We start from the raw sequence: 288,358 nt of genomic DNA on the forward strand, positions 1-288,358 counted from the left end.
AGTGGATACCTCAAACTTATCATGTTCCAAACTGAACCTTTGCTGTTCCCAACCACTCCTTCCCCCACAGCCTTCTCTGCCTCCATTAATGGCAACTCCATCCTTTATTTCATGGACTCTTTATCTCATACCCCACATCCAAACCATCAGCCAGTCATGTAGTCTCTACTTTCCAAATATATCTAGAATTGACCACCTCTCACCACTTCCACTACTATCTCAAGAGGCCCCATTAGCTCTTCGCTCCCCATGGCTGTCACCTCCCAACAGGTCTCCCTATTTGACCCTCAACCTCTCCCATAGTCTCTTCTCAGCTCAACAGTCAGAGAGATTCATTTAATGATCTTTATTCCACTGAGTAAATGACCTACAGGGCCCTCGTTGTCTCTTTGATCTTGGCTGTCACTCTGCGCTTTGTTCACTGTGCTTAAGCTCCACTAGTTTCCTTGCTGTTTCTCAAATACACCAAGTATCTTCCCTCCATGAGCTTACATGAATAGGACACTTACTGTGCTCCTGATGCTGTCCAAAGTGTGGGACATATGCCAACTCCCCTAACAATCCCACAAGGTAGGTGCTATTCTTACCATCCCTTCTGAAAGATGGGGAGATTGAGGGGTGAGGATGAAGGAGCGTAATGGGAATCCATGCTCTTAATCACAAGCCTATGCTGCCTCTAAAAGTGATGGATTACAATCACACACCACCACCGTAAATCCCTGGTTTTCTGAGCTCCTTATCTTTTTCATCCATCCATTGGATTTGTACATGTATTTTAGACGTGAATTTGCAGGCATTTGCCATTCAATCCAACAGCATTTGGGTTGAATTCCCTCCCATTTGGGTACAGAGCCTTTGTTTAGTCATCCTCCTATTTTTATTTTGCACAACAAAGACATTCACTGGCTTCGATTAATTTTTTTCCTGGTTGGTACATCATATTGGTTTAGTTCGGAAACTTTATAATCCCTTCCTAAGAATAGCTGGTTCTCTTCTTCTCCTTTATATTTATCACCACCCCTTCATTAATCAATAGTGGGGTTAATACATTTGGAAATATAGAAGTATAACACCTTCTAGAGACTACTGATTCCTTTTACACATACTATGAATTGCCCAAGCAATGGAGTAAGAGCAGAAGTAAGAGCTATTAGCTGTTGGCTGAGAGGAATGAGAACTTCCAGCTTTTCTATGAGTGAAAAAGTGCCAGAGCCCATGGATAAAGATGTTTATTGCAGATAGACTTTTAGGATAAAGAGAATGGGAGTAGGGATGAGGAAGGGAGCGAATTTAAACAGACAGAAGGATTGAAGAGGGCATGGAAAAGTGACAAGAAAGAGGTGAGCAGAATCTTAAGGGTGGGGATGAGTGCTGAGTGAAAATTTAAGAAAATCTCCTACAGATCTTTAGTATCAGCCATTCAAATTCCAAATACATCAGCCCAACAGGTTGTCAGCAATTACTCACCAACCTTTCTTTCCTACCTGTCAGAATGAACCTAATGCCTGTGAAAAAACTTCAATAATCTGAAAAAGTACAATATCAATGTTGTAGGTTTTTATTAATATTTTATCTTTTATACACTTTAACATAGTCTCTTTTTTTCCTGCTCATCTTTGTGTTTAGTCACTAGAAGTAAAATCACATGCTAATTAGTAATTATTAACACCTGATAGCTCCCACTTAGTTCATCCTGTATTCTAGGCACCCTGCTTGGCTAGTATATGTACAACCTCATTGAATCCTCATGAAAGCTTTAAGAGGTGGAACTTTTATTCCCATCCTATGAAAGGAAACTGAGGTTCAGAGATGCTAAGTGATTAAAATGTAGGCTCCATGAAAACAGTAGATTTTGTCGGATTTTTTTATTGTTGTTCTTTAAAAAAAAAACAAAAAGAAAGCCCTCTCTCCAGCACTCATACCGTGCTTGCCACATAGTAGGTACAAATATTTTCTGAATGTCAAATGAACTTGCTTACACATCTGTGAGTACCAAACCAAGATCCAAAGTCAGGTGTGTCCACTCCAAAGTCTGTGTTCCTAATCACCTGCCTCAGTGCTGCTGGAACACCTGGGTCTTAAATGTGGCTCTTTGAGATGAGGGAGGCTTATATCAATATTTAGATGGGCAGCCTGAGATAGGAGGTTTTCTCTCATTGTTCCCATTGTGAGCATACCCTTTTGTATAAACTCCTGAATATCCTCTTTCCCTCACATGAAAACATCATTATCTTTTTCTATTGTAAAAATTACACAAGCTCATCGAGAAACTTGAATGATACAAAAAGTATATATAAAAATCTGGACAAGGGTTAGGGTGAGGCAAGGGAGGTACTTGCCTTCGGTGCAACATTTAAAGGGGAGGCAAAAACTCAGCAATCAAAATAAGAAACATTTTAATTCACTATTTTAAGAAATTATACTTAATGTCAAAAAATCCATGATGAACAAAATATCAGAATTTGAAATAAAGACAAGATCAGTGGGCCGGGACGAAGTTGTGGCAAGTAAGGCACTCGCTCTTAGCATCATACTAGTACAGACGCAGATCCTGTCTGTGTTTAAAATGTTGATATTTTGTTTCTCATGGATTTTTTTTCCTGCATTAATTTTGATTTTTAAAAATTGCATTAACATGTTATTTATCTCTATAACTGAGTTTGGGGGCACTTCCTTAAATTTTGCTTGAGGTAAGGTAGCTTTCTTAAAGTAAGTACTTCATTCACCTAACCCAAATCCCAAACCTGATTACAAGTGAAAGGAGAGATTGCTCCAAACCAGAGATATCCGCTACTGATGTTCATGAACAACTCTCCAAATACTTCTTTGATTTTACGTGTTTTTTTTTTTATCCACACTATCCCTACTCTTTTGAAATGTTTTGCTTTTCACTTCTATCGTGGACAGAGGTAAAGAGTCACCAGAGCATCATTTGAAGGGGCCATTTTATGGGTACACCAGCATTCTGTAATCAACTCCCTCTGTATGAAATAACATGTCAACAAACATTATTGTACATACTTTTTTGCCCACTTATTTGATTATTTTTGGGGGATAAGCTCCTAGAATTGGAATTGCTGGTCAAAGAGTTTGTGTGTGCACTGCTTTTAAAAGCAATAAAGCTGATTCGGGAGTCACTGGCTGTTGAATTTAGTGCCTTTATGCAATGTTTACAGATTTTTCTTTTTAATATATTTCCTTTTTTCTGGACAGGGCCAGGAGACAAAATGTCATCCCATTTTTTGCCGCTATCACTGACTCCTGAAGGTAAAGAAAAAGTCAATGGCTGGGTTCTTGCTTTGTGACTAGTACAGTTAGTCTCCGTAGTGGGCTGGGCAGTAAGGAAAGGAGAACACGGCACAGTAAGATCAGACTTGGTCTCTCTATGTAAAGAGTTTATAAACTCCCCGCTTAGAGGTTCTCTCCTACTTTTTATTCCTGAAAAAACAAATCTTCAAATCAGAGGGGCAGTAAGTTGTCAGAGTTAGCTAGAGTGCTCGAGTCTTTCATGACATAAAACAATTAACTCAATTATCCATCCTAATAAAGGGCTTGAGAAACTACCCTTTATCAAAATGTCTTCTTTACTTTACCACTCTTTCTCTATTTTCCCGCTTCTTTACAAATATACAAGGAATTCATATTGATCTGTGTACAAGAATCACTTTTTTCACTTATAGATCTGACAAAGATTTAAAAATTGCACAACGCCAAGAGTGTGTTATGGGGAACAGGCACTCTATAAGCAATCTCTTTGAAGGAAATGTGGCCCCATCTATGTTTAGAATTAAAAGGTTTAGCTGAAACGGACAGAAAATATAAAACAACAGGGGCTTAAGCACAGCAGAAATTTATTTCTCGCTTAGGTAGCAAACTCTGGACGTAAGCATTCCAGGGCTCCTGTGCAGGCTCACAGCAGGGACCCAGGCTTCTTCTAGCTTGTTGCTGGCCCGTAGTGCTGATCCAAGATGGCTGCTTCTGCACCAACGATCACACCCATATCCCCGCCAGCAAGAAGGAGAACAGGGGAGGGAGGTGCACACCCCTCCTTTTTCAGACACTTCCTAGAAGCTGCACTCACGACTTCCCCTGACATCCCCTTGGCCAGAACTTAGTCATATGGCTATATCTAGCTCCAAGGGAGGTTGAGACATGTAGTCTCCACTCTGGGTGTCCGTGTGTCAAGCTAGAGTTAAGGGCTCTCTTTCTTAGAATAATGGAGAATGGGTATCAGAGAACTATTAGCAGCCTCTGCTCCACTATCAAATTTTAAAAAGCATTTAAATAGGGCCATGTTGGAAATTTCTTCTACAAATATGTTTGAACAAGTGATTAAAGATACGCTTATAAGAATATTCACTGCAGCATTGTTTATAAGAGCAAAAGACTGGCATAGAATATAATGTCCATTGGTATGGGATTGGTTATATAAAGTATAATACATCCATAACAAAGGGAATCCAACTCGAGGATGGAAGATGCCTTAGAGGACTGGGGCAGGGAGGGTGGGGGGGACTCGAGAGGGGGGGAGTCAAGGAAGGGAGGGAATATGGGGATATGTGTATAAAAACAGATGATTGAACTTGGTGAACCCCCCCCCAAAAAAAATAATAAAATAAAAAGTATAATACATCCAAGGAATGGGATACTAGGTAGCTTTTTGTTTTTTTTGATGAGGTTAATACACATGTGCTGATATAAAAAGAACTCCTAAATATATTGCCAACTGAAAAAACCAAGATGCAGAATAATAGAATAGTATGTATTGGATGATCCCTTCTTTATTAAAAGTTTTGTATTACTTTGTCAAGAACTGTGAGGGATCTTAGATGTCCCCCTACTTACAAACTAATAAGTTAGCTTGCCACAGTTGCCTGGATGCTGCCAGGGGATGCAAAACACTTGGGTCAGAGTGAAAGGACTGTATCACTTACAGAGCAACAAACAGCATGAGCACTGCGATATTTGGGACCAGTTTCCTGAGCTCATGACCCTCTTTTTCAATTAACAAAATTATGTATTAATAACATTACATGACCCTCTGAACCCACCAGAACCCACAAAAGCTAGGATCTTGGCAGTACTGTACGCCCCGTACCTTATCTTCCCTCACCAAGCCTGTTGCCTGCACTCTTCCACACTGCATCTCCAAGCCCAGCTGCCTGGACCCACCTTCAGCTGTCTCTGCTCATTTCTTAGAAGGCCTAAACTTTCATGTGCTGCCTTGACACCTTTGAGCCTCAGAGGGCTCCAAAGGCCTAACTGTAAGTCCTTCTGCCCTTGCCAGATACAACCCCCACTGAGTGGGAAAGGTTCCCCCCCCACACCGCTAGTTCCCCTATCAGCTGGACCAGCTATGCTCCACTGCTCTTCAGCCTAATGGGTTTCACTTCCCTGCCAGCTAGTCAAATTATTTAAACAAGTCACTTGCATCCTCTTGTGGGAACCAGAGCGTACCCCACCCTCTTGTGACTACAAACCTTGCCTCCTGCAGCTCCTTCTAGTTCCCCTGCTCCCACGTGCATGTGTGAGGTGGCCCTCTATGGCCTGTGGCCTCCTCCTACCCTGTGGTGTGAGCGTATATGACTAGTAAACTGCTGCCAGTCTCACCTCAGCAGTCTTGGGTGTTATATGTTCAGACACCCTGTACTGTTTAGGGCAGTGGGTCCTTTCTTTACCCCTGGGAAACAGAGGAGCTGTGGCTCCTGCCCCCAAGATCCAGGCCCTACCTCCCAGCTTTGTGGGGAGGCAAGGCTGCCTGCATCCTCCTCCTCAGATACCCATGCATCTTAATCAATTTCCCCCCGGGCTGGTGGGAGCCCTGCTGTTCTGGTCAACAGGAGGAATGCCAGAAGTTTTCCTTTATCTTTTTTTATTTTTTTTAACAGAGAAAGTAAAAGATGAGACGGTCAAAAAGGACAGACCATATAAGATCTTTTTCAGAGATCTCTTTCTTTTCAAAGAAAATGAAATGGCAGCAAAGAAAAAGGTAAGGTTTTATTAAAATGACAATCTCAATGAATGATGGACTCGCCCTTTTCTCCATCGCTTTTATGAACTTCGCTGGGTTAAGAAATGGGGTCAGATGTCAGAGTGTATGCCACCCGGTGTGCTGAGAAACGGTGTAACAGCGTCCCTCTGTGGTGGGGACCTAGTGGTCCCCACCTACTGGGGTAAGACAGGTACAGCACAACAATTGGTATGACAAGTACAGTACACCCTACGTCATCGATTCTGATGCCTACATTTCAGAGCTCACAAAACTAATCCTTTCAAATCAGTGGAATGTCCAAGCGACCTGCCTTTTAAGCAAGATGAGATTGTGAGAATAAAACCAGAACAGTTTCCAGCCTCTTGTTTGGGAAGTTCAAGTTTAGTCAAGGTTGAACATTCCTATCTTTGTGCTCAGCTTCAGATAAGAAGGAATTGAAAACTAGGCACAATCCTTCAGTCAAAAGAACTTGAAGTTTCCTGTTTAACGAATTAGTGATGAGAAGAGGGCTTGTTGCAGATGATATTTATATACACCATCACTATTTTAAGACAATCTTATTTTGGAATATTAGAAATTCTGTTAAACTTTTTTGATTGGGCAGGAAAAGTTTATGAACCGCAACATGAAAATCTACCAAAAGTCTACTTTTTCGTCCCGAATGAAGAATCGTTCACATCTGGGCCAAATAGCAATCTTTGCTGACACAGGTGGTACCTCAGCTGAAAAATTGGGGCTAGATCCCACTCTTATTCTCAGATTAACAGAAGGTAAGTCTAAATTACTGTTTGGTTAAGAATACTGTTTTGAATATTTACTGTTAATATCAGGTTTGGGGGATTTTCTGGAGGTGAGAAAAACAAAGTTTGCCGTCTCATAATATGGTAGGGAGTCTTTGTAAACGGGGATTGAGAGTTGGGAGAAAAATCTATTTTAAATAAGAAAACATAATTTTTCCAAGAAACAGACTGTTGGGCTTCCCTGGCGGTTCCGTGGTTAAGACTCCACGCTTCCACTGCAGGGGGCGCAGGTTCCATCCCTGGTCGGGGAAGTTTGGCATGCCATGAGCTATGGCCAAAATGTGTATATGTATGTATATGTATATATATACAGACTGTTACTCATTTTTATGGCTCCAAGGAAGAAAGTCACTACCAAAATGATACAGTATTAGAGGTGTTAGCTTTGGCCTTTTACGCTCAGTTCTAGATGTAGAAATACAGATACTTTCTAAAGAAGAGCCTTGACTGTCCAGGCCATAAAACTCATATGTCTAGAATAGGAAGCTCACAGAATTAAACAAGTTTGCCTGTTGTTGAAAAAACAAAAAACAAACAATGTTCTCTGAAGGCAACCTGTTAAAATACTACAAGCTATTCATTACTGCTCTATGAATGAGGGCAATCTGGTCATCAGAATGTCATAGTCGTCTCTTACCTATCAGATCAAGAAGTGTCTATAAATGAGATTAATAGCAGTTTGAAGCTAATGAGGTTAATGTGGCTAATGCTAGGATGATGGAGTCGTAAAATCTTCCCCCAAATGTGTCTTCTCCAGATTTTTAAATTGAAAATTAAAAGGAGAGAAGGAAGGGTGAATACACATGGAGTGCCCAGAATTTGCTCTGGTAACTAAAAAAAATTTCTGTGGCTCCCAAAATCCATGTACTTTCCCAAACTGTGGGGGAAAAAAAATCTTTGGAGAACAAGAAAATCACGTAGGAAAGGACTTTGAATTCAATAATTAATACAGAAAGAAGCCGTGTTAACTTATTTAGAGGCTCTTGGAGGTGCATAGTCTGCACTGTAATTGGATGAAAAAGGCAAATGCTGGGCAACACGCAGATAGTGACTATACCTTTCTGCTACTTGTTAGCTGTGTGGTCTTGGACAAGCATCTTGACATCTCTGAGCTTCAGGATCTCACATGAGGGATGGGGATAGTGACAAGAACCTTACCAGGGTTATTAATAGAATTAAATTATGTATTTAAAGAGTCTAGTAAAGTTCCTGGAATATGGACATAAAATAAGTGGTAGTTAACATTAGGGAATTTTTCAGTGGTTAGGAAAAAAGTTTATCTGAAGGTTTTTTTTTTTAAGTCTGATACATATTATATGCAATAATTTATTATATAACTTTTATCTTATACATCTTTGAGGGATAGTGAACTAAACCTACATCTATTTCACTTTTCTTTAAAGGTGCAGACACAAAAAGGACTATCCATGAATTTATTAATGACCAGAGAGAGAGGTTTATGCTCGAGGTAGTTAAAATAATTTCTTTCTCCCATGAGCTGAATAGAACACTTCCTGCATGTACCTGCCAAATTTTCACGTGGACATTTTATTTTTCCATGGGCATTTTACATGCCCCAGATACACTCCCCTTCCTACCCTAAAGATCTAGTGTCTTCTAAACCCCACTTCAATTGGGGCTTTTGTTTGCATCATTTCCCCAACACTACTTCTATTGCCAAATTCAAATGGTCATTTCACAGTCTTCCTTCTACTCACTTCCAGCAGCTATTGGCCCAGGTGATCACCCTCCCTTGAAACTCTTTCTTCAGCTGGTTTCCAGGACTCACTATGTCTTGGTTCTTCCACAGCACTGGCAGCTCACTCCTTCACAGTTTTCTTGTTCCCCTTCGCCCTGATCTCCAAATGCTGGAATGCCCCAGGGCTCACACCTCACCCTGAGCTCTGTCTGCCCTCCTCCAGGCTGGAGGCTTTAAATTCCACTGCCCTATTAACAGCTTCCAAGTTTACTTCTCCAGCCTGATCTTCTTTCCTAAAGTCCAAACTCACAAACGCAACTCCAGACTTAACAGCTGTAACCGTAGTTCTGAACATCTCTACTTAGACGCCTCATAGGCATCTCAAACTTCACATTTCCAAAGCTGCCGCTGCTATACCCTTCCCTGCACCTGCATATCTGAATCTCAGGCAGTGCTCCCTGTCTCTGTAAACAGCAATTCTGTTCTTCCAGTTGCTTATGCCAAAAATATTGGTGTTATCCTCAACTCCTCCTTCTTACAGCCCACATCCAAATATCCTTTGGAATATATTTTTTTCCAAATAGATCTATAATCACACTTCTCGTGACCTCCTCGGCTGCGACTGTAGCCCACGGCGCCAGTAGCTCTTGTGTGAATTATTATTATAACTTCTGAACACTGGTCTCCTGCTCCCACGTTTGCTCCCTGTAGTCAGTTTGTTCTCCACCCTGCCCCCCCTCAGCTGAAGACCTCTGGTGACCTTTCTGGTCCCCAGCTCACTCGCTGTCTGACCTCATTCCTACCCGTCTCTGCTTTGCTCCCTCTGCTCCAGCCACACTGGCCTCCTTGCTGTTCCTGGGACACACCAATCATGCTCTTGCCTCAGGACCTTTGCACAGGAGGCTTTTCCTTCTGGGAGGCACATTTCCCCCTCAGATACCTGCATGATTTGCTCCCTACTTCCTTTCAGTCTCTGTTTAATTTTCACCATATCAGGGAGGCTTTCCTGGGCTATACCTGGTGTTAACCCCCCGCCCTTGCCCACCGGACCACTTATTCCCCTTTAATCGACACCCCGCACTAGAATGAATACCTCCTAAAAGCAATTCTGTTTATTGTGTTCACTGCTCTATCAGTACCACCTAACACAGACCTGGCACACAGTAGGCACTCAGTAATTGCTTGACAAAGTAATAAATGAAATATTTTGGGGTTGTAAACTTGGAGTATCTCACTTTTGGTTGTTGTTTCTTTAAAGTTATCTCATTTCCATATTCTAATCCATTTATATTATAATATATGTGGCTTTGTTTATACTTTATTTTTCATGCATGGCATTAAAAACCGAAGTGGATTCTTATATTGTGTACTAAAAAAAAAAAAAGTAGAAGCTAGCTATCACAGTTGTATTTGGGGATCTAAACAGGGTGCTTTGAGGCTGGTTAAGCAACCCCACCCCCCAACCTTGGGCTGGCTTGGAGGAATCGCTGGAACCTGAGTCTCCCATGGTGCTTCCCATAGGAAAGCCTTTGTGGCTACAGACAGCCCAGTTTCCCAAGGCCCAGAAAGTATTGGAGGGACCGATAGTACTAAGCAGACCTGCTCTTTGGAGGAATATGGAACACCCCCTCCCTTTTTTTTAGGATAGAGCCTGAGCAGACACATAGATATTTTGATTTGTGGCACCATTTTGGAACAATATTGAGCGTCTTTATAATATAAAAGTGAAAGAGAGGCATTAGTTGCCCTTCTAACTATCCCCCAAAACAAAAGCCCTACATGAAATGAAGGCCATAGCCCCGAGATTGGGCACACTATTATTTCCAATACAAAAGATCACCAACCAGGGAAGTTATCTTTCCCTTTGTTGTGAGATCATTGAAATGTGCTAGAAACGTGGGGTCATGTCCCTGATGCATCTCTGTTTTCAATATTCCTAGTATGCTCTGTCAACCAAAAGAAACACAATTCAAAAGTTTGAAAAACACACAACAATGAAGGAAAGGCAACTCATGAAAGCAGAAAAAAAGCTCGAAGAAGACGCAATGGCCTTTGAAGAGTTCCTTCGAGAAAACGACCAGAGATCTGTAGATGCTCTTAAAATGTTCGTTTTTTCACTCTGGCCAGATTGCCTTTTTCCCTCCCTCTTTCTTCTTTTTAGTTTCTCAGAACATGGCCCAATACAAAGCAAACTAACAAATCTGTTTCTTTTCAGTGCAGCGCAAGAAACTATAAACAAACTCCAAATGACAGCGGAGCTCAAGAAGGCGAGTATGGAGATACAGTCGGTGAAAAGGTGAGGCCGGGCACCGTCTTCTCCTCATCAAGTATCCCTGCCCCACTGAAACCTACTTGTGCCTGGCAAGGCCTAAGTGGGACTAACCCTGATCAGCTGACGATTGCATAAGTATGATCACATTTTAAAAATAAGTTATCTGTCGATCAAGGATTGTCTCTACCTGGGTACCAGGACACAGTGACCTCTGGCTGAAATGTTTTTCTAACTTATCATTACAAAAACCAAGAAATTAGTTGAAAAGAAGTAAACCAATATTAGGGGTAGAAAAATAAATTATTTTCTATGTATCCTTTTTTCTTCATTCTAAGGCACTGTTCTTCCCCCATTTTAACATCTCTGAAATCGGGATGCTTTTATACTTTCAATCATCTTACAATTATAATTGGCAGTATTTTTTATATTTATACTTACACTTGATTAAAACTAACTTGGTTGATATTAAAAACCAGGATTTACATATCAATGTTTTCTTAGGTCAATCTCCCAAGGCAATAGAAATAAAAGCAAAAATAAACAAATGGGACCTAATCAAACTTACAAGCTTTTGTACAGCAAAGGATGCAGTAGACAAAATGAAAAGACAACCTACAGACTGGGAGAAAATATTTGCAAATGATGCAACCGACAAGGGCTTAATTTCCAAAATATGCAAACAGTTCACACAAGTCAATAACAAAAAAACAAGCAACCCAATCGAAAAATGGGCAGAAGACCTAAAAAGATATTTCTCCAAAGAAGACACAAATGGGGACTTCGCTGGCAGTCCAGTGGTTAGGACTCCACGCTCCCAATGCAGGGGGCACAGTTTTGATCCCTGGTCAGGAAACTAAAATCCCTCATGCTGCATGGCAAGGCCTAAAAAATCCCCCAGAAACAAAAGAAAACAAACAAAAAAAGACATACAGATGGTCAACAGGCACATGAAAAGATGCTCAACTTTGCTAATTATTAGAGAAATGCAAATCAAAACTACAAAGAGGTACTACCTCATGACAGTCAGAATGACCATCATTAAAAAGTCTACAAATAAATGCTGGAGAGGGTGAGGAGAAAAAGGAACCCTCCTACGCAGTTGATAGGAATGTAAATTGGTGTAGCCACTATGGAAAACAGTATGGAGTTTCCTCAAAAAACTAAAAATAAAACTACTGTGTGATCCAGTAATCCCACTCCTGGGCATAAATCCAGAGAAAACTATAATTTGAAAAGATACAAGCACCCCAGTATTCATTGCAGCACTATTTACAATAGCCAAGACACGGAAACAACCTAAATGTCCATCAACAGATGAATGAATAAAGAAGATGTGGCACATATATAGAATGGAATGCCACTCAGCCATTAAAAAAAAAAAAAAGACAATGCCATTTGCAGCAACATGGATGGACCTAGAGATTATCATAGTAAGATACTAAGTGAAGTAAGTCAGAAAGAGAAAAACAAATACCATATATCACTTATATGTGGAATCTAAAATACAGCACAAATGAACTTATCTACAAAACAGAAACAGACTCACAGACATAGAGAATAGACTGGTGGTTGCCAAGGGGGAGAGGCAGTGGGGAAGGGATGGATTGGGAGTTTGGGATTAGTAAATGCAAACTAATATATATAGAATGGGTAGACAACAAGGTCCTACTGTATAGCACAGAGAACTGTTCAATATGCTGAGATAAACCATAATGGAAAAGAATATGAAAAGAATGTATCTGTGTGTATAACTGAATCACTGCTGCACAATAGAAATTAACACATTGTAAATTAACTATAGTAAAATAAAATTTTTTACAAGAGTAAAAAAAATCTGGATTTATAATGACAAAAATACAGGAGCAGGAGTCAGGATAAAATTATTCTAATACCTGCTAATTTTTTTTTTAAACCTGGATATTTTCTTCTATGGTCAAGTGGATGTCACTTGCTTTAATTTTAAATATCTTAAGAAGCTTCCTTCTGCCACATACTTATACAGTAACTTCATGATCCAGGAGACAGTCTTGGTATTGAGTCATGCTAAAACTTGTTTTTTCTTTTTGAGGACTTGATGTTTCTCTCTTAGACTATTTTGGGAGGAAGACAATAGCTTGTCTAAAACACAGCAAATGAACTGGATGACAGTTTCTTGGAAACCTACTGCTACTAACAAAATGTGTGTTTCAAACACAGTCTGGCTTCAGCAGCCTCTTTTGTCAGGAGCCTAAGGTGGAAGGTGCTCCAAGGCGAAGAATTCCCTTCCTTCCTTCCCTCCATGATGTAATTAGAAGATTTTGTAGAACTAGAGTACCAGCCTCTATGTTTGCATAAAGTACAGTAATTATACACAATCGCCACCCAGTTAAACCCTCCGGACAGCCTGGCCATAGAGAACTTGCTTGTTGTTTAAGTGTCTCATCACCCTAAACATGTGCAAAAGGTCATGAAAAACAGGCTGGTAACAGAGCAAGGGATGCAAGCACCTGCTCTGTATTTCCTCTTCTCTTTTTGGGCTTGGGATGACCCACAGAGGTGCTCTGCTGCAGGGAGGGCTGGACATCTGTTTACAAAGAGTAAGGGAGCTTGTTCTGAAGCTTTTGCTTGGAAGCTGTGCAGTACTAGCCGTTTTAACCCTATTTGTAGCACATCTGAGAGGCCTTCAATCTAAAAACACTGTGGTGGTAGAATAAGGGGTTTCCAGCACCTTTCGACGGGTGATACTTGAGCCCTCCATTTACTGACTCTTGAATATCACTCCCAACAGGGCTTAAGGGAGGCTCTGGAGCAAAAGAAGTACTGAGGCTGAAGATATTGATAGACGAGTAATACTATATTGCCGAGGTTATGAATAAGGCAGGCTCTGAAGGATTAGAGTAGAGCTCACCTTCACAAGCACCTCCACTGTTATTTTCAACATTCCTTCTGGGTCCATTTTGTAACATGATTTTATGGGAAAGCAATGCGAGGCTGGGGGAAGGCGTTCTGTCCAAGTCACCGGGTATTATCGGTGAGAGTGTGGGCATTTGAGTCAAAGAGACCCAGGTTTGCATGCTGGCTTTGCTCATTTACCAGACAGGTGACTTTGCAAGTCATTTATTTGTTTTTCCAAAAGATAGGAAAAAAAGTATGCATTTAAAAGTACTGCATTGAGGATGAAATCGTATCTGGAATGTGTCCTGCATATTACCTGGTACCTAGATGCTCACTGAGTGTTAGTTTCCCTTCTTCTCCTTACATAAGCACCATCTTTGGTATCTTCTAATTTCTCGCTATGTCTGAAATTTAATACACTATTTCTCTCAGAAATAAGGAGAGTAAAACTATCATTACCAACAAGGGGCTCACTGCCCAGTGCACAAAGCACCCAATACTCTGGCACAGGCTTTTGAGAAATGAAAGATCTGTATTGAGAGGTCAACCGACAAGAAGACAGGAGGCAGGGCTCAAATCTGTCTCCCTGATTCAGGGTTTGAGATGACATTTAAGGGGTTCGGGGAATAAGCTGATTGGCTAGTCCATATAAGCTACTTGGGCTGCTGCAAGCCAGATTTTCCTTATTTAAGGACTTCTCTCTTTGCAAAGGCTCCCGTGGCAACATTTCTAAATTCTGTAGACTGAAGATTCTTTGTTCTGGGGTCAGCCTGGAAACATGGGTTCCTGTCTTGCACATGTGCAGTGCTGAGTTTAAAATAACTCAGAGTTTGATTAATCAACACCCTATTTGAGGCAAAACCAGTTTAAGTTGGTCAATGTTTTACATGCTATTTCAATTTCCTTTTTCTTTGTACATTCTTCAATCTTGAGGGAAAGAGGGCAAGACCGCCCTAGCTGCTCCCTGCTAGTTAAAGGGCTTGGATTTTACTAGAGGAATGAAATTGTCTTGCACTTAACTGTAACTATGTATGAGACCCATCTTGAACACTTAAGTCTTGGGCAGTCATCATGAGAATTGGGGGGGCCTTTTAAAATAAAATGCAAACAAGTATAAAATTTGATGAATAAAAGGATTAACTCTAAGATACACAGAACTATGACTCCTAGTTTTAACAATCCAAAAATGGACCTTATTTCTTTGGAAATGCATGAAAACATGTTATTTTTAACATTTTTAATGATGGAATTTGGGTTTATAGAGGCCTGACCTGGGATCTTGGGTTGAAGATGTCTTCATCCTCTCTTCCTGGCCAGGTGGAGTTTTAGCTCTCCTGTTTCTCTTTGAAAAGTAACTTAAAGTCAGTTGAGGGTTCACCAGTAATGAGGGGCTGGGAAATCGGGTGGGTTTCCCTCTTGTGCTAGGACGGTGGCGTCCTCCTGTGTCCTCTGGAGAGTGTGCCCTGTTTGGGAATTGTCCTTTCCACTTAGGTTGCAGCTCATTCTCAGGGTGCTGATTTTTCCAAGTTTTGAGGCAGATCCCCTGAGATTATGCAGTGCAGGGGAACGTCCGTGGGAAACATTTATGGACTAGAAACATATTTATGTATAGCTGATAAAGTAACACCTAGAGACTACACATTCTGTGGTATCTAATTCTTTTACAATACAATCATTTTCAGGACTACAATAATACTTAGTCTTAAGGAAGTGTCTCCCATGTAACATTGCATAAGGGCTCAATTGGAACTTGCTTCTAGGGGTTACCCCTACTCTAATCAGGGAAACCAGTATAAGACCTTGTCCCAAGTGAATTTCTTTTTTTTTTTTTTTTTTATAAACAACTCACTTTTTAATAACACATGGGTAAAAAAGATAGCATAGGTGAAGTTAGAAAATATTTTAAACAAATCATGAAACACATTACATATCAATATTTGTAGAAGGCAACTAAAAATATGCTTGAGAAATATATAGCTTTAAATTCTTATAATAGAAAGAAGTAAAGGCCAAAAATCAGTTATCTAAGTGTTCACTTTACAAAGCTAGAAAAGAACAAGCAAATTACATCCAAAGAATGTAGAAGGAAAATAACTATGAGAGTAAATCAATGACACGTGAAACAAACAGTAAATTAACAATGGCAAAGTTTGTTTTTGTAACCAACCAAAACAATTTTAACAACAACCTTTAACACCAAGTGAATTTCTTGACCTATTTCAGCAATTGTCTTTAAGGGTACAATTCATCTCTTCAGTCTTTCCTGTAGACTGAGATCTCCATGAAGTATGTAACTTCCATTGTATTCCAAGGGCCCCAGACACCGCTTGAGTTACCTTGGCTGTGAAAGCTCCTCCGCTGTCACTTTGTATTGAATGAGGCAACCCCAAACAAGGGACAATTTTTTTTAGTAAGGCCTCTGTTACCTTGGAAGCTTTCTCTGTCCAACGTGGAAAAGCTTCGACCCATCCTCTGAAGATGTCCACAAATACCAGCATATATTAAAGTCTATTTGCCAGTCATTTCCTACTTCTGTCCCTCGGGTTTGCAGCCCTTTTATTACTGGGGGTGGCTTGTTTCAGAACTGTTTCTGGCACAGATCACACAATCTTGATTACCTTTTAGATGCTGCTTTGCATTTGTGGACCAATCATAAACTTTTGTAGCCAGTATGTTGCCTCCCTCTCACGATGAGCTCCTTGATATAGATGAGTAGCAATTCTTTCCATCATATAAGCACTAGTCCTGGTTCATTATAAATCCACGCCTTGTTTGGTTGTTTGGTACTGATCACCATGGAAGTCTTGAAAGTCAGTATGAGATCCCTCTTCCTCTACTCTCTCTAAATCCATTTCTAAATTCTGAGGCTTAAACAGGGGTAGGTGGAATGAATGCTGGGGCCTTAGAATCTGGGTTTGGGGTTCTGGCTGCCCATTTTGTAGCCTGATCAGCCAAAATATTGCCTTTAGTTGTATTACCATCATGTGGCCTGGGCAATGTACTATATGGCTACTTCTTCCAGTGTTATAACAGAGTCTAATAAAGCCAGTCTCTCCTCTGCGTGTTTAATGTCTTCCCTTCCTGATGTTAGTAGATGTCTCTCTTTCCGTGTGGCCCCATGTGCATGTATGATGGAGAAAGTATACTTGGAATTAGTATAAATGGTTGCTTTTTTCTCAGCTCTGAGGTACAGGGCTCTTATGAGGGCTGTGAGCTCTGCCTTCTGGGCAGATGAACCTGGAGGGAGGGCTTCTGCTTCTAAGACTTCCTGATGAGTTACTACTGTGTACCCCGCCTTCTGGAGTCCCCAGTCCATGAAGCCCCTCCTGTTTGTAAACACAGCCGTATCTGGCTTTTCCAAAGGCTGATCAGTTAGGTCAGGACTGCCAGAATAGACTTCTTCACTCATTTGTATAGTATGAGAGGCTTTATGGCATTCTCCACAGTGCTCTTAAAGGCTCACTGTCATTTCCTTTAAGAGCCTCATATAGGAGTTTGGCCATGAGTCCAAAGCGAGGAATCCAAATATGACAAGACCCAGGCATTCCTAGGAATCCTCGAAATTGCCTTCTGGTCGTGGTTACAGCCACCCTAGCTAATGCTTCCCTTCAATCCAGAAGTAAGTTTCTTTTACTTTGGCTAACTCGAATCCTAGATATTTTACAGTTGTTTGAGAAATTTGTGCTTTTCCCCTGGAGACTTTGTCCCCGTCTGCCAGAACGCTTAAGGTAAGGGTTGCATCTTGTTCTGAAGCTTTCTTAGTTTTACTAGAAGCAAAGTATAAGGATTTGGCACCACGGGATGTATCTTCTCTACGACAGTTTGGTTAATGGCTTTCAAATCCCATACAAAACGATAATCTCCGGGCCCGGGTTTTTGTACCAGCAGGATTGGAGTTTTACATGGGGGTGACGAGGTCTGATTAATTGGCATTTAAGAAAGGTGGTTATCAAAGGGTTTATACCTTTCTTTGACTGCCTCTTTAAAGGGTATTGCTTTAAATTTGGCGCCTCGGGCCCTGGATGGAATTATACGACTATTGCGTCAGGCGTCTTGACTCTCCCTGGCCGCGCTTCAGCCCGAACATCTGCTCTTACCTTTTGTAGAATGTCCTCATGGACTTATCTCCCAGTTGCAATGGTGCAGCTTGGAGGGCACAGGCTTGACCTGGGAGTACTTTAATGTCTGGTGAGAAAGTCATTTAATTTTGTTAGTAGATCTCGTCCCAACAAGGGAACAGCCAGGCATGTACAGAAAGCTGGGCTTTAAATATGTTTTTCTCCAGTTATATAGATCAGAGGTAGAAAAGGGGGGCGTGCACAGATACTAATCCCCTGGGTTGACCTTGGTCATCTAGATCTGCAGGAACTCGTCTTAAGGGATATTGCCCTGTCTGAGGCAGAGGGCCCTGTGGACTGAATTGAATACCCCGGTGTGTACGGGGAGGAGTGTCTGATCCCTTTTGACTGTCTGGTAAGGAGGGAACGAGGGTAGGGCTGGTTGTGGCTCTAGGAGGATTGTTGGTAGAAGCCTTGGTGGGAATCCCCCTTCGCGCGGCAGGGGAGCCACACGAGGCGCCCAACGAGGAGTCAAAGTCAAGATCATCTTTAGGCTCCAACTTCAGGCAAGACAGGCTTTTTCTGAGGGTCTTGCCTCTAAACCATCATTTTATATCTCTTCAGCAAATTCTTAACCTGGTATAAAGACCCAATTTGGTTTTAGCTGCTGAAAAAAGTGCAAAGTAAGTTAGAAAAACCAGTCAAATGACTTGTACCTGCTTTCCCTTGATCCAAGGAAAGTTGCTAATCACAGTGTAAGGCAGAGCTGATGGTAGGACAGCCAGGATTTCTCCACGTGGGAGTCCAACCTCTGGAGGAAAACAAAAAAGCCCTTAGTGAAGTCGGAGCTCTGTTGTTGGCTGAGTGGGTTGCCTCCATCGTTGTGCTCAAAGTACTTTACTTCTTGGCCGGCAAAACAGGAAAGAGCCTGGAACACCTGCCGTTAGCAAACACCTGCCGCCTCTTCCCAGCCTCCATGGATTGGGCCTGACGTCAGTCTTATCAGAGACTCGAGGTCTGTGGGATGTTGCAACGCTGGCTGCACCTGGAAAACCCTTGAATTCATGGGAGATGAAGGAAAGCACCAGGGTTTGCCAATCTGGGGCTAAGAGCACACTTAATTCCTTTGTAGGAAGCACCTGGGTTCACTCGAGGCTTGCCCCCTCAACGACTCCACCTTAGTGCTGGTTCTGAGGGGTCAGCCAGTCTCACTGAAAAAAGGACGTTTAGAGTCTGTGCAAACAAGCAACTCCTATGTCAAAGGTTTAGTCAACACCCCAGGTTTCAGATCCAAGAGCTAAGGACAGTCTACGGATTGCAAACCTTTAGAAAATGGCCTTCTCTCACTGCCCCCGCAAAACAGCAGAAGGAAATCAGAGAGCCTCAAAGGTGTGAGAGAGAAAGCAAGAACTGTACAATTTAGGAACCAATTCCATGTCCTAGTTTGGTTTCTGGGAAGAAGCAAGCAAATGTGGTCATGACTATTCACAACTTGGCTCTAAGAATTCCCCAGAGAAGGCATCGAGGAGTCAAAGATGGCCAGCTTGGAAGTGAGGATTCTCTGAGGGAACATGGAAAAGCTTTCCATTAGAGAAGATTGCAAAGAACTGTGGCCAGAAAGGCACGTGTGCTACCAGCAGTTCCAAGACTGTAGTCAGTTTGGCCAGAGGCACCTAATAGTCTTACCCCGTGTGCTTAGGGCAGGCTTGCCTATTGCAGAGGGGCCTGTGAAAGTACAGGCTCTGTCTCACTCGCCAACTTGGAAAACTTACCTGATGTAGAGGGGGGTGAAAGAGGTGATTGTACCACCTTGAAGAAAGTGAAGTGAGGAGGCTGTCTTAGACTCAGAGCTGAATTTAAGAGAGGAATTCAGGAAGATACAGGCTGAAATACCCAAGCCCTCACTTCCTTTCTGAGCGTGTTGGTGTTTAATCTTCCTGGTAGATGACCAAAACATTTTACCTCCCCAGCAGAGATCACAGACAAGCTAAGCTAGATGTCTGGGCTATTTCTATGTGCAATGCATTCAGCTCAAGGCCTCTGTGTAGCCCATGGCCTTTAGCACCACCACCAAAGTTTGTTCCTCCAAGCCAACTTTCCTTTCATATATAGGGAGACTTAAAAGCAGTTCAATGCTGGAGACTTCCCTGGTGGCACAGTGGTTAAGAATTCGCCTGCCAATGCAGGGGACCCGGGTTTGAGCCCTGGTCCAGGAAGATGCCACAGAGCAACTAAGCCCATGAGCCACAACTACTGAGCCCATGTGCCACAACTACTGAAGCCTGTATGCCTAGAGCCTGTGTTCTGCAACAAGAGAAGCCACTGCAATGAGAAGCCCGTGCACTGCAGTGAAGTGTAGCCCCCACTCACCACAACGAGAGAAAGACCATGCTCAGCAACGCAGACCCAACACAGCCAAAACTAACCAACTAACTAACTAACTAAAGTAGTTCAGTGCTAACTCCCTGCTAGTTTGGCTCATATAAAAGAGGGTTAAAATTCTCAGTGAGGGAAAACCAAAATATGTCCAATTATATAGAATTCCTTTAATCCAAGAATAGGGTACGTTCCTCTGGGATGGGAGGATTTCCTGCTTCACACTCCCTCATTTCTCCTTTACTCTCTCACCCAACAAAGTAATCAGGGCTGGTTCCATTAAGAATACACACCTGTATCAATACCTTCAGGCAATCACATTAGGCACAAATGAGAAAAAAACCCACACCTCCATAAGGCAATGTTTCTAGTCAGGGAGCAATGTCTTTTGTCTCCTGAGTCAGAAGGCCCTCACTCGTATCTGGTTTAATAAAGTTTTGCTATAGTCATCCGAGAGCCAACCCCTATCAGCCAATCCTAACAAAACAGTCAGACATAGACAAACAATGAAACCTAAGGCCTGGGACTCTAACCCAGGGTTTGGGACTCTAACCCCATCCTTTGAGTACCTCAGTGGCTAGAACCTTTTATATTGTCTCCCTTAGGGTGGGACTCTAACCCATGATCTTAGCCTTGAGACTCTAACCTAACAAAAATCTCCCCAGGGTGGGGTTCTAACCTATAATGCCAACAAGGTTATTTAAGACAGGCACAGATGCATTTTAATGAGCTTATTCACCCAAAAGACATTTGATCTGGGAGTCGCTTCTTTTCTCAAAAGTGAAAATAGAACCAAGGAGCCTTGGAGTGGCAGGCTGGGGAAGCAGGCACCAGACAGGTGACCCTCTAGATGAATTCAGTCTAGGAAGATACTCTGGATTGATGGGGAGGCACTCACGCCACTAGGGGCCACAGTGTCTCTGGCAGGCACTCACAAGACCTACGTCCCTTTGTGGTCACCAAAATTGTTCCAGGCAAGGGCTCGCTGCCAATGCGCATAGACGCCAATACTATGGCACTGGCTTTTGAGAAAAGAAAGGGCTTTATTGAGAGGTCGACCGGCAAGGAGACAGGGTTGAGAGCCCTGCCTCCTGTCTTCTTGCCAGTGGACCTCTCAATAAAGCTCTTTCTTTTCTCAAAAGCCAGTGCCACAGTATTGGCGTCTATGCATGTTGGGCAGTGAGCCCTCGTCCAGTAACACGATCATCAGTCTATTCTGTGTGTGTGTGTCCTCGGGCATGTTTTTTTCACATAACATTCCTACAGGTTTCTTGACTCTTGTCTCATATCTTATTGAAGTCCATATTTTTAGGGCCATAAGCAATATTTGTTAAGCAAATTATTACTCAAATACATGATCAAGAGAATGAGTTTTGTAAAACCTTTTTTAAAAAGAGAGCATGCTTTCACACAGGTATATCTAATCATGTCTTTATTTCTTTTGAGTAGTGAAATAGCAAAAACAGAATTCCTTCTTAGAGAGTACATGAAATACGGATTTTTTCTGCTGAAATTATCTCCAAAACAATGGCAAATCCAGCAAGCAATGAAAAGGATGTCAAAGAGCAAAGAAAATGTGAATGTCGTGCTTCCAAGTGTAATAACAAGTAAGTCCCCTATTCTTAAATTCAACTAACTCTAAAGTATTCTGCCTCAATGTTTCTTTTTATTAAATAGTCAGAATTTTTATTTTAAGCAGAACCTGAACAATCCCACTATCTCTGATGTTATAAATTATTAATTTGGAAGCTCAGGTTAATTTCAGGTATGAAGCAATAAAAATACATACATGGAGAAACAGAAAATATTTGTAGATAGTATGATAGTATACCTACAAACCTCTCCCCCAATAAAAAAACCCTGAAAAACAATTTGACTTATTAAAGCATTCTGTGGAGTAAGCGGACACAAAGTCAATTATACTTTATGAGCCTAATATACTAAGCTAAGTGGATCAACTTTATTAATTAGAAAATATACAAGTAAATTAAATCCAAGAACACAATAACCTTAATTGTGTGACCAGGTGATTTGACAAATGAGACATATGTCATGTTTTTATTTATTTATTTTATTATTTACGTATGTATGTATTTTTGGCTGCATTGGGTCTTCATTGCTGCATGTGGGCTTTCTCTAGTTGTGGTGAGCAGGGGCTACTCTTCATTGTGGTGCTCAGGCTCCTCATTGTGGGGGCTTCTCTTGTTGCAGAGCATTAGGTGTGCAGGCTTCAGTAGTTGCAGCACGTGGGCTCAATAGTTGTGGCTCACAGGCTCTAGTGTGCAGGCTTAGTAGTTGCAGTGCACGGGCTTTGTTGCTCCATGGCATGTGGGATCTTCCTGGACCAGGGATTGAACCCACGTCCCCTGCATTGGCAGGTGGATTCTTAACCACTGTGCCATCTAGGAAGTCCAATATGTCATGTTTTTAGATAGGAAGGTTGATTTTGTAAAGCTGTCAATTTTTCTGAAATTAATTATAAGCTTTATGGAATTATAATAAAAATGTTTCCAAAAATTAGTCACAGAGTTGGGTGTTGGGTTAGGGAGACCTTTGCATAATGATTCTGAGGTTCATCTAGAAAGGTAAACAAATATTTTTGAAATTAGAAGGTAATAGGACTATACTACCCAAAGCAATCTACAGATTCAATGCAATCCCTATCAAATTACCAACGGCATTTTTCACAGAACTAGAACAAAAAATCCTAAAATTTGTATGGAGACACAAAAGACCCCAAATGGCCAAAGCAATCCTGAGGGAAAAAAATGGAGCAAGAGGAATCAGACTCCCTGACTTCAGACTATACTACAAGGCTACAGTAATCAAGACAATATGGCACTGGCACAAAAACAGAAACAGAGATCAATGGAACAGGATAGAAAGCCCAGAGATAAACTATGGTCAACTAATCTATGACAAAGGAGGCAAGGATATACAATGGAGAAAAGGCAGCCTCTTCAATAAGTGGTTCTGGGAAAACTGGACAGCTACATGTAAAACAATGAAATTAGAACACTCCCTAACACCATACACAAAAATAAACTCAGAATGGATTAAAGACCAAATGTAAGGCCAGACACTATAAAACTCCTGGAGGAAAATATAGGAAGAACACTCTTTGACATAAATCACAGCAAGATCTTTTTTTGACCCACCTCCTAGAATAATGGAAATAAAAACAAAAATAAATATGTGGGACCTAATGAAACTTAAAAGCTTTTGCACAGCAAAGGAAACTATAAGCAAGATGAAAAGACAACCCTCAGAATGGGAGAAAATATTTGCAAATGAATCAACAAAGGATTAATCTCCAAAATATACAACCAGTTCATGCAGCTCAATATCAAAAAAACAAACAACCCAATCAAAAAATGGGCAGAAAACCTAAATAGACATTTCTCCAAAGAAAACATATGGATGGCCAAGAGGCACATGAAAAGCTGCTCAACATCACTCATTATTAGAGAAATGCAAATCAAAACTACAATGAGGTATCACCTCACACCGGTTAGAATGGGCATCATCAGAAAATCTACAAACAGGAAATGCTGGAGAGGGTGTGGAGAAAAGGGAACGCTCTTGCACTGTTGATGGGAATGTACATTGATACAGCCACTATGGAGAACAGTATGGAGGTTCCTTGAAAAACTAAAAACAGAGTTACCATATGACCCAGCAATCCCACTACTGGGCATATACCCAGAGAACACCATAATTCAAAAAGACACATGCACCCCATGTTCACTGCAGCACTATTTACAATAGCCAGGACATGGAAGCAACCTAAATGTCCATCAGCAGATGAATGGATAAAGAAGATGTGGTACATATATACAATGGAATATTACTCAGCTGTAAAAAGGAATGAAATTGGGACATTTGTAGAGCCATGGATGGACCTAGAGACTGTCATACAGAGTGAAGTAAGTCAGAAAGAGAAAAACAAACATCATATATTAACCCATATATGCAGAATATAGAAAAATGGTACAAATCAACCGGTTTGCAAGGCAGAAATAGAGACACAGATGTAAAGAAAACAAACGGACACCAAGTGGGGAAATGGGGGGTGGGGGGGGGTTGGGGTGGGATGAATTGGGAGATTGGGATTATCATACATACATTACTAATAAGAAAAAAATATCAAATTGTACACTTTAAATATATGCAGTTTATTGTATGTCAATTGTATCTCAATAAAAGTTCAAAAGCAGGTAATGGGAGGTGGGTTGTTACTTATCCTTTAAGATGTTATATAACATATTATCACAGAGTCTCAGAAATTAAAACAGTATGGTACTGGCATTAGGAAGTCAGCTCAGTGAACCAGGAATAGATCTTTTTATATGTAAGAATTTCGTAAGTGATGAACCTAGGGTCACAAATCAAAGAAGACTTATACGTCCAGCAACACTGGGGTAACAAGGACCAGACTTACCCTCTTGCCTGAAAAATACATGGAACAACAGTTTTAAGACAGCGGACATCAAGGAGCAAAGCACGTAATCCCCGAGGGAGGGGAAACAAATGAGAAGAGCCCTGTTCTGGCCTCAGTGTACTGCCTGGAGAGCGTTTCCAGGACACAGCATGGGGAGGGCGTGCTCAGCAGTCCTGTGGATTGAAAAAATAGAGCCGGGGGGGGGGGGGGGGGGAGGGGGGTGGTAGGGAGACCTTGGTGGCTGGATCTCCCAGAGCAGAGCGCTGGAGGGGAGAGAGCCACATACAGAGGGTTCTGACAATCTGCAGGGTCTTCAGCTGAGAGCTGATCCTGAGCCTTGGGGGTGAGAGCATTCACACCTCTGAAACTGGCAAATTACAAATCAGGAGAATCTTTTTCCCAGAGAGCCATTTGTTAAGCATTCATCAGCACACCATGGGTGGCTGCCCTGCTCAGTTCCCTTGTGTCTGTCACTGTGCTGAGTGTGATTAAATCAGATTACGTGTGTAAAGTATCAAGCACAGTGATGACACTGGGTTAAACTCAATATGTGATGTTTGACAAGAGGGAAAACACCTGGAAAGGAAAACTTGGAAGTATTTGCATTTGACAGCTTAAGATGCAGCGCTCCCAGACTTGCCATCTAAATTGAGGATTCTCAGAAAGCAGCGAGTCTCGGTCCAGAGGAGTGAATGGGTAACACTGAGATTTTAGAGGTCTGACAGACTAATATGGGAGAGAGAGAGATCCTCAGGCCCTCCAGGTCAGTTCTCACCCACCCTGCCTGCTCCAGAGGCCAGCCCTGGCCGACTGCATAATATATTTTCTGGTTACCACGTCTGCATCTTCTATTTCTGTCCCCGTAAGTTTTCACAATAACTCGACCTTCACCCTGAAACAAAGCTCTCGTTCTCAGAAGTGTTCCCCCCACCCCACACACCTTGCTTATTTTCCATTCTAGCATTAAGTGCAAGGAGAAGAGAGGGAAACATGGAGGAGTCCAGGAGGACATCATTTTCCGAAGACTCCTCTCTGGGAAGGGGTAGCCAAGGTAACACTGGAGTTTTGGTGCTTCACTCACAAAAGCAAAGCCAGAGAAGGTGCCCATCTCAAAGTGGAGGTCTGGGACCTATCAGCTAACCTGCAAAACAGAGAGTAGTGTCCACATCACCCTTAATCCCGGGGAGCTAGGAGTTCTGTTTCCCTCTCTCTCAACATTATTACAAAACTCAGAGAGGTGGGTGAGGGTTCAGAACTGGCAGAGAAGTCAGGGGCAGAGGATGTGGCACGAGTTGTCCCTGGCTGACTAGCACATCTGCTGAGGTCCTTCCTAGCTGGACCTCCTCGTTCCTCTGGTTCAGGCCTGCCTTCTGGTATTGATGGACCCGTTCCCAGGGCCCTGCAAACCAGGTCAGTGGCAACCAGGTGACTGCCATTGGCCAGTGACTCAGGGAAGTAACTGGGAAAACTGAGGAAGCTCTACCACACCTGTAATCAACTCCAAGAATGCCTTCAGCCTCAGGCGGCCCTATCTGGTAGTTATTCAAGTGACTCCCCCCCACCCTCCTGTCCCTACCCCGGCAAGCTGACTTCGGGTGACTCCTTTTCTCCTTTATCCTGCTGTCAACCATTGGAGGTGTTTAGGGATGCAGGTAAAGTGCAATTTGTGATTTGCCTGCCCAGAAACAACCCTGGTATAAGTGCACTTGCCAGTGGATTGAGAAAGTGAATTCCTTCAGATTGTGAGGCCAGTTTGGACCCAAATTATCTAAGACATGTTACTTTGCCTCTTAGGGAATCTGGGGGGGGGGGTGGTTAGAGAAAGTAGGTGGTGGGGTCAATGTTTGCTTCTCTTTACTATCCTGAATATAGAAGTCACTCAGTTTAAATAACATCCCTTAACAAGACTTTTTAGTAATCTATATTCCAGTATCAGCTTAAAAGCTTAAGACAGTAACTTATGCTGGTGGTAGAATCCATTGGTTCTTCATCCATTTTCTTTCCTTCCCCTACTCACCACATATATATTGGAGGCATACAATGTATCAGGTACTTTTCAAGACTCTGAGTACGCAAAGATGAATAGGACATAATTCTGCACCCTGGAACTATACAATACAATACAATACAATAGGACAAATGATACAGCAGTGATAGTGAGAGGTCTGGGGGCCAAAGCCAAACGTGTGATCTCTGCCTTTAGAAGAGTCTTTAAGAGGAGGTGACATCTGAGCTGGATTTTGAAGAACAAGTAGGAACTTCCCAGGTAGAGGGTAGGGCAATGAGGCCTGCTGTGATTTCAAGACAGAATAGCAGGAAGCGTGGTTGAAGTCACAAGAGTGCAGGCATGAGGAAGCATGACCTGAGGGTGGTGGTGGGGGAACCTGGGGGCCAGTGGATGCAGAAATCCAAGACCAGTTTTGCCCACGTCTCAGTTTCAGACCAGGGTCATGCCCGCCCATTGATGTCAGGGGAATGAGCGCATGGGCGACTTGTATGGGTCTGTGGTAGGTCTCTCCACAAGACGTAATAATTGAAGTCGTTCATTTTTATTTTACATCTTGCTTTTTTAAAATCTGTGATTAGACATACGTATGATTCGGTAAAAATAGCACCATGATGTATAGTTCACCATTTATGTCCCTGATTTGTGACCTTTAATAGTTGTGCCATGTTTTTGACAATATGCACACCCCGCCCCCACCCCAAACAGTGCCTTTGATTTTATGCTTGGAACCAAAAGTCAGTAGAATAACAGAGCTCCATTTTCTATATGATTATTATTCTAATAATAATTTTTTTAAAGTAATGGGCATATCGGTGCAGAAAAAAATGAATATCTCGCATCAAATAACAAGGACTCATTTCTAAGTACATGTTATTTCTTTTCACTTCCACCATCACCAATGACATGGACTTCGCCTGGATATCCTGAACAGCAAAACCACGCAAGATGACCACTTCCACCCTGGAGCAAATGAAATCACCCTTATCAAAGTATAGTACATATTGATCAACTCTCTTGGAAACTATGGATGTTTTTTAAGCAAATATCTCTTCTAGCCTTTGTTTAACATATGTACCACATATCCACATCCACTGTGACAGATGCTGGAGGTAGTGGGTGCCCTTTCTATGCACTCCTGAGGTGACCAAGCCCTCATAGGCCTCCCTGCATCCTTTGATGAGGGCCTACAGCTGCTATTTTCAGAAACTGCCTATACCCTGCACCTTTGGTCTTTACCTCTCAGAATCCGCTGCCCAGTTGTTTATGATCTACTCTGCTGACTTGTGTGTTTGCAGCTTTATCATGTCATTCAAAATTGCTGCAATAGGACTATAACGCATTTTTTGTTTGTTTCTTCCCTTACCTGATTGTTAACTCATTTATACTCATTATTTCATAAATTGGTAGTTCTCAACCCTAGCTACCCCAGGGGAGCTTTAACAACATATATTTTCATGTCTAGGATGGGTACACCGGCACCAAAGGAAGTACCTGGTCCAGCACTGTATTATCCACGACAAAAGCCAACACAGACACTGTGCTCTGAATTCCAGAGGCCCTGGGGTTACTCCACTTCTGTGGCATTTAGGAGTCACTGTTTTGTTGTGTTTTTAATTCAGTTTTCATTTTGAGATAATTGTAGATTCATATGCAATTGTAAGAAAAAATACAGAGAGGTCCCACTACACTTTACTCAGTTTCCCCCAAAAGTAACATCTTGCAAAGTTGTAGTATAATATCACAACCAGGATATTGACATCAAATATCACCATAAGGATTCTTCATGTTGCTACACACAGAAATACTCAAACGTCACACTGGCTCTCTCAGAAAGTTCACCACTCTCCTAGTTTCTTTCATTTACTCAGCACATAATTATTGAGTGTCCTGTAGGGCCAGCAATAAATAAAAGACAGTCTCTGCACTCAAGGAGCTTACCATCTAGTGAGGAAGACGGACAAGGAATTGGTCAGTTACACTATAATATGACAAGGCCATTGGAAGGATAAGCTCAGGGTGCCACAGGCATGCAAAGGAAGGACTCTCAGCCCAGATGAGAGGTGAGGGATGGGGAAAGCAAGGACGGGATCAGTGAACACTCTCCAGATCAGGTGGCATCTTAGCTGCGTCTGGTGAGAGGAGGAGGGATCGGTGAGGACACACTCTGGAAGAGGGAGAGGGCTCCTGGGACAGAGACGGCAGCGTTCAACACTGTTCAGAATGGCTGGGCCGCAGAGTGCAAGGGGGCGAGGCTTGAGGGGTAAATTTTTACTGTATCATGACCAGGGAAGCTGTGGTGCCATCCAAAGGAGTCCGTGTTTTGTTCCAAGTGCCCCAGGGAGCCACTGAGGGTTTTAGCAAGTGTGTCACAGAGACCTAATCAGAAAATTAGATATGGTACTTTTTAGAGAATAAAATGGACAGGGATGAAACTAGAGGTAGAGGGGCCAGTTAGGAGCCTGTTGTCACAATTCATCTGGTGAGAATTAATGGACTGCCTCAACCAGACAGCAGCAGCAGTAACAGAGAAGGAAAGGCTGTGGGACACATCAGGGATGTGGCACTGACAGGCTTCCCCCACGCTTTGGGGGAAGTGTAAGGAAAAGAGAGTGGCCACAGATGACTCCCGAATTTCTAGTGTGGCAACCAGGTGTGTGATGTTGTCATTCAATGATATTGGGAACACAGTCAGGGTAGCAGCCCTGAGAGGAAGAAAAGGAGTGTGATTTTGGATGTGTTCATTTGAGCTCCCTATAGGACACCCAAGTGGGTATTGATGTCCAGCTGGGAGCTGGACATTGAAGTCCAGAGCTCAAGAGAAAGACAGATGTGGGAGTCGGTATGTTAGTAGTGGTCGAATCCGTAAGAGAGGATGAGATCAGCCCAAAAGAATGGGTAGAATGAGAGGGAAGAAGGCTGAGGAACCACAGACCCAAAGAAAAGGAACCCAAAACAGTAACAGAGTATCAGAGAGGTGGGAGAAGGTCGATTAGAAAATGATATCACTGAATCCAAAAAGAGTGGGATGGACAGTAGTGCCAAATGCTTTCTCAGGGGATGTTTCCCAAATATTCATTTACTTCTATGGCCCTTTCTCAGTTTTCCTACAACCTATTTCCCATTGCTTAAAAGGCAGCTCCAGGGAGGTATTTTGTCCCCTCAAACTCAACATGAACAAAGCAAATGTTAATTTTGTTTTTATCCCATCCTTGAATCATTTTCCTTCCTGTTAGTGCAACCTCTGTTATTCCAGGCTCGCGAACTACAAACGTTGGAGCCACCTTTGTCTCTTCTCTTTTGGCCCCAGTAGCGCTTTTTATTCTTGGGTCCCATGATTTCTTTCTTTCACGCATCTCTAGATTCTCCTCCCAACCCCCATCCACTTACTCACTTTTCCCATCATCAACACCCTCTACTTGAACGTGTTACTTACCTGGATCACACCAACAGCCGCCTTACTCTCTCCTTAGTCCCTGCGCCTCTAATAATCCAATCATTTTCAATTTATCCTTCTTAAAGGATTCTCCAGGGCCAGCTTGCAAGCCACATAATTATTCTTTAAGGATGTACCTCATCATCCACCCCACCCCACCCCCAACCAACATTTCCTCAGCCTGATCAGAAGATATTTTAAAAGGTAAAACCTGCCATTAAAAAGACAAATATTGTATTATTCAGAGCACAACCTTTGTCTTGAGCACTAGAGCACATGATTAGTTTCTCAAGAAGACTGCCTTAAAAGGGACAAAGCAGATGTAACAATGCAGATTGTCACATGCTTTTTAAAATTTTTTTATTAATTTGAAGTTTTATAGACACATCTCAAATAATTGGTACCATGTGGTATGGCCCTCCCTCGTGGTCTCACTGTTTGCATGTGTCACCCTTGTCTGAGACTGAATCTGATTTTCTTTTTCATACTCACGGGATCCATGGAGTCCTGCAATCAGCAAGTCCCTAAAAGGCTAAACAGGCTACCCAAAAGAACTATTACATGTTACAGTTAGGTTCCAAAGACAGTTTAGAAAAGAAAGCAAATCTGTTGACAGAAAATGGCTCAGAAATCAGGCATTTTCTTTTTCTTTCACAGCCGACCTGAAAGCATCAGCTCAGAAGGCAGTTTGGAATTCTTTTTAGATGATGATATGGACTATGATCTGGTAACCAGATATCTTTCTTGATTTAAATATTGTATTTGGTGAAAAGTATAGATGCTCATTTCTTCTTTTAAAATTAAAATGTCCTAAGTGGGGAAAGCGGGCGGTGTTGGGGTGGGATGAATTGGGAGATTGGGATTGCCATATATACATTGCTAAGAGGAAGAAAAATATCAAATTGTACACTTTGAATACATGCAGTTTATTGTACGTCAATTATATCTCAATAAAAATTGTTAAAAATAAATAAATAAAATTAAAATGTCCTGTTCCAAATATTCCACAACCTTCCAGAAGAAAATATGATTTTGATACTGTTCTCCAGTTATAAATATAGTTCATCTTTGTCATCGGACAACTAATGAAAAATGAATGTCTGTAAGAAGGTAACAATTTAGGAGATACATATTATCTACAACCTTCCTGAAAAAATAACCACCTTCTGATTGCTAATCATTTTATTGGGGCTTGAGATATATTGGGTAGCTAGACTGTGAAATAAATTGACCTTCAACAAAACAGCCCTTTATGGCTACAAGCCTGACTTTGAGCTAACCCCACCCTAAACACCACCACAGAAACTCAAAAGGAACGAAAAACACTTAAAAACACCATCCATATATTATATATAACATACCTTATCCAAGTCATCTTTTTTTTTTTATTGTGGAAAAAACACAATTTACCATCTTAACCATTTTAAAGTGTATGGTACTGTAGTGTTAACTATAAGCACATTGATGTGTAACAGACCTCTAGAACTTTTGGATTTTGCAAAACGGAAAACTCTGCACCCATTGAACAACTCCCCTATGCCCACTGCCTTTAGTGGAATCATGCAGTATTTGTCTTTTCGTGAGTGGCTTACTTCACTTGGCCTCATTTCCTCCTGTCCTCCAGGTTCATCCATGTTGTAGCAAATGATAAGATTTCCTTCTTTTTTAAAGCTGAATGGATATACCACATTTTCTTTATCCATTCATCCATCCATCCATGGTAATTAGGTTGCTTCCACCTCTTGGCTATAGTAAATATGATGAACATGGGTGTGCAAATATCATGCTAAAAATTAAATTTACCGAAAGTGATATAAACCTGTACTTAAAATTTTGGAAAATAGCAAATCATTAAAATGTGGGGAGAAAATGATCTTCACTTAGCCTCCTGTCTTTCTCATTCTTCTATTCCTTCTTCCCTGCCTTTCCCTAGACCTGCCTTTCCCTTCTTCCTGCCGCTGCCTCCTCCTCTGCTCCAACCCTTCTTCTTTCTCTTTTCCTCACCCTCTTCTTCCTTTTCCCCTTCTCTAGTAACCTTCATCTCCCCACAACACACAAAGTGTTCTCTTCCCGAAGGCCAGCTCTCTACGTGGAAAAAGGCTCCTTTGTCACTCTCTGCCCATGTCTCCCTCATAATCAGAATGGTATTCCTTTACCCCACTGCTTTTTTTCCTAGATAAGCCACATGTGCACAGGCAGCATGTTTTTAAGTGAATTATCTTCATTATTGATTGATTAGGAGCCAGAACTTTATTTCAAAGAACCCGAAGAGTTACTTCAAGTCCTTACAGAGCTGGAAGAGCAGAATCTTACTTTGGTACAATATTCCCAAGATGTAGATGAAAATCTTGAAGATGTAAATAAAAGAGAAAAACTTATACAGGATAAAATGTAAGTCACTAAAAACAAGTAGACTTATTCTATTAACTGATTTCTAACCAGAGATAAAGTCCAACTCATTTATATATGGCCCTTCCTTGTGGTCTCTCTGTATTTAGGATGGGGTTTTTTATTACTAATAGTTTACACTGCAGAGTATAAAAGGTAGAAGTTATATTTACACAGAACAGACTGGCTTTAGTTTAATTTCAGTCCCTACTCCCTTCACTTGTCAAAATATTTTCCTAACTAGCAATAATAAAAGACAATTTAAAAGATTAAAAAGAATCAAAATGTTACCTACTGCCTTAATTTTTCTTCAATGCAGTTTGTACGCCCTCATCTGGCGAATCAATTCATACTTTGGATGTTAATGCTAATAGATGCATTTTTCTTGGCTGTGACCCTCAGCAAAAGTTTTTTTGTGACAAATATTATATCATTTTATAACATACATATTGATATATCAGAGCTATTATAAAAGGGGTTTCTGTTAGGAAGGAGGCTGGATTTGATGACTCACAAAATTCCTTCCTACTCTAAAATTTTATTTTATTACAATTTTGGAAAATAGCTTCAAATTGCTGAGAATAGATCTTTATATCTACTCATCATAAAAATGTGTAGAACCTTTTTGGGAAAAGTCTTTTGGACCAGATGATGGCAATCTTTTTAAATAGTTAAGTCAAACTACATTGAACTTCAGAACATATTAACTTGTTTATAAGTTGAAACAAAACCCATAATCTCATAACCACCTAGTAGACTACTGTATCCTTTTAATCCTTGTCTCCTCTTCCCCAATACTCAGTGTATGGTGCCCCCACCCTAACAATATGATTTGAGGGGATGGGGTGGGTATGGTTGGGCAGGAAAAGGGGATCTATATCAAATCTCTAAGTGAGGAGTCAGGAGTCTCTACTTTTCCCAGTGGCTCCCCAGATATTCTGATTACCAGCCAGGTTTGAGAACAGTGACATACTAGGTCACACAGCTTGGCTTCCCGATACCTCAGCTCTGCTGCTTTCTATGTGGGGGACTCAGGGGAACCACAAAAGTAGGGGGGGTGAGAAAATGCTTCCTGGTGGAAGTTAAAAAGCATCCGTGGATTTATTTTTCTTATTTTAACCTGAAAAGTTGCATGTACTTTGTCAATGTCTTAAAATATAAACTCGTATTTGGCCCGCTAGACATAGGATGTTGACACATGATCTGGAGGGAGTGTTGAAGCTCCTGACTGATGGCTTATTTCACTAAACCACAAATTACAGACAAGGGTCTCTTTCTTCTTTTGCAATAGAAATACCAACATAGAGTTTCTTTTGGAACACAAGGAAATGCTTAAGACTAACTGTGTAAGAGAAGAAGAAAAAGCAGCAGAACTGGAATTAAGATCCAGGCTATTTAGTTTTGGAGAATTTAATTCAGATGCTCAGGTAATCATTCTTGGCCTGCGGTAATTTTATTTTGGCTCATGACAATAACCTGCATCCCCTGTGTACGAAGCATTGGAATAGGGGGATTAAAGCAAACCACAAGTCCCAGGCTGGTGTCAGAGGCACCAGACCAGCTTGGAATTACCTTGGCAGTATGTAAAAGCCAACTCACACAGTACAGGTAGAAGGCATTCAAACTGGCATTGGAGTTCTCTTAAAATGTTACAAAGTGTGATGCTGAGATTTCTCTGCCTATAAATACATTTCTTTAAGTCAGTTTACATTTTACTATACATATGAAGTAGTTCACTGCCTGTGATCATTTTGGTATTAATTTGAGGGGCAAATAAGTAACAGAGGAAGCACTGAATCAGCACTGAATGGAAAATCTTCCCAATACCAAGCTTGTAATAGATCATGTCCTATTTGGGGTCTGCATAGATCCATTAGCAGAGGACCTGTGACATACGCTAGTGTGCTTATCTGTTTACATGCTGGTCTCTCCCAGCTGGATGCAAACCCCAGGGCAGGGATTGTCTTATGCTTTCTAGTCAGCTAAATGTAGTGTCCTCCTAAAGTAGCTGCTCAATAAATGTTTGTTGAATGAATGATTAGGTTAGTTTTAAGACCCATAACAAACTCCAGCTGACATTGGTTTTCTTGTAAAAATCTCAAATGAAATAAAAATTCAAAACTCATATGTGAGACATATCACGATTATAGTCATGAACTTGATTTTCAAACAGAGGTAGACTTAAGGGAACTCTATCAGAAGGTGACTGTGCTCCTCGACCCATAAGTGGTCAGAGTTATGAAAAACAAACCTGTTTATGGCTCCTTCACAGCTCACATTTCCTAGGGTGGTATAACACCCTGAGGTAGAAGAGGATGGGGCTGTGCATCCTCTTGTTCTGCTAGAGCAAGAAGTGTGATGACAGCCATCTTTCAGTTCTTCAATGTTGGGTTTTTTTTTTTCAACCTTTTTTTAAATTGTGCTAAAATACACATAACATAAAATTTACAATTAAACCACTTTAAGCATACAATTCAGTGGCATTAAGCATATTTGCAATATTACATAACCATCACCACTATTTACAGAATTTTTCATCATCCCAAGTAGAAACTCTGTACCCACTAAACAAGAATTCCCCATTCCCCCATCTTCCAGCTTCTGGCAACCTCTGTTCTACTTTCTGTCTCTATAAATTTGCCTGTTTTAGGTACCTCGCATATATGGAAGCATACAGTATCTGGACTTTTGTGCCTGGGCTTATTTCACTTAGCATATTTTCAAGGTTCATCCATGTTGTAGCATGTGTCAGAATTTCATTCCTTTTTATGGCCAAATAATATTCCACTGTATTTTTATACCATAATTTGTCTATTCGTTCAACTGTTGGACACTTGGGATCTGAAAATTACTTTTTTAAAGACTATGACAATTTGGTCACAGTGTAATTTTGGCATTCATGTATTATACACTCTGGGGAATTGGAGCTAAAAATTCATAGTTTCCTAGAGATGTGAAATGTGGGGCAGAGAAGGAAAAGCAGAGCAGGAAAGTTAGCAGGGGACAGTGTTCTTTTCTAAGAATTTTCCAGCTTCCTCACTCCCATTCTTTTCATATATTGAAACGTGCAAAACATAATCCTTTATGAGTGAATAAGCAGAGCTGTGCCTAATTTTGATATTCATAAATTTTCATGGGTATTTTGGAGCTATAACTATAAAATGAGTATTATTTTCTTTCAAAACTTCCACACTCTTAATGTACTTAATCCCCTAAAAACATTTTCCTTGATTCAATACTTTACTTTTAAAATACAATTTTAAATTCAACTATAATATAATATTGAGAAGTACACAAATCCCAAGTTTATCTCTCCAGGAATTTCCTCAAGGTGAACACACCATGTACCACCCCCAGAAGCCTCCTGCATGCCCCCTTCCAGTCTCCACCACACACCCAAGATGACCACTGTTTTGACTTCTCTCACCATCAATTAGCTTTCATGTTTTCAAACTTCATGTGAATGGAATCACGTAATGTGTCTGGCTTGTCTGGTTTCTTTCTCTCAACATTATGTTTGTGAGATTCATACATGTCGTTTTGTGCAGTTTGTTCATTGAACATGAAATGGAATGTAAGCTATTCCGTGGTTCAATCCACAGAACGTCCTCATCTCTGATTTCATTGTTCTTTGGCACAGGGAGCTGATCAAGTTCAATTGCAAAAGCTGTTTACAGTCAGCACACAGCATCAGCAGAATGTGACACAGATCAGAATTACAGAATCCTTGAGTTGGAAAGGACTTGCAGTGTCATCTAGACATCTCCCCCTTCCCCTATCCAGTTTTGATGCAACTATTCCTCCTAAACATTGCTCTGGTCAGATCACTTCTCATTCACTGCTGAAGGCATTCAGAGTTCGTACCAGTGTTCAGAGCCTTTCATGATCCTGTCCGGTTACACAGCACAAAGCAGCAGTTCCTCCCACCTCTTGCAGCCTCTCTTGGCTGCCCCTCCTCCGAGGTGCTCTGGCTGGGCTCGCCATCTGGTGGCAGCTCCAGGGATGGGACTGATACTTCACTTCTGTTATCCATAGACCTGGGCCTTGAGCTCCCTTTTCCCTTGCCCTTCTGCTCTGTCGGGTCAAGCCCTCAATCTCTTTTTCATACATGAGTATTTTCTTTAGCCTCACTCCCCAATCCTATTTCTTACACTGTTCTTAAGTTGTTATCTTAATAAAATATCTCTCCTCGTCTTTTCCTCTCCTGTTTAACTGGGGGAACTTAAAAAGAAAATAAGACATGCTGAAAGGTTGCTGCCTGTCCATCTCTAAGGCTCTAAGTGTTTAAGAGGTTTCCTCCAAAAACTTTCAACAAACTACTAATCATTCTCATATTAAAAGTGTTTTCTCAGACTATATATTTTTAATGGCCCACATTGCAGTAATTTTTTTCATATCCAATGCACAATATTTTAGCCCCTTGATGAATTACTTATACTTTTTTCTTTTATATTTTTCTATATATCTAAAGTTTCTAAAAGGACTGTATTGTTAATATAAATAGAAAATGCAATAAATGTTATTTAGAAAGGGAGAGAAAAATGAAGCTTTACGGCAAATAGGACTTTTGCTTTTTTTTTTTTTTTTTTTTTACTTTTTCCTTTTACATTATTTTGTACTTTCCCAAATTTCCTAAAAGAAGCATGTGTTAAAATATAAATGGGGAATACAATAAGAGTTACTTTAGAAGGAAAAAGGGGGACTCTATGGTAAATAGGACCATCAGAAAGCTTGTTACACTAAGAGGTGGGAGAGACAAGCTGTTTGAAGTAAACTATTAGTAACAGATCTTGACTTGTAATAAAGTGTCGGTGGCTCTGTAATGAGTCTGTGGTTTCAGGAGGGATTTCCCGTGGCCCCTGGAGCCACACCTGTCTTGAGTATTATTTGTCCTTGGCTCTACCATGACTCTCATCTTCTTGAGCAGAAGCAGGAATGGAGGCAGGATGTTACCTGGAGAGCGACTTACTTTGCCCAGAAGTTTATTGAGATCCTTTTATCTGCGAATGCCGGGTACACAGTGGAGAGACAGAAACAGAGTTTTCTTTCAGTCCCGAAACATGTTACCTACAAGCTCGAGCATCTCTACCAACAGTTAAAATGGCGCAGTGGCCAGGTACAGGGATCAGCAAGGTTTGGCCTAAGCCTCTGCTTAGACTAGAATACTAGAGTGGCTTCCCCATGGAGAGAATGAAAACCCCTCAGAAGGTTTTGTATGCCAGCCGGCAATCTGTTTGCTTGTAACTTTTTTTTTTCCCTCTGAGAGAATGTATTCATTTATTCAGCAAACATTTATTAAGTGCACAGTTATGTGCAAGGCGCTGCTTTAGATATAAGTGTAAACATAAGAAACAGCTCCTGCCTTCCAGGTGCTCACAGTCTAGAAGCAGAGATAAGGCATGTATGCAAATAACTATCATACAGGATTATAGTTTTAGCAATTAGAATAGTAAGTGCAAAAAAAGGGAGCTCACACACTGTGCTGCTAGGAAATGCACTGCAGTGGCCAAAAAAAAAAGGATTTAAGGTGTTTACATAGTGTCTACTTGAATGAGAATGATACACAAAAACATTCAAGAAAAAGATAGTCTGTCCCATTAAATTACTTTTTATACCTAGACTGAAATACTTTTAAAGAAAATAATCCAAAGTGTTACTATAGTAATGATATGACCATAAATTATGATAAAGATTCACCGCTGCATTTTCTGTTTATGTGGTATTAAAGTCTTTCTTCTAAAAAAGGAAATATTTACTAGAACATAAAAGCCTTTTCATTATCATATAGTAAAAGGGAATTTTACATTTATTGAATGGACAAGCAAATAGTAATGGAATTTTATGTTTTCCACTCTCCTTTTCTTCTCAATCTCAGGAAAAACTGATAGAATCTCTTAGTAAAAAAATTAATCAAGTATACAAAGTCTGCATTGGAGATGCTGAGGTTGGCAGCCTCAACCCAGTTCAAAAGCTGGTAAAAGTAGAGTCTCGCCTGGTGGAATTGAGTGACCTCATTGAATCCGTTCCCAAAGAAAATGTGGAGGCAATTGAGAGGATGAAACAGAAAGAACGACGGCAAAAGTACAGTCACTGTCTTATGATATAAATGTAGTGCAAGCCTTAATAAGTTGTTTTTGCTTGTATTGCACAAACATTAAGGAAGTCTGTCATATGGCAAGTCTCTATTATACACCATATAGAAACACAGTGGAAGCAAACCCAGCCCTGCCCTCCTCCTAGAGGTATTATTTAGTGTGGAGACACATTCATCAATATTCTTAGGAAATAAATGTCATTATCAATGGTTAAATGAACACTGTAAAGAAGAGCTCACCAGGGGCAAATGACATAGTTTCAGATGGGCAAGGGGTCCTTCTAGCCTGAGACAGTAAATTTTCAGAGTGAATATTCACTACTTCTATGAAAATTTTCAAAGGGCTATTATGTGGAAGGAGAACTATACCTGTGGTGAAGGGCCAAAGACTAGAATTAGGAGCCCTTCATTGGAAAACTACGGGGAGACTCAACCTACGAAGGAATTGTTTGAAAGTCAGAGCCTTGTAATGAGAGTTTTCTCCATTCCTAACTGCCACACTTACATACACAGCAACTACTCATTAACTCATTTATTCCTCCAGACCATCTCATGAAGATTATCATTGCTGGAACACACACCGCCACCTGCACCTCCACCCCTGCCCAGCCCCCATGTCCCCACTTCTATGCCTAGCTTGGGACCTTTCAGGAGAATGCACTGATTTACGAATTTCCATACCAAGTTAAATAAGGATTTTATGTACATACTACCTTTGAGGCAATGATTATTATAAATATAACGTATCCCTAGTATAATGTAGCAAATAGAGAATGCTTATAGGTGGAATGTTCATGTTATAGCAAAAAAACATGTTGGGAGGCATACTAGAACTATGGCTATGAGCATGGGCGTTAGAACTGACCTGCCTGGGCTTAATTTAGGTTCCACCATTTACAACTTTTGTGACCTTACGTAGGCCACATAACCCCTCTTAAGTTTCAGTTTCCTTATCTGTAAAATGGCAGATAAGGAAGCAAACTTATCTCATAGGGTTGTTGTAAGGATTAAATTAAATAATCTATGCAAAAGCACTAAAGCAAGCTTGGCATATAATGTACTCAAATAGTAGCTGTTAATATTAGTCTGTTACTGCTTACGAGATTACTGGGGTGTGGGGGATATTGTATTCCCCATATAAAAACAAAGTCCAGAATATATTAAGGTGTTCCTGATGGGATTTTATTGAATATGAAGCAAATTTTGTAAGAAATTATAAATGAAAGATCACTCCTTCCAGATGACCTTTGACTAATTACACTAAGGGCATTTGCATCTTACTACTATTTCCAGGAGTGATACATGAATCTAATTCCAATTATTTATCATTCTTATCAAAAGGAGAATTTTAGTGGATTTTTTCCTATGGTTTGGAGGCACCTAACACCTAATTGTGTGTAAAAAAAATGTTCAGTGAATGTTACATTGATAATTATATACATCCATAAAATAGCTATCACTTGTCAAGTGGTTATTCTGCACCTGGCATCGGACTGGACAGTTTGCATAGGTCAGCTCATTTAATTTTATCCTTACAACAACCCTGAAGAGGACAAAGACAAAGAGTATTTCTTGGCCTTAATTTGAGGATAACATTCAAAAAGATTTACTGGAAAGTATATTTTTGTAGTTACCCATTGAACTATACACTTGATTTGCGTATTTTCTGCACATTATACTTCAATAAAAAGGTTTAAAAAGAGGGGGAAATAGCTGCAAATTAATTCAAGTGGCTGTCAATACAGATTAACTGTGAAGTGCTGAACTGTAAATGAGAAGGCTTTGCTGAGGTGCTTGTTCTAGACCAAGATTTGGGTAGACTTTACTTCTTCAAAAATGGTGACATTAACTTTCTTCCCATTTCAACACAAACAGGATTTGTTGTTGATATTTCACCTGAATATTCAAAACCCATAGTTTTGGGTGAAGATGAAGCATTATTTTCATTTAACCTTAAAGGAGACTTTATAATATTTAGATAGTTCTTTACCAAATAGTAATGATGTAGGTCTTTTTTACTTTCTGTAATTTATAGTCAGAACAATGTCTTCCCTCTTGACAGGCTGCGTGAAGAGAAAATGAGAGAAAAACAAAAACACCAGGAGGAAAGGCTAAAAGCTGCTCTGGAAAGAGCAGTAGCACAACCAAAGAAAAAGCAGGTTTGTGTTTTGTTATTAATAGGTCCCACTACATCAATGTATGAGGGCTTCTGTGGTATAAAAACAAAATACCTAACTCACCTAACTTATCCAGGTTAAACTTCAGTAAGGTTGCTGACAGCTTCAATTGATCTCTCTCTGGTTCCTTGCTACTTTTAGAATAATTCAAATTACTGGGTCTACAGTTCTCCGTTAGACTCACTTTTTTGGTGAAAGAAGCCTCTCCCCCCTCTTTTTCTTTGGCTCCAGGTGCAATGAAACCAGAGAATTAAAAAACAGTACATGAATTACATATAACTGGAAGGGTCTTTTAATCCTCACATGGTAAAAATAATGAGACTTATAGTTGGAGTTAAAATAATTTACCCAGACTCACTTCAGATTTCATATTTCAAGATTATCTGTTCAATAAGAAGTTTACAATCGTGGCTCCCCCTGGGTGTGAAGGGCCTTTTGTTTCTATAGGCCACTCTCCCTCCTGAGTTGAGTCTGAAATATATTCCAGGAAGACAATTTCATAGTTACCTGCAAAGCTAATGTGGACATTGATTCTTACCATAGTCACAGCTAACCTATAATGAATGTTTGTGGGCCTCACAACCAGCCTTTAAGGTAAGTACTTAAAAGTTCTGAAGTATGGTAACTGTTCATGTGTACCATGTCAAAAAGTGATGATTACCTTAGATTTATTTAAATAAGCATTTCACCTCTAATAGGGTCTGTACTTATCTAGTTCAACTCTGCCTATGAAGACCTAACTTGTCCTCTTCTTTTCTTCCAAGAGAGAATTAGCCATTCATCACCCTGCTACATGTATATACTATTATTTACTAAACCCACCAAATTAAAGTGATTATTTTTTAATATACCCATCTTTCCTTTTAGACCATGAATGAGTTTTATGACCTTTGTATCCCCAATGCCTGGCACAGAGTGGACACTCAGCAAATGCTTACTGAATTAACAGACTAAAAATGAGAATGAAAACTAAGTCTGGAAGAAAATTGGAAAAAGAATGTTAAGTCAACAATGTATGAAGACCTCTGAAAGAAATTTTTACTCTGTTAGGACATTTCATCACTGGCAATTTTCTCAGAGAAAAATTAATAACAAAGGTTATCAAAGGAGATCATCGCTGGTGGGGAAAAAAAATCTGACGTTAGAAAAGGAATTCAAGGATTCCAGTCCTCTAAAGATTTTTTGTTGTTACAATGAGGGGGAGGATAGCTAGTGCTATTTAGTTCCCTGGAGTCAGGAATATTAAACATTCTGCAATGCACGGGACAGTCACACATAGGGTTGGTGCCCCTTCTGAGACACAATGGAGATGTCCCATCAAATTTCATGTCCAACAGAAGAGTATTCTTATTCATTTGATTTATACAAATTCAGATATATAAAGTCAAAACAAAAGATAAACAAAAAAATAGAAGGGGAAGAAAAAGACTCAAAGAGAAAAACTAGTGTGATATACTTGAGTATATGTCCCAGAGAGATTAAATAGGTATAAATCAGGGTGTTCCTAAGCCTCTCCTGCTGGGAACACCTCCAAGAGCCAATAGGATTGCTAGTGCTTAAGAAGATTATACATGATTTTCTCAAGTTTTTGTTTAACAGGATTTTTAAATGCCAGTCAACTGTTGCTTAGCGAGGAAAGTGATCTCTTCTAACCAATGGAGAAATTTGCTATGGCAATGAAGTGTTAGCCTCAAACACGGAGTTTTTCTAGGCTTAGCATATCCGAAATACAAGCTATTTGATGACTTTCTCTAAATCCTCCCACTTCCCCATAAAACCTAACCACCCTGTCTTCTGCATACCATGGTATTCCATTTGTTACTTAACTTTGCCTGCGTTTGGACATCCATTGGGTTATCAATCACTTTGTAACTGGGTTTACTAATTATTATTTTAAAGTATATTATTCTTTGGAAAAATCACGTTAATATTAGTATTATAATTACACTTCAATAGAAAATGGTTATATAAAAATATTACATACTTTTTCTTTTGTTTCAGATGGGAAGACGACTTATCTACCGCTCAAAACCTCCATCTGGTAACAAACATGAACTACTTTTAGTCAAGGATACAAGAACAAAATCACTGGAGGAAGAATATTTTTTCACTTGAACAGGAGCAATAAGACATTTATTACCAGAATGCTTTAGGCATATTTTGTAGCTTTTGCTTTTCAGTAATGGCAATATTCTGCCCCATATACAGGCCTAACCAATTTCAGGAAGACAGGCCCTTACTCTAAAAGGCCCTTAGGATTGGAAACGGAAGTTATTTTCTTTTGTTGAAGACTTTTATTATCCATATCCTAACCATTATTCTATATAGCTAAACACTTACATTTATACTTTCTATTGTCCCAGTTGGGGATACACATCCAAAGTGATCTAATTGATTTAACTATACAGTGAAGGACCATTTAAGTGCAATAATGGCATTCTCACGAGACTTTAAAAAGTAATTTTTTTTTCCAACCAGTCCACAGCAAAGTTCATAGTGTACATTTTATCACTGTATACATTTTAACAATGTGCAACTCTAAAATACTGATTTTGAAGAGTTTAAAACAAATGAAAACTACTAGATTATGTTCTCTGAACATAACCGACTGATTTTTAATTCACATTAAGGGTTTCTGTTCAGAAAACTTAATTCTATGAAGTAAGCAAACCATATGTCTTCAGCCTAAATGTCACTTCACAATTTCTGTTGTGTTGTATATTCAAAACCATTTTAATTTTCAGGTGACGTTTCAATTTTAGCTGTAATGTGTATATCATTTAGCTCACAATGATATAGAATTAACATGTAATTTATTGACTCCTAAGTAAAATAAGTCTATATTAATTCTAAGAAAATATTTAACTTTATACGTCAAGTGACTTACAAAAAACTTTCAAAGAAACAGTTGCTTTTAAAAGGTCTCAGTTAATATACAATTACAAGAAAAGGGCTGAAATTGACTTTCATAAACATTTATAAAGCATATAAATAAATTTCCCTTATAGAAAAAAAATATAGCATTGGACTTACATGAAAACCAGCTTGAATAAAGTTGGGTGGCTTTTAAAGCATTAGTTCTGTGACTAACCTTCCAAATGTTTCAACATTTGAGCTCTGCACGTAAATATCTGAATATGAATCGCTCACAGTCAAGTTGAAAAACAAACAAATTTTTATTGTCTACAAATATATATAAAAAACTCCCCCCAAAGATGCTATTCTCTCATTTCCCCATCTTCTTCTTCTTCTTCAACACCTCTGATATAAAGGACATTATTACACCTGTAAACAGAAAAACAGTCCATTTTTTTGTTTCAACGAGAAACCATATAAGATCTGAATTATTACTTTTACTAGATTTTTTCATTACAAAAATATTAATGAAAAATTACAATACATCTTTTCTTTCCTTTTTTAAAAAAATTTACCTTTGGTTTGTTAAAGAGCACATGGCCTCATTTTTATACCATGTGGTTGTTATAAAATGGTATCTTTATGATCTTTCAAAGGGAATAATGACTAGAATTTGGAGGTGTGAAACTAGTTCTAGAAAATAAGTATAAAACAAATCCCTAACAGCAGCCAGACCCACCTAAAATTCAAAACCAAGCTCTTGCAACTAAAACCACTGAAAAAGGTACAGTTAAGAGCTAGAAAGTTCAATATCAATATTAGAGAAACCTTAAGAATGAACAGCTCCATAATATTTAAATCTGCTTTAACAAGTTTAACAACTTCAAGCCTCCTGAAGTCTAGTTGTAGAATATTATGTTAAACTAATAGTGATTAAAAAAAGGTTATTCTGAGATTGGGTACTAATAGTTTATTTAAACAGGTATTTCTAATGTTTACCAGTAACTCCTTATACACACTACTACTGTTTTGTTACCTTATTAAAACTTCACCCAGATGTCCAGACAATGCTCCATCTATGTATTCTTCTGTGTTTGCAAGCTTTAAATAAAAAAGAAAATATATTAGTATAATCACACAAGAGGAAAACAGTATTATATACCTAATATTGGTGAGAGAACTTATTAACTGAGACCTTTCGGTACCAATGATTCACATTTATCTACAGTAATTAGAAAATTAGCTTTCTATTACCACTGTAGTACTTTTGGTTTCATATAAACACTCAGTAAAGTTCACATTGATGAATGTAGAACTAATATATAATAAAGCTCGTTTCTCCACAATTTTTAAAATATCTCAATAATGTAGTATTTCTTTCTATTAAACATCAAAACAACGTGTCAAGGAAGACAGTCTCCAATTTATGAATAAGCTGTGAATAATTCAGTTCTAAAGAAACAAACTAACTTTTCTGGAAGCAATAGTATTATATCATATTGAGGAACTCAATACGTACAAAAGCTATGGCTAAAATACCAAATACTCTTATATTAGTCAACAACCAAACGAAAGAACTGAATAAGGATTTTTAAAAGTTATGTATTAATAAACAGGAAAAAATTAGTTGTTAAGAGGAGGTTAAATAATTAAGAGTGACCTTTATAGTTACTTTAGAGAACTCTATTATTTCTAATTTTACATCAAAATGTTTAGCTTTCCTTTTACATATAGGTGTAATAAACTTTACTTGTAATTTAAAAAATTACAATCAGTGCTACTGGGACTCAAAAGAAATGAACAAGAGAGAAAGGAAACAGGGAAGTTTCCTTCATTAACTAGACAAATGGGCAAAGGGAAAGAAAAACAGGGCTTAGAGAGGACGTAAGGTAAGGCATTTAAAACATGTTAATGAATTAATAATGCTACTGCCTATTATTCCTTCTCCTATAGAGAACAAAGAATAACCTCTTACACTCAGAGGATATGGTTTTGTCTGAAATTGTTGCCAACAATTAGTTCTGCATGCAACAGCTCTCAGAAATAATGTATTAACATCAACTAATTTTTTTTAAAGTAATTATTTCTGGCAGATGTTCATCAACATTTAACTGGTTTCTAACTTGTACAGTAATGCTCCAAAGGCCTTCTACCACAATTTAAAAACCTGAACTATAGCTGATTTACAATATTGTGTGTTTCAGTGCATAGCAAAGTGATTCAGTTCCACATACATTTTTCAGATTCTTTTCCATTATAGGTTATTTCAAGATACTGAGAATAGTTATCATTCCCTGTGCTATACAGTAGGTCCTTGTTGTTTATCTAGTTTATACATAGTAGTATGCATCTGTTAATCCTAAGCTCCTAATTTGTCTCTCCCCTTTCCTTCCCCTTTGGTAACCATAGATTTATTTTCTATGTCTGCGTCTATTTTTGTTTTGTAAATAAGTTCATTTGTATTAGTTTTTACATTCCACATTTAAGTGACAGGACATGATATTTGTCTTCTGTCTGACTTACTTCACTTAGTATGGTAATTTTTAGGTCCATCCATGTTGCTGCAAATGCATTATTTCATTTTTTTTATGGGGGAATAATATTCCATTGTGTGTGTGAGATACATAAACACCACATCTTTACTCACTCATCTGTCGATGGGCATTTAGGTTGCTTCCATTTCTTGGCTATTGTAAATAGTGCCACTATGAACACTGGGGTGCATGTATCTTTTTGAGTTAGAGTTTTCTCCAGATATATGCCCAAGAGTGGGATTCCTGGATCATGTGGTAACTCTACTTTTTAGGTTTTTAAGGAACCTCCATACTGTTCTCCATAATGGCTGCACCAATTTACATCCCCACCAACAGTACAGGAGAGCTCCCTTTTCTCTGCACCCTCTGCAGCATTTATTATTTGTAGACTTTTAAATGATGGCCATTCTTATCGGAGTGAGGTGATAACCTCATCGTAGTTTTGATTTGCATTTCTCTAATAATTAGTGATGCTGAGCATCTTTTCATGTGCCTGTTGGCCACCTGTATGTCTTCTTTGGAGAAATGTCTATTTAGATCTTCTGCCCATTTTCTAATTTTTTTTATTTTTGATAGAGTTGTATGGGCTGTTTGTATATTAACACATTTTAAATAAAATCCAAAATTCTTACTACCACTTAGAGGGCCTTCCATGACTACCATTCCAACCTTTCTATCATACTTCCAGTAACTCACTCTGCCCTCGCCTTCCTGCTGTGCCTTGAACAGAAAAAGCATGTTTCTGCCACAAAGCCTTTGCAACTTGCTGTCCCCTCAAATTGGGATCCTCCTCCCCTAGATACTCTCTTCAGCTGCTCACTCAATTCTGGTCTCTGCATAAATTTACTTCCTCAGAGAGGCTTTCCCTGGCTATCCTACCAAATATTGTACACTCTTCTCACTCTATTCTATTTCTGCTTTTTTTTTCTCCCTAGCATCTATCCTTACCTGGTATCACATCACATCATATTACCATCTTACATCACTAAAACATAAATTTCTTGAGGATAAGGACTTTGTTTGGTCCACTGGTGTATTCATAGTGCCAGGCACATAATGGGCTCTCAATATTCACTGAGTGAACAAACTCAAAAGCATCACCAATGTGGTTAGTTACTGAGAGATACATTTCATAAGTCTGGCAGGTTCACTAGGAAGGTAGATTACTTCTAAAACCAAATATTTGATGGGTATTCTTTATTCCTTTCTTTTAATGAGTTATAATTCTTATAGCATAAAATTCTCTTTTAAAGTGTGCAAGTCAGTGGTTTTTAGTATATTCATAAAGTTGTTTAATTATCACCACTATTTAAGTTTGGAACATTTTCAGCACAATGGGTATAGTCTTCAAATTTTCCTATGGCCTTGGTAAATGATTCCTGCTTAGGAAATTTTCCAGGCCAAAACCATGCTCTATAAGAACTTTGGGGACCTGAGCACCGTCTGTTCAGGTGGTAAAGTCTTAAGGAAAATCTCAGCTTTGGGCCTATAAGTGTTCCTATTAGTATACTGCCTACAAGCACTACCAGTATGGATACCTGGAGTCACGACTGGATTGACCACCTATTCATTCATCAGCCATCACTCCATCACATAAATACCTGAGCTTCAGGAAAATATAACTGCAAACTCTTTCTTCAAAATCCTGGCTGAAAACTACTAGAATTAAGCAACAAAAAACCAACCACCCCAATTTAAAAATGGGAAAGGACATGAATAGGCATTTCTCCAAAGACATGTAAATGACCAATAAGCACATAAAAAGACTCCAACATCACTAATCATTAGGTAAATGCATACTGAAACAAGGAGACACCACTTCACACTCATTAAGATGACTATTTTTTAAAAAACACCCAAAAAAACAGAAAATAACAAGTTGGTAAGGATGTTAAGAAACTGGATCCTTTGTACATTGTTGGTGAAATGTAAAATGGTGCAGCTGCTGTGGAAAACAATCTGGCAGTTCTTCAAAAACTTAAGCAAAGAATTAATGTATGATCCAGCAATTCCACTTCTGGATACAGACCCCAAAGAACTTAAAATAGAGACTCTAACTGATATTTGTACACCTATGTTGACTGCATTATTCATAATAATCAAAAGGTGGAAACAATTCAAATATTCACCAACAGAAGAATGATTAAAATGAGGTATATATAGTCAACCCTTGAACAACACAGGTCTGAAACTGCATGGATGAGCTGATGGAGAACCATGGATGTGGAGGGCCAGCTGTGCACTCGAACATCTGTGGATTTCAGCATACCAGGCAGGTCCCAGAACCAATCCCCCAAGGATACTGAGGAACTGCTACACACTATGGAATATTACTTCAACCATAAAAAGGAATGAAATTCTGACACCTGCTACAACATGGATGAACCCTGAAAACGCCATGCTGAATGAAATAAGCCAGACGCAAAAGGACAAATATTATAGGATTCCACTTACATGGGGTACCGAGAACAAAGACAAAAAGAATAGTGTTCACCAATAGGCAAAGGGAATGGGGAGTTATTGTTTAATAACAGTTTCACTTTGGGATGATAAAAAGGTTTTGAAATGGATAATGGCGATGGATGCACAACAATGTGAATGTAGTTAATGCCACTGAGTTGCACACTTGAAAACAGTTAAGTGGTAAATTTTATGTTATACACATTTTACCACAATTAAAAACAAAAAATAAAACCTGGCTGAAAGAGTTACAGAAGCTAGCTTAACAGACATGTAGTCAGTTCATCAATTCCTTTGGTTAGTCTGTCTTCTCCCTCAAGAACTGCTTTAATCAAATTACTTTGATGTTACACATTTAACATTCATCAGAAGACTTAAGAATTTCACTTGAAAAGTTTCTCTCAGAGCTAAGTGCTGGGAAAAGTTTTGTTTTCTCTGCAAACTCTAGTGTATTTGTCTTATGGCATTGTGAACAAATGTCTAAGCTCTTCTTACTTTTAACCACTAGGAGTAAATCTGTGCCTGAATTTTGGTTTAGTATGCCTCATACATAGTTATCAAAGTTACAACATCCTCCCTGGCTTTGACTTTATTCCTGAATTTTGCTTTATGTTTGTCAATTAAATTAATTATATCTTTGTAAGTCACACTACACCTTTGAGGACTCAGGTGAAGAAAATTAAATACAATTTAATGATCTTTATAAGTCTTCAGCTTACCTGCATGTTCATATAGCCATCTACAGACACCAGGTAGCCTTTGTACTCCATTCCCCACTTAAGCTTCACCATTACAGGCTTTCCTGTTAATCCATTGAGGAAAGGTTTGGGATTGAGGGGCAAACTCTGCACAAAGAACAAAAAAAGAACCCAATTGATTATTTTCCCTTAGCTTGGCTTCCACTACCTACTGTCTTTACCAAATCACCAATATTCTGTGGTAGCCAAATGAAACAAAACTCGATTCCCTTTCGCTTTATTACATAATTTTCACTTTTGTTGAAGAGCATCAGAGAAATTTAAATACCCAGTTAGACAATCTCATCTTCATCCATCAAGACTTATAGAAGTGTTCATTGTTCACTTAAGAAACTCTGAATATCTAATATGCATCACTCACTGTTCCAAAGCCATAAAGAAACAAAGGTAAAGGCAGAAGAAAAAAAGAAAAGAAAAAGCAGATGACAGTCCCCGTCCTCAAGCCCAATGGGAAGGGGGAGGGTCAAAACATATACAAACAGACAATTATTTTGCAATGTAATAAGGGGAGATATGTTTATTACATTGGGTTAAAAGAAAACGGTTGTCTGAAATAAGTAATGCCTCTGTGTTAAAGGATGAGAGGTATTTCCAGAGGGAAAAGGGCTGATGGGGGCGGGGGTACCTATGTAAGAGGAGGGAAGGGTGAATCAACAAGGGATCTCAGGGACATACAAGTTAGTTTTGTAAAAGGCTACAGAAGGAAACAGAAGCAGATCACAATCCACGATCTTAACTTTGAATTCCAGGAGCTAGGACTGGTCTTCTTTGCAGTGCCTCCTACATATGGGCAATCACTTAATGTCTGTTTATTCAGCAAACCAATAGTAACCCTGGTGAATTCAGACTTCTCCTTTTCTCATCTGCTCACTCATCAGCTCAAAGAAAGAAAACAACCAAGCAACTTGGCTACTAAACCCCTGTAGAATAAGCACACTCAGAGTGATCTCAAATGGGTCTCCAGTTTTCACTCTTGCCTTTCTTCAACTTATTAGCCACACGGCAAGTATTATTTTTATCATGTCATATCTCCGTTTAAAATGCTTCGATGGCTTCCAATTGCACTTGGAGTAGAAGCCAGACCTCCTAATCCTGCCTAAGAGGACTTGCCTGACCCTGTCTCACAACCACTACCCTTGCAAGCGGCTGTGGCTTTCTCTCAATTCCTCCAACTAGTCAGCTTTTCTTTCCGGCCTTAGAGACTGCTCCTGTTCCCCGAGCTTGGTGTACACACGCTTCCTCTTGCTCTTTAAGGGGCTGTATTTAGGTTTCAGGTGAAATCCCTCCTCCAAGGGATGCCATCCCCAACAACTCTTCTAACGTACCACGGCGCCCCTTCACAGCATCCTGTTTGCTCCCTTCTTAGCACTTAACATTATCCTAAATTATATATCTACCGTTATTCGATTAATGTCTGTCTCCTACACCGACTGAGGTAACCAAAGCAGGGTCCGCATCGGTACTTTTCGCCCTACATTCCTAGCACCTAGAACGTTACCTGGCCCTGGCAGGTAGCAGGCGCTCAGTAAACATTTGTTAAACGAACAAAAGAGGGCTCAAAGCCTGGGCTCTGTATTCCAAAGGGCCGCGGGGCCTCCCAACATCACGGGACGAAAGCGGGTTTTGGAGGGTGACGAGCGGGACGCGAACAACCGCTGCATTTTTACCCCCACCCTGTGGCCCCAGGCGGCGAGGATACCTCAGGCTCAGATTCAAACGAAGAAGACGGGGAAGGGAGTAAGGGCACTCCTGGGGAGGGGAGGGCATCGGGAGGAGGGCGCGCCCCACACACTCAGAGCAGGGGGAAAGGGGCCGGCCACCCGGCGCACGGCGCCTCACGCGGATGAATGGGAAACGCGCGAACCAACCACCAGGCCCGGCGAGGCTGGTCACCCGCCCTCCCCCCCTCTCTCACGGGACTCTGGCCGTTCTCTTTCTCCTTACCATCGCGACTACTGCTGCAGGAGTGGGCAAATGCCGCGGGCTACTCGCCGCCGACCCGGCTGTCGTTCGACCCTCGTGACTGGAGTAGCCACAGCAGGGGCCCAGCCGCGGAGCGTCAAGAGAAATGGCCGCCAAATTGCAGCCTGACCTTTCACCTCCGACTACCGCTCTACTGGCTTCTGTGATTGGATGCAAAGAGACGCGTGCTGACTGGAGGAGGTGGTTGGGGAATGTCTCCTAGCAACCAGCGGCGCCGAGCCGGTTGCGCGCCTTGCGAGCAGAAACCTGCTACTCCACTCCGCCTGGAAGATGTCTGCGAGGCTGCAGAGGCAGGGAGGCGGCTCGGGTTTCTCGTTTGCTCGCCTCCCTCTGAGGGGTCACTGTGTGCTCTGTGAAGTGGATGTGATTTCTCGCCAGCTTGGCTAGTTGGGGTTTCCTTTGTCCTTGTACACCTGGCAGAACGAGTTTGGGGCTCTCGAGTTTCTTCCTCACTTTCCCACAGAATCTGTGCTGTGGGGGCTCCTCTGCCCCGGTCCCCTTCTCTCTAGCCTGCGATGCTTAATGCTCATTTCAACGCACTTCAGAGGAAGTGGGAGAAGCAAGACTAGATGGACTAAGGGAGGTGAAACCCACCGAAGAAAGTCAAGTATAGAATATATTTCAGATGAGGTCAGGTGGAGTCTAGAATAGAGTGTGGTGGTCTCCCTGTCCACCCGTTACTTTTGCGTTGCGAGCAGAGGCCCGCTACAGTCTTTATACTGCATTTATTGCTCAGGAGGTGGAGGATGTTTACGCTATCACGGATTAAACCTTCTAATGCAAGAGTGGAATTGTTCGCTCACAGGATAGTTCTGTACTTGACTTTCTGAGGAGCTGCCAAACTGCTTTCTAGAATGCCTGCACCATGTATGAGATTTCTAATTTCCCCACATTCTTACCAGCACTTAATTACCATTAAAAAAATATTATCATAGTCATCCTAGTAATCCTAATAATAATAAACCATCTCACTGTGGGTTTGATTTGCATTTCCCTAATGACTAATGATATTGAGCATCTTTTCATGTTCTTATTGGCCATTTGTATGTCTTTGGAGAAATGTTCAATCCTGTATACATTTTTATATGTTCTATCTGGAATCCTTTAATGTATTGCCTAATTTAAAATTAATTTTTTTAAATAAAAGGAAAAGTCATTTATCTGTTCTGGGTGTCATTTTATTTATTTATACAATGAAGGGATTGGACAGGATCCAGGTTTTCAACCTCAAGACTACTGACATTTTGGGCCAGACAATTCTTGTTGTGGGAGCTGTCCTTGGTATTGTAGGATGCATGTATTGTAGCAGCATCCCTAGCCTCTACCAACTAGATGCCAGTTGCAGCCCTCTCCCTCCAAGTTGTGACAACCAAAAATGTCTCCAGACATTGCCCAGTGTCCTCTGGAGGGCACAGTCGTCCCCTGTTGAAAACCACTGGATTAGATTAATGGTTTATAAACAGAGGCCATAGACTTGGATCACTTTGCAGGTAGTACTGAGGCTTTACAAACTATTTGTATTACTAAAAAATAAGCAAAACAACTAACAAATTGTACATTTATTTAATAGAGACTGTATAAGACTGACTAAAACCTCATGCGTCTTTGCTTTTAATTAGAATGAAATCAACTCAAAATACAAATAAATACTAGTTGATAATCATGGATAAGAAGCTCTGATTGGCATTGATATATGTATCTGATTTATAAAAATGGGAAAGCAAATTGTCAACAAATGATGGTTTTTAGTTTCATAAATCATAGGTTCAAGTTGAGGGGAGGGTAGATAATAAAACCCATTGTGGGTAAAAAGGCTGGGAAGCCCTCAGCTGGATGACCAGCATTAAATATTTTTTTTTAGAGTGTACAATTTGGTTTTTTTTTTCTTATTAGTAATGTATATATGGCAATCCCAATCTCCCAATTCATTCCCCCCCAACCCTCCCCGCTTTCCCCACTTGGTGTCCATATGTTTGTTCTCCACATCTGTGAGAGTGACCAGCATTAAATATTGACTTCAAACAGTTCGGTTCTTTGCCGTACTTCCACAGGGTGGCAGTGGTGAGTTTTGAGTAAAGTTTCTAATCATACAGGCACTTGGAAGTTCATCTGTACAGAAGGGGACTTCACTGTTCTCAAAACAAACAAAACAAAACAAAACCACATAGAACTTCTCCCACAGTCTCCTATACTGTACAGTCCCCCCACCTCCCTCATCCCTCAAATGTTTCCAGTGAATCAAATTTTTAAATATAAGCTTATTATTTTACTTTTCATCTGTTACCCACCTTGTTGCTAGAGGTACTTCTAACATCTCCTTCTCCGAAACAAAATGAAAATCTGGATGTACTACCCTGCTGCCTTTGTTGGTTCCCATTACCAGCAGCCTAAAACAAGTTCCTTGCCAAAGTTTTTTTTTTCCAGCTTTATGTCTTTGCATTCTGTCACACAAACCACAAATCTCACCTTTCCATCACAGGTCATGTTTTTTTTACAGCTCTGTGTACTTACACATGATATTCTCTCCACCTAGAAATCCCTTTCCTGTTTGCTTTGCCTGGAAAATTCTTATCTCCATGATCCAATTCAAATGGGCACTTTGGGTCTGAAGATTTCATTTAAACTTTCCCAGGTCGTTATTCTGTCACATGGCTCTATACCATCTATCTTGTTTTAATGCTAGCTACACTCTATTTTAGAGAAAAAAGATTTTGTCCATTAACTCTTTTGTTGCTATTACATTTCATTCCATAGCACATAATAGGCTCCCTTATGTAATAGAAAATTTCTTGAATAAATAAATAATAAATGATAGACTTGGACTTGAAGAATTTGCACCATTTCAAACAGTCTAAAAACATATATAGTGAAGCCAAAAACAAAGGGAAGCAGGGTGTCCACCCTCCTCACTCAGAAGAATAGAATAACTGAATGGCAGAGAATTGGAACTGGAATTATTTGCTTTTATGGAGGCAAGGTGGTGGAATGCAGTATTTATAATGTTATCTATTACTAAATTTACTAAATGCTTTGTGTTCTGTTACTGTATCTTTTGAAATTCTTACTAGATCTAACAAATTCTATTCATAGTAATTTGAAATTAAACTGACAATTTCCTTTTTAGTCTATAATCTAGCTAATCTTCTTGTTCTGAATTGGCCTCATTTTATGTAAGTTCTTCTCACCCCAACTATGGCAAAGGGATCCCAAATGCTTAAGAAGAATTTCCTGTCTGCATCATTAATTTGGCAATTTTGTGTGTATCATAGTCTCCCAATTTCACTGTAAAATATTTGAGGGGGGTGAGCATATTTAGATGCTTTTGCATTTCTTTAGTAATCTAGCTTATTGTCCTACACATCTATTGTTCACTTATTTTTCTCCTTTACATTCCATTACCAACTATTGCTCAATATATTAAAGATAAGTCCTTATACCTTTCTTAACAGAAGTTTATTTTTCACTCATGTAAAGCCCAAAACAGGTGTTCCTGATCTACCTAGGGCTCTTCTCCAAGTGGTGACCCAGGGACTAAGATTCCTTCTTCAACGTGTGGTCACCCTGCTCATCTGCATCAAGTCGGAAAGGGAAGAACACAGGTGACCATCCATGGGAGATTTTTGTGGGCCAAGCCTAATGCAACACACATCATTTTCCACATTCATTTGGCTAGAGCAGTCACTTGAGCTCACCTAATTCCAGTGGAGGCTGGGCAATGTGGTTCGTCAGTGCACAGGAGGGAAAGGCAGTGTGAGCACAGAGTGGTCTCTGCCACACTCAGAAACTCTACTCTAACAATTAGGTTACTTTTTATAATTTTACCTACTCTCTTATATGCCATCTGTTTTCACTCATTCTATTTTAGGCTGAACATCAATATTGTTATCCAGCTTTATCAGTTATCACCTTTCTTATCCTGTATTTACCAACTATAATTCCAATGCTTAAATAACTACTGTTAAATTTTATCATCTTGTCTTTTCTCTGTGTATAAGTGTATGTATTTTATTATAGTTGAAGTAATATATACATTTTTTATTCTATTTTTTGCTTAACATTATAGTAAAAATAACTTATTCTTAGGAATGTTTCAGTATCAGTGTTTTTAATGGCTACAAAATATTTATCATGTACTTAGATAATATACCCTAATTGTTGGGATTGGAGTTGTTTCTTGATTTGTTATTATTCAAAATATCAATCTAGGAATATTCTAGGAATATCTTTGTATGTATATTTCTTCCCTCTATGCCTGTGTATCTCTGTGCAAGTCTTCCTGTAACATGATGCCTCTGTCCCACTAGAGGTAGTTTAGTGTAGTGGTTAAGTATGTGGACTCTGGAATAGGCACTGCTTGAGTTCAAGTTCTTTCATTGCCTAACTAAGTGACTGGAGGCCTTCTGACTTTGAGTTCTTCATCTATAAAGTGGGGCCAACAATACTCTCTACCTTGTAAGGTTTGGGACGACTAAATTAGTTAATAATTAAAAGAGATATTTTCCTTCTTGAAACTTTCATTCATTTACTCAACATTTGTTGTATTGTGTATTGTGTCACACTGTGCCGATCATTATTCTAGGGGCGGTGGATGCAACTGTTCCAAAAGGAAGGAACAATCTGGGGGAGAAACATACCAGAAAGCAAAGAAATAATTACAACTACTGTGTGCTGAAAGGAAATGACCTGGTCAAGGAGATAGAGAAATGGTATGGTGGAAAGTGAAACCAACCCACATAAGGAAGTTCTATTTTGCCTAAATTTGTCTAAAGATCAGTTTGCCAAATGACGAATATACCAAAAACTGCCAAATACCTGAAATAGGTTTTTCAGACTGTTGATTGCAACGGTTTCACTGTCAGTGAGTGGCAAGGGTAGAGGCAAAGCTCCAGTTTACAAAAATAGAGAGGACAGTAAACCCTTTTTGATGGAACGTTTACCCTCAAAGAGTGCTAGGCATCCTCATACGAAATACATGCAAAATTGATAATCAACTGAGCTGAGCTGATAATCCTTGGGGGAAAACAGCTGTGGCAAAATGACTGCAGTGAAACTTGTCTGTAATGAAAATTTCAAAAGCAATCAGTAGTTCAGCAAGTGTGTGTTTAGTGAATCGACTTGCTTCTGGAAGTCAGAGAAGACTTTTCTGAGGAGGTGATATTTAACCTGAGATCAAAAATATGAAAAGGCATAAAAAAAACTCCTCTATTAGTAATACTAGGACTACACATAGTACATATTACAGATTGTTCTTTTTTGTGATATTTGTATACGTTATTTGATATCCTACTATAAATTCCTTAGGCGCAAGGTAAACAATAGTTCAGTATTTGGTTACTAATAAATGTTAACTGAATGTGGTGAGGCAAGCATGAGCGTCTGCTGGACCAGCCCTGTGGCTCACTCTGGGTTGCTTGGTAATAAGGTTGCTGGGCTTGGTGGCTCCTTGCCCTCTCTCTACAGGGGTTCCAAGTGCTAGCACAGCTGGGCAGCTAGTGTTCCCAGCACCGGTATGGAACCGCCCCGAGCAGCCGGCAACCAAGCTCGAAGACCAGTTTTCCTCTACGTGCAAGGCTCTTCTCACAAGGAGAGGGCAGGCAAGTTTGCTCTTCTGGAGCAAAACCCTTGAAGTATCCAGCCACACCAAGCCCACACCTATCTGTCCATGGGATGCCAGACAGGCTGCTGAACCTTCTGCCTGCGGATTCCTGCCGGCACTGCTTGGCTCTAGCCCTTCACTCAACTGGATGGCACCCAAGGTAGTGTTTCACTTTGCCAACACTGAGTGAATGAATAAACACACGGAAGAAAATGATGCCCAGACTCAGCTCTGATCTAGATTATCCCACAGGCATGCTATAGGATAGAATTATAGGTGAGGAAAGCAATAAAGCTTTGAGACTGCAGTCTTAATACTTGTTTCTCTTCTTCCAAATAGGGAGCCCCGTGGAAGAGGCTGCACTTGTAAGCATAAGGTATCGCTGCTCTTTTTTTTTTTTTTTTTTTTTTTTATTTATTTATTTATTTTTTGGGGGGGTACACCAGGTTCAATCATCCGTTTTTATACACATATCCCCATCTTCCCTCTCGCTGCTCTTTCTAGTCTTAATTTAGGTTGATGCTTTCAGAGAAGGAAAACCTTGCCAACGGTGACCAGGTATGCGGCCTTTTTTTTCTCGCTTCCACCTACAGTAAATTAACTGTGTATGCTTTTTCTAGCCCTTAGGACATTAATTAGTCCCATTCATGTAAGGGAAGTTAATGTTTTTGTCTTCATTTTGAAATGACTTCAAATTTATAGAAATGCTGCAAGCTTAGCACATTAATTTTGTTTTTCCTAAATCATGTGCTAGTAAGTTGCCAACGTGATGCTCTATCACACCCAAGGGTTGTACTTTGGCGTACATATCCTACAAACAAGGACAAAAAAGAACATAGTAGTCTAATATATTATAGTACATATTTTAAAGGTAGCCAAAAGTTTTGCCCATTTATCTTCTAGGGAATTAGAAGTTTTAGCATTCAAAATTAATTCCTATGGGTTAAAGCAAGCATGGTAAAACTTTATTTAGGGAAACAGACCAATAGAAAAAATGTAAATTTAAAGTGATATCAAGTTAAAAAAAATCTAGCTTTAGAAAAATATTTTAAGAGAGAGAGTAACTATTATAAATCAATGCAGCTCAATATTAAGATTATGGAACATAAAATATTAAAGAATACATTGATAATCCGTTATGGCAGTTACTTCCTCTTTTTTCCCATCTTTTCTCTTCTCTTTTCTTCTCTCCCCGTTCATTCCTTTTCTTCAGTAAGTTACCTATTTATCACTGACTCTATTATAGGCTCTGGAAATACAAAGATTAACAAATAGAGGTGTGGTTCCTGCCCATGTGAACCTAGCTGGACCCAGTTAACAAAAGGAAGAAGAAAAAACACTTTCAAGACAAGGAAAGGAAGGCAGAGTAGGAAAAAAGAGAACTACAAGGGAGTAAGCAACTTTTATTTTTTCCTACCTCAGTCCTACTCAAATCTTCCTGTAGTTTTTCCTTGCTGTGTGCTGTCTTCTCTCAGCTCCTCATAATCCCACTTGCAATAATCATCAAAGGCTTCTACTGATGTTACAGCAAGTTAACCATTTATTTTATAATATTTTCTCAGCTGATCCTCAGAAACTTCTAGGAAAAGAGAAAACTGTAACCTTACAGCAGAGAAACTGGGCAAACACTGCCTTAACTAAGTAATGAAGGTCAAGATGAACAGTGATGTCTGTGGATCTCATGTTGATCTGCCAAGTGTGTATTCTCTCCTCTGCCAGTTAATGACGAATGAGCCATCTTTGAAATCAGAGGAAGTTCTTTGCACAAAGGGACTTCTGAAAGTACTGGGGTTCTCCAGTGTTATTTGCTTTCACCTTAAACCCCCTCCTCATTCATCCCTGCTCTCTGCTGAGACTTTTTCCACTTTGAGCTTAAGTGCATTAGACCTACCAGTCAGGGCACTTCTATTGCCATTATGCTTAACAGAAGTTGCTTTAAAATTATTTTTATTAAAGTTTCAGAATAGTTCAAACATACAGAAAATGTGCAGAAAATAATATGGCAACAAGAAACACACTCCATCTCTGATTTAGCACATTCTAACATTTTGCCATATTTGCTTCCCACCCCACCCCACACTCTAACATATAGAAGTTCCATCCCTTCATCTCATTCTACACCTCCCAACCATAATGCCAGTACTCCCCCTTGGAGAGGGATTGCAGGCTATGTACCTAGATCTGAAATTGACTGTCCCCATCTTTAGCTTTTCTAGAACTTGTTCAACTTCTGCTTTTCCAGAAATTACCACACTGTTTTTCAAAATGGATTTGTATTAGTTAGGGTTCTTCAGAGAAACAAGACCAAGAGATTCTTTGCATATACACACAGACACAGACACACAAACACACAGACACACACATACACACAGATTATATCATATACATATAATGTGGAGAGACAGAGACAGACAGAGAGACAGACAGATTTTATGGAATTGGCTCACAAGATTGTGGGTGCAGACAAGTCCAAAATTTGTGGGGCAGGCCAGCAGGCTAGAGATTCGGGTAAGTGTTGATGTTACAGGCTTGAGCCTGAAATCTGCAGGGCAGTTCAGCAACTGAAAATACAGGCAGGGCAGTCTTGGGATGGAATCGCTTTTTCAAGAAACCTCAGTCTTTGCTCTTAAGTCCTTCAGCTGATTGGGTGAAGCCCACCCACATCATACAAGGTAATCTGCTTTACTCAAGGTCTACTGATTTAAATGTTAATCACATCTAAAAATATACCTTCATAGCAACATCCGGACTGCTGTTTGACCAAGCAACCAAACACCATAACCTAGCCAAGATGACACATTAAAGTAACGATCATAGGGTTGTACCAATTTACACTCCTACCAGCACCGTTTGAGAGTTCTTGTTACTTCACAGTATTACAAACTCTTGTCATTTTGCCAACTTGCTTAGTGTCAATAGGCATCTCATATTAATTTGGATTTCTCTGACTACTAGAAAATAGCGTCTTTTTTGTATGTTTACTGGTTTGAGTTTTCTCCTTAGTTATTTGCCTGTTTAAATACTTTGTCCAATTTTGTATTGGTTCTTTGACTTTGTCTCATTGACATAAGATTCTTTCATAATTCTGGATAAAAATACCTTGTAGGGTATATACATTGCAACTTTCTTCATCTTGGCTGTACATTTTAGTCATTTGGGGAGCTTTTAAAACTCTAGGCACCTCTAGTCATCTTCATCCACTTAAAATAAGAATCTCTGAGAATGGGACCTATGAATCAGTACTTTTAAAAGCTCCCCAGGTGCTAACTACATGCTTCTGAGAAACACTGTCCCAGATTGTGGCCTGAACTTTGATTTTGCCTATAGTATCTTCTGCCACACAGAAAATTTTGACTTTGTTTTCAATTCACTAATTGTTTCCTTTACAGTGTCTGCTTTTTATTTGGTTTAATTTTTTTTCTTTACCCAATGTCATTAAAATATTTCCTTATATTTTCTTCTCCCCATCTCTTTTGAAGATTGAAATTTTGCGACAAGAATTTCCCTGCATATATGACTAAAACTCTTATTTTGACAGATTATCAGCATCTTTTTTTCCCAATGTGCTGTAATGGAACTAAGAGTAATTTTAGTAAAAGTTGTGTAAGATATTTATTTTTATGATGTGTCTATGTTGTAGGTGAGAAAGAACTTTTGGTTCTAATTATTGTGTTCCAATTTTAAAGTTTCATTTTCATTCGTATTAATATCAAAACTTTTGAAGGGCTATGGGTTTGCTGATATACTCTAATCCAGCTTCAGCAAGAGCTATTAATAATATGTGTTGTTCCAATAAGAAATGTTTTAATTACCATTGACTAAATTGGGGAAGAGGGTGTACTGATAAAAATATTTTCAGAGTTGAAATAGTATACAAGTGAAGGGACTAATTACTACTGGGTTCAACTCTGAACACAGGTGAGATATTTAAAGTAGTGGGAAGGTAGATTCAAAGAGTCATAAGTTGAGGCCAGAGTCTATACTTGATAAACTTGCTTAATGGAAAACTATTGAGTGGACGCCTGCATTTAGCATCCTTTGGAACTAACACCAGAAAAAGAAAATAAATTTTTACTTCTCTCTTTAGTGTTTTTTGGAGCACGTTGCTTCTTATTGTTTTGTTCTTCTTTCTTCTTCGTACAGCCCATGCGTCAAGTTTCTGTGTTTGTCCAAGTTTCTTTGCTGCCTCTTATATTTTCAAGACTTTTGGTTGCATGTAACTGAAACCTAAGTCAAACTAGCCTAAGCAAAAAAAAAAAAAAAAAAAAAGACCTAATTATAGTTTCTGTTTACATTTTTGTTGCAGAGGTATGCATGTTGGTGAGGAAACTATTGAACTATTGTTTGGAATCACTCACTAGTGGATGAAAGAAATTTGGAAGCAAGTCAAGAGAGAACAAAATATGAATTAATAGAAGAAAGTAAAGTTGTTTGCTTTATTAATGTCACTTCATCAGGTGCAGAGTCTTCTGGCCTTCCTAGAAGTACTGAAATACATTCCTTACAGAAGGACTCGCAGTGATCTAGAGCTCTCAGTCTCAGCACTATTGATTTTTTATTTTTTTATTGTGGTAAAATATACATAACATAAAATTTACCACGTTAACTATTTTTAAGTGTACAGTTTACTGGCATTAAGTGTCCTCACATTGTTGTACAACCATTACCACCATCAGTCTCCAGAACATTTCACTACTGACATTCTGGATCAAATAATTCTTTGTTGGGGTTGGAGAGGGGTGTCTGTCCTGTATACTGTAGGATGTTTAGCAGCATCCCTGGCCTCTACCCGTTAGATGCCAGAAGCATCCCTCCTCCCCCAAGTCTTGACAATCAAAAATGTCCTTAGTCATTGCCAAATGTCCCCAGGAGGCAAAGTTGCCCCAAGTTGAGAACCACTGATTTAAAGAGGAAGAATTTTCATTGTAAATTATGTCATTTTAACTGTGAAGAAATAACTTTGGGAAGATGCATTATGGGCATTCATTAATATCAGACACAGAACTATTTGTGACTTGACTATGTATCAGATCAGTCATGCTTTCAGTAGTAAACAAATAGAGCATTTAATTGCCACAACAGTGATAACACAATCACTCTGATTGGCATTGCTTCAGAATAGCTAAGACTAATCAGAAATAGTCTAGATTGGAAATGACAGCTTTACATGCATGACTGAATGTGTATGAGTGAAAAATTGTTGAAGTATAAGGTTAAGAAGTCTATTTTAGTTTTTTGTCATAATTACTGCATATTTTATGGAGTGACATCAACCGGCTTACAGGAAAATAGCCATTCTGTGTTATTCTCAAACACAAAGAATATCCTTTGTTAACAAATTATTTTATTTGACCTTGTTGGCCAATATATACTGTAGTTACAGTGAATAAGACAATATAGATAAATATTTGAGGGATATATTAATTATATGCCAAGAAATGTGAAATTTCCCAAAGCCAAATATGATTCTACATCCATTTCTATCCAGGGTCTAAAATGATGGACTTTGAGGAGCGCTTTAACTTTTAAGGCACTGAAGAACATGTCCATGTGTTGTAAAAATACAGGGGGCTATTTTTCAAGGAACTGTAGAAATGAAGCACTTAATGTTACTCACGATGTTCCAAACAGCTGGTATTTATCCCTAGGTGTGAGAACCAGTTAAGATGAAAAAAGTCAGGTTTATTCCACACCAAATTAGTTCTATTATTTGCTTCCAGCAATTATCAGGTTATATTATTTATAGTTGCTGCAATTCTGAAAACAAACAAAAAAATTTAATATTACACTTGGTCCCATTGTTATTTGGTGAAGTCCTTTGACCTCTGTAGGCCTTAGTTTTGCATTAATCTAATTAAGGGATTGAAATGGATCATCTTAAGGACATTTCCAGCTTTAATATACTATTATTCTCCCATAGTTTAAATTCATAACTGGAATAAACTGAAGATTAACATAAAGAATATGCCTTGAGTTGAAACTATGATTTCAATTACAGGACATCAAACTCTTCACCCTCCCAAAGACAGAATAGCTTTTCAGTTTACGTAACAGTGTCTTACAGATTAAACCTTTCAGTTTTCCATGTATGTTGAGAACATTAGGCAGTAAAATGTAATTCTTTTAAAACCATACACTGTAAAATGAGATTTTGCAATGATGCTGTTAACATCTGTGTCTTGATTCTCAAAGCATGATAGAGCAGTTAGAAATGTAGTAATTTGAGAAGGGGAACTAAAACTGATTCTGTTTCTATCCAATTATAGATAACAAATGAGATTTTATTACTGACAAAAGATTAAACTTCTCAGCAGAAAATATGTTATTCATAATATAATTTACTTATCCATAACTATTTAGACAATAAAAGTTTTCTTCTCCTTGCAGGAACTTATCGTGTTTGGGGGGAAAGCCTAAACTGTTCTTGGATCTATATAATAATAATATTTAAGCCAGCAGCAGCAGCACGATGACTACCATTTATTGAGCACTTATGTGCCAACACTTGACATATATTATCTCATTTAATCCTTACAGCAGTTCTGTGAAGCAGGGATTATTAGCTAGATTTGCTAACTAACTTGCACAAGGTCCCACAAGGAATAAGCCTCAGAGCCTGGATCTGTCTTTCTCCAGACTTCGCTCCTTCACTCCTTAGTCTAATCCAAACTGTAAGAAACTCAAGGAAAACAAACAAACACAGACAATCAATCCTAATTCTTAATTCCACACATATTTAATAGCCTAAGTAAGAGAGCGAAATTTCTATCCTGCAGCCTGAGTGTGAATTATTTTGACATATGGGATTGTCCATATGTTAATTACCCATACACATGGCCTTCCGTATAGTATCAGATTCATCTGTCAGTCTCCACATTAGGTTTTGGTGAGTGGTCAAAATCACGATCACTCTTATATCAGAATGTCTGCTATTCTTTATTTCATTCTCTGTCTGTAAGCAGATAGAGGGCCCACAGAAAGCACCGGGGAGTTTAAATTAGAGGAAGACTTAAATTAGAGGAAGACTTTCTTAGCGTCTTACAAACCTGCCCTCTCTTTTGAATGGTAGTCCTTCATAGGCTTGCTTAAAGAACAGGCATTTTCCCACGGCCCCCTGCTGATTCTGAATGAGCAGATTCTCAGCCCCCTGCTGACTGGTGAATGTGTTGCTTATCCTCACCTTTACTCTTCACTGACAGCCTTCATAATAACTTGTTTAGAAGACAAACAGCAGGGCAGAATCTCTGACAACTCATTAACAAAGAATACAGTAGATTTCTGCCAAATACCACTACCATTTTAACGTGAACTAACAGCAGTTTTTGTCACAATGGAAGAAGGAAAAAGAACTGCTGCCTTCTGTCAAAAGCCGCATAATGTCTCTTTGCACTGCTCTGAAAGAGAGATTTAATGACACACCAACGTAGGGATTGTCTATAGTGTTTTGCCTCGGCATATGCTGTTCCCTCTGCACGAAATGCCTTTCTCTCCCTTCTCTGCCGAACTTTCCTGGGCCAGTCCAAATGGTATTTTCAGAATGATCCCTTCCCTGTCTCCCATGGCATCACTCCTTCCTCTGGACTCTGGCAATGCTTTTTTGTTTTTTGTTTTCTACCTCTATTATAGTAATTAACATGTTGCAGTATAGTCTGTATACTTATTTGTCTGTCATGACTCAACTAGAAGCTTCTTGGACACAGGGACCATGGCATACTTATTCATCTTTGCATCCCTGGCACCCAGAATAGTGCCTAGCACAGAGACGGTGCTGAGTTACTGATTGTTAAATGACTTGCCTACCATCGGATGAGTCTTTTCTCGATGGGGTCCAGACCTATTTAGAGTATGGTGATTGCAGTCATGGAAACCATTGACAAGTCCCAGCTCTGCGAATTCTTTGACATGTAACCTCTTCATTCTGTAAAATGGGGGTTGTAATGGTACTTACCTCACAGAAGTATGTTTCTGCAAGTGTTTTCAGTGTTTTTCATAGTTATAGATCTATTCAGGTTTTCTACTATTTGTTCTTGAGTCAACTAATGTAATTTATATTTTCCCAAGAATCATCCATAATTTGTTTTTATTTACTTTCATAAAGTCTTGGGTTGGCCAAAAAGTTCGTTTGGTTTTTGGTAGCATCTTACTGGAAAACCCGAACGAACTTTTTGGCCAACCCAATAATAGATAGTCTATTTGTTGATTTCACCTATACATTTGGTCGTATCCCATTCCTAATTTGTGTGTATATATATATGTGCTCACCTGTCTTCTCTTTGCCTCTTTCTAGAGAGAAATTTGTTAAAATGTTAATATTTGTCTCTCTCTGGGCGATGAGATTATGGGTTATTTTTATAGTTTTCTGTTTTTTTCCAAATATTTCGAAATCAGTGTATATGTTACTTACATAGTCACAAAAAATACTTGAAGGAAAAAAAATCTCTTTCATTTTCTCTATTTCCTTTCAAAGAGGCTTTCTACAATACTACTTAGGTGGAACATGGTCTTAGATTGGAACCAGGAAAACTGTTGGCTCAGCCACTTTTCCTGAGCCATGAGTAAGAGTCATGAAACCACCATGATTTCTCTAGTTTTCATCTGATATAAAGAAAATGAGCCACTAAGCCATCTCACTTCCTCTTGTTCTGATCTTATACAAAGGTGCAGATTGTCAGAGTTGGGTAAAAGATCACAAAGAATGAATCTTTGGGCTCTAACTCACCTTATGCAGTATATTGAATTTTTTGGCGACTCAGCATACCATTGATAATAAAAGATAATTATTAATACTATAGTGATAAAGGAGAACTTAGTTAATATGTGAGGACAATACATACGGCAATGAGTGAAACACCTGAATGTGTAATTGGAAGGTGGATGCTACATATTTGATATTTTAAAATTTCCTGTGATTCTATAGTAGGATTTTTAAAGGAAAACTGGTTTTTTAAAAAACTGGGATGAGGCCCCCTGTGGTTTCCCAGTTCACAGCAAACTTGAAAGAAGAGATACGTAGCCCAATTTGATTCAACAAATATTTTTGGATTACCTAGTTTGAATCTCTTACTAGACCATAAATAGAAATGTCTTAATTACCTTGTTAAGGACGTAACTACTTTCAAAGAGACTTTCTACAATTAGATTCTAACTATTAGTTAACTAGGTTACTGTACTATAAATCACTCAAGGGCAGGCAAGGCATCTTCACTTTAAACTCTAAGTGATTTGCCTGGTGCTGACCACATAGTAAATAAATAATAACTGTGCCCTTTTCTCCTAGGATATATATAAGCTTTATGAGAGCAAAATCCTTTGCTTATTTCATTGTTTTAAGGTCATTACCAAACCTTAGAACCCTGTGTGACACAATGGAGGTGTGTAACAGATTTTTTAAATTAATAGCAATAATAGTAGATAACATTGATCAATGTGCCAAACTGTGCTGGTCCCTTAGATGAATTGTTACATTGAATCCTCGTGATAACTCTGAGTTACTGTTGACATCTTCATTTGACTGAGGTTTAGAGAGATTAAGTAACTTATTCAAGGTCATGTTTCTTGAAAATAGTTTGGCCAGAATTTGACACAGGTCCGTCTGATTCCAGTGTTTGCTACTTTGATCACCAAACTCAATAAATATTTGGTAGTTAAAAGAGTGAATGAACTTTCATTCGCAGAACTTTTTATTTATTTCATCACTTTTCTTTAAAAAGAAAAGGATTTCTGATTTTACGAACACCTTCCTATGCCTGTGAGATTCATTTTACTATATTTCAAAGATGCACCATTGTTTTATGTACCAATTATGTGTCAGTTATAATTATAGGTATCATTTATGTATCAATGTAGGTGTCAATTATAATTGTAGACCCCACTGATTGTTGGTAATATCCCAGTTTTAGAGATGTTGAAATATGTGCCTTAGAACAGGTAATATGCGTGATATGTGCATACATGTGTTTATTGCAATGTGAAGTTTTTTCTGTAAGTTCTGAGACAATACAGTGTAGTAGTCAAGCATTCAGACTTTGAAGACAGTCTGCTTCTTATTTGCTTGCAGGCCTGGGAAATTTAATTTCTCTGATTTTAGATACTTCATCCATAAAATGGGGATAATAATATTTTCCTCTGGATCACTCAAAGCACACTTCATTAGACCTAGCAAGGCATTTTTAGTTTGATTTCTAAAGCCTTTTGCAAAAGATGGATCTGGTTCTTTGTTTAAAATATCTATCAGATGTGGCATATATATACAATGGAATATTACTTAGCTATAAAAAGGGATGAGATGGAGCTATATGTCATGAGGTGGATAGAACTACAGTCTGTCATATAGAGTGAAGTAAGTCAGAAAGAGAAAGACAAATATTGTATGCTAACTCACATATACGGAATCTAAAAATGGTACTGATGAACTCAGTGACAAGAACAAGGACGCAGATACAGAGAATGGACTGGAGAACTCGAGGTTTGGGAGGGGGCAGGGAGTGAAGGGGAAGCTGAGACGAAGCGAGAGAGTAGCACAGACATATATATACTACCAACTGTAAAACAGATAGTCATTGGGAAGTTGTTGTATAACAAAGGGAGTCCAACTTGAGGATGGAAGATGCCTTAGAGGACTGGGACGGGGAGGGTGGGGGGGACTCGAGGTGGGGGGAGTCAAGGAAGGGAGGGAATACGGGGATATGTGTATAAAAACAGATGATTGAATTTGGTGTACCCCCCAAAAAATAATAAATAAATAAATAAATAAAATTAAAAAAAAAATATCCATCAGCTCTCAGAAGAACTGTACCCACACGTCTGCCTGTATTTTATTTTCAAATACTATCTTTTGGTTCAAAGACTTGTCATTGTCTTCAGGTCTCCAGTTCTGTGATGCCCTAAAAACAGCCATCCTATCAGGTTACTGACACTAACTGAGGTCCTTATAAGAACGTGATGCTAACGAGACACGTTTCCATGCATTCACCTCCTGCTGTAAACCAGTTAATGTTGCGTAAAGGAAACCTCCAATCTGTAACTACAGCCTACACTTCTCATTCCAGCCATCCAGGCACGTGCTTGTTCCATCTCTCTTTGCAACTGGAAGACATGTAGTCATTCATATTTTCTTGATCTCTTGGTCTCTCCTCCTCTGTCGCACCAGTTAGTCTTTGCACAAATAAACCTCTTAGCTCTATTCAGGTAGCAAGTGAACAGAAGTCATTTTTGTCAGAGGAGGCCCCCATGAGTCCAGTGATCTGCTTGGAATGTGCTAAGGCTATTTGCCCTATAATGAATTTTGGGAGGCAAAAAAAAAAAAAAAAAACTATGTCTTTTGCTCTAATACTAGGAAATGTTTTCTGAAGTTAAGTTTAGGAATTATAAGATGTGGATTTTTTGTTTAATTTTGTTGTAGGCAATCCTGATGGCTAAGAAAGAATAAAGATGTTGGACAGCAGATGTAAGAATGACTATTTTCACCCTCAGAATGGGAAAAAATAATTGCCTACGAAACAACAGACAAAGGATTAACCTCCAAAATATACAAGCAGCTCATGAAGCTTAATACCAAAAAAGCAAATAACCCAATTCACAAATGGGCAGAAGACCTAAATAGACATTTCTCCAAAGAAGACATACAGATGGCCAACAAACACATGAAAAGATGCTCAACATCATTAATCATCAGAGAAATGCAAGTCAAAACCACAATGAGGTATCACCTCACACCAATCAGAATGGCCATCATCACAAAGTCTGGAAACAACAAATGTTGGAGAGGGTGTGGAGAAAAGGGAACTCTCCTGCACTGTTGGTGGGACTGTAAGTTGGTACAGCCACTATGGAAAACAATCTGGAGGTTCCTTAAAAAACTACAAATAGAACTACCATATGATCCAGTCATCCCACTCCTGGGCATATACCCAAAGAAAACCATAATCCCAAAAGAAACTTGTACCATCATGTTTATTGCAGCACTATTTACAATAGCCAGGACATGGAAGCAACCTAAATGCCCATCAACAAATGAATGGATACAGAAGATGTGGCATATATATACAATGGAATATTACTCAGCTATAAAAAGGGATGAGATGGAGCTATATGTAATGAGGTGGATAGAACTACAATCTGTCATACAGAGTGAAGTAAGTCAGAAAGAGAAGGACAAATATTGTATGCTAACTCACATATACGGAATCTAAAAATGGGACTGATGAACTCAGTGACAAGAACAAGGATGCAGATACAGAGAATGGACTGGAGAACTCGGGGTATGGGAGGGGGCAGGGGGTGAAGGGGAAACTGAGACGAAGTGAGAGAGTAGCACAGACATACTACCAACTGTAAAATAGTCAGTGGGAAGTTGTTGTATAACAAAGGGAGTCCAACTCGTGGATGGAAGATGCCTTAGAGGACTGGGGCAGGGAGGGTGGGGGGGACTCGGGGTGGGGGAGTCAAGGAAGGGAGGGAATACGGGGATATGTGTATAAAAACAGATGATTGAACCTGGTGTACCCCCCAAAAAATAAAAAAAAATAAAGAAAATAAAAGAATGACTATTTTCATTTTGTATTCTTACACATTTAAAACATTTCCTCAGGACTTCCCTAGTGGCTCAGTGGTTAAGAATCCGCCTGCCAATGCAGGTGACACTGGTTGGAGCCCTGGTCCAGGAAGATCCCACATGCCGTGGAGCAACTAAGCCCATGCGCCACAACTACTGAGCCTATGCTCTAGAGCCCACGAGCTACAACTACTGAGCTCGCGTGCCACAACTACTGAAACCCACGCACCTAGAGTCCTTGCTGCACAGCAAGAGAAGCCCACCACAGTGAGAAGCCTGTGCACCACAACGAAGAGTAGCCCCCACTCACCACAACTAGGCACGTGCAGCAATAAAGACCCAATGCAGTCAAAAATAAATAAATAAAAACAAAAACAAACAAACAAAAAACATTTCCTCTGGGAAAAGAAGCCTAGATTTCTGCTTCTCTTTGAAAAGGTCAGAAACTACTTCCCTAAAACATTATTTGATCATTATAATATCGTGGTTCTCAACCCTGGCTGCTCATCAGAACATCTTAGAATATTTTTTTTAATGCCGTGCCTGAGACCAAGCACAGAGATTCAAATTTAATTGGTTTGAGGTGAGACCTGGGCATTATTATTGTTTAAAAGTGCCCCTAAGTGATTCTAAATTGCAGGCAGTTGTGAAAGTCAACAAGCTAACATGCTGCCTTATCTAAATATCTCCCCAATCTTTTAGTAAGCTCCTTGGGAAAGAAACTGTTTCTAATACTTCATTTTATTCCTTATAGAACATTTGATTAATATTTGTAGTTTGATAGAGATAAAAAGGAAGATAAGAAAGAGAAGATGTAATCTGTTATCTGAACTTTACAATCCAATGATGTAATTGTGATCAGAGACTCGATTGGTTTATTTTTGAGTATTATATCTTAGTGCCACACATTTATTTTATTATCAGGCCCAAGCTAAATTTGAAAGCCTATTCCTGCTATAGGAACTAGAAATTTTACATCCATGAGCTGAATAATAATAGAACATGGTCCAGGACCCTTCTCAACCTGTTCAATGAACAGGTGATTGGCCATATGCCAAGGGAATCTGCTGCCCTCTGGAGGGTATTCTGCTGTGACAGATGAAAACAGAATTTCCCCATGTACATTCCAAAGCATGGGAAAAGTTATGAAAAAACAGAAAGGTTTCATGGTCAAATCATTTGAAAGATGCTATACTATCTCTGTGTAAGGAAGTAACAATGCAAACTAGCAAAATAAAGATTGAGAAGTTCTACAATAAAGAAATTTGTTTCCCAAACTAATTGGATTATTTTCTCCCCCACCTAACTCCTGTTAATATTTGGGGAACTAATATCACATGAGCGATATTTGGTATTAATAATCTAGAAATAAGAGTTGGGATTTTGAGGAAGTAAAGGAGGAAACTTAGTGAAAGATTTCTTAAGCTATAAAAAGGGAAAGATTGATAAAGCAGATGCAATAAAATGAAAAGATCCCACATCCACGCAGTGACGTTTTGACTAGAGCGATACAATCTGATGTGGAGGTGTGATGTGCCATGCTATAACATTCATGTTTCTCCTTCTTCTTGGTTTTATCTGAATGAAACATTTGAGATGTTGAAACTGTTGCATAACAAATGGAATTGTGACTTTTGCTTTATCATATATGAAGTTGACTTCATGTACTGCGAGATGTACCAGGAATAACATTCGACCAAAAAGGTATGGACAGTGAGAGGCTAGGCATGATGGGGTTCCACTGAGAAGTTCCGTTAGTACAGGGGTAGACCCCATGTATGCAATTACAGCTGTGTTTTCCTCAGGCTAGGATGAGAGCAAGTTTCGTAGAAGTAAAATATTTTCAGCCAAGAAGATTGGGCTTCAATCTTTTGTATCACTAATTTTGTGATCCTTGCCGAGTATATATAATTCTCCTCATGTATAAAAGGAAGACATACGGAACTGTTGTAACTGTTCAGTGAGCTACTATATGTGAAAATGCTTCACACAGCCTCTGATATAGTAGGTGCTCAACAAATGTAAGTTCAATGTGAAGATGATTCGTGAGCACAGAGATAACTCCAAATTAAAGAGTCAAGGGGTCAACACAGGAGGAAGCTGAAACTGGAGGTAGAAACTAAAGTGACCAACCGTCCCATCCCAGTTTGCCAGGGACTATCCCAGTTTCTGCACTTAAAGTCCTACTTTGGGGAAACTCTTCAGTCCTGGGCAAACTGGGATGGTTGGTCACCCTAACTCAGAATCCGGAACAGGAGTGCAAACAAGGGTATGGATTGCAAGAAAGGAAAAAAACAAAAAAACTGATGAGAACACAGATACAGTCTGGGAACATTAGGAAGAATGGTCCTGAGACTGACCAGTATTTCTCAAGCAGATGGCAAACCAGGCTCAGTGTGTGAGTAGGGAAAAGCCCACAGATAGAGCGTGTCAGTAGATAAACTTGACTCAACTGAGGGAAACTCAAGGTCCTATTCAAGTAGCACTATACAAGAGAAATTTGACACACTGATTTTTACGGTGAACAATAAGGAAGAGATAGTCTCTTCAATGAGTAATGCCGGAATAGTTATTATCCATAGGAAAAAAGAAAACAAATTGTCTACCTCACACAATACACCAAAGTTAGCAGCAGAAGCTTAAATACAGAAATCAAAACTTTAAACATTCTAGAAGAAAATAAAGGAGCAAAACTAATAAAGGATTTCTTAAGCTACAAAAAAGAAAAGATAGATAAAGGTGATTATATTAAGAGAAAAGACCCTATGAACATAGTGAAGAGACAAGCCACAAAGTGGGGAACAATATTTGCAGTACATTGAACTTATAGAGGATTGGCATCAGGAGCATGGAAAGAACTCCAGCAATTCAGTACGGAAAATGCCAGCAATCCAAAAGACACATGAGAGGTATAGGCAATTCCCAATAGACACTTGGGTGGTGAAACATATTTTTTAAGAAGCTCAGTGTTACTACTAATCAGGGAAATGCAAATTGAATAACAGTGAGGTGACTTTTTACACCAAGCTGATTGTCAGAAATTTAAAAGCCTGACAATAACAAGTGTTGGTGAGGTAGTGAAGAAACAGAAATTCTCTTACACTGCTGGGGAGGGTGTAAATTGTTCCAGACACTGTGGAAAGCAAATTCTCAATACCTATAGATGTTTAAAAGTATACACCTGAGCACTACTTTCTTGGCATACAGCCTACAGAAACTCTCAAATGTGCATGCAAGGTGTCACAACAAGAATGTTCACTGTAGCATGGTTTAAAAGAGCAAGACACTGGAAACACCCTAAATGTTCATCAACTGTAACATAAATAAATGATGCTATAATTCAGTCAATCGATTACTAACACACAGCAGTTACAATAAATGACTAGAGCTAATGATCCATATGAGTAAATCTGAAAAGCATAATATTGAGACAGAAAGAGCAAGTCACAGAGGATTTATACAGTATGGTATTATTTATATCAAGTGTAGAAAGTGCAATATTATAAATGTGATAGGTACTCAAATATGTAATAAAAATATAAAAATAGTCACAGAAATAGTAAACCAGATAGTGGTTACTTCTGAGGAGAAAAGGATGAAAATGAAACCAGGAGAGAGTTCACAGGGCATCAGATATGTCTGTAATGTTTTACTTTAAGCTACCTGAAGCAAACACAGCAAATGCCAAAACTGGGTGATAGATACATAGTGTTATTTTGTTCTCTATACAATACTTCACTCTGCACTTTGAGATTTTTTTTAATGAAAGTGAAAACAATGTTATCAACATTTGCATTCAGATTATTTCAAAATTACTCTAAAATATAAAAAAGAATGAAAACAAAACAATGCTTTTAAGAGTTGGTCAAGTCAAATTTAACATTATTTCCAAGAATAAGTTAAAGCTAGTATCATACATATTTCACTGCAACTTAACCAACACTAGATGTCACTTTACTTCATTCAATTTAATATGAGCACTTTTAGTTAAATTAGATGAATCTGAGTGTGTCATATACATTTTTTCCTCCAGTTCATATAGAAAATGAGGAAAACTGAGAGTGTTTTCTGCTATATATCCATCGTGGAAGGTTTGGTTCATCGTTTTTATCGTCAACACCTACTGCACACAATAAGCTTGCAAAAATACTGTTAGCCGAACAAAAGATACAAGAAACTTTAGCAGAAGAAGTGTTTAATATTACCAAAATGTATAACATTACATTTAGAACAGTTTTTCTTTCAAATGGCAGCTAGGTATCTGAAGGGTTTTCCAGGGAAATGTTGTGACTCTAATCGCAAAGCTTAACTTCATTTCAGATCTTTTTTTTTTGGGGGGGGGGGGGCGGGGGGGCATACCATGAGGCTTGCGGGACCTTAGCTCCCTGAGCAGGGACTGAACCCAGGCCCGGCAGTGAAAGCACCGAGTCCTAACTACTGGACCACCAGGGAATTCCCATTTCACATCTTTAATGCAAAGTTTTATTGCATTTTTATTGGTGCACTGGATTGTCCGTGAACAGAGACTCCTTAAATCAATATTTGTTACTTTTTTAGGGGGATGAGGACCTTTGGTCGTCATGAACACTATGGACTCTGAAAAATTCCATATAAACACAAAAATTTTTCATGCAGTTTTTGCAGATTTGCAGACCTTGGCTCATTAAAGCTCATGCATGGGCCCCAGATTGGGATCCCTTCCTTGAGATAGGCAAAAGCACTTGCCTCGGTGCTTTTCCCAAGCCTCTTAAACTCCACTTTCACTCTGGCAATCACCAGAATGTGCGGCTGAGGCCTGCCCACATGATGGGGGCTTCACGATTTGATCGAGTGAATGAAAGGTATAGAAACAAACCCTGTAATTTCAGGTATTAACCAAAGCTGGGCAATATCTACTTTGGAAATATTTGGCTTATAGATAGCAATCAAAGTATATGTATATATATATATATATATTTCTATCAGAATATTTAAGAAAAGAAAAAGTGTAATAATATATTTATTTGCTAAAATATTTATTGGAAGCTTGCTCTTCCCTGTGGAGCAAACTAAATCCCAGGAATTGCTCCACAAATTAAAAATATTTCCTTGAGCCTCCTTGTCCAACTCTCTTCATTTTATGCATTCTAAATGGAAAGAACTATTTTAAATTTTTATTATTGATTTCCTTGCATCATAAATATTTCAAAAGTACTCTTTAGCACCAACCTAGGTGATAGTAGTTGATTTTATGAATGCAATTTAATGACATTTCACTACATGGTGTAAAGATACTCAAAATCAAGTAAGTATGAAACCTCTTTATCTTCTTTCTGATTCTTTCCTTATTCAAATGGCCTCCTCTTTCCAGGAACTCTCAGTTCCGTTAGTCATATTCTCAATCTACCAATATCAAGTGTTGAATGACAAACAGGATTCTTCTTTAATATGACAATCCTTTTTATTTAAACAACTTAGGCCATAGTTACAATAGATTTATTGGGCCAATTTTTGAAAATTGTGGTTTTACTCAATAGAGATTATGTTAACGCCATGAGAACTGTACCAGAGTTTATTTTTCTCCTATTATGCAACCCTACTACATGTGCCAGGCCACAGTAAGGTAAACTAAGAGTATTTCAGAGTCCTGATTTAGTGCAATGACTGTGTTATAGCACCCACTGTGTTATAGCATCCACTGTGAAATTACATGTAGAAAATGGAACCTGCTATAAGAGAACAGAATCTATCTTGGGTTCTAATCATTTGTCCACCAAAAACTTTCACAACTCTAATAGATACAGAAGAACATATGGCCTTTATCAAAGGTATAAAAGGCTGCATTGTAGCTGTTTTATTTAGGCAGTTAAAGAAAAATTCAGAGTTCTGTTTCCTCAAAGCAAAAAGCCTGAATTCTGATCCTTCTTTATAATTGATGACGTCCCTAGGATGTTTTCTTAAAGAAAATGATCGATATAAACTTTTAACTCAATGGAGAAAAACATATTTTCACAACAAAATATTTAATCATTTATCCAATAAAATCTGTAAATTTTCAGTTATTGATTTAACTGTTTTCCTCTGGCCTTAGAAGTTTCCTTCATAAAAACTGTTACCACAAGTGCTTAATTGAATACCAATTTTTTCTTTTTTCCTTGGAGGAAATCATCTTATATGAGTCATGGCTTAATCAATAGACTCGTACGTCCAGTTCTATAGCCAAAATCTTGTAATAACATTTGATCATTCTGTCAATTTCTGGTTCTATGATGAAAATATTTTGTTTTTATATGCTAATACCATATGCTAAATTTGAGTGTTTGTGTTACCATCATCACTGACACTTTAAAAATTATTAGCATGTTTTAAAGTTTAGAATTTCTGAGCTTGGGGAGAAGTTCAGTGAGGACTGCTGGGGGTAGCATCAGACCCACGTGTTCCTAAAAGCTGACTCCACTTCCTCGCGCTGCTCCTTGGAAAAATAGACTTTCTTTCTGGTTCAAGTTATGTCTCCTTTTCATTGAGTTGTAAGCATATCTCAAGGTCCTGCCGTCTTTTCTCTTCTTATTAACATAGTAGAAGTAATTGGGGACAGATGGGAATCCAATACAGTATCATTTTGGCCAAACAGAAAATATGTTACACTCCTGATTAAATCCCACCTGCATCCCTCACCCCCAAAGAACGTTACGTGTCACGAGAGCAGAGACCTGGTCTGTGTCTCACAGAATTTCCCACAGGATCCCCAGTGCCTGAAAGAATGCCTGGCACATCGAGGAATGAATGAGTGAGCGAATCCAATGTTTAGGATTATGTGACTCTGGCTTTGGAATGAGAAGCCTGTCTCAGTCCTCGCAGTCTCCACTCCCCAAGTAGCATCACAATTGTCAAAGATTACCAAGAAGAATTCTTAATTTTAAACATGCGTCAAATTCACAGAGAAAATTCTACCTCTGAGGTGATCCATGGTCTTTACATATTTTCTGGTATCCTGAGTCACTGGGTTATTTAAAGACTTTCACAAGTTAATAGATCAGTTACATTTATTTTTTCATACAGAATCACTAGATTTGTCGAATTAGATTCACTTTATATATTTTAAGAGCATTTTTAAAAAATCATAGACACCACTGGTTTTAGTATCAAACAAATACTAGGTAACTATACTTTGTGACTGACCATCTTAACTTGCTTATACAAAAGATCCCTGATTTACGATGACTGGACCTACGTTTTTGACTTCACGGTAATGCAAAAGCGACTCACATACAGTAGAAACTGTATCTGGAATTTTGAATTCTGATCTTTTCCTGGGCTGGTGATATGCGGTACGATTTCTCACAATGCTGGGCAGCGGCAGTGAGCTGCGGCTCCCAGTCAGCCCCACAATAAGGCGGGGGAACAACCCGTACACTCACAACCATTCTGTTGTTCACTTTCGGCACAGTATTCAAATAATTACATGAAATAGTCAACACTTTATTATAAAATAGGCTTCCTGTTAGACAACTTTGCCCAACTGTAGGCTAATGTAAGCGTTCTGAGCACATTTAAGGTAGGCTGGGCTAAACTCTGATGTTCGGTAGGTTAAATGTATTTTCGATGTGTGATATCTTCAATTTACAATGGGTCTGTTGGGTTGTAACCCCATCGTAAGTCAAGGAAGATCTGCATCAAATCCGTAGAGTTCCACAGTGTTCTTCGCTTGAAATCTGAATTTTTACGAGGCAAATCTACATCACAGATAATGCTGAAATATAAGAAAAATTTTAGAAGCTTTTCAACCTCATGTCTAATCATTCGACCTGGCCAACAGTGGAAGGGCCATTTACCCTAGAAAAGGGTAAACACCTGGTCAGAGCGTGGACTCTGGGGCCAGACCATCCGCATGAGGATCCCGCATCAGCCACTCACCAGCAACGTGACCTGAGGCGGATGACTTATCCCCTCCTTGCCTCATTCCCGTCTGTAAAGTAGGGATGAGGATCATCCCTTTGCCACAGGGCTCTTAAGAGACCACTTGAGTTAATGTTTGTGACGTCTTCCCAGCAGTACCTGGAACATAATTAGTGTTTTGCTAAACAGACAAACGAAACATTTATATCAGCAGATGTTAAATGGCTATCATCCAGAGATGTTATAAAAGAGATTTTTGCACATTCAGAAAGATGACAGCTAAGCTCCCTTCCAGAGCTAAATTCTATTAGTTTACTCACCTCAGTGTACCCTGCTCCTATGACATGCCTACCCAGTTATCCGGAACATTCCTTATTCACTTTAAACCTTCACTCATGGCTTTAGAGAATGTCTTCCCTGCTCTTCTTTAGCTTATGCAAATTTTAACATCACCTCCATCCAGCTGCTGCTGCTTCTCTTCTTCTTCTTCTTGGCATCCCAGTCTCTGGTGTGTTTTATTGCTTTATATTATTCTCTCTTTGTTTTATGTGCAATTATTGTATTCCCAATCAGATCGTAAGCCCCTTGAGAACAGTCTTACACTTCACTTATGTTTCTCAGCACATAAATTCATTATTTATTAAATGAATAAATGCTAGGGGGAAAGTGAATCAGGAATCAACTCTTCAGCGATAATTAAATGCAAGTAAAATGGATTCTATATCCAGCGTTTAGACTATTAATGAGCAGTTCTTATTCCTAGAGAAATGTTGGTTCATAACTCCCCCGTCACATTTTTTGTGGTCTGATCTACTGTTGGTGAAACATTTGTAGATTAGCTGGTTTCCCTTCATTCCTTTTCTCCTGAAATGTGTGGTAAAGTAAAAATGCCTGGAGCAATAATTTGTGGATAAAAAACAGCTGCACATGAAAAATAATTGATGTGGTTTTAAAATTACCCTGAGATGGAAATTAAAATGCCTTTTCAACCTATGCTCTAAAAAAGAGTGCTGAAGCTAATTTCTTATAAATCATGAAATGGAAGCAGAAGACACAAGTTTTTGAATAGTCAATTGATTTTGGATAAGTAGAGTTTTAAAATTTTGTGCATTATATTTTAAAATATTCAGTTCTATGAAAGGACATAGCTGTAGTTAAAGAAAGTCTTATCTATACCCTTAATAATGTGAGTATAATGTTTTCCATAATTATAAATAAGAAAGCTGATCACTTTGACTTCTTTGTAAGTTAATTTTTTAAAAATTTCTTTGTAGTTTTAATTCTTTTTCCTATGATGCTGCTGATGTTTTCCAAGGAGTGACCCAAATGGCAAATATTCTTTTCTTTTTTAAAAAATGTTTATTTATTTATTTGGCTGCGCCAGGTCTTAGTTGCAGCACTCAGGATCTTTTTGCTGCATGCGGGATCTTTAGTTGCAGTATGCGGGATCCAGTTCCCTGCCCAGGGATGGAACCCAGGCCTCCAGCATTGCTAGGGTGAAGTTTTAACCACTGGACCACCAGGGAAGTCCCAGCAAATATTCTCCATTCATCTTTTTTCCAAGGGGAGGTTGTCACTGTGTGCTGCCTTAATGCCACCTTCTCCCTGGTATGCAGGAATGTGAATGATGTCAGACATTGGGACAAGACTGGAGAATTCACAAAATAATATTCTGTTAACATGACACAGACAATATTTGATTGAACTTTTTAAACTCTAGATCTACATAGACCTATCCTTTCTAAACTCATAAAAATACTTCTTTTTCTATTCATTTTTTTCCTTCAGCTGAAATTCTTAGCTCTAGAAGATATGTTTGTTAAGAAAATTCTAATTCCCTGGTTTTCTTTATATAGAGAATGTCTGAGAAATATTTAAAAACCAATACTTTCCTTTAGAAAGACATTAAGTAGGAAATGGAAAAGATTTTAGTCATTATGATTTAAATTGCTGTTATCTCTTAGCTAATTCACCCAGGAAACCTAAAAATTAAGCAGCATTAAAATGTGATGAGTCACTAGCATATTTCTCTGCTTGATTTGAGCCTGTTGTTAATTTCAATACTCATAGAAGTAGTTAAGCATAAAAATAAAATATATTACATGTATTTTGTTTAATTTTTGAGCCCTAAGACTTATGATGTTTAGCAGAGTCTGCACAAAAAGATAAAATAGTCTAAGCACTTACATTTACTATATCTTAACAGTTTGCTTTGTTAGTAAGGGAATTTGCTTTAAAATTATATAAACAAGTTTAAACCTAAGCATGGGTTTTAGGAAAAGTAACAGGCTGAGACTATAAAAGGCAACTACCTGATCTAAGTATCTGAGGATTAAAAGTGAATTAAAGCAATAATTATAGTATACTAAAATTAGGCAGACAGTTAGAAAGGCTTGAATTTCAATGACATATTAGATATACTTTAGGCATTTAGAGTAGGAAAATTTGAATGTTTCCTTACAGACATTTTTTTGATAAATTAAAAAAAATCAATTGGCAAAATACATTTTTCAACTATATGGAAAAACTGTGAAAGAAATAATAACTCACATAAGTGCACACTATGTGCAAGGCATATTCCTAGAACTTTACTGGTAATGACATTTAATCCTCATAACAAGTCTTTGAAGTAGATACTACTACTATCCTAATCTACAGAGGAGGAAACTGAGGTATACAGAGGGTAGAAAATTTGCCCAAAGTCACTCTGCTAGTGAGTGGGAGATCTGGGATTCTTCTAGAGTTAGAATGCCAGAGTCTGGGCTCTTAAGCATCTCACTAGTCTACTTTTGCAACATGATCAATAATCTTTTAATTCACTTTTGTTAAAGCAATATGAATTCCTGGTTAAAACAGTAAGTTAAGGTATGTTGTATTAAAATATGGACTATCCAAATAAGTCCTATAGAGTTTTAAAAAAATATAAGTACATGCTAGAAATCACATTCTTGTGCTATAGGAACTGAAAACACATAGTGATACTGAAATTTTTTTTGTAGAAAAAAATTAGAAAAGCAATCCACTGCCCCGATAAAAAGAAAAACAATAGTTAACTTTTATTAAATGCTTACTATGTGCCAAGCATTATTCTCAGTGCTTTAATTAACTTATTTAATCCCATGGAAACCTACAAAATACGTGTCATTATTACTCCCATTTTATGAATGAGGTTAAGTGGGTGGTAAAATACTCACCCTGTCCCCTTCCACCTCTATTTATTCCTGGAGATTTCTGGATCTTTGGTGTTTTCTTGTTTTATATTGTTGGGTAGTTTAGAAAATTTTTAAGTGGCTTTTTTCTGGTAAGGAAGATTGGAATCTTTGACTGAGTTGAAGGATAATGCTGCTTAATGACAGAATAAGGAAAAAACCCAAGACAACATTAAGGCATTTTGCTTTCTACCTGCCATGTATAATCTAGTAGAATGGAAATGGTCACGGGCTCTAGAGCCCAATTTTTCAAATCCTGGCTCTGTCTCTTTGTAGGTAATCTTGGGCAAGTTACCTAACCACCAAAGATGGTTACTTAACCTCTTGAATGGATTACAGGGAAACATCCCTGCCTTGTAGGGTAGGGATGGAAGAGGGCAAGGGGACTAGGAGGAGAGAAGTCAATATGTGAAAGGAAATGAAAGACAGGAGGTCATAAAAGTATCAAAAAATGTTTCCTCCTGTCCTCATTCAACATTTTCCATTACCGATTTGACGTTTCTTGTTTGTTTCATGATGAAATCTGTTCCTGTTAGCTTCTTCTTAGTCATATGAGAACTTTCTAGAATGAATGTGCTCGTATGAGAGCTGACCTTACCGGGCCCACCCACGCTGTTTACAGTGAAATCACTTTTTGCAGCTTGTTCTCAGTCAGCTTGCCATCTCTCCTGATGTGTCACCAAGGATCACTGAACCACACCCACAAAAACAACACAGAAACAGATTTTCTTTAACCACATGTGACATTTGTGAGTTGGGATATTTTAAAGTAGGTCACATAGCTATCTAATGGATCATTCTTCTTCCGTTTTCAACACATATTTATTGAGAAGTTATTCTGTGCCCAGCACTGATGATATAAGGTTGAAGTGATACAGTTGCGACTTAATTACCTCATAGGTTGCCAGGGCAGACTGTTTCCATTTTTTTAACTTAAGTTGCTTTCCAACTCTCAACTATTCATAACTTTTTTGTATAACCCCTGGTCTCTATTTTTGCTCTCTGTTTAGCCCCTATGCTAGCATGATTATTTGCAAATGTGACCAAGCATTCACACTTTATCCTTTTCTATCAAAGTCATGATTGATCTATACGCCTTTTTTGGCTCCATCCAGTGCTTTTTTTCTGATCGTGCAAGTTGGTTGCATGCGCTTACTTTGCATCCAGCACATATTATTCCCTTTGTGGTATTACTCCTTGTGAGGTCTAAAACTGTGCTATCCAATACTGAATGAATGAGTGAGTGAAATATACAGATGTACAGCTACAAAGGTGAACTGGCTATAATCTTTGCCCTTTTTAGTCTATAACTAAAGACCTGCCTTTCTAAAGAGAACTTCATGGGTTCAATCAGATAAAATTAACTTCAACATTGCTTGGGCATGAGATGAGTGAATTTTCAATGAAAGCTGAAAATCTGGTGTCGTCGTATGTTTGGCATACATCATTAACACTGACATTTCTTAGTGAGAAGGTAGCAGTTATGGTATATAATCTTCTCTCTCTCTCTCGAGAACTTTTTATGGCAGAAAGTAAGCCACAATGCAGTTTAAATTTGGAACTAAGCCAAAGTCTACAAATAACAAATGCTGGAAAGGGTGTGGAAAAAAGAGAACCCTCTTACATTGTTGGTGGGAATGTAAGTTGGTGCAGCCACTATGGAAAACAGTGTGGAGATGCCTCAGAAAACTAAAAATAGAATTACCGTATGATCCAACAATCCCACTCCTGGGTGTATACCCAGACAAAACTATAATTCAAAAAGATAAACGCACCTCTATGTTCATAGTAGCACTATTGACAATAGCCAAAACATGGAAACAACCTAAATGCCCATTGACAGATGAATGAATAAAGAAGATGTGGTACATATATACAATGGAATACTATTCAGCTGTAAAAAATAATGAAATAATGCCATTTGCAGCAACATGGATGCAACTAGAGATTATCATGCTAAGTGAAGCAAGTCAGAAAGAGAAAGACAAATGCCATATGCTATCACTTATATGTGGAATCTAAAATATAGCACTAATGAACCTATCTATGAAATAGAAACAGACTCATAGACATAGAGAACAGACTTGTGGTTGCCAAGGGGGAGGAAGGGTGTGGGAGGGATGGATTGGGAGTTTGGGGTTAGCAGATGCAAACTATTATACATAGGGTGGATAAACAACAATGTCCTACTCTATAGCACAAGGAACAATATTCAATATTCTGTGATAAACTATAATGGAAAAGAATATTAAAAAAGAATGTCTATAGATGTACAACTGAGTCACTTTGCTGTACAGCAGAGATTGGCACAACATTTTAAATCAACTATACGTCAATAAAAAAAAATAATATTAAAAAAAATTTGGAACTAAGCCAAACAGCTAGGAGTCATAATCACAAATATGACTATTACTACTAGTGAGATTTGTAATTTATTAGTTTTATGTTGACTCTTTCCCCAAGCAATTCCCCCAACTCTTTCGATTTTTTTAACCTCATCCTAATTGTGTGTTTATATAAACAGAAGTGACAGTTTAATTACATAATACTAAAGTTAAAGAACACTGAATCAATACTGACTTGGAATGGAAGAAGGAGGCTACCCTACTAAAGCTATATTATAGTAACACGTCTCCTAGACTTAGTATTTTTCTGTTTGCAGCCAAAAAATCTTTTTGAAACCCATTTAGGGTTATTTTTGGAGTCAGACATTTGCAGATTATCACTACTTGCTTGAGAGAGACCCCATAGTCCTAATTAGACAGAAGAGTGAAATACACAGGCAAGGCCACCACATCAGCCTTGCAGGCTGTGCACTGCAGAATTTCAGGGACTGCCATTCACAGGGACAGTGATGTGAGTGGTGACTCTGATGTTGTGCAACAAAGCAAGCTGCACATTTGGAGTACTGGAAATATTGTAGGAAGATATAAAGAACAGTTCACCATACATGCTAGGTAGACCCATGGCCATCTCATTGTCTTGGAAAGTACTTGCATTCTTTAAGTTTTTCCTGGAAGCCATGGATATTAAGAAGTAATTTGAATGTAACGAGAAAGACAATTTCTCAGTAGGATATTGATTTCATAATCAATATTGAATTTCACAAAAATAAACCACTGGAAATGAGAAAAGTGAATTTAAAAAATAGACTTAGAAAGTGTATAAAGAGCAATTCACCTATTAGAAAAGGTAGGTAAAGGTATGGGAATGATTAAAGGTAGGATGTGACTCTAGCGATAGGGCAGATTAGACAACTTGATTTCTCTCATTACAAAACACCTAGTGCTGGGTTAAAAGAAAATCTTTTAAATGCATTGCTTACCTCACAAGATAATAAGGGAAATCATCAGTCTTCCAGTATTGTGACTATTCAAAATGTACTAAGTGTTCTAGCCAGTGTAATTAGCAAAGAAAAACAAATAAAAGTTGTAAGGATTGGACATACACCATATGTATACACATATGATATGGTTGTTTATACAGAAAAATCCAAAAAAGTAGAAATTATCAGAACCAAGAATTCAGGAAGGTTGCTAGATATAAGATCAATACACACAAAAATCAATTATGTTTCAATTACCAACAATGATTTTTAAAATATTATTTTAAAAATATATTTATGAAAATAACCAAAAATAGTGTCTAGGAATAAGCCTGATTAAAGATTGACAAGATTTTTATGAAGGAAATTATAAAACTCTATTGAAATGTCTTAAAGAGGACCTAAATACATGGAGAGTTATACCATATTCAAAAAAATGTAAACTCAATTTCCTAAAAAAGTAAATACTCCCAGAATTAACTTTTAATATAATACAATTCCAGTTCAACCTAACTCAACAGATGTGAGTAGTGGAATAGAATCGAGTTGCTGGTATTTGAAGTGAATCTGAAATTCTTTGGGGAGCCTAATATAATTAATGGTACCTCTGATAGAAAAAAAAAAATCCCTGTAAAGTTTGTTATCAAAAAGATGCTCAGATACACGTACACTGCAAATGCAAACAGAAAAGTTATCTTATATACTGAGAACTGGATATTAATATCAACATTAGGAAATTAGGAATGTGATTTCTTGGCAAAGGAATTGCTGTTTCAGTTGCAAGATGGCATTTTTCATCTGACTCAGAAGGGAAGTCTGGAATACCAGCCCAGTGCCTAAGATACAGACTCTAGGTTTCCAGATCTAGAGAGGAGAATGTTTTAGCAAGTGCACCCTGCCACACATGAGGGCATCCAAAGCATCCAGAGGTATCTGAATGACTATACCTCACCCGAAGGCCACTTGTTAAACTATAACAGACATGCCACCTGTTCCTTCAGAGGCCAATAAGTGATCTTTGAACAGGGTTGGAGTTAAAAAGTAAACCTATGGTTCACGTTTTTGGATTGTTATAACTAAAATACTTAAAACAACTGATGATATAAGTACGCAATGTTTGCTTCTAAGATTGGGTCAGTGTTTACATTTTAAAGGAAGAACACATTTATCATGAAAAAGGTCTTCCAAATAGTCTGATTGCTTTTGAAGGAGCTCTTAAAACTATAACACTATGTAATCAGCCAAACTTTCTGTACTACAGTTACATTTACAACTCTAAAACTGTGATTCTGTGGTATTTTACAGTGAAAACAGGGTCAGTTCACAACATAAGATTATAAATGTTCTTTTTAAGAGTTATAATATTATTTTTTAATAAAATGTGAGTTCTCAAGAAGACAAAGATAAGCTTTTTTTTCAATAGGCATGAAAGCATCATTTAGAATATGGAAAAATCCCAGACTAGTGACGTGATTGGTGTTTCCTTTCAACATTTTCTTCTGTGTTTCTGGCTTACCCTCTCACCCAGATTTTCCTCTCATACATCCTTTTCATAGTTAGAAAGAGGTAATAGGCAAAAATGAAAAACTTTATGAAAAGCATGCATGGAAATCTGTTTCTTCCATTATAAACTTTAAGTGTAATTAAGGTTTTTTAATTTACTTTTCTCTTCTGTTGTTTTGTCCACCAGTTGCAAAAGGTGAGTATAATTTGAAAAGGGTGAAAACAGTGAGGGTATTAGATGACTTGAACAGATCAGTCAATTTGATCGAATTAACATTTATAGAATACACCACCCAACAACAGAATACATATCTTTCTCAAACTCACAAGAAATATACACCAAGATAGACCATATTCTGGGCCATAAAACACATGTTAATAAACTTGAAAGAACAGAAATCAAACATGGTATGTCCTGAGACCACAGTGAACAAAATAACAGAAAGAAAACTGGAAAATCCCCAAATGTCTGGAATTTAAACAACCTGCTTTTAAATAACTCATGGGCCAAAGAAGAACTCTCAAGAGAAATTTTAAGATATTTTGAATTAAAGAAAAATAAAAGTACATCTTATCAAAATTTGTGTGACACAGCAAAATCGATTTGCTTAGAGGAAAATTTACAGAATTAAATGTATATGTTAGAAAAGAAGAACTAAAATCAATAATCTAAGCTTCCACATTAGGAATCTAGTGAAAAGGGTGAAATAAAACTGATCAGCAAGCGTAGAAAAAATGTTCAATTTTACATATAATCCAGTAAAAGAGGTGCAAATAAAAAATCACTTTTCACATACTGAATTAGGAAATTTATATTTCTAAAGTATAATACCCAGTGCTGGTATGGGTGAGGTGAAATAGGCACCATATTAGTGGTAATTGTACAAATTGATATAACAATTTTGGAAAAGAAACTTGGCAATGTGACCTTAAATGTATTTAATATGGCCTTTAAATGTATGTGTTTGAGCTGGTATTTTCATTTTAATTATTATAAAGAAATAATCCCACATTAAGAAAATATTTAATTCACATAAATAGCTATAAAAGTATTATTTGTAGCAAAAATCTGAAAATAGCCCAACTGTCCAAATAAGCGTGGCATTAAATTGAACAAGGAATATCCAATCACTGAAATAGATAATGGCCATGAAAATCGATATTTTGAAGGAATTTCTAATAACTTAATAATAATAAGTGAAAGAGTACAGAACAAATTGTATGGATAAAAATACGATTAGAAAGAAATATACCAAAATGAAAACTGGCTTCTTGGTATGATGGGTTTGCCCTTTTTGCTGCTTTTCCATATTTCCCAAAGACCCATGATGGACACAGTGTCTTTGCTCATGGGCTTTGGAGAACAGTGGCTTAGGTTACAGTCTCAGCTCTGCTGTGTGAGTGTCAGTTCTCTTTTATAAAGCGGGGATGATGACTGAAGGTCTCTCCCTAGTGTGACTGTGAGGACTGAAAGTGATGATGCATGTCACCTGTTTAGCACAGGACCTCTCATACTTTAGGTCCCCATTAAATACTAGCTATTGTTGCTGGTTATAATAGTTTTAAAAAAAAAAAGTCCTATCTAGAGTAAGCACATTAGGACAGGTTCATCCACATTTGCATAAGGGAGTTTTTATTTCTGTTTACTGATCCCTTTGGATTATATGCATATTCAAGATATTTGTTTACTGGTTGCATGATATTTTGAGTCCCTAAAGGGGCAATTAAGTATCTTTTTGTATACAAAAAAGAACATACTAGAAAACCACAAATATATTTGACTCTCTTCATGTGTTTAAAAGTACTACACCCAGGACTACACCAGTGAGACTGAGAAAAGGATTCAAAGCTACTGGATTTAGCTACTTATTACTTAAAGGCTGCAGATTTTGATTTTTTTTTTTCAGAGTGAAAGACAGTAATTTGTACCTCCTTCTTTTCCCATGTTGGGTGGGTAGGAAGCCAGAGAATATGATAGTTCCATAGAGCAAACTTTCTAAAGGGTTATTAGCAGACTGAGAAATCACCTACTGCTTCAGGATTCTTCTTCTTCTTTTCTTTTTTCTCGGCCACACCACGTGGCATGTGGGATATTAGTTTCCCAACCAGGGCTCAAACCCATGCCCACTCATGGAGTCCTAACCACTGGACCGCCAGGGAAGTCCCTGCTTCAGGATTCTTTTTTTTTTTTTTAATAAATTTATTTATTTATTTTATTTATTTATTGGCTGCATTGGGTCTTCATTGCCGCACACAGGCTTTCTCTAGCTGCTGCGAGCAGGAGCTACTCTTCATTGTGGTGCGCAGGCTCCTCATTGTAGTGGCTTCTCTTGTTGCGGAGCACGGGCCCTAGGCACGTGAGCTTCAACAGTTGCGGCACATGGGCTCAGTAGTTGTGGCTCACAGGCTCTAGAGCACAGGCTCAAGAGTTGTGGCGCACGGGCTTAGGTTGCTCCATGGCATGTGGAATCTTCCCAGGGCAGGGCTCGAACCCGTGTCCCCTGCACTGGCAGGCGGATTCTTTACCACTGTGCCACCTAGGAAGTCCAAGGATTCTTTTTAATATAAATTCTAATACTGCTTTAAAAGTGTTAATATAGTTCTATATGCTTTCATTACCAAAAACAGAGTTCTGTCTGTAATAGGGATTTCATGTATTCTAACAATAATCAATCATTTTTAAAGAGAATTCCTTCCTTTCTGTTTGTAACAAAACTTGCCTCCATTCAAACACTCCTGAAGGAGGGAAGAAAGTGGGAAAATTATGTACTCCTATTCCTTTATGATGAAGGAATCTTCTGTAGTTATGTTAGAGAGATGTAACTGCATATCTGATAAAGTGCTTAGACTTCACCAGAGCAGTGACTATTTTCATATTAATTTTGTATTAACTTTGGCTTTAAGGCCTTTATTCCTCAAGTTTAGTAGGTACTATTTCTGTGAGTAAATAGCATTTACAAGTAGAAAAGGTTTAAAGCAGAACATTGGAGATACTATTTTGAATTTTGCAAGAATATAAATGAAAATTTTATTGTAACCTTGAGTGGCTATGGCCTTCCAGTTTCTTTTACCACTCAGTTTACAGGCTTTTGAAATCTATTAACACCCTGAAGCTGTCACCTTGAGCTCTGAGGATGGTGTTATGGTTCGACATTATTTAATGAGGTTCTCTGATGTTCCTGGTAACTGAATCTCTTTTCTACAAATACTGAATTTAGGGTTAAAGCAAATTATGTCATAGATTTGCCCTCTAAATTGCATTGTAATCTTGTGAGGTTTGAAATAAAAAAGTACAGGAAAGTGCTTGTGTTTGAAATTGCAGACCAAGTTTAGGGTTAAAAATTATCCAGTGAAATTAAGATCTATAGGTAAAACTGAACTAGAAGCATACCTAGCTTAATTAGCAGCTTGAATACATTGTCCTATATTATTTGTCTTGAAATCCCACTTGCAAAGTTTTTTTTTTTTAAATCAAATTGCTGCTTTAGGATGCAAACTATTATATATACAATGGATAAAGAACAAGATCCTACTGTAGAGCACAGGGAACTATATTCAATATCCTGTGATAAACCATAATAGAAAAGAATATAAAAAAGAATGTATATATATGTATAACTGAATCACTTTGCTGTACAGCAGAAATTAACACAACACTGTAAATTGTACTTGAATAAAATAAATTTTTTAAAAATTGCTGCTTTAGGAGACTATGGGCTTTTTAAAGTTGGCTTTCTAATTTTAAGCTAAAGAGCTAGAAAAATTGAGTAGAAACTTTGCGCTCTAGGTTGCTGATTTAGGAGTACTAGGCACAGAGAAGTCTCAACCCCAACTTAGTCACTGGTCCTAACTAGCTGTATAACTTTGGATAGACTGGGGCCCATAGAATAATAGATTTAAATGTATAATTTCAGCTGACCTCAGTTTTCACATGTCAAAAAAGGAGGTTGGCCTAATAACTTTCAAAGTCTTTTCCTATGTCAATGTTTTATCATGATAATTGTAAATTAGGTAGTTACAATACTGATGGTAAATGTTCTTAAATTATCCACTTCTCTTGGGGATTTCAATTTATTGTTTATGGCTTATTGTTTCAACTGTATCTTTTTTTCTGGCCACACCCCACGGATGGGAGGGATCTTATTTCCCCGACCAGGGATTAACCCCAGGGCCGCGGCAGTGCAAGCACCAGGTCCTAACCACCGGACAGCCAGGGAAGTCCCTCAGCTGTATCTTTATGTAAATCACTTCTAAACCTGTATCTGGACACTTGACTGCTCTGCCATTCTCTCTAGTTCAACCTGTTCAAGGCCATCTCCTATTGTCCCACCTTCTAAACCAGCTAAATTTCCTGATTCCCCTATTCCTGATAAAATAAACTACTATTTTATTCAACTAACCAGATTCAGAGTCACCAAGTCATTCTAACTTCTTCCTGTCTTCCATCAATCCCATGATCGATTACAAAGTCTTGTCAATTCCTTGGTGTTTTGTTTTTCCTTCAGTCCCTCTCTCTCTTTCCATTTTCCCTATCATCGTCTTGGTTTATATCCAAGTCTCCTCATAAAGTAGCTCTTAACCCTCCTACTAGGTCTTCTTTCTTCTAATTTACTTATATGCTACATCTGGATAGTAACAGCTGTAATCATGCAACGTTCCCACACAGATCAGCTGGACTCAGCAAAGCATCAACTGTTTGGCCCTAGTTTTACTTTTCCCTCCTCTTCTCCTACCAGCCTCTTGAATCCCCTCTCCTATTAGTCTCCACTCACTCTCCCAGAAGGCACTTTGTATATTCATACCTGACCATTACAAGCAAATCTCATCCATCCAAACCAATCCAACTGTTAGTGCTCAACTATGTCCACATCCTCCATGTAGCTCTTCTCACCTCCTGAGCCCACAGTGTTCCACCTGCTGCTAATCACCTATCTATATGTCACTAAGCAGGTACTGCTTTATCATATTCTGCCTTAAGTTGTTACAATTTTAAAATAAAAATGTGATCATAACAATTATATGGTATTGATGAAAGTTTCGAAGCTAGAGAAACATTCATCTCTAGTATTTTCTTATATGTACATTTCCCATAGTTTTAACTAAAGCATGAATATAATTTTCTTTCTGTTTTTTCCTCACTCAATATATAAGGAAAAAAACTATAATTGAGGATAATGAAGTGATCCATGGGACGACAGAGGGACAAGTAACCCTGTTGGAAGAGGAGAGAGTAGGAGAGAAACGTGTCATAACAGTTATTGTCTGAACTGATCTGAGGACCTGCCAAAGTTAGCCAGAAGGAGAAGAGAAGAGGAGATGAAGGGAGAGAATGTGCAGAAACAGGAGGCGTGAAGCCCGATGTCAACTCAGAGACTGCAGGAAGTTCCCTCTGGGTGGAGCCAGAGACCCTGTGGCAGGAACTGGTACATCACAGAAGGTTTGGGTGCCAAGCCAAGCAGCATGAATTCCATCTGTCAATGATGGGGAGCCATGAACGATGTTAACAGGTGCTCGGGCCAGATACACTGGCAAAATTACTAACATTTGATGACATATACAGTACATCTACTTGACACTCAACCACCTCTTCTTTCTAATAGAAGCCCGATTTTTTTAAGGGTGTCAATGTGCCCAGTTAAAATATTTAGCTCTTCAGACGGCCTCAGGTTCTGCAGAGGCCACGTAACCCAGCTCAGGACAAGCAGATATAAGCAGGTGGGCAGCGTCGCTAGGAAAGCTACTTAAAACTCAGCTGGCATCTATCTGACTCAGCTGGCATTTATCTAACTAACTCAGCTGGCATTTATCTAACTCAGCTGGCATTTGTCTATCTTTTTTCCTTTTGTCTTTTCCATTTCTCTTGCTTAGAAGGGTGATACAGTCCTGGAGAATGGAACAGCCATCTAGGGACCAGGAGGAAGAAAACCATGCAGGTCCTGATGACTTTCTTGAGCAGCTGCACTTGTTCTGGACTGTCTACCTCCTGACTTCTTGTCATGGGAAGAAAATCAGTCTCAGTCTGGTTAAGCTACAGAGTTGAGTCCATGCAAATGAATGCAATCCTATCTAATATAATGTTACATGCGTTTCTTAAAGATTTGCAGTGAAATTAGCATATGAAAGATTCTGAGAAGTCTTATTTAATTTTGTTTAACCTAATATTGATATCATTTGACTACAGAACTTCTTCCTCAGAACATTTAGTATATCTCACCAAGCATGAATATTCTGCAGAAGTTTGGAAAATAATGCTCATTTTGTGTTGATCCAGCAGATGGACAGTTGTGACGTTCTAGTAAGATAGGAAACACAGGAGGAGTAACATGCTAGGGGAGAAAGACAGTGAGTTTAGTTTTAAATGTGTTGAATTTGAGATGTCTAAATGGAGCTGTCCATTGACAGCCCTGAAGCTCTCGAGCGATGTTTGGGAATAAACAAGGTAGGTGGTGGTTAAATCCATGCCTCAATGGTTTAAACTGTAATTGTTAAAGTAGAAAATGCTTTATGAGTGTCTTTACCAATGAGGAGATTGGCAGTCTTGAACCCTTTCTTTAACTGCCTTGCTATGCCACCTCTCTTGAAAGAGAAAATGAAAAGAATACTATATTTAAAGTCAGAAACATTGGGGTTCAAATCCTGCCTTGTCAGTTTGCTTAGCTGTTTGACCTTGGCTCAGATATTTAACTTCTCTGAGCTTCAGTTTTCTCATCAAGGGGTTAACAACCTAAGCTTAGAGAGTTGCTGTGAGAATTATAAAGTATTCAACATTGTACCTGGTAAATTGCAGCTGCTCCATCAGTGCCAACCCCCCCCTGCCTCTAGTTAGAAAAGATTTGTTGCTTCATACTTTCATCTCCTGTGTAGTGCATTTTATACAGCTAAAACATCATTTAAAATTAAGCCAGGGCAACGATTTCATTTCTACCTATTAAATATCCATATATAACTTGAAGATGGAATTCCAGGGCAGGTCAAAGAGATTGTACATACTTGATGCATTTGTATTTTACTATTTTATGTATTTAACAAAACAAGTGCTTCCAGTGTGTCTTGCTCTTTTCTACCATTCATAAATATTAACTCATTTAATATTCATAATAACCTTATTAATTAGATATTGTTATTATTTCCATATGGCAGATAAGGAAATGGTTGCACCAAGAGGTTAAATAACTTGCCCACAGTCACACAGCTAGCAGGTGGCAGAGCCAGGCTTCAAATCTAGGAAGTCAGGCCCTATAGTCTGTGCTCCTAATTACTATACTACTGTATAAAAGATATAAATAAATAAGAGAAATTACCCATATTGCTTACTGTTCTTTCGTCCTCATGAGGCCTTTGGTAGCTGTTGAACTATTTTCCTACATTTAAAAAAGTAGTTATTTGTCTCTGAGCATTTTTTCATTAGTGTCAGAAATAGCAATATGTATAGAAAGTTGTAGCTATTTTGAAAAGAAAGTGTTTTAAATTTGTGTCAATATAGTGCTGTCCAGAGTATCTATCTCTGTAACAGCAGAACTGCTCTTGTTTATTTGAACTTTCTAGACTCCATATAATTAATCTGAACATGAGAGAGCATGCGTGCATTTTTTTTTTTTAAAAGAAAAGTACCACTTACCTTCCTGGAAGAGCACATGTATTTTCAAAGCCTCTTACTCCCTTCCTAGGAATGAGCAGCTGTAGCCAGGAAGCAGATGAAATAAGAAACACAGTGCCAGTGGCAGGAGGCTTAGATTAAAGTTTAAGGAAATTCCCAAGATGATGTTTTTAAAGGGCATTCTAAGGGCATAGATCAGGTAGAAAACAAAATATAGGATTATTTCAATGGAAACAATTCTCCATTTCATTTTCTCCTAATAGTTTTCTAGTTCAAAAAGAGAAGATTGTACTCATGGAAAACTGATGGATAAGCAATGATTAAAACAAACAAATAAACAAACAAATCTGGAAACCCATGTCCTATCTCTAGTGTATATTTATTGGATAATCTAAGTTTGACATTATCTTTCACATCACCTTCTCTCTCTGAAAATGTGCAAAATTGGGACCACCCTGGTGGAGCAGTGGTTAAGACTCTGCACTCCCAATGCAGGGGGCCCAAGTTCGATCCCTGATCAGGGAACTAGATCCCACATGCATGCCATAACTAAGAGTTTGCGTACCACATCTAAGGAGCCCATGAGCTACAACTAAGGAGCCCACCTGCCACAACTAAGACCAGATGAAACCAAAAAAAAAAAATGTGCAAAATTATTCCTATTCCTTCCCACACATTGATGCTTCCAGGATAAACAAGATAATGCTTATAGTTCCATGGAGGAAAGATACTAGATATACTAAAAAACCACTATTTCGAAGTCCCTCCTTTTCTTGGAAATGTATAGTAATACCAATGTATACAGTGTTGTTGAAGAATCAAATTTTCCATAGAAGTGATTATTTTTCTCAGAAAATAGATACTTATCCCATTCAGAACTAACAGTTTCCTTTTAAAAATTTAACCATTTTTCAAATTTAACAATTTGAATTTGTTAATTTTTTTTCCTCAATATTTATTGAATGCTTACTATCTGCAATGTATTTTAGTGGAACTCTTTCCTTCTGGTTAAAGAAAACATGTTTTACCTTTTATTAATGACTCTTGAAGACATCGGTATATAAAAAGGGGATTTTAGTTTGCTTCAAGAGTAATATCAGCTGACATCATAAAGCTTCTAATACATTTTCAAACCAATGAAATATAAGCTCTAGACCTAGGTTAAAGGAACTACTAGTTCACTTTCATTCTACACCAATTCAGACAAACCTGGAGTTGAGTTCTAGGTGCACAGTATAAGAGGAACATTGACAAACTGTAGTATATCTGAAAAGGGGTGAGTAAGATGGTTAAAGGCTTGGAAATCATGCTACATGGGCAATTAAACACTTGGAGAAGAAAACAGGTAAAGCAATAAGATGACTTCAAATCTTCAAATACCTATTTGAAAAGAGATTGGACCTATTATTCTGTATTGTTCAGGCAACTAAACTATAAACATAGGTAGAATTTTAAGAAGAAAGATGTCACAGTTAAACAAAACGTGAAAAGGGCTGCTTTTGAGGCTTTGTTTACTGAGATTTCTAGAACAGAAACTGGATGACCATTGGACAGAGATATTGTGCAAAGGACTCCTGATGGGGTAAGAAGTTGGCCTCAAGGACCCCCAGACTCTCTTTTGATACTAAATAATCCCATGATCCATTAGAAGCCTCACTTACTGTATTAAGTTATAATAGAGTGATATGTTTGCAGCCTTTTAGTGCCTTGTCTCTGAATTAAAAGGCCTCAAATTGCTGTGAGGTTTTTGGTCCTTATGGCTACTTTTTATAGTTCTACCATTCTGCTTATTACCAGGTTGCCTCAACTCATTCCTTGTTTTAACAGGATCCTGCTTCATTCCATTTTCTTACTTCTAATATGCTATGGTCTAGGACAATAGCATAACCAAACTTATGAACATTGCATAAATAATTTAAGTGAGGACTTAAAGACCTCTACTGTAAATAAGGTCTTTGGTGCATGGACTTTTTGCCATCTATTTTAGTTCTTAAAGGCCCTTTTAGTTTTCTTTCAAGTTCTCAGGAGTATTCTAGATTTGTCAATTATGTGGCTCCTGGAAACTTGTTATCAAAATTCCATAGGTTTGCTAGGCTTCCTACTAATTCATAAATTAAAAAAAAATTCTTAACTCATTACTGACATTTTCAAAAACACTTAATCATAGGCAATATATGCTTATCACTGAGCAAGATTTTCCTTATGTAGGTAAACTTTTCCTGTATAGCTTCTTCAAAATGAAAGTAGAAAAAAAATTTTTTTTAATGAAAATAGAATCTGTAACTAAATTAGACTATAGAACCAGATGAAATTGATTAGAATGCTAATTACTTTTCTCTCTTGAGCTGCTTCATATATAAAATATTGGTGTAAAGGTACAGATTTCTTTAGAATATGGGGAATCATTCTGATTTCACTGGTGTTCTTCTTAATCCCTGCTCTTTGTAAAGTATATAGAATAGTTTTAACATAACTCAGTCAAAAACATTTAATGAAAATTTATTACATACCTAGCAGGTGTTCTCAGTTAAGAATAAAAGAAAAACATAATAACGTTTTGTATAGACTAAGTATAAAAGACTGCTTGACCATTAAGGAACTTACTGTCTTGTTAAAGGAAGCAGGAACCAGTTATAGAGCAATCGAGGAAGTATATTATCAAGGCAGGACTGGTGCAGATAGTAATGCCCCTAACATTTGTTATGAGAAATGGAGTAGTTCTGCCTCAATACAGTGGAATCAGAAGTTCATAATAAATGTGCATTTTCTTTCTTTTTTTAAAATCTGCTTTGGTTATTAGGTTAATATTGGTGCTAAGAGCCTTTGGTTGTTATAATTTCCTATTATTTATTTGATAAGAAGAATAATTTGGAGCCGTGTTTCACTGACTTCCCTGGAAGCATGTCTGTAAGATATGGAGAAAGTCCCAACATTGCCAATATTTGAACATTTAAAAGGTTTACTTTCTAAAGTCGTACATAAATTGCTGCTCCACACCTTTTGCCACTTCCCAGTGTTGGCCAGAATAATTTTAATGTTTCCCAAGTGGATGATGCTGACCTTGCCCCAGTCCCTCCTGGGAGATATAAACTACTCATTTATCCCCATCTGAGTCATAAAGAATATCTACACACACTCCGAAGCTCTGAATTGTCCTCAGTAACACACACCACTGAATGGTATCTGTAAAGCAGTTTATTTTCTGGAAAACATTTAAAGGCACAAAATGAACACTGCAATAAAAAATTGCTTTCTGCTTAACTTTTGCCAATTTCCCTGGATGTGTACATAGAATTATATTTTCATAGAACTTGCGAAAGCCCCAGACTCAAGTGCTTTGTAATCGTCTTCCATAAGCAGCAGCCCTGAGCAGTCCTATCCACAGTTAGCTGCTGGTGGTTGCTGCCAAACTGTTCCCTATATGTTATTTCACAACATTATTGTTTCGCAGCACAACCGGAGTGAGAGTGCTTGGAAGGACCAAGGAGGTTCTCTTTCTCGTGCCCCTGGCCCTAGACAAAGATGTTCTTAAACTGGGCAACAGCTTATCCTGTGACCCTTTTCTTTTAGCACCTTGAGTTTGAATTGGGGAACACCTTTTACGTCAAAACGAATACACCTCGGATAACGTAAGCATCGCTTGTTTGGCCAAGATGCCCTCCCCCACCCCCGAAAATCAGCAGAGAAGCGGCGAATGCCACTTAGCAGTTAATGAGCTCTCCCTTGCCCTTGACCCCGGGGCTGGGTGAGGGGTTCCATCCCTGGGTCGTGAGACTGGGAGAAGGGGTGGCGGGAGATGAGGGAGGGCTTGTTTTTGCTGGGGGATGTGGGAAGTAGGCGCTAGCCTGTTTCGCGGTTTTTTAAGCCCCTTGGCATGCCCTGACCTGATCAAGAGGGAGTCAACTGCTCTCTGGAATGTTCCGGGAGAAGGTGGGAGACTGCTTCCAGAGGAGGCCTCTGGGTGCTGGAGGGCACCAGGGGGGTCACGCAGGGAGATGCAGGGCAAGAGCCGGGAGGGGCACGAGGGAAGCTGGGGGCCGAGGTGACGGGCGCGCGCGGGGGCTGAGGCGGGCGGGTGGAGCTGGCAGCCTGGCAGCGGGGGCGGCCGGTCAGGCGAAGGGATCCCTCCCTGGGCGGCGGCGGCGGCGGCGGCGACCCGACCGCGCAGGCTGCAGCGCCGGGGCTGTCAAGCGAGCGCGGGGGGCGGGCGGGAGGAAGGGGTGGAGGTGCGAGAGGAGGAGGGCTGGCACCGGAGCGCCGCGGCGTCGGTGGAATAAAAATGCATCCCGTGGAACTGCCCATGGAGAAGGACGGGGCCGAGACGCAGCAGCGAGAGGAGGTGGTAAAAGCGGAGGAGGACGCCCAGGAGGCGGTGGCGGCGGCCGGGAAGTGAAAGGTCTCGCAAAGTTCAGCGGCTGCTGCGGGCGCCGGGCCCCGGGCTAGCGGCGGAGGAGCCCGCAGGACCGCTCCGCGGGGCAGCGCGGCCAGGCGGGCTATGGTCCCCGGGCTCCCGCCGCCCACGAGGTGCCCGGGCCCCTCCAGGCCGGTGCGCGAGGGTCACCCCACCGCCCGGCGCGGCCCCAGCCCGCGGCTCCCTGCCGCCGGCGCCCACTGACCGAGCCTGGCGCCCCAGGAGGAGGAAGAAATAAAGAGCCCCGGTTCCTCCCGAGGACTGCTGGCGTTTCATCCCACAGCCGCGAGGGCTGGACTCCCTCCCGCACCGGCCCGGCCCGGGTCCTCCCGGCTCCTCCCGGCCATGGGGAGCTGCGCGCGGCTGCTGCTGCTCTGGGGCTGCTCCGCGGTGGCCGCAGGTGGGTGGTGACGCGACCGGGCCCCCACCCCCTTTCCTTCGCTCCTTGTGTTCCCCACCTCGGGACTCGGGGGTGCAGGGCAGTGCAGGCGGAGAGCGCCGAGCTCAGCTCCCAAGGATGAAATGAGTGGCCATGTTCCACCTCCTTCCCCGGGGTCTCCGCAGTTTAAAACACTATTGATTTTTCTTCTTCTTCTTCTTTCTTTCTTTCTTCTTTCTTTTTTCTTTTCTTTTCTTTTCTTTTTTTTTTTCCGCAACTGCGATACACATGCCCTTGGATAACCCGATATCCTGGGTGCGCCCTGCCAGAGATAGCGCGACCTTGGTTTCTTTCTCGGTTTGGACTAGTAAAAAAAACTGCCTTTCCACTTTGTGAGGGAACAAAGGACCAAGCTCGCCATCCCCCGGCACTACATGGCCTGAGGAATGATGGGGAGGGGTGGACCAGCGACCCTGGGCGCGCGTGGGCCGGGGCCGCTCTCTTGTTGAGAGCGATCGCCGTCGTCCCCGACCTCATGCTGGGTACTAGGGAGCCAGGTAGGGACACCTGGGGCGGGGTGAGGGCCCTCTCACCGGGGCAGTGGCTAGAACTCAATGAGAGCCCGGGCTGGGACGATAGGTGGTGATCACCCTGGGTTGCACGGAGCTGTCTTGCCGCCCTTGGGGAATTGGTACCCTGGCCGAGGCTCTGCGGGAGGTCGGAGGCGGGTCTGCTTCCTGTCTCGGTAACTGGACGACCGGCAGAGGCGTCGTCAGATGCTCTCTCCTTTCCACTCCCACCCCGGCTACTTTGGGCTGCCCTTGACCACCCATTCCTAGGTTGCCTTTAATAAATTCGGGAACCCCTTCTGCTCTTCTCCCTCCTCTTGCAGGTCACCAGGTTTCCAATTAGGGGTAAGTGCAGTTCAGGGAGTAAGAGGTGAAAGAGAGGGACTCTTGGCCACTTGGTTTCTCAAACGGATTTCTCTTGCTCCAGAAAGGGGAGTGTGGGCTAGAGGGGCGGACTGGTGGAGAGAGAGCACTGGCACACTTCTCCCTTCCCTTCGGTTTCATCCACTCTGCCCCCAGGGAAGCCAGCATGAAGTAAAAGCCCGGCTTTAGACTCTGCCTCCCAAACAAGTCGGACTCCTAGGAGCATCCTTGCTCTACTTGAAAGGCCACTTCTTTAGGGATCTCTAAGTATTGTATCCACCAGTCACTTATCAGCCTCCAGTCTTTTCTGGATTTCTTCTTAGTTTGGAGCGGCGTGCATTTAAAATTATTCAGTACTTTTCCCAAGGAGCCGTTAAAAGTCTAAGGTTTTACTTTAATTCTTGCTACTTATGAACCCCTGCATGCACTTATGTGTGCACCCCCAACCACAAAGCGAACTTTAATAAAATTTTCCCTTTTCAAACCATGTTATGGCAAAAACATGCAAGCAATCAAGAGGTTGTAAATAAATATCACAAGGCAAGTGTTTCAAGTTAAAAATACTTGTACGGGCAGTATATGATTTTCCCTGAAATGCTTTACAGGTGAGTCATAGCACACTGTGTGTTTGGGTGATCCTGGCCACAAGCAACTGTTGCCCCAGCTAATCAGAAAGGTGGCGGAGTCCGGGCATAATGCACACTTGAATGTGACATTTTAAAAACCTGCCGAAGAAAGCCCTTTCTTTTGGTTGCAAAGACTATGTAGAGACTGTGATAGTCAGTGAGTGTGTGAAATGTCTCTTTTGGTCTAAGCTGTCATTTGGCTTCTCCAACAGTACACTGATAACAATTCAGAGATGCTCCTTCCTAAGAAGCAGAAACGTTCAATTAGCCGGAATTTGGGGGTTGACTTCCTTTTCCTTCTTTCCCTCTCTGTTTTAACTTTTAAAATAGATAATTTTGCTTAAGGTATTCATAATTAAAATGACAAGCTCAAATTAAAGGATTATATTATGTAGCCAGGACATTAATAGGTGGATAATGTTTGTCATTTTAAGTAATTTTGAAACAAAGTCTGTTGGACCTTTGTTTGGGTGGAAGCGCATGTTTCTTTAAGAAGGTGTTTTAGTTCACAGATAATGTTTAAAGGTGCTGTTAGTGGCTGCCACACTGTAAACATTCTCCTGTTAAACAAACAGGTAACTACTATATAAGCTGTCATAGGTAGAAGCATTCAAGAGGCAGAGAGCATGTCAAAGCTTTTGTGTCATTTGGAGGTTTAGAGAGTTTTTTCTTAGGTACATTTACCTAATATTAAAAATAGATCTTGCACATCTGAGCTCCAGTAGTCTCTAGCTTTGTCTCTCTAAATGAGATCCCATTGTACACTGATTAAGTGTCTCATATTGATTTTCCAAGGGAGTTTGTCCCTTCATGTTTTTGTCTTAAAAATATAGTAGAACTCTACAGTTCCTCCTTAATGCATTCTCATAAACACATTAGATAATGCTAAGGACTGAAGTTATATTTGAAAGACTAAATTGACTGATGCTAAAAACATTATTGGTCTTTGGTATTATGTCATGACTTCAAAAACAATTGAGTGTATTTCAAAAATAGAGACTATTTAGAAAGCAACGTATTTGAAAATGTTTAGGCCCATTATCTTTACCCCAATGTTTCCACTTTCCTTCCTCTCGTCTTTTACCCGGTGATTTTATTTTCTTTTATATGAATTTTACATCTGAACATGAAACGCACATGCAGATACACACACACACATGCGCACATTCACACACTTGCATATGCAAATAGTATAAATGCAGAACAGTACTCATGCTCAAATTTGGTAGAATTTCCTCTTAACTGAAAGCCTTGGGCAATATGGGGATAACCTGACTGTTAAAGATGGACGAGGTAGACAGAAGAGCTTTCCAAATGGGTTTGTCTTGAATAACATATGCCTTCCTATCTCTAGGACTGAGCGGAGTGGCTGGAGTGAGTTCCCGCTGTGAAAAAGCCTGTAACCCTCGGATGGGAAATTTGGCTTTAGGGAGAAAACTCTGGGCAGACACCACCTGTGGTCAGAACGCCACTGAACTGTACTGCTTCTATAGTGAGAACACTGATCTGACTTGTCAGCAGCCCAAATGTGACAAATGCAATGCTGCCCAGCCTCACCTGGCTCACCTGCCAGCTGCCATGGCAGACTCGTCCTTCAGGTTTCCTCGCACGTGGTGGCAGTCTGCTGAAGATGTACACAGAGAAAAGATCCAGTTAGACCTGGAAGCTGAATTCTACTTCACTCATCTAATTATGGTGTTCAAGTCCCCCAGGCCGGCAGCCATGGTGCTGGACCGGTCCCAGGACTTTGGGAAGACGTGGAAGCCTTACAAGTACTTTGCAACTAACTGCTCAGCTGCATTTGGCCTGGAAGATGATGTTGTCAAGAAGGGAGCTATTTGCACTTCTAGATACTCCGATCCTTTTCCGTGCACTGGAGGAGAGGTAAGGGCACACATTTAACTCTACACTGTAAGTAAGGTAGAAAAATGTTACCAGCCCACATTTTTTTAAAGCATGAAGATTACTTGTAGCAACATGAATGAAATTAGAATTTCTCATAAGCTTTATTTGTCATAAATTATTTCTCACCCTTAGACATGGATGTGTAGTCATTCTCAAGCAGGTTGCCCACTGGCTAGGTTTAAGTCACAATTCTAAGATTTTAATTTTTTCATTTTAAGAAAGAGTAGATATGCAACATGATCATTTTACTTTAGAGGTTTAAGAGGCTACTGACTTCTTCAGTTAGTGGGGCTTCTTACTATACTTATGACGGGGCAAGAGTTATGGAGACAACCTGTTCCTGGAGCCCATGCTAGTATCTTCCTGAAACTGTTAACATAAATAGGAAGTAAGTAAAAACAAAGCCAAGGGAGAAAAATAATATGTTTGTGAGAATGATACTTTTCTATAACAGAGGAGTTTTATTGTTAAGATTACCAAACAAATGAAGGTAGTTTCTCTTAAGATGCAGAAATTCTTTTTGGACACACATGCACATCAGTTGCAGCCCAGGGTCCTGGGTCTATCCTGGGTGCAAGACCATCTCAATATCATTCTGTAAAACAGCCTCCTGAGTTACTAGTTCAATTTCTGTATGGAATGTTTACTCTTTGTTTCATATTTCCCCCTCCTGTAAGGGGGAAAGGTTTTTTAAACTTATATGGATGTACCTAGAAAGCCGTCCCCCACTGAGACATATGAAAACATGGAGTTGAGAGACAATTGGGTAAAAGCAGATTCAGAGAATAAAATACCTTCAACGTGTAGATCAAGAAATATCAGTGCAGAAAAAAAGAAGAGAATACAGTATTTCTAATTCTAATACATGACACAAACACACAGAATAGATAAGTGGTTCTCAACTAGGGGTGATTTTATTACCACCCCCCCCCCAAGGGATATCCGTCAATGTCTGGAGACATTTTTGCTGGGGGTGGGGTGGGGTGGGGGGACACTGTGGCATCTAGTGGATGGAGGCCAAGGAGGCCACTTAAGCCTCCTACAGTGTGCAAGACAGCACCCTTCCCACTCCAGTTCCCAAAAAAGAATTGTTAGCTCAAAATGTCAATAGTGTCAAAGTTGAGAAAGGCTGGACCAAGTGTTAAGCATATCTCCAATGCATGCATTATAATGGCTACAGAGACTAAGATACTCATTCTTCTAGCAGTCATTTCTATAACTATTCACAGACTTTCCAGATGACTATATTCAGTAAACATTCATTAAGTCCCTACTATGTGTCAGGCACTGTACTTAGTGCTCCTAATTCAGTCTTTGGTTTGGGGGACAGAGGTGCTTGCCAGGGACTTGATGGAAAGATTGGTTTGAGTACTTCTTCCCCCTACTGCCATAGACACATATGGACTTTTGCCATATTATCCAGCTACTTCTTCCGTGTATACTCTGCAGACCAGGAACAGTCTGCACCAGTGCCAGTCTGCTGCACCAGAACCAAGTAGGATGTGGCGCAAGCAGCACATAGACTATTTTCCATTCTTATTCTTCTTTCCATCCTTCCCTAAAGTTGGCTTAATATTGTAAACCTGAATGCACCCTGTCATGATGGACATTTTAAAGATACCGGGACAGGAAAAAGACAGATAAGCTAGACTCATTGTTTTCTTCTGTGGAGAACACTTTGTGTTGCAAACAAATGAATGGCTTGAACTCTCAAATTGCTTTGGAATCACTCCACAGGCTCATATCAGTTCCCTACATCTCAGTGCTACTGGGCCATGTGTATCTATGAAGTAGCAGAAATAGAGTTTCAGTAACCAGATGGCAGGCATGCTTGCTTAGCAAATATCATACTGAATGTATTACAGTGGCCCAGCAATTACTTAGAGATGACTAAAATAACATTTATTCAACCTATAGCAGAGCAAAATCTTGTCTTCTTTAAAGCCAAACTACTTATTGTCATCAATGCGTATATCAAATTTCAAGCAGATAGAGACTAAAATTTATGTTAGATAGATCTTTCAATGTGTAATCACCTTTTATATCCAGTTAAAAAATTTTTTATTGTAGTTGTTACTTCAGCAGACATATTTCAACGGCAAGAAAAGCATCAAGTGCCACCTAGTTCTCTCTAGAGCATTATTTGCAAGTGTACATTAAACCATCATAGAATTTCTTCCCTTCAGAGACAGGTTTGGGAACGAACCTTTCCCTCCTGAGTTAGAGAGTAGAAAGTCTTCCTCAAAGATAAGGACCAGAGGAAGCCTCCCTGGAAATGATTATTATCTACTTCTCCTATGTTACTTTGGAATATAAATTAGTGCTGAGCTACAAATTAATTTTGCAGTACAACTCTGTGTCATCAATCACTATCTTTGAAAACTGAGTGATCAAAAAAATAAGCCAATTAACCTAGCATCATATAAGTAGTCTCAAATTTCATTTACTCCTCATTTATAATACTATAGACCTGTATCTTTCTCCATTCTATGTAAGACTTCTCAGGCCTACTCTAGGTATTATCCTACTACTCAGGCTAACGTAAATATATCCCAGACTTAATTTTTGTTTCCACTGTTCATTCTAAAATATTTCTTTGGGCTTTTAGGGCCTTAGAGAGTCCTGTAGTTTCACGTCTAAGAAATCAGATACATCCATCTTCAGAGTAGAAGGCACCAGTCATCTGAGAGAGGACTTTAAAAATATAGGCCCAAAAAGTCTACCCAGAAGGATACTTTTTAAATCCACTACACAGAAACATTCTAAACTGGTCAGCAGTTTCAAAGAATGGCTATAGTTCTCCTAAAATGTGTCTCCTTTACAGGAGAGGAGACTGAGGCTCACAGGTAAGGATTAGTCACCCAGCAACATACAGTTAGTTATGTGACAGAGCTAGGACTAACTCACTAGTCTTCTGACTTTAAGCATAGTATTTGTTTCATAAAACCATGTCTTCTCTCCATTATTGACCGCGAAGAATTGCTAGCAAAGAGATACGTGCCTTTCTCCTCACTCGCCCTCACATTTGCTATTCATTTGGGTGTGACACGAAGGTAAAAAAGACTGTGCCAAACAGCTTTGTCCTGAGCAGGAATGTCCTCTGAGACATCAGTGGTGTGCTGGGAATAAAAAGTCCCAGGGCCAAACTAGGTTGGGAAACACTGACTGGGTTTAACAAAATTAGGCATTTATAAATACGTCAATATTCTCATCATGTGTCCTGTATCTCCGAGTGGGAAGTGTAGTATGGGACATTCCCCAACTTATTTGCCCATGCAACCCTCTTTTTGCAGAACTCCGATTACTATCTTTCAGAACGCTAGAGATCCTCAGAGCACAGCTTGGGAAATGTTGGGGTGGAGATATTAAGTGCTTCTAAAATCCTGGTAAAAGGCACAGACGGGGGAGATGTTGTTCAAGGGGTACAAAGCTTCAGTTATGCAAGATGAACAAGTTCTGGAGATCTAACGTACCACAGTATAACCATAGTTAACAGTACTTTATTGTGTACTTGAAATTTGCTAGGAGGGTGGATCTTGAGTGTTCTCAACACACACACTGAAAAGTGGTGACTATCTGAGGTGACGGAAATGTTCCTTAGCTTGAATGTGGTGATTATTTCACAATATGTATATCAAATCATCAAATTGTATACTTAAATACACACAATTCTTAATTTTCAAATATACCTCCATTTAAAAAAAAAAAAAAGGCACAGAAAGGCCTGGTGCTTGGCATGGTACTGGGAATGGGGCTGGGCAAGGGGGAGATAGAAAACAAGTAACTAAGTAAAACATACAGTGTGCCAGAGTGTGATAAGTACTAAGGAGAAAATAAAACAGGGTAGGGGATGGGGAATGCTGGTGGCAGAGGGCTTGCTGTTTTTAAAACAGACTGAAGGATTTGTGTTTGACGGAATAGACAGTGACAAGAACTCTGAGTTCCTGGTAAGTTTTCATGAGTGAGCAAAATCTGTGATTAAGGGTCCCATTTCTTTCAATCTGTTGATATGGAAAAATGAAGTTGTGTACTAAAATGACTGCCATTGGTAAAAATGCCCCTTGCTAGTGTTTCTTAGAATGAGAGCATTTGAAAAGGAATCTGAATGTCATTGATGGAAAAGCACATGACTGATGAGTAATCCGAAGCCTGAAGAGAGTTAAGTGACTAGTCTGCAATTACTCAGCTGAAATTCCTATTTCCTGACTTCTAGCCCAATGATATTTCCACTATACTAGTTTGAAATTCCTTTGTACCAAGCCGTGTAGTGTGAAGGATACAAAAACTACATACATTCCTTTCCTTCGCAGTCCTTACCGTCTAGTGGGTTAGAGATTAAACGTGATAATTTATGGACTGATTTATTAAATAATATGAGATAGTGCATGATTAATTCCCAAGTATGTCTTGTAAGGAATATGCCTTTCAAGGTCTGAGTGTTTGTTTGTCTCTTTAGGCCATTGAAAAGGATTACATTTCAATACCTTGTGAGAAAGTCAGTATGGCATGGATGTGCAGAAAATGATAAATTAATCAGGTTTTTATAGGTATTTACATGTATAATGTGCTAAGCAATAATTAGAATTTTTGAACTGAAAAGATAAAACAGAGTAATACATGAGTAGGAATGCTTTCTGAACACTGCTCTTTGGCTAGCTACTTGTTCCCTTCAATCACTGAAATGTGCTTGTGCCTGTTTTTTCAGCAGCATCAGTCGTGAGTCAGGCTGGTAGTTCTTATCTACTGAAGCTTTCCCTTTTCCCATACACCAGGCATTCTGTAGAGGTCTCTGCATCCCTTATTTTCACAAGAACCCTGTTCATTGGGTACCAGTATCGACCCCATTTTACAGACAAAGTACTTGAGACAGTGAGTCAGAGTAACTTGGTCAGAGTAAGTAATGAGCTAACATATGCCAGAGCTGGGATGATTAGCTTGCCTTAAAATGATTTATATGATTAGGTTTTATTATAACTCCAAAATTAAAAACAAAACAAAACTAAAACTAAATTGCTCTGGTAATTATTAAACCGTAAAACTTACAGTTTAATTGACAGTTTGTAATATGGGTATGTGAACTTTGCATAATAAATTTAATTTTTTTTTTACATTTGACAGAAAAATAACAAAGAAAGACTCTTTCCACTTAATGTTACCCAGGATCATTTAAATTAAACTCTATGGGAATAAGTATTATAGTTCTTCAGTACCATTTAGCATACTTTTTATTTGATTGGTTTGTTTTTGGGGGGAAAGAGAAATACTTTTTATCTAGTTGGTAACTGCTTTAAGTAATTTTTCTAAGTTATTATTAATGTTATGCTTTGAAGCATATTCTCAGCTCTAGTTTTGTTGAGCTTTTTTGAAAATAAAATGTTGTATATGTTTGTTTAGAGTGTTTCGATTATCCACACCCTGGGGCAACTCCCTTCCTGTAGGGCTGGGGCTAGAGACTTATAACAGCACATTAAGAAAAAAAAAAAAAACCTTTAGTTTAAGGCAAACCCACAGGATGGTTATCAAAATTATTCAAATCTACATTAAAAATTAGAACCCAGAGATTAAATCAATAAACTTTGATTTATTGATTTCAATGGGTAGATTTACCTCCCCAGATACCTTCTTTCTAGTTATTAAAAAAAATCTGTTTCGCATCTGCTTGGTGTTCGTTCTATTTGATGGTTTATCTTTGCCAGTATTTGGTTGTAATATTTTGGAAACTTTGAGAGATCAGATTGCAAAATGCCACGTTAATAACTGATGATTCATGTTGAAAAAGTAAGGCCAGACAATGAGAAACAGACACCTAGAGGTCAGGTATATCTGGGCATACAGGGTAGCTTCCTACCAAGGAATGGAACACACAAACCAGGATGGGAATATTAGGGGTTGGGGGTTCTGAAAGATGAGGAAAATGAATCATGCCAGAGAACAGGGAAGTTATTACTGCTGATCAGTAATCAGGAGTGTCTGAAAAGTCATTGAATGTAATCACTCTCTCCTCTGCATTCGCATGCACTCCGTGTCACTCACATGTAACTGTAATATCATGCCCCCATCTCTTCTACTCCTGCAGTGTTCACTTCTTGAGGAACTTTGTCTCTTCTTTCATTGCATTTGCTCTGTGGCTCCCAGACCCCTCAACTTCCACACCTAGCACAGATTCCCCACAAAGCATAAATGTCCAAAGTATATTTGGACAATACTCCAGGACAGTGAGGAGGCTGGTGCTGAATTGAATTATATGAAAATAATTGTAAAATGATAATACTATTTACTAATTGTGTTGGATGTTACACAACTCCTAAGTATCCTTCAAACTACTCATGATTTGTTCATTCTTCTTACAAATATTTATATAGTTTTTCTCCTATATGTCAACTACTTTAGGAGTTGGGGATATGGAGCAAAAAGTTAAAAATTCCTGCCCTTGAGATTACATTCTAAATGTAAGGTGTTAAACAAATTACATAAGTAAAAATATATGGAATGTTAGATAGTAATACATGTAAATTAAAAAAATAAAGCAAGTAAGGGGGTTAGGAAGTAGGAAGGGGGTTTTAAATGTTTAGACAGGGAAAGCCTCACTGGGACTTCTGAACAAGGACCTGAAGGGAAGCAGAAATGAGTCATGGGCATGTCTAGGGGAAAAGCAGAGGCCATGAGGAAGTCTGCCTCCTGCGTCAGGACAGTGAGGAGGCTGGTGCTGAAGCACAGGGGCTGAGGTGTAGTGTAACAGGAGAGGTCAGAGGTCAGAGAGATAATGGGGAGGTGTGGGAGATTATGTAGAGCCTCATAAGTAGGTGCCCAGAATGGCCCAAATTTACACCTAGATCACTTAAAGCCTGTTAATTATTCATAGCATCCCCTTTCACTCTCAAAGAGGTCCCAGTTTGGACAATAAGTTATTATAGAGTCATTGAGTTTTACTCTGAATGATATTGGAAACCATTGGAGGTTTAAGCAGAGGGGTGATATGGTCAATTTATTTATTTATTTATTTATTTATTAAAGATTTATTTTATTATTTATTTATTTATTTTTATTTTTGACTGGGTTGGATCTTCGTTGCTGAGCGTGGGCTTTCTCTAATTGTGGACAGCAAGGGCTACTCTTCGTTGCGGTGCACCAGTTTCTCATTGCGGTGGCTTCTCTTGTTGCGAGCACGGGCTATAGCCACGTGGGCTTCAGTAGTTGTGGCTCACAGGCTCTAGAGCACAGGCTCAGTAGTTGTGGCACGAGGGCTTAGTTGCTCTGCGGCATGTGGAATCTTCCTGGCCCAGGGATCGAACCTGTGTCCCCCCCATTGGCAGGCAGATTCTTAACAACTGCACCACCAGGGAAGCCCTGGTCAATTTATTTTTAACAGGATTTCTCTGGTTTGTGGGCCAAGGAAATACCAAAGAGGGGAAGCAGGGAGACCAGCTAGAATGCTGTTGCAATAATTCAAGCTAGATCTGATGGTGCATGGACAGAAGGTAGCAGTGGAAATGGTGAAAAGTGGTTGAGTTCTGGATCAATTTTATGGATAAAGCCAACAGCATCTGCTGACAGGTTGGATGCAGGGTGCGAGAGAAGGAGAGAAGTAAGGATGTTTTTAGCCTGAGCACCTGGAAGAATGGGATAGCCAATTACTGAGGTGGAGGAGACTCTAGAGGGAGCAGATTTGGAGAGGAATGCCAGGAGCGCATATGTGGACACGTCAGGTATGAGTTGCCTGTGAGACATCCAAGTGGAAATACTGAGTAGGCAGTTGGATCTGTGAGTTTAAAGTTCAAAGGAGAGGTCTGGACTAAATATATAAATTTGGGAGTCATCAGTACAGAGATGATATTTAAAGCCACGAAACTGGATGAGATCATCAAGGGAGTGGGTGTGGATAGAAAAGAGGAAAGTGCAAGAACTGAGCCCAGGGGAGGATCAAAGTTAGTCCACTGATGCTGCCATTACCAAACACACTTGCAAAGGCCCAGGCTTATACAAGAACCAGTCTTACCAATCTGCAGGTCCAATGGTTGTGTAAATAAGCAACAACATGAATTCGAATAACATTGACTTGCCACAGGCAATACAGCAGGTACAAATTCCAAAATGAAAAGTGAGAAGGAAGGCACGAGAGTTGCAGCTTTAGGTTTGCAGAAAACAAACCAAAACAACTAGGGAGAAGGGAGGGACTAATCAGATAATGAATGATGTTACAAAAGGGAGAGGGAAGAGTATTGAAGGAAAAAGATACCTTTGAAGATACCATGCTGAAAGAGAAAAGTTGATCTTAGGGCTTTCAGATTTTAAGGGCCTCGCATTCCATTTTATCTTTTAATTAATTAATTAATTAATTAATTAATTTACTGGCTGGGTTGGGTCTTTGTTGCTGCACACGGGCTTTCTCTAGTTGTGGTGAGCAGAGGCTACTCTTCATTGTGGTGCATGGGCTCCTTATTTTGGTGGCTTCTCTTGTTGCGGAGCATGGGCTCCAGGCACACGGGCTCAGTAGTTATGGCTCATGGGCTTAGTGGCTCTGTGGCATGTGGGATCTTCCTGGAGCAGGGATCTAACCCTTGTCCCCTATATTGGCAGGTGGATTGTTAACCACTGTGCCACCTAGGAAGTCCCTCCATTTTATCTTTTTTTTTTTTTTAATAAATTTATTTATTTTATTGGCTGTGTTGGGTCTTTTTTGCTGTGCGTGGGCTTTCTATTTTTTAGTTGTGGTGAGTGGGTGCTACTCTTCGTTGTGGTGTGCGGGCTTCTCATTGCCGTGGCTTCTCTTGTTGCGGAGCACGGGCTCTAGGCGCATGGGCTTCAGTAGTTGCGGCACATGGGCTCAATAGTTGTGGCTCACGGGCTCTAAAGCGCAGGCTCAATAGTTGTGGCGCACGGGTTTAGTTGCTCCACGGCATGTGGGATCTTCCTGGAGCAGGGATCGAACCCATGTCCCCTGTATTGGCAGGCAGATTCTCAACCACTGCGCCACCTAGGAAGCCCCTCCATTTTTATCTTGACTCATCCAACTTTTAATCCTTTTTTGACCCAAAATTCGAGCTATAGGAGCAATTTTTTTGGAATGATTCCAAAAAAAGTCGGTTTAAAATGCCCTTCAGCTATCACAGTATTGGAAATTAAATTAAAATATAGCCTTGTACAGATTTTTTCTGCTTAGTGTGTTGTGAAATTGAATTTGCAGAATGTGATGGAGAACATCTAAAGCAACGGCGCTGTGCAGTTAATCCCATTTATGTAAAAGTATTTACACTTTCACAATCTTGAAAAATATTAATGTTTTAATTAACGTTTACTGTATTAATGTTTAGTTGTTCTATTAAAGAGGAGAAGAGAAAACAATCATTTAGAGATCAGGGTAGAATGTGCCCGTTTCTATATTGGGCGTTTTGCATACATCTCACTTTATTTCTAAGAAACTAGGTCTTTTCCTGGATGGTTTGTCTTGTTAACAAACAAAAACAAAACACCAACCCTCTCTCTATGTCATATTTCACTTCTCTTGCTAACTTTCCTGTAACTGACAGAGGAACAGAAGTCTTTCAAGGCATCAGCTATGTTTGCCGATGTTACTTCACACTTCATAATCCACAGTTCCTAAAACAAAACAAAAAAATTATGGAAAACACTCAGATGCTTTCTGCATGACATCATGTGTGCTAACACTCTCCTTCGGCAGCTACTGAAAAAGGTTTCAGTGTTTTAAAATTAAACTGAAGAGAGAAAATTTAATCACTCTCTTATTCTGTTTAATCTCCATTAAGAATTCGTGTTTCTTTTTATTTCAGCCAACCTGACCTCTCTGAGGTCTTTGAGGTTTTCCATTAGTTCCTCTTGTAATTGATGCCCACATTTTTCTCATATCCTGTGCCCCAGTGCATAACCCTCTGACTCCACGCCCCCCTCCAAGTACAAAGCAAAGGTAAATGGAGGCCACGGCAACCAGTGCTCTCTCAGGAGCACTAGGCACCTCACTCTCCAACAACCCCCGTTGCCCATTCCAGCACACCCGAAGGGGGCGGACACTGCACTCACCCTGTTGTGACAGCAGCTCTCTCTCTGATGATCACCAAAGTTCAGCACAACACAGGCCCACTGGAGGAGCCTTCCTGGGGCTGGGGGTGCAGCGAACAGATGTAGTTCGCAAAAGCAAAAAGGTGATTGTCAGCTCCTGCTCCCCAAATCCCTACCTCCCTTTCTTCCCAGATCATCTATCAATTCCTATTTGTTAACGTTGGCCATTTTTCTTTCTAATTTTTACTTCTTCCCTTTAATAATCTAGTTATGTCACATTAGGCCACTTCTTTTATCTCTTTTCTTGCCCCCAAATATCTTTTTGTCTGCAAAAATGGACATAATTTTCTCTCTAGAATCTTCTATCAGTTCTCTCAGCTCCATTGCTCCCCTTGTCTGTCCATCGCATCCCAATTCTATATCAATTTTACTGTTCACCTTCTTGCTCCTTCAGCTAAACAGTTGAACGCTAATGGGAAAAATAATAATACAATTGTGCTGAGAGATGCCTCTACAAATTTACGTTTTGCAGCCTGAATTTGCCCCTCAAACTTCCCTGGAAATCCTTTGCTCCTCAGCTCCCTTTCATCTCTGCAGCGACTCTTTGAATGTGTCTTCTCCTCTCTCTAAGACCCCTCCTCACACCCACTGCTTGCTCTCAGCCAAAGGGCTTGTCTCTCACCTCACTGAGAAAATAAAAACCTAAACAAATAGCATCACTGTCTAACCCAGAAAGGCCCAGCAAGACAAAAACTAAGATTCATTCTCGATTCCTTTCTCTCCTTCACCAGCCTCGGTCATTCGCCAGGGCCCGTCCCATTCTGCTCCTGGAGTCTCTCTTGAGTACGTATGCTTCTCTCCATCCCTGCAGCTACAGATGGTGGTGCAAACCATTTCTATGCATTATTGCAATGTTCCCCTGAAGGTTCTCTCTATTCTGTCTTGCTTGTTTCCCAATCTATTCTCTATACCACACTCTGAAGGATCTTTGTGAAATCCAAAATGTCACTTCTCTGCATAAAACCCTTCGATGACTCTCAGGTTTCCTCATACTGTAGTCTGCGTTGTTTACTGTGGCATGCTAGGCCCTTTCTGAATGTCTGCTGCCTCATCCTCATCACTGCCTCTTACACCCCAGCCTCCAGGTCCATCTGCCCAACTACCTGTATTACCCCAAAGTGCCATGCTCTTTCTCATCCTCTGACCCTTGCACACATGCTTCCTTTTCCTGAGATGCTCCTCTCTTCTGCTCCTCTCCCCGAGTCCTACCTCTTATCCACTTGGCTAAGTTGTCACTCAAATATTTTTTGGATGGATGGATGAAAGGATAGATAATTCCTATTCATCCTTAAGGGCTTTGCTTAAACTTCACCTCTTCCCAAAATTCTGGGTTAGGTGCACTAGGTCTCTGCATCACACATGTGCACCCTTAGTACCTGCTCACCTCTATCCTGGCATTTATCACATTGTTTTGTGAGCTCCTTAAGGTGGTCCAGGTCACACTTTGAGAAACACTACCCTTGCATCTAACATGTTGCCTGATTACTAGCTATTTATCAAATATATGAACCCTGAGGCATTATTATGGTTAATATTATCTACAATAACTATTTATTACCTTTTGTTATTTAAAGCATTTTTATGGCAGAGTACCTGGTGTGCAGGCACACTAAACAGTCTGTTTGAGAGAGGACTTGCCAATTGTCTATTAAGTTAGCCATTTAGGATGACAGATCCTAAGGCAGATAGTTGATTAGTACAGTCTCTCAACAAGAACAACTTCATAGCTTCCATCCCTTTGCAAACCCAAACCACAGGCTCTATTTCTAATCTGCAAAGGCCTGGCATAAAGGCTTGCAGTTTAGAGGGAGAGGTGCAAATCTATCAACACCTCTTAGAAAACAGTGGAAGGTACCTGTAAAGGTTAACTGGGGAATTCTGTTTAGTTTTTCATCAATATCATTGGAAATGATTGAAAAGAGGGCCTCATGCTTCTGCTTCTGCATTGCTCCCAGCTGGGCTTCTTTTCACAATGCTGTGTTGGGTGCAAAGGTGATTCTGGAAAATAATTGCCTTGTGACATTGCCTCTGGATAAGCCTATGCAGCTATTTGATTCACTCAGATAAACTGCCAAGCTTGTTACTCCCTCTCCCTAAGAACTGCTATTTCAAGTAAGCCAAATCCCACTCACCTGCATTTCTAGAGTTGGGAGGAGAAACTAGCTTTGAAGAAAGAGGTTTAAACATTCTTTTCTTTGAAAAACAAACAAAAACAACTTAAAAATATAAAACTTGTAAGCTATGTCTCTTTCCTATTACCTAAACTTTATTGTATTATATTCCTGCCTTCAGGGAGTTCACAGTCTGACTGGGACTTTTAAATTGTTGTCTTTAAAGTATAAAAAATATTTGAAAGGTAGAGAAGGGAATTCCATGGAAAAGTGCAAATATAAGAAGAAAGTCAACCCTCAGAATGGTTGGAGAGTATGGAATGGTGGGGAGTGGAGAAGAGAGAGGGATGAGGGAAGATGAGGCTAACCCTGAAGGCTCAGGTCTGGTTATACAGGGTCTAGTGTGCTAAGTCCTTTGGACTCGATCCTGTGGGTAGCGGAGATCAATCAGTAGTTCTTCTGGGTAAGGATAACATAATCAGAACTGTTTAAGAAAGACAACTCGGGGAACAGTGTGAAAGATTGAGTAAAACTGATGAGATTAAACTTAATAGTGATAAATTCCTCTTTTCAAAAATCAGCTGTACTACCACCAAAGAGGTGTGACTTATCAGCCATTCATGTGAAAAAGACCTGAGGGTTTCAGTTGACTGTAATCTCAATGTGAGTCAACAATACATCATGACTGCCAAAAAAGCTAATGCAATCTTAGGCTGCGTTAGTAGAAGAAAAATGCTCCAAACAAAAGAGAATAGTCCTTCTGCTGTGTTCTCTAATCAAAGCATAGCTAGAATTTTATGTTCAGGTCAAGATATTCCTATTTAGAGAAAGCTGGGCAGAACTGGTGAGATCAATTAGAAACCTCATTATATAATGAACAATTAACTTGGGATATTTCGCCTATGAGAGAGGATTTATGGATGTTCAGGAATTGCTAGCATTCTTCAGATGTTTGAAGAGGGATTAAATGGACTCTGATGCTTTCAGAAAGCGAGAGTTTGACCAAAGAAAGACTTTCTTAAAAACTGGATGTGTCAGCCACTATGGAGAACAGTATGGAGGTTCCTTGAAAAACTAAAAATAGAACTACCATATGACCCAGCCATCCCACTCTGGGCATATACCCATAATTCAAAAGGACACATACACCTCCAATGTTCATTGCAGCACTATTTACAATAGCCAGGACATGGAAGCAACCTAAATGTCCATCAACAGATGAATGGCTAAAGAAGATGTGGTACATATATACAATGGAATATTCCTCAGCTGTAAAAACGAACGAAATTGGGACATTTATAGAGACATGGATGGACCTAGAGACTGTCATACAGTGTGAAGTGAGTCAAAAAGAGAAAAACACATATATTAACACATATATGCGGAATATAGAAAAATGGTACAAATCAACCAGTTTGCAAGGCAGAAATAGAGACACAGATGTAGAGAACAAACATATGGACACCAAGTGGGAAAAGAGTGGGGGGCTGGGGAGGAATGAACTGGGAGATTGGGATTGCCATATATACATTACTAATAAGAAAAAAAAAATCAAATTGTACACTTTAAATATATGCAGTTTATTGTATGTCAATTGTATCTCAATAAAAGTTTCTAAAGAAAAAAAAAAAAAAACAAAAAACTGGATGTATCCAAAAGACAAAGTGAGATCCCTTGACTTTCTCATCCCATGAAATGTTTCTGCAAAGGCTGAATGAGCCTCTGTGAGAGATGTTACAGAGAGGATTTGTGTACAGATTTGAAGACTTGTCTCAGGACCCCTTAATGTCTCATCCACCTCTAAATACATGGAGTATGCCGTACAGTGAGTAAATGACTTAAGAAAATTCTTTATATCCAAACTACTCCAATAGCAGGGGTCCTGGGTTGGATACTGCTTAGCTACTCACATCAGTCTTCCTGCTAGCTAGGCAGGAGCCTTCAATTTTGGTGTAATATTTTTAGGGAGATCTCATTTCTTGCAAGGTGAGTGGGTCCTTCTTAACCACTGAACATAAGGAAGTCACTTAACTGCTAAAGAAACAGGTGACAGGAGAAAAAGAAATGAATCCCTACTCTCTGAGGCTCTGTTTTGTATGAATAGATGCTATTTTATCTATAGCTTATATTACTAGATGCAATGTGGTAGCATAAGTGTAGGTGTTGGAGTCCCATATCAGGTCCATCACCAGGTTCTCCAAGTTGGTTCTCACCTCCACTGTCACCACTTGAATTTAAGCTCTCTCATCTCACACTCAATCCTCTCAAGTATCTTAAATGGCTCTCTTTAATTTGGGGGTCTTAGACTCTTCATTTATAAATTGAATCAGTGTGACAAAGGGTAAAATAAGGCACATATAAATGTGTTTTATAAATGGCTAAGTACTGTATCAATGCTAATTATTATTAATAATAATATAGTTCAATGACATTATTAGTGAAGTGCGCTTTTGGGCCAGTTCATCCAGTCAATCAGCAAATATTTGGATGCCCACTATGTGTCTAGCACCATCCCAGGCTCTGGGGACACAGTAGTAAACAAAAATAGACATAAAATGCATTCTAAAGCCCAGGCAACTGACTTACAAGTAAATTTTTAGAACACAAACCACTTGTAAGTTAGGGACATCCTGTACTAACACTGGTTAACGGTCCATGTTTTTCAAGAGCGTCAAGGGTCTACATTTTTGCTTAGTGCTTTTGGACAGATATTTAGTTAGAGAACACATTAGTCTTAGTCACTTCATAGTAGATAAAGTGAATATAAAGAATTATATACTTTTTATTAAAGCAGTAGCCTAGTCATCTTCACAAATAGGCAAAAATAGACCAGAAGGAGTTAGATTTAGAGAAGAAGGAACAAATCAGATGTACAAAGAACAATTCATGTCTCTTCACTCCATATTTAGTTCTACATATCTATTGTGACGCTATAAATTCTTTTAAAACTATATTATGAATGTCAAGTACAAGATAAGGAACTAAGTTTTTAAAGATATTTTTAGATGGCAAAGTTATGTTAAGACACAAGTATGAGCTTAAAGTAAAACTTCTTATCAAAACTGAAAAGAAAGTATCCACCTACACCTTGTTGATATTTCAGACTCAGGGAGGAATTTCCAAGTGATTCTAGTAAGAGCTTGCTCTGTAGTGAACTCAGAGTGAGTGAGCAAAGTTCAGTTCCTGGCCCTGGCCTGGATTCCCTATTTGAACTTGCCTTTATTCTTTTGCTAAGGATAGATACTCTTTGTGATTTTGTATGGTAAGTTTGTTGTTAAAATTAATGGTTTTTTAAAACAATATGCTTGAAAAAGTCTCTCTTGAAGTACAGTTAAAGTTAGTCAGGGAGTTACAACATGTTCAAAAGATTATCAATTTGAAATACTGTAACCAGAACATGTGGAAAACACCTGTTTTCCAAGAACTTTACAAAACATGCACCAGGCACACTGTGGAAATTCATGGGCCAGGAGTTCAGTGATGTATTATTTCTGCTTCTTTTTAGTTCTCCTTTTGAAAAAGCCCACTTGAGAAAGCATTTAGCTACCTCTGGATGGTGTAACAGGTGCTGTAAGTGTAACCAAAAGGATATGTTACTTGTGGAGCTGGCCCCTGGTACTTTCATCCTCAAAGGCCATTTTCATCTCCTGGTCAGTTTCCAGCAAGTCCCCTTCATCACTTCAACGGCTTATGGAGACGAGGGGAACCAATTCTGTTCATATGTAACTACTGAATATTTAGACTGCTGCAGCCTCCCCTCAACCCCCCTTGGTTACCTCAGCCTTACCTGCCAGTTTGCCTATCAGGTTAGTTGGTATGTAACCAGAAATATTATTTTCTCATGAACTAAGTAATACAATGACAGATGCTATGGAAATATGCAGATAATATCACAACATTCTATTCAGACATAGAAGTGACTCCTTCCTTCCCTTCGCCACCTCCCAAAATAATGACACGGGGACTGCAATCTTGCCTTCCTGTTTTACCATGATTGTAGGTGAGTGCTCAGGAGGCTACATAAATAATATTCTCATAGTGAATTCATTTTTTTACTTTAATACCACTGTCTCCATTCATCAACTCCATTTCTTCCCAAATAGCTGTATTAAAATACTATAGGTGTTTTAAAATCCTTAGGTTATTCCTGAATATTCCTTAGGTTACAGAAAAACCTTTGAAATGCATTTGTACTGAAAAAGAACTGGAAAAAAATGTTCAGCAGCAGAGGTTAGAATTTGTTTCACATCTTAGAGGGGAAAATGTGAGACAATAGTGCCATTGGTAGCTTACATATATAAATAAAACAGAGGTCATTTGCTACCTAGCCAGAGTGGTAAATAGTCTAAAAACTATGTGATATGAGACACTGTAGATATTTTACTTAGAGAATGAAAGTTAAGTTCGTGGCTGCCCTTAAATATTTGAAGGACTTCCTTATTGAAGTTAAAATAGACTTATTTTGTGTAGCTCCAAGATCAGTATTAGAAATTACAGCGGACAGATCCTAGCTTAACACAGAGGAGCTTTTTGATAATTAGAATCGTCAAAAAAATGAAACATGCTGCCTGATGAGGGTGTGGGATCTAGTAGAGAACAGATGGGTATTCTAGAGGAATTTCCAGCATGGAGAAATTTGGGTTAAATGGTCTTATGTGCTCTTCTGATTAAAAAAATTTTCTTTTCTATCTGTTTTCTAACACCATTTTTGACAGAGCTCACTCAATTTTCAAGAATGAGGGAACAACTGAAATCCAATGCATGATTGAGTTTTCTTTCTTCTTCAGTTTTGTATCCAGAGTACCTAGCACAGTGCCTGATACAAAGTCTCCTCAATAAATAATGGTTGAATGAATAAATAAATACTTCTTTTATTAAAAGGCTTAATGTCACATAGACCTGGGATTTTATCTTATTTAATCACAGCTCTGTCATCACTCGAAACAGAAATGACACTGCTGATAAGAGACACAGTTAAGATTTATATTTGTCAATCTTGCAATCTATCTGGGTTGGAAATGTCTCTTTCTTATCTAACATATGAGAAAGAAACATTTTTAGAAACTGAAATGAGATTTAATTTGTTTCTCTTTGGAGGTCAGAATTTCTATTATGGGCTTTCAAGCTCTGTTGGCTCAATGGCTTAAACATCCTGAAAATTCTGTACTTCCAGTTCTTCTCTATAAATCTCTACTCTGCAGCAGAAGGAAACACAGACTAATTTTATAGTATTTATTGTTTTCAGTCTTTACAAATCATATAAATTAGGGATACCAGTCTTTCAGTTGAATTGATTGTACTTTACTACATGTAGGTCAAAGTAGAGAAAATAATATCTACTTTTTATCTTTTAAGCTGGTTTGCTGGTTTATTTCTGCGAGTTTCTCTTCCTAATTCAGCTTTCAGCTCTCTTCCTTAATTAATCCTTGTATGTCAGACTAGAACGGTAATGGGAAAAGGTATATGGGATTCATCTCTACTGGGAAAACTTCTCATGGTGGCGATCAACACCTATTTTTTTTTTTTAATCTCTTTATTGGAGTATAATTGCTTTACACTGTTGTGCCAGTTTCTGCTATACAACAAAGTGAATCAGCTGTATTTATACATATATCCCCATATCCCCTCCCTCCCACAACTCCTTCCCACCCTCCCTATCCCATCCCTCTAAGTCATCACCAATCATCGAGTTGATCTCCCTGTGTTATGCAACAGCTTCCCGCTAGATATCTATTTTACATTTGGTAGTGTAACACCTATCTTTAAGGTCTCCTACAAGTGAAGGACAAAGTGGCCCTATGCTACCTATTACCACAGTAATAGCAAATATTTGTCTGTGGTTTAGGGAAAGTCAGGAGGTCCCTTTGAAGTCTATTTGTTTGGTAGCCAGGATCTCCCCACCAGGGTAACAGTGTTTAAAGTTTGATATATTTTTTAAACCTTAAGCAGGACATTTTGGTTGCTCCCGATTAAGTCTCTCGAATGAAAAGTTGAAAGCACATTCAGCATAGGTTTGCATTATGGAAATCCTCTAATAGGCACACAAATGTTCAACAAGAAAGCTACTTTTAAAGTCAGAATCAAGGACCTACTGGATAGCACAGGGAACTCTGCTCAAAGTTATGTGGCAGCCTGGATGGGAAGGGAGTCTGGGGGAGAAAGGATACATGTATATGTATGGCTGAGTCCCTTTGCTGTGCACCTGAAATTATCACAACATTGTTAATCGGCTATACTCCAATATAAAATAAAAAGTTAAAAAAAAAACAGTCAAACTAATTGCCAACTGTGGTTTTCTACGGTACGCAGTTAGGGAAACTGTTTATTTTTAACTTATATGTATATATGCATTTTTATAAGGAAGATTAATTGAGTGGATACACAGAGGGGAATAAAAATTTTAAAGCCTTTAACATGAAAAAATGGCTCAAAGTTTTTGCCACAATGGACAATTTTACTGGCATTTGGTCTTGTTAGTGTTTAAGAGTTGTCTTACTCTTAAAGAGGAGGATAAATAAAAAGAACTATGTATTTATAGAAATGTAGATATAGTAGACTTAGAGAATTCTTCTGGATATTCATGGTTTATCTTTTCCTTAATGTGGCTAGGTTTTGTAAATAAAATGGAGATCTAAGGATGACTCTTTTAGTGCACTTCATTTAAAGGAATATCTCAATTGCTGTGTTGCAAGAAAATTCACTTTTACCATGTGCACAATTTTACATTCTGCATTAAAGTACCTTGACATTACAATTAAGTGACTGAGGCCTAGAAGAGGATAAATAGCTTTGTTCTGATCTTGTTGAATGATAACAGGGCCAAAGTGAAATCCTAGGAACTTTTAATTCAGTAAGTGAAATAGCTACCCAGAGCTACTGTAATATCATCTACCTTGAACAAAAAAAAGAAAAGAAAAGAAAAGAAAAAAAAAGTATATCTGTAAAGGTTTCTGCTCCTTAAATACTGAGTACACCTCCAAATACAACAGATTATAGAAAGCAGTTTCTTTTGCAAGTTTCATTTTCTCAAGGGAAAAAATCTCAAGTAGAATCCTCTGCCCTTGAGGAAGGAAGGGGAGATGGGTGGGGAAGGAATAAAAAAGAAAGAATAATTACATTTAAGTATTCAAATGGATATTAAAGGCAGATAGTTTTTCCTTTTGTCTCACTTCTGACACTCTAGAAGTTGCAACATCTTAAAAGTTAGCAATTTGAAATGGGATTTCTGCTTCTGCTTGTGAAGGATTAACTGCTGTAGGAATTACGTTCCCTCATTAAAAAAAACTAGAAAACTAGGAAAAAGTATATGGTAGAGTTATTTCAGACGTTGTCCAACAGGCAGCGCAAGACTGATCTCTGGAGAGGACACAGACACGCCAAGCCCTGGGACTGCCCGGCTTACTGACGGGGCATTGCTAAGGCCTGGCACAGGAAGGGGAACTGAGAGTCCAGTGACCTCACTGACGTGAGGAGATGAGTGCTCAAGGAGGCCACGGCAGCTAGAATTTGTGGGGAAGGATACTGGGGAAGAGGAAGCTGTGTAAAGAGAGAAGTCCAGAGATCTGTCCAAAGGCCCCCTCAAATCTTTGGCTGAATACTGAGCTGCTTATGTGTGCATGAAAATTCTACAAGAGTGGGGAGAGAACCGCTAGAATGTAAATGTGAGCTGAAAAATTCCTAGTATTCCCACAGGGCTGAGAATAGTACATGTTCCTGCCATCCAAAGTGGAAAGACCTCATAATTCATAGGCACCGGGAAGGGTTCCCAGAAGGGTCCTCAGATGGCCTTATCAGTGGGGTTAAAGCAGCTCTAGAATAAAGAGTAGACTGGATTCACCCTAACAAAAAGATTAAACTGACCCCAAGTAAATTAACTACAGAACAAAGTCTAACCATTCTTAGAGAAATGTATCAAAATCCAGCAACCAACAACATAATATTTACAATGTTCAATCAAGATTAACAACCATGAGGGGACTGCCCTGGTCATCCAGTGGTTAAAAATCCACCTTCCAATGCAGGGGACGTGGGTCCAATCCCTGGTTGGGGAACTAAGATCCCACATGCTGCGGGACAACTAACCCCACACGCTGCAACTATTGAGCACACGGGCCACAACTGGAGAGCCCATGCTGCAACTATTGAGGCCATGCACCACAACTAGGGAGAAGCCCATGTGCTGCAAGGAGGAGCTGTGCACCGCAGCAGAGGATCCCGCATGCTGCAATGAAGATCCTGCGTTTTGCAACTAAGACCCAACACAGATAAAAATAAAAAAAATAAATATTAAAAAAAAGATTAATAACCATGAGACTATGACTCCTGACCAGAAGAGAAATCAATTAATAGAAACACACCCAGAAATGACACAGCTGATAGAATGAATGGATAATGGCATTAAAGCAGCTATTATAAATATATTCCATATGTTCAAGAAAACACAAACATTGAAGATAGAGGAGATTTTTAAAAAGATCCAAATGGAGCTTTTTAAAAAAATTTTTTTAATTAATTAATTTTATTTATTGGCTGCTTTGGGTCTTTGTTGCTGTGCATGGGCTTTCTGTAGTTGTGGAGAGCAGGGGCTACTCTTCATTGTGGTGTGCGGGCTTCTCATTGCCATGGCTTCTCTTGTTGCAGAGCACAGGCTCTAGGTGCGTGGGCTTCAGTAGTTGCAGCATGTGGGCTCAGTAGTTGTGGTGCACGGGCTTAGTTGCTCTGCAGCATGTGGGATCTTCCTAGACCAGGGCTTGAACCCGTGACCCCTGCATTAGTAGGAGGATTTGTAACCACTGCACCACCAGGGAAGCCCCCCTCTGAAATGGAGCTTTTAAAGATGAAAAATGCAATATCTGAAATGAAATTATACTGAAAGGGATTAACAGCAGATTAGATAATGCAGAAGAAAAGACTGATGAACCTGACAGCATAGCAATGGAAACTAAAAACTAATGAAGCACATAGAGAAAAGAGAATTGAATGAAAGAGCGTTAGTGAACTGTGGGACAATATTGAGTGATCTAACATTCACGTAGCTAGAGTCTAAAAGGAGAAGCAGAGGACCAAAAAAAAATTTTTTTAAAGGAATAACAGGCAAATCTTTTTTAAACTCAATGGAAACTATAAATCCACAGATCTAATAAGATCAAAAAACTTTAAGCAAAAGAAACATGAAGAAAACTATACCAAACAAAGCCGTCAAGGTGATTCAATGAAGAAAAGGTAGTCTTTTCAGCAAACAGTGCTGGAGTAATTAGATATCCACACTGAAAAAGAAGAAGAAGAGGAGGAGAAGGAAGAGGAGGGGGAGGGAGAGGGGAAGGAGGAGGAGGAGGAGGGAGAGAGGGAAGAGGAGGAGAAGGGGGAGGGGAAAGGAAGAGGGAGGGGAAGGAGGAAGAGGAAGAGGAAGGTGAAAGAAAGAAAAAGGAAAAAAAAAAGAACACAACTTAGTTCTCAACACTTAGTTCACAGTATATAGAAAATGGACTGTATACTTAAATGTAAGAGCTAAAAACTATAAAACTTCAAGAAGAAAACATAGGAGAAAATATTTATGACCTTGAGTTAGGCAAAAAATTTTAGATGGGACACAAAAAGCACAAACCATAAAAGCAAAATATTGATAATTTAATTTCATAAAAATTTAAAACTTTTGCTTTTAAGACATTATTAAGAAAATGAAAAGACAAAACACAGACTGGGAGAAGATATTCTATAATATTTTACGGAAAAACCTGAACAACCTTTTTGGCCAACCCAATATTTGCCAATCATATATCTGAATATATATATATATATATCAGAATTTATAAGGACTCATAACTCAACAAGAAGAAAAACAAGAATAAAAATGGACAAAAGATTTGAACAGATACTTCACCTAAGGAGACGTATATCAAATAAACACATGAAAAGATGCTCAACACCACTAGTCAACAGGGAAATGGACATTAAAACCACAGTGAGAGACTGTTCACATTCACCATCAAGGCTAAACTTAAGAAGACTGACAATACCAAGTGTTGGTGAGAATGTATAGCAACTAAAACTTTCATCATACATTGCTAGGAGAAAAGCAAAATAGTACAATTACCTTAGAAAACAGACTTGTGGTTCCCAATAAATTTATCATACCACCTAGCAATTCCTGTCCTAAGTACCCATGAACCTAAGAACTTAGGTTCTCACAATGACTTCTGTGTGAATGTCCATAGCACTTTTATTCATAATAGCCCAAATCTGTAAACAACCCAAATGTCTATCAACTGATGAATGAATAAACTGCCAAAATTCTTCAATCACTTCTTTCTTGCTTCCATTTCTTTGTCCCTTATTCTTTCTTGAAATCTTTACAAACTGTCCCTTATTCTATCTAGACTCTCAAAAGTCTTCTGTGAGCTAGCTAACCCCCCCCCCCACTATCTTTTCTTAATCTTCTTTCTTGCCTCCTGAATTGAATTTGCCATTAATAACTACATTTTCTTTCTTTGCATTCTCACTTCCTTTAGCGTCTAGGGAGATGAATTTTCATTATTTTCCTACACTGCTCACTGATCCTTCTTTTGACCTCTAACTATGAGTGGCCCTTAAAGCTTAGCCTTTAGTTCTTAGTTTTTGTTCTAATATTCATTTTTTTGCCTCTCACCTATGGGTGTTCTGCCCCACCCTTCCCCCACCACCTCCACGATGGTTCAAGCTCTTCTCTTCACCGGATTTATTCTCCTGAAGAGAAGCTCCAATTATTTCTTTCCCCTGATCACCCACTTAAGACTTTTAATTATTTCCATAACCAAACGAAATTCGTTGTGATGTAATGGTAACAACACTGAACTTGGACTCCAACAACCTGGGTTCAAGTACTAGCTCTGCCACTTACTAGGTAGGTGAGTTTGGACATGTCAATTAACACCTTCTCAGAGTTTCTATATCTGAAAAATGGAGAAGAATACTACCACACCATAGGTTTACTGTAAGGATGAACTGAGATAAATAAAGGTGAAAGCAGTTTGTGACATGTAAATCATTATTAAGCATGAGTATCATCTTTCCACAAATATGTGTTAACTCTTATATGTGTCAAGCATCGGCTATATACTGGCAGACAAGCAAACAAGGCCCTCTGCACTCATGGGGCTCACAATCGAGAGAGGAATATAAGCAATTAAAATATACATGGTAAGTTTTAAGTCTGGAAGAAATAACAGCTGCTTGAAGTAGTATGTTGGAAGAACATCTCGTCTAGGCCTGCAGTTGAGAGGAATGGTGAAGAAAGTGACATCTAATGTGACACCTAAGAGATAGGTGATGAATTGGCCAAGTAAGGGGGTCAAGCAGGGGGTGACAGTGGCAAAGACATATGAAAAGTATTCCAGGCAGTGGAATTTCATGGGCAAAGCCTAGGAAGGGGAAGGAAGAGAGACCTTGGAGCTTTCTAGGAACAGAAAGGAATTCAGCATGACTGTAGTATATAAAGTTGAGTACAAAGAGAGGGAGCAGGAGTTAGAAGGGACAGGCAGTGAAAGAGAGAGATCATGCATGCAATTTCCAGCATAGGTGAGGCAGAAGGTATCAATGATCCAAGATGAAGCAGAGGGTATTCCAGACCGTAGGCTGAACATGGTGCTAGGAAACAGAACGGAAATACTGAGAAGTTACTCAGGTTGATGTACAATCCACATCTCAAGGGCCCGTCAATGAATCCTGGCCACTGGGCTGCATTTACTGATAGGGCTTAGTCCCAAAGAAGGGAGACTGGCAAAAACAAGGCAGGTCCCTAATAAAAGGCTATTCATCAATCAATTTTATTTATAAAGAGCAGTGATTTTTTAAGGTGTTTCTACATCTGATATCTTTTTAAAAATCGTCACTGCATCCCTGTGAGCCAAACAGGAGTAGGTATTGTTACCTTTATGAGGGCACAGTTAGTCACATCCATTATTAGGATGACAAGTGGAGGTGGGATAAATCATATATAATATTTTCCTTAATCCTCCACTTTAAATTTAACTTTAATTCAGGAATGGCTAGCTGTCAGACAAGTATAAATTGAGATATAATGGGAAAATCATTAGATTGAGGGCCAGGAAACTGGGTACTCCTCTTAGCTCTGTCACAAACCTATTGATTGACCTTTGGCAAATCATTTTAAGCACTCCACACCTCAGTTTCCACTAGTCGGACTAGATCATCAATTGCAAAGGACTCTTCTGACACTCAAATCCTATGTCTTCAAGTACAGAGGGCAAAGGAAATTTAGGATTCCAAACTGTATTGGAGAATGTTTTAAAATTTTCTTTTAGCTTCAATCTTTTATTTTGGTCTTCTGTCTTGTTTCTTGTTCCTCCTGGCAGTCTGTCATTTCCCTTCCCCCTGAAGATATTTAAGAAGCTGCCTTTTCATCATTTTAAAACTGTAAATATGCCCTTGAAACATGCAAAGAGGCTTTTGTGTACTTACAAATCGAGGTTATTATCGTACAAGTAAGTCACTTGAGTGCACTGCATTCCTCAGCTTGCTCCATTGAGAGCTTTATTAGGTTATATTGTCCTATCTTAGAAGAACTAGGTGAGTAGATAAGACTCTCCCACTTTAAAAGGTGGGCTATCTGATGAAGCAGGGTGCTTAATGCTCCAGACTGTAAGCAAAAGGATTTTGGCGCTGCCCAAAGACAGACACACTTCTCTAAGACAAGTAGGTGCTCCACTTAAAGTGGCACAGTCAAGGACAAATATTCTAAAATTAAACCAACCAGCTGCTCTGCCACAGACACCCACCTGTTAATTATGCTATCTTCTCCTTGTCCAGCCTTGTCGCTCCATGAAACCAGAACTCCACTCACTGCAACCTTTTAAAAGCCTGAAACTTCACATACTTTCCCAAAGGTTACCTACCCAGGAAAGCAGAAAGCTGGTTTCAAAAACATATTACAGTACATGTGCTCAAATAATCTGTGCTCTTTGAGCTTTTCATCTCAAATTCCTAAAACTTCAGCTTAAATGGTGCCAGCAACTAGTTTCAGAAGTCAAGTGACATAAAGCCTTCCTTGTTTGTGTGGTGACAATACAAAACTAGAGTGTGTGAATCCCACTAAATTGTAGGAACTTTTTAAGTAGGGGAGTTTGTAGTTTTAAGATAGCATGACAGACAGTAGAAATGGAGACAAATATATCAAGTTACTATATTTAGATCTTAGGAGTGTCATCAACCTAACAATCAACAGAACAGTTGTCAATGTGTAGTAACGAGATTCAAAACAATTAACCAGATGCTATTTGTAAAGAACTAGTAAACAACCATATAAAACAAATGATGGTTTTACAATGTAATTGGAAATATTCCTTAATACAGATGTTATTCTAACCAGGCTTAAGTGGAGTAGGGAAGAAGTGTGATTATTTTTCTAATCTATATTAGTTTAGAAATAAAAACTCTATAGTTAGTTTTTACTGCAGAGGTGATTTATCTTTTTATTAGATTATATTAGGCAAAAGTACCAGGGATTCTTCTCTAGATGTGTCGTCATTCTTGCAGTTGGTGTAAATTTATTACTGAAAATACATTATTCAAATTTGGCACTCAAATCTTTCATTGTCAGTGTATAGGAATGCAAGAGATTTCTATGTATTAATTTTGTATCCTGCAACTTTACAAAATTAATACACAGAAATCTCTTGCATTCCTATATAAGAACATTGAAAGATCAAAAAGAGAAATTAAGGAAACAATCCCATTTACCATTGCAACAAAAAGAATGAAACACCTAGGAATAAATCTACCGAAGGAGGCAAAAGACCTGTACACAGAAATCTATAAGATGCTGGTGAAAGAAATTAAAGACAACACAAAGAGATGGAGAGATATACCATGTTCTTGGGTTGGAAGAATCAATATTGTGAAAATGACTATACTACCCAAAGCAATCTACAGATTCAATGCAATCCCGATCAAATTACCAATGGCATTTTTCACAGAACTAGAACAGAAAATTTTACAATTTGTTTGGAAATACAAAAGACTCCGAATAGCCAAAGTAATCTTGAGAAAGAAAAATGGAGCTGGAGGTATCAGGCTCCCTTATGTCAGACTATACTACAAAGCAACAGTAATCAAGACTGTATGGTACTGGCACAAAAACAGAAATATAGACCAATGGAACCAGATAGAAAGCCTAGAGATAAATCCACACACATATGGTTACCTAATCTATTGGAAAGGAGGCAAGAATATACAATGGAGAAAAGACAGCCTCTTCAGTAAGTGGTGCTAGGAAAACTGGACAGCTACATGTAAAGGAATGAAATTAAAACACACCATACACAAAAATAAACTCAAAATGAATTAAAGACCTGAATGTAAGGTCAGGCACTATAAAACTCTTAGAGGAAAACTTAAGCAGAACATTCTTTGACATAAATCATGACAGGATCTTTTTTGACTCACCTCCCACAGTAATGAAAATAAAAACAAAAATTAACAAAAGGGACCTAATTAAACTTAAATGCTTTTGCACAGCAAAGGAAACCATAAACAAGACGAAAAGACAACCCTCAGAATGGGAGAAAACATTTGCAAATGAAGCAACTGACAAGGGATTAACCTCCAAAATACACAAATAGCTCATGGAGCTTGATATCAAAAAAACAAACAACCCAATCAAAAACTGGGCAGAATACATGCATAGATATCTGTATATGCTGAAATGAACCAAATTCTGTACACCTAGAATCAACACAACATTGTAATTAAATTTACTCTGATAAAAAATGAAAACTCAATTAAAGAAACAAACAAAAATGGGCAGAAGACCTAAATAGACATTTTTCCAAAGAAATACAGATGGCCAACAAACACATGAAAAGATGCTCAACATTACTAATTATTAGAGAAATGCAAATTGAAATTACAATGAGGTATTACCTCACACCAGTCAGAATGGCCATTATTAAAAAATCTACAAACAATAAATGCTGGAGAGGGTGTGAAGAAAAGGGAACCCTCTTGGACTGTTGGCAGGAATGTAAATTGATACGGCCACTATGGAGGACAGTATGGAGGTTCCTTAAAAAACTAAAAATAGACCTACCATATGACTCAGCAATCCCACTACTGGGCATATACACCCAGAAAAAACCATAATTCAGAAAGACACATGCACCCCAATGTTCATTGCAGCACTATTTACAATAGCTACAATGTGGAAGCAACCTAAATGTCCATCCACAGAGGAATGGATAAAGAAGATATGGTACATATATACGATGGAATATTACTCAGCCATAAAAAGGCATGAAATTGGGTCATTTGTAGAGACATGGATGGACCTAGAGACTGTCATACAGAGTGATGTAAGTCAGAAAGAGAAAACAAATATCATATATTAATGCATAAATGGAATCTAGAAAAATGGTACAGATTAACCAGTTTGCAAAACAGAGATGGAGACACAGATGTAGAGAACAAACATATGGACACCAAGGGAGGAAAGTGGGGGGTGGGGATGAATTGGGAGATTGGGATTGCCATATATACATTACTAATAAGAAAAAAATATCAAATTGTACACTTTAAATATATGCAATTTATTGTGTGCCAATTATATCTCAATAAAACTCTTTTTAAAAGAAAAAATATTTTAGACTTATAAAGATTCTGTTTAGTTTCTCTCTGAAAAAAAAAAAATCCAAATCAAATGTCCACTGTTGAAAAATACAATGTCTCTGATGAAAAATACATGGAATGGGATTAGTAGGTTAGACACTACAGAAGAGAAGATTTGTGAAGTTCAATATATAGCAACAGAAATGATCCAATATGAAACACAGGGAGAAAAAAGGGCAGAAAAATAAATAAATCAATCAACAATTTAAATAAATCAGTAAGCTGTGGAACAACTTCAAGCAATCTAATATATGTGTAGTTGGAGTCCATGAAGGAGAGAAAAGAGAGGAGAGGAACAGAAAAAAATTTAAGAAATAATGGGTGAAATTTTTCTAAATTTGATTGTAACTATAAATCCATAGATCCAAGGAGTACAACAAACCTTAAACACATGAAATGAGAAGAAAACTACCCCGAGGGACATCATAATCAAATAGTTTAACAACCAATAATAAAGAGAAATCCTTAAAAGCAGCCACAGGGGGGAAAATAACACATTATATACAAAAGAACAAATACAAGAATGGCAGCTTTTGTACAGAAATAATGCAAGCCAAAAGACAGTGGGGCAGAATCCTGAAAGTACTGACAGAAAAAAAATTGTTAACCTAGACTTCTATGCCAAGCAAAAATATCTTTCAAAAGTAAAGAATAAATAAAGACTTTTTCAGGCATAAAAAGAAAAAAAAATTATCAGCCGACCTGCATTACAGGAAATGTTAAAAGAAGCCCTTCAGGCAGAAGAAAAATGATACTAGCTAGATATCTAGATCTATGCAAAGAAATGAAGATCATCAAAAAGGGAAAACAGGTGGCTACATGTAAATACTTTTTTCTTATTTTTAAAATCTCTTTAAAAGATAATTGAAAAAAAATGAAAAAAAAGATAATTGACTTTTTAGAGAAAAAATGTTAACAGTGTGTTGTGGAGTTTATAATATATTTAGAAGTCAAATGCATGACAACAATAACACAGGTTGAGGGGAGGAAATGGGAGTACACTCCTGTAAGTTTCTTAAACTATATGTGAAGTAGTAAATATTACTTAAAGATAGACTATGCTAAGTTAAAGATGTATACTACAAATCCTAAAGCAATCACTATTTTTTATAAAAGAGTTATAACTAGTAAACAAAATATGGAAACAAAAAGGACCCTAAGATGTTCAATCCAAGAGAAGACAGAAAAAGAAGGGGGCTAGAAAATAAAACAGAAAACAAGATGATAGATTAAACACAACCATATCAATAATCACATTAAATTTAAAAGGTCTAAACACTCCAGTTAAAGGCAGAGATTATCAGATTGAATAAAAATTTTTAAAAGACACAACTATGCTGCTTATAAGAAATCCACTTTAAATAAGTTAAAAGGAGAAGAATAGAAAAAGGTATACCATGCTAACACTAATTAAAAGCTTCGATAATGGCTATATTATTATCAGATGAAGTAGATTTCAGATCAAGAATATTATCAGGGATAAAGAGGGACATTTCGTACTGATTAAGAAGCCAATTTATCAAGAGAATATAACAACCTTAAATGTTTATGTACCTAATAACAAGACTTCAAAATACATGAAGCAAAAATTTCAAGAAGGAATAAATTAGTAACTATAGTTGGAGATTTCAACAACTTTCCCTCTGAAATTGAAAGAAAAAGTAGAGAAAATCAGTAAGGATATAGGTGATTTGAATAACATTGTCAACCAGCTTGATCTAATTAACATTTATATAACACTTCAGCAGTAGAATATACAATCTTCAAGGGCATAGGAGCACTTGTCAAGATAGACCATACACCAGGGCATAAAACAAGTACCAATAAATGTAAAAGGACTCAAATCATACAAAGTATATGACCACAAAGAAATTACTTAGGAATCAATAATAGGAAGGTATCTGGGAAATCCCCAAATATTTGGAAATTAAATAACATATTTTTGAATAACCCATGAGTCAAAGAAGACATCAAAAGGAAAATTAGAATTTGAGCTAAATTAAAAATGAAAACACAACAAAGAAAAATTTATGAGCTGCAGCTAAAGAAGCTTTTAGGGGAAAAGAAGTTCTTAAATCAATGATCTACAGTTCCATTTGAAGAAACTAGTAAAAGAAAAAAAAATTAAACCCAAAGGAAGCAGAAGAAAGTAATAAAGAGAAAGCAAAAATGAAATAGAGAAAAGCATTGAAACCAAAAGCTGCTCTTTTGAGAACATGAAGATGTCTAGGTTTTCAAAAACCATTAAAAAAAATTAAATAACAATTGCAGTTATTCTATTTTTGGTAAGAAAACTAGACCAGAAACCATGGGAAATATCTAGTATTTGTATATTTTGGGGTGCTTGCTCGTACCTGCCTGATTTGTTTTTTAAGAAACATGAAAGATCTTGTGTGCTACTGAAGAGAAAGAATCCATAAAGCCATTTGAAATGTATTACCTATTTTTACATAGGTATTTACACAAATGTGTGTGTTCACATACTCCTCATCAAGAGTGCAGAACTGGTGGTAAGAACATCTTGCTTCCTTTATTTTTCTAAACGCTGTCCCCTATTTGGCTTCTCCTTTTTTAAAAATGCTATTTGGAGAAGTCGTTCATTCATTTATTCATTCAACATAATTATGAAATGCTACAATATGCCAAAGACTGTGGAACATGCTGGGGGACACAGCTGTTAACCAGACAAACAAGATCCCTGCCCACTGAGCAGAGTCTAATGTGAGATACAGACAAGTAAACAGGCAATAACAATGTACTAGTGTAAAAATGCTGTCAGGGAAAGAACAAGTGCCAGGGGAGTCCATGGGATGGGTAATCAACTTGGACCTGAAATATTCCTCAAGCTAGTAGCTAAAAAGTTTTGTGTTTTTTTTTTAATGTGATAACTAAGTTTCTCAAATTATTGTGATTCAACACAGGCAATAAAATTTTAGGTACAAAGCAATATGTAAGGTATGAGTTCAATATTGAAAGAACTCTTTGATTATTACGTACCTAATATTTACTCTACCTCTTACTCTGTTCACACTGTGTTAATACTCTGTTGAAAATATCTATCTCAGAGTATAGATAACACATATAGAATGCTACTTTTACTAATTCTCAGTATTATTGAGAGTTTTTTGTATTCTAGAAAAGAAAGAACATATAGGTGATTCTAACCTGTTCAGAACTTTTTAAAGATCTCTTTGTTTTAGCAGGCCATAAGAAATGGCAGAACCCAAGCCAAAAATCCAGATCCTCAGGCAAAGTTTGAGGGATTCCAGGCTTAGAGAAATGAGGCAAGACCAGAGAAATGTGAAGATTCCAAAGATTAGGTAAGAAAGGGTCCATGATGCGTTCAAGAAGATCAGATGGGTTTTAAAACTCTGCAATTCCTTTAACTCTTGATGTTCTCATTTGGAAATGTGTCAAGATATTATTATAAACTCCCATATTCTAGCTACAAGATTGTTCATTGTAATTAGTGATACTGAAAAGTTGGAAACAACTTAGATGCCTAACAATAGCAGCCTGGCTGAATAAATTATGTCATATCCACATAATGGAATTCTAACCAGGTGTTTAAATTATGTGGCAGTGTTTCTTAAACTTCACTGTGCATCAGAATCACCTGGAAGGCTTGCTGAAACACAGATTGCTGGGTCCCATCTCCAGAGTTTCTGATTCATCGTCTGGTGTAGGGGGCAAGAATTTGCATTTGTAACAAGTTCCCAGGTTGATAGGATGATACTGGTCTGGGGGCCACACTTTGAGAACAACTGGTGTAGAGTTATTTTTAATGATTTGGAAGAATATTCACAAGGTATTGCTAAGTTGAAACAAAGTTGTTTACATTATATTCTATATGTATCCATAAAGAAGTTTAGATGGAAAAATATTATCAAGTTGGTATCCCTGGTTGTCTTTCAGGTGGATCGAAATGTAGTTTCTTAATGTCCTCTACATTTTGAGTGACAGATTTTTCTGTAATGAGCATAGTATTAATCACTAAAACATAATCAAATTTCTTAATTAAAAAAATAAGACCATGAAGTCCTGACCAATAGCACTAACAAGCTGGAAACATTAAAGTGGGCTTGATTCTAGTCCGCCTCTGGCTTTTTGACTATGGCTTGATAGGAGTGCATCTTCAGAAGCGATCGCAGCCAGAGGAACAGTGATGAAACAGAAGAGGCTGCTATAATATAGAGGGCTTCTATACTTTTTCTTCCTTCATGTTAGTCGTGCAGTACAGGCTTCTTCTGGGGATGTTTGAAGAAAAACTGGGTGGGACCCAAAAGGCGACCTGGCAGGAGTTTGAAGCATCTGGATTGGCACATGCTTTGTTTCCTGACACAGGGTAGATCCATTTCCCAGGGTATCAGATTAAGGCGTCTCCTTTCTGGAAAAAAAGATTTCATGGTTTAAATTCCTGTTCACTTTTGTGTCTGTGGCACTCCGCTGTCTCCTTTCCAGCACCCAGCCTCAGGGGTCATGATGTCCGTTCCCTGCTGATATCAGTGTGCCAACTGTGGTGTCATGCACACCAAGCACAGAGCCGCCATTCAGCTTCCACAGTCTGGGTTCGGGAAGCAAAAGAGCTTCTAAGTTCCTACAGACCTTGACAGATCTTCCTGTAGTCTTGCATGTGCTGAACAATTCTCACAGGGAGGGAGAGAGAGGGAACTAGGATAAATGTCAAGGGTAAACATGTGCCAGGAGTAGAGAAAGCAAACAGTTGCCACCAATGTTCAGGAAAAGGATGGGTGGGTGACACTGTAGTATGCAGCAGACTTTTCAGTGGAATGCTTATTTAGTTAGCACGGGTTACCCTTTTCCATGTCCTTGCACCACTGTGGTTGATAAATTGGGAGGGAGCCACATCACTGATCTTATTTAGAGCAAGAATTCTTCACAAATGTCTAACATAATGCCAGTGTTTGAGGCATATGGAAAATAAACCCCATGTAAAGCTCACAATGGATTCAATTTTTAAAAAAAAATTTTTAATGATTCAAAATATAAAATCATGGTCTGATTTAGGCTGTTAAAAGAAAAAGACATTAATTCTATATTGACTTTCAAACAGGTGACATATTGCTTGTTGGAAAATTTTATTCCATAATATGTTCCTTTCTAACACTTTGCATGTGAATAAATGGGGCAAAATATTGTTTGATACAACTTTTTTAGATTGTGCAAATTCAAAATTAGCTACATGTGCAGATACTGGTTAATAATTCATTACTTGTAACTATCGCTTTAATACAACTTCTTACCTGTCCCCTTCTGGTGCTATGACATGAATTCAGTATGTGAATCTGTTTAGGACCCAGTAAAAGGAAGTTATTTGAATTTCTCACCTATTATTTGAATGCCAAGAACAATGTTATAATTAATCAATTCATTTACCAAAAATTTATTGAATACCTATTCTGTGCCAGGCACTGTCCTGGGATACATCAGTGACTCCCCTCAAGAAGTTTACATTCTAGGGAATTCCCTGGTGGTCCAGTGGTTAAGACTCCATGCTTCCACTGCAGGGGGCACGGGTTTGATCCCTGGTCAGGGAACTAAGATTCCACATGCCACGTGGCCAAAAAAAAAAAAAAGAAAGAAAGAAAGAAAGAAAAAGAAATTTACATTCTAGACTGGGAGGACAGTAGAACATTAAACAACTACAACTATGTTGTACCAGTGGTAATAGCACTAAGAAATAAAATAAAGCAGGGCCATTATAAGGACTTTGTATTTTATTCTGCGAGAAATGAGAGGTCTTTGGGTGGGCATGGATTAAAGCGAGGGACATGGTCCAATTTCTGTTAATAGAGCATCACTCTGGCTGCTGGATGAAGAATTGGCTATAGGAGGCCTAGTGTCCATTGAATTATCACTTTCCCTTAAGTTATATTTCATTGAGGACAGTTCTGTACCAGTAGACGTGGAGATGTGATCTTACACAGCAGATTCTTGCCTTTTCATACTTTCTGTGCAAAATCGATTTGCAAAATGAAATTTTTCTATCGAAAGTATTCCTTAAAGAAAAAATTTTTTGAAAAGATACATTCTCTCTAAATGGGAGTTTCTCCAAAGCTGACTTTTTCACAATTACTCTACTTTCATGCTACCATCAGCCCTTCCTATCCGCAGGCTCCACATGTGCAGATATGGAGGGCCAACTAAGGGGCGTGAGCGGTCACAAAATTTGGTATCCGGGGGGCCTGGAACCAATCCCCCGTGGATACCAAGGGACGACTGTACGTGGTTATAAGAATATTTCTGGTGTTTTTTTGTAAATAGGGTTTTGACATATTTTTAAAAAGCCAAGAGATACTTAAGAATTTTTCAAGAGAGCTTTGTGTTCCTTGCTATATAAATCAATGAGATTGATTGAGGTTTTGTCTGTTGTTGTTTTTATAACTGCATAATGAGGTGTAACTTAGTGTTGCCCTCCTTACAATAATATTTCATGTTACATTATATTTATATTCATTGGTTTCCACAGGCAGTGATTTCCTTTTCCACTAACCTCTACTCCTCCAAAGTAACAGGTCTGCTAGAGAATTTTGCCTCACCCCACCCCAGGGTCCATTTTATTACCCCCATATAACCTATAGACTCACACACATGCCCTTCTGAGCCTTCCTCCCTCTGGTTTCCTTCTCAGAACTAAGGCCTTAAATTGCCTATAGAGTCTATCTATAACCTGCACAATAAGAAGTCTCATTACTTAATTATACCTTGCATTTAACCAAAAGCGCTGTTAACTAACTTGATCAGGTACATTACTTACTGAATTGGATTTAAGTGACTTTTGACTAATTTCAGAAATCAAACCCTCAAAGGGTTGTATATTTACTACCAGGAAAAATATTCCAAATATATGCCACAAGCTTGCAAGGCAGATCCAGAGAAGGAGAACCAAAAGTATTCATAGCAAAACTGGCCCCGAGAAATAACTGATGCATCTTTGAAAGGGTCATACCTCATTTGGAAATATGTGCCTGGATCTTTATTTTGCAATCGCTCCCTAACTGGTCTTCCTGCTTCTATTCTTTACCCTTTATAATCCATTCTCCTCACAAAAGCAAGAGAAAGTTACCTTTTTAAAAAATGCAAATCAGATAACATCACTTCTCTGCCTATTACCTTCCAGTGGCTTCCCAGCAGTTAGAATAACTCTACCACAGCTTTTAAAGGGCTCTCTATTCATGATCTGTCATACACGGGCTCTGTCTTCCTCTCCGAACACTGTCCCCTTGTCCCCTGGTCTCTAGTCACACTAGTCTTGTTGTTCTTCCTTGAATAAGCCAAGCTTGATTCCACTTCAGGGCCTTTAAACTGGCTGTTCCTTCTGCCCAGAATGCTCTTCCCCCAAGATCTTTGTATGGCTGCCTTCATCCCAAGAGTCAGGTGTCTGCTGGTTACTCAATTTATACTTTTTCTGCATCCATCAGGCAGCACATCTGTTCCTTGGAATAACTGGGCAGCTCTTCCCCAGGTGTGATCAAGGTCTGAAAACCTCTGGTTATCTTATCACTTATAGATGACAAAAGGTATAAATCAAACAAGGACTACACGGGGCAAATAGTTCAGGGTTTGCACACAGTCCTATATATGTACGGCATTTTCTTTTTCTTTACAGGTGATTTTCAGAGCTTTGTCACCACCGTATGATGTGGAGAACCCTTACAGTGCCAAAGCGCAGGAGCAGCTGAAGATCACCAACCTCCGTGTGCAACTGCTAAAACGACAGTCTTGTCCCTGTCAGAGAAACGACCTGAACGCAAAGCCTCAACATTTTACACACTATGCAATCTATGATTTCATTGTCAAGGGCAGCTGCTTTTGTAACGGCCATGCTGACCAATGCGTACCTGTTGATGGCTTCAGACCTGTCAAGGCCCCTGGAGCATTCCATGTGGTATGTAAAACAAGTCCTCACTTACAAAAAAAAATTATTAGGTAATCTAAGTTCCCTTAGAGTGACTCTATGCATACATAGTGCTTCTTCTTTCTTCCTCTGCTGATTCACTCCTCCAACTCCATGCCCATCCTATAAAGTGCCTATTAACTTGTTTTTTAATCTTCCATTTTAGAATTATAAATAGTCAAGCATGATAGCCAGATCCCTTGGAAAACATCCATGCCAGTTTTTAGTAGCATGACCTTCAGATATAAATTGTAAGGTGAGCAGTAGGAGAGGTTGACAATCATATTTGTGGCATTATCACATAGAAACCAGCTTTGACAGTAAATGGGTATCATTGTTAAGTAGATTTTAGAGTGGAAAAAATAAGAACCTCAGTTTAATGCCTGGTATCTTTTGCTGGCTAGCCAGTAGAATGAATAATAATTCTCCTCTGTGAAGAGTGGCCTCTCACCCTAAGGCAGACTTAAACACTCTTTCCTCTAGGCTTGCACTTCTCCTTGCACTTTCCTCTGAACTTCTACTTGTTTGCATCTGCCAGGAGATCACAAACTCCCTGAGGGCACGGACTGTGTGATCTTTGTATCCTCAGGACCTAGTGTATTACCTGAGCCAGAAGAAGGTGTTCAGTAGGTGTTTGGTTGAATGATAGCAACATAGGAATAGGGAGATGATGAAAATTACTGTCATTATTTGTCCTCACCTCATCTTCTTCCAAAAAAGATACAAAGTGGCTCAGACAGCAAGTACCTTGTTGGGATGCATCCAGAGCGAGCTGTGAATGAGGATTAGGCAAGTAGGAGAGCACTCCAATTCTATAATTTTATATTTTGCTCTGATACTTCTAATCAAACCAAATCAAAAATAAATAAATAAAACCCAAAACGCCTCAGAATATCCTTACTTCACTTCCCAAAGAGTAGACTTACACATCTGTCTTATTTCTCCCAGCCCCGATACAGGAGTGGGCCACAAAGGACCATGAACCAGTTAGCTAGCAGGATAGTCTGTGTTAGCTGGGCTGAAACAATGCTATTACTTCTAGAAGTGAAGCTGGGGCTCGCAAGTTGAAGAAAGTGCAATATTCATTCAACAAACATCTACTAGTTTCTACTCATTAATGGATTTTTGAACCAATATTGTTTCAAATAAAGGATGGGATAATTTGTTATACCTAAGTTAATTGGGTTCAGGTATTGTTCAAATACAAAATAACCTAGATATTCTAAAGACAGGTCAGCCAACTAGACTGAAAACAAGAACGTTTGTATGAGGTAAGATGCTAATACATTTCTGACATTATGTTTAAGTGCGTTAGTGAAAGGAGAGCCTGCAGGCTGCACTGTACTGAATGTTTGTGTCCCCACCCCCAAATTTGTATGTTGAGACCCTAATCCCAATGTGATGGTGTATGGAGATGGAGCCTTTGGGAAGTAATTAGGTCATGAGAGTGGAGCCCTCATGAATGGGATTAGTGCTCTTAAAGGAAGAGGCCAGACAGCTAGCTAACTCTCTTTCTGCCATGTGAGAACACAGTGAGACGCCTGCAGTCTGCAACCTGGAAGAAGGCTTTCATCAGTACCTGACCGCGCTGACACCCTGATCTCAGACTTCCAGCCTCCAAAACAATGAGAAATAAATTTCTGTTGTTTATAATCCATCAGTCTATGGTACTTTGTTCTAACAGCCCAAATGGACTACAACACTGGACTTTTGTTTCCTCAACTGTCTCTTATAAACCAAGCTTTACACAGGATCATTTCAGGGTAGAGTCCTGAGCAAAAGGATAGTTACAAGCTTAGAGGTCCCTAACACATAGCCCAGAATAGGCCATATTTTATTTGTCTCATGACCTATGAGACAACCTGAATGGCTCTGATCAACCAAACTAAATTACCAGAGTTCTCAAGAGCCTTATAAAGCATTCATGAGTATGCATTTAAAAACAGTAGTTTCTTTTCTTTTTTTTAAGTAAATCCTCTGAATGTCAACTTTCAATGGGTTAGCAACATTTTCTAAAGCTGAAGAGAAAATTCTGGAAGTTTTTATTATATACTCTGGGTGTGTGCTAATACACTGTCCAGGGTGAGAGCCACTGGGAGTGGGTGTCATGCGTCTGCTTCTCACCCAATAGCAGCAATCCCATCATTGTCTCCTGTGCCCGGGACAAGTTGGTCAAGGTATAGAACCTGGAAAACTGCAAACTGAAGACCATATCAGCATATCAGTCCCCCAGGCTACCTGAACACTGGCTGTCTCTCCAGATGGATCCCTCTGTGTTCCTGAAGGCAAGGATGGCCAGGCCACGCTGTGGTACCTCAACAAAAGCAAGCACCTTTATACGCCAGATGGTGGGGACATCACCAATTCCCTGTGCTTCAGCCTCAACCACTGCTGGCTCTGTGCCACCACAGGCCCCAGCATCCAGATCTGGGACTTGGAGGGCAAGATCATTGTAAACGAACTGAAGCAAGAAGTTATCAGTATCAGCAGCAAAGCAGAGCCACCCCAGTACACCTCCCTGACCTGGTCTGCTGATGGCAAAAGTCTTATAATACAACTGTTCTCCACAATCTTCTACCAGCCTACCAAGGCTTTGACAGTGGTGATGGTAACAAGGATGTCTGGGCTGTGCACCACCTCATTAAAGAGGACATTAATGTTTATCTCTGCCAATCCTGTACCAAGAACATGGGCGTACATGGTGAATGTGTGGCAGCCCTCAGTGTCGTCCTAGAAAGATGTTGATGAAGCCAGAAGGGTGGAGTCACATTTGAAGATCTCGACCCATCCCACGTATTCTCAGTGGAGCCCCGACTGCCTTGACCATTGTGACCAGCCTGGATTTGCAAAAACAATGGTTGCAAGAAATGAAAGGCAAGGCTGGCTGTGTCGTTAGACTTCGGATTCAGCTTGTCTCCAGCCTCGAGAAAGAGGGCTTCTCCCACCACGGGCAGCACATCCCTGACCAAATTAGCATGTTTTATTTCACAGGGCTAACTAACACGGGAACAGGTGGAGTGGCGGACCAAGGAATTCTCCATCTACATGACAAAGGTCAGCCACATCTCTGTGTTAGGGGACACAGACAACTGGGCTACCTTGCTCATGACATCCACCAGGTCACTAAGTGAGGCCCCTGAAGAGAGGGAACAGAGACCACCTTCCTGCCTTCAGCCGCTGCAGTTGTGAGATTCACACAGAGGAGGAGGGAGGGTGGATGGTGGTAAGCGAATCATTTCATTCAACCACAGTGCTTAACACTTAGCGATGTGTTTCTCAGAAAAGAGCATGTAGTGAAGTGGGACAGAGACATCCGTGGCTGGTGTCTGGAACTTTGTGGCTCTAAACTAAATTCTTACTCATCCTTATATTTCCAGCTCTTCTCTAAGAATTTACATGTGCAAGAAAGTCAGAGCCCACCAAAACCTGCCAATCACTCCACTGTAATATTGCAGAAGCTTTAACTGAAGCACCCTGCGGTGTTGGGGGTTCCTCTGTGGGTCCAGCATGAGAAACAGCCCCTATTAGAGGCTTCATGAGGAGACCTAGTTCTGACGTTAACGGTCAGCCTGCTTTGTCCTCCCGTGACTGAGGAGCCTTATCAACAGACCACATTACAGAAATCGTGTTCTATGAAAACCAGCAAGTCTTGCTGCCAGCAAGTCTGAAGCAAGAAAAAGAAAAGATGCTGCTTCCTGTCTTACATGAGAAAAAAGAAAGAAGGCTCTCCTTTTTAATACTTGCAAGCATTTTTAATGTTCCTCTCTTTTCCCTTATCACTGCTGTTCTTTTCCTTAGAAAGATCTAGAACTAGCCCACATTTTCATTCTGTTCTACTACTTGATTGAACATCAACTCCATCCTATCAGGATTTACTTACTTGAAAAATGAAGAGCATCATTTACTGCTCATGCCATACCCTCACCTCTCTCAGCAAGGAGTAGCGGAGAGTGGGTAGCTACACTTTATTTCAGCAGCCTCGTCAATGATTATCTCCTGTCGCAATGTTGCCTCTGCCCAGCTGGACCTCATACTTTCATTCAGTGTGGTTGTGCAGTCGCTCATTTCATATCATGAGTAGGGCAATGCAGTGTTGTACCAGAAAAGAGAATTCTCTGGGCTTTGGTTTTCGTCTTTGTGTGCTGCCAGCTGGGCTTAAGCTTTATCCTTTGGAAAGATAACCTTCATCTGCTCTAGTCATATAGACTTACTGCAGCCTGGTTTCTCTGTTACTGTAGACCCTCCCCCCCAACCCCCAAATAGATATCAACCTAAAAAGAGGATCTGGATAACCAAGTAAAGGGGATTCTATAGTAAGTGTTTTTCCACTTCAAAAGGATGTTAGAATGAGAAGTCTCCATCCTAGAAGACGCTATGAGATGGAAACCTCATTTCCTTACTCATCTCAGGCTCCTTTGAAGTTGGAAGCAATTTCATCTTAAAATAATACTCATCTTGTGACATCCTGCTCCCCAGCTTTCATGCTGATTTCAGCTTCTGCACAATGGTTGTAGCCCCCAGTGCTGTAACTATAGCATGTAGCAAAACCAGGCAAGACCAAGTCAAACATGGAGCTAGGGCCAGGTAAGGGGTTAGAAACAGGTAAGTGGCCAAGGCCATGATGGCTTCCAGGGATCCGGTTCCAGAAGAATTCCTGCTGTCTCTACTCTTAAAAAAAAGTCCATAGCAATTGGACCAGCAGAGGCTTATGACTGGAAATGTGAATGGTTCTGGTTTCAGATTTTTCCCATCCCTGAGCTTAGGGGCATTTTATTTTTATGTATATTTTTTTCTGGATTATAAAGAGTTGGTATTAAATTTGGACATAGTTGCCTCTTTTGAATGTGATATTCTTATCCCTATGCTTGCTTAGCTGAGCAAATTGCACATGAAAAGCATAGCCTTTTGCTTCATTAAGCGCATGGTCATAAGGTCAGTTGTCCTCCCACATTTGTGTATCTGTGAACACCATTCATTACACATATGCAGCTGTAAATAACTGGATTCATAAATTGTGCCTGAAGAATGGAAGGTAGCCTCTTAAGAGACTCTTCTTTTACTAGCCAGCTTGTCATAGGTATGTGTGTATAAATCCGACTTCCTTTAGCACAGTTTTTCTTTGTAGCATTCATTCCCAAAGTGTGGTCTCTGCACCGGCAGCATCAGGATTACCTGAGAACTTGTTATAATTGCAGATTCTCAGGCCCTACCCCAGTCCTACTGAATCAGAGATTCTCGAGACAGGGCCCAGGAATCTGTGTTTAACAAGACTGCAGGTGATTCCAATGCTTGCTAAAGTTTGAGAGCTGCTGCTTTATAGACCATGCCAAATCACCTGCAGCCAATGCTGTGAGGATGAGTAATTAGTTAATGAAATCTGGTTTTATGGGCTAGAATTTTTGATGACCAATGAAAGAGAACTAGGGAAGTTAATGGAAATGCTACTTAGTCTGTTTCTTAAGCTATATAAGATTTTAGGGCCATTTTTCTTCTTTGGAAGATGGAAGTAGGAAAAGGCATGAAGTGGGGTACAAGTTCGCAGCCTCATTTACCTTTAAACACTACCTTTAAAGGTAGTACCACCTTTCCCATGTTTCCCCTTCTTCCCAGTCCATTCCATTTACCCTTCACCAGTTCAGTTTTTCCTTATCTGTTCACGTCACTGGAAGACAGAACAGCACAGTGTTTAAGACCCTAGCATTGGAGTCAAATAGATCTGGATTTGACTCACCACAGCATTTACTAAGTTACTTGGTCTCACTGAACCTCAGTTCCCTAAGAAAATGAGATCAATATCTACCTTACATAGTTATTGTGAGGCTTAAAAATATGATAGCCAGTGCCTGGCATATGGTAGCCACTATTTATATTGCTGTTGTTATCCTGTATTATCTCAGCCTTTTCTTCTCTCACAGACACTTCTTCCCCAATAACGACAAGAATAAATCATAGTGTATGTGCTTTTCGACATGTTTACAAGGTTTTGTGTATCGAAACCAAGGAAAACTGTACTTTGATTCCAGCCTGCTGGGATCCCAGAAATTATGTGAAGAGGAGATCTTAAGCTTTTTCTCTTTGCAGCTGGGGAGGACTGATTTAGTTCTCTTTTTCCCAGCAGCTGGTGATTTTACAGCTGTTGGATGATGGACAGTAATAAGAAGAAACATGGAACGTTTCATTGTTTCACTAAAATATCATTCATTGGATAACACAGAGGCCTTAGAATGCCACGGAGAATTGTTTAAATGCCTTGAGTTACACTTAGGCTAAGGTGGATTTTTCTTTCGTAACCGGAAACTCATTGTAAAAAGTGTCAATGTTTTGACTAAGGTGTTCTAAATCAAAAAGTAAACACTGAAATCTATGGAACCATATTGTAGGGTTTGAGGAAGTATTACTCAGCTACCTAGCTGTGTAAGGCAAGTTTCAAAATCATGCATATAGTTTCATTACAAAAATTTTTCTCATCTGAACCTGAATACATTTATTCATGTACTGGATTGGCCAAAAAGTTCATTTGGGTTTATATCTGCACATCTTATATGTCGTGTTTTAGAAATTCAGGACAGATTTAAGACCATAGTTTTATCTTCTTTTTAAAAATTCTTTACTGTACTATGAATAAGCCAAAGGTAATCATTAGAAAGCTCTTGGCTCTCAAAGGTATTAAGGAAAAGAACAGAGGGTTTAAAAACAATCAATAAAGTTATTAAATGAAAACATTAGATCAGAATTTTAAAATATTTTCATATAGCAAACATGCACATATATTTTTGGAAATGAACATCTGTAAATTAGTGTTAGGTCTTCTCAGCAAAGAAAAAATAATCACCATGGATTATCAATACTACTAATAATAGTTACCACTTATGAAATGTTTATGGTGTGCCAGGTCTTATGCTGGCATGTTACACGTGTTATTGAATTTAATCTTCACAACAACTAGAATGAGGTATCATCACTTTCACAGATGAGGAACTGAGGCCTGAGGCTTGGGAATGCTAACTGACTTCTCAAAAGTTAATAAAAAGTAGAGCTCAGGTTAAATTCACTGTCCATTCTCTTTTTGTTGTTGTTGTGCTGTTAAAAACTTAATCTATGGGGCTTCCTAGGTGGCACAGTGGTTAAGAATCCACCTGCCGCACTATTTACAATAGCCAGGACATGGAAGCAACCTAAATGTCCATCAGCAGATGAATGGATAAAGAAGATGTGGTACATATATACAATGGAATATTACTCAGCTGTAAAAGGCAATGAAACTGGGACATTTTTAGAGACATGGATGGACCTGGAGACTGTCATACAGAGTAAAGTGAGTCAGAAAGAGAAAAACAAATATCGTATATTAACACATATATGCGGAATATAGAAAAATGGTACAAATCAACCAGTTTGCAAGGCAGAAACAGAGACCCAGATGTAGAGAACAAACATATGGACACCAAGTGGGGAAAGCAGGGAGGGTTAAAGGGGGAATGAATTGGGAGATTGGGATACCAAATTGTACACTCTAAATATATGCAGTTTATTGTAAAAAATAAAATAATAATAATAATAATAAAAAAAGAATCCACCTGCCAATGCAGGGGACACGGGTTCGATCCCTGCTCCAGGAAGATCCCACATGCCGTGGAGCAACTAAGCCCATGCGCCACAACTATTGAGCCTGTGCTTTAGAGCCCATGAGCCACAACTATTGAGCCCATGTGCTGCAACTACTGAAGCCCACGCGCCTAGAGCCTGTGCTCTGCAACAACAGAAGCCACGGCAATGAGGAGCCCGCGCACCACAACGAAGGGTAGTCCCCACTCACCGCAACTAAAAGAAAGCCCGCGCACAGCAAAAAAGACCCAACACAGCCAATAAATAAATAAATAAATAAATGAATTTATAAAAAAAAAAAACCTTAATCTATACTTAATCTATCCTTGATATTATGCCAAGAACAGAGTAGAAAAGAGGGGAGAAAGGACAGGAGGGCAAGGGAGGTTGGGGCGGGCTCAAGCGACTGATTACCATCAGGGAATCACGGGATCTAAACTAGAGCAAAGGGAATTTCCTGGTGATCCAGTGGCTGGGACTCTGTGTTTTCAGTGCTGAGGGCACAAGTCTGTGAGGCACAACCGAAAAATAATTAAGTAAATAAATAAATTAATTAAATAAACTGAGCAAAGAGGGAAGTGAGGACAGGAGAGAGCAAAGACTATTCCCACCACCAAAGGTTCCTTGTTTTATATTTTATAAAGCCCTTTCCCATGCATTATTTCACTTGATCCTTACTACGATCCTGGAAGATAAGCATTTTTATTTCTCTTCTGTGGATAAGGGAAACTGGGTTACAGAGAGATTAATTTACCTGCTTGTAGTCACAGTGATAGCAATTCCTCACATTCAGAGTTCTTACTACCATACCCCACACCTCCACCCCCAATAAGCTACCAAGAAAAAAACCTCTCATTAAAGAGACTATCTTTATGGGGATAGGTGATCTACCCAAGTCATCTACATTTGAATGTTGAGCTAGAAATTATCATCCATTCTCTCTTCTCTTCTATTCATTAGTGAAATGGCCCAAAGGGAAGAAAGAAAGAGTAAAAGCAATAAGTTTGGAACATCTACGAAGAAAATAATTTAGAAGTGACCATCTTGTGAGGGGTACGAATCATCTTTGATCTGTACTTTTGGCTTTGTTAGGAGGAGGGATTTCTGGATCCACCATTCTTTACTTCCATCTCTAGCCCTAAATCGTCTTCACTGCTAATGAAAGGCAGCGGCAATCTCGAGCATTCCATTTGTCACACTAGACCAGGAGGGAGGGATAATCCCATCACCAAAGGGGGCAGTGCTGTATTCCTGATGTTAATGAAATAGAAACTGTCAACTTGATACACTCAGTGTGAGACTATTCTCAATTCATTTCAAGGTCATAGCGTTCTTTCAATATTCCTATGCTAGTGTGGTATAACTTTGCCAGTAGTCCCTTGGCAGTAAGATACCATACCATAGAAGGTGTACAAAATGTTCTTTATACTTCATTTACTACCTTGTGTTTCCTAGTAGCAGAGCAAGTCAGTAAAATGTGTTCATGGCTGGAAATTATTAGTGTTTGACTTTATAAGACTGCAAATGAATCGAGCCCTATTTTCCTCCTAAACAGTAGGACATGCTCTCCATTAATAGCAAAAGTTGCCTGAGATTACTCTTTTTATTTGATGATTAGGAAACCAGAAGGTTTTAAAACTAGAGGTGTTACAAAATAATTTTTGCACTCAGGAAAGGAATTCCCTGCAGGGTTCCTTCCAAGGGTTCCCCCAGAACACTTGTTTATATCCTTTTGACTACTTCACAGAGAGGTTAAAGGATAAAAATACCAGAAAGCTAAACTGTTAGTGTGAGAGCTGACATCTCTGAAAGTAAAATATAAGCCAACAGGAAAGTAAGATTGATTCTCCCAATAGTATAATATTCAACTTTTCATGAATATGCTTTATGGAAAGTGAATCACATGTATATTTAGGTCAAAGTCTGGGCACTGTGAAGGTACAAAAATGAGTTTCTTTGACATGTTTAAGCTGCTAGTTCTATAAATTGGGAAACAACAACTTAAATTTGACATTTTTCTTACTGTAAAAGACTCCTCAGATATTCAAGATATATCTCACTTTGCAGATTTTCCTATGAATATTTCCTTTTCAGTTCAGTAGCATTTGGGGGTCCATCCTATGGATAGTTGGGAGCCTAGAGTCAGATCTCTGGGTCGGAAAGCCTAGTCTCCCTGTTTAATTGCTGATATAATGGAGTGTGTGGAGGGCAAAGCTACATGGAAAGAGAAAAGCTGAGGTTACAAGTATCTGACTTCTGGTTCACAACCCCAGGTCTCATATCTCTGTGGTATTTCATTTGTGTCTTGCCAATTTTGTAAGAGCTGGAAATGTACTTCAATTTGTCTTAAAACAATTACATTCAGTAGAAGATAAGTTGTAATTTAAGTCCTGTTCCCTCTTATGAGGTGAATTTTAGTTACCAGACCAGATACATAAGGTTAAAATACACACTGACACATACACAGAAGTGTATATATGTGTGTGTGTATGTACGTATTATTATATATATAATAATTATTCCACAAGATGGAGAAACCTCACAGCCATTTCAAATAGTGAGAAAAACAAGGTCTCTTAATCTTGGCATTCAAAACCTCAATACTATAATTGGAACTACAGTCATATCTTAGCAAAACAAATATTTAATGGAATAAAATAGTACATGTGTGGGGATACAGAAGCAGTATAGTATTTGTTAATTCTTAATAAGATTTTTTAATCATATGGAATTCTGATATCTTTTAAGATCTCTCGAGCTCTTTACATAGAAAAAGCAGAGAAAATTATGGTTTCAAAAACTACAATATATTGTATATGGAAATGGAAAAATGATTACTTTTTTCCACTATTAAGTATTTTATATATACAAACAATTATGAAACTCGTAAAAGTAAACACTGATCAAGTGTCCTTGGCCTTCTATTTTTGCATCTCTAAGGGCACCAGTACCAGGCATGTAACTTAGCTGGCTCAGTCAGCTCTCAGAATTCCTGCAGGGCAACAGTTTCACTGTTTCTCAGATAAGCCCTAGTAGCCATTAAAATTAAAGGAAACATGGGATCCTAGTATTTCCGTTATGCTGAATAGAGGCTAAAGATCATAATTGTAGTATATTTATCTTCTAATTCTCATTTGTAATTTAATTCAATTCTCATAGGTAATAAAAAAAAGAATTTAACCCTGTGGGATTACACTTTGGAACCCACCTGCACTAACATGCAAAGCAAAGAATTACAGCCTATTTTGTCAAACAAGTAGGTTATTAGTGGCCTTGACACAAAGCCCCAGTCATTCCTCAGGCCTCCAACAGTCCCCTGTACTTCTCACAACTAAAATATTTACCTCACTGTGTTATTTGCTTACATATCCCGCTTTTCCTATCTGCTAAACCATCTGATTATGTAATGACAGATACTGGGATGGTCACGATGTCTAACATATAGTGGGTTCAGAAAATCCCCAGTCAATATATGAATGAATTAATCAAAGGCCTTTTAAAACTAAGAGATTTGTTTCAGATAATGTTAAAAATATCAATAATAATGATTGTTCTTGATTGATTGTGTCACACATCTACATGCATTTTCTCTTTTAATCCTCAACTACAGGGAGCCAGTACTACTACCCTTATTTTATAGGTAAAAAACTATGTCTTGTTTATTAAGGAACTTACCCAAGATTATTGAGAGCAGAGATTGGAAACCCCATGTGCCTAATTCCAAAATGTATTCTCTTTATGTCACGTTTATCCACATAATGCTAAGAAGAGAACCTAATTTAAAAATGGGCAAAGGTTTAAATAGATATTTTTCCAAAGAAAATATGCAAATGTCCAATAAGCTCATGAAAAGATGCTTGACGTTCTTAGTCATTAGGGAAATGCAAATCAAAACCACAATGAGATACTGCTTCACATCCACCAGAATGACTATAACCAAAAAGACAGATAATAACAAGTTTAATGAGGGTACAGAGAAATTGGAGCCCACATACATTGCTGGTAGGAATGCAAAATGGTACTGCTGTCTGGCAGGTCCTCAAAAAAGTTTCACATAGAGTTATTATATGACCCAACAATTCTACTCCTCAGAATCTGCCCAAGTGAATTGAAAACATATGTCTACACAAAACCTTGTACATGAATATTCATAGCAGCATTATTCATAGTAGCCAAAAAGTGGAAACAACCCAGTGTCCATCAACTGATGAGTGAATGGACAAAATGTGGTATATCCATACAACAGAGTATCATCCAACCATAAAAGGGAATGCAGTACTGACACATGCTACAACAGAAATGAACCTTGAAAACATTACACTAAGTGAGAGAAGACAGATACAAAAGGCCACATATGGTATTATTCCTTTTATATGAAATGTCCAGAAAAAGTAAATCCATAATATACAAAGACAAAGTAGGTCAGTGGTTGCCAGGAGCTGGAGCTCAGGGAGGAATGGGGAGCGACTGCTTCATGGGCACAAGTTTCCTTTCCGGGGTGACGGAAGTGCCCTGGGATTAGATGATGGTGATGACTGCACAATTTTTTGCATACACTAAAAACCACTGAATTGCATGCTTTAAAATTGTTAGAATGAGGCATTTTATGCTATGTGATATAATCTCAATAAGAAAAAATCAAAAGCTAAAAAACAAAGCAACCCATGGCTGGTTATAAATGAATGTGTTTCTTTTCAAGTCCCAGTCATTAAGCTGACTGTTTTAAAAAGCAATAGCTTTGGATGGATGGGTATTGAAGGAAACCAGTTCTTTCAATAGCTGTGGATGTATACAAATGGTCACAGATTTGGTAATGACTGCATTCTGATAGAGTAGCCAAATAAGCATAAGTTTTTAATAAATCAGTACTTCCATCTTGCTCTTCCATATGAGCATACTCAATAATGAAGACGATGTTTTACAAGATTCACCTAGAAACAAGCAATTTTGCAATATGAAAAGAAGGACCCGAATGAATTAATTCAACAACAAAAGACTGTGGAAGAAAACATGCCCTAGCAACTGGCTTCTTCTACTACAATCAGGAGCTCATTTATCTTAAACAAGTCAACTTTTGTAACACCCTCTGCACTTTCTAGAATACTGAGTGACAGTTAAACAGAACTGTCAAGAAAAAGGAAAACAGTGGGAAATGTGAACTAGAATGAATTTTAAAAAGAAAAAAAAAAACTTTGTAAAAGAATGCAAAATAGTTGGTGACAAGGAATTTTCCTTTAAAATAACCAGAAACTATGTGAACACACTGAGCAAGTGAATGTCAATGGGGTGAAAAGTACTTAATAATCCCCCACAGCATTTCTAATAGAATTTACCTGGTCCCAACTAATTATAAAAAACCCATCTAAATCCTAAAAGACATTGAATAAAACCCCACAAGACCTTCCTTCATTCCTGTGTCAAATGCTGCTTGACAGATAAGTTGCATACAAAATGAGTTCTAGTTTTTGCCTTCACTTAGTTTCTCAGGTTCTTGTGTGATAGTTGTTGTGTTAATAGTTTTAACAACATAGGAGAAGTTATATATTGTTAATTCCACCTTCACAATTTCTTTCTAAAATTATTCAAATTAAATAGATACTTAAAAGTTGAAATTGACATGACCCCTTTTTCTCCCTCAAGAGATTTTATCATAAGAAGTTATTTTAGGTGTTTGTGGGAAGGAAAAAAAAATCTCCCTGATGACATCACTGTTCTAAGATGGAAGCCTCTAATATTTTAGGACTCTCTTGGGAGTTCTGTTCCCTGTTTTGCCACTGATTTGTGTTGTGACCTTGGAAAAGTTTAAATATAAAAAGACAAGTGCAAAGTGAACTTATGAAAACAAGACTTAACTGAGATCAAACGAAGAGCATAGATGGAGAGGGTCACATGGTTATATATTATAGCAACTCTCCCAGTAACTCAACACAGTAACCAGGTAGTAATTTGGCTTGAAAGAAATTTCAGTTGCCTTAGCTGTATACTAAGATAGTTTCTTATCAAGTATTTTAAGAAAGTCAAAGTCTGCCTATAAACAAGAACTGCAGCAAGAATCTAATGATATTTGTCAATCTTCTTTTGTTCTACATCTTGTAGAAACTGCAGCTGTTATAGAGGAGAAAAGGAGCTAATCTGATATTATGAGGCAATTCCTTAGATACACTGAAATGAATGTCTTAAAATCAGAGTACCTCACTTTATTGCCATTGTACACATGCAAATCTGAAACTAAATTATGCATGTAACCCTAACTATTCATTTGTAGGACTTAAATAAATATACCTGTTGAACAGACATCATTTTTTTTTTCAGACATCATTTTTGAAAGCCCAGTAGTCAGAAGTAATTCTTAAAACCCACTGGAAACAAAAAGCCAGTAAGAAATAGTTCTATGTAATGAAGTAATGATAGAAAAAAAAATCACATAAATTGGTAATAGCATCTTATCTAAATGTAATCTTCATAAGCCTCCTGAGCATCACAATTTTTAGTTTAATGCTATTTGCACTTTTATGGCAGGAATATTTATTACAGTCCTCACAGGAAAGATAAAGTGCCTGATGAAAAGGAAAAAAATAAGCTAGTAGAATTAATCTTATAAAAATATGAGACATTAAAACCCATTTAGCTATATAAAACGTGTTGAAATTCCACTTTTAGAAGTATATCCTCAAGTAGTCTAGATAGAGGAACTTTAGGTAAGGTGGAGAATAAGAAATAGCAGTGTTAAAGGATACATTTTTAAAGAGTAAAGTCATGACTCTCACATAGATATAAAATAAACGTGTCAACAATTTTACTTAACTCAATAATTAATGAGGGACCAGTAAGATCTTACAACTGCTTCAAAGGAAAATTCAAAGAACCACACATACACTGGCAAACAAAGAAATACATTTACAAAGAGGTGCAAAACAGGTCAACATGAAGGGCAATGATCAATTGCACTGTCAGACAAGACACAACTGATTTCTATGAACAAGAATTATTTGCATTATTATTAATTTTCTACAACTTACAGAGTTGTAAAATAGTTCAGTAATAATAAAATGCAGAGATGGGCAGAAGATCTAAGTAGACATTCTCTGAAGAAGACATATAGATGGCCAATAGGCACGTGAAAAGATGCTCAGCATCGCTAATTATTAGAGAAATGCAAATCAAAACTATAATCAGGTATCACTTCACACCAATCAGAATGGCCATCATTAAAAAGTCTACAAATAATAAATGCTGGAGAGCGTGTGGAGAAAAGGGAACCCTCCTACAGTGTTGGTGGGAATGTAAATTGGTACATTCACTATGGAAAACAGTATGGAAGTTCCTTAAGAATTACTATATGATCTGGTAATCCCACACCTAGGCATATATCCAAAAAACATGAAAACTCTAATTTGAAAAGATACATGCACCCCAAGGTTCATAGCAGCACAATTTACAACTGTCAAGAGATGGAAGCAACCTAAATGTTCATCAACAGACGAATGGATTAAAGAAAAATGTGGTACATACAAGGGTGAGTCAAAAATTATCCGCATTCTGGCTGTAGAATTTATTGTCATTAACTTTTAGAAAAGACAAATACATCCTTTTTTGACGTAATCTCCTTGCTTTTCAATACGCTTTGACCATTTGTCAATAAGCTTTCGTATTCCCTCATTAAAAAAATGTTTTAGGCTGAGCTGCGAGCCACGAATGCACTGCTATCTTCACTCTTTCATCAAAAGTGAATCTGGCTCCTTTTTGATGGCTAATACTTATGTGACCTTCCTTAAACTTCTCTGTCCATTCATACACACTTCTTCACAGCAAAACACTTTCTCCGTACTGAGCACAAAGTCTTCAATAAATAACGGCACCAGGTACACCCTCAGACCACAAAAAATGAATCGCTGGATGCTGCTCTTCTTTCATGCAAATCACAAGGGGGTATCCATTTTTGCTCGCACCACAGTTACAAATGAACTGATGTAATGCGTTCACACCTGCACAGCAGTGACTGGGGAGACAGTAGCCTTGAACAGAAAGTGCTGATAAGACAGTGCGGCCAACAGAAGTTTTAATATAACCGTAGTGTGGATCATTTTTGACTTACCCTTGTATATACAATGAAATATTACTCAGCCATAAAAAAGAATCAAATAATGTCAATTGCAGCAATATGGATGGACCTAGAGATTATCATACTAAGTGAAATAAGTCAGACAAAGACAAATATAAGATTGCTTATAGGTGGAATATAAAAAAAAATACAAATGAACTTATTCACAAAACAGAAACAGACTCATAGACATAGAAAACAAACTTATGGTTACCAAAGGGGGAAGTAAGGGAGGGATAAATTAGGAGTTTGGGATTAACAGATACACACTACTATATATAAAATAGATAAACAACAAGGACCTCTTGTATAACACAGGGAACTATATTCAATATCTTGTAATAATCCATAATAGAAAAGAATTTGAAGAATAATATATATAAAAAGCTGAATCACTTTGCTGAACACCTGAAACTAACACAACATTGTAAATCAACTATACTTCAATAAAAAAAAAAAGTCAGTGATTACCCAGAAAGGTACGCTAGCCAGACACTTATTCTTTTTTTTTGAGGGAGGGGGCGGGCGGGAGAGCGTTAGCATCTCCAAGTTTATCACAGTTTTACCCAGTAGAAAGAATATTATTTATTAATTGGGAAAATATTCAAAGAAAAGTATTCTCATAATGTTGATAATGTGGTTTCACAAAAGATGCTACATTTGAACCTTTTAAGCCCATTGTTATAAATAAAAGTAGTCCTTATACCTGGACTCACAGAGAGAGATTTTCTTTATTCTAGGCAATCATCACTCTGAAGGGTAAGAGAGACTCCTACCTAAAATTTACTGAAGAACCCCAAATTTAAACTAAAGTGCTCACTTACAAAAACCACTGTTGAGCTAATACTACATTTTAAAACAATGGGAATATTTTAAAACCTTCTTTCACTTGACTTTTAAATGAGTTTACCTGATTAACAATATTTTTAAACTCAAAAGTGTTTTGAAATTTATTTGGAAGGCCCAAAATGCTTTTTTCTCTGTCCTGGAGCAGTTTCTGCCTTCCTTTCTGCAAGTGAGTGGGTTTGGAAAATTTGTTTTTGCTTTGTTTTGGTTTTGACCAATCATCTAATTTTGCAGAAAGCATCATGATGTATGTTGAAAGATAAACCACAAAACTTGATTTTTAGTTCTTAGTTCTAGCTGTAACACTACAAAACAAAGGCCTGCTGAAACACATCTTTATGAACTCTTAAAATTAATGTCCACAACTTGGAATACACAGATTTAGTCGCATTTGGAAATTTTGTGTGTGTGTTCTTATGCTTCTGAATACTACTTCAACACTTGATTTCTTACACTAAATAGCATGCACAAAGGCACAGAAAAACTGCCATTTAGATATATAAATCAAAGCTTTGGGGCATACAACATTTTGTACATGAAAAAAATGGAAATAAGTCAACAACCTGAATCTAAAATTGACCTGAATCATTAGGCTGTGCAGTGTTTTCACTTACCATTCTTTATAAATTAAAACTAACTGTAAAAGCCATCATACTACATAATATTACTATCTATCCCTACCAGATCATATCTAATAGGGAGAGCAGATAACAAAAGGGAGGCTATTCACAAAGAGCAAATCTTTAATTAGAATTCATTTACATTCCTGTTATCCCCATTTGCAAATTTATTCAGGGGAGTTTCTGATAAGTTAAGACGTTAACACTTGCAGTGGCCCAGAAATGCCCCTAGGAGGCATCAGAATTTTCAGTGTACAGACAGATTTTACACTGAACAAATGAGAATCTAAAAGTATCCTCTACCTGTACATGCCCTGAACTTATTCATGCCAGATGTGGGAAATGGGGGCCAATCTTCCTATATTCACCTATCTCCAAAACTGCTGGGCTTCTCCCAGAGGAATAGGACAAATAATCCATTCAAGAACAGAATACCCTTGAAATGGCTCACTTTGAATCCAAACCAACCTTTGTCCCAAGGAGCTCTTCAAGGACAAATTGGTTTGAAACATAAGAATATTATTTAAGTAACACACTGAAGAGATCTGGCCAAAGTAGATCCCTCAAAAATCCTACTCCCCAGGGTCTTATAATAGTGTAGTTGAAGGGTTAAGGTGGTGAGTCTGGAGTCAGACTGCTAGAATTCAAATACCTCCACCACTTGTTGGCTTTGTGATCTTGGGCAAATTACTTACACTTCTTGGGCTTCAATTTCCTCATTTGTGGAATGGCAGTAATAATTATACCTACCTTATTCTTGTGTAAATGCAATGAATTATATTTATACAATGCCTAGAAGAGTGCCTGGTACATAGCAAGTGCTAGTCAATGTTAACTACTACTGTTACTGTTATTATTTAGCACCATCTTCTTCTTCTTCTTCATCTTTATTGTTCCCATTTCCCTCCCTGACTAATCCATGTTCCTTGGGTTTACAGTAGTTTTCCCAGAGCAACTATAGATGACCACTATACGAGGGTGAGTCAAAAATTATCCGCACTTTGTAGACTTTACAGAGGTTTTAATATAACCAGAGTGTTGATAAGTTTTGACTCACTGTCGTACATAACATCATATTTACCAATATGCCTTGACAGAAGCACTCTGGACAAAGCTGGATGTCTTTGAATCCTACTCTGCCCAAAATCCTGCTCTGTGACAAACAAAAGTATCCTATTCCCACTTCAAATGAATAATTAGCACCCTGCCTTCTTGAGAAGTTTTTAAAATGGAACTACACTCAATAACTAAGGTTCTCAATGCTCCATTGAATATGTATTGACTGAATGGAAAAAAAAATTAACACATATTGATTGAAAACCTATTATATGCCAGTTACTGGGGATTCAGAGAAATTTAAGCCATGTCTCTTCCCTGCAAGAGCTTACGATTTAGTGGGGAGAGGTATATAAACACATGATTACCATACAGTGTGCTTAAATGCAGTTTTCTTATTTTGTATTGGTTCCATGCATGTTTTTTGTTTTTGCTTTTTTTTTTCCAGGTTTGTTAGCCAGAGCAAGGTTCTTGGCAAAATAATGAAGTAGGCACAGTTTGTCTTTGGCTCCTTGCCTCTCCGCTTTACACCTTCCCTTTCCCTCCACGAGGAAGCTACTTCCTCCTTTAAGCAACTCTGAGTACAGTCTGAGGATTGCGAACAGATGGTTATAGTCCCTGCTGATATGTTTGTTACTAATAATTTAAGGATTTATGCCTTCCGAGCTTAAGTACAGTTTTGTAGGGAGCTCTTGAACCTAAAACACCATTCAGAAGCTAAAGGAATGAGTCCCGATAGGAAGAATTGCAGGCAGCAGGCTGACTGGGAAGAGAGAGGCCTCTCAGAGATGATTTTCATTCTTTAATCGTAATTGTTTCTGCTCTATTCCTATCTTTATTTTATTGCCCATGCTGTCTTACAAGACCCGTTTTCTCTAGTGTTCAAGTATAGACCAAGGAATAGATTGCAGAACTTTTCAACTTCTTACCTTCTTGCTATATGTATTATTGGGCAAGGATGTTGAATACTCAGCCATCAACCTATTTTATCCCATTCTGACGGTATGTTTCAAGCCCCCTTTTGTCAAACTCAATTATTATGCTTCATATTCACCATAGAACTCCCACTTCTTCTGTTAAATTAAAACACGCAAACCTTTAATGGGGTAGGGGAATATTTTATTCGTTAATGAAACGTCTTCCTCACAATGCTTTCCATTCAAAGGTTTGTGCTGCAGCATTGTTGTGCCTGTTTTTGTCCTGCTTAAGAGGAGCAGGTTCTAACAGGCTAGCCCGTTATTAGAATTTATCTCTTGTCACATAAGAAGTTCATTCTTTTAGAAGTTAATCCTTTTCTCTAAAAGAGACATACTATCTCTTTAGAAATTAAATCAGTTTTTTGCCTTTACATTTTGTCTTACATTGCTGCAAAGCATTGTTCCACTTTCTAAATCATTTGTCATAGTTAAATGGAGGTCCGGAATTGCCACAGCTGCCTTTAAGTGGGCATTTTCCAGGTTCATAGAATAGGCACTGTTTGTATCCTCTTTTCACAAACATTTTTTTAAAGTTCTAATGATGGTATGAAAGAATATTCATTTTCCATTGAAATTCAAAGTTGAATGGTAAAGAATGAAAATAAAATCATGTATATGTAAATAATAATGGCACAAGAGCTCAAGGAAATTACTCAATTGATAAAATTTAAGAATTTCTGACCATTTAGCTGTAAAAGCTTTTTTCCACTAACTTTCATTATAAATTTTAGTAGGACACAAACAACAGGTGGTCCTTTCTTTCTTGGAAAGCAGATGGGAAGTAAATTTTATCAGACATTCATAAAAGAATTCAGTTAATTTGAGTCCTCCAAAGCTTTAAGCAGATTGATTATTTGCTTTGGTCATTCCATTATGGAAATGTCTGTGGTGAGCATAACTAGATGATGAAATACACCTTTATTTGGAAGGCAGGTGCTAGAATGACAGTCTGTGATTATTTTAGTTACAAGTAATGGGGGAAATCCAGTACAGAAGGAGGAAAAGAGTAGGAGAAAAATCAGAAAGAATATAACTTATTTTAGTTTAGGTACAGTCATTATTGACAAATGCAAATCCATCTTCAGAGCTTATTAACATTTATTTACTCTTTCATTTGTGCCACATCAGGTAGTGCCTGCAAAAAAAGAAGAGATATTCTCCTAGCTCTCCCTTGTTTGACTTTCACATCATTAAGAAACATTCTGCATTGGTAAGATATTAACAGGATTCAGCCATATGACATTTAAGTCTTATCTGGTAGCTCAGAAAGGATTATGGGTAATTGCCTACAACCAGGCAGTATTCACAATACAGCAAAGCAGGGTTTAGAATTATGGAACCTTAAAACTAGAAGGACCATACAAGCTGTCAAAGCCAATCTTGCATCTAATGTTTAATATTCTACAACATCTTCATAAGTGATTGTCTAACCCATATGCTTGACATTACCAATGACCAGATTCTCACAACCTCCTGCCATGGCTAATTTCCTCAACTCTATGTTTGCTGACTACTAGAAGACCTTCTGCCCCAAAAAAGAATAATTAAAAAGCAGCTTTTCTAAGCAAGACAAGTGTATCTTCCAGTGATGGACTTGGAAGACAATAATTTCCTCATTTTGCCCCCACCTACATTCTTTCTTCTATAGCCTTACATATGAAGGAGTGGTATTTTCTCTTCCATGTCTATTTGCTTCTAACATATAATCTTTGTCACCAAAACACACAGGTATTAATGAGCAAGCTGTTCCAGTAACTCCTTAAATTACTGGGTCAAAGTTTGTATGATTCCCTCCCTGTAGGATAAATATGGCTAAAAATGACTTGCAAGTAGGTTAATATTAGTAACAAATAAATATTATTAGATATGATGGCTAAAACTTGGTGTCTGTGCACCAGTGCTGAATTGAATCTTGGAGAGGGAGAGAGTTTTGGGTGAAGTAGAAAAGAATAGGCTTATTGCTTTGCTAGGCAAAGGGGGACAAAGCGGGCTTGTGCCTCTCAAAAGTGTGTGTCCCAACCCGGGAGGATTTGGTGAGGAGTTTTATAGCATGGTTCAAGGGCAGAGTTGCTAATAAGGATCAGGGTGTATGCAGAGCCTGCATTCTTTTAATCTGACCTCTGGTAGTCTCCTAATGAGCTTCTCTGGTTCCTTTCATCTGGCCTCAGGTAGTCTCTTGACAAGTTTCTTTGGAAAGAGTAATGCGAACATCTTCCATTTGCTGGGGATTTTAATTCTGTAAAGAGCTCAAAGATAGTGATGTGTGTCCCTTGAGGCAGAACCAGGACCCTGCCCCAAGTCTGCACTATTTGTTTTTTGGCTGCTCCTCCCTTGTATCTGCATCCCTGCCCTTCCCTGATTAGCAACTATTTGGACCTGCCCTTTGGAACTCAGGGAAGGTCATGGAGGCTGAAGGCTATTCCCTGCAAACAAGAAATGGGGGACACAGAAAGGCTTTCATGCCCAGGAGTCCCACAGGGTCCTGCTCATTTTCAGATATATGTAGGAAAGCTTCTGACATCAACAGAGAAACATACTCTCAGTATAGTAGAGGGGTTTATGAAATTCATAGAATATCCAAAATGCCAACATATACCTCTTGAATAATTAGGAGTTGTAGATATGTTGTTAAAATAGACTTCTCACTGTCCAATTACACAGCTAGACACCACTCTTCTTTAACGAAGCCTTAGATACACAATCCCATTTTCTTGCTTTGTCTAGCTTATGTTTGTGTACTAAACAAGAGCTATGTTTAACCTGTTACTAAAGTTTCCTTTTTCTGTTTGTTTGTTTTTTTTTCAATGAAAACCTAGTTTTACTTGCACATTTTTCACGAGCATCAAATAGTGGATGATCTTTCAAGCTTGAACAGCAACAGTTGTATCGCTGAGGAAGGATTTCTTGTTTCAAATGGTCTAGGTAATTATTTACAGCTATTTTTGGTAATTCTCAAAATGACAGCTCCTTGAATTTTTCTGTGTGCAGAAATATTTGCTGGGCTGGCATCTTTCAGACCCTGGGAGGTTCATCCCAATCCTTGGCATGTGGGAACGAGGGAATGCTCTGAAATCCTTACTCCAGAGGGAACTGACCTGTCCACATCATCTTGTGATACATGTGAATGTTTGATGAGGCTTCCCTGAATGTCTGTGGCCTCCTGAGGCTTGGAATTTGTGGGCCAGGACTAACCTATGAGTTGGGTGAAATTACATACAGGCCTTGGGCATTCTAAGACCAAACTTGATAACTGACTTATTATAATGATAGCTTAGTTCCTCCAAAGAAAAGTAGCAATAATTTGCAGCATCTATATTTATACAGTATGCAATAATGGTTGTTTTAAAAATAGGAAGGATGCAAAAAAGCAATAAAATAAAAATTAACAACATTTTAAAATTCTGAACATTATCAGAAAATACATGTAACTGCTGTTGGCTGTTGGAAAGTATAAGCTGGGGTAAAAAAAATATGGAAAAGAAATAATAAAGGAGGAAGGGCAAGAAAACATAACAGACAAGATAGCAGATAAAAGGAAACCTTTTAAAAGAGAGGAAAATAAAGTATATTTAATATACCTTTCAATCACTTCCTTACTGAAAATTCTCTAATGGATCTTCAGTATTACAGGATACATTCATCATTCTTAAGCTATTTAATGTATTCCATGGTCTAGACAGAACCTACTTATTCAACACATGTCCTCTGGTGTACTTATTGACTATTCCCAGAATATTTCTTTGCAGTTCCTTATCTTTTCTCCCCAGGGAAAATCCTATGTACTCTATCAAGACACAGCCTCAGGGACCATACTTAGAGTTTTATACAGATAGCAGTTATTGACTTTGTCTCTACTATATTTACTTTAGACTTCTTAACATTGTTTCAAATGCCCTCCTCAGATAGTATTCCATATAATCTCCTTAACAGCAGTATGAATTAGGGATGGTTTATTCTAGGAATTTTGACTCTAATTCTATCAAATATTTGTATCCTGGGTATTTTGTCTGTAGTGATTTGTTTTATTTTTTTCCACGGGTTATAGAATTTAGGCAATTACAAAACTGCTTTTTCCACTAATCTTCATTATGCTACTTACGTGTGTCAGCTACATAAGTATGCCTTCACTTCACTAAATCCTTCAACTTTGGAAGATTTTTCTTATTGTTTTCCAAAAGACTCCATTTTGTCTGAAATCAGGATCTAGTACAAGTAAACAAAGACTCATCCTTCTTTTACTGAGAGCCTTTAAAGACTCTTACCATTGCAAATCTAAGTTATGACACAAATGAACTTATCTACCAAACGGAAACAGACTCCCAGACATGGAGAACAGACTTGTGGTTGCCTAGGGGGAGGGGGGTGGGGGAGGGAAGAAGGTGGAGTTTGGGGTTAGCAGATGCAAACCATTATGTATAGAATGGATAAACAACAAGGTCTTACTGTAGAGCACAGGGAACTATATTCAATATCCTGTGATAAACCATAATGGAAAAGAATATGAAAAAGAATGTATATATATGCATAACTGAATCACTTTGCTGTACAGCAGAAATTAACACAACATTGTAAATCAAGTGTATTTCAATTAAAAAAAAAAAGAATGTTACCATTCTTTTTTTTTTTATTTTTTTTATTTTTGGGGGGGTACACCAAGTTCAATCATCTGTTTTTATATACATATCCCCACCATTCTTTTTTGATAGGAGTTGTTTGATAGAATTTCTATTTTTTTTATGATGATAAGGAATGCTGAATTTTAAATATTTAATAAAAAGCAGTTAGACTGGAGCATTTCACCAGAATATATGAAAAATTAGATATCCAGGAGCTAGGATGAGAAGACCTCATTCTTAGCAGTAGAAATTGAATTCCTGCAGATCTCCAAATTTAAGTACAAATTTGTCTTTAGCTCTTGACTAGACATGTGAATAGTGATGTATGGTAAACTCTTACAACTCCACGTGACTATATGTATAAACAGCTCCTAGCAGAAGTAGTCACAAAGAAAAGCCCAAGAAAATAGGTAACTATAACTCACCTTACATTTGGGCATTCCAAGAACAAAACCAATAAGTTGAATCTATAATATTAGCTGAGTTTCTATAAAGAAGATCAACAAAAATTTTTGAACATCATTGTACTCCAAGTCAATTCTACCATTTAAAAAATCTATATCCTGGCTAATCCCTAAGAACTAAAAGGACAGCTATAATTAATTTTCATTAAGCACAAAAACCTTACTTTACAATACACAGAAATTAAATTCAGCAAGATGGCCACAAAAATTATTATTCATGAAATTTCCCAGATTATGACTCTTGGGCCTCATGTGATTCACTCACAAGTAGCCTGTGGTCCTTCAAGCCCTGAATCATTCCTGCACTTGAACTTTGTGCATAAAGGTCCACAGTAGTCATATAACACACTTGGATAATGCATATGCTATTTTCAGAGTGTCTCTACCAGTGGAACCAAAGACATACATACCAAGAGAATGAGAAGAGAAAGGGGATCCTGGGTAAGACAACACAACTTAAGTGTTAAATTAGGTCCAGCAGTAAGTAGTGCATCAATGTACTGCTTGTGGTTATTTCCACATTTGTGGAACTCTAAGACTCATTTTGTTTCTGGCCATCTATGTACATGTTGTTTTCAGTAGTCCTTTATCATCACAGTCAGAATATTTTGGTTGTATTGAAATAAACTTTGTTCACAGAGTTTCCCTAGCCTCCTAGCACCACAGCTTGGTTAATTTTATTTCCTCTTCCTGGAAAGTCTCTTCCCTTCTGCCTGTCAAAAATACTGTCCGACTTCAAGAACCATCTTAAAACCCAATCCCTCTCATAAAGCCCTCAACAACTGCTAATCTATGGTGATTTTTCATCTTTTGAATTCCAATATTTTGTTTCTTAGGTGTTTATTTATTGTCTTGTTTATCTGTAATTTTTTTCTATGTAAATTGTTTTTTCTCCAGCTACATTGTACTTTGCTTAAAGACAGAAATCATGTTGGTAATGCTCTGTGTACAAAACATTGCCTAACACAGCAGCTCCCTCTTGTAGATGTTCATTAGATAATTGTTGACTGGTTGATATAATTTATTATCTTTATGCTGATTCACCTCCTGTACTGTTTCTCAAGAAAACAATAACAACAACACCACCACCTCACAGATCCAGATTTGAGAATCCCATTCTGAGCTGCTTTACAAAGTGTTCATTTGTACAGTCGTGACATCATGTATCAATAAATGCATTTTGCTACTGGAATTCAGGGCAATACTTAGTTATTAGGAAGTATTCCAGATGATACCAAATATAAATTTTGAGAAATTATTGGTGAGATAATACAAAAAATATTAAAATTCTCATAAAACTCTCAGATCCCAGATAATTCCACTAAAGTATTCCTCATTGTGAGAAATACTATTTTATTATTATTATTTTTTTTTTTTTGGCACACGGGCTTAGTTGCTCCGTGGCATGTGGGATCTTCCTGGAGCTGGGATCGAACCCGTGACCTCTGCATTGGCAGGCGGATTCTTAACCACTGTGCCACCTAGGAAGCCCCAGAAATACTATTTTAAAAATCCCCTTGACTTCCCTGGTGGTGCAGTGGTTAAGAATCTGCCTGCCAATGCAGGGGACATGGGTTCGCTTCCTGGTCCGGGAAGATTTCACATGCCGCGGAAGAACTAAGCCCGTGCTCCACAACTACTGAGCCCACGTGCTGCAACTACTGAAGCCCACGCACCTAGAGCCTGTGATCCACAACGAGAAGCCTGCACTGAGAAGCACGTGCACCACAATGAAGAGTAGCCCCTATTCGCCACAACTAGAGAAAGCCTGAGTGCAACAACAAAGACCCAATGCAACCAAAAATAAATAAATAAATAATCTTTTTAAATAAATAAATAAATAAAACCCCTTAACTACTCTGAATTGTGGCATTAAAAAAAAAGATGCCTTGTCATTATGACAAAATGTTTTCAAAGCCTTAAAAATATACAAATGTTGACTGTTCAATTTTACTTCTAGAAAACACATTCCATATTAAGATGTACACAAATAGTTAGCTACAAGGATATTCATTACAGAATTAAAATATAATATATAAAAATATTTAAAAGCCTAAATAACCAAAAACAGGTGATTAGTCAAATAAATTTTACATCATACAGGGAGCCATTAAAATGTATGTTGTACAAGAATATTTAATGACATGAAATGATGATCTCAATACACTGTTATGTGAAAAAAAGTTTTGAATATAATTGTACTTTTAAAATTTTTATTAAATATAATTTTATTTTTAAAGTACTTTAAATATATGCTTCAAATGTTGACAGTGATGTCACTTTGTGATGGGATTATAGATTTCTAAATTTTCTATACTGAAGATGTATTACTTTTGTGTAAAGAATGAAAAAAAAAAGAAAGGTATTAAACATTTAAGCAAATGCTTAGTATCTCAGAATTGTTCATTCGGGTCACATATCCTACAGTCAAGGATATGAATTAACAACAAGACAAACTAAAGAAAGGATCTTTCATCTTGATGACTAACTTCTTCGGAAAAATGAATGAATGTCATGGCTAAAGCCAACCAATGAGAGGAGGTTGTGGGAAGAGTGTTCTTTCCTAGCATTGTTTGTGCTCATAGCTCTCACTTGTTTTTGTTTGCAGGTTCATGGAAAGTGTATGTGTAAGCACAACACAGCAGGCACCCACTGCCAACACTGTGCACCTTTATACAATGACCGCCCCTGGGAGGCAGCTGATGGCAAAACAGGGTCTCCAAAAGAATGCAGAAGTAAGTACCAAACCCACAGACTCAAAGTCTGCTTTGTAAAGTAAACATCTGTCGACTTCTTGTTGTCTCTATAAACACAATATAAAGTGGTAGGTGACAGACACTGTAACCTACACAAACATAGCCCATATCACTGCCCACTGTGACTTCAGATATTGGAAACAATTACTACTTGCAAAGTCACCGATATACTATTTTGCCAAGAATGTGTTGCCCATTTGCTGGGACACTGTGGGACCTAAGCACCCTCCTTGAGACTTTGACATAATAAAAACATGGCTGGACACAAGGGCAACCAAGGATTAGAATGTGCAATTACCTTCATAGCTGAGATACTGAATTGTAATCATGAAAATAGCTATCTTGAATTCAGTTCTCAAAACAACCCTATAAAGTAGGTGGTATTAATCCCATTTTAGAGATCAGGAAACTGAGGCTCAGTAAGATTAAGTAACTTGCCAAAGTTAGTAAATGATAGAGTCAAGACTTGATCTGTAGTCTTCAGACTCCAAATTAAATGCCTTTTTTCTGTAATACCATAATGCCTTTCTTTTCACTTATGATACTTGTAATGACAAATTAGATTTAAAACTAAGCCAGTTCCTCAAGAATGAGACTACATTGCCATGGCTAACTTTGGGTTTGAGGTTGGAGATTAGATAAAAGGGTAAAAAATATGGGAACATGAATCATTTTTTTTCTTTTCAATTCAAAATGAAATACACATGAATTAGAAATACACATGCACAGAGAAGTACACATGCCTGTAACAATGTTTACACTCACAAACTTCAATTTTACTAGGATTTAAAGGCAGTACAGTGGGTAAAATTGTGAGAAGTCTCTTCCCATACATAATTTGGAATCATAATTGATTTATTTTTGTTTCTAGGAAATGTAAAGGATTTCCTCTAAGCATAAATCTTAAATTATCTTACAATATGCTTTTTAAAGACTATGAATCTGGTCAAAATGTCATAACACATCAAGAAAACAATGAAAAACAATAGCACAAACATTTTCAAATACAATTGACCTCCAGAAAAAAAGTCCGGATCCTTATTCTAAATCACTCATCAAAAGAATCTGAAGAATTTCTCCTAAATTCCTAGAGTGCCATTCTGGCCCTTTCCACAAAAACCAGCTGCATATCTAAATACATATGGAACACAGAGACTTGTCACTTGGCGCTATTGACTGATAATCTTAGAAATGCCTTTGAGAAACTGTTACATAAGAAACTCTGCAAGCCTCTTCTATAAGAAAATTAAGGCTTCTATAAGAGACTAACTCATACTCATCAGTAAAACAATAGCTGAGGAATAGTACTTGATGAAAGGTAAATCAGTTTATCTGCCAAGTTACTAACCTGGGACCACTAGAAGGTTCCTTCTAGGCTTGGAGGGAGGGAGAGGAGAAAGAGAAGGAAGGAAGAAAGGAAGGAAGGAAGGAAGAAAGGAAAGAAGCTACTGAAGGCCAGAGGAAACAGGGTGAATGGGGATGGGGAGACTAGAGTTCTTAATGTATAAACCTTTTTATACTGTTTTGAATCTTGTACTGTGAAAATGTATACTATTAAAAAAATAATTTTAATGACAGTAGTATAACTGATTTACAATATTGTGTTCATTTCTGCTGTACAGCAAAGTGATTCAGTTATACATACATATACATGTATGTATTCATACACATACATTCTTTTTAAAATATTCTTTTTCATTATGGTTTATCACAGGATACTGAATATAGTTCCCTGTGCTATACAGAAAGAGCTCGTTGTTTATCCATTCTATATACAATCGTTTGTGTCTGCTAACCCTTAACTCCCACTCCATCCCTCCCCCCTCCCCCCCCCTTGACAACCACAAGTCTGTTCTCTATGTCTATGAGTCTGAAAAAACTAAATTTTTAAAAAATTAGCAATCAGCTTACCCTACTTTTAACTGCCTGAATATTAGAGGAACCTGTCATTTTATTTTTCTTTGTTTTCCTCCCATGCTTCTTTTTCCCAGCCTGCAAGTGCAATGGACATGCCGATGCCTGTCACTTTGACATTAATGTGTGGGAGGCATCAGGGAATCGTAGTGGTGGCGTCTGCAGTGACTGTCAGCACAACACAGAAGGTCAGCATTGCCAACGATGTAAGCCAGGCTTCTACCGGGACCTCAGAAGACCTTTCTCTGCCCCTGATGCTTGCAAATGTAAGTGAATGCACGGTTACTGGAAAAAAAAGGTTGATTTGTACAAAAGAGATGACTCTCCATCCGTCACTTGCTCGCCCACAGAAGAGAGGTCATGAAATTCACTCAGATAATCCACTCACACACATCAGCTAATTTCACTGATAAGGGGTAAGAATTTTCAATCTGTTAGGTGGAAACAGTACAATATTCATAAAAACAATCCCCTTTCTCACTCTCCATGAAGTAAAATTGTTTCCTATAGCACTACATTTTGGAAAATAAGATGACTAGTAGAAGAGAAAAAAGAATGATGAAGAGGGAGATACAGTTAGGATTATCTTAAGACCAAATTTATGAGTAGGATGCAGACAATAATGGACTCAAACTGATGAAATAAAAGAGTGGTTATCTGCACTTGGGTCATTCTAATGTTCATCTCTGCAGTGAATCTGAACACCTGAAAAATGACAGGTTTTTCGTTTCATTGTGAATGCAATTTGGTTGACTCTGCTCTAATGTACCACTGTATCATAAATTAATTTAGAATGTAACAATAATTCCCTACTCTCCCCCCAAATACTGAACTATTACAGAATGGTTCTGCTTTTTTGTTGGCATAACTTCAAGAGGTTTATTTGAAAAAAGAGTAGAATTTTCAAGGATCTGCTCAATTAATGAGACATTATCTGAAACGTGACTATGAAGGATGTATGTAGAGCTTAAGTAAAAGTCCAGGGTGGATGAATAGTTCTTCTAACTACATGAGCATTTACAGGTCTGTCAACTCAGAAATTATCAGATCACAGAAACCACTTCCAGACTGGTAATGGAGATGAATGATCGTGCCCTTCCTTTCCCCACCAAGGACTCCATGTTCTAGGTCAAAAACAGTGACAGGAAAGGAGCCATACAATGGGAAACAATCATTTAAAATCTTGGGTTTGTTTTTAACTTAAAGGAGAAATTCTATTGCTCTTGAAAACACAGTTTTAACATCTGGCAGGAGATATTTACATGAAATATGAGTGGTATTACTTGTTACAAGCTTTCTCTCTTAGCTTGTGGAAGACAGAATGTGGAACAGATCACTTTCGACACTGATCCCCAAATTCGGATTTACATCATAACGTTTCTCTGAGAACTCTGTTTTATTCCTGCTCGTTGCTGTACGCAGACTTTCATTTTAATAGGTTTCAAACAGATCTAGAGTAGAAGCTTTCCCTGCGACCCTTAGGGCTGTGTAACCCTACGCCAGCTGTTGAAGCTCTTTGGACTTCGATTTCTTTCTCCCCACAGGGTTGTAATGAGAACTATATACGCTAAAGTATGTGGAATGTTTAGTGTGTTGCCTGTCATATAGTAAGCCCCCAAGAAATGAAAGCTAGTATTATAATAACTGTTGTCCTATAAGATAGACAGTGGGAAATAATACTATAGAGTTTTTACTCTTTATTGACTAAAAATACCTTATGTCAAAGATAATTACTTCTTTAAAATCCACTGTACCTTAGGGACTAAAATGTAATTTCTTTAACTCCATGTGCTGACTGAAGGATCTGCTTATGAAACTGTTTCAATCTAGAACATATTCAGCCTTAACACCATTTTGTACAGGATATATTTAATTACATATGTGTATGTGTGTATTCCACATCCTCAGACCACTAGTAGAAATGTCTAAAAATAAGAATGTATGGACTAACAAGCAGATAAAACAGGAAACGAAATTAATTTGTCATTGAGTAACTCAAATTAACTGTCTTGTACAGCAACAGGCAACCTTTTCAAAAAGATACTGTTACATAGCATTGACCTGAAACAGTATGTTGTACAATGTACCTGACATATTCACTCCTTCAGTCATTCCTTTGTTCATTCAGTGGGTATATACTGAGTGCCTACTATGTGCCAAGGGCTTAGGATGTGTTCAGGAACAAAACAAAGACCTCTGCACTCGAAGAGCTTATATTCTAGCAGAGAAGACAGACAATAAATGTAATTAATAAATGAAGTATATAGTATGTTAGAAGGTGATAAGTGCTTTTATCACCATAGAAGTAAAAATAAAACAAGTTAAGGATCCAAGGTGCCAGGGATTTGGAATGAGGTGTGACAAGATGCAGTATTTTTTTCATTTTCCCCCAGTTTTATTGAGAAATATTAGGCATACAGCACTGTATAAGCTTAAGGTGTATAACATAATCATTTGGTATATGGATAATTGTGCAATGATCACTGCGATAAGTTAACATCCATCACCTCACATAGTTATAATTTTTGTCCTTGTGATGAGAAATTTTACCATCTACTTTCTTAGCAACTTTCACATATACAGTATGGTATTAACTACAGCTATCATGTTGTACATTACATCCCCAAAGCATAATCTTTTAACTGGAAGTTTTGTTTTGTTTTGCTTTGTGTTTTAACCACCTTTACCAATTTTGCCACAACAGCCCCCCACTCCTCACCTCTGAAAACCACGAATCTCTTCTCTATTTCTATGAGTTTGGTTTTTTAGATTCCACACATAAGTGAGATCATAACAAGATGCAGTATTGAGTTAGGATAGGCCTCATCATTAAAAAGGTGAGATTTGAGCCAAGAATTGAAGACAGTAAAAAAACTGGCCAAATATTTAAATGGAGAGGAATATCTAAGCAGATGGAATACCTGGAGCGAACGTCCTCAGACAGGAAGGTGCCTAATGTGTCCACATAAAAACAAGGAGGTTGGTGTGGCTGCATCAGAATGGGGTTTGGAGGGTGGCAGGAGATGAGACTAGAGATGTGAGGCAAATAATGTGGGCCTGTAGGCCACTGATAGCACGGCGGCTTTTACTTGGAATGAAATGATGAGCTGGTGCAGATTTTTGAGCAGAAAAGTGGTATAATCTGACTTAGTTTTCAAAGGATCATTCTTCTGTTGAACAAAGGCAGCTCAATTCGTACTGAACTTGCATTTTCAGCCTTCAGGTTTAGCTGACGTTAACAAGCAAACCAGTGGTTCTCAAAGTGTGGTTCCTGGGCCATCAGCATCAGCATCACCTGGGAAATGTGTAAGAAATGCAAATTCTCAGACTCCAGCCCAGACCAACTGATCAGAAAGTCTTTGGGTGGAGCCCCCAAATCTGAGTTTTACAAGCCCTCCAGGTGATTCTGATGCAAGCTAAAGTCTGAGAAACACTGGTCTAGATGAAGGCCCCCCAAACTTTACGTACATTGGTTAAAGCAAACCCAGTTTCTAACATCTAACTAACATTTAAGTATCTCCTGTGTTCTGGTATAGCAAATGGCTATACCAGAATAACAAGTAGAAGATCTACAAGAATAGTGAAAGAAAACTTTGAAACATGGATTGGGGCTAGATTTTAAAGGGCCTTGTATGCTGGCCTAAAACTTTTAGTATTTATTCCCTAGAGTGCTGGGAGCCATTGTAGTGATTTTAATTAGGAAAGTTTCATATATTTCCAATATATTTTACTGATGTAATGTTCAGATTAATTTGAAAGCATTGCATATTACTCATTGCATTTTACTTTACTAATCAAATTTTAAATTCTTTAGCTTTACAAAATTGTAAGATGAGTAAATGTACAAAAGATTAAAATAGAGGTTTTTTTTTTTTAATGTCTAAGTCTTATCAATAAAAAGAGAAATAGAAATGGTTTTTTGGCAGACTTGGAGCCAAAATAAGTACCTTATGTTTTGTTTTGTTTTGATTTGGTGCTGTTCTATGTTCACGCTACTGCTCATATTCTTACAAAATGTATGAGATTATTTAAAAAGTTACCCAGCTACTTATATAGCTCTTCTAGGGACTTGTGCCAAAAAGGCTTTATAAGTTTTTGCTCCCCAAACTACATTTCCATAAAAACATAAGCAAAATGTGAAAATGTAGCTAAAACTAACAAAACACATAACTATTATTTTTTAGACCATGAAAATGTCAATGGAGACAATATTTTCCATAATATACTGTTTGATTTCCAAGGTTGATAGACTTGAACAAAATTAGGACATTTTAAAAACTAATTCTTTCATTCAACAAATTCTTATTGAACACTCCTGTGTGCTAAGTGTGCTAATTCTTGGGAATTATAACAGTGAGCAAGAGAGACAGTCTTTTTATAGAGCTTTGTGTGTGTGTGTCTGTGTGTGTGCGCGCGTGCCTATAAATGTATACATGTGTGTATTGGGTGGGCTAAAAAGTTCATATTTTTCCGTTACATGGTTCCAGTAGCACTTACTTGTCTTTAACTTCGTTCGAAATAATTTTGTTAGATTGTATGTGACAGCTGTCATATCAGCGCGCATTTAAAAAAAGACATCAAAATTGGTGAATTTTTGTGTAGCCATTTTAATATTGAGGATGGAAGAAAAAAGCAACATTTTTGGCATATTATGCTTTATTATTTCAAGAAAGGTAAAAATAACTGAAACACACAAAAAGATTTGTGCAGTGTATAGAGAAGGTGCTGTGACTGATTGAACATGTCAAAAGTAGTTTGCGAAGTTTCCTGCTGGAGATTTGTCGCTGGACGATACTCCATGGTCAGGTAGACCAGCTGAAGTTGATAGCGATCAAATCGAAACAATAATTGAGAACAATCAACATTATACCATGCGGGAGATAGCTGACATACTCAGAATATCCAAATCAAGCGTTGAAAATCATTTGCACCACCTTGGTTATGTGAATCGTTTTGATGTTTGGGTTTTACATAAGTGAAAGAACCTTCCTGACTGTATTTCCACATGCGATTCTCTACTGAAACATAATGAAAATGTTCCGTTCTTAAAACAAATTATGACAGGTGATGAAAAGTGGATACTGTACAACAATGTAGAATGGAAGAGATCATGGGGGAAGCAAAATGAACCACCACCAACCACACCAAAGGTCAGTCTTCATCCAAAGAAGGTGATATTGTGTATATGGTGGGATTGGAAGGAAGTCCTCTAGTATGAGCTCCTTCTGGAAAACCAAACGATTAATTCCAACAAGTACTGCTCCCAATTAGACCAACTGAAAGCAGCACTCGACGAATAGTATCCAGAATTAGTCAACAGAAAACATCTAATTTTCCATCAGGATAATGCAAGACCTCATGTTTCTTTGATGACCAGACAAAAACTGTTACAGCTTGGCTGGGAAGTTCTGATTCATCTGCCATACTCACCAGACAATGCACCTTCGAATTTCCATTTATTTCAGTCTTTACAAAATTCTCTTATTGGAAAAAATTTCGATTCTCTAGAAGACTGTAAAAGGCACCTGAAACAGTTCTTTGCTCAAAAAGATAAGTTTTGGGAAGGTAAAATTATGAAGTTGCCTGAATAATGGCAGAAGGTAGTGGAACAAAAAGATGAATACATTGTTCAATAAAGTTCTTGGTGAAAATGAAAAATGTGTCCTTTATTTTAGTTAAAAAACCAAAGGCACTTTTTGGCCCTTGGTGTGTGTGTGTGGGTGTGTGTGTGTAGGCAACTACTGGTATATACGTGTGTTAGATCACATAAATATGACTAACATTGTCTAGAGAGTGTACGGGGGAGCTCATACAAGGGGCAATGAAGAAGAGTTGATTTTCTGACTTAAGACCTGAGACCTGAAGTTTAATAGGAATCAACATAACATGGGTAGGGATATTCGCAGCAGACAGTGCTAAAACCAGTGCTAAAAAGGAACAGAAGGAAGAAAGACTATAGCATATTCAAAGAACTGAAAAAAAATTTCAGAATGGTTATAGAGGCAAAAAAAAAAAAAAAAAAAGAAGGGGAGGACAATAAAGGAATATGAGAATAAAAGAAGTAGAGAAGATGGGTGGTTGGCTGGAGGTGCCCTCATCTTGGACACCTCAGTCAGTGAGATGGAGTAGACTGAACTATCCACAAGTAGGTGATAATCAGTCAATAAATACCATCTAGTATAGTTCCCTGCACCTACCAATTGATATCTATAGGTAATATCCAAGTGTCAGAAGATCGAAGGTACCAAAGCTATTTCAATGAAAACTCCATGAAGAGCACATTAATACATTAAAACAAATGAACAAACAAACAAACAAAAAAACATTATAAGACAATTGTAATATACTTTTCTGGATTAGTTTCTCAACCTCTTAAATCATCATAGAATTCCCCTGCATCTGGGGTACTGAAAGACTTGCAGCTAGAAACTACCACCAATAATTCATATTGCTAATCACTCCTAGTTAAAAATATTTACACAATACATAATGCACCAAGTAGGGGGGTTATGAAAATAACTGGTACCAATTGAGTCCTTTTTACATAATTTGTAGAAGCTGGATGGATTAGTATGGAAGATCTGTATTTCCTTTTTTCCTTCTCTAGCCATGCCCCTGATCCTGGGTAGACTGCCTGAGGGAGGCCTATCTCCATTCACTTTATGACAATTCCAGACTATGTTTGGGGCAGAGAGGCCTGGGGGTGTCCAATTCCCTAGCATGGGTTTTCTTACTGGCATCTTCTACCAGAACATTACTCTGGTTCTTACCTTCCTTTTTCTGAGCTAGAGGTAGATTCCACCACTTATTAGCACATTCAATTTTTTTTTTCAAATACTTTCCATATTATACTGTTTGACTGGCAATGTTTGGCAACATCTTTTTTTTTTTTAAGAACTTTTATTGAGATACAGTTAATACACAATAAACAGCATATATTTAGAGTGTACAATTTGGTATCCCAATCTCCCAATTCATGCCCCCCCAACCCTCCCTGCTTTCCCCACTTGGTGTCCATGTGTTTATTCTCTACACCTGTGTCTCTATTTCTGCCTTGCATTTCCTCTTTCATAGTTGTTAGCATTTGCCTTATGTATTGAGGTGCTCCTATATTGGGTGCATACATATTTATAATTGTTATCTCTTCTTCTTGGATTGATCCCTCAATCTTTAGGTAGTGTCCTTTCTTGTCTCGTAACATTTTTTATTTTAAAGTCTATTTTATCTGATATGAGTATCACTACTCCAGCTTTCTTTTGATTTCCATTTTCATGGAATATCTTTTTCCCTCCCCTCACTTTCAGTCTGTATGTGTCCCTAGGTCTGGAGTGGGTCTCTTGTAGACAGCATATATATGGGTCTTGTTTTTGTATCCATTCAGTCAGTCTGTGCATTTAGTCCATTTACATTCAAGGTAATTATCGATATGTATGTTCCTATTACCATTTTCTTAATTGTTTTGTTTTTGTTTTTGTAGGTCCTTTTCTTCTCTTATGCTTCCCGCTTAGAGAAGTTCCTTTAGCATTTGTTGTAGGGCTGGTCTGGTGGTGCTGAATTCTCTTAGCTGTTGCTTGTCTGTAAAGCTTTTGATTTCTCCGTCAAATCTGAATGAGATCCTTGCTGGGTAGAGTATTCTTGGCTGTAGGTTCTTTGCTTTCATCACTTTAAATATATGGTGCCACTCCCTTCTGGCTTGCAGAGTTTCTGCTGAGAAATCAGCTGTTACCCTTATGGGAGTTCCCTTGTATATTTGTCGTTTTTCCCTTGTTGCTTTTAATAACTTTTCTCTGTCTTTAATTTTCGTCAATTTGACTAGTGTATGTCTTGGCATGTTTCTCCTTGGGTTTATCCTGCCTGGGACTCTCTGCGCTTCCTGGACTTGGGTAGCTATTTCCTTTCCCATGTTAGGGAAGTTTTCAACTATAATCTCTTCCAATATTTTCTCGGGTCCTTTCTCTCTCTCGTCTCCTTCTGGGACCCCTATAATGTGAATGTTGGTGCATTTAACATTGTCCCAGAGGTCTCTTAGGCTGTCTTCAGTTCTTTTTGTTCTTTTTTCTTTATTCTTTTCCACATCAGTGATTATCACCATTCTGTCTTCCAGGTCACTTATTCGCCCTTCTGCCTCAGTTAATCTGCTCTTGGTTCCTTCTAGTGTATTTTGTTTTAATAAATTTATTTATTTATTTATTTATTTATTTTATTGGCTGTGTTGGGTATTTTTTGCTGTGCGCGGGCTTTCTTTTTAGTTGCGGTGAGTGGGGGCTACTCTTCGTTGTGGTGCGCAGGCTACTCATTGCCGTGGCTTCTCTTGTTGCAGAGCACAGGCTCTAAGTGCGTGGGCTTCAGTAGTTGCAGCACACAGGCTCAATAGTTGTGGCTCACGGGCTCTAAAGCGCAGGCTCAATAGTTGTGGCACATGGGCTTAATTGCTCTGAGACATGTGGGATCTTCCTGGAGCATGGATCGAACCCGTGTCCCCTGCATTGGCAGGTGGATTCTCAACCACTGCGCCACCTAGGAAGCCCCCTTCTAGTGTATTTTTCATTTCAGTTATTGTGTTCCATATCTCTGTTTGTTTGCTCTTTAATTCTTCTAGGTCTTTGGTAAACTTTTCAATCTTTGCATCCAGTCTTTTTTCAAAGTCCTGGATCATCTTCACCATCATTATTCTGAATTCTTTTTCTGGAAGGGTGCCCATCTCCTCTTCATTTAGTTGTTTTTCTGGGGTTCTATCCTGTCCCTTCATCTGGTACAAAGTCCTCTGCTTTTTCATTTTCTCTATCTTTCTGTGGCTGTGGTTTTCAGTTCCACAAGATGAAATACTGCTGATACTGCTTGATACTGCTGTCTGCCCTCTTGTGGAGGAAGCTACCTAGGAGGCTGGTGCATGCTTCCTGATGGGCGGGACTGATGGTGGGTAGGGCTGGGTGGGTGGAGCTCAGCAAAACTTTAATCTGCTTGTCTGCCAATGGGTAGCACTGTGTTCCCACAGTGTTGGTTGTTTGGCCTGAGGCTACCTAGCACTGGAGCTTACAGGCTCTTTGGTGGGGCTAATGGTGGACTCTGGAAGGGCTCACGCCAATGAGCACTTCTCAGAACTGCTTCCACCAGTGCCCCTGTCTCCTTGGTGAGCCACAGCTGCCCGCCACCCCTGCAGGCAACCCTCCAACACCAGCAGGTAGGTCTGGTTCAGTCTCCTATGGGGTCACTGCTCCTTCCCCCTGGGTCCTGGTGAGCACACTTTTTTGTGTGCCTTCCAAGAGTGGAGTCTCTGTTTCCCCCAGTTCTATGGAGGTCCTGCAATCAAATCCCGCTGGCTTTCAAAGTCTGATTCTCTGGGGATTCCTCCTCCCATTGCTGGACTCCCAGGTTGGAAAGCCTGATGTGGGGCTCAGAACCCTCACTTTAGTGGGTGGACTTCTGCAGTATAACTGTTCTCCAGTTTGTGAGTCACTCACCCAGCATTTATGGGATTTGATTTTAACGTGATTGCACCCCTCCTACCATCTCATTGCGGCTTCTCCTTTGTCTCTGGATGTGGGGTGTCTTTTTTGGTGAGTTCCAGTATCTTTCTGTCGATGACTGTTCAGCAGTTAGTTGTAATTCCGGTGCTCTTGCAAGAGGGAGTGAGCGCATGTCCTCCTCCTCCGCCATCTTGATCGTCTCTCTCTCAACATCTTTATTTTTACTTAGTAATATTTTCTTATCATTAACTCCCTCCTTAGCAGATGTGTCTCTCTATCACCTTTAGAGTTACCAAGGGTGATAATAAAGTTTATGACAAATAGGTTAATGTACTTAACAGTTATTAAGTACCTATAGTGCACCACATTTCATGCTAAGTGCTGACAGAGATATCACTATAGCTACAACTTTTCTGCCCATTGGGGCCCACTTTACTTTTACGAGGAAGGTAGTACCAAGAAAACAAGTGGATATTTCTAACAATTTAAATTATCTCGGTGTGTGGCTCCATCAACATGTACAATGTTATTCAAAATAACAATTTTATTATATTTATTCTACCCTGCTTACCAAGGCAGAAAAGTAATCTGATACTCAGTGTGTGGTCCAAAGACCAGCTGCATTGGCATCATCCAGTTGCTGATTAGAAATTGCAGAACCTCTGATCCCACCTCAGACCTACTGAATCAAACATGCACTTTAGCAATATTCTCAGGCGGTTGTATTATATTAAAGTTTAAGAATGCTGCAGAATACTTTTCATCAAAGGTTAAATGCACTTAGCACTTTCTCTGCAGTTAATTTTTATTTATTTATTTATTTATTGCTGTGTTGGGTCTTCATTGCTGCACACGGGCTTTGTCCAGTTGCAGCGAGCAGGGACTACTCTTTGTTGTGGTGTGAAGGCTCCTCATTGCTGTGGCTTCTCTTGTTGGGGAGCACCGACTCTAGGCACATGGGCTTCAGTAGTTGCAGCACGCGGGCTCAATAGTTGTGGCTCACAGGCTCTAAAGCACAGGCTCAATAGTTGGGGCGCGTAGACTTAGTTGCTCCACAGCATGTGGGATCTTCCTGGAGCAGGGATCAAACCCATGTCCCCTGCATTGGCAGGTGGATTCTTAACCACTGCACCACCTAGGAAGTCCCTCTCTGCAGTTAGTTTTTAAAAATTCGTCAGTCAGACAGAATATCTTACTATTCCCTTAGCATCCAAATTAACCAAAGTTTGCATCTCTGTTTGTATGCACATAGAGTTAGATCTTTTTAATGAATTACGTAGAGATTTGTTGAGGAAAATAAATGGAAAATAAATGGAAATCTGGATAAATGGGTTTCTATGATATAGCATTTTCCAAAGTTTGATTCATGGAACACTAACTCTGTAAGTTGTTAACAGGAATTAGATATGGGGAAATTTTTCTACAGCCTTCAAATTCAGGAAATGGTGAATTAGTCAAAGGTTTTTTTACTTCAGGATTTCTCAGAGCCTTTAACATGGTAGTGTTCGTAATAAAACTCCTACAGAGCTCTTAAGTATGTCTCCCAAATTTAACCAGAGAATGCTTTTCTTATTTATTTATTGATTTGTTTATTTATTTGTTTTATTGGCTGCGTTGGGTCTTTTTTGCTGTGGGCGGGCTTTCTTTTCAGTTGCAGTGAGCGGGGGCTACTCTTTGTTGTGGTACGCAGGCTCCTCATTGCCGTGGCTTCTCTTGTTGCACAGCATGGACTCTAGGCACGTGGGCTTCAGTAGTTGCAGCACATGGGCTCAGTAGTTGTGGCTCATGGGCTCTAAAGCGCAGGCTCAGTAGTTGTGGCGCACGGGCTTAGTTGCTCCGCGGCATGTGGGATCTTCCTGGAGCAGGGATTGAACCCGTGTCCCCTACGCTGGCAGGCAGATTCTCAACCACTGCGCCACCTAGGAAGCCCGAGAATGCTTTTCTTATAGAGCATGTTTTAGGACCAGTGTTCTACAAAACACACTGGAAATACTGCTATTGTATAGTGGCCATATCTATATGAAGAGTCACTTACAAAGACATATCCTAGAAGATTCCTTCTGTATGTTTATTCTTCATTTCCAAGTGCTAGAGCCTACAACTGTATATCAAGGAAATAATAAACTTTATATTTTTATCAGTGAAATAATCACAAACATATTATTAAGTAGGCCTGGACCATTACAGTCTATTGGACTGCAGCGACGTTGTATCAAAACCCTTCTCACCCTTATTTCCTAGTTTATGTCTTTTGAGGAGTTGGAACTATGAAAACCTGAAACAGCAAGCCTAAGTTTACTAGAAGTATATAAATCACAGCTCAATTTAGTGAAAGAAACACTCATTGAGTGTCTCCTCTGTGGCAGGCACTATGGTAAGCACTAGATCTGTAAAGATGAAAAGGTCTTCCCTAAAGGATCTTACATTCTAGATGGGGAGAAATTTATAGTAACAGATCATTTCAATACACTGTGGTGATGGTGATGATATAATAGTAATAGCTGACACTGACTGAGTGCCAACTCTTTTCTGTTCAGTTCAAAGAGCTGTATATTTAGTAACTAATTTAACTTTCACAATAGCACAAAAATATTATTGTCTCCCATTGTATGAGGAAAATTCAATGAAAGTGATACACGAAGTGCCTTAAGGAGAGTTTGGGGGTGGCGTGAGGGCAATTAAGGGGAGACTTCCTTGAAGAGATGCCTTCTATACTTCTTTGGTGGCTGCTTTTATTTTTCCTTTTAAAGTGCGGAAACACAAAGTTTGTCCTACTTTCTAATCAATGATTGCCTTTGTTGCCTTCAATAAGATAGTCTAGAAAAGGGAATGAATTGATGTCATTCTTCCTCACAGAATCTATATACTATACATTTAATAGAATACTTACCTGGGCACATTAATTCATTCACAAGTATTGGTGACATTATTCTTGGGACTCTATTCACAGTTAGGTAGCTAGTTCCCTGCCAAATAAGCCAAGGACTTTTTTGGCCCCATGGATGTTCTAGGCTATTTTTTTCCTCCTGACAAACACCATGCTAAATACTATTGTCCTTATGTGTACACTTTTAGTTCATGGCCATAAATTCACCAAAGCTGGATAAACAGGGCCCTGAACCAAATCTACTAGCCAATAGATTTATTCCTGTGAGAAATTAAATCATCTCTGTTCTCATTTCCTCTCTATTTTAACCTTAACTAGAGTCAACTGTTAAGAACCCAATCAACTACACATTTTCATAGTCAAGAAATTACTTCTGAGGATTTTAGAGATGCTTGTGTTTTTTAAGACTAGTGGAGATTATTGAAACTATTTATTTCCACAACTTAGAAAAAAAAATTTTTAAGTGCATTTAAGGTCTGTAAACACAAGGGACAATATGAATCTCTCCAGCTGAACCTAGGGCTGAGAGCAGAGTGGAGGCACAAACTGGTTGTTAAGATACATGAGAAATACAACTCTGTGTACTGAGACACTTGGAGGAATACTGTCTCTTTGTTCTAAAAGGGCAGTCTCTTCTAGAGTAACTCACTTGAAATCTTCAAAATCAGTTATGTGCCTTTAGTAGCCTATAACCTAAGTATATTTTCCTATGGCAGGTATATTGAAAATATAAGAATAACTCTACTGGACAGTGGCCATCTGAGGGAAGGAAGTCCTGATCTGTAGCATGGTCAATTTCTATGAATTAAATACACCCACCATGGGGTCTTCCCTGGTGGTCCAGTTGTGAAGACTCCATGCTCTCAATGCAGGGGGCTCCAGTTCAATCCCTGGTCAGGGAACTAGATCCCACGTGCATGCCGCAACTAAGAGTCTGCAGCCGCAACGAAGATCCCATGTGCCGCAACTAAGACCCAGCACAGTCAAACAAATAAATAATAAATAAATATTAAAAACAAATAAATAATTAAAATTAAAATAAATAAATAATAAATGTTAAAAATAAATAAATAAATATTCCCACCATGGCCAATTTCAAGCTACCAGATTTTTTTTTTTTAATATCAGGAACTCAGCCTCAGATAGACTCTAAACCAAAAGTGGGATGGTTTCTCTCCTTTGAACAAAGTCTGGCTTCCACTTTCACAGCCCCCTTATCTGATCTCAAGCGCTGTTGCTATCTAGTCATTGGTTCCCAAACCTACATGTGGATCAGAATCACTTGGAAAACTTGTTGAAAAATGAAATCTCAGAGCCCTGCCCTAGATCTACTGAATCAGAATCTCCAACAGGGATGGGGACAGAGATCTGTATTTTTTAAAAAAAGCCTCCTTGGTGATTCTGATTCAGCCTTTTGGTCTTCGGGCTGGCATGTGAGAACCACTACACATAATATTCCTGTTTTAGTGTGAGCTTTGTTCACTTTCATCCTTGGATCAAAGATTTTGAGTTAATTATCATCTATAACTTAATTTGCTCACTGAGTTAGCCATATCTCTGGTGGAAAATCCTAAAGGATTACTAACACTCTGGCTAGACATGTTTTTCCTGACTCAATGATAGATATAAACACTGGTAAGCATTTATTAAGCTATCTTTTCCCACTTAAGATTGTCTAGCTCAGAACCTCTGCTTTTCTCCAAGAGAATTTCTGGAAGAATTCTAGGATGTCTGTTTTTCCTGTAATGGTTTCAAAATAAATACCAAGCAGTAATATTCAGAGAACTCCCTTATTCATAGTATACAGATTTATTTACCATAAATACCTTATACTTTAAAGTGAATTATTATAATGAGACTGGAATTTATAATAAAATTAGCTTATCACTACATTGACAATTTACTTTTACTTCCATATTTACATATTCCAGAACATAGCATTAAACTATTATAAATATGTCATGTTGGTATTTAAATAATTATTGAATCCAGTACTTCATGAAGTCCCACCCTCCCCACTTCCCTATTCTTTTAACACCAAAGGATATGTTAAATGTTCGATGGGTGGGAAATTGATTGGGCGTGGAATATTGACAGCTAGTCCGTGACATTTTTCTATAGAAAATTTCCCTTACTTTAGTGGAACATGTGGTTTGAAACAGATGTTTAGAGAAATGCTTTGTAGAACAGAATTAGTTCTCTTTTTGGGAAACAGCCAGTTAGTTACTTTACAATAAATGAATGGACTTTACAATAAATAAGTGAAGACATATTTTTAACTATTGCATAGTCTTTTCCCACATTTAAAGAAAAATCAGCAAATGGAAAAGAAAGTAGAATTCATTCTCTGTCAAAGTAAACAACCTCTTGAAAAACTGACATGCCCTTCCTTCTTCCCTGGTGGGACAAAATAAATGCAGTCAACTGCCTTTAAGCAGAGAGTGAATAAAAATAAACTTGGTCCCTCTGCCCTAAAACCCAAACCAAATGTTTACCAAGATACTGTCTGGTTACTTGGTTACCATTACCCTAAGTAGCAAGCTATCTTTGTAAAGAAAGAGTTCTATCATCCATTCAAATCTCTCTTTTGTTCCTTCTTGCTTTTTTTTTTTCCTTCTTCTTTCTGGCTTAGATGAAAACTGTTCAGCTGATGGAAATAAAAGTGCCTTGAGTGGGTGACTATCTTGCCGCAGACCATCTTTCCATCCTTCAGTCTACTCAGATATCACCTTCTCATCATGGTCCCAAGAAGAATCACTGTCTCTCTCTGCTTGTACCTCTATTTAACAGTCATTTCATTCTACCTCTAGTGTGGTTATTCTTTACCTTCAATTTGTCTCTGAAGTAAAATTGTTAAATTAATCAAATCCAGAATACCTTACCACAATATCACCTTCCATTTTTCATTCTTGTGCCTGTTTTCCAGTCCATCTCAGAAAAGAATTGTACCCCAAGGGTCGTTGACATTTCTTCCAATAGTAGCTTAGTGGGCTTTTTCTTTCAAGAAAATTGTAGTTTTTAGCAAAGTCACATGAGTTCATCTTATGTAGTATAAACAAGATAGACATCTCTGTTTTATTTTGGAAGCAACTGTGAGTGATTCCAGCATAGAATCAATATGAAGTAACTGTTTTTGAAAAGCATACTTTAAAGAGTGACTTGGCAATAAGAGTTGGGAAACTTTAATCTCAGTTTAAAAAAATTTAGGATGTAAAACCAGAAGGTTAAGAAGTGAAAGAGCTAGATAAAATATACATATAATAATGTAATAATCATACTAGGACTATCCTTTTAAAAGATGAAATAACATTAAAATTCACAGCAAAAAGGAGACATTTTATGAACTGATGAATATTAAAAGTCAGTCAGATTTGGGAAGAGAAGTGGGAGAAGTCATGGGATTCTCTAAGATGTCTCCAGAACAGTTTACTGAATAAATAAATAATATGCTATTCTGCACTTGATGAGAAGCATTACATAATCAATCAACTGATTATAAAATATCTAAACTCTCAGAAATCCTAGACAAAATTAGATGGGGTATAAAGAAGAGAACTAGCATTTGTTGACTGCCTACTATAGGTCAAACACTGTTCTGGGCAATTTACATAAGTTTTCTCACTTAGCAATCTTTATGAGTTAGATGATGTCTTTTGTGTTTTATAAATGAGGACACCAAGGCTTAAACTGACTATATAATTTGTCACAGTTCACACAGCTCGTCAGAGGCAGAGATTTGAACCCAGATTTGTCTGACCCCAAAGACTTTGATCCAAAGACCTATAAAGATCCAAAGAACTTGATTCCATACTGTGACCTAGTTGATGAAAACAAAATGAGTAAACAAAGGCAGAAATAATATGTATACTTATATTCTTGGATCCTAAGAACTGCATTTATCTTATGGAATCTTAGTATAAGAAAGGTGGCGGTAAATGGAGAGTGCTTTAAATAGACCAACAAACCAATCAGGGAAAGATACTGATGAAGAAATATGAGAGAGGATAAATATTATCAGATCAACTAGGAAACTGCTCAGGGAGAATACAACTTTTTACATATACTTGAAAGCTATAAGGGAACATAGGGAGTGGTAAAGAATAATTTACCTTTCCTAGAACAGTCATAATTAGATATAATTGGATGAAAGTGAGGAAAGCAATTTCAGATTGATTAATGTGAAAAAAAATGTTTTGCTGCCAATGAGAGGCATTTATGGGTGGGGAATGTCTCCCACAGAGTTAGAATAAAGAACATTTCTTACAAATAATAACTAAAAATACTTGACTGAGTGAAGCATTAAATGTAGGGAACGGTCTTGCATTGGGAAGATTCAGAGTATTCTGTTCTGTTTGACCATTTCAGTTTTTTATGAATTTGTTGTGTTTGTACTGTTTCTAATATCTTAGTGTTGCAATGCTACGATGCTAAAAACCTGTAAAAGAAATAGTATGAGCCTTTTAGGAGGTTCATCAAAACATAAAATCATTTCCTGGTTGTTGCTCATTGAGAGGTACATTCATTCAACAGAGGTTAAGTCCTGAAAATGGGTCAGTCATGGTCCTAGGTTTTGGGGATACAGAGATGAAAAGACATGGCCCCTACCTTCTAGGCCTCACAATGTACTATAGAGATAGCAATGAGGCAAAAAAAATCATAAAAAAATTACATTGGAAGCCAGAAGACAATTGACCATTAAGAAGCATCTATTAACTGATTATAATTAATCCATTTTTTAAAAACTCAACACATATTTACTCAGTGCCTATCATGTGGCAGGTCTATCGTATTCACAGTGTATTATATACAACAAAACAGAGTCCCTAACCCATGGGAACAAGCTATAAGTAAATCTACCAAGTAAATATGTAAATTAAAAACTGCATTAAGTAATAAGAAGAAAAGTGTATCATGACAGAATCTAGCAGGGGCTAACCCATCAGTTCCATGGAGATAAATGGAGTCAACAGGGATTCTTTCTCCAAAGGAAAAAGGAGTTAGAGATGACCCCAGTTCCTGACTAGGAACTAGGCACCTGAGCGGCATCTGAGTGGACTGGGAATATAGAAGGCTGTCTCCAACAAAAACATAATGGTGTATGATCAAACCAAACTCTCCAAAGCAAAATACAGTGTCCAAAATTATACCAAAAAATTTTCCCACAGTAAAATGTGTATGTACTTCCTTCAGTTTTAACTAAAGTAGCAACCCAGGAATATAAAATCAGCTATTTGGCTCTCTAGGATCTCTTAGATATACCCAGTAATAAATAGGAACTGGCTTAGTTACAACTAGTAAACAGGAAAGGTATGATACAGAAATCAAATTGAGGGTCTGAGTAGTGGTCACATAGTAAAGCATTGAAAATAAGGGGCATGGGGACTTCCCTGGTGGTCCAGTGGTTAAGACTCTGTGCTTCCACTGCAGAGGGCACAATTAGACCCCTGGTGGGGGAACTAAGATTCCACATGCTGTAAGGCATGGCCAAAAATAAATAAATAAACAAAATTAAAATTCAGTGGGAATATATTCAAACAATTGAATTTTTAAAAAATACAAATAAAAAAATAAAGGGCATGACTTTTGTATTTATTTGCATTACTCATTTAAAAGCTTACAGAAGGGCTTCCTAGGTGGCGCAGTGGTTAAGAATCCGCCTGCCAATGCAGGGGACACAGGTTCAATCCCTGCTCTAGGAAGATCCCACATGCCACGGAGCAACTAAGCCCGTGTGCCAAAAAAAAAAAAAAAAAAAAGAAAAAAAAAAGCTTACAGAAGACAGATAGGAAACACACTTAAATACCTTATGTTTATTTTTTCCTCATAAATTTATTTATTTATTTATTTATTTATTTATTTATTGCTGTGTTGGGCCTTCATTGCTGCACATGGGCTTTCTCTAGTTGCAGAGAGCAGGGGCTGCTCTTCATTGTGGTGCGTGGGCTCCTCATTGCCATGGCTTCTCTTGTTGCAGAGCACAGGCTCTAGGCACGTGGGCTTCAGTAGTTGCGGAACATGGGCTCAATAGTTGTGGCTCACGGGCTCTAGAGTACAGGCTTAATAGTTGTGGCACACAGGCTTAGCTGCTCCGTGGCATGTGGGATCTTCCTGGAGCAGGGATCGAACCCATGTCCCCTGCATTGACAGGTGGATTCTTAACCACTGCGCCACCTAGGAAATTCCCCTTATGTTTGTTTTTAAAAAGCATTTGATAGAGGCAAGAATGAATAGAACTCATGCATAAATGGATCTCTTTCTTTTGTGTGGGATGTACAATTCAGGAGACATTGCATTTCAGTAACTGATAGGCAAATCTTAATTTAGATTATTTTCTTATTAAATTTATTCAAGTTTAATTTTTTTTTTTTTTTTTGAAATTAACATATACCTTGAATACTGTGGAACTAGCTATCTTTGAATACAATGTATATAGCGTTTAAAGGATGCTCCTTAGGAGACCATATTTTCTTTGACTGAGTAAATTTCATCTACTGCTTTTTTCTTCATTTTTTGTAGCTATCCATCCACTAGCAAAAAAGAAAAAAAGAAAAAATGATAGTAGAAGGAAAAGAGAAAATAATTCCAAAAAAAGGTAGAAGATTTCATTTTATGTAACACTTAACTTCACACTTAATTTAGTAATGACAGTTCATACTGTCTCCTCCTGTTTGGAGCTGCATCTCAAAGTCATCTCTTGTTCCTTCTAAGAACCTTGGCAGGAAGCTGGGCAGCTTTTGAAATGGCTTTGATATTAAAAATTCCCCATCAGAAATTGCTTAGGGCCTTGGCCTTTTCAGGAGAAAACAATGTTGGGAGGCTGGGAGGCACTGCTGAAGGAGTGGCCGCGGAGCAACGGTGAAAGGGCTTGACGAGCAGCTTCTTTCCCAGCTGAGGGCCTTGAACTTTGAGTTCTGTTTTTAGAAAAGCTAAATCAGGAGCAAATACTTTCAGGGTCTTTTGCTCCAAGTGTAGCTTTTACTAATAAAATGGCAAAAGCTAGAGCCATCAGGTAATACTAAGGAGTCCTGGCCATTTAAAAAAGGTGAGATGCTAAACTCAGCAGGTAGTTCCAGCCGCACACTTGGCATCATGGATCACTCTTTGAGTGAAAGATGTGCAGACCTGCAGAGCTCTAGTGAAGGTGGGAATAAAGATGAAAAGGCAGCAGCGGCTCCTGTGACTCCACCACCAAAAGCTTTAGCAGCTGCATCAGAGTAAGGGAAGCCATAACTCTTCCATTATGTTCCTGGCCATTTTGTACCCATGTTTACATGCTTATTATGTTCATGTAGATTGACAGCTGTGACTCTTTGTCTACATTCCATGGCAGGTTTTCTCCCTATAAGCAGCAGGATCATAGATAATACCCTACTTTTTCTCAACATACTTTGATCCAAAAAATGAGAGTAATCGCCAATTAATTTTTTTTTTTAAGCAGAAAAAGGAACATGTAACAGGAGAGTAACCTAATTCTATAGGACTTAGAATAGTCAAGAAAGCTGTTTGCCACCAATTCCTCCCGGGTACAAAGCAAGGAATTTCAGCCTATTTTGAAAGCTGGTTAGATCATTAATTTCCTTAAATAACAACCCATATCTGTAATGAGGCAGTTATTATTCTTTCCTCTGTGTTTCCATGCACCCTGGTCTACTTCTATTCTAACATTTACGGCCCTGTAATTATTTGCATATCTCTCCTCCCTCTCTGAAGAGATATGACTCTGTATTTGTCTTTGTATTTTCAACCCCTAGCATAGTTCATGTTAACACTAAAGCTTAAGAACTCTTTGGTAAAGGTATGATGAATGAATAAATGAATGGTGGACATTTTAAAACCAGTGTGTTTCATCCAGATAACAATAGTTATTATCTAAGCATATGGTGCCACTAAATGCCTGAAACATTGCTACATATATACATCATCTCATTTAATCCTCACACAAACAACTCTATAGCCTAGGTATTTTTTTTTTTAGATTTATTTTTAATTTTTTAAAAAAATTTTTGACTGCGTTTGGGTCTTCACTGCTGCACACGGCCTTTCTCTAGTTGTAGCGAGCGGGGGCTACTCTTCCTTGAGGTGCGCCGACTTCTCATTGTGGGGCTTCTCTTGTTGCGGAGCACAGGCTCTAGGCACACGGGCTTCAGTAGTTGTGGGCATGCGGGCTCAATAGTTGTGGCTTGTGGGCTCTAGAGCACAGGCACAGTAGTTGTGGCCAACGGGCTTAGTTGCTCCATGGTACGTGGGATCTTCCCGGACCAGGGCTCAAACCTGCGTCCCCTGCATTAGCAGGCAGATTCTTAACCACTGCACCACCAGGGAAGTCCCTAGCCTAGGTATTATTACTCTTTCTTCATGAATGAGAAAACTGAGACTTGAGGGGGTTAATTTCACAGTCGTATAAGGAGTAAGCCTCATAACCAGAATTTGAACTCTCCTAGTCTGACTCCTAAGTGTGTGCCCTTAGCAACTCTATTACATTGCCTTTATTTTATGTCTTCCTGAGATATTACAGGTACTTTCCAGACAGCTATATCTATTGTCAGCCTTTGTGACTGAAACAATTATTAGTTTCAGAGCCTTACAGATACACAAGGTTATTAAAAAAATGTGTTCATCCATTGTTTCATTAATAGTTATGTTTCCTGGGAGAAAAGCAGCCTCATGTCCTAACTCTTTTCTGTACATGTTCTGTGGAGGGACAATACTTCACAAAATAGACATAGTGCTACAACTATATATCTGTAAATAAAATTTGTACAACATTTATCAATTATCTAAATTCATTATTTGAAGGAAAATTGTTGTGAAATCTTTTGTAAAGTACCCATTTCCTCTATCTCATCTCTTCTGGAAGTTTTGTATTACTATGTCAGGTTTTCTTATAACCAGACATACCAGTACAGAAACATACTGTTTAAAATAAGTTGTTTTCATTATTAAAGAAATCTTGTGACAATAGTGAGGAATTAAAATGACAATTTTAATAATTTTGCTTTGCCATTAAGGTTATGTGAAAGCGGCCTAGGGCAAATTTTCTTTTGGGGGTAGTGGTAATAATTACTCCAGTAATGATTTGCTACCGAGATAGGCCACATAGCTTCTAAACATATCCTGTTACCACTCAAAGCATCATTTTGGCTGTCAAGAACAATTTACCACAGCTGAATACACCAAAAATGGTAATGAAACAAATAATTAAGTTTAGAATAATAGTATACGATATTAGTTCAATCTTTACTATTGGGTTTTATGTCTAACAAAGAGAAAACAGAGCTGAAGTAAAGGATTTATGTCACTCCGACATGGTTCTAATTTGACATTCGTATAATGAATGCATAAAAAGTAAGTGCTTGGGTTGCATTTTAGAATCAACAACTAGTAAGAAATATATATTGGAAGATCAGAACCTGAACTAGAATCTAAGAAGAACCTTTCTCCCCCCAAGCAAGAAGAAATTATATTTCCATTTCGGAAGAAAATAAGAAATATAGATTATGTGTGTCAGATATTGCCTACTATATAAACTTCAGGAGATAGGTATGCAAGGCAAGCCTCAGTGTGCAGTCTGAAAAAAGTATGCCAAGAAAGGTGTCAGGGCCTTCTGCCTGAAGCTAGTTCTGCATAGTTTCCAAATGGTATTTTTATCTCGTAATTATGTGAAAAGTCACGTTGACAGAAATCCACTAGCACACGTGATAGAATCACATTCTTCTCTGGCCATTCCTGAAATGTGTGTAGGTTTTAAAATATATGGCAGTACAGAGAAGTCAAATCCTAGAAAGGACTGGATTTTCTATTAGAGTTTAAGATAATGGTGGAGGTGGTGGAATACCATATAATACACTAGATGAGAGTCCTACATTGTCTTTCTTCTGGCTCCCCTGTCTGCTGTCAAGAACCAAGTTGACTTAACTGAGTGATACAGTAACTATAGGTTTAGTCACCTCAAAATGATGAAATGTTTATATTGGATTATGGGATTTAATTTAAAGTCACAGCATTTTGATACATTCATGTTACACATTATGTAATAACCTCCAAATTATTTAATTAACAACAAATGAAAAATCAAAAGGGCTTTGCTATCTTAAAGAGAAAATGCCTAATGTTTTCATATGAAACCCAACCAAAAGGAAAAAACTCAGGGGATTTAATGTGGAAATAGCGATCACTGTAACTGTATGAATTGAAATAAAACTGGTCTCCTGAGAAACTCAATGTTTTAGAGGCAAAATGTTTACTTCTCTCCTTGCGTTAGGTAAGTTTTTTTTTTTTTAATCTTGTGATAATTATTGTTCTAAATTATGGATCTCTTTAAGGGCCAAGACTGTCTTATTCAAATTGATCCCTAGGAGTTTGTTCAGTATTTAATACATAGTAGATGCTCATTAAATGTCTGTTGAGTAAGTGAACAGATAAATAAATGCTGCCTTAAACAAACACACACACTGTTATCCTTTCAAACAACATCTATTATGGTGTTTTCCTCCACTGCCCTTTGTAAATAGTTTTTTTTATCACTGCCTTTTAATTCAGTCTTTTTTTAGAACAATAATCCAATAGAAAATAGGCAAAGATCATGAAGACAGACTTCACAAAAGAGGAATAAGAATAAAAACAAACAATCAAAAACAGTCTTTTTTTGAGCAGCCATAATCTGCTATTTGCTAATTGCCTGTTAAGTGCTAAGGACATACATTATGTCTCATCTGACTCTCAATACAACCCGAGCAATGCGGGGCTCATAAAGGTAAAAATTTAGCCAGGAGTTGAACCCAAGTCTGCCTCCACTAAACACTTCAGGACATAGGTGAGTGAGACCCATGCTCACCTTCAAGGAATTTACATACTGCTTTGACAGAGAAAAGTAAACATCTGATTGTCTGAAATGCAAGGTAAAAGTGACCAGAGCTGTAAGAAGAAATGTTATTTTTAAAGCACTAGAGGGTTTCAAAGAAAGGATGAAATCATATTCAAGTGTGCTGAAATAAGGAGTGACTTCTAAAAGAAGGTAAACTTGTCCATTAGATGGGGAACTGGAATGGCTGCTTTGGGCTTAATACTTGGTGAGGTGGAAGCGGGTAGCAGAGGGAAGGGTCCTGCATCTCACTCTTTTCTGAATATCACTGAATATCAGTTTTGAAGTTCTGTCTTTACAAGAAAGACGCAAACAGAGCTCCTACCTTGAGCACGTCCACTACTCCTAATGGTTGAACAGACAACCTTTAGGGGTGACACTTGAATAGATCTTAAAGGACACGTAGAATTTTGAAAGATCGATATAGGAGAAAAGATTTCCCTGTTGAAATTAATAAAGGTACAGAAACAAGAAAGATTGGGGTTCCATTTAATTAGAATAAAGGTTATCTACAAGAATTCGTCCCATTCAGTTAGAATAAGGGCTACAGGCAAGAGAGTGATGAGAAGTGAGACTGGAAAAGTGGGCCAGGCCCATAGTATGAAGGGCCTTAAATGTCTGATCAAGGGGTAGTTGTGTTTTGTAAACTACAAATGCTTTATAAACATTAGAACTATTAACTAACACATGTTGGTTGAATGAGCAAATAAATGAATATTCCCAAGAAGATAATTTATACCTTTTGTTTAAAAAAAAAAAAGGCAATATTTCATGCCTTTATTGTAGTGATTCTAAATGAAAGAGGGCATAAGGGAGGAGAGGAAGGGTATGTTTCACAGATGGAAGATGTAAAGAACTTCTGCAGACTTCTCACGTTCCTGCTGGTTTGAGAACCACTGCTCTAATGATTATAGGCTTAACAAGATGAAAGAGATCTAAACAGAGTACTGCATCATCAATACCTCCATTTCTTCAGTTCCTGTTCTCACAAGTCACCAGACCCTCCTGTTTGACAGCATTACTGTCCTATTCTAAATCTTATGTGACTTACATATTCTGCATTGTCTTACATTGTTAATCACTTGAAACTTTCTCATCCTTTGGTTTCCATAACAACACCTACTTGATTCTTTTCCCTCTCTATCTGGTCCTTATCTGCTTCACAAGTTACTGCTCCTCTAACTGCCTGGATCAGTGTTCCACATTTAGTCATCTTCTCACTCTATACACTATCCCTGGGAAATCTCATCCAACCCTCCTAGTTTCAACTCCCATCTGCTGACAACTCTCAAAACTGTATCTGTGACCTCAACCTTCTCCTACACTTCAGATTATTATTTCCAGTCGCCTTTTATAACTTATTAGTGTATCCTTCAGACATCTCAAACTTAATGTGTCTAACCCTGAGCTCATCCTCTTCTCCCTCCCTTCCCTATCTCCACCCCAGCATGGATTCACCTACCCCAGCCTGCTCTAGTCATTCACTTCCACAAACTAGAGACCTTAAAATCTTCCTCAATATCTCTTTGTCCCTCATCAAAGCTTTCTTCCTCCTCATCCAGATGGCCTCTGAATCCTATCAATTCAGTATTAAAAAAAAAAAAAGTTTTTCACATCCAACCTTTTCTCCCATTCCTTCATCTACTGTCTTAGTCCAGTTCCTTGTTCTTTCTCATGTCTTTGGTTTACCCTGCCTTCAGTCTCTCCCTACTGTAGTCTATTTCACACAATGCCACCAAAGTAACTAAGTTATAGTGTCATAATTCTGCTCTTTTAACATTTTACTTCCTATGATTCTTCATACACATAAGACGAGATTCAACTTCTTGGGTTAGGCCCTGCCTCAGTCTGGCTCCAAACCTAATTCTATAGTTTTTTCTTCCCCTCATCAGCTCCAACTGCTTTCTACTCAGTGTGCACTCTAGATATACTAAACTTCTCACAGTCCCTAAACAGGCCCTTTCACATATGACTCCTACAGCCTGGAATGTCCTTCAGGTCAATTCCATAAATTCTTACATGGGCACCTGCTATGTACCAGACTCTGATTTGGGACATAGAAAGCAAAAAGAAGAAGATAAAGATCCTTCCGTTAATGAGTTCAGAGTCTAGTAATAAGGGAGGCAGGCACATAAACAAATAATAATGATGCACTGTGATACACACAAAATAGAAATATATACAAAGAACAGAGGCAGCATAGAAGAGAGAGTGGGTAAGTGTTAACATGGAAGGTGTAGGAGAAGGAAGCATGCAGAGGTAAAGGCGATGCAGGCATGGCCAGGGGCACCAAGACATGAAAGAGTTTCACATTTTCAGGAAGCAGGAAGAGCTTCCACATATAATGCAGAAACATAAAATGCAATGAGGATGAACCATACATTTAAAAATGGTTAAGATGGTAAATTTTATGGTATGTGTTTTTCACCGCAATTAAAATTTTTTTTTAAATCATTTAAAAGAAATGCAATGGGGAGAGTATCTAAAGACAGGCTGGAATGAGCAACCGCCTATCTCCCCCTCCTTTTTAACTTGCAGACTCCTACTCACCCTTCAGGATCAGCTCAGATGTCTAAATGACCCTTCCTTTGTGGATCCTGTGTGATTCCCTCAGCCTGTGTGCCCCTCCTCTGTGCTCTTATAGAGCTCTATTAGAGTACTAATCACAGATTATGGAAATCTTTTGTTTACTCCTCTGTTTCTCCCACAAGGGTATGAGTTCCTTGAGAACTGGCGCCATAATTTATACAAGCTTAGAAGCCTACACTTCTATTAAATTCATTAGTTATTTAATTCACTATTAATTAACCATATGCCCGACACTACACTAAGTGCTTTACATACAAGATCTCCTTTCATCCTTACAACAACTGTATGAGGGTAGATATTGTTCTCTTTCCCATTTTATAGACAAGAAAACTGAGATAATGAGAGGCTAGGTATCTTGCCAAAAGTCACACAGTTAGTAACTGATGTGAAGCCAGACTGAAGCCAAACAGAGCTTTTAGTGACAAAGAAAGTAATCATAGAGTAAGTTTCCAAGAGGATAAAGGAGGGAGTGGGACCTAGAAAGTTAGCTGAGAAGACTCAGAAGGAAGAGCTGGCCTGGCAGGCATGAGACTGTGCTATGCACCTTGCTGAAGTAATTTCACTTAAAATAGTCTCATCCTCATGAAATCTCCATGAGATGTAGATACCCAAGTGAAGAAACTGATGTTCACGGAAGTTAAATTTCTTGCCCAAGATCACAGAGCTTGTGAGAAACAAGGCCATAAACCAAGATCTCTTCCAGCTTTCTCATTTGATTATCAGAGAAAAGAGTGGAAAGATGAAGATAAGGAGATTTTGAGGTGGATAAAAGTTTATCTGAGGACCTTATCAGTGAATTAGAATCTTCAGATCAAATGGTTAGGGTGAGTTAAAAAGCCTGGAGAAATTCTGGGACAGTCACTGTGAGGAATTTTATTTAAAAAAAAAAAAAAGCCAGGTACAATTGAATAAACAGGGTGAATGGGCATCAGTTAGGAGATCCTACTGAGGTTAGGGTATATGAATTTGTGATAAAGTCAACAAGCACACTTTTTTTTACTTCGTTCAGCTATTTTTGCTCTCGCATGAACAAAGAAAGTGTGGGGATTTTCAAACTGTGAGAAGCAGGCGCTTGCGGGAGTTGGGCCAGGGCTGAGGGGAAGGATTCTTGATTAATAGAGAGGACTTGCAGAAATGGCTGATTATAGATTCTAGTCTGAGGAGCTGTCTTAGCCCATTCAGGCTGCTATAACAAAATGCCATAGACTAGGTGGCTTAAACAATGAACATTTCTTTCTCACAGTTCTGGAGGTTGAAGTCTGCCACAATATGGTGCCAGCATGGTGTGGTTCTGGTGAGAGCTCTCTTCCAGGTTGCAGACTGCCAGCCTCTGTTGTTGCTTCACATCCTTCACAAAGAAGAGAGCTCTGCACTCTTCATCCTCTTATAAGGGCACCAGTCTCATCTCTCCCAAACTGTATCCAAACCTCCCGGAAGCCTCTAAATACCATTACATTGGGGATTAGGCTTCAACATACAAACCTGGGGGCAGACACAAATGTTCAGCAGATCTTATCAAGCTTTCCTCCTGTACCAAACCTGAACTCTCCCAACTGTATAGGACTGGAGAAACAACCAACCATTTTATCTGGGGTCACTGTAAATTCATGACTACTAATTTCAAAAGGTGGCCTTATGCTGCCTGGCAATTATACTTCACTTCCTAAGTCTCTCCTTTACTCTCCCACTCCCATTCTTCATCATCTCTTTCACCTGATGACCTTGCTATTTCATCCAGAAAATACAAGCAATCAGAAGAAAAATCCCACCAGCTCCCACCACTGCATTTATCCACTTCCTTGCATTTGTATCCATATGTTCTGCCTTCCATCCTATTACTATGAACTAATCATGCTCCTACCCAAGGAGCTCCTCCTCTTCTACACCAAATCCCATCCTTTTTTCCTCGCTCAAGTAAACTAGAGTATCCCTTTAAAAATTCTCCCATCCCCCTTTACCCGTCAGTTTTTCCCTATCTACTGGATAATTTCCATCAGCATCAAACATGGTATCATTTCCCCCATCTTAAACAAACAAAACAGACAAAAAAGCCTTCACTTCTCCATTCAGTTTTAGCTACCACCACATTTCTGTGCCCTTATAGAAAACTTCTCAACAGAGCTATCTGTTCTCATGCTCAAATTCCTCTACTCCCATTCTTTCCTGAGTTTTCTGCAGTGAGGTTTGTCACTCACCATTACACTGAATATGTCCCTGTCAAGGACGCTGGCGGTCTTCATGCTGTCAAGTGCAATGATCCATCCCAGTTCCTCATCTTCTTGGACCTATCAGCATTTAACAGAGTTGATATTGTCCACCTCCTTGAAACTTTGACTTCCAGAACACCATACACTCATGATTTTTTTTTTCCTTTCTCACTAACTGCTCCTTCTTTGTCTTCTTTGCTGATTCATTCGCATCACCCCAAACAAAAGCCATTCATATTTAATGCCTTTAATTTTAGGATAAATTAGGTGGTTTAGCAGCAGATGTGCTTTTCTGATAATATCTTCTTGTCTCTTATAATTTAATTAGCTTTCATTCATGGAGTATATACTGAGTGGGTAAAGGGGGAACCTCTGAGATATGCTGTGTGGTAAAGGGAAACAGTTTGGGATTGCTGGGCCTAATCTCCACAGATAATCTAGTCACTCATTGGTCCTTGTGTGTCCTCTCTGTTTTAGTGTGTTCCTGTCATCCAGTTGGATCAGCTGTCCTTCCTTTCAGCTCAGTGACCTTCTGTGACCCCAGCAATGGTGACTGCCCTTGCAAGCCTGGGGTGGCAGGGCCACGTTGCGACAGGTGTATGGTGGGCTACTGGGGCTTCGGAGACTATGGCTGCAGGCCTTGTGATTGTGCAGGGAGCTGCGACCCTCTCACAGGAGACTGTATCAGCAGGTGAATGGCACGGCTCTTACTCTCATCTATGTGTCTTTCAGATTCTTTTGAAGACCTGGTAGTGATCTGGAAAATCTTGCATGCCACCAGTGGAACAAAGATGTATTTGCACATTTCTTTAAAGAATTTTTGTCAGATTGCAGAGTCTAGTAATTTGTTCTTGCAAGATTCTAGAGATGGTCTGCTTCATTTTGCAAAATAAATTATTCTTTTTAACAATAGGCCCTTTACAACACTGTTTATTTCTGAAAAGTGAAAGCATGGGAAGGTAGCTGATAAGGTGTAAATTTCTATATGTACATTCATCTCATGCAAGTTCTGAGAAACGCCTCAATAAGCTCATCGTTTTCTATTTTATTAGCAGCACAGACATAGACTGGTATCATGAAATTCCTGACTTCCGTTCCATGCACAATAAGAGTGAGCCCACCTGGGAGTGGGAGGATGAGCAAGGATTTTCTGCACTTCGACATTCAGGTGAGAAAATAGATATACCTGGATATCGTATTTCCAGGTCCGGTCTTGAGGGACAAATCAGAGAGCAGAGTTTGGAACTCTTTAGTTCTGAAGATAACAAAGTAGTGACCCCCATAAGTATAAAACTATTAAATATAGCTAAATGGTATTTAACAAGCTTTTGTTTACTTTCTGATTGTTAGAATAACATATAATTAGTGTAGAAAATTTGGAAAATGCAAAATATCCCAGTAAAAAAAAAAAAACACACACACACACAAAACCCCCCAAATCTCACTATCCCACTGTTAATACTCTGGTGTATTTCCGCCTCTCTCTAAAGCATACTGTTTTACACAGTTGAGAGCTATGAACAGATCCATTTAAAGGAAAAACATTCTTACAGACCTAGTGTAACTCAATATGTGCAAAGCAAAAGCTAACTGTGAACTCCTTATGTTTAAAGCTTTTATCCAACTATAAAACAAAAATAATTTTACAAAGTAAATATAAGCCAAATAGAACTAATAAAATTCAAATTAACTACATTAATTGAATATGAAAAATGATTTTTACTGAAGCCAAAATACTGTTTACTACATAAATACGATTCTTTGAGTTTATCAAATCTATACTACTCTTCCTTCTGATTCAATTTTCCTGTGATGTTTATCTGTTCTGTCATTTGAGGGGCATGCTGTGTTATGGGTGTGAAATCCTAATTTCTGTGTTCATCCTATCTCTTTGCTTTTCTCATAGAAAATCAAGTGCTTCTATTTAGCATCAACTTACTTATCACAAATACAAATGTGGACAAGAAATCTTGTTGTCAGCATTTGGTTGTAAAGTGCTCACCAAATCATCCAAATAAAACATAAGTTTTAAAATATTTTTTATTATTAAACATTACAAACACCAAAAATGTGATATGAACACCCATATGAACACTGCCTAGTGTTATCAAATCTTAATTTTGCCGTAATTGTCTCTTTTCATTTAAGTTATAAGATATTACAGATATATTTGAAGCCCCTGATGTACCAGTGTACAAACTCACCAGCCTCCCTTACCCCACAGAATAACCACTAACCTGAATTCTGGTGTTCATCAATCACTTTCATATTTTTGCTATTTTATTATATATATGTGTGTGTGTATATATATATAATATAATTAATATATGTACATATTTATATAATGTTTTAAAAATCTCATGTACATGATAACGTACCTACACTTTAAAAATTTTTTTCCAGTTAAACATGTACTGTTTTTAGATTTATCCATTCTATTATACGAATGCAACACTTTTGATTTTCCCATTGTTTGCCATTTAGGTTTATTTCCAGTTTCCAATTTTCCACTATTATATATAATGCTACCATGAATGTTCTCTTATACGTGTTATATTGTATACTCGAGAAGGAATTTCACTAGTCAGGGGTTGGCAAACTACAGCCCTCAGGTCAAATCTGGCCTGCCATCCACTTTTCTACAGGCTAAAGCTACCTGCTCTAAGGTTTAAATGGTTACACTTTAAGTGGTTATATAAGTACCTAGGTAAAATCTTTAATCTTTCCCCATGGCCCACAAAGCCTAAAATATTTATTATCTGTTCCTTTATAGAAAATGTTTGCTAACCCTTGTTCTAGGATACAGCCTAAATACCGCTGGGGCACAAGCGTGCTTACTGTCCAATTTACCACTTATTGCCAAATAGCTCTCTCAAGTGGTTGTATACATTTGCATTCCACCAGCAAAGTATGACATCCTGTTGTTCCACATCCTCACTAATACTCTGTATTTATTTAGCAAACATCTATATAGCATATACAAGGGGCCAAGCAGTATTCTAACTCATTAACTTAGGCACAGTTTAACCCATTTAATATTTATTGGACTTCTAAAATTAATGTTATCAAACCTCTAAATTTTTGCTAATCTGATGGGCGTGAAATGGGATCTTGCCATTTTAATTGCATTTTCCTGATTAGCAATTTTTCATGGTTTCTTGGACATTCTGGTTTCTTTTTCTGTGAATTTCCTATTTGTAATTTTCTTACTAATTTGTAGTTCTTCACAGACTCCTTCATTTAACAAATACTTATTGAGTACTCATACTATGTGCCAGTGCTGTAAATATATTGAACAGACAAAAATCTCAGTCCCCATTATGTTCACGAAGAAGAAGACAGCTAATAAACAAGTAAAATATTTAATGACGTTTAATGAGCAGGGATGGGGGATAAGAAGTATGAGAGGGACATACTTTTAAATAGGGTGATCAGAAAAGTCCTATGAAAGGACTTTTGAGGAAAAAACCCAAAGAAGGTAAGGGAGTGAGCTATACAGATGACAGAGGGAAAACAGTTTAGGCAGAAGATACAGCAAGTACAGAAACCCTGATGTGAGACTAGGCCTGGCTTATTTAGGAAACAAGCAAGGAGGCCAGTGTGGCTGGAGCAGGGTAAGAGGCCACAGTTTTAATATTAATACATTCTCATAGAGAATTTATGGACCCTTCAAGGATCAAGAACTCAAATTTGAGAAAGACTTGGTATCTGCAATTCCATATCATGGTTTTTTTCACGTAACATAATCTTATGCTCATTTTCCTAACTGATTTCATTTTAATTCACAACAGGGAGGAAGGTGGGAAAGCTAAGGTAATATGGAATTGTCATATTCATCTTTTTAGCATCTGAAAAGGAAAAATCGTTCCCATTAATTTTGTGCCTTAATGCTACATAATCTGAATTCTATGATGTTAACTTTAATAACCGCGTTTGAAAGGTTTCTTCTATTTTTCTAACTTCTAATTTTCAGAATTCTCCAACTTTGTCTGCCAAGCCAAATCTGTAAAAACCAAGGTTCTAGAACCGTAAGACATTCATTAAGCCAGTCATCATGTTACTAGGGAACTGGCAGCACACTAATGAAGCAGATAGCGTGCTGGCATCAGGCTGACTCCAGACTCTTACGTCCACAGCAGCTGTTAGGTCTGTGATGTCCCCAGAGAGTCTCTGAAATTCATCTGGATGAGCTCCGGATTGAGGAAGATATTGTTCAGTTTCCTGCTACACAGCAATATTCCCAGTGGGTATAAAATAGTGCCCCTGGGCACCTTTTTCAACAAAAAAGTGATAATCAGTTTTCTAAGCACTGTGGTTCATTTTCAAATCTATGTGCCTACCTACCTATTTACCTGCCATAAGTTTCCATAATTAGGAATATAATGCACTATACCAAGATACTCTTTAATTTCTACCACCTCTGGTGGGGTAGAGTCCATCAGATGTAAAATTTCACTTCCTGTACAACAAAACTGGCTTTAACTAGTACCACAGAACTGTAAACAGTACTTTTTTTTTTTGAAACGTTCTAACAACCCAGGATAACTAAATAGGTTTTCCTCCTCTTCTATATTTCTTTTAAGAAAACACAAATGGGCTGAAGCCTAATCAACAAAAATTTATTCAAAAGCAAATTTTAATGTCTGATTTCTTAACATATGAAAAGGGAGTAAGTGGAAAGCAGCTAAGGAAGGGTCTTCAAGTAACAGACCTATTCATGTTCTTTACTTTAAATTTTTTCCTGTTTTCTTTTTATACAATTTTTAAAGGCTACTTTCCATTTACAGTTATTACAAAATATTCACTATATTCCCCATGTTGTACAAGACATCCTTGAGCCTGTCTTATACCCAACAGTTTGTACCTCCCACTCCCACGGCCCTAGATTGCCCCTCCCTACTCAGGTTCTTGCAGGCTGAAGGACTAAAGAGAAGAGCATTATGTCGAGGAATAACCTATGCCATTTGGAGTTCCATTAGGTTTTACAGCATGCTAGTTACAATACTCTCCTGCTTTGGTGGAATCATCAAAGGCTGTGAGCTATCCACTCAGGGTGCTGCAGTGTCTGAATGAGCAATCCCCTGCTCTGTTTAGATGGTAAGCAGTGTTATGGAACAAATCACAACAGCTTATTTGAAGCACCTTTGATTTATCTTTCTCACTATTTAATTCCACTTTGATTTTCCACGTGCAAATCTCATTGTCTGATTTTTCAAGAAACTTTAACTACAGCCATTATGTCAATATTGTCCATACCTATCTACACGATCTCACCAGAATCACACTCTCGTTTTCACTTGTATGTCTGTCAGCATCTCTAATTCATTATATTCTCCTCATACTAGACCTCTGTTGTTTTTTGCCTGACCAGATCCATTTCCTCTTCTTTCTTGCTATTTCTGTGGTAGCTCAACCCATGTTTAATTTGGGGAACCACCCTTCCCCCACTCAATACAGTCTTGGAGAGGCCAATCAGATGTTCTCTCCCTAGAATTTAAATCTTGAGCTGAAAGTGACAAAGTCTGAAAATGATTAAAGTTCATGATTCCAATGGCAAAGTCATAAAAGAGACTGCCCAATAGATCTCTGGACCTCTCTTGTTTCTTGTCCTTTCAAAGTTCTGGTTCTTCGGCTTTATCTCCTTTCTATGAGCTACTCAATAAACTTTCAATAATTAAGTTAGACTACTGATTACTGTGGAAAAAAAAAAAAAAGCCCTTAAATTATACACCCCTAAGATGCTCTCCTTCTCCTAACTTCCCTCTTTCTGATAGTGAAACTACAATCCCCTCTGTCACCTTGGTTGAAAATTTCATGTACATTTTTATGCTTCCTCTTATCTTGTTCTCATCCAGTCCAGTGACAGGATTTGTAGACCTGTAGACCCTAACTCTGCAGCATTCCTTGATATTTCTTCCTAGCTACACCCATGGCCACCTCTCAGACCCACATCCCATCTGCCTTAGAAAGACAGTACAGTAGAAAGATCAGGGGCTTCAGATTCTCCCAAACCCAGGCTTAAAATCTGGCTTTTCTACTTGTTAGCTGTGCTGCCTTGACCAAGATAATTAACCTCTCTGAGCCTTCCTTTTTTCATTTGTTAATAGTACCTATCTCATAAGCTTATTGTAAATATTAAAAAAGATCATATGGAAAAATTCCTTATGAAGTTTATGGCTTATCATTGGTACTCAGTTTAGTTACTGTTGTGTGTTACCAATTTCACCAGTTTCTAATTGGTCCCTGCCTTCATTTTTTCTCTATTCCAATAGTTTTGATATAGTAATGCCAGATTAATTTTCATAAATATATATTTAAACTCATGTAACTTATTTAAGCTGATAGCTTTGAAAATTCCACTTTATCTAACAAATTAAATTCAGGCCCTAATTGCATAGCAGTCAAGGTCCTCCATGATACCTTCTACTATTCTCAACTCAGTCTATACCCAGGATAAACAAAACAACTGATGCTGCCAGGAACACACTCTGCCCTTTCTCTCTTACATTTTTTTGCTCACCCTTTCATCTATGTATTCCTGTCAAATTTCTATTTGTTAGAATCTTAGATGAGTAAGTAAATGTAGAAGATTTAAAATAGTGTCTGGCACATAGTAAGGGCTCCCCAGTACATGTTACCTGCTGTTATACTACTCAATGCCTATAAAATGCAATGTGTGAGGGCAGGAGGGGAGAACTTAAGGAAGGGATAGAATTATATCTAATTGTTAAATCAGTAAGAATGAAAATCTCATCTGTTCTGGGCTTTAAGAATATAAGGATGAATAAGACATAACCATTGTCCTCAAGGATCACAGTCTAGAGAGGAAACAGATGCAAAAATTAGTATAAGAATGCTGTTATAGACTACGTACAAAGGCATTTTGAAAGTCTTCCAAAGATTTCTTCTGGCAAATCTTTCAAACATAATAAGTGTAATACACAATTTTAACTGTTGGGAGAAAACAACTTAGTTATTCTTCAAAGGCCACTTCAAATCCTTCTTTACCCATGAAGACTTTTTCCATCTTCCCAAATATATGGGCCTCCCATGCAAGCATATTGTACCTCTCCTAGAACACTTATCACTGTTTACATGCTTGCTTTATTCACCTTACTGAACTATAAGCCTTAAGGCAAGAATTGTATCTTGCTCATCTTTACATATTCTCAAGTATATAGCACCATGTCCTGCACATGATAAGTGCGTAATAAATACTTTTAAAATTGGATAACACTGGCTTCAAAGGACTTCTCAATTATTTGATTTGATTTGATTTTTATTATGGTGAACATTAATTGCAAAAAGACAGTTGTCTTTCCTATAGGTTATCCATTCAGTTGTTCCATTCCATTAGCATGGGATATTAACACCTGACTATATTTATCATAACATCAATTACAAGCATTAAAATATATCATTGTTTCTACATGTCTGTATTTTCTTAGGTCAGTACTTTATTGGATGATAACTTAGTTCAAAAAATGACTCTATTTTTTTTTGAGTGACTTTTCATGGTTTCTTATGGACTATATCATATGAATCCCTCAAGCCTTAAAGAGTTATGCCACTTGGGTTTACTTGCTGATTTTTTTTTTACTTTGTTTCTAAATAACTAACAGCATTTTCATTTCTTTTCTGTAGGTAAATGTGAGTGTAAGGAACAGGTGTTAGGAAACTCCAAGGCATTCTGTGGAATGAAGTATTCATATGGTGAGTTTGAAGTCCTTGAATGCTTGTGTCTACTCAAACTAAGTACAAAGAATTTTTAAGGAAACGGGTAGCCTGGTTTATGATAGTCTCAATAAATCAAAGAACTAGTCTTATATAGTAATAGTAAACACAGTATTCTTGTCTTGACCTAGATTTTCCTAACAGAGGTGGTGTTGACTGTAACAGTGAGAGCAGGAGGCTTTTAGAGCCTGTGTGGAAAAGAGGCAAACAACAAAAAGAAAATCATGACACGTCCTTTCTTATGAATGCTTCTTGTTTTCCTAATCTAAAAGGGAAGTCTCTAATCACTTAAATGACTCCTCGGCCAGTTTATCCTGTAGTACTACTAGGCAGTAATCAGTTTAAAGCAGTATATTTCACAGTGATTAAAAGCTTAGGCTTTGGGTTCAGACCTACATGGGTTTTATTTCTGGTTTATTGGGTGGGTAACTTAACATCTCCAGACTTCCTCATCTGTAAAATAAGGATGATGCCACCTTCCCCATGAGATGAGATTTCTGAAAAGCACACAGTACATTATCTTGTACATAGACGCTCAGTAAGCGGTAGGGAAGAGGCAGGGGAAATATATTGGGGGGGCACTAAGATTAGCTCTCCTCCTGAGGCTCTTCCCTGCCCTCTCTGTGTACTCTAGGCTCCTCTACCTTTCAAATACCAGGAAAATAAAGTGTATGGACAAAGAAAAATGTCACTGCCCTAAGTAAAGACTGTTACTATCTTCACATTCTAAATGGCTTTATGTTTATTATTAAGTATATTAAAAATGCCTTATCTTGCCAACATATCATGGACTAGTGTCTGAGTCTTTTTATTATTCCATAATTTATACAGCCTGAAAGTCACATTACAATGAAGAGAAAGATTTAAGTCATGATACAAAATGTTTAGGTTCTTTTTTTTTTTTTTGGCTGCTCCACGCAGCTTGCAGGATCTTAGTTCTCCGACCAGGGATTGAACCTGGGCCCTCAGCAGTGAAAGCACCAGTCCTAATCACTGGACTGCCAGGGAATTCCCCCCAAATGTTTAGGTTCTTGATAACATTGTATTTAATCTCATAAAAGATAAAAGTGTAAATGTTAAAAACCTCATAAATCTTATCTAAAATTATGTGCATATTCCCCTTCTTTCACCTGCCAACTTGGTTAAATAATAGAAGCAAACTTTTGAAATGTATAGTGCCCAATAAAGAAAAATCAGTTCAGAGGGAATGGTATTTACTACTAAAAGCAAAAAAAAAAAAAAAAAAAAGACAATTTAGTCCAAAGTCAGTCAGTTCAGTAGAAATATCAACTGGTTTTCATTCTCACCTAGACTCAGTAGCTCTCTGAGTAAATTTACAACCACACTGGTATCTTTTAATACAACTATATTATTCTCTGCTTCAGAGAACTTGAATGCTTTTAATGATGTCATGAAATACCTTGGTCTTATTAAGTGCAATACACCCATAGACTTGGAAAACAATAATCTCCCTCTCCCTATTCTCTGACTTAATAAAAAAAAATTCATTTGTTTATTCTTTTAGCAAATATTGAGTTATAATAGTGAATAAAGTTTTTTCTCTCTCTGAGCTTACAGTCTAGTAGAAAAATAATAGTGAACATTTATCAAGCAGTGGCCACGTGCGAGGCACCACGCTACCTTCATGCGTTTATCTTATCGGGGTTCTAACCCAAACTGTGCTTCTAACCAGCCAGTCACACAACTCTGAGCAGTTACCTTCATTACTTAAAACTTGCTTCCTCATGCATAAAACGAGACCAGATGAGCTCTGGAGAGCCCTGAGAAGTCTAAAATCTGGTGAATCTATAAAGACAGCATGGCTGTCTGGCGGCCATATTCTCAGGATAAGGTACCAGCAAGACAGGGTTCGTTTATTACACAATCTTCCATCAAGATATAGATGAGCTAGTAAGAACTCTCCTAATAATACAGAACATTGCATTCAATGTTCCTTAGGTCCAGTTTATTCCCCACCCAATTTATCCCGTTACTTAAGCCTTATCCACATCCATTTCATAGATGGAAGAGCACAATAGAATCTTGAGTCATACAGAAAACTGAAGCTCTGCCATCACATAGGACAGCTTCCTAACCCCAGTCAGCTAGCATTTTGCACCAGGGAAGAAAATTAGGTAATCAGTAATATTATTTAATCTCTTTAGAATATGTAAAATATGTCCTGGCAGTAGCATGTTGCTCCTCATCACATTACACAAAGCTAGCAATTTAGAGGATAATACAGTCAGAATCTAAATAAAAACCAGGGTAACAATTCTACTTCCTGTGCACCTTTTTTCTATTTAGATTTGATAGCTGAAATGTGTTCAAGATTTATTTGCAGTAGGTGAATGGCTGATCTTCTCTTAGCATAGTGATATGGAAAGAAGCAGCAGTTGAAAATGTCTAAGAAAGAAGAGGATAGCTAATATAGATAAATGAGATGAAGTCAGTGCAAAATCAATGAGCCTAATGATTTTCTTTCTTTTTATTGAGGTATATATAGTTAATGTACAATATTATATGTTTCAGGTGTACAACTAATGATTCACAATTTTTAAAGGTTATATATATATTCCATTTACACATTATAAAATATTGGCTATATTCCCTGTATCGTACAATACAATATACCCTTGTAGCTTATTTATTTTATACATGGTAGTTTGTATCTCTTAATTCTTAATGATTTTTATAGCAAATTTCCACATTATCATCGTTTCACTTTTCCACTATATTCTGAAATGCATATTTAAGTTGTTCAAAGTTCAAAGGATAGTATGAAATTTATGCATTTTGACTTTGGGAATCGTATTGTTACAGTGCTAAAAATAAAGATTTTATCAGCTCATGATAAAGGATCTCATGCTGAGGTCAATGTGAAGATTAAAAAAGTCTTAAAATCCACCAAATTGAAAATTTTACGAGGAAAGCGAACATTATATCCAGAATCATGGACTAACAGAGGCTGCACTTGTCCAATCCTCAATCCTGGTAAGTATTAGACTTTTCTAGCTTGATACCTACCTTGTCTCTGCTGATTTGCTGCTTGTCTTACATTCTCTGAACCACAACCTAAACAAACTAGCAAGAGTGTCTCTCCTTTTCACCATCTGAATTCTGGGGAAATCCAAATGGAATTCTTTGAATTGACATCAAAAATTTTTTTCTCTTTCACATGCTCTATAAAAGTAACATATTTTAAAATCCAGGACTATAATATTCTCTATCCTGAAAGAGAAGTCTCAGATTGGTTCCAGGTGCCAGTAGCAAGGAAAGCAGTTTCATGAATTTATCTGCCCTATCACTGTATTGGAAAGCTAGGTCCTATTATGATGCCCTGGCTAGAACTTGCTCCCAAAGGAAGTTCAAGTGCAGAATTCCATCTGTGTAAATAATATCGAATTCATTTTTACTGTTGCATGAGACGCATCTGTTTCTCCTGGATAGAAAACAACTCTCGGGACTTCCTTGGTGGTGCAGTGGTTAAGAATCTGCCTGCCAATGCAGGGGACACGGGTTCAAGCCCTGGTCAGGGAAGATCCCACATGCTTCGGAGCCTGTGTGCCACAACTACTGAGCCTGTGCTCTAGAGCCCACAAGCCACAACTACTGAGCCCGGGTGCCACAACTACTGAAGCCTGCATGCCTAGAGCCCGTGCTCCGCAACAAGAGAAGCCACCACAGTGAGAAGCCCGGGCACCGCAATGAAGAGTAGCCCCTGCTCACTGCAAATAGAGAAAGCCCACATGCAGCAATTAACACCCAACACAGCCAATAAATAAATAAGTAAACAAACAAACAAAAAGAAAACAACTCTCAAGTTATCATCTTTTTCATTAAATGATCATTCTGGTTTCTAATTAGAAACGGCAAAAATAAACAACAACAACAAAACTACAGAATCTTAGAGAAACTTGGAATAGAGGGAAATTTGCACCTTAAAACATTATGGCAGACACAGAGGCAGGCAAGTAAGGATGGGATTCTTACCTGTTTGCTCTACAAGTACACTCTTCATACTGTGTCATACGCTGCTTATTTCTCTGTCTCTCATTAAATTTGAGGATGAGATTTAGATTTGTGACCATACTATTTCCAGGGCCTACCATTAGTACCCAAATAACAGTAACATAGTACCCAGATAGTAAGGTCTAGTAAAACAAATAGCATATTTTTTATTTTTTTGTCTTTCTTATTTATTTATTTATTTATTTATTTATTTATTTATTTATTTATTTTTAAAGCTATTTGTTTATTTATTTATTTATTTATTAAAGCTCTTTATTGGAATATAATTGCTTTACACTGTTGTGTATATTTTTTAATCTTCTGTATTTCCCTGTTTAGGAAGTTGCCAGCTGTGTCTTAATGGCGCTGCTCAAACAAGTGCATAATTTGTGTTATGGATATAATTCTTTTCAAAGTTAAGTCCAGGAAACCACAGTTATGTTAAGAAGAAGTCATTTATGGTCTTTGGTTAATAAATTTGAGAGAAACAGATAGTGAGAGAAAGTGAGAGAAAAACTATCAATAAAATACCTCTCCCAACGGAAACAATTTAAACGGTGATATAAAACTCTTGACTTTTGACTGTTGACTAATCTCTCACACCCTTTTATACCTCTTCATATTTTATTTAAATTAATCTAAATTTTAATAAGGAAAATTTGAAAGACATTTTATTTTTTTACCATATATATCTTTTATTAATGATCATAAAAGTTATGTGCACAATTTAATAAATAATTAAAATACTAAAAGTATATAACCACTAACTTACTCAAAAAATAATATATAAAAATACCCCAGAACTATCCACTTTTCCTTTCAGTGTTTTGGTTTTTTTCCCCCCAAGATCTTTATTGGAGTATAATTGCTTTACAATGTTGTGTTAGTTTCTGCTGTACAACAAAGTGAATCAACTATACTTATACATATATTCCCATATCCCCTCCCTATCCCAAACCTCTAGGGCATCACCAAGCATCGAGTTGATCTCCCTATGCTATGCAGCTGCTTCCCACTAGCTTATGGCTTTTTTTTTAAGCTCTTTATTGGAATGTAATAGCTTTACATTCTGTACCAGCTTTTGAGGCACACCAAAGTGAATCAGCTGTATTTATACATATATCCCCATACCCCCTCACTCCTGCGACTCCCTTCCACTCTCCCTGTCCTGGCCCTCTAAGGCATCACCCATCATCGAGTTGATCTCCCTTTGTTATACAGAAACTTCCCACTAGCTATCTGTTTTACAGTTGGTAGAGTATATATGTCTATAATACTCTCTCACTTCATCCCAGCTTCCCCTTTGCCCCCCACCCCCCCAACCCCGTGTCCTCCAGTCCATTCTCTGCATCTGCATCCTTATTCTTGCCCTGTCACTGGGTTCATCCGTACTGCTTTTTTTTTTTTAGATTCCATATATATGAGTTAGCATACAATATTTGTTTTTCTCTTTCTGGCTTACTTCGCTCTGTATGACAGACTCTAGGTCTATCCACCTCATTACATATAGCTCCATCTCATTCCTTTTTATGGCTGGGTAATATTCCATTGTATATATATGCTACATCTTCTTTAGCCATTCATCTGTTAATGGGCATTTAGGTTGCTTCCATGTCCTGGCTATTGTAAATAGTGCTGCAATGAACATTATCGTACATGTTTCTTTTTGGATTATGGTTTTCTCTGGGTATATGCCCAGTAGTGGGATTACTGGATCATATGGTAGTTCCATTTTTAGTTTTTTAAGGAACCTCCAAACTGTTTTCCATAGTGGCTGTACCAACTTACATTCCCACCAACAGTGCAGGAGAGTTCCCTTTTCTCCACACCCTCTCCAACATTTATTGTTTCTAGATTTTTGGATGATGGCCATTCTGACCAGTGTGAGGTGATACCTCACTGTGGCTTTGACTTGCATTTCTCTAATGATTAGTGATGTTGAGCACCTTTTCATGTGTTTGCTGGCCATCTCTATGTCTTCTTTGGAGAAATGTCTACTTAGGTCTTCCACCCATTTGTGGATTGGGTTATTTGCTTTTTTGGTATTAAGCTGCATGAGCTGCTTGTATATTTTGGAGATTAATCCTTTGTCCGTTGCTTCATTGGCAAGTATTTTCTCCCATTCTGAGGGTTGTCTTCTTGTCTTGTTTATGGTTTCTTTCACTGTGCAAGAGCTTTTAAGTTTCCTTAGGTCCCATTTGTTTATTTTTGATTTTATTTCCATTATTCTAGGAGGTGGGTCAAAAAAGGATCTTGCTTTGATCTATGTCATAGAGTGTTCTGCCTATGTTTTCCTCTAAGAGTTGTATAGTGTCTGGCCTTATATTTAGGTCTTTAATCCACTTTGAGTTTATTTTTGTGTGTGGTATTAGGAAGTGTTCTAATTTCATTATTTTCCATGTAGCTGTCCAATTTTCCCAGCACCACTTATTGAAGAGGCTTTTTTCCATTGTATATTCTTGCCTCCTTTGTCAAAGATAAGGTGCCCATGTGTGCGTGGGTTTACCTCTGGGCTCTCTATTCTGTTCCATTGATCTATATTTCTGTTTTTGTGCCAGTACCATACTGTCTTGATCACTGTAGGCTTGTAGTATAGTTTGACGTTTAAAAATAAATATGCTTTCAAAAAACAAATGAAGTAATCAGAATCTTGGATTTTCAATAGCAGAGACTAAGAGGCATTAAGTTCTATTTCCCAATGATCTCTAGGGGCTCTTCCTATAAGCACTTTCTACTATCTTGGCAAGAAGAGGAAAAGAAAGGAAAAGAAAAGAAAAGAAAAGAAAAGAAAAGAAAAGAAAAGAAAAGAAAAGAAAAGAAAAGAAAAAAGAAATCCATCCAGTTTTTTAGTAAGACATTAAAAACAAAAGCTTTGACCATCTGAGCCACCCTTCAGGAAGTGAACTCTACTTCCTAATCAGTTTCTGCCAAACAGAGTAAAAGAATCAACTGAGTTCATTAGAATTGAAAACATAAGCACAATTATTCAAAGAATTCTTGAAAACATGTTTATTCACTTTGATGAAAAGACTGGAACCTGCCAAAGCAAAACCAGACACTCTTTCATTTCACTTTGTTTTTCCGTTTTTACAAGTTCAATAGCTAAGGCCAAAGAAAGCTGATAAGAAAACTCTGAAACCTTACACACCAAGGTTTCCTTTGCTGCTTTTGAAAAATAGTAATCTAATTGCCATCCCTGCAAATTCATTCATTCCTACATTCATACATACATTTACTTTTACTCATTCATCAATCATATATTTTAGAATACTAAGACTAGCACTAAGTATTATATTTTCTTTTTCTATGGATACAAAGTAAACTTTGTGCCCTCAAACTTGTAGCAAGGTAGATCTCAAAAGCATAGAGGTAAGAAAATAAAATGCAAATGCTAATAAGTGATACAACAGATAACATTGTTTTCCATGCTAACTTTTGGCATGATGCTCTTCCATAATTTATGGATTTATTCAGCATCATTTTTATTAGTTTAATTTATATTTATACTTCAAAGTAATGGCAAACTCCTATAATATTTGTTCTATGTATAGTTTCAAAGTAAATTCATTTAAAATACTAAACACTGACTGTTTCCTAAAAATTACTTATTGTATTTTTAAATAAGGATTTTATTATTTTAAAGATGATACAAACAATATCAAGACCTTTTTTTGAAAACATCATCATGCTATTTTTAAGTTTAGGACTGATTTCTTTTAATAATCTTTTAAATAATACTTCTATTATTATAGAAGGAACACATGTACATTATAGAAATTTAGGGGAAATTTAAAAATTTTACACTTCTATTCCCCAGAGATCATCTCTGTTAACATCCCAGTGCAAATCCTTCCAGATATTTCTCTATGTATGTCTATATTATATTTTTTTAACCAAAATGAAATCATAGTATATGCTTCATTCTGCAACCTACTTTATTCAGTTCATGGTCCTTACCTTCAGTTTTAGTTTATTTTCATATACTCTAACACTCAGATCATATTCCAATTTCCGCACTGATTCCAAAATGTTCTTTAGAGCTGGTCTGTCCCTGCCAGTATTCAATCCAGCATCACACATTGTATCTAGATTTTAAGTCCCTCGAGTATCTTTTGTTCATGCAGTGTTTCTTTTTAGTGCTGAAGAAATTGTTATTGTTGAAGAAACCAGGCCAGGTGTCCTGTAGATTATCCTGCCTTCTATATATGTCTGGTTGCTTCTTTGTGGTGTCTTTTAGCTTGTCCCTCTACTTCTTATATTTCTTGTATTCGCTAAAGAAAAGCTTGATAGACTCAAGATAAACATTTTGGCTAGAATTCATCATAGATATTGTTGTGTGCTTCATGTTAAATCATATCACAAAATACATATAGTACCTGGATGACCCACCATCAGAATTGCTAAACTTGATTCTAAGGTTAGAGGGATAACAGTCTGATCTCTCCATTGGGCAGTTTTGTTTTCCCTTTTGAGAGTAGAAAACAATGAGTGTGAGTTACTTAGTCACTATACAAACATCCAGTTCCCTATTAACTATTCATTTAATGATTTTATCACCAATTGGCAATCCCTTCCTGAATGAATAATTTCATTAGAGTTTGAGAAATGATGTTTTTCTAATTTTATCTAATCCCCTTCATTTATTAATTGACTTTATTCTGTAAGAGGACTTTCTCTCCCAAGCTGGGCTATTAGGTTACCATGAAATATAGTTCCTATTATAAAAGCAGGATAGATGCTAAATTCTTTTCTTTAATTTACAATTTCCAAAGTAAGGAATGGTTTTAACAACTGTCTCAAGATAAGTTAGTTTTTCTCTGGATTTCTCTTTTCTGAGTATCATTTTGGAATCATGGATTTTTATTGATTCAGTACGTTAACACACACAGTTATTATGTTCTTGGTACTCAAACTATCACAACTTTGACAAGTTATAACCCTCCCTTGCTTGTTCCTGTGTCCTTTTAAAATGATTCCCATTAACCTTTGAAAGCTTCCTTGCTTTTTAGCACAATAAAAAATCCCATGCTTACCTTTTATCTTCCTGCCCTGGACCTAGAAAAAGCATTTCTTTAAGAAGACCTGTTTTGTTTTGGTTTGGTTTGCTTTTAGTGAGACCTGTTACTAGAGACCACATTAAGTTTGTTATAGGTGTTCATTACCACTGGGATGAAATTTTTAAAGCCATTTCGGTGAATGAACAAGACTATATGTACTAAACCATGAGTTTAAATTGATATTTTCAATTGCATTTTAACATCTCGTGTTTTCCCCTGAGTTTTAATGTCTCTTTATCTTATGTTGTAAAGTTTTATTTTATAAATGTAATTACTTATTTGCTCTATCCTATAATATTAGAGAAAATTGTTTCAAAATACCAATATTGATATTACTACAGACATCTACTGAGGGAGATTATCGTATTTCTTTTCATTAAGGTATAGATAATGAGATTGTCCTTTCGATTTTTTATGTTTGTTAGCCAAAAATTTTTACTTGAAGCCTGAAAAGAATTTTGAATTATAAAGTCAGCACTAGGTCTTGTCGAGTCTCATCATTTTTTTTTTAAAGTATGACAAACAAACATTCTATATACCAAAAACACATCGACTTTATATAGGAGATATGTGTTATTTTGTATAATCCATAGCTCTCTTCCAATATGTTTTACCAAATGGTTGTTTCACTTTTATAAAATCCTCCTTAATATACACTACCATACATAGCGAGTCTCCAAGAAATACTGATTTATAGCAGCGTGTTAAGTACCCATAATCCTCACTTCTTCACCATAGAGGGTGGTATAGCAAAGAGTAAAAGTTCTACAATCAGACAGGCCTGAGCTTGAGTCGGAGTGCTGCTACTTGGGAAACACTGTTTCTTAATCTTGCCAAGCCTCAGTTTTCTCATTTGTAAAACAAGGAAGGAAGTAAAGTAATACCTACTTCATAGGGTTATTTTCAAGATTAAATGAGATAACACATTTAAAGCACTTAGCTCATAATATTTACTAAATGTCAACTTATTGCCTGTGACTCCCTATTTCAGTTTATAAAACCATGAACCACACATATATAACACTGCTAAAGTCACATCTCTCTCTTCAATAAATTATGATACTACGCTGCCCCTAATTTTGTTCTCTTTTAGGTTTGGAGTACCTTGTAGCAGGACATGAGGATGTAAGAACAGGCAAACTAGTCGTGAATATGAAAAGTTTTGTCCAGCACTGGAAACCATCTCTTGGAAGAAAAGTCATGAATATTTTGAAAAGAAAGTGCAAGTAGCAGTAAAGGTGTATAGCACATAATGGCACTTCTCTATGTACAAAACACAAAATTAATGGAAAGGAGAACTCAAAAATGAAACTGGAAATTTTTTTTAAGTGCCAAAATATATAGAAATGTTCCAGTGTGTGGGCCTTGTCTAATCTATCTCTTTTGGGCCCATGTTTAAATACAGTTTGTTTCATAAAGAGGAATGAAAAAATCCTATACTGATACCTTTTTTCTATGGGACTGATTCTGAAATTCATAACTATTAAGAATATTTTAATAGCAATATGATATTTAGCAGTAATCCATTAAAGGCAATGCATTTAACAAGGACTCCTCCCAGCTTCAGATATGTAACTTACATTTGTGCTACTTGAAGTAGTTAATGAGATTGTAAGGAATCCCCAACCCTACTATCAGAAAAGGTGTTTCTTAAAAAGAGCCTTCTCTTGTGTGATGTGTGTGAACTTTGGTCTGTGGGGTGTTAAATGGAACCTCTCCACATGTATATAGTATTTCATTGTATAAAGCACTTTACTACCTACCCCTTGTGTTGAGAAAGTTTGGAGACTGCTGTTGACAGAAAAAAAAAGAAAAGGGCATGTAAGGAAACCTGCTGAAACAGAAGCACTGCCACTATGTGTGGAAAAAAAGTGACCACATAAAGGAAGTTGTACTCTTTAACCTTGAACACTTAGAGAAACCATGTGAAGATGCAACCTGAAAGGAGAATATGTTTGCATGAAGTCTCAGCTTCGGGCTAGAGGTTAGATTCCACAGATACCGGCCATGATGAAACTTAAAAAAACTAAGTAAGAAGAGACTCTAAAATAAGAGAAAGGAGTTACAAGTATAGAAAATGCTTGGATAAAGAAGAAGTGGACTTTAAATTTTAAAAAGCCCATTTATTTGCAGTGTACTTGTATACACTTCAAAAATTATTTGTAGACACAGAATTTGTTTTATTTTTGTGCTTAGTATTTAAACCTGAATACTGAAACAGTTTTCTCCTTGTATAAACAGTTTTCTCCATAACAGTGTATGGTCATTCTGTTCACTCATTTTTTGACACAATGTATCTACAGTTCACCAAATTACGGTTTTTCATTATTATTCATCTTCTGTACCCATGCATAACCACTATATATGCCATTTCTTCTGTACTTGAATATACAAAACGTGAACCACAGTGCCATAAGATTAATTTCACATACAGAACATATTTTTTCCTGAGGTCCTGTGGACTTGCAAAATATATATATATATAGCTCTGTTAATTTTTTTATATTTCATATATGTAATAAAGGAATATGATCTCCTGATTTTTGCCTCATTTCCTGATCAACTCTTTCACTGATGCTAAAGATTACCTTCTCTTAATGAGGGAACTCTAATTCCTTAAATTAAGAAAATCAGATAAGGATCTGGTGTTTCTACTCATATTCTGGGGTTTGGGGATGGAGTGGAAGCTAATTCAGATGGGTTTACTTTCTGTAGCAGTTGAACATGAACTTTTTTCATCAGATGCACTGCATTTTTTTATATTACATTTACTTTTAATCAATTTAAAAAGTAATACAAGTTAATTGTTGAAAATACAGAAAACCATAATGAGAAAAAAAAAGACCTATATTCCAACAATCCTGTGATAACAACTGTTAGCATTTTAGTGCTAGACCACTTTCTATGTATAAACATACTTTTTATAGAATTGGAATTATACTATACATACTCTTCTGAAATCTGCTTTTATAACCTGTAGTGTATCTCTCAGTTTCTTACCTATTCCTATCTTATCCCAGTAGATGGTATGCATCATTTACAAGCAACTTATAAAACATGGTGGTAAGTACACCATACCAAGAAAAATATTTTAAATACATCAAATATAGAATTTTCTTAAGTTTCAAAATTGCCAGGTTGCTTTCTTTTCCATTTAACTTTGTATAAAATAACTATTACTCATTAAAAAGAATACAAATAATGTCTATTTTTTAAGAGGAGAAAGATGCCCACAATATATTATTCAGTAAAAGAAAATGACAGAACAATACTTATAGTATTAACTCCCACCCCCAAAACACATTTATAATATGTATAGCATTTCAAAAGATCTGACAGATAGAGTATAGTAGTATTTGCCCCTGCAAGGAAAGAAGGAGGGAGATTTTCACCTTTTATTTTGCATACATCTGTATTGCTTTACTTTCTTTCATTGATCACGTACTGCTTTTGTCATTTATTTTTTTAACAATTAAAACTTAATCAACTGTTTTTAAAGTATGTTCAAGCAAAATCATAACTGAAAGTTTAACTTAGCTAGTTTACCAAATTGCTGGGCCCCTGTATGGCTTTCCAGTCCTTTGGATTAGAATCGTCACTAGGTGCTCTTTCAACACATTTTGTGGCAACATTCCAAAACACAGGTCACTGTTTATTATCATTTCTTAATGTTTTGATTCTCAAATCATTTGCAGCCCTTTCACTGAAGTTTTAATTTCCTAGGAGTATTATTGCTTCCAAAGTGAAAAAATAAGGAAAGAAAAAGAAAAAAAAGAAACCTCATGTTCCACATTGTAAGAGTAAACAAAAAAATGAAATGTGAGCAAGTCTCCTTGTGACCCCACTCCCATTCCATCACTCCACCATCCTTCTGTATACTTTCTCACCCTTGTCATCTTTCAAAATAACCATCACGGTACCAAGGCAACAAAATCACATAAAACTTCCATCTATGGCTTCAGATGAATATGAATACTTCCTTCAAGAGCTAGTGGGAAAGTCTCTGCCCCCAGAGCTTTACTCCCTGTACCGCTGGGCTTTATTAGCCAGCAGATTAGTTACATAACCTCCACATACCTATCTGTAGAATTTACCTGAGGTCAACCCAGTGTATGCCCTCTTATTACATCACTTTCTCCATAGAGGAATGTTACTAATATTTAGTATTTGATGCAATGGAAATTCTCAATAATAGGATAATCTTTTAATAGTGTCCACTAAATGAGGTCAAATCTGTAGGGATATGACCGCAAGTCCAAAAAGCAGTGTCCATCTGGCTATGTCAAACAGAGAGCAAGGCCTGTTATGGGTAAACATAGTTCTTTGGGATACTTTGGGTTCTTGCAGAACAAATCCCTTTCTAAATGATTAGAGACTTATCAACTCTGAAGGGTGGGAAAAAGAACCTTGAAAATTCCTTGTGCTGGCTGTCCCTTTGCCACTCCCCTGGAATGCCTGAGAACAAGAAGCATGAGCACCGCCTTGGCTGTTGAGAGTTTTGTCAGAGGCCCCAGGACTGAATTGCCTTTGTGTTCATTGTTTCAATGATAAGCAGTCCCCTAACCTAACTTTATCAAAGAGCCAAAGTTACTCACGATTTATTTCCCACAGTTTGGAAGGAAAATATTTATGAATAACCTCAATTTTGCAAGGGAGATTGGTATGATAAAAATGGAATAGAAGTAAAGGAGTGTGCCTTGCATGACTGATTTTTTTTTTAATCTCTCAGAGAATGATTTGTCTGAGAATACTTTTTGAAAAATGATGCCCTTGTTCCTGCTTTCCTACACTCCCACCAAAGGGATTTAAATATTTCTCTAGTTTTTGAGCATTACTGACTGTTTGTGAGACCTGCAATATTTTAAATGACAAATTCTCAGCTTTATTATTAGTCCACTCATATATGCTGAATGACAAAAAAAGCAGAATACTAGTTATGAGAGAGAAAGAAAAATGCACTGGGCCAAACAGATATTTCCAGAATTGAGATGCATGTTCTGTTAAGAGAGAGTTTTAGTAAATGCTGAATACATGTCTAGTGTCTTAATATGTAGTCACAGGTGGGTGACTGTGTTCCAAAGTGTGATCATTAATAACGAGTTAATTTATAAATCCAAAACTATCCAAGATTTACTGGGGATGATCAAATCATAGTGCACTTTTCTGAATAAAGGGGAATGGCAGCCAGGCAGGGAACTTTGCTTCCCATAAAGAAAAATAACCACTGTCAGCAAATTTTCACAGTGTGAACAACATAGTCTGCCCAGAAACTCCCTGGACACCTCCTCTTCAGCCAGGACACCACCAAGGATTTCAAACTTGGTGAATAAAAAATAATACATCAATATCAATCAATAATTAAGAGTTTACTACAAAGAAGGCACTCTTCTGTCTTTATATGTGTCATTCTCATTTGATCCTCCTAAGCACCCCCAAAAGACATGCTATTATCACCCCCATTTCCCAGATAAGGAAACTGAGGCACAGAGAGACTAAATTGTCCAAGGACACACAGCTGATAATTGTGGAGCTTGGGTTTGAACCCAAGCATTCTAACTCTCAGGGTTCATATTTCAACCACTAAAAGGGGATCCAAGTATTCAGAAAGGAATTCACATTAGATGATGCCAACTGCCCCATTTTCCTCATTGGCTGTTTTATTTATTTATTTATTTATTTATTTATTTATCTATTGAAGTATAGTTGACATAATGTTGTGTTAGTTTCTGATGTACAGCAAAGTGATTCAGTTATAAATATATGTATTCTTTTTCATATTCTTCCTCATTATGGTTTATTACAGGATATTGAATACATTTCCCTGTGCTATACAATAGGACTTTGTTGTTTATCCATTCTATATATAGTAGTTTGCATCTGCTGGTCTCAAACTCCCAATCCGACCCTCCTCTACCCCCTCCTCTAGGCAACCGCAAGTCTGTTCTCTATGTCTATGAGTCTGTTTCTGTTTCGCAGATGAGTTCATTTGTGTCATATTTTAGATTCCACATGGCTGTTTCTTTTAAATTGTAGTTGAGGAAAGAACAGTGAAGGTTAGCATTTCTCCCAGTTTTCCATCTCCATACTCCAAATTCTTATGTATTCCATTATTCCACCCTGTGATTAAATAATTTTTTATCTTTCTCGTTATTACATTGCCTTAGGGTAAACTGTTTACCATAATTTATACTAAGATGAAATAATAAGAGTTCATTTTAATCTTTGCTCTTTTCTGCCTTGGTCTGATTTTCTGAGATCTATTTAGGCATAAGGTCCACTTTTGCGTTTATCAATAATGACCCTGAATAAGCTACTATGCAATTCAACAGCATTTCAATCAGTCCTCTCAGCTCTAAATTTTGCTGTGTAGAGCAATTCTGCTTGCAAGATGAATGAGAAGGAATTACACCAGAGAGAGACAAGGAAACGGAAAAGAAAAAAAAAAAAAAAAGCAAATGTAGGCACTTTGTCAACCAAAGAGAGAGCAAGAGACAAGAAACAAGGGGTAAAAATATTAGAGAATAAAGGAAAGAAACAGCTGGGAAAGGAACCATGTGGTCTGTTCTAGTAAGAATATACAAAATATTTCAAAGTAGAACATACTCAGTCAACCAATTCTGCCATTGCCAGATATCATGATTTATATGAGATTGTTTCTAATATTTATCACAAAATTTTTTCATCCAATTCTTTTGCTGTTCGTTATGTTTGAGGAGTCAGAAAAGCTAAAGAAGATAAAGCAACAGAGAAACCTTAGGTAAGAGTAATTAGGAGACCAATTGGTTTTACCATATATTTAAATAGAATTTTAAATTTATCTTTTACAAAGTACATAGTCATCAAATTATTTAATACCAATAAGCATTGCCTAAGAGCCTTTTCCAATAAACATACTCATCTTATTAATGATTATTACCACTTTGCCATTATTAGGTTCCAGATGCTGTGCTAAACTTTATATGACTTATCTCCTCAAACCTCACTTAATAATCTTGTGAAGTTGGTACTGTTATTAGGCAGAAACTGAGGACCAGATGGTTACTTGTCTAAGGTCACCAAACAAGTAAGCAGCAAAGCTGGGATTTGAACCCTGATTTACCTACCTTTAGAACCCATACTTTTAACATCTATGATCTACTGAAGCCTCCAAACTAATGATTCTCAAATAATGTGCATAAAAATCAACAGACATGTTTGTTAAAGTGCAGAGTCCCAGGCCCCTATCTCAGAACAACTGTTTCAGAAGGTCTGGGTGGGGACCAGCGAGGAACAATTTAACAAGTACCACTGGCGATTCAGATACGTGTGGTCTATAGACAAGACTTTGAGAAAAACTGCTCTAGACACTTTTACAGAATAATCTCAACAAAGTCAGAATTATCATTAGTTCTGCTGCTACAAATGTATCTCCCTCTGGTCATAAATCTATCTGGCCTTCATCACAAGTATCATTTTATGAATAACTGAATGGTCCCGTTATGGTTACCCAAGAACTAAGATCTTGGAAAAAGGGAATTGAAAGGAGATCCCTCTATTATGTATCCTATTTCTTAACCTGGCCTTAAACAGAATTACAAAATACCTAAATCTTTGATATCTTAGCTCCTCAGTCCATTTTGGGCAATCTCCTTTCAAGTGCTTATTGGCTTCATACTGCTCAGAGTCTACACGAAGATGCTACACAAAACTCAGAACTCCTAACTTTCCCTCCAGCCTTAAACAGCATAGTTACTTGTCAAGAGGCTACCCCTGACCAAGAGATTGATAGATTGATAAGATAAAATAAGTCATTCTAATGAGATATTTTCCCACTTTCCTCTTTCTCCCAAACACAATGTTTTATTGACTCAAATAAACCATGCGTGTCTGCAGAAAACTTTTCGTGGGTGATTCTTATCATGGGAATTTCAGGCACTGATGGCAGGCCAATGGAGGAGATATTTTTGGTCAGCTGTGCCTTTCAATGCCTCATAAATCAAGCCACTTAGGCAGCTTCCTAATTTCCCTTTAGGCAGCACCAGTCCTACTCACACACTCAACTGTATCCTACTCAGAAGCTTAAGAAGTAAAGAGAAAGGTAAAAAGCAGCGACATTGGGAAAGAAAAGCACTGGGGACCATCTAACTTACCCTGTCTCAGAAATAAGGATTCAAGGGACTTCCCTGGTGGCTCAGTGGTTAAGAATCCACCTGCCAATGCAGGGGACATGGGTTTGATCCCTGGTTCAGGAAGATCCCACATGCCTCGGAGCAACTAAGCCCGTGTGCCACAACTACTGAGCCTGCGTGCTGCAACTACTGAAGCCTGCGCACCTAGAGCCTATGCTCCGCAACAAGAAAAGCCACCGCAACGAGAAGCCCGTGCACTGCAAGGAAGAGTAGCCCCTGGTTGCCACAACTAGAGAAAGCCCACGCACAGCAATGAAGACCCAACACAGCCGAAAATAAAAAAAAAGGATTCAAGCCACAAATAAAATAATAATCCACACAGACTGCACATTTTTCTTTCCCTTTCCTGTAAGTGAGAAGTAAAATCTAGCATAACATTTTCCTTGATACATGTTGGGAGAAAAATCAAGGAAATGTATTGATACACAATTTGCCTCACAGCAAACAGAATTCCTTAACCTCAGTAATACTCGTTATACACAATACAAGCTCCAACTTCTTACACATGGAGACTTGCCCAGCAGTGACCTTCAGCAACCCTGAGAACTTTTTATAACAACTGAGAATACACAACTGGGTATTTTTGTCAGCGTGTTCTCTGCATTCAATAAATGTACTAAGCGGTCTGAAGCAAAAACACAGTGAATACATTGTTTTTAATGCAGTATTTTCAAGTATACTTAATTTGCATCCTCCAAAATTTTACAAGTCTCACCAAATGTCTCAGGAAAGAAGGCTAACACTAGGAAAGATCCCTCTAAGTTTTTGCTTGCCCCCAAAAATCCTACGTGGATTAGGTAAAAGCTATCTGAGAAATGGTGTTTTAAAGCCTTGTATAGGCCACAGCTGATTTTTCAGGACTCTGATTCAATATCTTTATGAAATGTGTTTTCCTTTTTAAAGTAGAAAATAAAAATAACACATGTATTAAAAAAAAAAAAAAACAATAAGTACCCTGCATCATGAAGAGTACTTTAAAATCTATTTTTACGGCAGTAAATAGATGCTTGCCTAGCTTACTCTCCCATTGAGTAAGTCATCCATTACGTAAATTTCTTACTGAAACAACATGATTTATGGAAGTTAGGGGTAGAACCAGAATTTTCAGAGTGCCAAACACCATCACAATCTTCATCTTCATTAACCAACAAGATTTTGAAGACAGGTGTTTCTTATGACCCTCCTATGCAGTGGGCATTGTTCTGGGTCCTGAGGATACAGTGGGGGACAAAACAAAACCTACTCTCATAGAGCCTACACTGTAGTCGGGGATGCCCCTCAGAAGATAGATATAATAAGAGAAAATAAGATATAAATAAGATATAAAAAGAGAAATACTCTTTTTTCATCCCTAAAGGGAAAATCCAGTGCAATGGACCCCATCATCTTGATTGCATTGAACACTGTTTTCTCCCAGATGAACTGAAAGCAATAAATGACTAAATTCTTCAGAGTAGAAAGCTGTTAAAATTGGCTAATGACTACAAAGCAGGCATTTCTGAGTTACACTAAATGCCTGGGGGAAGCAGCAGAATTCTTCCTCCCACCACCCATTATGGAACTGACAAGGTCCTGCTCTGTGCGGTGCTCATTAATTTTCCTGTTGGCTTTAAAGATTTACAACAGCTCTGTCTGACACTCATGCGTGAGAAACACAGGGATCCCATGTGCCCAAACCACAGTGCACTGGCCAGCTTTGCTCCCCACAAGCCTGCTGGGGGCTCATCTACTCCAGTCACGAGAGCTCGGGAAGATTCACTTGCCTCTCTGAGAAATAACAGTGATCATAATAGAAAAAGAAATTCTAGGCATTCTTTCAAGCTGTCGGGAAGTTCCAGCACATTCCAGCCGCAAAAGAATTCAAGTGCTTCCACTTATGTCAAAGCTTCAGCACCATCCTTGTAGGCTTTGTGCATTTAACAGACCAAGGTCTAGTAATTAACTCTACAAATTCTCTCCCTGCCTTTTTTTAATCATGAACCACAAGCTGATTCTATAGGGAGGTCAATCTGGGATTTGGTGAATTATCCTCAGGATTTGGGCAATGCCCTTTCAGAGGTTTGAAGATTTTCAACATAAAGCATTGCTATTCCAGAGACTTCTTAATGACGGGATAATTATTTTTCCTTGCCTTAAGAAAAACTGGAGCAACGTTTGTGATCTGGAAATTTTTTCAGAATAGTTTATTCCATAGGCTTTGGAAATCCACAGCTATGACTACTTATGGCTGTTGTAAGAAATCTTCCTTTCAGGGTCCTGAAAACCAAATGCTCTTGTGTCCTTTTCTAGGTCCAACTGCATCCTCCAAGTCACCCTTGTTTGAATTTCCCCTGCAAATTTCATTCTCGCTTGTGGCCTCGCCCCTGCGAAGCTTATGGGATCTTAGTTCTCCAACCAGGGATCGAACCAGGGATTGAACCCAGGCCCTGGGCAGCGAAAGCCCAGAGTCCTAACCACTGGACCACCAGAGAATTCTGTGATTCTTTTTAGAAAGACTCACTTCCTGCTTACCTCCTCTTTGCTTATTTCTTCCTCTATAAAGAAAGGTAGAAGAATAAACAGAAAAATAAAGGAAGTTGCTCCAATTTTTCTTAAGGCAAAGAAAAATAATTATCCCATCATTAAGAAGTATACTTGAGGAGCTTCAAGTGATAGAAACTTAGGCTACTGTTACTAGGAGTCAAAAACACTGACCTTGATAACATAGCAGGAATAATTATTAACACTCTGCAAAATGAAACCATTTTGGTGGGGGGGGGGGGGGGGGGGGGGGGAGCTGTGCTGCTGGAGCTTAGTTCCCCAACCAGGGATCAAACCTGGGCCACAGCAGTGAACACACCAAATCCTAACCACTGGACCTCCAGAGAATTCCCAGAAACCATTCCTTTACACGGATTCAGTATGTATTTCCTTCAATATAGAGTACATGGGTCCTTGTTCTAATAATTGAGATGTGGAAGAGGGAGAAGACTAATGCAATTCACACCCTAGCAAGCAGAAATCTGATTGGGGACATAATACAAAGAAGCAACAGTATGTCACACCAGGATAAGTGCTATGAATGAACCACAAATAAGTATGCTGAGGAAGCCCGGAATGAGAGCTTCTGGGAGACATTAAAGAGAAGGTGATTTGGCTTGGGTCTAACAGCAACTTCTCTGCTTTTGAATTTCACGAGGCAAAGCGGACAGACTCTACACCCCAGTTTACAATAACTGGGATGACTCTGATGCCCTGACTCCCCTGAAATCCAAGTACTGTTGTCACTGAGATCTGCTTTATATGCATTATCTTCACAACAACTTGATGCTAACCTCTGAGGCAGGTGCTATGATTATTCCCATGTTACACATGAGGAACAGGAAGCCTAAGTGAGCAACTAGGTCATTGTCTCACAGGCCGTAAGTGACAGAGTAAGAGTACAAGCCCAGTTCTGAGCTCCAGCTTCTATGCTCTTAGTCATTATACTGTAGTCCTTCTTCTTTAACATGTGCTTTCTCAGTCTGCAGAGGCAGCCAATTGCTCTGGCTCTCCCCGAATCTCTCTCTTCCTTCCGGTCCTCTGCATAACTTGCTGGGAGAACTCAGGAACTGAGTCCTGAGACAATGAACCGGTAACTCTTCCTACAGCTAGGCACCATCATCAGGAGGAGCTGCAGCAACTCCATTCTCTTCTTATTAAGCCTGGGAGATGATGACTTTCCTACAATCTTCTTATAAAAAGAAATCGCTGAGTGTAGAAAATGGTGCTGTCATGGCCTCATTACCTAACGGTATATCCTATGGAACAGGTATGGGTGGTACTCTGATTGTCTGAAAATGAAACCAAACATCTTGGATAGCAATGATAGTGATACGACTTCTAGACCACCATCTTAGAAGGAAGGAAAGTAACGCATCGTAATAACATAATTACTCATTTTCACATTTAGTTAGTCTATTCTCTTCCATTAGATTGTACAAGCTCTTTGAGGGCAGGGATTATATCTGCTTTGTTCATACTGTATCCCCTATGCATACCTAAGTGCCGGGCGTATAGCAGGTACTCAGAAAATATTTATCAAATGAATACATAGGTGATAACCCCAAAAGCATATTCAATCATTCTGTTTCCTTTATTTATTCAATCATTCAACATTTATTTTTTATTGGAATATAATTGCTTTACAATGTTGTTCTAGTTTCTGCTGTACAACGAAGTGAATCAGCTGCATGTACACAGCGGATTGGACTTCCCTCCCACCCACACCCCCATCCCACCCGTCTAGGTCATCACAGAGCACTGAGCTGAGCTCCCTGTGCTATACAGCAGGCTTCCACTAGCTATCTCTTTTACACACAGTACTCTCTCTATATCAATCCTAATCTCCCAATTCACCCTCCCCTCCCTTTCCCCCACTGTGTCCACACATCAGTTCTCTACATCTGCGTCTCTATTCCTGCCCTGCAAATAGGTTCATCTGTACTATTTTTGTAGATTCCACATATTATGCATTAACATACAATATTTGTTTTTCTCTTTCTGACTTCCTTCACTCTGTATGACAGACATTTATTAAACAGCAGCTACAAAAAGAAACAGCATAATGGATTGGTTAAGTACACAGAATCTAAACTCTGATTGCCCAGATTCAAATACTGGTCTGTCACTTACCAGTTGTGTGGCCCTGGGCGAGCCAACTAACCTTTCTGTATTTTATATTCCCAATCTGTAAAATGGGGGAAGTAACAGTATCGACCTCACAGGATTGTTGTAAGGATGAAGTGAATTAATGTAGATAAAGTACTTAGAACAGCACCTTTGCGCTGATGAAGATGATGATGACGTCCTGAGATTCAGGGCACTGGAGGTACAACAGCGAAGAAATCAGACAGGTCCCTGTGTGCATGTAACTTACATTCTAGTGAGAGAGAGAAACAAACAAACTTACAAACCAATCAGTGAAACAATTTCAAATAGTTTTAAACCCTGTGAAGGAAATGACTCTTTCCTGGTGTTGAGAAAAGAACACTGAGGTGGAATTTAGAATGTTTACTAAGGAGGGATCAACCTCTGCGGAAGGGAGGGGAAGGAACCTGAAGTGGGCAGAGGGAGGAGCTGCACTGCGAAGCAGGCCCAAAGACAGCCCCAACCCACACCGTGAGGGTAGCTGGAGTGGAATGACCCTTTGGGGCTGCCCTGAGTGGGGCTGAGGTGACCAGCCCTTTAGACACCTCTTTGGATGTGGGCTACCCTAGGAAGGGGTGTGACCTTGTTTTCTGCAGCTGAAGCAGTCCCTCAAGGAGCTGACAGCTGAAGACTGCCTGCTGCCACTAAAGGGAGACAGGGCAGCACAAGCCAGTATGCCTTCCACCTAGCAGACAGGAAGGTGGGGGTGGGTCACTACCTAAAAAATGGGGTCATGGAAGGCCTCTCTGAGGAGGTAATATTTAAGCTGGTAACTATACAGTGAGGAGGTGGCAACCATATAAATAGAGTGGAGAAAGCATTCTTATTAAAGGAAATAACCAGTACAGTGTCCCCCAGGGCAGAACAAATTGGGAGTGTTCAAAGTTCAAACAGCCAGTCAGGCTGGAGGGTGGTATAAAATGAGGTCTGAAGAGGCAGGCAGGGGCCAGAGCGTGAGAACCTTGCAAGAGCTTGGATTTTATTCTAGATAATGATGAGTAGCAATTGGAGGGAAGAGGCAGGATTAGATTTACTCTTTGAAAAGATCCCTCTGGCTGATATGTGGGGGAAAGATTTTTTTTAAAAAAAGGATACAAGTGAAGGCAGAAAGAACAATTAAAAGATTATTTAAGTTTTCCAAGCAAGGGATGGTATGTTGATGGAGATGAGAAAGGTGGCTGTACTTATACACAGTTCACCGCAGGAAACCCACAGGGACTGCTAATGGATTAAATGTGGAAAGTGAAGAAAAGGAGACTCAAGAATGACTCCTAGTTTTTTTGCTTGAACAACTGGAAGAATGATGGTATCTACTGAGATGGCAAAAGGCAGATTTAGGGTTGAAAACAAAGAGTCAATCTTGGACTTTTTTGGTTTGAGATGCCCATTAGACCTCAGTGGAGATGTCAAGTAGTCAGCAGGATATACAAGTCTGGAGAATAAAAGAAGAGACATCAAAGGCTAAAAATTTATATTTAGGAGTCATAGGAAATAGATGTTGCTATTGCCACACAACCATTCTCTACACTATTGCCACATAAACATTCCCAGTGGCATAAAACAATTTATTTTTGCTGACATCTGTAAATTGTCTGGGCTTTAATCTAGGCATCTCTGCTTCAATCTGCAGGTCTGTGGGTCAGACAGGTGGCTCTATTCTCTATGTCTCTCGTCCTCCTAGGACCAGCAGGCCAGCCAGGCAAAGGCAATGGCAGAAGCTTAAGAGGACAAGAGGAAACATGCGAAGCCTTGAGAAAGTTCTAGGAAATGAAAACAGGATGTGAAAAAGATATCTGCACTCCCATGTTTACTATAGCAGTATTCACAATAGCCAAGATGCAGAAACAACTTAAGTGTCCGTCAGTAAATGAATGGATAAAGAAAGATGTGGTATGTATGTATACATATATATATATATATATTTTACACATATATAAATTTAATATTCTACTATACATAGTGGAATATTATTCAGGCATGAGAAAGAAGGAAATCCTGCCATTTGCATAACTTAGATGGACCCTGGGAACATTAGGCTTAGTGAGACAAACCAGACAAAGACAAATATTTTATACCACTTACCTATGTAATCTAAAAAAAAGCCAAACTCAGAAAAATAGAGAGCAGCATGGTGGTTAGGCCACTTTCACAAATCCAGGCTTCTGTTCAGACTCATCCCCCGAGTCCCTGCTGCTCTCCTTCCCCCAGCCCAGCCCTGTCCATTCTCCCAGACTGCTCACTGCACACTGAAAGCTCACCAAGTTCAGAACATGGCAATAGCCCTCACCTTGCTAACACAGGCTCTCTTCTTTCTTCTCTAGTCCTCCTCACCTCAGGTTTGACATCTTAGGGATGTCCACCTTGTGCAAAATGCTCGTCCTACTTAAAGTCCCACTTGGCCCCTCTAGGGACTCTTAGCAGGGGGTTGAGGTAGGGAGACAGTATGAGCAAGCAATGATCCTGAAAAGCAGCCATTCTGTCTCCTACACAGCTTAATGTGCACTATTTTCCAAGAAGCCTAAAAGGCACCAACAAATATCTCACATAATGAAATATTATTTTTGGTATTACGTAGTAGTTTGGCTTGGAGAATTTTTTCCTACATTGTCATGCCAGGGCTTCCAACAGAACAGGTGGTGTTTCCTGGAACACAAGGATTACTTGAAATGAGCTATAGTTTAAAACGAGAAGTCATTAATGGATAGATGCTAGGATTTTCCTTGTTGATTTTAAGGGGCCATGATGTTTTTCTATAACTCATATATCTCCAGTTGCCATGCATGGTATTTTCCTGTTGTCTGTCAGCTAAATATTCTTTTGCTGACTGGTCTTAGTGAGGTATGGAGAAAATCATAAAACAAAATTAGGAAATAATGACATCAGTGTTCAAATCACAAATGACAATATGGGAACAAATACAGTTGTTCCTCGGCATATGTGGGAGACTGGTTCCAGGACCCTCCACATATACCAAAATCCACAGATGCTCAAGTCCCTTACATAAAATGGTATTGTATTTGCATAAAACCTAAGGACATCTTCTGATCCTCCTGTATGCTTTAAATCATTTCTAGATTACTTATATACCTAATACAATGTAAATGCTATGTAAGTAGTTGTCAGTTTATGGCAAATTCAAGTTTTGCTTTTTGAAACTATCTGGAATTTATTTTTCAAATATTTTTGATCCTCGGTTCATTGAATCTGTGGACGCAGAAACCGCAGATAGGGAGGGCTGTCTTCTGCTTTAATTCTGGTTCACACTGTTAACAAAAGATTGAATTTGGCAAAGCTGGAAACTGCTAACTCTGCTTGGTCACTGCCATTTAGTAAAGATTTATCTCCCTAAACTCAACAGTACTTCACCTGGCCGTGGTGCTCACTGGGAAATTTCCAGTGACACATGAAATGCTCAGATTTCACCACTCCTGTGTTCTAGTTATATCTCCTTGCCACAGAATCATTTTGTGGTCTCTGCCTCTTCCTTCATTCTTTGCCTTGAAAATAAGGCAAAGAGTAACTATGCTGGCCACCTGATGACAGAGCTACTCAGAGCTGCCTGTTCTCATATTAATTCAGGCATCTTCAGAAACAGCTTTAACTCTGGTCTCTGCTCTCAGACTATTTCATTATTTGATGTACGTCAGAGTTGGTGATACCCAGACTGAATTACTTTTGTTTGGTGGGGACCAGAGGTCTCCTTAGTCTCAGGCTCCCTGTTGCTCCCTTCAGCCATGGCTCCTTCTGGTGGCAAAGCTCCTGTACACCTGATGCCCCTTGTTGCCTCAGGAGTTGATTACACTTCTTAGAGGGACTCTGCAATACCTCTGTCAAAGAGTGGCTCATAGCAGTTTCGCCACTGAATATACATATTCCTTGCACAGATCGCATCTCATAGCTCTTCCCAAAAAGCCTTTTTGAATTAAACTTGTGTAAGACCCTACAAAAAAATTAAAGTAGGGAAGCTAAAGGAACACACATAGTCACACTCAAAGCTGCCACTTGACTTTTATTATTTGGGTCTCTGAGGCAGGACATGGGCCCACTGACTCTCTTTTAGCCTATGTCTTTGAGTGTGTTCTTGGCCCCTCCTCCATGACGACCAGCCCTAATCCCACCCCCAGATGAAACAGTGATACGTGTGCAAAGCAAGCCTTGAGTATTCTTAGTTGCCCCAACACAGATCTACAACACCCTAGGTTATACTGGTAAAGGAATGAAATCTGTGCCTAGAGCCTGTGTCAGAGTCAATTCACTTCAAACGTTTATTGAGAACCTTGTTTATGCCCAACACCAAGAAGTTCTTGGCACCCAGCTATCATCACTAGTCCCGACAGCTTTCCCTGAAAGCATCATTACATCCCATGCTTTTCACAGCCCTCACTGCCCTCCAGTAGCTGTGGTGCAATACTGGGTAACTGTGCACTGTTGAATGGAGCAAGCCTGGGCCACAGGTGGACCAAAGACAGACGCAGTACAGCTGACTCTTCTATCCCTCCTGTACCCTCCAAAAGGCTCAGAGTAAACAGCACCTCTATGGTGCAGTCATTATTTTGTACTTCCCTCCTTCACTTCGTTACCTCATAACTGTTCCTTAGACTAAACACAGACCAAATGCCAAGACAGAGATAAAGTCACCAGGAAACCCAGCTCCATGTGCCAGACGCACCTTTGTGCTTTTGGACGGTTGCTATGTTTGTTTAGAGATGGCAGGAAAAAGGTGCCACACGGCTCCGTGCTCATTTGCTTCCTGCTCTGTTAGGTATTAAATCCCAGAAACCTGCGCAAGGCTCAGTCTCCCTTACCAAGGCCAATTGACTAGAACACTAACCCCCAGATTTATGCCCAAGAAGTGTTTTCTCCTCTCTTCTCCTCATCTCTTCTCTTTTTACTTCTCTTCCCAAGGTCCTAGGAGCCAAACGCCATAATATAACAAGCAAGAAGTATATGTTGCAGAGACTTCTCTACTCATAGAAAAAAAACAAATAAGAACAGTTGATTACCTTAACCTGCACATAGCTTGTAGGACAAAAAGATTCCTGTCAAATAATCCTCCCTTAATAAATTCCCTTCACTATCGTAAACTAAGACATGAACTTCAAGCATTAATACCCAGACAATACAACATTTGTGTCTTATTTAATTAGCTTATTGCTTTTGTTAATGTACATTCCTGTGGTTACACTACTTTCCACTCAAACTTGAAAAAAAAATACTACATGGCATTAAAAAAAATTTTTATTAATGCATCCATACTTTTGCTCCATTTTTCAATTTTTTTTTTTACCTCCTAGCTAGAATCTTTTAATGTTTTGAGGTTATCTCATAACAATGGCTAATTTGTTAAGTCCTGGAAAATCATAACAGCGTCTTTGTGCAAACTTTTGGCATGCTGGAGATTTTTCATTTAAAAAAAAAAAAAAAAGACTGACAGATTCAGCAGAGACCACTGTCATTTTTGTACCATCTAATCCCCATTATGAAGTCATTTTTATCAAAATGGGAAGTGATCACCTGGCAGCATAAACAACCCTGGAAAAGCTAATTCAAAAATCAGAGGGACTATTCTATGTCATCTACATGTTCAAACAAGAGGGAGAGCACATGGACTTTCATAAATCCTCAGTTTCCAGCCAAAGGCCTTCCAGAGTTCTTGGCTGCCTGATCAGATGTCTGGAATTATGAAAGAAAGGAAGTTCATGGAGATGAAAGAGGAACATCTGATTTACCATAAAAAGACAATTTGGGGGCTTCCCTGGTGGCATGGTGGTTAAGAGTCCGCCTGCCAATGCAGGGGACACAGGTTTGAGCCCTGGTCTGGGAAGATCCCACATGCCGCAGAGCAACTAAGCCTGCAAGCCACAACTACTGAGCCCACACGCCACAACTACTGAAGCCCAAGCGACTACAGCCCTGCTCTACAAGAGAAGCCACAGCAATGAAAAGCCCACGCACCACAACAAAGACCCAAAGCAGCCAATAAATAAAAACTAACTAAATAAATAAATAAAAATTTTTTTTTAAAAAAAGCCAGTTTCCCTTAGAGAGCTGGCTATTAAAAAAAAAAGAAAAGAAAAAAGATTTGGACTGTACAATTTGCTCAGTATTCTACATGAGTATCTAATAATCATGTAATTATCTAATAATTACGATCTTATTTAACATATGAGGAAATAAGACTGAAAATAGTTAAGAAATTTACTCACTGTCAGGCAGCTGGGAAAGGATGGATCTGGAATGCTAACCTTTCCACAATGTCCACGTCGTAAAAGAGGACATCAGAGCATGCTGCTGGTCTTTATCAGTGACTCCATTTCAGTCCCACATGTTGCCTGGTTACTGGGCATGATGTATAGCAGGGGTCCCCAACCCCCCGGCCAAGGATGGCTGGCGGCCTGTTAGGAACCGGGCTGCGCAGCAGGTGAGTGGCGGGGGAGCAAGCAAAGCTTCATCTGCTGCTCCCCATCGCTCATTCGCATTACCCCCTGAACCATCCCCAACCCCCATCGCCTCCCCCCATCCAAGTCTGTGGAAAAACTGTCTTCCATGAAACCGGTCCCTGGTGCCAAAAAGATTGGGGACCGCTGATGTATATGACTGGTGACTCAGATCACAGTGTTGATGAGGCCCAGAGTCACTCAGTCATAACAAATATTATTGAGAAACTACTATGTGCCAGGCACTGTTTTAGGTGCAAGAGATACAACAGTGAATAAATGGACAAAGTCCCTGTCCCCACTGGGTTTACATTCTAATAAGGGGAAAGTGACAAACAAACAAGTACATAATAATGTCAGGTGAGGATAAGCACTATGAAAAAAATAAAGAAGGTTAAGAAGGAAAAGAGAAAATTTCAGTGGGGGTGTTATCCGATTTAGATGGTCAGGGAAATCCTCTCTGATAAGAAGACATCTGAGCAAAGACTGAAGGAAATGAGGGGAGAGAGAAGAAAGTGAACCATGTGATATCCATGGAAAGAGCATTCCAGGCAGAAGGAACACCAAGTGAAGGGCCTAAGGAGGGTGCTCTGTATATTCAAGGGAAAGCAATGAAGATGCCAGTGTAGCTGCAGCAGAGTAAACAGAGGGGAGAGTTCAAAGAGATGAGGTGCAATGGGTGGCAGGGAGGGAAGATCATTAAGGACCCTGTAGATTCCGTAAACGTTTTGAATTTCACTACAGTAAGTCCCCTACATCCGAACCTTCAGGTTGCAAACTTTCAAAGATGTGTACCTGTATTCCACCAATGTCAAGCCTGAGTGAAATTGCAGCTTGCCCTCTGTCTCCTGTGGCTGACGATTCTTCAGCTCCACCATCTCCCACCTCCTCTCCCTCCTCCAGTCAGTAACTCTTCTTGCCTGTTCACTGGATGCCAGCCCCTGTATGCCAGCTGTTGTACCACACTACTGTACTTTTCAAGGTACTGTACTATAAGATTAAAAATGTTTTATTTTTTGTATTTGTTTTTTATGTATTACTTGTGTGAAAAGTATTACAAACCTATTACAGTACAATACTATATAGCCAATTATGTTAGTTGGGTACTCAGGCTAACTTTGTTGGACTTGCAAACAAATTGGATCTACGAACGTGCTCTTGGAATGAAACTGGTTCATATGTTGGGGACTTACTGTATGTGAGATGGAAAGTCTTTGGGAGGAGGTTTTCAGCTGAGGAATAACATAGTCTGAGTTATGTTTTAGGAGAATCACTCTTAATTAGCCTGTGGACTTGACTGCCCCTAGTCAGCGAGGCCCCAAACTAGAAATAGAATGACAAGTAGGATGGTAGTACAAAGAGCATGGGCTTTGGAATGAGACAGATCTGGGTCCAAACTTTAGGCTCACTCATCTGCTGCCTTATTAACTTTACACTAGTTATTTAACCTGTCTGAACCTCAGTTTCCTTAACTGCAAAAGGAGAATAACATAACTTAGTCCATAGAGCTATCAATTAAATGAGATATTTATAAAGCACCTTAAATATGGTAGTTAGCACTAAAAAAATAAAAATAACTAGCCATTGTAGTTATTTAACTTAGTGATTAAGTTTTGGATTATTTTATCATTATTACAAATAACACAGGCAAGGCCCAGATTGAATAATATTTTTTCTCTGCTATGAGAATAATAACAATGACAAATTAATAGTAGGACAAATAAAGGAAGTGTTCTTTCTCCCTCCTTAAAAAACTTTGTATTTGGGGAAATTTCCAAACATATACAAAATTAAAGCAAGTAATCTAATGAATCTCCATGTACACAGTGTCAATACTTAGCATTTATTCAATCTTATTTCATCTTATTTTTCTGGAATGTTTTAAAGCTACTCCCAAATATATTATCATTTCAAGTATAAATACTTCAATTTGTATCCCTAACAGAAAAGAACTTTTTTTTTTAACATAACTCCAATACAATGATCATGTCTAACAAAACTAACAATCATTTCTTTTTTTTAAACAATCATTTCTTAATATCATTTAGTACTCATTCCATGATCAAATTTCCCAGTTGTGTCAAAAGTATCTTTTTAGGACTTCCCTGGTGGCACAGTGGTTAAGAATCCACCTGTCAATGCGGATTCAACACGGGTTCAATCCCTGGCCTGGGAAGATCCCACATGCCACGGAGCAACTAAGCCTGTGTGCCACAACTACTGAGCCTGTGCTCTAGAGCCCACAAGCCACAACTATTGAGCCCATGGGCCACAACTATTGAAGCCCGTGCGCCTAGAGCCCATGCTCCACAACAAGAGAGAGGAGCCACTGCAATCAGAAGCCCGCACACCACAATGAAGAGTAGCCCCCACTCGCCGCAACTAGAGAAAGCCCACACACAGCAACAAAGACCCAACTCGGCCAATAAATAAATAAATAAATAAATAAATTTTTTTAAGTATCTTTTTAAAATTGCTTTGCTCAAATCAGCATCTAAACCAGGCCCACAGATTTCAGGTGGCTGATATGGCCCTCAAGTCTCCTTTTATCTGTAACAGTACATCCTTCTTCTTTTCCCCTCATGATGTCTGTTTTTGAAAGAAACTGTCATTTGAAGGATATGCTCTATTAATGGCAGGTTAATAATGTTCCTCCATATGCAAAGGGTAAGAAACCTATATATTGTACTGTAGACACGTTCCAAATGCTTTCAGAGAGTAAGAGGAATGTTTGTTTTCTTCTTCCAAGAGAGGAGATTGATACTAGCAACTCTTATAGAGAAAATGCCACTTAACATGGTGAGGAAATGACCAAGGGTGGATTTAGACTCTTTAACATGGATATAAAGGACTGTTGCGGAAAAGGACCGTATTACCGGAGGGCTTTCTTCCAGTCCTAGAGTCCTCTGAATCCTGTCATTGGATATGTATTCAGATGATCACCATGGGATAATGACCGACAGAATTCCTGTTTTATGTTAAAGAACAATCAGAAATTTTTGTTGGTGAGAAATGACAAGATTACTTCTTGTCCTAGTGAAAGGTCAGTTATTACTATTGAAGGCCTATATTGCCCTTAGAACTGATGGCCCAATTGGGTTGGTTTAGCTAAATTCAACTCTGAAGTCATAGCCAGAGCTAGTTGGCTTTCAGTTCTTTCAGGTAATTCTTTAGAACAAGACCCAAAAGAATGAAAGGGCTACTGACAAATTCTGATTGAGCATAAGTGATTTTTTGAGATGGGAGAAAAGAAAACCAGGTAAAGGTAGCCTCTATTGACTCCAGATCATGTTATGAATAAGTTCTGCCAAAGGCTCACTTGTGGAAATAACTACTGAGTAGCTAAACTGTCAAGATCTTGTCCAGGAACTGACTTCTGGAAGCCAAAAACTTAAATTTAGATATTGGTTCCCATACACTTTATTTAACCATCAATTACAAAATTCCTTTAATGACCTTAATTAAAGGCCAGAATTAGAAATGAAGTATTTGTATTCATTGCGAATTATTTTGGACTTGGGGATCCTCTGAAATGTCCATGTGAGCCAATATGGGGTGGGAGTTGGAAAAAGAAAGCACGGTCTCCCACTCTTAGCTAATTCGGGCTCTGGTAATCAGGGAAACACAAGAGGCAGCCAAGTATGGACTGGCAGCTCCAACTAGCTTGTTGTGTTATTTTGTCTTTCACTCAATAGTCAACCTTCCTTCGGCATTCATTGAAGTGTGACCCAGCACTAGGCCCACTGTGTTCTGAGTATAATAATTCTTCATCAAAACATGAAGCCAGGAGTCTGGTTTAACACTGACATTCACTCTTAATTAAGATGAATAATTCAGAAAGACATTATTCTTGGCAAACAAATCACAGAAGGAAATCAGTGGTCTATAGACACAAAATAGTAGAGAGAAAACAGAATGACAGGAGAAGAACACAGGCAGAAGAAAAAGTACATTTTTCAAAAATAGACCCCAAATATCTGATGAAAAGGAAAATAGAAGATAAGGGGGGGAAATGTGGGAAAAGAAATTACAGTGATCACTTTGGGTTCAAAGATGTTTTTTAAAGTTGGCACACATAGGATTATGGGGGTAAAATGTCAAGTTTCTTCTCTGCTGGGCTGGCTATGGGGAACAGCAGGAGAGGTCAAGCATAGCCCAGTATGTGTGTCACCAATTCTAACAAAAAAGAGGAATGAGTGAGGTTCTATCTTGGGTAAGGCCTCCCCTGTGCAAGCAAAGACCTGAGCTGTCCTACTGGGGCTTGGTCTCTGGGGTGTGGGGAAGACCTGCCCAGCCTATCCAACCTACGTATGCTTTTTATATTACTGTCCACGTCCTTTAAAGCCCAGAATTGACAGAAAGCAGAAAAATTTTAGGTCTTTAATTTTAAATTTCAATGGGAGGAATTTTGGTTAGATTTAATCAATACTTGATAATGTTATTTTAAAAGAAAAAAAAACAAAAAGCAATTAATAAGGTCTGTTCCTTGGAAGAAAGCATAATACATTGATTCTGTTTCTTTCAACTAAAATCAATAAGACCAATGGGAAAATAGTAGGAGAAAGATTTCAACTCAGTACAAATAAGAACTTTTTAATACTTTTATTGGCCCAATCATGAAACATGCCACCCCTTGAAGAGGTGAGATCTATGACACTAGAAATAGTCAAGATGGGATGACTGCCCATCAGGAAAATTGAATACACATGGTTTTCAACCTTTGTAGGTATAATGACCCCTTTTAGGTTTAGTATTTGTGCTCTTAGTATCTATTAAGAAACCATGATGACTAATGCCACAGAATTATCTATTTAAAAATGGTTAAAATGGTCAATTTTATGCTGTGAATAGTTTACTACAATAAAAAAAATCATGATGACAAAATATAAATTTAGTATCGCTTTTAAAATAAATTTGTATTTTTTGTGGCATTTACATACGTTAGGAGAATCATGTTCATTATTTCCTTTATTTGTCTGTTTATTTATGGACTGGATAATATATCTCAGGCACTGAGTCAGGCACTGAAAATACAAAAGTAAGTAAAAACCAATATGGCACCTGACTTCATAAAGCACACGTTAGGGGAAACACAGACTGTAACCGCCCACCCTGGCCAGGCAGACAATAACAATTTGTATGAGTTATTTTACGACACGGAACTAAGTCACCACCAACCAGAAGAATATGGGAAAGGTCAAAAGGAAATGCCAGTCCATATGTCCTACCCACCTCCCAGAATTCTCCTCGCAGGAGTCCATTTTGGCTGAGAGATGCGCTCGCCACTGGAAAGGACACTAGGTCAGAGTGATTGACCAGAGACAACCCGGAAACCCACCCCATCACCGTAAAACCTGAGACTGCAAGCCACGTGGCAGAGCAGTCCTCGGGGGTTCCCTTACCCTCCAGCTCTCCGCCCGGGCATCCCCTCCTAATAAAGTCTCTTGCTTTGTCAGCACGTGTTGTCTCCTTGGACAATTAATTTCTGAGTGTTAGACAAGAGCCCACTCTCGGGCCCTGGAAGGGGTCTCCCTTCCTGCAACACATATATACGCAAGACTTGTTATTTATTGATCCACAGACAGTGCTGTCTCACATGCTGATTAGAGAACTCTCTCTAATTCCCCAGCTTCTCAGGAGTCCTCCCCTTAAAGGTTGAGAACTACTGGTATAAAAGTAATCTCCTTCTTTAACCGTCAAATCTCTACTGTATGTGTGATAAACAAAAACATAGGTCAGGAATAACACTTGGCTACAGGTAATGTGTTAAAGTGTGACAAGTTCATCCCATGCTGACTTGATCACAAGAAGATGGATTGAGGATCTTTTTCATGGTAACCCAATATGCCCTTGACAGGAATATGAAGGTGATTGATACATGTTGATTTGTTATTCTAAGTTTGGACTTTTGTTGCTATGGTATGAAAAGGAAAAAAGAAAAGCACACTTTTTTTAAGTTCTTATGAAGGATTATCTAGGGGCATCTAAAATAGGACTATGAACAACTAGTTTAAAATAAAGAGGTTTTGCTTTAACATCACACTCAATTTTCGTGTTGTAAAAGAACGGGTCAGATAGTTAACTATTTACCTGATATCTTGGGTGCCTGCCAAGGTACTTGCTGATTTCATTCTAAAAAGTGTCCTGCCAGGGGCTACAAATGAGAGGGATTCCTCATTTCGTATCTGTATTTGACACATGGATTTTTAGGATAGGAGTCAGGGGAGAAGGGGGGTCTTTTTTACTCAGCTATACACTTTGACAATGCAGAGCCTCCAAATAATCAGATTTTTTTTCCCCTCCACTTGGCCCCCAGCTGAGCAGGTTGCAATCCTTTCCTAACTGGAGCGCTGCAGGGGGTGTGACAAGTGGAGACATTACTGGTCATTTGCATTTAAAGAATTAATAAAAATTCCTCATTTGCCTGAAAGCCCCATGAAGTTTATAACCTTGACGCTTTATAACCCCCTACACCGGTTTCTCTCCTGGTATGGCCAAACAAACCAACATAAATCTGTATTTTAAAGAATGCAATTAGTAATGTGCTACTGGACCGCATACTGGAACTATGCAGTTCCCTGGCCACAGAATTTCACAAAAGGGAAACAAACAATGCAGAACAATGAAAAGCATTCCCTGGGCTATATTAACCTTTAGGTCACCCATATTAATGGCAACTATTCCATGTGAACATTTCTTATTTCAAGCAAACAATCTATTGAGGACAAAAGGTCAAAACTGCCTTTCTTTGGGGTTGACAGAGAAGAACTTCTTTCTCTTATTCTTGCCTGGAAATTGATATTACTGGTGCTTCCTGGGGGTGGTTTTTAAGGTTTAGTTTGCAAATCTACCTTCAGGTTGTCTCTGATCCATTCCTACAGCAGTACCTGAGCCCAGTGTGCCTCTGTGGTCCCGTACTCTACTTGGGGCAACACAGAAAGAGATAATTAGGGCTGTTGCCAAGACCACAAGAAGCCTGAGAATGGGTCTGGCAGGCAAAAGTGACAGACTCTACCATCGACACCCTGCAGCGCAGGGGGAGCACCAGGAAGAGGGCACCTAATGGAAAATTCAAAAATGTTTCCTGAGCCAGGGGAGAGAGAAAGAACCTGGCCCTGAGCATGGCACTTAAGAAGATAGAGAGCACAGGACATTGATTAGGATTCCACAAGCCTGCCTCTTTTGTGTAACCTTAAAAAAGGAATTTCTGAGAAGGTAAGTGGAATCCCAAACTAGTTAGACCACTGAGGGCTTTGGTAGAGACCCAGGCGCCCTCTAGAGGCGACACTGAGGTTTCCAGTCACAGTGTGGCTTGAGGATGTTTGGGAAGGGATCAGGGGTAGTAGTTATGAAACACACAGACTGCAGGAAGTCCCCAAGAGCAGCAGTACCATTGGGGGCTGCCAAAGAAGCCCGCCTGATAAGAATGGTTCCCAAGAGCAATAGTGTCGGGCTCTGTCTTCTCTTCCTGTTTGTTACCCTTGAGGGAAACTGAAGTCAGTCTTTACTGGTTACATACATCTGGGGGTGGAATAGGGAGGGAGAACGGGTGGTCTTTCCTTCTTTTGGAAACCAGTCTGTGATCTTGAGCCCTTTTATCCTAAATTAGCTAGATCCTTGACTGCAAATTATTTCCTCTTATTTCTTCCCCTGAAAAGCCCTTGCCACCTCCCCCGCGGCCGAAGGCTGCTGCCTCTCACAATGCCCCTGATGAGACCGCACAGCTTTCTTCAGCTTGGTCACCACCACTGCCCCCACTGCCCTGGACTTGGAGATGTGGCATCACTCTTCTCTTGGCCACAGCTTTTTAAGCATGCAACAGGCCTTTCTAGTAATTCATCACAGCAGACTACCACCTACAAGCAGACTTCAACAAAGGATCAAAAGTAACCAACTGGAAGAGACCCTAAGGTTATCTGCTAAATTTTGAACTAAATGCATTAGAATTATCTGAAGCATTTGTTACAAACAAGATTAAGGGCCCCACTTCACACTTACTTAGAATTTCTGGAAGTGGGTCTCAGATATCTGCATTCATAACAAGCTCCCCAGATGATATATAGGCACACCAATATTTGAATCGCTGGCATGGGAAGTAATTTACAATTGCTATAAGATGTGGCTTCCTCCAGAGCCCACAGGACCAGCAGTAAACAAGAGGAAACGCCAAGGCACATCTATGACTAGTTTTCAACCTGCATTCATGTGGCAAACATTGGCTCACCCCCACCACTGGTAGTGTACTGGTATGTCCACGCAGCAAAACCCAGTCAAAATGCCAAAAGATCTAGTGAAAGAAAAGAGTTTTCCCCTCATCCTGTCTAAGGCTCACCCAAGTTCTGCTTTATTTCCAGTCCCAGGATCTGCTTCTTTCAAGATGACTGTTTCCAAGATGACAAATCTCCACAATCATCATGGAAACTACCACCCCAAACCCATAAAGGTATGGTCTTACTCTGAGAGTCTCAAGGATAATCAGTTCAAAACACTTCCAAAAGCCTGGGTCATTCCTTTCCCAAATCACACCAGAGCTCAGGCATTAACAGTCCAAGATGACTTCACCAAGTCCAATCCAGTTCTTTTTATAGACTCTCCTCTGTTCTAAGATAAAGATAGTACCTATATCCCTTTCCTGTGGTTCTCTTGGTCCTGGCTTGGATTATGTGGTTAATCTTGCTTAACTAGAAAACAATAGATCTCCCCAAGAAAAAGAGGTAATAGAGAGGAGTCTTGATCCATACCTGGAAAAGAGACATTTCAAATTCTTTGATTCTAAAATGCCATCACTTCTCAGAAAGAACATCAATAAAATGCAGGCTTTTTTCAGTAACTTGCATACTATCATAAATATTTAAATTTAACTTTGGGTCCCTAAATGTCACTTAAAATAATTTCAAGATTACACTTTAATGTAGCATTGAAAAGCTATGTATTTAAAAGGGCATGAAAATAGAATGATAAACTAAATGTACACAAAAATGTTTTACTCATTGACAAATAGTATATATTTACCCATATAATTATTCTACCTTATTATACAATACTACAAAGTTTATTTATAAACTTCCAAATCACTTCTTAGAGGCAGCGTGATATGTAACATCAAACACTGACCTCTATTTGGCATGACACTTGCTGGTCCTCTTCCACTTTTAGGATTAACAAGATAATTTTGAAGACTATTAATTAAGGTTTACCAGTATATATTCTGTACTCTGCATTTGTTTCTATTTTCTTTGTTGAATTACAAATGACTGTAAAAATCAGACAGCTTTCCTTGACAATTATCCAGAAAATTCTGACATATATTTAGTGCCTGAGTCTTTCATGATGTGTGGATCAGTCATTCCAATCTTTCCTATATTTGGCAATTTCCACTGCCTTTAACTGCATTGTCAGCTGATACATGTCACAGTAACGAAATGAAACAGTATTTGTGTGTGGCTCCCCTTCTTGGAATCAAGCATGTGGTTTTTGCTAATCAAGAAAATAAAGACAGAAAGCCAGTTTTAGAATGACAAACTTTTGTTGCCTCATAAAAAAAAAAATTTATATCCTACAGATCTATTTTCATGGCCTTTTGAATATACAATAACTTTTCAGTGCTACATTAAACTGTAATCTTTTTGAAATTATTTTCAGTGACACTGAGGTACTGAAATTTAAATTTAAATATTTATGATAGTATCCAAATAACAACCAATGTGACAATCAGATGATAGAAGTTTCTATACAGGGCTAAGTTTCCGTGTACACATAACATGGTAAAATTTCTTTTGATGCACAGCTCTGTTAGCAATTGACAATTTCAGAATCATTAGAATGTAAAAAAGAAAAAAAAAAACCTAGAAAGATATAACTCTACCTGCACTGTAAAAAAAAATCTATTTTTAAACACTCAGCACGTGTATAAATATTTTTATATCTAGAAAAAATAACTCACACCATACACACACACTCACACACACACACACACACACACACACACACACACAAATCAGCTTCAGGAAATTTTAAAATGTAAATACGAAAAGCAAACTCTGACACTGTTAGGGAAAAAAAACAGGATTTAGAAGAATGATCAGTAAACGTCTGAAGAGATGTTCAATCTCACTAGTAATCAGAGATGAAAATTTATGAGATGCCATCAGAATGATATAAATTAAGAAGTCTGATAATACCCAGTGAATTGAAGGGGTGGAAAAAACAGGAACTCTAATACACTATAATTTGCATAACAGAGCAATTTGGCAATGTCCAACTAAGTTAAAGCTACATCCCACTTGTTGGTTTATTCCATGGAAAAGCTCTCACACATGTGCACAAGGAAACACATCAAGTAAAAAACCTAAACACCCACCAAAAGAAGAATAGGTAAATAAACTATGGTACATTTAAACAATGGCACACTATATAGCAGTTTAAATAAAAATGTATGAGAGCAAAATCTGTCAACATGCATAAATCTATTATGTTAAGCAAAAAAGAAAAATAGTTTGCAGACTATAGGTACAATATACCATTCATATAAAGTTTAAGATCATGCAGACAATCCTACATATTATTTATGGATGCATAACTCATACAATAAAAAAGAGTATAAAACAGGCAAAAACAAGACAAAAACAAAAACAGTCATGGGAATGATAAACACCAAATTCAAAATAGTGGTTATCACAGGATAGGAACAGAGAGGGGGTACACAGGGTACCCCTTCTAGACACAGACTCAATATCTGGACACTGGATTAGTTAATCTCTAGATTCCCTTCCATTCCTGACTACGAATATGTTAATTTATCTCAAACAGTAAAGTGTACAGTAAGATGGTAGGGAGTGAAAAAAAAAGCAAAGTGTAACCTCCAAATGAAAGGTAAGCATTTCAAAACTCCCAACCAGTGGCCTAATAGTCTAAATCCAGGGTAAAATTTATCTAGGCACCAAGTAATAATCAAATCAGATGGTCAACTGGATCACGGAGGTATTTCTAATTTAACACTACCTGAATGAGCTTCTTGGGGCTTGGGAAAAACTGAAGTAATCGAGGAGAGCTAAAATGATTGCGAGAAGGACACTATGATCAGTGGTTCTCAAATTTGCTTATGTATCAGAACCACCCATGTGTCTTCTGGAAAACACAGCTTCCTGGGCTCCACTATAAAAATTCTGATTCAGGAAGCTTGAAGTGAAACAGCTCTGTGCTTCATGAGCCCCACAGATGATTTTAATGTACACAAACATTTGAGAAATACACTAGCAGATTTTACTGGTCATTTTATTTGGTTATTAATTACAGAATTGAGACTACGTGATTACAACTGTTTATTATTTACCTCACTTTAAAAAAAAACGATGCAACAATGATAATGATGCTAGCAGTTAATAGCAAGCATATACTAATCTGAGGGAGAAACCATCCTGCAACGCTCTACACGTATAATCTCCTGAAGACTTCACAACAACCCCAGGAAGTAGGTGGTATTGCTACCGCTACTGCTACCGCTACTGCTACTACTACTACTGCTACTATTATTACCATCAGCTGGTCCAACTTAACACAGTGGGTGGCAACGCCAGGATTCCAACTCAGACTGACTTCAGAGCCTGTACTATCAGCCACTACCTTACACTGCCTCTATCAATGGTACAATTACTAACAATAGCTGTTAATAACGAGAGCTCTCATTTTATAATGTACCTACTATGTGCTGAACTAAAACATACGTTATTTCATTAATCCTCAAAGCATCTTTGCAAGTTAAGTATTTCTATCCCTGTTTTACAGATGGGAAAAATGAGAGATGGGGTAACACAGCTGTGAGGTGGTAGAACTCAAAGTTTAGGTCAGATCTGCTGACTCCTAAGTCTATTCCCTTTTTGCTACATCATGCTGTGTCTCGAACTATCAGTGGTCAGAACCCCAATTCCTGCCCAGGTTCCTCCTTTTCCTGGCATTTAACCCTTGTCCTGTCTGGATCATTTTCTACAATACAGTAACTCTAGGAATGTAGTGTCCATTATATCTGCTTCTGAAGGACAAATATTCTTTTTGGACACTTACCTGCCCCCTAAGGATAAGTTTTAATTTTCCCAGCCCTCTGAGGCAGTGGTTCCCAAATTTTGTTTTGATTGCTGGACACTATCAGTTTAACAATTTGAGCACAAGTCCCACTATATGAATATTTATTTATAAATTATATCGTATAATAGGTACTCATGTATCATATATTTCATAAAGTGTGAAAATGTAGAATATTTTAAATGAAATTTTAAAAATACAAATATTTCTAATATTTTTTTCCAACATCCCTACTTTGGAGACTATATAACTTTAAGAAATTCTCACTAGGTCTGGTGCCCAGAGTCCACAATCACAATTTAAAACAATAAAGCTTCAAGACAGCAGCTCCTAACCTGAGTTGAGAAACTTTTTTAAAAGATAGAATCCCAAGCCCCCTCTCCCCAAAGATTCTGACTTCGAACATGTCAATGCCTCAGATGTAGCTGATGCTCAGATGTGGAAACCACAGCTCTGAGAGACTGAACCCTGGCCAGAGGACCACAGGGTCAGTGACAACAGTGATTATATCTGTTTAGTCCTAACATCACCTCTCCCTGCCTGACATCTCATCTCTCTGATAAACTGACTCATAAGATTTCAATTATCCTTCTTATCTCTGCTTTAATTTAGAAGAAGGAATTATTTATGCATACTCTTTGGTTTTAGGTGGAAAGAAGACTGTCCTAGGTAACAACAACTTTCCTGGTGGGCTGGTGCTCTATCCTTTTTAAAGAAAGTTCCTCATTGTTCCATAGTAGTGATGCAAGCACAAAATAGCTTTTAAACCTTCTGGCTTTGCTCAGTGCATAACAATTATTTATTAAAAATTAATTATTTCTTGTCCATGACCTTTGGGTTACATTTGCACTCAAAACACTACCACTTCTGAAATAAATATTTTTAGTAATTATTTTGACTCAGCGGCATTTCAGGGTGTGCTGGGCAAAGGTAAACGGTTGAGGAGGAATACAACTGTGCAATCTGTTCCCAGGGCCACATCTTAATGAGTAAACTGTATCCAATACACGAATGTTTGATTAAGCCACTGTATTTTGGCACATTAAGATGAGACTGTCACTAAGTCAGCTGATTAGCATTCATTAAAATAGATTAAATTATCTACTCTGGTTCTCAGACCCATTCTGACCAGCCTCAGTTCTCACCAGTTACTTAAGTCCTTCTTGCCTGATTTGGTATTAATTCCTAACCTATCTTCAATCACCAGTCTTTGTCTCAACCTCCACCCTCTAAAATCCTGCCCAAATGACAGGAGTGATAATATCACGCCTGTAGCTGCAAATGGATTGCTGTGAATGAAGCAATGGAGCACTCATGCAGAAGGGGGGCTCCAAGGCAATTTGTACCCCAAATATATTTTGCAATGCTTACAAAATCACATACACAGAGCCACTGATACAAAGTTCCATTTGTTGGACAAACCAAGACTATCTTTACCATTGAAAAAGAAAAAGGATTATTTCGTTTGAGAATTTGTTTCTCACTTATAGAAACTGAAAGAAACTACTGACTTGAAAATAACAAATTTTTTAATTATTTCACCCATTAAAATCAAGATGACTATAACTTTGGACTCACTAATGTTAGACTTAGGAACTTATCCTAAGAAAATTATTAAGATGCATCCAGAGATTTATGTTCACTGGTATTCTGCTGAATGTTACTATAAAAAGGAAAAATTGAGCCCAATCTAAATGTCCAACAATAGAAATTTTGTTAAATAAATTGTGGGATGTTCGTCTGATTAAGCTTTAAAATCATGTTACCAAATAATGTTGAAAGGTAGTAAAATGCATAAAATATCACACTGTGAGAGTAAAAGCAGATAGTAAAACACTGTTGGATTTATGTAGATTTTTATATAATGTTATTTATATTTTCTTTTTTATTTTATTTTATTTTATTGGCTGCATGGAGTCTTCGTTGCTGTACACAGGCTTCCTCTAATTGCAGCGAGCGGGGACTACTCTTTGCTGCGGTGCACAGGCTTCAGGCTTCTCATTGTGGTGGCTTCTCCTGTTGCGAAGCACAGGCTCTAGGCACGCGGGCTTCAGTAGTTGTGGCACACGGGCTCAATAGTTGTGGTTCGCAGGCTCTAGAGCACAGGCTCAGTAGTGTGGTGCATAGGCTTAGTTGCTCTGTGGCATGTGGGATCTTCCCACACCAGGGACTGAACCCATGTCCCCTGCATTGGCAGGCGGATTCTTAACCACTGTGCTACCAGGGAAGTTCCTATATAGATTTTTATATCAATTTTGTAAAAGAGAAAATTGTCATGTACATTTTTTTAAAAGATTGGAAAGACGTAAGAAAGTATTTGTTTTTATCTCTGATAAAAATTTTAGGTGAAATTTTTCCAAATTTTCTACAACAAGCATTCTTTTACTTACATATAGATACACACATACATTTTGGTTTGTTGAAACACTGAAAAATGACTTTATTATGAAAGTATGCTTTGGTCCCTAAATTGCTTTAATTTGAAAATCAGTGTAAATACAACTTTCAACATTTTATTATGGAGATCACTTAGTGATTACATATTATTATTCACATTACTAATTTAATTGTCAAAAAATATTTATTTAAGCCTTATTCATTTACATAGACATAAATAATATTCCTATGCTGTTTTTATCTCATATACTTTTCTTATTAATTAGGTATTCATGAAAATAATACAGTGAAAAATATTACCTGACATCCAGTAGTTAGAATAATAACAATAAGCATTCAAAGGGGCCTGCTAATAACAATATTGTTTCTTCTGTAGGAAAAGATAAACTTTAAGACAGTTAATCATAACCAAGAGATGACTTCTGCTATGCAATGATACAGCGTGGGTTTCCCATGATCCTGTATTATCTGTCTTTATATTAAAGTGTCAACTTACATAATTAGGGGGCTTTAAATTACTAACACTAAAAGTGATCAAAAAGAGTTACAGCTTATTCCTCAAGGTTCTTAGTCTTTTAGACACAGTAAAAAAGGAATAAAATTTTCAAACAGATATTTAAAAGTGCTGACTTTTGTAATTCTTCATAGCCCATCTCTTCATGGGATTTATGCCATTGAAAACACAGATAAATCACAGAAGGAAAGCACCATCCAATTATTCCAATGAAGATGCAGCAGAGAAAGGAAGGGGAAAGTTTCCACCCAACAACCCAGCTTCGAGCCGTCAAGGGTTGCTGGGACATAACAGCATGACCAGTTTTAACACATCCATAAAACGATATTCCTCCGACCGCTTATTTAAAAGATTAGTGCCACATATTGGAGGGAGGGTGTGAGTGTGAAGGCTTAGTTTAGATGGTTTAGTGTGGATCTTTAAATTGAGTCATTAAATAATAATAATTTTTTTTCCAGCTATGCAACATAGGACAAAATGGGCAGGGAAGCTTAAAAGAGCTATTCATCAGAACAAAATCTGAGCTCTGAGTCAACTGTTTACACATTGCAAATGTATTTCTTCCACTTTAACACAACACCACCCCTGGTGGCGAGGCCTGCCAAGCTGGAGACTGTCAAGTTTAAGGGCCCAAAGAAGTTGACTATGGACTTTAAAATGTCCCCAAATGTACTGTTCTCCCAGATGAAAAGGAAACACCTGGATTTTGGACTAGCCCTTCTCATAAATCCGCTGCTGTATAAACTCCCTGCTGTATAAATCTCTTCCTTCTACTTATACAGATGGTATCATAACTGGAAAGGGCTTCCCAGATAAAAAGTAAGCACGGTTGAAGGTTGAGACCTTATTAGCATTTCCAAAGAGCTGTGAAAAGCCTCTCTTCTCTCTCCCCTGCCAAGTAAATTTTGTTTTGCTGAGCTTTGGCACTGTTCCTCTGTTGTCATGGTGGGGCATTATTGTCACAGCTGTCCCAGGGGGTGCTGCCTTGAATATGTTTAGAAAATAACACACAAATAAGGAACATGACATTTGCTATACTGAAGGAGCTTTTATAAGGCAACCATGCCTACTACTGCAAAAATCCAAACTGGTAATATAAATATCACTTTGCACTTTCAAAACTATGGAACCAAAAGATGAAATCAGGTGAATGAATGAATGTGCTATTTACTATAGAGATGAGGATGTTAAACTGAGTACACACTGATGCCTTCACTAAAAAGAGAGGGCAAATAAAAAGAATACTCTGAAGACGTTTTTCATATGAATAATTGATGCAAATTTTCTCATTCCCTCCAACTGCATGCTTCGTTTAGTAAACTTTCTTTTTCAAAGTGACCGATTCTTTTGTTGTGATGATCTTGCTCTTCAGGAAACAGTGGGCTATCAGCAACATGAAAGGAAGTTCTTCTGAATTTCATATTGATTATGAATAAAGAAGGTGGTTAGAGAAATTAACAGTACATGCGAGGCCTTGAATGATGGGTAAGATGTAAATGTTATGCAACATACTGGAATCTCCTTTACAAGCATGCTGCCTTTAGGATATTTATGTTTAACCAGAATTGCAGGTAAGAAACTGAAAAGTTAATGTGCATTTAATGAAATGTTATTCATTATATCCTTACCAGTAAATAAGTGGCTCAGAGGTCATTTGACATTTCTTAAGCACTTTCACAATGATTTCAGGTTAAAAATAAAAACAAAAAACTTTAGTTGCTACTCCTGGCATCTTTAAAATCAAGGGAAATGGGAGCATTTCTTAGTACCATCACAGACTTGCCATGGGATTTTGAGAAAGTTACTTTCCAAATCATTGCTCCTTTTTCTAGAAATAGATTAATGATTAAAATAAAGTAATAATACTTCTAGTGATTCAGGATTACAAATATTTAGGGATTTCTCACAATAAGATATAGTTGCATTAAGACACTGGCTTGAACACCTTAACAGAATCCAACATAACAGTGACTTAAGTAAGAATAAAGAATTATTTCTCTTTCATATAAAGAGTTGGTAGATGATGTAGATTGTAGGGCGGCTTTCTTCCATGAGGTCATCCAAGGACCCAGATTTCACCTATGTTATTGTTCCACTAGAGCAGGGGTAGACAAACTACAGTCAGTAGGGTGATTGCTTGTTTTTATTTAAAAAAAAAAAGTTTTATTAGAACACAGCCATGCCCAATTGTGTAAGTACTGGCTAAGGCTGCTTTTGAGCTGTAACAGCAGAATTGAATAGTTGTGACAGAGACCTTATGGCCTATAAGTCAAAATACTTCCTATCAGGCCTTTTAAGAAAATCGGGCAAACTCTGTAAAGAAATATACTAAATGAAGTTCTGTACTGCACAGTCAAAGCTGGTTCACCACCACATTGCAGCTTGTGTGAAAGGGTAAAAAGAGAGGTAAAGATATTTTCTTAAGGGCAACAATCATCTCCTTTCACATCCTATTGGCCAGAACTTAGTTATATGGCCTATATTCAAAGGAAGCTGGAAAATGCTGTTTCTAGCTTGAGAGCCATGTTCCCAACTAAAAATTGGAACTTCTGTTAATAAAAGAAAGACTGACAGAATGAATATGAGGCCAATTAGTGGGTTCTTCTACAGACCACCTCTCTGGCCACCCAAGTATTGATATATACATACCCTTCTGATACATAAGAATGCATTCACCTCCTTCCCATGGAAACCCATCCAACGTGCCACCCAATTACCACATCCATCTTGGAGTACAAGATCTCTGAGTGCTAAGCAGTCCTTTTCATCATATCCAGATGTGGCTCCTTTTTTGGAGTAGTGACTCATAAGACAGCCAATATGCAGTGGCTATGACAAAGACAAGATAACCACAATAAAAATTGCAAGTCAGAAAAGGGAAGAAATACGTAGCGGTAGTGGTAGTGGTAGTGGCAGTGGCGGTGGCGGTAGCAGTAGCAGTAGTAGTAGTAGTAGTAGTCACTCGTCCACAGCAATTGTCAAATCCTAATGAGCAAGAACTGCAAAGATTCCCTGCCCAGGCAGAGAGGAAGTCCGTGCTTGGCCCTTCTGATCGCACCTAATTCTGCTGTGGGGGTGCTTTCATCATTATCCTCTGCGGCTACATCTGAAGTTGGTATTAGAGACTATGTCCTTCTTGGAGATTTGAAATTTTCTTAGCCTGTTTCCTGCTGGTGTGGGCTCCAGGGGTTGTACTGGGGGATGAAAAATCATAGGTTCATGGTTTCTTGCAGACATTTAATGGTTTTCTGTGAGTGGTGCACCTGAAATTGCATAGTACACACAAACTGCAAGCCTATTTGTGATGACCTCAATTCTGACTGAGGTCCGATTATAGGAAAGGGTAAGGATACCCTTTAGAAGACACTCACTGTGAGGCAGAAGGCATCTAGACTTATGAGCCAAGCTTCCCAAGAAGAGCTGAAAGTCAGAGTGCTGCTTCTAAGTATTTTGCAGTTAATATCAGAATCCATCCTGAACCAGCCCTATCAGAGCAGTGAGTGTGCCTATGAGGGAAACAGGTAGGGACTTGTAAACTGAGTAGAGCCCCAGAGTTTGGGATCCAGAGTTTTTGCCAAAGTCTACCCTGGAGTGAGCATTACACAGTGGTAGGGAACATTTTCTCCATCTCTCTATTCCACCTTCAACACAATGCCATCCTAACTATATGAATATTTTACCCTTCATTCCAAGCAAAGTAAAAATGCCCCTTCTCTATGAGGTCAGAGTTAATCAATTCCTCCTTGGGGCTCCAACAGCACTTACAAATTGTGGTCATTTATTGGCTGGTTACTGGTTACTAAACTTCCCTGTGCCTTGGTTTCCTTATGGAAATAATAGTAAAGTTCTCACAGAATTGTTATGAGAATTAGATCTGTTAACACATGGAAAGCATTTAGAACAATTCTTGTTAAGGGGGAAGCACTTGATAAAATTTGGCTATGATTATTATTACGAGCCAGTGAGTTCCATTTTTACATAAGCAGTTGGGATTGCATTTCTGCGACTTCCAACTTAAAGTGGTCTGATTCAGTTTTATTTTGCAAGAAATTGCTAAGAGACAATAACCAATCCCTCTAACACAAACTCATTTTTCCACTTCTAACTTCACTGAACTGTGCAGAAATTTGTTTTGAAGATATATGAGATGGAAGAAAACTAAAATTTTAAATTGCACACTGAACCCATCACGGCTCTATGTTCAAAAAGCATAGTGGACATTCTTAGTTACCTAAGCAGATCCATTACCTTCCTGACAAAACCCTGATGAGTTCGAGTCTGTGTCCTCATCTGCCTTACACAAAGCTGATCCTCCCTCAGCTTCCAGAGTAATCCTAAATTTTCTAAACCAGTGGTTTTCATTCAGGGTGATTTTGCCTCCCATGGGACATTTGGCAATGTCTAGAGACATTCTGGTTGTTGCAACTGGTCGGGGGATGCTCCTAGCATCTAGTGGGTAAAGGCAAGGGATGCTGCTAAACAACCGACAATGCACAGAACAGTCCTCCATAACAAAGAATTATTCAGCCCCCAAATGCCAATAGTGTCAAGGTTGAGAAACCCTCACCTAAAGGGAATCCCATCCCTCTTATGAGAGGCATGATACATGACCCAATTCCAACCAATGAGATATGAGAAGTTTTCTAGATGCTCGGGGAAAGCTTTTCATCTCTCCTACGAAAGCAGCTCAGGAGTCTCTTTCTCACTCTGTCTCGTGTGTGTGTGTGTGTGTGTGTGTGTGTGTGTCTCTGTCACATGCCAAGTTTGCATGCAACCTAACTGCTCCAGTAGCCATCCTCCAACACCGAAAGGAACAAGCCCGAGGATTAAAACAGAACAGAGCAACATAAAGATACTCTGTCTGATGAATATTGAAACTACTGGATCCACCCTATCACTGGAGTTCCTCTTATGTGAACTAGCACACTTCCTCATTTTTCAAGTCAGATTGAGTTATATATTTCATGAGTTGCATCAACATCAAGCTTTTATTTAATACCTACTGTGCCAGGGACAGTATTTGGCACTGAAAATATAAAAATCAATAAGACAGTCAATGGCCCATTGTAGAATTTTTGTTCTAAAAGAGGATATGGATCCTTACAGAAATAATTATGATATGTGCTGTAATAGAGATAGGTGCAATGAGAGTCTAATGGAAGAAGTATTAGTTCTGCTTATCTGGGAAATCAAATCTACTTCCCTTACTAAACTCCTAAGGGCAAAGAATCGAATCACTTTTGTCTTCTCATTCTCAATATTTGGCATGATTTCTTGTAAAAGCTGTTCAATAATATTTGATTAATTTAGCTTAAATATTTATCAAAAGGATCATTTTTACTAGGTCCTCTAACGTGCTTGTTAATTTTTAGAGGATAATATTGAGTCCAAATTCAATGTATGATTCCATTCATATTTATTAACATGTATTTATTGTACTTCCAAAATGTGTTTAAGGTACTTTAAAATACAAAATATAAACAACCTGGATAGATATTTTTCCAAAGAAGACACACAAATGGCCAACAGGTATACAAAAAGATGCTCAACATCACTAATCATCGGGAAAATGCAAATCAAAACCACAATATGAGAGCTATCACCTCACACCTGTTAGAATGACTACCATCAAAAAGTCAAAAAGCAGCAAGTGTTGATAAGGATGTACAGAAAAGGGAACCCTTGTGCACTACTGGTGGGAGTATAACTTTGGTATAGCCATTACAGAAAATAGTTTGGAGGTTCCTCAGAAAAATTAAAAATAGAAATATCATATGATTCAGCAATCCCACTTCTGGGTACATATCTAAAGGAAATCAAATTACTATCTTGAACAGATATGTGCTCTCCCATGTTTACTGGAGCATTATTCATAATAGCCAAGGTATGGAGACAACCTAAGTGTCCCTCAGTAGATGAATGGATAAAGAAAATGTGATATATATACATACACACATGTGTGTGTATGTATATATATATTCCATTCAAATATTGTAAAATATGGAATTCACAGAGACAGACACAGAGTAAAAAATTCATTGGTTGCTAGGGGCTAGGGGGTGAGAAAAATAGGGAGTGGTTGGTAAAAGGGTTCAAACTTTCACTTATTTAAAAAATAGCCTTCTGAGAATTTCCTGGCAGTTCAGCAGTTAAGACTCAGTGCTTTCACTGCTGCGTCCCGGGGTTCAATCCCTGTCAGGGAACTAAGATCCTGCCGCAAAAAAAAAAAATCAAATTAAAATTTAAATAGTAGCCTCTTTCTTGGAAATGTAAATGACAGTTGTTACAATTTTAGAACAGAACTTTCATATAATTTGGTAATTTTTTAGAAGGTGAGAGTGCCACAGCTGGAAGTGGTTTCCTTAATCCAGGCAGGTAGAACCTTGTTTGACAAGATTCTCCATCCTAAATTTCTTTCAAAAAAATGTATTGCTACCTACTGGGAAGTTTTAGACCAAGGATTATAGTTGTAGAATTTCTTTCACCTGAAATATTAGAAATACCGAACCCAGAGAAATAACTGGAATTACAGAACTCTGGCATGTACCTCCTTAGGCGTGCCTGTTGGGGATAGGTGATAGTGATTTCAAGATGTGCTGAGTCCACTGAGCATAGCTATTTTCTGATGGATGTGTCAGGAGAAGTTAAAAGGACACTTCTAAGCACAGATGATCAGTAAACTTGTTTTTTAGTTCATCTTAACTGCCAGCTTTGTAATTATATGTTTTTATCTTTACAAAGTAAACTTTTATAATCCTCCAAGATTTTCCAAGTTTAAGACTGTCTCTTCCCTTCTACTTCTTCCCACTTTTTTTACTTGAATTTTGTCTGTTCAGTTTGATTAGTGATTTTCAGTTTAAACCGTGTCTGAATTTTTGCTATCTATCCATCTATCAATCTATCTATCTATGAATTACAGATAAAAATTGTATATATTTAAGGTGTACAACATGGTGGTCTGATATATGTATACATTGTAAAATGATTACCACAAAGTAATTAACATACCCTTCACCTCCCACAGTTGCCTCCTGTGTGTATGTGTGTGTGGCGGGGGCGGGGGGGGGTGTAAAACACTTGAGATCTACTCTTTATGCAAATTTCAATTATACAATAAATTATTACCAGCTATAGTCACCATGCTGTATACTAGATCTCCAGAAATTAATCATCTTATAACTGAAAGTTTGTACACTTTGATCGATAGCGCCCCTTTTTCCCCCATCCTCTAGCCTCTGGTAATCACCAGTCTACTCTGTTACTATGAGTTTGACAGTTTTTTTTAAGATTCCACTTGTAAGCAAAATATTTGCCTTATTTCACCTAGCATAATACCCTCCAGGTTCATCCACGTTGTCTCAAATGACAGGATTTCCTTCTGTTTTAAGGCTGAATAATATTCCTCTGTATGTGTGTGTATGTGCGGAGAGAGAGAGAGATTTTTCTGATCCAATAATCTGCTGATGGACACAGGCTGTTTCTATACCTTGGATATTGTGAATAATGCTGCAATGGACATGGGAGTACAGACATCTCTTCAAGATAACGGTTTCATTCCCTTTGGATATATACCAAAAAGTGGGATTGCTGGATTAGAAAGCAATTTTTAAGGTTGCATAAAATTTTCCTCAAAGAATAGTTTGCTATTATGACTTGATTTAAAATGACACAAACACAATTTAAATGAGTTTAAGCAAAAGAGCAAATAACTAGGTTGTCTGAGAAGTTTAAATACAACCATATCCAGGGACCAAACCAATATTGGCACCTTTCATTTCCTCTGTTTCTCCAATCTGCTGCTGTGTGTTAGTTTTCTCTTAATATAAGACTCCATGAGGCCTGAGAAGATGACTCTGTGTGGCTCTATGCTATATCTTAATCTAGCAGCTTCTACAGAAGGAATCCTCTCGACCATTATCCATCAGTTCAGTGAAAGTCTGACCAGTCTTGCTTAGATCAATGCCCACTCCTGAGCCAAACACTGTGTTTAGAAGAAGAGGTTACTATGAAAGGCGAAGACTGGTCCATGTGCTGTTACTGTGGCCAAATGCATGATCCCTTGGGGAACGTAGCCCATAAGAATCACAGGAAGTAGAAGAAAGGCAGTTCTTGTAAAGAAAGGATGCCAGAAAGAAAGAAAGAAAAAAAAAGGGTCCAGTGCAGTAGGAAAGCAGAACATCAGGTAAATCATATTATCCCAGAACATTTTTATGCATGTATTTAAGGAGCCTGTGACAATTGGTGCTCTTCCAAGTTGAAAGGTTTAGTGGGGAGGGAAAACAGTGGCCTTCTGCCCTGGAACTAGTAACTTTACATCATGGGAATTTGTGTTGTGTTAAACTTATAACCTTATAGTTGTCCCAAAGATCAACTCTTCTATTTTGCACCTAGCTCAGATAATGTGTTTAGCTCCTAGATATTCTGAGTATATCATCTGTGAGACAGGATAACTGGACCCCAACATGGCATGCAGTCCTTTTCTAAAGCACTCTGAAATCCTGGGAAGACCAGGGTTATAGCATATGCTCCAGTGAGCCTGTTAAGATTACTCATGATGACTCTGGGCTATGTTTGGAACTCTTTCTGAAGTGAATAAACAGATGGTCTGCAGTGGCTAAAATTGAGAGTAGTTTAAAAAATGCTGAGAATCAATTACTTTAATAATCTTCAAGCTTAAAGGTCCTTTAAAAATGACTGAACAATATTTACTAAAAAACATGTTCCTTCTGGAATGAATTCAGCTCAAGGAGAGCAGATGTGCTGTAATATTCTGAGACGTGATGTGAAAAAAAATTACTGGTTTCACATCGATATCACAGAATTCCTGAGGCATAATTAATTGAAGATGATTGCTTCAGAAATAGTCTGAGCCAAGACTCCACCAAAAAAGGGAAGTATTTTTCTCATTAACTTTCTAATAGCACATATTACTTACAAGAAATTCAAAGGAATGGACATGCTATGTCTTGGAAAAGTGACCCATTTAGGAGCATTCTTGAGCCAGAAACAGCAAATTGGTGGGAAAGACGAGTTTCAGGATTCTGAATCCTAGAAGCTATGCCAGTAGGATTTTCTGAAGGCCAAGAAAAGACAGTGAATCAGCCAGTCCAGCTGTGAGAATACAGCTGTGAGATTGCTGAAGGAAATGATGAAGTAGAAAGCAAGCTCATAAAATGGACACACCAACAAACTGAGAGCAGTATTAGCACATTGGAGGATAAAAATCAGTATTTAGAATGACTCTGGCAAGTTAGAGACTTGGGTCTAAGAAAAAAAAAAAAACACTTCAACAAGACCAATCACAAATTGGTATGAAGACTCCATAGGAGCAACACAGGGCTGCAGGCAAAGTTGAGTAGCAATGTGTTGAGCAAGGTGGACCACATACTAATTGAGAATTTATGCTATATGGAAATTATCTTGTCCAACTAATTCATCTTACAGATGAAAAAAAGTCTTGCACAAAGAGTAGTGTTTCAATTGTCTCTTGCTATTTAACAAACTACCCTGAAAAACAGTGGCTTTAAAAAGTTGTTTGTTTGCCTTTAATTCTGCAATTTGGGCAAGGCTTGGCAAGGATAGCTTGTCATTGCTCCACATGGCTTCAGATGGGGTGGTGCAACTATGATTAGAGAATCGTCTACTTCCAAGATGGCCTCACTCGTGGGCGGTCAAGTTGGTGTGGCTGGCGTGGTCAGTTAGATCAGTGAGGGTGGTTGGCCAGGGGTTTGGTCCTCTCCACATGGCCTCCCCATGTGGCTAGGTTGGGCTCGTGGAGAGGCCATGTGGAGCACAGCTGCTCACAGCATGGCAGTCTCAGAGTAGAAATATTACATGACAGCTGGCTTTACCCCAGAAAGCTGCTAGGTCTTCTTAAGGCTTAAGCCTGGAATGAGCAGTGTCACTTCCTCTGAATTCTATTACTTAAAGCAGGTCTCAGGGCCAGCCCACATTCAAGAGGAGAACACCACACAGGGGCATGAATAACAGGAGGCATGGTTCAATTTACCATGGAGGAGATGTACCTTGTGCAAATTTACATCTTTACACAAGTATGCCACTATCAATTAGAGTAAAATTTGACTCTAATATGTTTGTATAATAAAATATAGGGGGAAAAGAAGAGTACTGTTTTGTATGGCCAACATAGGAAAAAAAGAAAAAGAAAAGAAAGAGAAAAATAAGCAGAAGTAGTAGAACAATGATTCTATTATAAAGACCATGTTCAAATCTCAGCTTCACAACGTAAAAGAAACCTGGAAATTCTGGAGATAAGTCTGAGGAAAGCAGTAATTATAACTGGAGGATAGGAAAATAAAATTTATGATGAAAACTTTAAGAAAATTAGCCTGGAGAAGAGAAGACTGGAGTGTGACTTAATGATACTCAAAGCCTGTATATGAACATTCACCACCAATTCCTATTCTCCAAGAAGAGAAAAAGATGATGTCTGTTTAAATTGATCATATAGGATTTAGGTTGAAACAACTTCCTAGAAGAGATGATGGATTAGAAAAAGGAGGCATAAATTTTTGTTTCTATATGGGAAAGTTTTCTCTGTCCTGGACAAAATGGAACCTTCCATGATGACTTCCTCATGTTAAGCTGTGAAGCTCCTAGGGAAGGTGATGCTCTCTATAGATCAATTGTCTATACCTTCCCACCTACATTATTATTAACCCTTTTAAGTCCCTGTCTTTGCTCCCTGCCCTACATCCCACCTACATAAAAGGTTCCTTGAGGGCAGGGATTATGTCCTGATCTTCCTTTCCCAGAGCTTACAACTTGCTCTTAACAGAATATGTGCTTAATTTATAAAGTGTTTAGATACCTTTGTCCATGCTGACTGATTGGATGCTACGCACAGTGATTAAATAACTGTCCATCACTGTGCACTGGCTCTGGTCCAGGCACTATACTATATGCAATGATATACTCTGGTCAGCAAAACATAGCTTCTGTCTTAATAACATAGTACAAAGCTGTATGTATATACAGTCTTTGAAGAAAAACTATAGGATGATATGAGAGGTTAGGGGAACTATAACAGAATAAGTGATTACAGAAGCACAGGTTGTGGAGTTGGGCTGACTGCAAGTTTCTTAATTTGAACACCAAGTTTTTTGATCGGTAAAATGGAAATAATAGAATCTACCTCATAAAATTGTTTCAAAATGTAACCTTGGTATAATGTCAGTGTCCCTTGGACTCATTTTTTATTTTTTAATTTCTTTTTTGAGCAGTTCTACTTGTAAAGATTAATTTTTCATAGAGGCCCTCATTTAAGAAGACTGACTTTTTTAATCTTAGATGTCTTAAAAAATAAAGAGAAATTTTGCTTTTTTATTTTTTCGGCTAAAACTTATTATATCTGCAATTACCATACAGGTCCAATGAACTCTTTAAAATCTAACATATCGAATCTCAGTGCTATTTTTCTCATATCTTTAATTATTTTGCTATGTCATCATCCTTGAAATTAGTCCACCATTACTGACCAGTTATTCTCAACTGTGATTTTTTAAAGAATAAAATAATAAGAAAATGGAAGAATTATTAAATTACCTAGAAGTATATACAACAGTGAAATAAATCACCACTGATAGATCACTTTTCAGTTTCTTACTGTACTAAACAAAGTGTTGAATCATCTTTCAAGAGGTATAAAAAGATTTAAGATAAACTATTTTGTTAAGGTTTTTTTAACACAGTTGAGAGACTTGAGTATACAAGTCAAGTTTTAGAAACAAGAGTATTCAGAGAGGGGGAAGTAATACTTCACGTGGTACACATGACAACAAAGAAAAACAGTAAATGAATTAAGCTGCAGGAAACACTCCCCTTGATTACCTTGAAATCTTTCCAGTCCTGGGCTGTGCTGGGCTCACAGTATGTTTTCAATAAACAATTGATTAACTGAGAGAAATGGACTCAAATCAGTCCTTCATGTCAGTAAAGTGGAATGATAGAAATATGAATCCCGCAGCCAAATTACCCTGGGTTCTAATTCCTGTGCTGCCCCTTGACTAGATGTTTGACCTTAATCACATTACCTTTCTGAACCTCAGTTTCATTAACTTTAAGAGTAACAGTATCTACCTCAGAAGACTGATATATGAGATAATGTAGGTAAAATACTTAAAAAGTACTCAGTATGTGTTAGCTTCTTTTTTTTTTCTCCCCTGGTTAACAGATATTTTTCATCAGTATAGCAGTCAAAGTACAAAACCAAATGTCAGCAGCATTAACACAATAGTCTCACATGACTATTTTTTCCTAGAGCAGAAGCCAGCTTTTCATTTATTGTTATGATTTATGATTGGGATTACATTTGTCAAGGGAATGAATATAAAATCTGGGCCTAACTTTTTTCTTAATAAACCAGGAAAGAGAGTTCCTTAGGAATCACTGAATAACACTGAATTACATCTTATAAAATCGAAATGGAAGAATAAAATTCCCTTTGCCATGTGAAAGGGAGTAGCACGTATACCACAGGAAGACAACCTAAAATTTAAAACTTTTTTAGGATAAACTTAATATAATGTATGCTCAACAGAAATGTTATTGATATTCTTTTCTACTTATACCAGTCTTCTTCATGCTTAATAAAAACAAAGCTTGGGAAATTACGCTATATTTTTTTTCAAGACATCTGCCAACTAGGTGAGAATAATAATAATGGTATTAAATAATTATGATAATAATAGCTGGCACTTAATAAGCCCTGTAAGTATTTCACATGACTTACTGAAGTATCGTACTGATATGATTATGTAATAGGATTATATACTAAAAAAAAAGACATATAAATGGTTTTGAGAAGTTGATACCAAGAATAAGAAGGGTGCATGAGGTAGACATTGTGGTATGCCATCCAGATTCTTCTTCGTTGACAGATCTGTTGCCTCAACCACTAGAAGTACTGTTGGCAGACAGCCTTATCATGTGTTAACACCTTTCAGGAGTTACCTCAATCAGTCTTCTGCTGTCAGCCAGCCCCTTCCAGGATTGCCTCAGAAGCAGAGACCCTTGCCTGAAACCTTGCCTAAAACCATGCCCCTTCCAGGGTGGCCCCTATCCAATAACTGGTTGATGTGGGAATATAAAGATTTAGCCATCTAGGGCCAACTTAGGACAACCCCGAAAGGCCAATCTAGCTTCAGAGCTCTTTGTGGGGTCAGCTGAGACTGTGGTTGGTGTGCACCACAGCTGGATTTATCCTTCTGCTTCCTTCCCCATGTTTCAACAACTTTTATTCCCAAGGGCACTGCTTAATAAACATCCTGCATGCTAAGCTGTGTCTCAGAGTGTGCTGCCTGGGGAACCCAACTTGCAACACTGCAAGTACACCACCAGAAGAAGCCATCTTTACTCACACAAAATATCTCACATCTTTAATAATTTATGTTACTAAATTTAGTTATTGTAAAATATGGAATCTCAAAGAAGTTAAATTATTCTTAGTCTTATTCTGCACACTTGTACAGCCTGTAGGTTGGAGGGAAGATGGTCATGGTGTAGCTGTGCTTTGACACACATAGTACTAATTCCAGCATACAGTTGCAGGTGAATATTGGGGAACAAAATTTGTCAGACTGATAACTGATCCTCTTAACCAAAATAAAACCAAAATAAAGAAAAGCAGGATCTTCTTCTGGAATAAAGGATAAATGTAAGGAATACATTCTGATTGGGGAAAATTTAATTACAGAAATTTTATAAAATTAAAAAGGAATGATACACCTCTTTCCTCACCTCAACCCCTGTCCCATTCCCCAGAGATAACTGCTGTAGGTTTGGTGTGCATTATTTCCAGACCTTTTTCCATGACTATCTATTTATAGGTATGCATATGTTTGAATATGAATTTTTAATAAAAAGAGAATTTACTCTATGCATTGCTCAGCAACCCACATTATGGTAATCTGCTTTACTCAAACTACTGATTTATTTATTTTATTAATTAATTTATTTATTGGCTGTATTTGGGTCTTCATTGCTGTGCACAGGTTTTCTCTGTTGTGGTAAGCGGAGACTACTCTTCGTTGCAGTGCACAGGCTTCTCATTGTGGCGGCGTCTCTTGTGGAGCACAGGCTCTAGGTACACGGACTTCAGTAATTGTGGCACATGGGCTCAATAGTTGTGGCTCGCTCGCGGGCTCTAGAGCACATGCTCAATAGTTGCGGTCCATTGTCATACTTCATTTGTTGCAAACTCAATTCCTTGATCAGAAACAATGCTGTGTGGAATACATGACAGTGGATAAAGCATTCTACATGCTTATGCTTGGTATTTTTGGCTGAAGCTCTACATGCAGGGAAGGCAAATTCATATCCAGAGTGTCAATTCCAGTAAGAACAAAATGTTGCTCCTTCCATGATGGAAGTGGTCCAATGTAATCAACCTGTCAGCAGGTAGTTGGCTGATCAGCCTGGGGAAGGATGCCATATCGGGGACTCAGTGTAGGTAGCAGACTGAGCACTCAGCAATGGCCATAGCCAGCTCAGCTGTGGTGAGTACAAGTCCATGTCACTGAGCCCAGGCATAACCTCCATCCTGCCACTATGGCCATTTTGTTGATGAGCCCATTGGGCAATGTGACAGAGGTGGCTGAGGAAAGAGGCTGTATCCACAGAATGGGTCATTGTGTACACTTGATTATTAAAATCCTCCTCTACTGAGGACATACTTTGGTGACCAATTCACATGAGACACAAATAACTTCACATTTTTTACTCATTCAGAGAGGTTTACCCGTATATCTCTTCTCCAAATTTCTTTGTTCCAGTTTTCTAGTCACACTCCTTCCAAGGACCATCCAGCCAAACCACTGGCCACAGCCCATGAGTCAGTGTATAATCACACATCTGGCCATTTTTCCTTCCAAGAAAAATGAGCAAGCAGGTGTGCTGCCTGACATTCTGCCCACTGGGAGGATTTCCTTTCACCACTCTCCTTCAGGGATGTCCCAGGAAGGGGTTGTAGTACTGTAACTGTCCGTTTTCAAGTATTGCCTGCATGTTGCACAGAATCACCACCTATAAACCAGGCCTAAGATTTCTCTTCCCCATCTACTGATTGTAGGGAACTCCCAATGAGGCCACAGGCACAGGCTGGGAGAAAGACAGTAATGTAGTAGGAGTGGGAATCCTTTTACATTTATACTATAAATCTAGCTCCGTCATTTTATCATTGTATTCCATTTTATCACTGTACCATAATACAACCATCCCACTATAATGGGCTTTTAGCTTGTCTTCATTTTTTTTTTCCTTTTAAAATGTTTCAGGGAATTTCAGAGGGATTGCATTAAATCTGTAGCTTTCCTTAAGTAGTATAGTCATTTTTACAATATTGGTTCTTCCAATCCAAGAACACAGTTTATCTTTCCATCTGTTTGTGTCATCTTCAGTTTCTTTCATCAGCATCTTACAGTTTTCAGAGTACAGGTCTTTTGCCTCCTTAGGTAGGTTATTCCTAGGTATTTTATTCTTTCTGACTCAATGGTAAATGGTAAATGGAATTGTTTCCTTAATTCCTCTTTCTTATCTTTCATTGTTAGTGTATAGAAATGTGAATATCATATGATATCACTTACATGTGGAATCTAAAAAAATGATACAAAGGAATTTACAAAACAGAAACAGATTCACAGACATAAAAACCAAACTTATGGTCACCAAAGGGGAAAGACTAGAGGAGGGATAAATTAGGAGTTTAAAATTAATGTATACACACTACTATATATAAAATAATCAACAAGGGCATACTGCATAGCACAGAGAACTCCACTCAATATTCTGTAATAATCTATATGGGAAAAGAATCTGAAAAAGAATGGGTATTTGTATATGGACAACTGAATCACTTTGCTGTACACCTGAAACTAACACAACATTGTAAATCAACTATACGTCAATATAAAATAAAAATTAAATTAAAAAAATATTCCAGGGGAACTTCCCTGGTGGTCCAGTGGTTAAGATGCCATGCTTCCAATACAGGGGGCACAGGTTTGAACCCTGGTCAGGGAACTAAGATCCCACATGTGGAGTGGCCAAAAAAAAAAAAAAATGTTCCAAGGAATATATATATTTACCCTTGTGCACTTGTGAGATTTCCATAAAAATTAGGTAACAGAAGTAGAAAATAAAATACTAACTGTGGCAACTAGATTGACTACCCTGAAACAAAGACACATCAAGATACTTAAACAGCCATTTTGAAATCTACTACAGTATCCCTGACCACTCAGAAAAGAAACTAATGAAATTCTCAAAAGCATATGTGAGCATGTGTGAGAGAGAAAGAGGGATAGAGAGAGAGAGAGAAAACCTACAGTTGACACTTGGACAACACACGAGTTAGGGGCATCGACTCTCCGTGCAGTAGAAAAGCCACATATATTACAGTCAGCCCTCAGTATCCCAAGTTCCTCTGTATCCACGGTTCAGCATCTGAGGATTCAACCAACCTCAGGTTGTATAGTACTGTATTATTTACTATTGAAAAAAATCCACATATAAGTGGACCCATGCAGTTCAAACCCGTGTTCAAGGGTCAACTGTACATATTTTATCACCTGTTTATATTATTGAGCTAACATTTAAACCAATACATGAGCAATCCTTTTTGCCCACAATTTTGAGGTGGATTAACAATTACTGTCACGCAATAAATTTTGGGTATTCAACGGTTAGAATATAGTCCAACTTATTTAAATTCTTCTGTTGGCTGCAAGCAGCTCCACAAATTACCTACTCGATCAGTTAGGTATTTAGTACTCTCTGATAATTGCTTCTCTCCCAGGAGATGGTCCAATCTTGGGGATAATTATTTAAAGAATGCATTTCAAATTCAATAGAAGTCTTATACTTACGCATAATAATATATCTTTTCCAACTCTGCCAAACGAATGATCTTAACAATTTATACTTTATAAGTCAAAGATACTCATTCCATTCTAGCCAAGAGTATAATTTTTCAGTTTCTTTTATGAAAGACATAAGTTTCATACTTTGGTGGCTGGTTATATTTCATTTCACTGAAGTGAAAATAGCCATCTCATACACGGACAACTAAAATATGTATCTCTACAATTCATTGAGTTAGCAGATTTCACCTCTTACTCACAGAGCAAAAACTTCAGGCAAAGTGCTTTAAATCTTTGTCAATTTCAAAAGAAACCTATCTCCAAACTAGATAGGTCTCTTCTTTGGGGGGCCTTCTGCAAGCAAAGGCTAATTGTTACTCACAAAACCTTACAAGTAAGTCACCTTGTGAAAAATTGCTCCACATTTTTAAAAAAATAGCTTAAATTCCATTATCTGAGATTTTATTAGGGGCCTTTAAGCCTTTCAGTCTTCTAAAAAAGCTCTTAAAATACAAATTCCTGGGAGAGTTAATCCTTTAAGCCAAGAGAGCAGCTATCGTCTTCATTAAATAATTTAGAAATGAGATGCAGGGCTTGGGCAAGGAGTTAAAATCAAGAAAGGAGCTGGCCAACAAAGAGAAAAACAAATACCGTATGCTAACTCATATATATGGAATCTTAAAAAATGGTACTGATGAACCCAGTGACAGGGCAAGAATAAAGATGCAGATGTAGAGAATGGACTTGAGGACATGGGGTGGGGGGTGGGGCAAAGGGGAGGCTGGGACTAAGTGAGAGAGCAGCACTGACTTATATATACTACCAAATGTAAAACAGATAGCTAGTGAGAAGTTGCTGCGTAACAGGGAGATAAACTTGATGATGGGTGATGACTTAGAGGGCTAGGATAAGGAGGGTGGGAGGGAGTCGCAGGAGGGAGGGGATATGGGGATATATGTATAAATACAACTGATTCACTTTGGTGTACCTCAAAAACTGGCACAAGAGTGTAAAGCAATTATATTCCAATAAAGAGCTTAAAAAAAAGAAAAAAAGAAAAAAAAGAAAGGAGCTGGCCAGAGAGCCAAAAAAAATTTGTTTTGGCCTATTCTACAATTTTACCAATTATCTACCTTCATAAGATTTCAGGTAATAAATAAGTGGATCATAAATATAGGCTTGGATATGAATTTATCTTCTAAAATATTTCAAAATATCAATCTGATAACTCTAGATGATACCTTATTATAGATAGCTCTCCTCTTAGACACAGTTTCTTTTCAACTCATGAACTTTATATACCTGCTCCTTCTAGAAATCATCAATACTTGCTAACTCTGGAGAATGGATCTTTTGTTATTCTCCCATTCCCCTAGAGTTAACCATTATCTTTACTTTTATCATAATCACGTCCATGTTTCCTTTAGTTTTACCACTTATATATGTATCCTTAAATAATATAATTTTGTTTTGCCTATTTTTGAACTTTATAGAAGTGGAATCATACTATAGGTATTCCCTGTTGCTCCATATTGTTGCTTATAGCTATACTTGTTCACTTTCATTTCTGCCTAATTTTCCATTTTCTAAATTTCCTTTAATTTATTCCTCCATTGTACAGTTAATCGATATTTATGATGTTTCCATTTGGGGACTACTGGGAACAATGCTGTTATGAAAACTGTTAAACATGAATTCTGATAAACATAAGCACACAGTATATTCCTAGCAGTGGAATTCTTATATCATAGGATATGAGTATCTTCAACTTTATTTGATGACGCAAACTAATTTCCAAAGTGGTTCTGCCAATTTACACTGCCACTAGAAATCTATGAGCGCTCCAGCTGCTTCTTATCCTGGCCAACTCTTGACATTGTCAGATGTATAATTTTTGCAAATTTGGTGGGTATGTAAAACTTTCCCACTAATTTACATAGCCCTGATTAGAAATGAGGTTGAGCACCTTCTTCACAAATTTTATCAACCATCTCGATATTCTTTATGGTGAAATGGAGAAATGTCCTTCACATGTTTTGCTCTTTTTCTATAGGGTTGTCTTTTTTTATTTTTAACGAGTTCTTTATTCTGGGTACTAGTACTTGATTGGTGCTACAGGTTGCAGAAATTTTCTTCCATTCTGTGTCGTGTCTTTTCTGTATTTCACTCTGTCTTTTGACACAATTTTAATGTGTCAATTTTTCCCTTTATGTTTAGTGATTTTTGTGACTTGTTTAGTGTTATTTAAACCTAGAGCTATTCTCCTATATTGTCTCCCAATAGCTTTATAGTTTTGACTTTCATATTTAAGTCATTAATCTACCTGGTATTGACTTTTGTCTATGGTATGGGTTAGAAGTCAATTTCATTTTTTTTCCATAGAGATACCCAATTGTTCCAGCACTAATCTTCCAGAACAAGAAGAGAATCTTCTGAGTTGTTTTCCTTTTTCTTTTAATCCAGGTGTAGGAACCTCCAGTCCCTGACTCAACTGTTTTCAGCTCAGAGAGAAGGTAACAAAAAGGAGTTCAATTTATTCCAATAGATGTTAAAATTCAAAAGAGTTTTCTTTGTATTATTAGCTGTAATAATTTAAGAGCGGCTACATGTGGAAATAGGATTTTCTATCTAAAACTGAGATCTAGCATGCCTAATTTATAGTATAGAAAATAGGCTTGGGGCTTCCCTGGCGGTCCAGTGGCTAAGATTATGTGCTTCCACTGCAGGGAGCACAGGTTCAATCCCTGGTTGGAGAATTAAGATCCCATATGCCATGCAGCATGGCTGAAAAAAAAATAGGCTTAACTATATTAAAAATGAAAGAATGGATAAAATATTCCTGGGCTCATAACATTTAACCTAATTCAATTCAACAAACACTTGAAAAGTAAAATATAACCTTTGTTTTATGCCTAAAGGTAATGCATGTTTAATTCTTTGCTTATTTATTTTCACAATATTTGTAAATAAATTGAGTTTTGAGTTTTTTACTCTCAAAGCTGTATCTCTATCTCATAAACTTTATCCTATTGGCATGGCATCTTTATATTGAAATCTTCTCTACAGCATTAGTGCCCAATGACCAACTATTTAAAGAGCTGAATATTGAATGAAAATTTGACCAATCCCTATTTTTTCCATTCACTGAACAAAATTCAACTTGGAGGGTCCTTCCAGAAGAAACCTGATCCTTCTTCCTTCTTTAACTCTTCCAGTCTTGCCCTCTGCAGACTAAACAACACTAAGATTCTCTCATTCTTCCTTGATGTCCTAATTTCACATCCCCTCATCACCCTGGCTCTTCTGAAGGAAGGGGCTGATCATAAAATTGACTAGCAGAACGCAGAGTGAACTGTCACCTTCTTTACCTCAGATATGATACCCTCATTAATGTATTCCCTTTTTTGAAGCCACTTTCCACTGCTGTTTTTGTATGCCGTCTACAACGCTGTTTTACAACGTTGTGTTAGTTTCTACTGTACAGCGGAGTGGAGTTCCCTGTGCTATACAGCAGGTTCTCATTAGTTATCTATTTTATACATGTTAGTGTATATATATGTCAATCCCAATCTCCCAGTTCATCCCACCCCACCTCCCTCTTTCTCCCCTTGGTGTCCATACATTTGTACTTTGTTTTCTTCACTATTTTTTTTTTAAGTGGAACAAGGAAAATTTTGTTTCTCTGCTTATTCACAGTTCTCAGCATGTGAATGGGACAATGCTCTTGTCCCCTTAGAAAGTTTTTTTCCCTAGCATAGCCAATTATAATTTTGAGGTCTTTCCTTTATTCAATTGTAGAGGATTTTTTTCTTTTTGAAGAATTATGACTGATGATCCAAAAAAACCTCAATTATGCCTAGCAAATTTCCATTATCTAATTTCCTGAGGGTTACTAGTGAGCCCTGCCCCACTGGCCAGGATACACAAGAACTCTGTTTTAAAGCAGTTCCACATGAATGCCTGTTTCTCCCTTGTATTCTCCATGGCTGGGAATTACCTCTTTGAAAAACACAATGCCATGCTGAATGTGCGTTTTTCATTAAAACGTGGCCATTACCAGGCTGGTATCTGTGCTCCACATTCAACTAACCCTTTGGCCAAATTCACACCCACATATTTTGGACATTCTTCTGGCCTAAAGCTGCACCCAGAGCATCTGTTCTGTGCAAAGGATTAATGAAAAAAGATTTGTGTGCAGGTCAGGAGCCAGTTTAGTGACTGCACACTCCCCTTCTGACACTTGATCAGCCCACAAAATGTGTGAGACAACTATCAGCCATGTGGCGTCTATGGCTTACCTTAAATCTTAAATTTTTTAAATTTATAGATGGGAAAGCAGCAAGAAAAAAAAAACTTAGAGAACATTTTCTTTGTTTGAGTTCTTGGTCCATATGATAACCTCTTAGGGTTTCTAATATTAGACTCTTAAAGAAAGTCTCTTCCTTAGGATATTCTATTATAATCAAGAATCTAAGAAAAGTTTGGGTTTTTCCCCCACAAGTGGAAAGAACAAGGAAAATACTATTTTAAATTTTAAAATTAAGGGGGGAAAAGCTTATTTTCCTTTACCTAGAACTCTTCCTTTTCCTCATTTCTCTGTATCACCTCTAGCAAAAAAAAAAAAAAAAAAAAAAACCATAAAGGTAACCAATTTTCAGAAGTGGAGTTTAACATATATTTAAGAAAAAATGTATTTTTAAAATATAGATGTTGATAGGGACATATCTTGTTTTTTTAAAAAAATTAGCACCATGCATAAAGAGGATACGAAAGAGAATTTCCTGCTGGCGCAGTGGTTAAGAATTCACCTGCCAATGCAGGGGACATGAGTTCAATCCCTGGTCCAAGAAGATCCCACATGCCACGGAGCAACTAAGCCCGTGCGCCACAACTACTGAGCCTGTGCTCTAAAGCCCGTGCTTCACAAGAGAAGCCACCACAGTGAGAAGCCCGTGCACCGCAATGAAGAGTAGCCCCACTCACCGCAACTAGAAGAACCCCACGCACAGCAATGAAGACCCAACACAGCCAAAAATAAATAAATAAATAATAAACAAATAAATAAATTTATTTTTTTTAATTTAAAAAACTATTAAAAAAAAAGAGGACACTAAAGACTGATGAACAGACATTATTCTAAAAATCTCCTAAGTTATACTATTTACATAAATCCTCAGCCAAATTTCCCTCATGTATATAGAAAGTTAAATGGTCATAAAGATGACTAAAGAAGTTTCACCTAGTTATGCCTAAGGAGATGGGTTTAGGGATAGAGAGAGAACTACTCTTAAGCAAAGGTATAACATTTCTCTCTATCCCTTTACTATACACCAGAGCCATTTGCCACCCAGGCAGTAAGGAGCCAACACCTCAGACATCCTGGGGTAGAACCCAGTGAGTTCTTTTGACCAAAACAATGAGGATCCTCTGCTCTGGCCATCAGATATTATAGCCATCTCTCTAAAAGCCCTGTTGGTGAGCTTGACTAGTTAGTTGTCCTTCACAGCATTCTGTGCCTAGAAGAGCTACCATGATTGCCTCTTGTTCTCCCTTCCAGTCTATAAAAGCACAATTGAGTTTCCTCCCCACTATGTCACTCCCCACACTTAGGGAGGCAAGAACAGAACCTAAGAACTGGTCAATAAATGTGGCAGAGATTAACAGAAGAGGTTACAGAAACACTGACAGAACTTTGTAAGAAAGCTGTTTCAACTACAATGCATCCCCACAGCATTGGCCAATGACATATAGTGAAGGTAATGCCACAAAAAGAAACTAAAGTACAAGAGTAAATACTAATTCCTCAAGATAAGGCTTCAGTTCCCAGAGCCAGCAGAATTTGAGTGTAATTTTGGCTTACTGTGATTCTTATTTCTTAAAAAAAGAAACGAGGGTCTTACACAAATTGACACTGGTTGTTTTTAACAGTTTTCATTATTTTTTTCATCGTTTTAATTTAAATTGACACCTTTCAAAGGTTAGTGAGTCTGGATGAGAAGTAGAATTAATAAATCTACATGTTCACTTTTTTTCAGGTAACCAAGTAGAAAAGACAGTGGCTTTGCTGAAAAGTATTATCCCAGAGCTCCCCCTTATGGCAAAATGCACTAAGGAAAGTGCTTCCATGGGAAAAGTCCAAAGTGTTTCAAGTCTTCAATATAAAGAGGTAGACACTGCTTTTCTACTCTTAAGACCTTTTCTCCTTTTTCGATGCGAAATTAGAAACCCCCTTAGGGACTTTCAGGAGGCCCAGTAGTTAAGACACTGCACTTCCAATGCAGGGGGCACAGATTTGATCCCTGGTTGGGGAACTAAGATCCCACATGCCGCACTGCCAAAAAAAAATTAAAAAAAAAAAAAAAGTAAAAATCCCCTTGGCACTCAAAAAAATAGGCTCAGTGCACTTTATAAGTAGATTCATTTACTCTTCAAAAATTAATTTTTTTTCATGCTAGAAGAACATGGAACCCTATACTTTAGATTCACTCAATCATGGCATACCTAAACGAACCCACTTTTTATACTCCTGATAAGCTTAATTCCCAGATGGATTCTTATACCACCAGCTGGACTTAAAGTCTTTTGTGACATGTCATCCTTCATTAAACCATTCACACCCACTAACCTCTGAACTCCTCTTAGATGCCAGCTTCAGAGCTTGTTCATGTTATGAGCACCATCTGAGCTGTTATTCACTGAACAGGATCGTTGATTCTTATTGTTAAGATCATGAATGACTACAGCTATAAACATGGTTTCTGGAGGGTTCTTGCTGCAGCTGGAAAGACAAGAGATGAGATAATAATTCTGAACCAAGCAGGCAAATGTTTATAATAATTTAGCATGACAGGAAATTCACACATAACTTCGGTTTCCTGTTATTTTTTAACCCATTATTTAGACTTTTCAAGTGTTCTGTATGTTAAGAATAAATCTCGGGACTTCCCTGGTGGCGCAGTGGTTAAGAATCCACCTGCCAATGCAGGGGACACGGGTTCAAGGAAGATCCCACATGCCATGGAGCAACTACTGAGTGTGCCACAACTACTGAGCCTGCACTCTAGAGCCCAGAAGCCACAACTACTGAAGCCCATGTGCAACAAGAGAAGCCACCTCACTGAGAAGCCCATGCACTGCAACGAAGAGTAGCCCCTGCTTGCCACAACTAGAGAAAGCCCACACACAACAAAGACCCAATGCAGCCAATAAATAAATTTTTTTTAATTTATTTATTTAAACATCAGAAAAAGGCATTCAAATTTAAGTGTACGATACAGTTTGGTTTAGTAGTATCTTTAAATGCTAATCAAGAGAATAATAGTAGATACTGAGCTTTTCTATCCCTTTGAGTAAACATTATTAACCTATGATTATGCTATCCTGAAGACACAATATGTATCCCCTAATAGCAGGGTTCCAAAAAGGTCAGGCCTAACTAAAGAAGCCTGAGCCCTACAGAGTTAGATGAGATCTAGGTATTAAAAACATGGGATCAAAGCCAGGGGATGGTGAGTTGAGAAACAGGATCACGGGTACAGGACTGAATACCAGGTTAGAGGTGGCAAGGGCAGGAGGGATTATTAGTAGACAAAAGGTCCAAACCAAATGTCCAAGCCAGCTGTTCCCCACCATGAGTGGGCCAGCTGCTGCCACGGTTTGGGTCCTCATGAACAGAACTGGGGCAGCGTATCCTCCCCAAAGTAAGCAGGAATGGGCACATCCTGAGAGGTAAGTCCAATAAACACTCTCAAGGAATTCCAAGGAACAAACCAGGTAACCAAGGTCAAGCAGGTCCAGTGGGCAGGAAACATGACCTACAGCCAGAAAGGGGCCAGAGTGGGCCCTGGGCAATGACTGTGAACAAAGCTTTGCCTTGTTTTGGTTGTTGGATAAGGCTGGATAAAAGGTATAGGGTGAGGGTGAGAGAGACAGAGACTGGGAGATTGAGAGACTAGCCCTGAGTTGGAATTTTTTTAATGTCTGTTTCCGTCTCTTCCTCCTACCAACATATCCCAACACTCAAAATTGAACATAAAATGTGAAATATTTACTCCCTCTCTTTGCCTACAAGGTCCGTTATGACTTCAAATCCCTCTCACTGTCTATTAGTTCAAAGAGAAAACTTCTTTTTTCTAAAATCAATCTGGTGTGTTGGTCATAACCTAATCTTTGGTCCTTTAGAGAAATGTTAGTTCCAGGAAACTCAAGGTCTCTCTCTTTTTTTTTTTAAGAACTTATATTGAGATACAGTTAACATACAATAAACTGCATATATTTAGAGTGTAAAATCTGGTTTCCCAATCTCCCAATTCATTCCCCCCCAACCCTCCCTGCTTTCCCCACTTGCTGTCCATATGTTTGTTCTCTACATCTGGGTCTCTATTTCTGCCTTGCAAACTGGTTCATCTGTACCATTTTGCTATATTCTGCATATATGTGTTAATATACGATATTTGTTTTTCTCTTTCTGACTCATTTCACTCTGTAGGACAGTCTCTAGGTCCATCCACATCTCTACAAATGTCCCAGTTTCATTGCTTTTTATAGCTGAGTAATATTCCATTGTATATATGTACCACATCTTCTTTATCCATTCATCTGCTGATGGACATTTAGGTTGCTTCCATGTCCTGGCTATTGTAAATAGTGCTGCAATGAACATTGGAGTGCATGTGTCTTTTTGAATTATGGTGTTCTCTGGGTATATGCCCAGGAGTGGGATTGATGGGTCATATGGTAGTTCTATTTTTAGTTTTGCAAGGAACCTCCATACTGTTCTCCATAGTGGCTGTATCAATTTACATTCCTACCAACAGTGCAAGAGCATTCCCTTTTCTCCACACCCTCTCTAGCATTTTCTGTTTGTAGATTTTCTGATGATGCCCATTCTAACCGGTGTGAGGTGATACCTCATTGTGGTTTTGATTAGTGATGTTGAGCAGATTTTTATGTGCCTCTTGGCCATCCGTATGTTTTCTTTGGAGAAATGCCTATTAAGGTCTTCTGCCCATTTTCTGATTGGGTTGTTTGTTTTTTTGATATTGAGCTATATGAACTGTTTATATATTTTAGAGATTAATCCTTTGTCTGTTGATTCGTTTGCAAATATTTCCTCCCATTCTGAGGGTTGTCTTTTCGTCTTGCTTATAGTTTCCTTTGCTGTGCAGAAGCTTTGAGGTTTCATTAGGTCCCACTTATTTATTTTTGTTTTTATTTCCATTACTGTAGAGGGTGGATCAAAAAAGATCTTGCTGTTATTTATGTCGAAGAGTGTTCTTCCTATATTTTCCTCTAGGAGTTTTTAGTGTCTTTAATCCATTTTAGGAAATTCAGGGTCTCTTGAAGCCCCTTTTAACCAGTGATGAAACCTGCTTCATTCACATGTACCTCCCTCATGTAAACTGATACAGCCACTATGGAAAACAGTATAGAGGTTCCTTAAAAAACTAAAAATAGAACTACCATATGACCCAGCAATCCCACTGCTGGGCATATACCCAGAGAACACCATAATTCAAAAAGACACAAGCACCCCAATGTTCATTGCAGCACTATTAACTATAGCCAGGTCATGGAAGCAACCTAAATGTCCATCAATAGACAAATGAATAAAAAAGATGTGGTACATATATACAATGGAATATTACTCAGCCATAAAAAGGAATGAAATTGGGTCATTTGTAGAGATGTGGATGGACCTAAAGATTGTCATCAGAGTGAAACAAGTGAGAAAGAGAAAAACAAATACCGTATATTAACGCATATATATGGAATCTAAAAAAACGGTACAGATGAACCAGTTTGCAAGGCAGAAATAGTGACACAGATGTAGAAAACAAACATATGGACACCAACGGGGGAAAGCAGCAGGGGGTGGGGGGGGAATTGGGAGACTGGGATTGACATACATACATTAATATGTATAAAATAGATAACTAATAAGAGTAAAAACTGTATACATTTTGTCAGTGTACTAGATTGTTAACAATTCAATTTTACTCAATAAATATTTTTGAGCAAAAAAAAAAAACTTAAAACTAAAAAAAAAAAGAAAGAAAAACCAAATGTACCTCCCTCACCTGCCCCAGCCTTGGCCTTGAAGATGACTGTACATCCAAGTGAACTTCAAGCACTAGGTAGCTGAACAGCTGCTCTAATTTCAATGGTCTGTCCCTCCACCAGCAATGATGGCTCCTTATTCCAGAATGTCCCAGAAACTACCACAAATGTCCACTAGAGGTCACCTTACTGCCACATGCAATGAATGGAGAAATTTCAGAGCTTCATTTCCCCTAAAAAGGTTATGAAATAGTGCTGGTATCGAAGTTGTAAAAGAATATAATAGCAAATTGGAAATAAATTGTCTTTCCCATGCCATAGTGCACAGTGCTCCCAGGATTTCAAACATAAGGGGCTAATAATGTGCATGGAAATTATGGAAAAGTGAGAGGAAATCGGTTTATTGCTTCTCAAAAGCAACATTCACTACTTATTCCTTCAAGTTAGATCAGAACCCATATGACTCTAGAAGGACACTAAAGCAGACAGGGTTCCTAACTTGGAGATGGTACATTCATGGGTATCAGAAGGTCTAAAATTGTGCATTTTTCTGAGGACAGAAAGATCCTCAAAGAGGGTTAAGAGATGAGAGAGAGAGAGCGATTCAGAACTACTTAAAAATTACTTTTTTCCCACTCTTTCCTGACACCAAAGAAAATTCAAGGAGAAATTTGGACTCGGAAACCCCCTCCAACTCTGACTACCTTAGCCAGAGACAGATCGAGGTATTGATGTTTGAGACTCTGTTCTTTAGAAAAAGCCTGAATGACAGAACTGAAACGCTAGCAAAGCCTCAGCATTTACCACCAAACTAAAAGGTACAGAATAAATGATAATTGTCGATGGTTAAGGCAGAATACAGGTTGAAAACAAAAGGAAGATAAATGAGAATGGCTCACCAGGACCTGAAACCCCAGGCCCTGGGGACAAATGGGGATCATTGACATAGAAAAAGGGGTGGAAACCACCAGTGTGATGCAGATTTGTTTGAAGCTAAGTGACCAGCTCTTAGAGATGGGAGTCCCCACAGGCCAGCTCACCCCTCCCCCACAGCCCTGTGTGAGCTCACAATACTTAGCTTTCTGATGGCAGTTGCCTCATAGGGATTTAAACCGATCAAAATGGAAAGCTTTGGATGAGCGGAGCCAGAGTCTGCCATCAGTATGAAGTTTGAGAATTCAAAGAGGTCTGAAGTGTGGATAGGTGAAGCTGATGGGAAAGAGAATTCAGGGAACTGTGATTTATTTCTGTCCCTTTAGGGATTGAAGATTTGGGCTTTGATGTGTACTTAAACCATCTCTGTGGAGTTTGCAGTTTAGGACATATTAGAAAATAAAGCCTTTGTTTTTTTACTGTTATTTCTGAACTTTATCATCTACAAACTAATCTGACTTATTAACAATATCCAGCAAAAATTCTGTCCATTTGAAGATGAGGCTATATATCCTTGTACCTAACTAGTCTCCCTAATCCTTTTGGGAAAGGCCATATTCTCTTGTTTTAGCACTGGGCTCCATCAGAACTGGCTGGGCTTAAGGAAAGAACTAGGTTTTATGCTTTGTCCAAAAGCAAGCAAACTGGAAATCCTAGAGTGAAATCACCTTAAACTAGAGTCATAGCCCAGATGTGGAGCAGTATGCCATCCATATAGTCCGAAAGATACCAACCAATTCTTTTTAAACAAAGGATCAAACAGGCATCACTGTCTGTAAGCCCTCTGGGGAAAATGAGCCAAATTTATACTTTCCAGCCAGTGACATCCAGTAGACTATACAAGAAAGTAGAAACAAAGACAAAAGACTGCAAGACTGATTCCAGCTCTAAAACAAGTTCTGTGATTTTACCTTCTCTTTACCACAGATAATCCATATGACCTGACATACAGTATATTCCAGTGAAAAGACCAAAAAGATAAAGCCCAGGCATTTACCCTTTGGGAACTCTTGAATTCTAAATGCCAATGTAGTCACTTTCTTGTTGGGTGATTTTGAAGTTATTTAACCTAAGTTTCTTCATCTGTAAAATGGGAATAATAAGATCTAACTTGTAAGGATTAGGGTCATGTGTGTGTGTGTGTGTGTGTGTGTGTGTGTGTGTGAGCACTATTCCAGCCTCCCTTCTCAGATGAGAAGGTAAGACAAAATACCATGCACTATACAGAAAGCACTTAAAAATAAAAGTACTGTATAAAGTACTAACCGCAATAATGATGTAAAGAATATTGAGGGCTCTCTTCTACCACCACACACAACAAAAACAGATTGACTTGTTTCAGATCTATTGAAATTGCTTTCAATCACTTGTAGGATGAAGAAGAAGCTACCAGAAGACTAATTCCCAGTCAACATCGGGAAAAGTTACTAACAGCGGTCCTAAAACAGAAGGGCTGCTTCTGGAAACTGTGAGTTGTTTGTTACTAGTAGTAGAACCTTAGGAAGGGTAAATAAGATTGGAGGGGAATGAGAAAGTGACTTAAGAATGTCCCAGATCATCTACCAGCATGTATCGTATTTTCCAAACCTAAAAACTCTTCGCTAGAGAAACTATACAAGGAAATTCTACATCAAAGCTATTCTCTTGATCCAGATTACTACTCTTGATCGACTTCCCAATAAGCATCTTTCCTACACAGGTGGCACTAATACTGCTTCTTTGCAAGTATCCTATAAACACTCAGTCACAGGGACTAAAAACCTAGCTCCTAGAGACAGTGACTTAAAAAGCAAAAGCTACACTAATGATGTAACAGAGAATTTTGCAGTGTAATTCAGACTGGTCAAAAACAAATATTTATGTGTATATTTGAATTCAATTCTCCAGTTTATCTTTTTAAGGAAATAGTTGCCTTTTCATAAGAATTCTAAGAAAAGCTGGGACTTCCCCGGTGGTGCTGTGGTTAAGAATCTGCCCTGCCAGGATTCCTAAGTGGCCCAGTGGTTAAGAATCCGCCTGCCAATGCAGGGGACACAGGTTCAATCCCTGCTCCAGGAAGATCCCACATGCCGCAGAGCAACTAAGCCCGTGTGCCACAAATATTGAGCCTGTGCTTTAGAGCCTGTGAGCCAGCACTATTGAGCCCATGTGCTGCAACTACTGAAGCCCATGCACCTAGAGCCTGTGCTCTGCAACAAGAGAAGCCACGCCAGTGAGGAGCCCACACACCACAACAAAGAGTGGCCCCCACTCACCACAACTAGAGAAAGCCCATATGCAATAACGAAGACCCAAACAGCCAATAAATAAATAAATAAATTTATACATAAAAAAAAGAATCTGCCTGCCAATGCAGGGGGTTCCATCCCTGGTCCGGGAAGATCCCACATGTCTTGGATCCCTGGTCTGGGAAGATCCCCCAATGCAGGGGGTTCCATCCCTAGTCCGGGAAGATCCCACTAAGCACATAAGCCACAACTACTGAGCCCTCATGCTGCAACTACTGAAGTCCACGCACCTAGAGCCCATGCTCTGCAACGAGAGAGAAGCCACCGCAATGAGAAGCCTGAGCACTGCAATGAAGAGAAAACTGCTAGCACTAATTGATGAATTTAGTAAAGTAGCAGGATACAAAATTAATGCACAGAAATCTCTTGCATTCCTATAGACTAACAACGAAAGAGCAGAAAGAGAAATTAAGGAAACACTCCCATTTACCACTGCAACAAAAGGAATAAAATACCTAGGAATAAACCTGCCTAAGGAGGCAAAAGACCTGTATGCAGAAAACTATAAGACACTGATGAAAGAAATCAAAGATGATACAAACAGATGGAGAGACATACCATGTTCTTGGATTGGAAGAATCAACATTGTGAAAATGACTATCCTACCCAAAGCAATTTACAGATTCAAAGCAATCCCTATCAAATTGCCAACAGAATTTTTCACAGAACTAGAACAAGAAATTTTACGATTTGTATGGAAATGCAAAAGACCCCGAATAGCCAACACAATCTTGAAAAGGAAAGATGGAGTTGGTGGAATTAGGTTTCCTGACTTCAAACTATACTACAAGGCTACAGTGGTCAAGGCAGTATGGTACTGGCACAAAAATAGAAAAGAAGATCAATGGAACAGCATAGAGAGCCCAGAGGTAAATCCACGCACATATGGACACCTTATCTTTGACAAAGGAGGCAAGAATATACAATGGAAAAAAGACAGCCTCTTCAATAAGTGGTGCTGGGAAAACTGGACAGCTACATGGAAAAGAATGAAATTAGAACACTTCCTAACACCATACACAAAAATAAACTCAAAACGGATTAAAGACCTACATGGAAGGCCAGACACTATAAAACTCCTAGAGGAAAACATAGGCAGAACACTCTATGACACACATCAAAGCAAGATCCTTTTTAACCCACCTCCTAGAATAATAGAAATAAAATCAAGAATAAACAAATGGGACCTAAGGAAACTTAAAAGCTTTTGCACAGTGAAAGAAACCATAAACAAGACAAGATGACAACCCTCAGAATGGGAGAAAATACTTGCCAACAAAGCAACGGACAAAGGATTAATCTCCAAAATATACAAGCAGCTCATGCAGCTTAATACCAAAAAAGCAAATAACCCAATCCACAAATGGGTGTAAGACCTAAATAGACACTTCTCCAGAGAAGACAAACAGGCACATGGCTAACAAACACATGAAAAGGTGCTCAACATCACTAATCATTAGAGAAATGAAAGTCAAAGCCACAATAAGGTATCACATCACACCAGTCAGAATGGCCATCACCAAAAAATCTAAAATGTTGGAGTGGGTTGAAAAGGGAACTCTCCCGCACTGTTGGTGGGAATGTAAGTTGGTACAGCCACTAGGGAAAACAGTTTGGAGGTTCCTTAAAAAACTAAAAATGGAACTACCATATGATCCAGTAATCCCACTACTGGGCATATACCCAGAGAAAACCATAATCCAAAAAGAAACATGTACCATAATATTCACTGCAGCACTATTTACAATAGCCAGGACATGGAAGCAACCTAAATGCCCATCAACAGATGAATGCATAAAGAAGATGTGGCACATGTATACAATGGAATATTACACAGCCATAAAAAGGAATGAAATTGAGTTATTTGTAATGAGGTGGATAGACCTAGAGACTGTCATACAGAGCAAAGTAAGCCAGAAAGAGAAAAACAAATACCGTATGCTAACTCATATATATGGAATCTAAAAAAATGGTACTGATGAACCCAGTGACAGGGCAAGAATAAAGATGCAGATGTAGAGAATGGACTTGAGGACATGGGGTTGTGGGGGGCGGCGGGTGAAGGGGAAGCTGGGATGAAGTGAGAGAGTAGCATAGACATATATACACTACCAAATGTAAAAGAGATAGCTAGTGGGAAGTTGCTGCATAACATAGGGAGATAAACTCTATGATGGGTGATGACTTAGAGGGCGAGGATAGGGAGGGTGGGAAAGAGTCACGGGATGGAGGGATATGGGGATATATGTACAAATACAGTTGATTCACTTTGGTGTACCTCAAAAACTGGCAAAGAGTGTAAAGCAATTATATTCCAATAAAGAGCTTAAAAAAAAAAAAAAGAGTAGCCCCACTCGCCACAACTAGAGAAAGACCATATGCAGCAACGAAGACCCAACACAGCCAAAAAAAAAAAAAAATTCCAAGAAAAGCAAAAATATTTCTTATGAGTATCTGAATGCCTATTAACATTTAGATTTTTAAAAGTTAAAATAGTCTAGAAGCCACCAAACAGATCTTATGTGTGAAATACCTAAAGTAGACTCAAGACAAACAGCCTCCTCTGTCTCAGTTTGTGTACAGACCAACATTGTAACACAGTGGAAATATGCACAGGAATCTTTGGAGTCAAACTTCCTGGATTCAATTCCTGGTGCTGCCATCTGCTAGCTACATGACCTACAATAAGATATTTGATCTCTCTGTACCCCAGTGGCTTCATCTTTTAAATGGGAATAACTATACTTCATGGACTTATTGTGAGGATTAAATAACAAAATACTGATAAAGCTGCTTGCACAGCTTTAGGGGAGGAATTCTGCAGGGCAGGCTGTAGAGCCTGACTGAGTCTGGAGTTTGAGTGTTGGAGAAAAACAGTAAAGAGAAGTTGTGGAACTATATAAGGAGAAGGTACCTGCAGAATTCCTCCCCTAACTGTTGTGGAGAATGATATTTAGAGATGGAACATCTTCCCAAAACAACTTCCTTCAACATGTTTTAACTATACAAATTACATAAAGCTTCACGGATATAATTACTCATATATCCTCATATTAGATGTGTCATAAACATAACTTTAATCTGGATAGTCAAGAAATTGACTGTTCCCTACTCTATAATAAGGCATGGTGTTTGGCAGAGTCAGGGATCATCAACTGCTACCATCTAATCTAGCACTTTTAACTCTTGTTCACTCTTACTATAGCTATCGCTATTTTCAGCAATAAAATGTCACCATAATAATAAGGTACTACCCCTACCATCAGCAACCACCTACCATTTATCATACGCCTAAGTAATTGGTTATATCTATTACTTTTTACATATATTACCTCATTCAATCCTCAAAACAACTCAGTGATATCACCTATTTTGCAGGTGAAGAAAAGAGGGTTTGAATCAAGGTCTGTTTTATATCTAAATCCCCTGAAATTTTATGCTAATTCATACCTTGAAAACCTTCTCTGGATCACTCCTAATTCTGGAGTTTGGGCACAACAGTATTTCATGATACTCTAAAAAAATCTTTTCGATTTGTGCTAGCATATTAGAGCTGAGAGAGAAAAACTTATAAAAACAAAAACAAAAACAAAACAAAACTGTGTCTCGGAAGGCGGCCCTCTTTGAAAGAATATAGTTTCTGGAGGAAAAAACCATGAAGTGGGGAGACACAGAGAAGATGCCTGTCCAACCAGCCAAATTGGCTAAATCAATCCTGGAGTCAGCTATCACATCCAGCACAAGCACAGCCCCACAAAAGCAGACTAGTAATAAGATATTTCAGGTAACCAAGCTCCTTGGAGAAAGTGTAAGACAGTTCAGTGTGCCATCAAGTACTTCTGCTCTTTGGCTGACAGAATTAAATAGAGGTTCTTAGGTTAAATCTTTATTATATGACAATTATTCTATCACCTGACAAATTATTTTCCAGCCCAAACACCATAATCTGGAGTAACAGTATAATCTGTGTATTTTCTTCTGAAGGCTAAAAATGAAGTAAAAGCTCAATTTTCCAAAATGCTCTGTGAAAAGATGCCTTTAAATTCATTTCCCTGTCTCTCTATGATGGGTCCTTTAACTGGTCAATGGTAGTGAGAGTAGCAAGGGACTCAGGTAGAAAAAGCTGCCACTGCACTGTGATTTCCAAGCCTCTCAAAATGAACAGAAAGCAAGCAAAAAAATTTAATATCTGTCATCCTATCTATAATATCCATCTCTGGACTTCCTGGTAGTGCAGTGGTTAAGAATCTGCCTGCCAATGCAGGGGACATGGGTTCAAGCCCTGGTCAGGGAAGACCCCACATGCCGAGAAGCAACTAAGCCCATGCGCCACAACTACTGAGCCTGTGCTCTAGAGCCCAAGAGCCATAACTACTGAGCCTGAGTGCCACAACTACTGAAGCCTGTGCACCTAGAGCCCGTGCTCTGCAACGAGAGAAGCCACCACACTGAGAAGCCTGTGCACCACAACGAAGAGTAGCCCCCACTCACTGCAACTAGAGAAAGCCTGCACAAAGCAACGAAGAACCAGTGCAGCCTAAATAAGTAAATGAATAAATAAATTTATAAAAAAAAATAATAATATCCATCTCTGGTTCCTCCTCACCCCCACTCCCATTATCTGGCTTGTCTGAAGCTTCTGGCTGGTCTTAGACCCTCATAAAGGCAACTTCCTTGTTACTGATCTGACTGACGATGGCTCAGAGAGCCAGGCTGGAGAGCATCGCACATGCAGCATGCACGTGTACTCACAAATGTGCACACACATGTACACACACACACACATCAGATGGCTAGCAGGACACGCATACACAAAGGATATGCAGAAACAGATGTACCACAAAATTAAAGTAGTGTTATCCTAGAGCATAAGCAAAGAACTGTATTAAGAGTTGAAAGGAGGGGCTTCCTAGGTGGCGCAGTGGTTAAGAATCCGCCTGCCAATGCAGAGGTCACGGGTTCGATCCCAGTTCCAGGAAGATCCCACATGCCGTGGAGCAACTAAGCCCATGTGCCAAAAAAAAAAAAAAAGAAGAGTTGAAAGGAAATATAAATAAACACTGATAGTCAAATGAACTTATGGAAGAAAATTTAATCTCAGAAGTGTGACTAAATGGAGGTATGATTTCATAAGACCAGTCTATACTCAATGACCACATACAGCAAAAGTTCAAAAGGGCTGCAAGGCAGACTGCGAGGCATACTATCAATACTAGTATCTTAATTTGATTGTCGCTCCATGATTTACCAAGGGCTATCACACCCATTCTCTCATTAGATCCTTACCATAGTTCAGGAAGGTGAAACTAAGACATCATTTTTGTTGTTTACATTCAATTCCTTCCTTCCTTCCTTCAACAAAATATAGAGTGCCTAACACGTGCCCAATAATGTTTGAGGTACTGAAAATTCAGTAGTGAGCAAGACAGATAAGAGTTGCTGTTCTCATATAACTTACATTCTAGTAGGAGAGAGATAATATACAATTCGCTTATATATATGTTTGCTTATATATATAATAAACAAATTATATAATTATTTAGAACATAATATTAGAACAGTGAAGTAATTTAGAAAGTACAAAATACTACAGAAAAATAAATAAGAGTAATGGGAAGTGCTGGCGGAGGGCTGCAATTTTAAACAGCAGTGTCAAGACAGGCATTATGTGAAAGAGTATATTTGGGAGAAGAGTGGTCTAATCAGAGGGAATGGTCTGTGTAAAAGTCCAGGGGCAGGAACTTGCCTGGGCTGTTTAAAGTGCAACAAAAAGATGAGTGTGATGAGGAAGATGATAAGAGATGAGGAAAGACAAGGGAAAAGGGGAGGAGCCAGATCTTTTAGGACCTTAAAGGTCTTTGTAAGGCCTTCAGCTTTTACTCTAAGAGCACTGGGAAACCATTCTGACTGTTTTGATAAGATTGCAGGGTGGCAAGAGTAGAAGCACGGAGACTAGTTAAAATGCTATTACAATAACCCAAGCAAGACATGACTGCAGCTTGGTCCATGGCTATAGCATTGGAAACAGTAAGAAATGGATTCTATATATAATTTGAAAGTAGAAGGGACCTCTTGATGTAGAATGTGGGTGGCAAAGATACATGGTGCCAAGGAAGATGCTAACATTTTTGGCCTGTGCAACTAAAAGGACAGAGATGCTATTTACTGAAATAAGAAAAAATAAAGCATATGTGAAGAATTTGAGTTCAATTTTGCAAATGTTAAGTTTAGCTATCTAGTCGGCATCCAAGTAGAGATATTATCTATGCAGTTAGATATATCGAGTCAGAAGTTAACAGGAGAAGTCTGGGTTGGAGATAAAGTTTGGGAATTGTCTTTATTTATATGGCATTTAAAACTACACACAGGACTTCCCTGGTGGTGCAGTGTAGGGGACATGGGTTCGATCCCTGGTCTGGGAAGACTCCCACATGCTGTGGAGCAACTAAGCCCGTGCATCACAACTACTGAGCCTGAGTGCCACAACTACTGAAGCCTGAGCACCTAGAGCCTGTGCTCCACAACAAAAGAAGCCACTACAATGAGAAGCCTGTGCACCACAACAAAGAGTAGCTCCCACCCTCCACAACTAGAGAAAGCCTGCATGCAGCAACAAAGACCCAACACAACTAATAAAAATAAATAAATAAATAAATAAATAACTTACACACACACAAAGATGAAATCATGAAATGTGAATCAAAACTATGAGGTATCACCTCACACCAGTCAGAATGGGCATCATCAGAAAATCTACAAAACAATAAATGCTGGAGAGGGTGTGGAGAAAAGGGAACCCTCTTGCACTGTTGGCAGGAATGTAAATCGATACAGCCACTGTGGAGAACAGTACGGAGGTTCCTTAAAAAACTAAAAATGGAACTACCATATGCCTCAGCAATCCCACTACTGGGCATATACCCAAAGAACACAATAATTCAAAAAGACACATGCACCCCAAGTTCACTGCAGCTCTATTTACAATAGACAGGATGTGGAATCAACCTAAATGTCCAACAACAGACGAATGGATAAAGAAGATGTGGTACATATATACAATGGAATATTACTCAGCCGTAAAAAGGAACGAAATTGGGACATTTGTACAGATATGGATGGACTTAGAGACTGTCATACAGAGTGAAGTAAGTCAGAAAGAGAAAAACAAATATTGTATATTAACGCATATATATGGAATATAGCAAAATGGTACAGATGAACCAGTTTGCAAGGCAGAAATAGAGACACAGATGTGGAAAACAAACATACGGGCACCAAGAGGGGAAAGCAGGGTGGGGGGGGGGGAGGGAGGGTTGAGGTGGGATGAATTGGGAGATTGGGATTGCCATATATACATTACTAATAAGAAAAAAATATCAAATTGTACACTTTAAATATATGCAGTTTATTATATGTCAATTATATCTCAATAAAAGTTAAAACAAAAAAAAAAAAAAGATGAAATCACTAAGAGAGTGAGAAAGAAATGAGCCCTGGTGCTCTCCAAAGTAAAAGGTGGGACTACAAATAGAACTACCATATGATCCAGTAATCCCACTACTGGGCATATACCCAAAGAAAACCATAATCCCAAAAGAAACTTGTACCATAATGTTTATTGCAGCACTATTTACAATAGCCAGGACATGGAAGCAACCTAAATGCCCATCAACAAATGAATGGATAAAGAAGATGTGGCATATATATACAATAGAATATTACTCAGCTATAAAAAGGGATGAGATGGAGCTATATGTTATGAGGTGGATAGACCTACAGTCTGTCATACAGAGTGAAGTAAGTCAGAAAGAGAAAGACAAATATTGTATGCTAACTCACATATACGGAATCTAAAAATGGTACTGATGAACTCAGTGACAAGAACAAGGACGCAGGTGCAGAGAATGGACTGGAGAACTCGAGGTTTGGGAGGGGGCGGGGGGTGAAGGGGAAGCAGAGACAAAGCGAGAGAGTAGCACAGACATATATATACTACCAACTGTAAAATAGATAGCCAGTGGGAAGTTGTTGTATAACAAAGGGAGTTCAACTCGAGGATGGAAGATGCCTTAGAGGACTGGGACGGGGAGGGTGGGGGGGACTCGAGGGAGGGTGGGGGGGAGTCAAGGGAGGGAGGGAATACGGGGATATGTGTATAAAAACAGATGATTGAATTTGGTGTACCCCCAAAAAAATAAAATGAAATAAAATAAAAAAAAAAAAGTTAAAAAATAAAAAATAAAAAAATAAAATAACTCCCAAAAAAAAAAAAAAAGTAAAAGGTGGGGAAAAGAGAAGCATTCAGCAACAAAGCCTGAAAAGGAACAACCAGTGAGGCAGGAGAAAAACCAGGAGTATATGGAATTCTTGGGAGGCAAAGGGAAGACAGTATTTCTAGGAAGAGGAAGTGATCAATTGTGTTGATGCCCCTAATGATGAAAACTAAAAACTGACCACTGTATTTAACAATGTGGAAGTTGCTGTTACCAGAAGCTCAACAAGAGTTGCTTCTATGGAATGATGGAGATGAAAGTCTTATTGGAATGAGTTTAAGAGATAATGGGAAGAAAGGACTTTTGCTATTAAGAGAACAGAAGAATGGAGCAACGGTTGCTAGAGTTAAGAGATGGTATTTTTAAGATGGGAAAAATAACAGCATGTTTCTATGGTATTAGTAATGATCCAGCAAAGAGGAAAACTGATGACGTAGGAGAGAGAGGGAAGGATTACAGTGTACTTGAGTAGATGAGTGGGTATGCGATCTCACTCACAAACCAAGGCACAGAAAAGTGATTTATTCAGGATTAACAACTAATAAATGATAGAGCTTAGATCTGAATCCATCCCCATGGTCAGCATTTCTCTACCACACCATGATGGAGGAGGTCGTGGTGTCACCCGCTATAACGTGCCTGGCAAATGGTCATTAACCTCTGCTTAATTACATTATTTCAGAGCACTCCTGATTTCATAGGCGATTCATTTCAACATATTGAGTGTTTAATGTGTGTCAGGCACCAGGCTGGTGGGGATAGAGGAAGGAAGGATATAAAGGTGAATGACATACTTTCTGTAAGGAAACTTACAATCTGGTGAAGCTTAAACAGCCAACAGAAGACAAAAAGAAATCAGTGTACTAATAGACAGTTCTAATGACGAAAGTATTTCCTCACACTGAGGCACACTCTACCTCTAGGCTATGTCTCCCAATTTGCTTCTAAGCCTGCTCTCTCCAGAAACAATGACTAGATCTCTTCTTTAGGGAATGTGGATGAATCACAAGTCCTTTCTTAATGGTAGAAAACTGTCTATGATCTGGGAATAAAGAATAGATCACAAGCCCATAAGCATGTATAAGGTAAAGTAATGAAACCACCAGCGTGAACTTATTTTATATCTTTATTTTCAACCCCACCTTTTGTAGAATGAAAGACAATTCATACTTAGGGTATTAAACTCAGTAGTCGGACTATTGCAGGGTTTTATAATATGGAGATAGTTCTGGAATTTATCCAGAAAATACTCAAACTTCTTCAATTCTCTTGACATATGTATTATATATTTCAGAAGAATAATGCTTTCTGAGTATAAAAACATGAGTTCTATCCCTTAGCAAAATACCTTATATGTGTTTGTGTGTGACTTTTCCGGGTTATTATAATACCTTGTCAATTCTTTTTATTAAAACAGATATAAGCTCCATTTCAAAGTCCTATGGACTTACAGAGAACAGAATTTGTGATCCAAGTATCTTTTTCTTTCTACCTAATAACTAAGAGCATATGCATGAAAAAAAAGCATTCTCTTCTATCTAGGGTACTCTTTTAGGAAATCAAATCACCAATGTATTGGATCTGCAGCAAGTAATTGTAATGATAACTAAATAAGAGCTAATATTTTGATGAAAAAAAGCATCAGGAGCAGGCAGATATAAGAAAGCTACAACCTATACATTTCCTCAGCCTGCAATTCCTATGCGCACTCCTTTAAGCAAACACCTCTTCAGTCTTTTAAGAGCGTTTGCAAATGTCAGCTCCTTGGCAAGTCTTCCCCACCGATTCCCCATCCTCATCCCCACCTTACACTCTCTTCGCTGCACTCTCATAGAATTTTGTAAACAACTCTATTGTGAAACTACATTGAATTTACTGTCTCTAATTTACTTCCTTGAATTTATCTGTCTCTAAGTCTGTGAGCTTCCCGAGGGGAGGGGGTTACTGTATCTTTTCTTTGTGTTCCCAGTGTACTCCATAGTGCCTGGAACATGTAAGGTGTTCAATAAATGTTGATGGAATGAAGGAATGATGAATGAGTCAATGAATGAATGAAATGGAAAAGCAAAAATAGAACTAAGGGTTAGGAATAAAAAGAACAAGTTTTAATAACTAAGAGGCTCCCTTATTTAGTCACACCCCTTCGTTTTACACAGGAGGAAACTGAAACTTGTATTAGTTAAATGACTTGTCTAAACTGGTTACTGTCAGAAGCAAAGCTATAGAGCAACAAGTGTTTGAATCTCAACTAAGCCCCTGACCTTTTTTCCTTATTGTAACACTGACTACACTGCACTGTCAGTATTCCCCACCACATCTAATCCCTTGAAGACCGTAATGATGTCTTACCTATCTCTAATCTATCCTTTGATTATAATGATGAAGGTAATGAATATAGCCCATGGTACCATAGAAATAACCTCAAAATTAGACGTGTGCACTTGCAATCCCCTTTAACACAACTTGTCTATACTAATTTCCAGACTGCCAAAGATATCTGAGTGGGCTTTAATGAAATAGTGAAACAACCTTGAGCTTTAGACCAAGCACACCTGAGTTTAAATCCCAGCTCTGCAATTTGCTGTTTGATATTAGGCATATTATTTAAAAATTTTGAACTCAGTTGCCTCATCTGCTACCCAGATCAGGAAAAGGTGGGGATGGGGGGTGGGGTGGAGCCAATGATGATTCTAAGTTATCTAATATAAATGCCTGACTAGATGATGATTCTATTATCAAAAAAAATAGGGCTTCCTAGGTGGCGCAGTGGTTAAGGATCCGCCTGCCAATGCAGAGGTCACGGGTTCAATCCCAGCTCCAGGAAGATCCCACATGCTGTGGAGCAACTAAGCCCGTGTGCCAAAAAAAAAAAAAAAAAAAATAGGAAATAAAAGAGGAGATTGGGGACTAGGAGGAAGGGAAGGACAAAAGATATTTAAGATGTTAATCTTGCAAGTAGGCACAAGTGGGCATTAAAAAGAGAGGGAAAGACATCTAAGATATTGAAAGTTTTTTGTTGGAGATACTTCCTTAGGAAACAAAGCCACTTCTGACCCTAAACTGCACAAAAGCATGAAAGAGACTGGGGTAGGGGTGGAGGACATGGAGAAAACAGTTTGTCTGGAGAGGCCCTAGAGGGCAGAAATAGGATCAGAGAGTAAATGTTACAAGTAAATTTTGATTTGCCCCAAGGAAGAATTTTCCAATAACAAGGGGACCTGGTTATGGAGTCACTAAATCTTGGAGAAAACAGCTATTCTTTGGAATCCTGGAAGTCATCCCACTGTATGACTCTGGGCCAGTCATTTTACCCCCCACTTCAGCTGTCTCATTTGCAAAATTCAGACCACAGCTTTTATTCTTTTTGCTTGGATACTGGTGCTTATTAGGACACTTCCTGTATCCCTGAGTACAGCAGAAGAAATTGATTTGTGACCATCAATGCAATTCACAATCAAACGCAGATGAGTAAACGAGGATACAGCTCAGATCAGGAAGAGGAGATAAAACCTCGTGTATGAACCAGTTGATCCTCACACCCACCCCTATAATGAGTAACTTAGAGAACACATGCATTTCTGTTTCTGCTCTGAGACCTTTCTTTCTTATCTGTTTTTCTGTTCACTCTCCAAGGTCATGAGTTTACCTGTGGGTGAATAAATTATGGTGGAAGAGCTTCTATAAATTACAATAGAATGGCTTTTAAAATTGATTTGGACACCTTGAAATGTATATTGGATTAGCTTGGCAAGGCAGCTAACAGAAGGTAAGCCGTAGATAAAATTCTCTAAACTATGTTTTCTCATTCTATCTATATAAATTCTGTTTGGGGGTTCCAAAACACTATTCTGTCTAATTTAGGCAGTCAGATTTAAATCCATTTTTTTCACAAGTAGACAAGTTGAGAGGGTAAAAAAGGCTTTAGTAACTATTACTCAAATCACTTCTATGGTATGTATAAGGTACACAGTAAAGAGCAATGCCTGGTCCTAAGAAGACTTGTCTTCTAATCTTAGTCTGGTAATTGCTGTGTGGCTTCAGACAAGTCCCTTATTACCTTAATTTTCTCAGCTATATAATGCTAAGTATGAGGAGAGAGAATGTATATGAAAATCCTATGAGAGATCTAAACTGTTCTGCAATGAAAGACTTTATTACTAATGCACAATTCTTTTCTTCACTCTATCAATATTTATGTTGAAATGAATCCTTAATATATTTTTGGGATAACTCATGATTCTCTCTTGCCTCCATCAGATTTGTTAATCAAATGATGGACAGCATTTTGGTAGAGAGGTAAAAGATTTAGTGAAAAAACTTGCCAAAGGAATAAAGCCAAATGCCTCTGAAAAAGGTAAGGGTTCGTTAAATGAAAAAAATCAAAGACCTACATTTAATGTGTTCATAAGACAGATACTGTGTCTTTCATATTTTTCAAAATTGTCAGTAGTGGTGTAATATACTCAAGAGGTTTAATATTACTTTAATCGAAGCTGACAAGCATGAAAACCATTTACTGTATTTGAACCACTAATTTCAGATGAAATCTAAAACACTCAAGTTCCAACTGTTAACAATGACATGCCAACAGAAACCTTAAGGAAATCTTTTGTAGCTAGGTTACACTGTTGTTATGCACTTACTTGAGAAAACAAAATATGTATGTAACTACATCCTACTGTATCTCTACAACGGTTTCAATAAAACACACCCAGTTGAAAGTTGAATAAATTATACTATATAGCTTAATTTAAAAATCTATGTTGTCATCCACTGAATTGTGATAACTATACTTTTCAATTTAGTGTATGTGGTTAGAGCATTGCCTAGCCTAAATGAATCCAAAGTTGCATTTCTATTCCTACAGGAGTAAGCTGACTTGAAAAAGAGAAAGTGGACTAGATAAAATTGTGGATGGACAGTCTGAGCAAAAACACTCCTTGAAATGCCATCTTTACAAATGAAGTACAGTAATGCCCCAAACTATAGATAAATAGGAAAAAAACAAATAAGCTCTACTTAAT

General features: G+C 38.4%; 3 protein-coding genes and 1 pseudogene across 4 annotated transcripts; 3 read left to right on the top strand and 1 right to left on the bottom strand.

Annotated features, from left to right (window-relative positions):
- The first annotated feature begins 2,443 nt into the window (after positions 1–2,443).
- Positions 2,444–42,727, top strand: CCDC38 (coiled-coil domain containing 38). Its single transcript, XM_057743346.1, has 16 exons — positions 2,444–2,507; positions 3,214–3,267; positions 5,889–5,989; positions 6,597–6,762; positions 8,196–8,260; positions 10,432–10,595; positions 10,707–10,787; positions 21,521–21,678; positions 22,599–22,604; positions 25,474–25,612; positions 30,611–30,680; positions 32,193–32,344; positions 33,633–33,768; positions 38,217–38,422; positions 40,498–40,594; positions 42,614–42,727. The coding sequence occupies exons 1-16, from the start codon at positions 2,444–2,446 to the stop codon at positions 42,725–42,727; spliced, it is 1,773 nt and encodes a 590-aa protein (XP_057599329.1).
- Positions 42,728–44,055: 1,328 nt separating this feature from the next.
- Positions 44,056–51,295, bottom strand: SNRPF (small nuclear ribonucleoprotein polypeptide F). Its single transcript, XM_057742705.1, has 3 exons — positions 51,165–51,295; positions 49,182–49,307; positions 44,056–44,569 (listed from the first exon to the last, which is right to left on the bottom strand). The coding sequence occupies exons 1-3, from the start codon at positions 51,165–51,167 to the stop codon at positions 44,501–44,503; spliced, it is 198 nt and encodes a 65-aa protein (XP_057598688.1). The 5' UTR covers positions 51,168–51,295; the 3' UTR covers positions 44,056–44,500.
- Positions 51,296–97,096: 45,801 nt separating this feature from the next.
- On the top strand, positions 97,097–213,180 carry NTN4 (netrin 4). 2 transcript variants are annotated; one of them, XM_057743024.1, is made up of 10 exons: positions 97,097–97,672; positions 100,564–101,093; positions 136,587–136,865; positions 163,768–163,894; positions 165,907–166,095; positions 194,318–194,531; positions 194,893–195,008; positions 201,485–201,553; positions 204,398–204,568; positions 211,736–213,180. In XM_057743024.1, the coding sequence occupies exons 1-10, from the start codon at positions 97,618–97,620 to the stop codon at positions 211,870–211,872; spliced, it is 1,887 nt and encodes a 628-aa protein (XP_057599007.1). In that variant the 5' UTR covers positions 97,097–97,617; the 3' UTR covers positions 211,873–213,180. The 2 variants fall into 2 exon arrangements, with proteins under 2 accessions (XP_057599007.1, XP_057599008.1); XM_057743025.1 differs by having other exon boundaries at positions 194,896–195,008.
- On the top strand, positions 137,853–139,608 carry LOC130856740 (receptor of activated protein C kinase 1-like; annotated as a pseudogene).
- Positions 213,181–288,358: the final 75,178 nt, after the last annotated feature.

This window comes from Hippopotamus amphibius, chromosome 7 (genome assembly GCF_030028045.1).
Source record: "Hippopotamus amphibius kiboko isolate mHipAmp2 chromosome 7, mHipAmp2.hap2, whole genome shotgun sequence".
Lineage (NCBI taxonomy): Eukaryota > Metazoa > Chordata > Mammalia > Artiodactyla > Hippopotamidae > Hippopotamus > Hippopotamus amphibius.

What these genes read in the sequence shown, in the direction of transcription:
- CCDC38 (XM_057743346.1), top strand. Translation starts at nt 2,444, where the DNA reads ATGAACAAAATATCAGAATTTGAAATAAAGACAAGATCAGTGGGCCGG. An exon ending in CCGGGACGAAGTTGTGGCAA is followed by an intron (nt 2,508 to 3,213) that starts GTAAGGCACTCG and finishes TTTTCTGGACAG; the next exon opens with GGCCAGGAGACAAAATGTCA. An exon ending in ATGATATGGACTATGATCTG is followed by an intron (nt 30,681 to 32,192) that starts GTAACCAGATAT and finishes TTGATTGATTAG; the next exon opens with GAGCCAGAACTTTATTTCAA.
- NTN4 (XM_057743024.1), top strand. Translation starts at nt 97,618, where the DNA reads ATGGGGAGCTGCGCGCGGCTGCTGCTGCTCTGGGGCTGCTCCGCGGTG. An exon ending in ACAGGAGACTGTATCAGCAG is followed by an intron (nt 194,532 to 194,892) that starts GTGAATGGCACG and finishes CTATTTTATTAG; the next exon opens with CAGCACAGACATAGACTGGT. An exon ending in TTGTCCAATCCTCAATCCTG is followed by an intron (nt 204,569 to 211,735) that starts GTAAGTATTAGA and finishes GTTCTCTTTTAG; the next exon opens with GTTTGGAGTACCTTGTAGCA.
- SNRPF (XM_057742705.1), bottom strand. An exon ending in ATGGCTATATGAACATGCAG is followed by an intron (nt 44,570 to 49,181) that starts GTAAGCTGAAGA and finishes TTTTATTTAAAG; the next exon opens with CTTGCAAACACAGAAGAATA.